Here is a 288,358-nt window from a genome sequence, read left to right on the forward strand (position 1 = left end):
TCGGTGAATGTTTTGCCTGAATATGTCCATACAGGATGTAGGCCTGGTCATGAGTGGTTGCTTTTAAGGCCCATCCCCTACAATTTTACAGTGTAACTGCAGTCCAGTGTATACGTTTACAAAACCCCTCTCTTCATTTCATCCAACCTGGAGGGTGCATCATCCATGTCTTGGTTTATGGTGGGAGCTTTAAGGTGTGGCTGAGACTGCTTTGGATGTGACCCCATCTAGAGAAAACTGGTAGACTGAAGAAGCATCTGGGGAATCTGGAAACGATTATATCTGCCCCTCTGACTGAGGGTGTATTTTCTGCTCAGTGTCAGTTTGTGGCTTGTAGATGTTGTTAGACTCCCAGCTGCTGTTAGATAATCATAGCAGCAGAGACTAGGATGGTTTTATTCAATCTGCAATGGGTCACAATTTTGTGATCCTTCATCTTGGTTGCAGACCACACTCCCATCATCCAGGCCTTTGTTGCTTCAAGACTGGACTTATCTTTGGTTATAACTTATCAATTATCTTTGGTTGTGTCTATGCTTTAAATCAGTTTGGAAACTGAAGGTAGTGCAGAATATGGTGGTTTGCTCCTTAAACAAGAACCTGTTACCATGAGCATGTGGTTCCAGTGCTCTGTGGTCTACACAGGCTGCTTATTGATATTGGGGAGACTTTAAGGATTTATTTTTTTCCTATAAAACTCTAAATAGCCTGGTATCACCTTCCTGAGACCTCTTCTTTCTCTTTCTCCTACTGCTATAGCTGAGATCAGTGGAGGTGTTTGAGCTGGTGCTCCTTTGGTGTAAACAAGAGGGAGCCATGTGGAGTGGCCTCTTTTAGTGCAGTGGAAGGCAGTTGGTTTGTTACGACTGTTTGTGTCTTTGTTGGACTGTGTGTAATTAGTTGTCAAGAGGGTCCAGAGCCTGCATAGGAATTGTTTTGTATGCAGAAATCAAACCTAAGGAACAGAATAAAGAAATGTATGAACTGTGAATTTCATCCACCAATGTGATATATGCCATCATGTGCCAGCAATGCCCCTCTGCCATGTACATTGGTCAAACTGGACAGTCTCTACGTAAAAGAATAAATGGACACAAATCAGATGTCAAGAATTATAACATTCATGAACCAGTCGGAGAACACTTCAATCTCTCTGGTCACGCAATCACAGACATGAAGGTCGCTATCTTAAAACAAAAAAACTTCAAATCCAGATTCCAGCGAGAAACTGCTGAATTGGAATTCATTTGCAAATTGGATACTATTAATTTAGGCTTAAATAGAGACTTGGAGTGGCTAAGTCATTATGCAAGGTAGCCTGTTTCCTCTTGTTTTTTCCTACCCCCCCCCCCCCAGATGTTCTGGTTTAACTTGGATTTAAACTTGAAGAGTGGTCAGTTTGGATGAGCTATTACCAGCAGGAGAGTGAGTTTGTGTGTGTATGGGGGTGGGGGGGATGTGAGAGAACCTGGATTTGTGCAGGAAATAGCCCAACTTGATTGTCATGCACATTGTGTAAAGAGTTGTCACTTTGGATGGGCTATCACCAGCAGGAGAGTGAATTTGTGGGGGGCGGTGGAGGGTGAGAAAACCTGGATTTGTGCTGGAAATGGCCCACCTGATGATCACTTTAGATAAGCTATTACCAGCAGGACAGTGGGGTGGGAGGAGGTATTGGTTCATATTCTCTGTGTATATATAAAGTCTGCTGCAGTTTCCACGATATGCATCTGATGAAGTGAGCTGTAGCTCACGAAAGCTTATGCTCTAATAAATTGGTTAGTCTCTAAGGTGCCACAAGTACTCCTTTTCTTTTTGTGAATTTAGGGTACATCTTGTGTTATACATCATCTTTTGTGACCCAGGAGCAAATTATAAATGTCTCTGTATGACAGGATGTATACAGTGGGATATATTGTAATACCTAGCTCTTATGTAGCACTTGTCATCAGTAGGTCTCAAAGTGCTTTACAGAGGAGGGCAGAATCTTTATCACCATTTTATAGACAGGGAAACTGAGGCACGGGACACAACCTGCCCAAGGTCACCCTGCAGCTCAAGGCCTGAGCTGGGAATAGTACCCCGCTCTCCTGAGTTCCAGTCCAGTGCTCTACCCACTGGGCACCACTACCTCCTTACTATTTTTTTCCACTTAAAAAAAACTTTACTACGTCTTTCCTCAGACCCACATTGCTAAAATCTACAGCCCAGCCATTGAGCACGAGTGAAATAATGAATTGAAGTAATCCCCATGGTTACATCAAACAGCTGAGCTTTCCTTTTTATCTTTGTTCTGAAATGAGTACACAGAGAGAGTAATAGACTCCACATTCCTGGAGCAAATTCAAATGCAACAATACACATGGTGACATTATTCATTGGGTCCTTTGTGATGATATTAAACTGGAACAGAGTTGTCTTTTAATCAGATACTGGTTAAACACATGATATATACCAGATTAGATGAGGGCTAAATATGATCTCATTTAAAAAGGAAATATATTGTTTTATTTTAAAAGCAATTAACTTTCTTGCCCTAGATTGTCCAGGTAAATGTCTGAAAGTGACTGATGTAGTGTTGTCGTCTTGACTCAGCAAGCAGACTGAAGTGATAGTTCTGACAGATGTGAACTGCTCCATTCATTTCAAACTCTAAAGCCTACTGACTCCAGTGTAAATGTTGACTTCGTTAACATGAAATCCTGTTTAATGGAAACATCCAGTTTCTCTGGGATTGTGGGAGTACTGCTTCATTTCATCCCTACAGGGCTCCTAGCTAAAGTGCTAGAGCTACCCACTTGACTCCCAGGAGGGGTGGACTCTTCGGCCTCCTTAAACTTTTTGGGCTCAGTCCTACTCCCATGAAAATCAATAGGAAATTGCCTTCAATGGCAGCAGGCTCCATAGAATAAGAGGACTATTGCTTGGCATGTGATCAGATACCTGCATTTCACACTGTACCTATCCTGTAATGATCACAGTCAGATTTTATTACTCTGCTTTTCAGCAAATTGAAAACTTTGTTTTGGAAGGGCACTAAAAATTAGGTTTCCATGTTCAAAGGAAAACAAAATGGCACCTGCAGAGCGGTTCCTTCATATACATTTCATCTTGAGACCAAAGCCAGGTAAGATCACTTGCTTCTATTTTTTCCCCCCTTCCCTTACTAAGATTCACAGTAGCCTTGTGGTGGAGGGAATTCCCTTGTATTACATTTTGGCAAGAGTGCTGAATGCTTTACTAGACCTTTCCCCTGCTGCTTTACTCCCCTAGACCCGGTCTCCTGTTTTTCTGGCTGGAGCACTATAGGTTTTGTCTCCTTTTAATTTTCAAAAGTGACGAATGATTTTGGGTGTCCATCTTGAGACATCCGAAAAGGGACCTGTGTCTTAGCAGGTACTCAGCACTGTCTTCAAGGTGACTCAACTTGGCACTCAAAAAATTGGAGGGTCCCAAAGACTTTATCCACTTTTGAAAATGCAGGCTTATATTAGTAACCCTGGTAGACTGCATCGTTAGTAATCTGAGTTTGTGGTGTGCATACAATACTGTGCAATACTTTGACCTCAGCCTTATGGGGAAAATTTGAAACCCTACACTGTTTACAAAGGAAAGCCATCATAAAATATTTAACAATCATTTCAAGGTCATCTACTACCAAACAATCCCAGGGGAAATGGATGGCTCAGTATATTGATTATGGGATAGAGACTTTCACTTCTAACACTGCAGCCAGCATGGGAGGGACTAAAAGTCACTGCTGTCTCAGTCAGTGGCCTACATAAAATGACTAGTCAGTCTCACTCCAGTCTTGGTGGGCAGGTCCCACTGATACAAATGTTAACCTTGTTGGTAATCCCAGCAGAGAGGCCTAGAACTAACCTTATGTGGAAATGATAATCTCTTCTCTTCTCCATTACACAAGCTACCATGATCCTTGCCTCTTTACCAGCTTGGCAGACTCCTGCTGCTGGAAGAGAGGTTTTCACTTTTCAGAGAGAAGCATCAGTTCAAGCTTTGGTTCTTACACTGCTGCTGTTGCTCACTCTTCTCTTTGTGGATGATGATTGCTGTTTTGGGCTGTATAGTATTTTACTCATGAGCTGCCTTTAGCAACATGTCCCCAATACCCTATGGCATTGATTTGGCACTTCATAGGGCCAGTACATTTACTTTCATCTTTTAAGGGTTACAGGCCTAGTCACTCCATTTCTAATTTAAGGGTGGATGGGCTGCCTTAGGTAGGCTTATGTGGCTTTTAAGGAAATTAAATATTGCAAAATACCTCCATCAAATACAAGTTTTCCCTTCAAAATACGTACATCTTTCATGTATCCCTCCCCTACCTTGCTTAGACCCCTGCTAATAATTCTCTAAAGCTTTTGTTTCTTTAGGCATCACGGTGCAATTATTGAGTTAAAATCATGTTATTTCAAAGTTTAACCATCTCTGTTTTGGATATAGAGTTGGTTGTCATCAAAATAAAGTTTTTGGGTTTAGAGCTACATGCTGTACTTATGTTTATGGGTGTATGCATATACACCTAAATTATCCATGTTAAACTTCAAATGATGTGGATATGTGGGTGTGTGCACACACATCATGTATAGTAAGTTTGGCAACAGCTGTAAGTGTACTTTACAAACTGCTGCTTTTGAGGGTGCTGGAGAATATGTTAATAGCTCTGGGGGAAGGTTTATGACCATTTGAATCAATCAAATGACTAAAGTTAGGAATCACCAAGAGAAAAAGGGACAAGTGACGTTTTACAAAAGTTTGAACCGGCGGCTGGAATTCAATGGACAAGGCATATTGGAAACAACGCTGTGCAAGTGTCACATCCGGTGCAAACAGAAACTGATCATAAAGGACATGTTTTATGCTTCTCGTTTGCAAACAGGATCGCAGAAAGGAAGCGCCACAGAACGCAAGGGACCAGCTGGTCCGTGCGGAAAGCTTTATTATTTTCCTTCAACGCGCTGTCGGCGATGGGCACCGCAAACAAAACAAGCCTGTTCCAAAAAGTGTTGCCTGGAAGCTGTGTGTCTTCAGAAGCGTTTTCCTGCAGCCCCCCCTTCTCAGCGTTGGGAAGGCTGCTCTCTCGGACGCCTCCCTGGTGCAGAATCCTTTCCCAAGGGAATATAGATCTGGCGGTGTGGGTTCCTTGTTTGAATTCACTCCCGATTCCCGTCTCTGCAGGGAGCACAGCTCCTTGGCCGCCCTGCGCTGTGTGCAGCATGGAACGAAATAACTTTTTAAAGCCCTTACTTATGTCTCTTTAAAAGCGGAGTCGCTGCCCCGCTTTTAGGACCCTTTTTGGACATTCCCGCGCTCAGACCTGTTATAACAGCTAAATTCATTTAATCCCCCCATCTCCTTTATTCGGCCCTGCTGGCAGGTGTCACTCGTTTTTGCAGGTGTGTAGTCTGGCGGGGGGCACACACACACACTGTCCCTCTCGAATCTGGAGACCGATTTTTGTTTTTAAGGCCAGTTTTTTTAAAGTCTCTCCTTGCAGTGCGGAACGATTGCGAGATCTTGGCATTCCGAGCAGCCCATCTCCACTCGTCGTTTATTTCTTTTAAATCTCCCTCCTTTTACTCGTCCCCGTTTTTACACCCAGCCCTGTTTGTTTTTCTCAGCAAGGTGGGTTACCTCCCCTCCCAGCCCCGTCCCCCCCTCGCTAGTATTTTGCCCGGTGCCAAGCTCTGAGTTTTCAGATTCGCCTCCCCTTCTGCAGCCTCCCTCCCCAGCCCCATCGGAGGAAATATTACAATGTTGCAAGCTGACGTAAGGACATTACAAGGAAAGGGCTACATTTCGGAGTGTTTATGAAAAGCCGCGGTACTGTACTGTCACCAGGGGGCACGCAATATAATGCATTTCGCCAAACATTTTGGATAATAATCATTTACCAACAACAACACACAAAAAAGCCCCAGCTTGCCTGGAGCTCGCAGAGCCAGAGAGGAGCCATGCAGCCAAAGTTTGGGAAGCCCTTTATTATTTTTCTGACATTGCGAGCTCGCCCTTGAGGAGCTGTAATTGCATTATCTGATTTTTTTTCCCACCCTTCTTCTCTCCCCCCCCTTCCCCTCCCCGCTCCGTCTCTCGACATTGCAATTTTTTTGCTTGCGTTTTGGAAGGAGAAACCGCCAGCTACCGAGCGGCAGGAGCCGCCGCCAGCCCTGCTCGCTTGCCTGGGAGTCCAGTGTTGTTTTGAAGGGAGCTCAGCTAACATGGCGACGGTGCCCGTCTATTGCATCTGCAGGCTGCCCTACGACGTAACCCGCTTCATGATCGAGTGCGATGCCTGCAAGGACTGGTTCCACGGCAGGTAACACAAAGGGCTCGGGCCTGCTGTCCCCCCCCCTTCCTCCCCCGCACCCCGCTCGGGCTGCGATCGCCCCTTCTCGCCCTTCGCCGCCTTGTCTCTCCGGGGCAGAGGGAGGCAGGCGGCGGAGCTGCCGCCGCTGCTGTTGCTGTGTGCAGTTTTCCAACAGGCCTTTTTGGAGAGGAGGAGGAGGAGCCTCGCTGCCCCCGGCCCTCGCTGCTGGGGCTTTTTTTTTTGGAGGGGGGGGGGTTGTTTTGTAAATGTTCGGTTCTCAGCACAGTGCCTAACCCCCCCGCCCCGGTCATGGGGGGCTATTGTCCGGGCGGGGGCGGGGGCGGCTCTGGCTCACGCCTGCTTTCCGGACCATTGCACCGCTGCCTGGTGGGCTCGTTGTGCGGGGCCCGGGGAAGCGGCTGCACGGCGGGGCTGGCTGGCTGCCGGCCGGGGGCTTGCAGCAGCGGACGCAGAGCTTGCGGTGGCCGGGCTCGCGGGAGCTTGTCCCGGGGAGGCGGCGGCCGCTGGGCCGGGCTCCGCTGTGGCGCGCGGGCGGCTCGGCTCGGCTCGGCTCCCGTGTGACAGGGGCACAATGGCCGGAGCAGCCTGAGCCGAGCGCCGGGCAGGGCCCGCCCGGCCCGCGGCACATGGGCGGGGGAAGGGGGCTCGGAGACAGGCGAGCGCGGGCCCCGCAGCGGCAAGGCGGGCTGCGAGCAAGACCCCGAGAGGCGGGTAGGGGCCGGGCTGGGAGCCCCCGGCCGCTGCGGTGGGAGCCGGCTTGCCCCGGGAGCAGGGGCGCCGCTGGGCGCGCTTCGCGCCCGGCGGGGTGGGGGGGAAGACCCCGCTAGCTCACAGCCCGCCCCTGCCACGGCAGGGCCTCTCGGGGGCTGCACCGAGCCACGCCAGTGTGCCCAGGGACGTGGGGGGCGAGACCCCCGAGCAGCCCCCAGACCTCCCACCGCCTAACAGCCCCCCATGACTGACCCCCCCACCTCCTAGCTACCCTTTGACCTCCCACCACATAGCAGCCCCCTGTGACTGAGCCCCCCACGCCCCAGAGCAGCCCCCTGTGACTGTCACCCCACGGTTTTCAAGCGGTGCCTAGAGCAAAGGGAGGGGACTTCGGAGCCCATTGACAACTAGCCGCGTGTTAACAATTTAACAGCAAAACTAACCTATTGCAGTCGTTTAACCCTGAGGTCAGTGACACTCAGCAGAATGGGTGCCGCCGCCCCTGCCCTCTCTCATTGTATCGCTACTGGGGGAGCGTGGGTTGGGAATACGTTGCTTTGCCCCTTTGTCATGTAACCACTACATTGCATTATCGCTGAGTCAACAGCATTGCTATGATCTTGGTGTCACAACAGTAAGTTTCTGGGATCACAGGGATTGCCCGAACAAAACAGAGCCCCCAGGTGACTTACAGCTAGTCAGCTATGAAGGGACTGAACTTTATATCTCCACAACTTTCGTGAGGAGGGGGGAAATGATGTTTGGGAGAGTTAGTTCAGGAGCAGACAAAGGGAGAGGCTTCTCTTTTTATTTATTTCATATTAAACCATGGTATAGAATGTATGGTTGAGGTTTTATGTAAGTGACAATATTGGACCAATTTCTGTTGTTGAGAGAGACAAGCTTTGGAGCTTAAACAGAGCTCTTCTGGGGTGGGGGTGTTATTTAGAGGAACAAATACTGTGAAACTGAACTTCAAGAACCTTTCTTTTTCTTTTAGGAATGGGGAAGTTAGTTAAAAATAATGTAAAGAAAGTTAAGGGGATTAAAACTCAGAGAATCACCTTGAGGATTGTTTAAAAATAAACTTATTAGACTCATACAAGACTTGGGTACTCCAGATCAACAAAAATTAAAATCAAGGGAAACATAGAGGGGGGTTGAACAGCAAGGTACCAGAGGTTTAGAATTAAAATGGTGTCCTTTTAAAAATTGACTCAAATTATACTAATAGAATGGAAAACATCTCCAGTAGTTATTTGAAAAACCAAGAGGAAACTTGAGGAGTGAGTAGGCAGAAGTATACAAAATAATAAGATATTCTTCTAAGTTTATTTAGAGTACTGTTGGAAGCCATCAGGAGGGTCAGTGTGACTGCGAGTCCCTTAGGATGGAAAGGTGGACATAAAAAGCAATTCTTTATAAGTAGTAAAGGTCAGATACTGTGAGAGATCGAAGTATCAAAAAAGAAGTGAAATTAAAATAGAGTCAATCACCAGGGCCAAAGATGTAACTTATCTCTTAGTTCTAAAAGAATTCAAGAACGAAGTAGCTTAGTTAAAAACTATTGGAAAAATAATAGGGAAATCATTTAAAGAGTGTGTTAAGCTCCTAAACTCAGTGCACATCGTGTGATAGGTATTCTGTAAGGGTAAATTGTGACTCTCTCCTGTTAACTCTTTTGAAGAGTTCTCACAGAATACCAGATAAAGGAGATAGGTTGGAGCAGGCTAAGGGCTTGTTTTCACTGTCACTGATGTCAGTGGGTACTGGAGCAGGCCCGAAACCAACTAATGGAGACTGAGCTGGAGATAGTTAAAAGAGGTATTTCAAAAGGAATTTGATAAACTTCCTTCCAAGAGGCTATTATAGAAACTTGTTAACTGTGGGGGGAGAGGTAAAGTCTCATCATGGATTTAAAAAGTGGTTCAGAAATGTGAAGCAAAGTGTGTGAATTAATGGCCAGTTCTTGTAGGTGAAAATGTTAGTAGTGGGGTGCTCTAGGGTTATGAACTAGACAAATTTCCAAAGTGGTGTGCAGTATCTCATGTTTGTTAAGGATTTGAGAGGGGTGACAGGTGGTAAAAATTAAATAGCCAAGACTAAAGAGGATCGTGAGAACTCAAGTAGGACCTAAAATCTCAGGGTTTTAAGACCGAATGGTGGCACAGTAAAGTCAACATAGACAAGTAAGTAAGAAGGGACTAGTAAGATACTTGTATACGCTGATGGGTTTTGAAGGGAAATGCTCAGGAAAATGATCTGTGCATGTCTGTGGACAGCTCAATGAAGACAAAGCTCAGTGATAGTGAGATAGGATGTTCTACGTGGTATTAGAAGGGAAAGAACGTAATAGCAAACGGTTGGTGTATCTTCACCTTGCGAACTGTGTTCAGTTTTAATGATCTTAAATAGAAATAGCAGCAAACATAAAGGTTCAGAGGTGGACTCTAAAAATAACTAGGGACTTTGAGAAAGATGGGGCTTCCACACAAGGAGAGATTAAAAAGACTTGGTATTTACTTTGAAGAAGAGACACAGAAGAAGTGGTATGATAGAAGAGAGAGGCCATTTGGATGCCCCTATTTGCCTTTTTTCATAATATAAGCACAAAGAGGTAATCAATAGAAAAAACATACCTGGTGGGGGTTTAGTTTTTTTTAAAAATCATGGGTGTCTTTTAGAGACCTCAATCTTGCAAGTTTGTATGTGTGTGTATATTTTACACTACCACCAAAAACTATTATTTTTAAAATAATGTAATTTGTTTCAATAAAATATATATAACAATCTTAAACTCATGTCACACATTCTGTGCACTTATGATAGTCACAAAAAAGTTCATTTTATTTCTGAATTATTTGCAAGCTTAATACATTGTCTTAATATTCAAACTAATCAATGTACAAAGAAGCTCATCAAAATTAGTAATTTTTGAAGGGGGAGAACTTTATTGATTTCTTCAAGTACCGTGGTAGGCTGTGGGATTTCTTAAAAATTCCATAATCCCTATTTTGTTTTTGTGGAAATGGCTCAGGTGTTTTCCTGATTCCTCTGTGATGGGGCTTTCCAAACGTTTTCGTAGAGTGCACCGCATCTTAATAGAGATATTTCATGGGCTACTTCACATCACATTCCTAATGTCTCCTCTCATTTGACATTGAATAACATCCCCGTGGCAACTGCAACAATTGCTTATATAGGAAATTAATATTAGAAAAGTATTAAATTTATTTTAGGCTTTCATTTAATGTACTTTAGCATCTGGAAATAAGAATGAGGAGCAAGTGCTAACTGACTAGCCAGCTCTCTGCAGACCACCAGGAAGTGCTCTGCAGATCTCTAGTGGTCCATGGACACCAGTTTGGACATCATTACTCCATGATATTATCTGACAAAATTACCTGAGAGAGATCCAGGTTTCTCATGCCTGGTGAAAGCCAGTCAGAAGCTTTTTGGGTTTGTTACCTTCTCTTGGGAGGACAAGATACCAAACATCCTTAAAGAAACAATGGTTAGACCCTTCTCAAGAAGCCATCTCTTAATGTTAATTATCTCTCCAGTTGCCAGTTATTACCATGTTTCAAACTTTTCATTTTTGGGGAAGATTACACTTCAGTAGGCATCTTTTTATTTTCTGGATTCCTATCATTTTGGTTTCAGGATTGGGTATGTTATAGTGATTACATTCATATCGTTGGTTGATGAACTCCTGGCCCTAGACAAAAGTCAAGAGTCTGATGATTTTGTAAGAACTAGAGCTTTTCATAGTGTTGCCCAGGTGGTGGTCCTGATATGTTGGCAGGGTGTAAAAGGGGTGAGTGGAACTGTTCTTCACTGGTTCTGCTCTTTCCTTTTGGAATAGTTTCAGAGGGTCTGTGAAGCTCTTCTCATCTGTGGTTCCATACTGCTGTCCCTTCTGTGCAACATGCACAAGGCCCTTTGAGAGTGTTTGTGTTAATGTTTGGGGCTACAGTGTCACCAATATGAAGATGACCTCCTTGTTTGTGCTTCTCATTAGATTGAGACTGAATAATTTCCTTGTTCTGTCCAGGCCCTGCGAAAACAAGTTGGCTGAAGCTCAACCCACAAATGATGGAGGTGATGCATGTTGGCTAGGGAAAACAACCTGAGGAGTTGCCAATAGGAGTTTAGCTGCTCTGTTTGTTAATGGAGAATGTCCGTGCTTTCCCAAAGAGATTCACTCTCTTTGGATACTTTTAGATTCCCAGCTGCTCTTGGCTTCCCAGGTAGCAGTGGTAGCTCATGGTGCTGTCTTTCATCTGTGGTGATTTACGAGGTTACCGCCTTTCTTTAAAGTGACACTGTCACCTCCAGGTTTGACTACTGCAGTGTGCTCTACCTTGGCTACCTTTAGCAACCACTTGGAATGTTTAGCTAATGTAGAATGCAGTGGACCTCCAACTTGGTGGAGTGGTTTGGTGGCTCTGTGAACTGCACAGGCTTCTCATCGGCTTCCAGGAGCAATGGAGGGTGTGAGTTCTAATATATAAAACCATGTATGGTATGGTACCTGCCTGCCTTAGGGAGAGCCTCCCTTCTTTTGAACCCATGCTGGAGCTGAAATCAGCTAAGGTGCTTTGACTCTTCTTAGCTTATGCGCATCTGTGCCTCAGATAGCGCATGACCAGGATTCATCACCAAATTTGGATTTCTGGTTAGATCATTAGCTGGCCCAGGCCGGGTACTGACAGGGAGTGTGACGTGAATGCTGATCCGTGCCTCCCAGGGTTCTTTGACTGACAGCCTATGAATGCAAACCCCTTGAAGGCTGGAGGGAGACCTGTTCAGTGGCAAGACCCAGCTATCATACTTGCTCATTCTGGAAGTGTGCCAGAATCTAAAGTTTTCTGAACTTTAGAGCAGAGCAAGGCAAGGCTTTTTGTTCAAGTATTTCCTTAACTATGGAACAATATTGGCTTATTTATTAAGGTTGATAGGTACAGGAAGGTGAGTTGTTTATCCTCTTAGCTGTGGGAGTTTAACATGGTGTTTCATTAATTTATATCAGGCACCCAGATGCCATAGGAGGGGTACATACAGTCATTCACTAAATAGAAAGAGGAAAGGGAAATACCTTTTTTTTGCACCACATATATTTAAGCCATGGAACCCTCTGCCACAAGAAATCATCATGGTAAATAACTTAGTAAGATTAAAAAATGATTAGCTATTTAGAATGACAAGGGTAACACCCACAGTTCCCACAGGTAGAATAAAACTGAGTGTGCTAAACCTGATGCATTGATACTTAAGATGAATACCAGCTGGAGTATTGACCATTATTGGGAAATAGCTCTCTTTTGGTATGGAAATTCTATCTAGTCTAGTATCTTATGTCTGACAGCGGCCAATTCTGGATGCTTGGATTAAGGTATAAACTCCTCATAATGCACTTTGGTTTGCAATACCATACAATGGAAGATTGTAACTATAGATTCAACTCCTGTTTGTATAAATATAAATCCTGTTTTGAATCTTACTGACTAGTTTCCCTCAATATTATCAAGTGTCAATGTGTTTTGCAGATTTACACTGTACAAACAGTGTTTCATTTAGTACAGGGAATTAAAAATATGAAAAAAAGTTGCATATGTTTAGTTGTTTAATTTTATATCTTAAAGATTGTAGGTGTTTCAGAGTACCCTAAAGGAATAATCCGCATTAAGGGCTGGTCTATACAGGGAAACTTACTTGAATAGCTGTTGTGGAATAAATTGTTCCACAAAGCACACTAATTATTTTGGAACAGAGTATTCACACGCAGAGCTATTCTGGAGTAGTTATTCCAGTCATTTTCCCCATGTAGACAGGCCCTTAGTGGGAATTGTCTGCTTTTTAAAAAAACTAACTTGTTTGTTTGAAACCTGGTGCAACAGTGTTTGAAACTAATATAAAAATACATTTTAAGCCTGCTTCCATTGAAGCCAATGTTTGTTTTATCATTTATTTCAATGGGAGTAGGATCAGGAACAACATAAGAACATCATAAAGGTCATACTGGGTCAGATCAAAGGTCCATCTAGCCCAGTGTCCTGTCTTCTGACAGTGCCTAATACCGGGTGCCCCAGAGGGAAGGAACAGAACAGGTAATCATCAAGTGATCCATCCCCTGTCGCCCATTCCCAGCTTCTGGCAAACAGAGGCTAGGGATGCTATCCCTGCCCATCCTGGCTAATAGCCATTGATGGACCTATCCTCTATGAATTTATCTAGTTCTTTTTTGAACCCTGTTATAGTCTTGGCCTTCACAACATCCTTTGGCAAAAAGAATTCCACAGGTTACCTGTGTGCTGTGTGAAGAAATACTTCCTTTTGTTTGTTTTACACCTGCTGCCTATTAATTTCATTTAGTGACCCCTAGTTCTGATGTGATGAGGAGTAAATAACACTCTCCACATCAGTCATGATTTTAGAGGCCTCAATCATGTCCCCCTTTAGTCGTCTCTTTTCCAAGCTGAAAAGTCCCAGTCTTATTAATCTCTCCTCATGCGGAAGCCGTTCCATACCCCTAGTAATTTTTGTTGGCCTTTTCTGAACCTTTTCCAATTCCAATATATCTTTTTTGAGATGGGGAGACCACATCTGCATGCAGTATTCAAGGTGTGGGCATACCATGGATTTATATAGACTCGGGCAACATGCTATTCTCTGTCTTATTATCTGTTCGCTTTTTTTCACTGCCGCTGCACATTGAGTGGATGTTTTCAGAGAACTAGCCACACTGACTCCAAGATCTCTTTCTTGAATGGTAACAGCTAAATTAGACCCCATCATTTTATATGTATAGTTGGGATTATGTTTTCCAGTGTGCATCACTTTGCATTTATCAACATTGAATTTCATCTGCCGTTTTGTTGCCCAGTCACACAGTTTTGAGAGATCTTTTTGTAGCTCTTTGAGTCTGCCTGGGACTTAACTATCTTGAGTAGTTTTGTGACATCTGCAAATTTTGCCACCTCACTGTTTACCCCTTTTTCCAGATCATTTATGAATATGTTGAATAGGCTGTATCCCAGTACATACCCCAGGGGGACACCACTATTTACCTCTCTCCATTCTGAAAACTGACCATTTATTCCTATCCTTTGTTTCCTATCTTTTAACCAGTTGCCAATCCATGTGAGGACCTTCTCTCTTATCCCATGACAGCTTACTTTGCTTAAGAGGGACCTTGTCAAAGGCTTTCTGAAAATCTAAGTACAGTAACTCCTCACTTAAAGTCCTCTCGGTTAATGTTGTTTCATTGCTGATCAATTAGGGAACATGCTCCTTTACAGTTGCGCAATGCTCCATTATAACATTGTTTGGCAGCTACCTGCTTTGTCCACTACCTGCAGGAAGAGCAGCCCATTGGAGCTAGCTGGTGGGGGTTTGGAACCAGGGTGGGCCGGCAGACCCCCATCAGCTCCCCGCTCCCCTAAGTTCCCTGTGTGGCAGCCACCCAGCAGGCTATCAATTGCCGGGCAGTTCAGCTGTCCCTCCCCCCACTGCCATGTGCTGCTCCTGCCCTCCCGGGAGCCTCTTGCTTGCTGTGCAGGGGTGGGGGACAGGGGTGCTAATGTCAGGGTGTCCCCCTCCCCCTTCTCCTGCCCTCCACTCCTTTACCCCATCTCCACCGGGGCGGGGGGGGGGGGTGGGACGGACACAACACGGCTCAGGACGGAGGGAGCTTGCTGGCAGCAGCTGCTGTCTCAACTTGCTGATCTACTTAAAAAGGCAGTGTACTTAGAGTGGGGTCAGCGTACTTAAAGGGGCAATGCATGTCTCTCTCTAACATGGTGTCTCCCCTCCCTCTGTTTGTGCTGTCTTGTAGAGTGTGAGGCTACATTAACAACAATGTATTAACCCTTGAGGGCTCAGCCAAATGCTAGTTCATCATTTAGCAGTAAGGCATTCCCTGGGAAATATCCCACCGTCTTCCACCCTCTGACTTCACCACCTCAATCAGACTTCACAATCATCATTGCTCTGTACAGTATTAAATTGTTTGTTTAAAACTTATGCTGTGTATATATGTGTGTGTGTATAATAGTCTTTTGTCTGGTGAAAAAAATTTCCCTGGAACCTAATCCCCCCTATTTACATTAATTCTTATGGGGAAATTGGATTCACTTAACATCGTTTCGCTTAAAGTAGCATTTTTCAGGAACCTAACTACAACGTTAAGCGAGGTGTTGCTGTACACTATATCCACTGGATCCCCCTAGTCCACATGCCTGTTGACCCCCTCAAAGAATTCTAGTAGATTGGTGAGGTCTGATTTTCCCTTTACAAAAACCGTGTTGACTCTTCCCCAACAAATTATGTTCATCTCTATGTTTATGTCTATAGTTTCAACCAGTTTGCCTGGTACTGAAGTCAGGCTTACCGGCCTGTAATTGCCGGGATTGCCTCTGGAGCCCTTTTTAAAAATTGGTGTCACTTTAGCTATCCGAGGCCTTTACATTATTCTGGAAGTTTAAAAAGAGTTTAAAGAATTTAAAGGACCACTTAACATTCAAATCCATGTGGAGTCTCTGTACTTCCTTTTGTTGCAGTCTTTTAAGGGGAGATCAAATTTTCATTGGCTTTCTAATCAGATCAGGAACTCCACACTTAGCCTTCCTTCATAAATATGGGATTCAGAATTAAGTTCCCATGCTAATTATCAAAACATAGTTTTCAGCTGCAAATGAACTCTGACCAGAAGGTAAAGCAAAACAATATTGTGAAGCCCGTCAGTGTTGAGTTCTTGATCCCATAGAATGACCCAGAGGTAATTGTTTCACCACTTTTCTTGTTTTGAGATACGTAACTATGGAAAGAGATTTACAGTGGAAACTATAACAATCTTAACATGCCGTAGGATACTTCTGATTGATACTCCAGTATCTCCAGAGACCTTGTGATGTCAGTCATAATATCAAGACTGCTTTGCATGCATTTATTAATAAAAACAGAGAATATTCTCCATATACACTGTGGATTGTCAAATTATTAATAATGCATCCTGTTTTATTTTCTGGAAGAAAACTGCCAAAGGGCCAAAACTTGGTGTGAATGGAAAAAGGTTGAATTACACAGCCCTAAAAATAAAAAGTTTACAATGGAAACTGCAAGTTGACCTTAACTCTGAGGTGCCAGAATTCTAATACTGACAACCCCAGGCAAAGCACTTCAGTAGTTACACAGCACTTTATTTCTAAAGTACTGGCTCCTTGTTCAGATATGCATGCAAGGAGAAAGTGGATTAGCTTCCTCAGAATAGTCAGTTCTTTTATCTTTGGGTTTTCTGTTCCCTTTTGGAACACTGCCCAGGTATCAAACTAGTATTCCGTAGCTGTTAGCATGATATCTAGCGCTGTAATGCTGACTTTCGAGCTGAGTGGGCTTTTCACTCCTGAACAGTGCTTTGTTTTAGGACTCAGTTTGACTATTGATTAGAAAGCTCACAGGTTTTCAGTGCCTGGGTGCTTGAGGCTCAAGCACTATAGCATGATGAAAAAGAGTGGTCCTTATTGATAGGTGTGGGACTGGAAATATGAAGTCTTGTATTTAAACCTGTTTGTTAGAATATATAATGGCCCAAATTTGCAAAAGGGTCCAACATGAGACAGTTTGAGCCTCATTTTCAGAATGCTGAGTACCCAATTTTTATTCATAGCAAATAGGATAATGAACGCTTAGCAGTTCTCTCAAAGGCAGCCTGTAGTCTCTCAGTTTAGGAGCTCAAAAGTCAAGGAACCCCAAATTAGTGGATATTTTAGAAAATATGGATCTAAATGATAGTAACTGTAGACACTTCTATGATAGGAACAGGCCTGCAAGTGTGTTACTGAGATACTAGCATCTGACAGCAAGTAATAGACTTGTCCAGTTGCACTTCTAGTATGTGTGAAAGTCCTTTAAAGATAAAAGGATTTTACAACAGAAAGTATAATAATGTTATGAATATTAGACACAATTCAGGTTTAATTAAAAAAAATCTAGCAGAAGGCTCCAGTGCCCACCATGAACCAAAAACCTGTTGCTGAACCACATTTGGGGCCCAATTCAAGGACAAAATGTCTGTTAACTTCAATGAGTGCAAGATTGGACCCTTAAGCAGCTAGCAGTTTTTAGCCAGAAAGGTTCAAACAGCATCATTTTCCAGGTATAGTTAGTAAAGGGAAATAAATTCTGCCAGTGAGCAAGGAGGAGGTAGATTAGCAGACCCACTGTTTGTAACCTGAATATGTCTGTGGTGGGGGAGAGTAGAGATTTTGTTTAATATTTCTGCAGAACCAGTTAAAACAATTTAACCATATATGAGGAAAAAATTGTTGCTGGACAGAGAAACTTTGTCACGATTATTGTAACTCTTTAAAAATGATTTCCCTTTATTTTTGACAGCTATCTCAACCCGTTCCTTCTCTCCCTAATAGGCAGACTCTTCCATTAACATTGTCACCATTTGTTGATCTGTTTGAACCTGTGTAATGTGAATGGAACTATTATGGTTCTTCCATGGTTCTCATGATTATTCCAGTTTTTACATAGGGGGCTAGATGGCTTGGGAGATTGGCAATGACTGTGTAGTGCCTTTTACCACCAGGTTATTTTTTTGGTTCTGGTTAAAGTTGGCAGAGAGCCGATGTTATTACCACCTCATGGCTGTTCAGTGACCTTTGTGAAATGAGTTGGTGGGCTCCATTTTTTACCTAGGTGATAGATAGATAGGAAACACATGACAAAACCCACCCTGGGCAAAATTCTGAAGTCAATGAGTGTTTTGCTATTTAGGTCAGTAGAGTCAGGATTTCACCCTGTATCTGTTGGCAACATTTTGAAAGCCCCAGTGGAGAGGCCAAGATTTGGATGAGCAATGGCACCCCTAATGGCACTCCCCCTATCAGGATACCAGATGTAGAGGGGGGTCAGTGGGGAAACTGGAAAAGGTTCACTCTCAGTCTTTGCTGCCTGCCAGTGTTCTGAGCATGGACAACTTCATTCTCCAGTGCTGTTAATCTTTGTGCCTTGCATGAGCACTGCATGCGTGTCAGTTTTAAAAGTGAATGATCTTTTTGCTGGAACTTTTATGAGCAAAATTATATTACACTTTAATTATATTACACATTCAAATTCTGCATGAAATCTCAGCAAATATAAACTTGTACTAGTCGTGTAATACTCTGATAATCCCAATTAATACAACTACCAGTCAGCCAAAGGGCAATAATTTTCCCTGATGTAATAACTTCCTTTCCTGTTAATCAGAAACTGAGTTTATTCAAAATGTTTTGCATCTACTCTCTACATTTAGATAAACATGGTTGAATGGTATTAAAAAATCTGGTATAATCATGCATTGTAATGACTCCAGAGACTTCGCTGCAATGTAAGCATCCTAAGTTTTGTTTAAATTGACCAGATTTTTCACAGTAGCCATTTTATGCATCTAATCTGTGGCATGGAACACAATATGCATGTATTAAAAATTCTTAGACCTCACTATTTTACATATAAAGTATCTCCTCTCTCAACTTAAACAACCCTCAGTTATTTCTAAATTAGTATTTGAAAACAGTAGAAGTGTATCATCTGTTTCAGGTATGTTATTTTCATATTGCTGTTCATCTCCATAGTGTCTGAGTACCTTCCACACAGGGTATGTCTACAGTTGGAGCTAGAGGTGTGATTCCCATCTCGAATCATACTTGGGCTAGCTCCCATCGAGCTAGCATCCTAAAAATAGAATGTGGCCATTGCAGTGTTATCTGAGACCTTCAGCATGTAATCGGGGTGCTACCTGTCCCACTGCTGCAGCTGCATTCTGTTTTTAGTGCACTAGCTCAGTGAGAGCTACCATGAGTATGTCCCTTCGAACTGGGAATCACACCCCTAGCTCAAAGTGTAGGCACACCCTTAGAACAGATTGGCAGTAGCTAGCTCCCTAGTAGACTTCATGCAATCTCTGACTCTTCTCCCTTTTCAGGCCACAAAAAAGAGATTTATTAGTTTATTTAAATGACTTCAAAATTTTATTTGTAAAGGTGTAATTGTTAAATGTGCAGACAGTGTGGTAGATATTTTACAATCTAATCCATTACAGATCAATCATGTTAACACTTTTAAAACAATGCATTCCTAGGCTGAGAATATATGCATTAAGTGTCAGTGCAGTATGATTTGGAAAGGCCAAGTAATAAGCCCCTGCGCACACAGAGCTAAATTCATCCTAGAAAACGGTGACATTATCCCAGCAAAGTGTTTAACCTGTGGGGTTTATAACACAATTGCTGCTATATCTGTATCTATGATGATACTGTTAAAATAGCAGGCTATGTAAAAAGTTTACCTGGCTACTGTAACTGAAATCATCATTATCTCTTTTGAAGAAGGCAATTTACCTACCACTATAAAGAATGAAGTAGTCCAGCCACTTCTGAAATAACCCACACTGGACACCATCATCACCTTGTCTCCTCGCTCCCTTAACTAGACAAACTCATTAAGAAAGTGGTGATGACCAAACTCCAGTGGTTTCTCACCTTTGCTGATATCCTCTACTCTTTGGAGTCAGGCTTCGGGGAGGGATATGGCACAGTTTGCTGATGGATGATTTTCTCTTGGCCTTGGATATCAAACCAGTCTTCATGATTACACTGTTTGGTCTCTCAGCAGTCTTCAGTACTATTGACTGTGCAGGACTGGATTTAGGGGTGGGCGACCCATGCAACCGCATGGAGTGCCAGGCTTGGGGGGTGCTGGGCTTGGGGTGCTGGGCTGGGGTGCTGTAAGGTATTCAAAAGTTTAACAAATGGGGGAGAGGCGCTGAAGGCACTCTTCAGCTGGAGTGCCATTTGATCTAGGGCCGGCCCTGACTGTAAGGGGCTGAAGAAATGCCTAAGAGACCTAGGAGAAGTAAATGTGGTAGCTCTTCACTGTCTCAGACAGGCTCCCCAAAACCTAGCTAGAGTGACCAGATGTCCTGATTTTACAGGGACGGTCCTGATTTTTGGGGCTTTTTCTTATATAGGCACCTATTATACCCCACCCCATCCCGATTTTTCAAACTTGCTATCTGGTCACTCTACTAGACATGCTGTGTACGTGGTCCCAGTCCAGCAGAGCACCTCTTTCACTTTAAGCGTGTGAGTAGCCTATTGAAATTAATAGGCTATTCACATAATGGAAGCTAGGCACATGTTTAAGTGCATTACTGGATCCCGTCTAAGGCCTGTCGCATGGAATCCAGCAGGATTCTGTGCTTTTGTCCATCATTTTCAATATCAGTGGCTAGGGCTGGGCAAAAACTAACAGGAAATATGCTCCAGTGAAAAGCAGATCTTTTTTTCAATGAAAACATTTGTAGAAGATTTCTCCCCCCCTCCCCCATTTTTCAACCTGTTTTCATATGTATTAAAGCTAGCACATGTAGCAACACTTATAGTTAAGGTTACCTAAATGTTTCCATTATAAAATATCATTTGTAGTTGCTTATAACTTTCTGAACATTTTAGCATTTCAGCAAAAATAGGTATTCTTGCTCCCAGATAAGGAGCACATTTTTCCCCCTAAAATTTTCATCAAACATATTTCAAAGATATAAGGATTGAAAAAAATTCAGATTTTCTGCTAAGAAACAATTGTTGTGACTTTTTTTAGCACCTCAATGGAAGGTGTTGGAAACTTGAAATTTGATAGAGGTAGTCCATATGTCATACCAGCCTTACATTGGTCTGGAAAAGAAGCCCATATTTAATGCATGTTCACTGTTAAAACATTTAATACTAATAATCTCCCAGTGTTCCACTGGCACAGTAGATATGTGTTATGTGTATACAGAATGAGAATTTCCATGAATAGATATCATCTCTGGATTTCATTGGATTTGCACGTGTGTCTGTCAAAGTGTGCAAAAACCGAATGAGCACTTTACTTTGCACCATATATGTTCTTTGCCTGGAGCTTTTTGTATGAAATATTTATATATACATATAAGATTATTGGGAGACCATGCATACCATGGACATGCACTAATACTTCTCAAATGATGCAGCTTCCTTCATTTCAGTGCTGGAAAGAAATAAACGGATGGAAATTATTTGGTTCAATCATAATTTAGAGAATGCAGAAGTGATAAAGGTAGGAAGTAGCACTGTCAAATGATTAAAAAAATCACAATTGTGAGATTTTAAAAAGTCATGATTAATTGCAGTTTTAATCAGACTGTTAAATTTAAATTGGTAATATTATTATTATAAATATTTTGGACTTTTTTCTACATTTTCAAATATATTGATTTCAGTTATAACACAGAATACAAATATTTGTACAGGGCTCAGTTTGTATTTGATTACAAATATGTGCATTGTAAAAAGATAAACAAAAGCAATAGTATTTTTCAATTCACCTTGTACAAGTACTGTAGTGCAATCTCTTTATTGTGAAAGTGCAACTTACAAATGTAGATTTTTAAAATATATACAACTGCAGTCAAAAACAAAACAATGTGTAAAATTTTAGAGCCTACAAATCCACTCAGTCCTACTTCTAGTTCAGCCAATCTTTCAGACAAACAAGTTTGTTTACATTTACAGGAGATAATGCTGCCTCCTTTTTATTTACAATGTCACATGAAAATGAGAACAGACATTCGCATGGCACTGTTGTAATATAAAGTGAGCACTGTACACTTTGTATTCTGTTGTAATTGAAATCAGTAAAGAAAAACATTCAAAAGTATTTATAATTTTAAATTGGTATTCTATTATTGTTTAACAGTGCAATTACAACTGTGATTAATTGCCACTATTTTTTTAAATCTGGTTAATTTGTTTTCCGTTAATTGCATGAATTAGCTGCAATTGATAGCCCTAGTAGGAAGAATAAAGCACTTGCAGAAGCTGGCTAAGGTACCAACCCCATCAATGCATCTGACCACACAAGTTCCCTATAAGCTGCGTGGCTGTGCAGCTGCCTGTTAAGCCCGACACAGGGGCTCAGGGCTGGGGGGGGGGGGGGGAGATGCTGGTGGGGGGGGAGATGCCTCTCCCCCAGCGCAGACCTGCTGCGGCGGGGAGAGGTGCCCCTCCCTCGGCCTGGCCCAGCCCAGCCAGAACTGCTGCACCTGGGGAGAGGCACCTCTCCCCCTGTCCCGAGCTGCTATGGCGAGAGAGGACTGGGGGGAGTCTTCTTTCCCACTGCAGCGCTCAGGCAGCCTGCACCCCAAACCTCTCATCCCTTGTCCTACCCCAGAGCCCGCACCCCCCACACCCCAAACCTCTGCCCCAGCCCTGAACCCCTCATCCCCAGCCCCACCCCAGAGCCTGCACCCCAAGTCAGAGCCCTCATTCCCCTACACCCCAACCCTCTGCCCCAGCCCTGAGCCCTCTCCTGGACCCTGAACCCCTCATCCCCAGCCACACCCCAGACCCCGCATCCCCAACCAGAGCCCACATCCCAACCCTCTGCCCCAGCTCTGAGCCCCCTCCCACACTCCAAACCCCTCGGCGTCACCCCCACCACATGAATTTTGTTACGTGCACCAATATGGAGGTGATGTGTGACATTTCACCTCCATATTGGTGCACATAACAAAATTCATTCCGCACATGGATGTAAAAAATTAGAGGGAACGCTACTGACCACCATTCTTCAAAGTAGTGCATAGGTTTGGGGTTATGTTGAACTCCTCATAGCACCTAGATACACAGATTGCAGCAGTGACAGGGAACACTTTCCACTTCTCTGATCAGTTGAAGACCTAAGCACTGTGACCCATGCGTTCATCACCTGCAGGTTAGGCTACTGGAGCTGTCAGTATCAGGAGCTGAATGTAACTGCCCTATGGTATCTACAACTCATACAGCATGCACCAGTTTGCCCATTAAGGTAGCAAGACTGGTGTGAACATACCACACTTGTGCTTTGCATACACCACTGCTTTCCTGTCCATTTCTGCACAAAGTTCAAAATTCTAGTCTTACTATACAAGATGCCCAATGAGCTGGATCTCACTAGCCAACATGCACCAACACAACTGCTCTCCATATGGATGCTACATCTAGGGAAGCCTAGAATAAGAGTCTCATGCACTATCCCAGAGATTTCTTGGTGGCAGACACCCTGTTTGAATAATTCCTTACCAGAGGAGACCAATTTATTTTACAATGGCCTCTCTCAACACTGAGGAGGGACAACAAAGACAGAAGGATCGACTGATTTCTTGGGCAAAATACAAAGAAGAGAGGGGGTCAAAGGCTCACAATGAGAGATCCAGAAGGGGATATTGAGCAGAGATCTCTGGACAGAACCCAATGCTCCAAAAAGGAGCCAAGCGAGGATGTGCTCTAACAAGTGTTTGGAAGAAGATGTCACATCCACAGAGAGCCTCCCTGTCCAGCTTCTTCTTCCTGGGTTGACAAATGGATATTTTAGCCAATGCCAGGAGTAGGTTACCAGGGGTGATCAGACTGACCCCAAGGCCTAACCATCTACAGATAAAAATGCAAGAGCCACTGTATGCTGGCTTACTTTTCCTCCATCAGGTCTGGCCACCTCTTTGGTTTCCCTCTTGCTGACTGGGTAGTTAGTCTGAGTCCTTCCAGGGAAACAAAAGTCCAGTCTTTCTGATGGGTTTAGAGATGGGAGTTGAAGAAGTTCAGGGTAGTGTCATTATGGCCAGTTTGGGAAGGACATCCCAGGCGTCCAAGGGGCAGGATGGAGAAAAGTACAAAGGGGCTTATGGGAGAAATAGACAAACAGATGAAGGATGCTGACACCATTAGATGAGAGAGGGAGAACTTGATGTGATGGAAGAGCAGGGACTCATAGGTAGAGTTGGTGGGACACTATTGGAATGATAGGCCAGCCAGGTGATTTTAACAGCAACATTTTGAATGGGCCTGAGTGGAGAAAGGTAGCAAGAAGGTCAGAGAGGAGAAGGTTGCAATAGTTAAGATGGGAGATAATAAGAACCTGGATGATAGTTTGAGCAGTGTGGACAGATAGAAAGGGCTTAATCTTGGCGAAGGTTCAGAGAAAGAAGTGGCCAGATATGGAATTAGAGTATTTTAGCAGAGTGACTCTTTAAAACCAATTGCCTAGCTAATATTATACCTTACAAAAGGCTTTGAAAATGTCCCTCCTAATAAAGTCAGTTGAGTAAAACTGCTGTTTGTTGTATTAGAATTTAAATCACAGGCAAGGGAGAAGAGACCCCTTTGGGTAAATACTATAGGGGACGTATTATGTTAGAAGCTACTAAATGAGAGTAGAATGTGTTCCTGTATGTACTTGTGTACTCAATAAATGTGAGTCATGTGATTAAATCCTACAGATTTATTCTTTCAGTTCAAGTCACCATCAGTACTAAAATAACGTAAAACAGTATCTCATTTTAAAGTTCTAACAGTCAGTACAGCAGTCTTCAACATTCTGATGCCAGATACAACAATGAATGCAAATGTTTTTCATTATGTTTTTTGGATGAATAGAGGATAACGTGGGAGTGCATCAAACAGTGAGCGAGCATCCAGAATCCAGACAATATTTAGTTCCTTCTCATTGAACACGTCACCAGAGCCTCTATTCCAGGGACTAAACTGGGAGGAGTGGTAGATATGCTGGAGGGGAGGGATAGGATACAGAAGGACCTAGACCAATTGGAAGATTGGGCCAAAAGGAATCTGATGAGGTTCAATAAGGATAAGTGCAGGGTCCTGCACTTAGGACGGAAGAACCCAATGCACAGCTACAGACTAGGGACCGAATGGCTAGGCAGCAGTTCTGCGGAAAAGGACCTAGGGGTGACAGTGGACGAGAAGCTGGATATGAGTCAGCAGTGTGCCCTTGTTGCCAAGAAGGCCAATGGCATTTTGGGATGTATAAGTAGGGGCATAGCGAGCAGATCGAGGGACGTGATCGTTCCCCTCTATTCGACATTGGTGAGGCCTCATCTGGAGTACTGTGTCCAGTTTTGGGCCCCACACTTCAAGAAGGATGTGGATAAATTGGAGAGAGTCCAGCGAAGGGCAACAAAAATGATTAGGGGACTGGAACACATGTTATGAGGAGAGGCTGAGGGAGCTGGGATTGTTTAGCCTGCAGAAGAGAAGAATGAGGGGGGATTTGATAGCTGCTTTCAACTACCTGAAAGGGGGTTCCAAAGAGGATGGCTCTAGACTGTTCTCAATGGTAGCAGATGAGAGAACGAGGAGTAATGGTCTCAAGTTGCAGTGGGGGAGGTTTAGATTGGATATTAGGAAAAACTTTTTCACTAAGAGGGTGGTGAAACACTGGAATGAGTTACCTAGGGAGGTGGTAGAATCTCCTTCCTTAGAGGTTTTTAAGGTCAGGCTTGACAAAGCCCTGGCTGGGATGATTTAACTGGGAATTGGTCCTGCTTTGAGCAGGGGGTTGGACTAGATGACCTTCTGGGGTCCCTTCCAACCCTGATATTCTATGATTCTATGACTCTCAAACTTTTTCATAGTATGGACTGTGTTTTAATGCTGAGAATGTCTCATGGATCACTGTCCCTCCATTTGTGATTCTATAGTCCACCTTCTCTCCTGTTCATGATCACTAACTATCCCTCGGGCAACTACAACACTTACAATACTCTTCAATGTATTTTTTAGGGCTTTTAATGTAGTTTGGCAGCTGAAAATAAGAGGGAGTCGGTACCTCTTGAGCAGCCAGCTCTCTGCCGACCATCAACATGCATTGCATGGGGCCTATTTGGAATTGTGTTTCCTGTGGAATTATAAAATACTGTTGTGGTGAGGGATCCTGCTGATTATCAGACCAAATCCCAATTGAGACTAGAACAGAAGCATGTAGGCCCATAAATTCCCTTCGCCTTTGTCACACCAAGCCAAGTCTCAAAAATCCCATGAAAAAACCATAAAACAACCAAATAAGCCAAGGTTATGTTCCCACAGCGGCTGACCTAAGTAGAATAGAGGGCCACAGTGGAGTTTGGTGCCCTCCAGTCCTAAACAATCCTGGCTGACTCATCTCTACTATGGAAAGTGTAGAGTCTCTCTTATCATTCCAATATTTTCTTGGTGTGCTGTGGATGAATTTTTAAAACCTGTTTTCTTCTGTGAGAGGATCTGTATGTCCCACACGCAGCTGGAGAGTGAATGGATTCAGTCATGGGAATGGCTGCATTACCTTCCAGCTTTGGAGTGAATGCCTATCAGTTAGGGATTGTTAATAGGCAGTCATAAAGGGGGTGGGTTTGTTGGGAGGGGCCTTCTGGATGAAGGGGTTTTGTTTCCTTCTAGCTGAGCAGAGAGGACACATGACTTTGTGCCCTGGAAGCAGTGGTCTCTTACTTGCTTAGATGCCTCAAAGGGGTACTTGAATTGTTGAGTTCCATTCCGCTGAAAAGAGGACCTGACAGATTTTACGGCCACAAGGGGACCAGTACGGTTCCCTGCTCTGACCTCCTGCATAGAATTTCACTCAAAAATTTCTGTATCAAGACCATAATTTCTGGATGAACTAGTGCACATCTAGAAAGACATCCAGTCTTGAGGAGAATCCACCAAATTCCTTGGCAAGTGGTCCCAATGATTAATTACCCTCACTGTTAAAACTTTGCACCCTATTGTCTGACTGAATTTGTCTAGATTCAATTTCCACCCACTGGATTTTATTTTGACTCTGTCTGATAGATTAAACGGTTCTCTGCTATTGGAAATCTCTTCCCATATAGGTTCTTACTTATACATTTGTTTGTTTAAGAAGGGAAAGCCATGAAGGCTCTGTCTGACTGCAGCAAACAGGGAATCCCTTTGTTTTTCTCTCTAAATGCAAGAAGTTAAAATTGTTTGTTTTGGGCCCTGGAGAGGAGGAAATTGGCCAACCGATGACTCCCCAGAAAAGAATATATTGATTTTTTTAGACTCTTGTATTCCCCTCCCCTTCACAGAGTGAGAAACCCCTTAGTTTCTAGGATGTGACAGTGACCATTTTCCTGTGTCTTCGACTAAACAGTAACTTGTCCCCACTTGAATTCACGCTATACCCTCAATTACTAACATGCTCATTAAATCAAACCATGGACCTTTTTTCATGCTTGTATATCACCACAACAGCCAAAGGGATTTTTACCCCTTATTTTCAAAACACCTCCGGACCAAAATGCCTTTTGGTATGGTGTCAATATGGTAGGGGTAAAGTATATTCTGCACTTGTATAGGGGTAAACTCTGTGATCCCGTGGGGGTGTTTTCCATCTGCAATACTATGAATTTGCATTAATAAATGTCAATCCAAAGAGTATAATTACTGAAGAAAGTTGAAATCACTTGAAAATATAGGCTCATAATGGATTTAATCACAATTGTACTATCACTGTAACACAGCCCAAACTAATAACTTCCAACAAAAGACAGCTATGGGAGCAAATTATGTAATGAGCACCACAAAGTATTTTAAATTTCTCTGATTTTCTGCAGCCATCCTCCACCTCTCAGGAACTGTCTGCCTCTTTTAAAATATAAAATATTGTGGTGGTTTGGGAATATATTTATTGGCATAATGGTTCATATAATCTAGGGTATTTGTCAGAAATCAGAACTTGATGCTTAAGAGGAAGGGAAAAAATGTGCATAAAAACTTTGTAATGCATAAGTCTATGAAACACGGTGTAGGAGAAAAAATCCTTCCTGACCATTCAAAGAGATCTGCAGTGCCTCGAAGCATGAGCGAGGATTGTTCCTGGGACATTTTCTTAGCTTTTAAGAGTTCCGTGCAGGAAATTCTCTTGATGGCTTTCTTGGGAAAAATACGTGCTGTAGAGGGAAATTAAATTAATTTTCCCAGAGTACCTGCTATATTTATTGAGAAAATAATACTTCGGTCTCCCGTATCTCTATGCCTTCATCAATCCCATCTAACGTGATACTACTCCTCCCTGAGCTCGTCCACAAGGTCATCAAATTGATTTTTCAATACTTTGCACTCCTTACAGTTATCAGAAATAACAGCATTTTGCCCGTCTGTTGTTGCCTTCAATTTTCTTCTGAGTCTCCTGCAGTTTTATTCCAACATCTTCAAGCTTCCTATCTGTGGCAGCCCTAGTGGCCTAAATTACATCCTAGTTTGCATTGTAACTCTCACAGTCTTTTCATACTGTCTCAATCTGTGGCCTTAAGGAGTACTTGGATGGGGGATCCACAAGGTAAATCCAGTGTGCTCCTGGAAGTGGTACTGGGGATTCTGGAAGTGACATGCTGCCTTTTGAGTCAGTGTTGAACCAAGGCCCCCATGTCTTGCTAACAGGAACTGTACCATTGGAGATGGTGTCCTCTGAGTTAAACACAAAGCCAGCATTCTGACTGCTTGTGATCATCAGACCACTTTTTGCAAGAATGGGGGTGTTAGGCCAGGTGATGTGAGCATGAGATAGTTGGGGGTTATTACATTCTGCCTGTCTAAATTCCACAAACAGCTTCTATTGGACAAGATATTTTTCTCTTCCTGTTTGTGTTGTGTGGTATCTCCCCCACCGCTAAAATGCAGCAATGTCTGTGTTGAAATGCACACCTTCTTTAACAATGCACTGGAGCGCTGTACAAATTTTGGTGCACATATGAGTTCTTAAATTTTGTAAACCTTGTAGAGTGGTGGATGAATGGATTACAGGTTCTGCATAAATTACTATGTTCAAGTCTCTGTATTGAACACTTCAGCCTTATTAATACGGTTATCTTTATTAGGTATATTGGTTAAACACAGAGGTTAACGCAGAGGACAGGGAGATGGGACTCTTGGAGTCTGCTGTTGGTACAGCCTCTGCCTCATTGGGAGACATGGGGGAAAGCAGGTAAACTCTCTGTGCTTCAGTTTAATCATCTCTAAAATGGATACAATACTGACCTGTCTTACAAGTGTGTTGTGAGACTCAATTAATGCTTAGGAAGTACTCTGAGATTTTGGGATTAAAAAGTGATTTTCACTTTTCATTTGTAATTTCACTGTAAGTAAGATTAGACAAAGTGGGGAAAGCTAATTGTTTACACCTGGGAAAAACGGTGGAGTGAGGACTGCTCTGTCAGAAGGACAGAACTTGCAAGATGTTATAAAGACCTATTTTACTAGTGTCTTCCTAGACTTCTCCTGGATTCCATTTTAACCTGGCTGGCTGCACACCAGGATCACACTTGCTTCTGAATTATGCAACTGTCATTGCAGCCAACTTCATAGAATGTCTCCTCCTTTGCACTGAGTTGTACTAGGAGTCTGGTATGTGTTCTTGTTCTTTGCAGGTTTTAAATGAATTTGCTTCTGGTGGCAGCCTTGCAAGTTTGTAATGCAACGGACTCTTTTACTTGTTGCTGCAGATGGAATGTATATTAAATATCTTAAGAAAATGATTTCTTTAAGGGGGCGTATGTGCCCTTTGAATGTACTGTGCTTCAGTGCAGCTTGGCAGTGATATGGCATAGCAGATAAGTGACAACCTACTGTGATTTTCTGAATGCGTGTCAGAATATTTAGTTCTAGTTATACATTCTATTTGAATCAAAAAATCTGTGTACATTTTTCAGCTTCTGGAATGCTGCTGTCATAATCTTAGGTAATGTTATTTGCTCACCCTTTGCTATTTTGTATTTCAGGAGTTTCCAACCCAACATTTTTGATTTTTCTTTCATTTTTTAAAAATTCAGCTCAAGGATTTGGAACTGATCATCTTTTTCTTCTTCTTACCATATTTTTAATATTCACCCCAATTCAAAAATAGGTGCCAGATCCTCAGCTGCTGTAAACTGGTTTAGCTCTGGTGATTGCAGTGGAACTATGCCAGTTTACACCAGCTGAGAATTGAGCCCCGGGTTCTCATTGTGCATTTTCGGCACAATTCTGATGGAAGTCTTTGTGCCAAATTCATCTTGGACGCAAATGATTTTGCAAGTTACACTCAGTGGTAAGTGGGTAAGGAAGCAGGTGTCAACAGAACGGTTGTGTAACTTGCACCAGTGTGACATCTGTCGGGACCAGATTCTCAGTTGTGGTACACAGAGCAGGTTGGAGGAGGTGGTGTAAAACTCACCTTTGCACTTCCCTGATTTTGTGCCAGTTGTGCTCCAGTCTGGTTTCTTGTGTAAATTAGAGCTGCTCCAAATCATCCTCATCAATTTGTGGCAAACCCCAAAGGGATATGGCCACCTTATAGATTAAGTGTCACCTGGATTGATCTCTGGCTAGGTTCTTAAGCTGGTCTGGATGGACATTGAGTTTATGTCCATCACGGCAATCTTATCACTCCACTGAAGTTTTGGTGCCCAATTATGCCAATCCGAGGGGCAGGAAGAGAAGGCGTAGCTGGACAAACAACAAAGAGAGAGTATGAGATAAAGCAGTTACATTGACAGTATAACTAGGTTGTTAGATAGTCTGCTCACGAATACATAGGCTTTACAACACAGTTGTATCTTGCATGTAATTACATCATTGCTGAATTTGTCCCAGTTTGTTGTAACTAGATAATACATGTATTGGTATTGCTGAAGTAAAACTGCTTTGATGATATTTGAAATCAGATAAAGAGTAAAAAATGTACAAAGTTATTAATAAGCAGCAATGTTCATTGTCTCTTTATACTTTAAAGCTAGAAATAATGAAGAAAGGGATGGATGGGAAAAGAGAAGTGCATAACCAATGTAGACATATCATTTATATTAAGGGATAGTGACCAACTCTTTGTAAACACACACAGGCCAGATTTTGCAGTTCTCACTCAGGTAAAGCTGGCATTGGCTTTAAAATGAGGCTTTCCCAAGTACGGACTGACAGCCAAATCCTTCTCCCTTCGTTCACCAATGGGAATACTCCTACTGAAGACAGTAAATTGGTAGGGTGAGCAGGATTTGGACCTTATTTTCTCCATCAGCCAGAAACCATTCTTTTAAAGAAGCCAGTTTGCAAAGGTTGCCATTGCTGGCATTGATGTCAGGAACTGTTGGTGATTTCCAGTTTGTTAATATTAGCTTTGTCGCCATAAATGGTACTTGAAGTAGTTGGCTATTTCCCAGGAGTCTGATATTTGAGGGAGAGAGAGTTGTCAAGTCACATTAGACAAAGAAGTGCGGGTCTCAAGGAGGCAGTGATGTTCAGAGTGCACTCCTGCATAGCTATTAATTTGAATTCAGAAGCAAACAAAGATGTATTTTGGTTTTGTCTTCCCCTCTGACTGTTTACAAGCAAGATTTAAAATCATGTTGAAAGTAGTCCTTGTCTTGTGCTGTTTTCTTAATGGTACTTTTCCGTTGCATTCTCAAATTCTGTGCAAAGCAGAACTATTTATCCTAAGTATGAAACACAGCTGAAGGCACTTGCTGCACGAAAGGTTCAGCTCCATTGGCCCATTCCTATTCCCACGGAAGTCAGTGGCAAAATGCACGCTAACTGGAACTGGGCCAAATTCAGTCTCCCTCATGCTGCAGTTCTTCAAGGGGTTAGGAACAGCCAGAATTAGACCAGTGAACAAGGGTCAATGTCTGCCTGCTGATGCTAAATAATAAGGCTAAAGAGGATCTTAGGGATAATGGTAGCATGACAAATGGGAATGAGGATATGGAGGTAGATATTACCATATCTGAGGTAGAAGCGAAACTCGAACAGCTTAAAGGGACTAAATCGGGGGGCCCAGATAATCTTCATCCAAGAATATTAAAGGAATTGGCACATGAAATTGCAAGCCCATTAGCAAGAATTTTTAATGAAACTGTAAACTCAGGGGTTGTACTGTATGATTGGAGAATTGCTAACATAGTTCCTATTTTTAAGAAAGGAAAAAAGGTGATCCGGGTAACTACAGGCCTGTTAGTTTGACATCTGTAGTATGCAAGGTCTTGGAAAAAATTTTGAAGGAGAAAGTAGTTAAGGACATTGAGGTCAATGGTAAATGGGACAAAATACAACATGGTTTTACAAAAGATAGATCGTGCCAAACCAACCTGATCTCCTTCTTTGAGAAAGTAACAGATTTTTTAGACAAAGGAAATGCGGTGGATCTAATTTACCTAGATTTCAGTAAGGCGTTTGATACCGTGCCACATAGGGAATTATTAGTTAAATTGGAAAAGATGGGGATCGATATGAAAATTTAAAGGTGGATAAGGAATTGGTTAACAGGGAGACTACAGTGGGTTCTACTGAAAGGTGAACTGTCAGGTTGGAGGGAAGTTACCAGTGGAGTTCCTCAGGGATCAGTTTTGGGACCAATCTTATTTATTCTTTTTATTACTGACCTCGGCACAAAAAGTGGGAGTGTGCTAATAAAGTTTGCGGATGATACAAAGCTGGGAGGTATTGCCAAGTTAGAGAAGGACCGGGAAATCATACAGGAAGATTTGGATGACCTTGTAAACCAGGGTAATAGTAATAGGATGAAATTTAATTGTGAGAAGTGTAAGGTTATGCATTTAGGGATTAATAATAAGAATTTTAGTTATAAGCTGGGTACGCATCAATTAGAAGTAACAGAGGAGGAGAAGGACCTCGGAGTATTTATTGGTTGATCATAGGATGACTATGAGCCGCCAATGTGATATGGCCATGAAAAAAGCTAATGTGGTCTTGGGATGCATCAGGCAAGGTATTTCCAGGAGAGAGAAGGAGGTTTTAGTACCGTTATACAAGGCACTGGTGAGACCTCACCTGGAATACTGTGCATAGTTCTGGTCTCCTATGTTTAAGAAGGATGAATTCAAACTGGAACAGGTACAGAGAAGGGCTACTAGGATGATCCGAGGAACGGAAAACCTGTCTTATGAAAGGAGACTCAAGGAGCGTGGCTTGTTTAGCCTAACTAAAAGAAGATTGAGGGGAGATATGATTGCTCTCTATAAATATATCAGAGGGATAAATACCGGAGAGGGAGAGGAATTATTTAAGCTCAGTACCAATGTGGACACAAGAACAAATGGATATAAACTGGTCATTGGGAAGTTTAGACTTGAAATTAGACAAAGGTTTCTAACCATCAGAGGAGTGAAGTTTTGGAATAGCCTTCCAAGGGAAGCAGTGGGGGCAAAAGACCTATTTGGCTTTAAGATTAAACTCGATAAGTTTATGGAGGAGATGGTATGATGGGATAACATGATTTTGGTAATAAATTGATCTTTAACTATTCATGGTAAATAGGCCCAATGGCCTGTGATGGGATGTTAGATGGGGTGGGATCTGAGTTACTACAGAAAATTCTTTCCTGGGTATCTGGCTGGTGAATCTTGCCCATATGCTCAGGGTTTAGCTGATCGCCATATTTGGGGTCGGGAAGGAATTTAAACCTTGAGGACTTCAATAGCTCAGACATAGGTGAGAGGTTTCTCGCAGGAGTGGGTGGGTGAGATTCTGTGGCTTGTGTTGTGCAGGACTAGATGATCATAATGGTCCCTTCTGACCTTAGTATCTATGAATCTGTGATTCCCTTGGAAACTTCTGAGAGCTGCATATGCACTCGAGCAGAATTTGGCCCTAAATGAAACTTTCCTACTATCTGTGCAGTGCTGTGCAGTTGTCTGCCAGTGCTCAGAAAAGTGCAAGAGTGCAAAAGGCTAGGCTGTTCAACAAGATTTTTCGTTTAAAAATGAGATGTGTGATTTCAAATAAATGCTGCGAGTAAAACTCCAGAGTTAAAGTAGCTCTTAACTGTCTCCACCACTGCTGAACATAGGTGCTGGAACTGAGGGTGTTGGGGGTGCTGCTGCACCGCCTCGCTTGAAGTGGTTTCCATTGTATACAGGGTTTATAGTTTGGTTCAATGGTTCTCAGCACCCCCACTATAAAAATTGTTCCAGCACCCCTGCTGCTGAAGGAGTTTGTCACTCCACAGACTGTGTATTACAAGTCCACAAGTTCCCTCATGTTAAAAAACGGTAAGGGAAACATGCACCTTAATCCCCAGTATGGAAGCACATGCTTGAGTATTTTCTCTTGATGAACTATATATAGTTCCGAGGAACACAAAGTTCTGTGTGTGTGTGTCCCAGGATGGAACTGAATCTATATTCTTGACAGCTGTGTGTACATCATCCCTTCCCCTAACTAAGGGCTTGAGTCTGCACTTAGGCTTCACTGAGCATTTTGCCTGCGAAAGGAGAGAAAGATTGGCTCATAATCTTATATTGATTAGTATAATTTTTCTACATTAGGCTAAATAAACTTTGTCTTGTTCTGTGTGTAAGACTGCATTACAATGGACTTAAGAAATAAGAGGGGAATTTATTACTTCCCACGTGATAATTTAGCAGCTTTGTGAATTTGATGTCTTTGGTAATATTGTTTTCTTCCTCCTACAGTTTTCAGAGATACTGTATCAACAAGTAAGCATGCCCTTTTAGAACTGGGGCACTCATAACTTTGAAACATACATAGAACACAAGCACTGCTCACACATAAAAACAAGAGGAAAATGTTTCATCTAAAGGCTGTAGGAAACCCCCCCACAGTTTCAGTTAGAAATGGTAAGGAGGATTGTAGTTTGAAAAAAACAGAGATTCCAGGTGTGTGAACAATCAAAGCCTTCAATGTGTTTATTGAGACATTTAATCCATGTCTCAAAATGTAACATGATTACATTTTTTACAATTCTTTGGTAAATGGAAATCTGCTTCATAAATTGAGTGCAGTAAGTGTTTGTCAATTTGCAGACATCTGAATCAGGAGAAGCAAATAGCAATTTACTAGTGCAAGGACCAACATACATAACAATGTGCAATCTCAAGGGCATCCTTCAGTTATTAATGACAATGTATGTTACTAGGTATTTTAAGTCCTATTTACTTGAATATGCTGCTCTGCAATTCAAAGTAATGTTTCATTAAAAAATATTTAGGGGTTTTCATGCCCCCTTGAAGGAAATAAGCTTCATAGATGTTAGAGTAGCAAATTCTAAAGCATAGAATAATTTGTAAACAGGTTAAGAATTACAGGAGGTAACCACATGCATAATTCATGGCAAAAGGAAATTAATATTCTTTTTCTTTGGTAAAACCAAAGGAGAGCTTAATGTTTTTTTTTCAAAAAATTAATAAAAATTTACTGCCGGCTACCGGATGAAATCCCGGCCCCACTGACTTCAGAGGGGCTAGGAATTGTCTTTTACTAATGACCTCGCTTTTCCTAGAGAAATGAGAGAATTGATCCTTTTGCTGAAGAGATTGTATCTTGTCTCGAGCATTAGTGCCACTGAGGGTATGTCTACACTGTCATTGGAAGTGTGGTTTGGAGCTCGTGTAGACATACCTGCTGTAGCTTTAATCTTGCTAAAAAATAGCAGTGAAGATGCGATGACATAGGCTCCAGCATCAGCTAGCAGTGTGAGTCTGTACCTGGGGTCCTGGGTGGGCTTGTACAGCCTCTGCGGCCAGGCCTGTACTGCAATTTTTAGCTGTGCTAGCTGGATTAAAACTAGCACCGCTATGTCTACATGAGCTGCAAACGCCTCCTCCAATTGTACCGTCGACATATCCTAGGACTTGTCTTCACTGCAGTGTCAGTTTGAGGAATATAACTCTGGTGTTGCCCCTAACCTGAGTCCCAAGCACCCACAACAGTCACTAGGCTGAGTTAAATGGTGCTTTAAACTGGAGCTAGCTGGTCCGTCAGGGGCTGGGGGGTTGAAGTGTGAGTGCTGCTCATGCTGAAGCTTGCAGTGCAGCAGGAAGTCAGCTACTCTGTGCTGCCGATCCAGGTGAGCAATAGTACTGCATTGTCCCACTAGTTTTAATCAGGTAGATTGCACAGTCTAGAGGCTAGAATGCTGGACTGGAACTCAGGAGACCTGGTTCTGTTCCCAGCTTTGTCATTGGCTTGCTGAATGAGAAGTTACTTCCTGTTCTGTGCCTCAGTTTCCCCATCTGTAAAATGGGGATAATGATGCTGACCTCCTCTGTAAAGCACTTGAGATGGACTGATGGCAAGTGCTATCTAAGGATTAGGTGGTGGTGGTGGTAAGAACTGCTTCAGTGGAGACTTATGCTTGTACTTAACTTCATGCACATTGACGAGTCCTGAGTCCATCAGAACCAGGGCCCAAGTCAGGAAAGGAAAGAATTCAAAATAACAAAGATAACAGTACGTGTAAAGTTTTCTGGAAACAGATAAGGTTTTGTCCAGCAGTAAATTTAACTTAGGAAATGAAGCAACCCTTTTAAGAGGAGGAGTTGTGAGAAATGGATAGTTTTTTCCGGGACATCTTAATTTTTCAGTCACATACATTGTTTGTTACTGTTGATTGCTACAGTGTTCACAGTAATATGGATTTGGGGTTATGTTGCCAGGGACTTGGTTTAGTGTGATGCATACTGCCAGACAAAACTTTTGTTAACTGTTATCAAACACATGCACAAAGAGAGAGGAAAAATAGTAAAATAATTACAGCTGAAAAATAGAGTAATCGTGTATTTCTACAAAGTTTTAAATTTTTTATAAAGTATAAGAGTTTCCTTCAGTGAAAGTTTTAAAATGGCATTCAGTGCTTTTGTTGGAAAAAAGAGAGAATGAATCAGTTTTAAGTAGGGGCTAAAGTTCAGTTCCAGGTTTGTGTTTTTTGTAAAGAAACCAGATAAACTCACCCAAAAGGAATGATGAGGGAAGAGAGGAAAGAACAGCAAAAGATAGGTGTCACGGTTACAGGGTGATCTGCCCTTTAGGGTCCCTTCCAGTCCCCCTCATTCAATCCTTGAGTGAAGGGCCTGGCTTCTTCCACCTCACTCTGGGTGGAACCATGTGGTCCAACCACTCTTTGCCTGGATCTCTGGGCTACTGGCCCCTGTTTACCAACTCTGCCAACCTGACAGGCACAACTGTGTTTGGCACCTGTAAGCCCTTTTCTTCTGGGCATCTGAGACCAGCGAGCTGATTCTAGTGAATCCAAAGCAGCTTCTTCAAAACAAAGCATGATTTATTCTTTCACCCAAAGATACAGTACAAAGGGATAAAGCAAAAAGGCCTATGTGCATATTTTCCCCTACCTACCCCTTAATCTTTTCTTGCAAGCTTTAGTGAGCTCCATTCAGCTCAGTTACCTCCATGTGTGGGTTGGACAAAGCAGACTGCATTGTTGCAACCTGTGAGTCTGTGTTAGAGATTCCCCTCTAGCTGCTGCTGACAGCTCATTCAACTCCCCCCTCCCCGGTCAGCGTCTTTAAGGTTTTAACATCAGCCTAAGAAAAGTAAACTTTGTCAGCCTGGCAAAGGGGCAGCTATCTTGTTCTATCAAAATCCCCAGATTTAAGCACATTTTTGACAGCAAATATATGGCTACGCTCTTTCATATATTTTCAGAAGATTTTAGTTTAATTTTTGTAACTGTACCAAAAGTCTTGCGAAGCTGTAACTAGCTCTTGTGGCTGTTTACGTTCTTTTAGTTGTTGAAGGAAATTTACTTTACATAATGTTTTTACTTTAGTTTGAAGGGGTTTGTTTAAATAACAAGCTTCCACAATGTATGGAATTTTCAAAAAGCGCTCAGTTTTGCCCCCACTCTGCTCCCTCAGCAGTCAGTGAGGAAACGCCCCTTGGTGTTCGTAAGAGCAGAATTAGCTGCATTTCATGCTGAGCAGTTTTGAAAATGCCACCAAATATGTCTATAGGTGAAAATGACAGCTAGCCACTTTTTACTCACTCTGAACAATTTGAGACCCTAGCCCTGCAATGAGTTCTACATTATGTCATGTTTCTCATGTGAGCAGTCCCTATTGACTTCAGAGGACTACTCACATGAGTAGTAATACATGTATAAGGATTTTCAGGACAGGGCCATACAACTATGCAAGGGTTGGGTATGCCGAACATAGTTCTGTAAAGCATAATGCATGATTGGTTTGAAAACAAGCATATCCTAGCAGTTATTTTATATAGCATCTGTGAGCTCACGCTGCTGCTGTATATAATATTCTATTTCTCTCTTTGCAAAGCATCATGCCGTTGTCTGTGTTGAAATTCTGGGAGCTGTAATGAATAACTTGTCAGAATGTACAAGAAGAGAGTGTGAGAATGTCTGTCTGCTCTGTAAGATTTGGTAGATAACAGTCATGCAAGGCAAGAGAGATACAGCATGGTTAGATATGTGAGGTGTTCAGCCATGATGTTTAAATGCTTTTGGACCTGATCCTGCAAGCAGAACTTCTGTTGAAGTCCATGGGAGCTCTGTACTCAGAGGGGTTGTAGGATTGAAACTTTTAGTTTTAAGTGTCCATGTGTGTTTTACTAGTAATGCTACATTGAACCAGCTGTGTTGTCAACTGGATATCACCAGTAGGCCCAGAGGCAATGATCTTTAGCTGAAGATGTGTATTTGTCATGTATTAGATTACATCATTTTCACCATCTGCTTGTAGAGGAGAAAATAACTTTTCACAATGTTTTAATACACATTGCCATCATGAAAATGCTTTCTGTATTTACACCCATGGTGACATTGATCTTAAGCTCCACTGTCTTTCTTTAAATCCATTATCGTCAACTTGCTAGTTTTTGCCATATGTAAAAGTTAAATATTTTCATTGCAGCATACGGTAGAGACCAGTTAATCAAGGAAGAGACTGTATTAAGGGCTAGAGTCTTGGTTGGAGTAAATCAGCGCAGCTTCATTTAAATCAACAGAGCTAAATCAGTTTATGCCTGCTGACAGTCAAGCCATCAGTCATAAGTGCCCGATATAGCGCAAATCACTGGCTTTGTGCCATGGGGAAGTGCAAATAGCAGCAGCACAGTTTCCCTTCTTAATTTTCTCTCTCTGCCACCTGATCTCTGTCAGACATGAAAAGACTCCTTGTGACACATCCCATCCGACGCAGTGGAGGAGACAATTAGCTGCCTCCTGCAGCAGATGCCTGCACTGATCCGTTTAGTAAGGAGGATGTTGTGTGAGCAGAGCAGCCGCACGCTGCCTTACAAATAAGTAGCTTCTGAGTTCAGTCTGTCAAGGATGCAGCAAATGATGAATGAAAGACACGCACATACAGTGATGGATAAAGCCAGTCCTCTATCTTGAAATACTGTAGTAAACAAAGACTGTACATCTGTAATCACTTCTTTTTGACTGAATATTAATTTTCCATTTCTAAAACATCAGTATTTTTCTGGGCTATTGTATCTGACATGATGATGATGACACTATGATGATAACGTCCCATATATGCAGAAAAATTAAATTATCTTCTGATTTAAGTTTTTGCTTAATATTGTCTCCTTGAACCTAATCACAAATAATTAACCTGCCAGTCCATAAAGAAAAAATAGCTTTGCATTAGGATATGTAATTACATATCACACATTCATACCTGAATGAAAAGAGAATATGAGAATTTCCAGTTTTTCTCTTAATTGGACCTGGAAAGGAATTAGTACATTTATTTGGTGATATTTACTACATCCAACAGATCGAGGTATCAGTTTAGGATCTAAAAGCGCCTCATCATAATGATAATTGCATAAGAATATCAACTTTGCTCATAATTTCTTTCCGATACTTCTGTGCCAAATTAATTCTAGTGTAATCGGTGGTGTTCTTGGATACATGGAGCTCTGTTGTTGAAAGGGGTAAAAGTTGGTATTTCTACTAAGCATGACATGAAGGAGTGGTGAAAAGAAGACTGTGTGTGTGGAAAGATTTGAAAATGTGTTAGCTCTGTGGATTAAAGATAAAATGTAAGCGCAAATAAGGAGCTGGTTGCAAAATCAAATGTAGGGAAAACAAGAGAAGTGGTGTCAGATTTGCTGATCCTTATGACTGTTCTGCCTGGTGAATGGAGAGAGGCCACCAGAAGAAAACTGGAGTAGTCTGTGAAGAATATACTTGCTTTAGGGCACATCTACACTTAAACTGCCGCAGTGGTGCAGCTGCACTGTTCTAGCCCTTTAATGAAGATGCTCTAAGCTGATGGGAGAGAGCTCTCCTGTTGGCACAGTTAATCCACCTCCCCGAGAGGTGGGAGCTATGTCGGTGGGACATCGCGCTATCTACATGGGAAGGTGGGGGTTAGGTTGATATAACTACGTCACTCAGGGGTGTGGATATTTCATGATGTAGTTCTACCAACCACCGATATAGGTAGTTATACCGGTTTAGGTCTGTAGTGTAGACCAGATCTTCGCAAACACACAACCGCTTTGATTGTGCAGTTAGGATGGTGATGCAGAAGAAGTTTAGTACTAATAGGCGTGACTTGGCATCTGCTAGCACCCTTGCTCCTTGTGTCTGCCCCTTCTGTACACAAGCATCAAATGCAGAGGGTAGAACTATGGTATCACCAGTAGAGGGGTTCTGGAATTTTTTGCAGTGGCAACGTTCAGGATCACACAGGCAGAAGGGCCAGTGGTCACCCATGCTGGGGCTACCCTGTGGCAGACAGGCAGCTGGCACTAGACTATATTAGGGCCCTTTGTTTTTTCTTTTAATTTTATTGAATTTTCCCTGGAGATTTATCAGTGTTTATTATTACAACAACAAAAAGAGGTGAAAATCAGTGGGAAAAAAACAATAATTTTTTCTGGGTAAATATTGGGGTTTATTTTGGTGGACGGAAGGACAGGGGAAAAAGTATTTAGTAGATGAATGCTTTGATAAGGGAATTCACTGTGGTTTGCTGCAGAACTAAAACAGAACTCGAAATACAATGCCATCTCTGAGTTTAAGAAAACAATATCTCTGATCCCCAAATAAAACTTTTCAATTGAATAAACAGTTTACTGTTCTAGACTTGGAACTATTAGACTATAAATATTTACATTTAATAATTGGGCCACACATTTGCAGAGCATACACTCAACTTCATCCTTTTCTCCTTTTTTGTTTTTTTTAAACTTTTGAATACTTCCTTGTGTTCTGAAATGTACTCGGCTACAGATTTTCATTTTCTTCCCATTTTAGTATGTCAAACCTTTAAACTGTTATCTGCTAACAGCTTGAAATGCGTACATGCTGGGTGTGAGATTCATCTATACGTTCAGATGCGCATGGCGCTTCAGAGCTTGCGTGTGTGCCTGTTTGTTTATTGTTTATTGTGTGTATCTTCTAGACCAGGGGTCTCCAAACTTTTTGAATCGCACACCCCCAGGGCCAGAAGCAAAAAATCAAAGAATCAAAGGTCCAGGAGCACTGCTGCCACCATGCCGGCGGTGCTTCTTCGGCGGTGCTCCTCCCACCACGCACCTCCACGGATGCTCGGGGGTGCGCACACCCCACTTTGGAGACCACTGTTCTAGACTAATACATAGCCTTACTTCAACAGACAGGTTTGCATATACACACAGACTAATGTATTACCGTAATACACATATCTCATGTAATATGTTGTATTTCCTAACCAAACAAGTTATTTTTATATATTTGAATGATACAAAGTAGGATGAAAATTGGGGAAAAAACAAATAATACTTTTTTACGCAATTTTTATGGTATAAATCAGTTTAAACTGAAAATGAAGGGGTTTAACTATATTGCAACAGTATGAAAAAGGATCTTGAAGTAATGATGGATACCCATATAAACACATCTCTACAGCCTGTAGAGGCAGTTTAATAAGGCCAATTCAAGGCTCAGCTGGAGCAGGAAAATAGATGCTGAAGAATTGTGATGAGATGATATTTAAGTTCTCTGATTATTTCCAGGTTGGGGTCAAATATTCAGTTTTTGCCACTACATTTTAAAAAGATGTTGCACCCCTTTGAAAAATACCCAGAGAAGGGCACGAAAGGGATGCTGAGTACCGATAGTGATATGCTACAAGATTAGGCTACACCATGAAGAAGAGAAATATCCAAGAATGGCTATGGGAGTTATTTGAATAATTTATACAAAAGGACATTGCCAAGATTGTTCTTAATGTTCTAAAATAATTGTTATTATTATAACCACCCTTTAGTGAAAAATGGAAGAGAAAATGATTTCCTTACTAAATACCTTCCTGGCTGCCCCTCTTTTGCATACCATTATTATTATTATTGGGGTTTCCAGTGTGTGGGTTTTAACCTATTTTAAAACAAAAAAGAGCCTGCAGACTGTGAAAAGCAATTGCATAGGCTCTACAAATTATGTAACAAAAAAAGCGCAAGGTACTGTGGGTAAAATCTGGAGCCAACCAAACATTGCAGTGTTTTTTCAAGTAAAATTTTAAGTGGATAATGCCTTTCCATATTATGATGGTTAGTGCATAGGGTGGTGTAAACGGGCATTGGAATGAAGGCAAACCAGAGGTACATAATCTCAGAAAACCCTCACTTGGAGAAACACTCACACCCACTCCCAATCTGTTTTGTTTGTAAACTCACCTCTTTTGGAATGTTTATGATATGTAGAATGTCAGGAAGGTACATTTTCCCCAGTGCGTTGCATTGAAGAATTATGTGTATTATGCTTTTCTTTTCCACCTTCCAAAGTAGTGTCAAGTTTTACCAAGGGCTGGTGGCAGAATACTTGATTTGATGGATTGGTGGTCTGAGCTAGTGCAGCAGATCTTGTGTTCCTAAAAGAATGGCTCTCTGTGCAAATTACAGCCTGCAGAAGCTGTTGAACAAATTGCAGCTTTCTTAAAAAAAGATTGGCTGGGGGAATCTACCAGCAGCGCCATGCAATCCCACACTGGGGATCTGTGGTTGTGGCCAAAGTGGTGTGGAAGTAGCACGCTGGTCTCGGTGGGGAGAGAACGCCTTATGAATTTGTTGAACAAATTCTTCTGCTCGATGCGCAGAGCTGCACTGACAATCTGCACTCTGAAGCAGAGCATTTGAAGGAGACAGTTTATCCTACCTGAATATCGATTGATTTCCATTAATCTGTCTCTGTATTTGTGTGGCAGTGATAACTAAGGTATGCAAGCATTTATGCTTAAGTGGGAAATGTGGGAGATCCTCATGGATCCCTGTCTCCTAAAATACATCTTAAAAAGAAGGTGTGGTCAGCCATATTTGCTTTATCCATTCCCCTGCTCCAAGCACGCTAAAGCTTCCAGGCTTGAGTATTTTATATTTTTCCCTGTAACAAAATCAGGGTTTTTAAACCTCGATCTGAACACTTTTTAAAGCTGAATTTCCGGCGAGTATGAAGACGGAAGGGATTCTTTGGGGCTCTAAGAGTATCTTTCAATTGCTTTTTCATCTTTACCTTGAGAACAGTTACCATTGTGCAAAATTTTAAATGCACACTGTTCCCAGTTGTGTTGTTTGTTTGCTACTACAATTCTCAGTGTGCTTTTCCCTATATATTTTTAAGTGCAATGAGAGTCAAAGAGTGAGCCTTCATATATTCTTAGAGTATTAGGAAGATAAACTCCTAAAAAAAGTATAGGAAATGCAAAAAGTTAGGTTAGAATAGGGCTAAGATTTTACACGCACAAATGTCTGGAAATGTAAAGTGCAATTAACAATTGCACATTCAAACAAACTTGTGTTTGACTGTGTGATCAATAGATTACACAGTCGCTTAAAAACCTGAGCACTCCCTAAGGCTCTGATTCAGCAGTCCATTCCTGTTCCATAGAGCCAGCCTAACCTTAAAGAAATACTTCAGTTGCTTTACTGAATAGGGATGGACTTTTAAGTATGGACTTAAATGCTGGGCTGAACCGAGGCCTATGCATTTGCTCTACTCTGTAGAACATATAACGTGAAATTTGTGATGCCAAGGTCCTGAAGAAAAGGCCTGCTACCGATTTTAAAATAGGAGGAGACTCTGCAGGGTTAGAATAGCTTGTTAGGAAGGGTGATGGGTCTGGACTCAGAGCTTCAAGAGCTGTGTGCAGGTGGTTGTGTATAGGTGCATATTAGCATGTGCATGTATCTAGATATCTTCCCTCAATGGCAAATCCTGTACCCTCCTTGTGTGGTTGTGAGGGACATCCAGGTAACAGAGCCGGATGATGTGCACATAGGAAGGCAGAGCAAGATCTGAGTAGCTGATGCAGGAGACACCCCATGTGTGCCACAGAACTTTTCAGGGTTATGCCATGAGTGTCTGGAACTGTTGGGTTCTGAAGGGGGGCAGGGTGGCTCAGGTCAGGACTGGGGTAGGACAGGATTGCTGTCATGCAGATCCACTAGACATAGCTTCCCACAGAGTGGAGATGCAGGGACAACAGGGATTACTGTGGCCCAAGCGCTGCTGAATGGCTTGGCGGAAGGATTTCTTCTTCTCCATTCACTAAGGGTTTACATACACAGGGAAACTGACCAGCATAGTAGTAATGGTGTAATTATACCCGTGTAACTCCCCATGCAGACACTCTTATTCTGGAATAAGGGGAATTATGTTGGTATAACCACAGCAGTATGTGTATACGGGTAAATTTTTCCATGTAGACAAGCCCTCAAATTGGTACTCAGGATTGGTGTGAAAGGGATAGAGGGAGGGGCATTACTTAGCCCTCTGCACCCACTTAAAGTAACATCTGGTACATGCATGGTGTGCTATTTCCACTCACCTGCAGCTTGGTTAATTCTTAACTTTGCTTTTTCAAACATACCCAATATCCTCCTCCGCTGCAGATCTCAGACAGGCCAAGCCTGGAGTTTAAAATCGAAACCAGTTTTGTTAAGTGTGCACCAAAAAGGCATCTGAGCACTGTTTTAGCATTGGGAAAATACCAGTTGTTCTCATGCAGAAAACAAGAATCGCCTCCCAGATGGAAACAAGAGTAAGAAATGTCAGCCCCTGGCAAAGTTGTAAGCTACGGAAAATGTGGGTGTTAGTCACAGATAGGCTTGGTAATTTGTCACAAAGCAAGATTCACTGGCAAATAACTTGTATTCTGGCAGTGCCTATAATGCACTCAGACACACAACATGTACAGGAAGATCTGGTCCCAGCCACAAAGAGGTCACAATCCAAGAAGTGCAAGATGTTTTAAAATTGTGGTAAATACATTTTTCCTATACAGCTAGAGGTTAAATCACGACTCTCCATGTGGTCTGTCTAGGGGAGACAGCTGTTTGTTTTACACAAGAGCACATCTTACTGCCAGCCAAGGAGAAGCATTTCTGTAAGCTTCGGAAGCAGCTGTTTGCCCATTTCTGAGCCAAGGAAATGAAGCTGAAGGGGTGTAAGTGCATGCAGTGGGTACTGTGGATAGGAAGTGAAATGGGAGAATGGTTAAAGCCATGGGGCAAATCCTCCATGAGTGGTTTCAGAGTAACAGCCGTGTTAGTCTGTATTCGCAAAAAGAAAAGGAGTGTAAATTGCCATAGCTGACTTCAGTGGAGCTATGCCAGTTTATACCAGCTTGAGATGTGACTCGTTCGTCTTTAAAATGAAACAGGTATTTAGAGAAGAGCAGGAACATAAGGTTGTCAGTGAAAGCAACTGCATTTCTTTAGCAGGCAGACCTGCCATTGAATGGCTATTGGTTTAGCTGGCTTTTGTTGAGACCATTCTCTCTTTTTGCAGCTCTATCTGAAGAGCTAATCAAGTAAGAAAGGATGAAAGAGCATAGGGTTGTTATGTGAGTGAGAGCACTGAATGATGATGGTGCTTTGCAGGTTATAGGTGGTCACTGCCAAAAAGGTAAAGGTAGAAAATAACTTTTGCATGTAGCAATGATCCTAGCACTAATAATTCCAGCTTTCTTGACTTGGGCAAGGTATATTATTTTATACAAATAGTACCGCAGAATGGTGCAGCAGTTTAGACTGGAATGTATCTTAATGTACACTTTCCTACTTCTGTTTTGAGCTATCTGGAATTTCCCTTAAAATATTTGCCAGCCTCCTAATGGCTAGGCAGAGCTGAAAAACTGCACATTTCCTGCCATTTACCAAAGGTAGTAAGTTACTTGTAGGCTCAGCAGAGGGGACTTCTTTCATGACCGATGGAAGCAATACAGACCCTGTGATTTGCTCATCCCCCACCAGGGGCTAATGCCTGTTTATAGCTGAGAACAGAAACAAATGTTAACTTGCTCACTAGTGAAACCGATACCTCCAAGAGTAGACAGGCCAGTGTGTACCTACTATCATTACTCTGTTGAACCACATCATAGTAGTTCTGCGTGATTTAGAGCATATGTTGCAACAATTAAAGGGAACAGTGTTACACTGTGCAGTGTTACTGTTAAAGGGTATATTATAAAATGAAAACCACTGGGGAATCTATCAAAATTGCAGTTGCAGATGTATAATATTCCTACATCATGGACAGTTTTATAATAAGTCATGGGCTTTGTGTGACTGTGTTTACTCGATGGTTTTACCTGGCAAAGTGAGCCTGTTGCAGTGATGCTGACCATATGTTTTTGTGACATGCTGGTTTTGAATGAAGAAGCAAGGTGTAAAGGGACTACTGACGTTGTACCTAATCTTTTCCCTTCCTATTTGCAAAGCTTATGTAATGCACTTACCTGCTTGTTTTAATTTATTTCATTTAAAGTTAGTCTCAGCAGTTTCACAGACACAGTGATGGAAATGCACAGCTGCACCGTAAATGTTACACACTGTGGGTTTGCTCTGTTTAAGGTGCATGGCATTGTAGCACTGTATTAGAGGGACAACGTGAGCTCAGTCTCCTGTACCCAGTAAGCACTGGTGCAGCTCCTATTTGTCACGCCCTGGCCATAGAACCAGTTCTGTGCCATCCTTGTCCCTGGTGTAATTTAGACCAGCCTCAGGACTGTTCTAAGCCAGTGATTCTCAGCCAAGGGTATATGTACCCCTGGGGTGCACAGAGGTCTTCCAAGGGGTACATCAACTCATCTAGATATTTGCCTAGTTTTACAACAGACTATATAAAAAGCACTAGCGAAGTCAGTACAAACTAAAATTTCATAGAGACAATGACGTGTTTATACTGCTCTACATACTCTACACTGAAAAGTAAGTACAATATTTATATTCCAATGGATTTATTTTATAATTATATGGTAAAAATATAAAAGTCGGCAATTTCTCAGTAACAGTGAGCTGTGACGCTTTTGTATTTTTATGTCTGATTTTGTAACTAGTTTTAAGTGAGGTAACACTTGGGGGTACACAAGACAAACCAGACTTCTGAAAGGGGTACAGTAGTCTGGAAAGGTTGAGAGCCACTGTTTTAGGCTAGACCGGGGTGAAATCCTGGCCCCAGTGAAGCCAATGACACAACTCCAATTGACTCTGTTGGAGCCATGATTTCACCCCATATAACTATGGTCCAAGGGGCCAGGTCTTTGATCGGGGATTACAGGAGCATAGTAGCGTGCTAATCACACCCCATTTCTCCCAACCCCATCCCCAGCACACGGGGCTTGGAGAGGGGAGGTATAGGAGGCAGTGCTTCAAATGGCTCCTGTGCCAGCCAGGCATTTTCCTGCTCTGGGGAAATTCCCAGCTGGCCAGCTATGCTGGCTTTCCAGCCCCTTTGCATCCCTGGAATGGTGTACAAAGATTGGTGTGGCGCCGAGGATTTGGGCCCATATGTATCAGTCACTCATGTTGTGTCGCTTACTTAGCCAGAACTCTCACTTAAATCGATTGCTTTAGTCAATGGGAGCTTTGCCCGTGTAAGGACAAAGCACTGGCATCATCTCCACTAGAACCAGTTTTACATCAAGAGGGCATGGTCTAGCCCAAAGTAAGGTTTGCAGGAAATGGCCCATCCTCAATAAAGTCTTTGCCAATGATTATCTTGGGTGACAGGTCAATTCTTATGGTTATACATAATGAAAACTAAAACATTACATGACCGAATAAACCAGTCCTTCAGAGCTGTGCCCTTCTGCTGCAGGGAATCAAGAAACAGACCATTGCTGTTATTGCTGATTTTGAGTGTCTGACTTTTGGCTCTGGGAAATAAACTTGTCTCTGGAGTAAACCAGGTCTAAGCAGGGCACTTAGCAGTATGAAATTTTTGATGCTGTAGTAACTTTAAACTGCTGTGGATTTTGCAGCCTTACATATTTCTTTCTGCCTGATTTTCATTTTTTCAGACTATGTAATATTTCGTTTATGAAGCAAAACCATTTTTGTTTCTGCTGAGGAACTAAAGGCCACTTGCTGCATATATAGAACACTTCTCTCCAGTAGTTCTGAGCTGTGCTCAGTCAAAAAGTGCTATTTTGAGGCAAACAAATGGAAGCTGAATCACAATCGTCCTTCCTATCCTTCACTGTAAAGAACCGTGTGTGTTATTTTTGTAACAAATTTGTAACGCAAGAATATCTCACAGAGCATCCTTCATACAAACTTGCTTTCTAAAGCATCTGATCGAGTAATTGAAAAATAACAGAATTGAAAAGTTAAATAATAGCAAATTGGAAGGTGTATTGATAGCTGAAGGGAAAGGAAAAATAATACATCTTCCTCCGAGTTTCAGAACGAGTTGCAAAGCTGATCTGGCCGCGGCAGACAGGGAGACTGGTCCAGATGACAGGAGTTGTGGAGGAGAAGATTCAAGCACCAGCAGGGCTTTTTATATAAGTATTCGTGTTACTTTTCTATTGATTTTGGGGTGTGGTGTTACCTATTTCTTTTAAAACATCCACTAGAAATCCAATGTAAAATACTGTAGTGTGCTAGGTCTCAGAAGGCAGCGTCCAGCCTTGTTTACTGACCAAGCTTCTGTCAGGCAGCCTGCAGCATTCTAGTGGAGGGATGTGGGCTGGCCACAGGGAGGGTGACAGAGCAAGTCTGTCCAGGCGAGGTGGGATGAGCTGGGATGCATTGGGGGCATACTTAGGCAGGCTTTGCTTCCTGCTGCTCCCAAAGGGAGCAGTTGAGCTCCTGGAGCCATCTTCACACCACAGCATAATTGCGGGGCTCATTTGCCAGCAGGCCACACACCTGTAGAACCAGTGTGCATTGGGTAGGTTCATAAGCCAAGCCTCACTCCGACTGCCCTTTTGAGTGTCAGGCAGGAATCGTGCCTTGCTGCTGCCCATTGAAAACCCCATTCATGCCCTCACCCAACACGGGGCAGAATTTGGCCCAGGGGTTTTCAGCAGGTAGATGGGAATGAGCATATGTTTAATACTTTTAGCCAACTCTTAACCAGTTCTAAATACCCAGCGCTTTTTGATTTACAGACATACTTCATCACTTAACTATTGGAAATACTGACTCCTCTGGATTAATCCATCGCTATAGTACACTTAAAAGTCTTGCAGTGTGTGTATGCAGACACATGCCCAGGGTTGTGGGATCACCTGACAGCTGCTCAAGCACTCAGGTGGGAAGTAGGAAGCCATGGGCAAGAAGGCAGGGAAGATTTTTTATAACATTCAGAAACCAGTTGGAGAACACTTCAACCTCTCTGGACACTCAATTACAGACCTAAAAACCAAAAAACCCTTCAAAAACAGACTCCAACGAGAAACAGCAGAACTGGAATTAATCTGCAAACTGGACACCATTAAATTAGGCTTGAATAAAGACGGGAGTGGACGAGTCATTACACTAATTAAAAACTATTTCCCCACGCTGATTTTCCCCTGCTGTTACTCACACCTTCTTGTCAACTGTTGGAAATGGGCCATCCTGATTCTCACTGCAAAAGTTTTTTTTCTCCTGCTGATCACAGCCCAGCTTAATCGATTGGTCTCGTTAGAGCTGGTAAGGCAGCCCCCCTTGTTTCATGTTCTCTGTGTGTGTATCATCTCTCTTCCGACTGTATTTTCCACTACATGCATCTCGTGAAGTGGGCTTTAGCCCAGGAAAGCTCATGCTCAAATAAATTGGTTAGTTTCAAAGGTGCCACAAGGACTCATCCTTCTTTCTGCTGATACAGACTAACACGGCTAACACTCTGAAACCTTGGTGCATAACGCCACTTTTGTAAATTCAGGCCAAGTCTGAAGGTCATTACTCAGCTTTTAGTCGTCCCTCACTGAAGCAAAACTCTCAATGGACCTCAGTGGGAGTTTTACATGGAGAATGACGACTCCAGGATTTGCCCTGTTTGTGGTTCAGATCTCAGTGATGGGAGAGTGTACTGCTCTGAAGGACAGTTACACGGATTATGTTCCTATGCCACCTAAATTCCTTTTCTACAGTGTTCTGAGGTGATGCCTTTAGCAGCCATGAAAGTTCGTATATTTCAATTACTTCACTGACTTTTTGTTTATGGATCAAGACACCATAGGTCTTTGGCCGTCTCCTCCTCTTGGAGAGTCCAAGTCTGTTTTAGGTAGGGAAATGAGCACTGCTATAATGATATCTGATATTGGTGTTCTGAGAGGTACTTTATGTAGGAAAGGAAAAAACGCCGACAGAAACCTTTATTAAGAGCATCTGGAACTCTGCAGGTACCCGGAGTTTGCTCTTTCCATCAATATCGAGAGGGGCTTATAGTCCAACCTCTAAGTGATCTGCTTTTTGTGCGTTTGGTCTTGAAAGATGGACAAAGGGCTGTGACTAGTGGAGACTGATGGTGTCTGACAGTGAGTGGGCAAAGCTGACTTGTGAAGACATCGACACAGAGCCAGCAGGGAAAGAAATGTGACTCCAAACATGGTAGGCAAAGCCTCTTCTGCTTATACTGAGGAGCCTTTACTAGCTGTCATGGACAAAGCTTGTGAGTGTAGTGCATCTGCACTCACAAGCTGATTGCAAGAGTAGAACTGGGTAGTAAACTGCTAACTAGATTCCAAAGTGCACACTGGCTTAAACACTTCAAGGTGCTGAATTGGTCAGAATTAAATCCTGTGGGTAAACAGACATTCCACCCAGCTGTTACTAGATGAACTGACCCTTCCTTGAAATAGACTCAGCCTCTTTCCCATTTTACAGTTTAGAAAACAGCTTCCTCAGTAGCACGTTTCCAGATTCCAGGAAAGAGACTCTATATTGAGCATATTTACCAGTTCAAGAGTATCTTCTGCAGTGACTTCCCTTGCTACTTGGTGCTGTGCCATCTTTAGACGATGAATTGCGTTTGCTCAGTCAAACTCAAAAGCAGCAGCAATGTCCAGTTGAAAGTCATATATTGGAAAGGCCTCTACAGTTGCAGAGATCTGCCTACGTGTGCTCAGGAACAAATAAATTAAGGAGAGAGAAGTGAATCTGTGGTAAAATGCAAGTTGTTAAATAGCTTTTTAAGAGCTTCCAAATCTGTACCACTTGTTTACATTCCATCTCATTATTCTTTATATATTATTGTAACAGGGCGCTGTGCCCCTTTAAAAGGTGGGGGAGCTGGGGAGCAGCCAGCCAGCCCTGTTCTGGAGAGGAGCTTGGCAGGCAAGTGCCGGGAATCATCCAATCCACTTGGACAACATCTGCTGATTGGGTCTGATGATTACCAGGCAGGATTTATAGAAGAGGGCCCCAGCTCCCTGAGGGAGCCTAGGAGCTGGAGAGAGCTGAGAGTACACTCTCCTGTGACTGTAGCAGAGGATTGCGAGGGAGTGAGAGGCCCTCTGGATCCCACCAATCTGGGAAAGGTCTTGACCATTAAGCTGCCAGAGGCCAGGGGGCCCCACAATCTAGGTTGAGAACAGGACTGTAGCATCATGTCATTCCATGTTTCCTTTTTTTTTTTTTTTTTTTTCCGTTTTGGAAAATAAACAGAGGCCAGGGCTGCAAAACTGAAATGGGCATGGCTGATTATTTTCCCCAGGCTGGTGGTCGAGTCCACCAGCCTACAGGTATATTACAGTTGCACCTAGAGGCCCCACCTGAGATTGGGCCCCATTGTGTTACGTGCTGTACATGCATATAATAAAAGACAGTCCCTGTCCAAAGTGCTTATAGCCTACATATATAGAATAGACCTAAGGTAGAAGAAAGAAAGTAGTATCCCCTTTTTATGAATGGGGGTTTGAGGAACAAGAGATGAAGTGATTTACCCCAGTAACATAGGAACCCAGGAGTTGAACCCACATCTCCTTAGTCCCAGTCCAGAGTCTTAACTACAAGACCATTCTTCCTCTCTGTAGTGTGCTTATCATGAGTGTTCCTCTTTCTGTGCTTCTCCAAATAGCAGATGAACCACAGATGCAAAAAAGAAAACACACAGTGAACGTTTAAGAGGAAAAGAAAGCTAAAAATATTTTGCTTCTCTAGATATTCAGACGTCCTCTACAACTGGATTTAAACGGTGGGTGTAGTGTTGTGTGTAAACAAACAAGCTAGGCTCATTTTGGAAGAATTCTCTGGGAGCTAGTGCAATTGCCACTCACAACAGATGCAGTGTTGTAACCCACACAGAAACACTTACAGACATTCCAGGCTTGCTGAGGGTCTCAGGTATACTAATGATCAGGCACTAAGCTCTCTTACCTGAACAAAACAGGAACATGTTTCACAGGTATGGTGGGGTTTTATATCCCAGAGTCCAGCTCATTCTTGGTTCAGTCCTTGGCTTTGCAGTGTTCTGGGGGCCTATCCTCCAGAACCTTGACCAGGACTTTAGGGGAACAACCTAAGGAGTGAGGATCCACCCCAGAGTTACCCTGAGCCTTGTGCATGCTGGGAAAAGAGTTTGGAACCTTAGTCAGTGCTGTGTAAATGCAGATATGATTAATGAAGCTCACAGTATATGGACTTCTCTATCCAGTCTCAGTTCCTTGATTTGAGGAGCTCCCCAGTAACCTGGACTGTAACAAGAATCACCATTAGCCTTTTCAGGATACTCCAGGCTCCTTCATTTTACACTCTCTCTCTCTCTCTCTCTCTCTCTCTCTATATATATATATGTATATATATATTTTGTTTCCTAGGTGATATGAAAAGAGGTCTTCATTTTAACAAGTGGTCTAAGATGAATATGTTAGCTCTTGGTTTTAATCTCAAGGATCTGATCTAGCACCCATTGAAGCCAGTGGAAAGATTCCCATTGATTTCAGTGGCCTTGGATCAGGCCCCATTTACAGTCTTTGAATTAGTACAGATTTTCTTCTATGGTTTAGGATAATTTTAATGCCACAGTGACTATATTGTTGTTGCAGGTGCCTCAAGGCTACTTGGCATTAGCATGTGGCACTGATCCATCACGTAGGGGGAATTCCATGTTTCTTTCTTCCTTATTGCGTCTTACAGTTTGTAAAATGGTAACGCTGGGCAAAAGCAGCTGAAGGATCTAAAAGTTCTGCACCAAGACCCTTAAAGTGCTCCTTTTCTGTTGAGTAGTGTTGCAAATTGAAGGCTTTATCCTGTATCCCATTGACACGAGAACCACTTCAAGTCATATGAAAATGCCACTTCTCCAAACCCTTCTGAGGGGGTTGTAAGGAAAGATAAGACTAGGATAGTCCACGTGTGGGAACTTCAACCAGATCTCTGTGCCTTGCTCAACACAGACTTGTATCATTATGTAGCTTTCAGGGCGGTGACCCACAGCTCCATGTAGAAAGAAAAGGAGTACTTGTGGCACCTTAGAGACTATTCGTTAGTCTCTAAGGTGCCACAAGTCCTCCTTTCCTTTTTGAGGATACAGACTAACACGGCTGCTACTCTGAACGCTCCATGTAGGTGTCTGCTCCCTTGCGATGCCCTGGCACTATTAATCTGGAAAGTACAGAAGCAAATGTGATCGTGTCTCATCTCCCCAGCCCAGCTCCGCCTCTATACTTATGTGGTGCCACTGAAGTACAAAGGCTATTTTGAATATTGCTGACTCTGTTCAATGTTAGCTACATTTCACAGCATAAGAACATAACAATCATCCTACCACGCCGGACCATTAGTCCGTTTTGTCTGATGTCTTGCCTCAGTGATATTGGCCAGTCCCTGGTGCTTCAGTAGAAGATGAAACAGAAAATTGAGTGCAGTGCACTTAAGGCCACTACAGAGCGTGCACCCCTGTGTGTGTGAATTCTTTCTTGACACTTGTAGGCTCTCAGCTCACACCTTAACGCATTACTCTTGTCAAAGTTTCATCTTGCATAGCTTAGATATGATGCAATGTTGTTAAGGTTTATGTAATAGCATAGTCCTCTAGCTCTAGCCAACACATTTCTCTCTCTGACCTTCTGCGGCAATGAATTCCACAGGGTGATGAGGGGTATTTCTGCACTTTCCAGCATTTGCTTTACACCAAGACAGCTCACCTAAATGGAAGCAATTTTTGAACTATATGAGGCCAGATTCTTCCCTGGAGCAACTCCACTTTCATTAATGGAGTTGCGTCAGCAGTGACTTTTGCAGACAGATGTTTTTTGCTTTTTTGAATTCTGCTTTATTTTACACTCTTAGTTAAATATACTTTTTTGCTCTTTGAAGGAACACAGGATGATTTGTTTTTAATTTGTCATAACTTCAATGATTTGTTGCCTAAGGTTTGAATGTTCCTGCTTTTCCCTTCTGTTTCCTCATTCTTCTCCTGCTTGGCTTATTTTCCTGTGTGTTTCTGGACAACCCAGAAAGGAAAAGGGGCAGAACAAGAACCAGCAAAACTGTAAGTGCATAAGCAAAGGGGAGTTGATAAACTTGTCTGACACAGTATCCAGACCACAGTTTATAGCCGTGAGTCTTTGGAATGCTTCCATGTTTGGCCACACCTCCCTCTAAACAGGTGTCTGCACTGACAGCAGATACCATTCATGGCTCAGTAGTATCTGGCTGAGTGTTTGCTTCAGACTGAAGCTGGCAGAAAGTCAAGGACAAACCTCTTAATTATTGAGTGGTCTTGCATACTGAAACTTAGAGGCCCTGATTCTGATCCCTGCTACACTGGTGTGACTTCATTCAGTTCAAAACTGGCAGTTCTGACATATTCACCCGTGTGAGTGTGAGAACCAAAGCAGGCCCTGAGTTGCCACAAGATGATGATGAATGGAGGGCACAGATAATAATAGGTTACTGTTAAACCAAATGCAGAAACATTTTGCCCCGGCGTTGTCTTTATTAAGAGTGACCGTTTTTAAAGCATGAGTCAGTGTTTTAGCCAGATGACTGACGTTACAATCAATGGGGATTGTGTGGCTCGCAGCCAGTGCAAGTCTGTGAAAACTTAAGCTTTGATTACTTTAAACGAATCATAACTGTGTAAAATTAAGCAGGATTTTGAAGGGAATTAAAACGACGAGTGAAAAACTGCATCACATCCTGTGGCCCTGTTGTGCTCAGACATAGAACAGCTGGTCGAAATGGGGCTCAGTCCCTGAGGCAAACAACTTGCTGCTGTGAGTGGAAGCACTGAGAAGCAGTGGCATAGGAAGACCTTTCGGCCAGAGCACTAGAATGTCTGAGGGTTGCAAGGAAACAGACTCTCTTTCATCCTTTCCTTTGACAGTGGAAGTAGTGAAATACTCTGACTTTTTTTCTTTTATTTTTATCTGATTTTTGCACTATTTTTTTTTAAATCATGAGCAAATAAAAATACAACATCAAATCCTGCCCCGTGTTTATAGGCCAATGTGGAGCCCTTTGCGAGGTCTGGTGTGCAGGGAGAGGGGATCTGGCACACGTGGGGCAAAGGGGATCTGGCACACGTGGGGCAAAGGAGATCTGGCACACGTGGGGCAGGAGCTGCGGTGCTACTCTGGTGGAACTGTCATGCGTTTGAACTTCTTGATTCCCATGCAAAGTGGCAGTGGTACAGATTGTGGCTCTCTCTCATCTCTGCCCTCCCTGCATTGGCACCAGAGACGGGACGGGAGAAGGAGAAAAGGTCAGAGATGTGGTTCCAGTCTGCCAGCTGATGTTATGGGCTTTGGGCGATGTCCTGAGTGGTTAGGGGCATGGAGCCTAATTAATGGATGTATATCTCTTGGAGACCTCTAGAGGAAACATCGCATGGAAGTGAGATGTTTGATTAGTTATTTTGATCCTTTCCCTGGCTAGCAATATCTGAATGCTATCCAGGACTAAGGAGAACTGGGCTCAATTTCCAACTCAGCCAGAGACTCTGTGTGTGTGACTTCGGGCAGATCACTTCCTTGTGCATCCATTCCCTATCCGTAAAATGGGTGTAATAGTACTGCCCTACCTCACAGGGGTTTTGTGAGGGTAAATACATGAATGGTTGTGAGGCGCATGGATACGAGAGTATTGAGGACCATATACACAGGGGGAAGTCAGAATGTAATGCAATGCCCTAGATGTTGCCTGATTCTCTGTAAGTCTTTTTGAATATAAAGAGTCTGCACCACCTGGCAACATCTCTCCTGGACAATACAGGTGCTTCAATTGTTGGCCTACAATATGTGTTAAAGTGACGCTGCCAATATGCCCCTAATACATACATGTAACTTTAAATGCAGAGAGTCAGGCCTTAAATACAGACAGACACAGCTGGCAAGATTCATCCCTGGGGTAACTCAGTGCAATTTACCCCACGGATGAATTCAACCCTTTTCATGTAGCGGTAAAGGCCAAGGTATACTTATTCTTTCTCATTGTCATTAAGACCTTTTGAGGGCACTCTAGTCCAAAAAAGTGTTTCCTCAATTAGTTTGTGCCCTTCGTGAAATAGAGTAAACTATAACAGCTCTAAACCGGGGAACGTCTCATCAAATTGCCATCTTGTTCTCTTTTCCTAAATAATCATCCTTTAGTTATACCCAACCCACGGTTGTGTTTTTTCTTTGTTTTACTTCATTTACTGTCACCCGCCCCAGAAAATTACACATGCATTGTGCTCTGCATGGCCTCCTAAGTATTAATATGATAGCTAAGGAGAAGCTTTTCACTACAATGAATTTGTAAAATAGCAGGAACTAGTCAGCGTGTGCTGTATTGCTTCAGCCCGTACATTGCATAAATGAACTTCTTCTTCTTTCTTTTTATTTTTTGTGGGGAGGGGAGAAAAATCCATCTTAAATTAAGGAGTAAGTCTTCCTTCAAATTACTTCTTAATAAGAAAGGGAACATCTTGGATAGTCTTTGATTCAGATGTACTGTATTTTAAATGTGTCCTAATTTTAGCGCTCATTGCTTAACATTAATTTAATGAACATCCTCATTTAAAAGGACAAGGTTGGCAAATAGAGATTAGTGCTGTTAAAACCACAAATCTCCTAAAGGGGAAAAAGAAATCCAAAGCTCTGTGAAGAGACTTTAACCTTATTATTGAAAACAAGGAGAAATACAAATTCACCAGCTGTACATTTTTATAAGTGGCACAGGGGCATTGAGCATATGCAGTTTCCAACCCACGAACATCAAGCTGTTTACAGACAGTGATGTGAGGAGCTGGTCTCAGTCCAGTTCCTAGCTGTCAGGTGTCTGCGTCACAGAAAACACTATCACATTTGACACTAATTGGCAACCTTGTTAGTAGCTCAGCATAGGGGCCAAAGACCAAATGGAGAATGAACCCTAGAGGGAGTTTCTCTAATCAAGGTGGAGGTAAATTAGCTTCTGCTGTTTGTACTGTACCTGTTCTGTGGACAGAGGACATTTGTCGTAAGGGCGGTCAATCCAGCATCATTTATAAGTACTAAAATTATCATGTAGATATAATCAAATATGGCTAAATGACACACATGCTCTGTGTTACTATGCTGCACCTCTGAATTATGGTTCTTGCATGTGGGGGTACCCCAATATCTAAGTGGGTTTCTCTATTTTACATGAAATATCATAGGCGTGCATGGGACTTTACAAGGAAATAAAACACAAGAGGCCAAATTCTGTTTGTAACGACTCTGCTGTAAGTGTAACGGGCTCACGGTCCCCGTTCTGAGCAATTTGGAATTTAAGGTCCTGATCTGGCAGTTGGTTCCCTGTGGGTGAATTCTTAGGCCCATAGGTTCCTGTGCAGGCCCAGGGTTCACCTCTCTGGATCCAATACCAAGATAAAGGGCTTAGACTAAATAAACGACTCAAGAAATGACAACAAATGATGGTACAAAAGGGCACAACAGGAAAATACTGAAAGAACCCACCATTGTTTTATGGTGCATTTCTTTGTTTTTATCGTTTGATTGCTTACTGCTGACAGAACAGCTGAATTTTAAGAAACAAAACCTATCTGAAACTTGGTCCTGTCATCATTCTTTTCCTTCTTTTTTCCCTCCCACAAAGTGTTTGATTTTATGACATAAAAATTGGCAACATGCTCATTACAAGCCGTTTGCATCCAGGTTTTATTAATCTAGGGCTCAGATCCAGTGTCCATGAATCTGGGGCTCAGTTCCACTGAAGTTAGAGGAAGACAAATGAAGTTAATGAGTGTTTTGCCTAAGTAAGGTGGAGTAAATTCTAAGGGCTAGATTGTGCTAACAGCACAGCGCCCATAATAAAGGGGCAGTGCAGAGCCATGTACCCCAAGCAAGCAGCAGAAGGCATTCTGCTTCAGGGACTTGGAGGGGTCACTCTGTGACCCCCGTTATGGGCTGCAATATATTACCCACTTGGGGTTGCCTAGTGTACAGCGGGGTGGAACAATTGTTGTACCTACTCCCACCCCCTCTTTCGGGGAGTTACTCTGTACCACCCAAGGCAGTTCTGGGGCCTCTCTTATATGGGCCATGCAAAGGTGAAGGGGAGCTGCTTCCTTCCTTCCCCAGCCCACACTACACAGACATGTAAAGCTATGGGGGCACAGTTGGGCCCTAAATAAAGATTTCAGGGTTTGGCCCCCGGAGAATACCACCTCCTATGCAAGGGGATTCAATAGGAAAATGCTGTAATTTAGGACCCAAAGCCTATAAACTGTCAAACAAAGCTCTCACTGAAGTCCAGTGTGAAGTCAATGGGAGAGCTATGTACTGTGGGCTGGCAGGACTTGGGACTCTGCTTAACAATAGCTGACTTTTATGATGCTTTATTCTTGGAGCTCTGATGCCTTCCACTTTAAACCGATCAGTTGATTCTTTCTGCCATTTTGCACAAACTCTGTCAATTTGAAAATTCGAACTGGCAAATTTCACTAACTCTTTTAAATCTTGCATAATGACAGGTTTCAGAGTAGCAGCCGTGTTAGTCTCCCCACTATATTTTCCACTGTATGCATCCGACGAAGTGAGCTGTAGCTCATGAAGCTTATGCTCTAATAAATTTGTTAGTCTCTAAGGTGCCACAAGTCCTCCTTTTCTTTTAAATCTGTAATGCATTAGGCAGTGGTACTAGCTGCTCCAAACTGAAAGTTGCAGCTGAATTGCAATTAAAAGCCGGATTTTTCACTCCTCTTTTAAAATACACAAATATAGGTCTCAATTTTGGGCGTAAGGTGGAATTTTTTTTACCAAATGTTAAATGAATTGGACAAAGGGGATCATGAATTTATAATATCCTAAAAATAGAGCGCATGAGAATCTAAAAAAACAATCTGTCACTTTATAGCAAAAAAATAAAAATAAAAGAGGGGGAGAGAAAAGACACAGTTTACTGGAGTCGTCTGGATGAGATGGTCCAATGAGATGCTTGCATCGATTTTTATTGTTTTCACTATTTTTATTTTATAATTCACTCTTTTAACTGAATGTTCATACTTTCCAGTGTTTTAGTTTCTTGTAAGTTTACCTCTCAATTATCTGCTTGCTTAAAAGTAGTTTCTTTAGCTCCAAAGTTCTTGTAAGAATATAGCCTTGAATTTACAGCCATGCACCCTTCGCTTCACTTCAGCAAAGAATTTTCCATTTGTTGAGGCACTTACAAGACTAAAGCAAAAATATCTGTAATCAGGACCATCTGTTTGGTCTGTGTTTTGTACAGCACCTAGCACAATGGGACCTTGGTCCATGACTAGGGCACCCAGGGGCTATGGAGAAAGTCTAATAATAATAATTTACTTTTCAGTGTTACATGGCTTCTCTGTCATTTTGCAGCGATCCTCCCTTCTCACCAGTTGCTCTGAACTTGGCATGAATCATTCATGTTTCAGAGCTTTCTGGAGAACTTAAACTACCATGCCAGGTAGATAAACTCTGGCTTTTCCCACAAATAACTCTGAGCATGGTTACGGAGTGATATTTTTCTGATTTCTTGTATATACAGTGTTGTTTGCTTTCAGATAGAGACAAACTCAATACAAGATTTGCTTTTGAACGTATGTGGCTAAATGTTTATTTTAAACCAAGGCCCAACTGACAGAACTGGGGTAATGCAGCATAGTTGTTACTTTGTTCTTAATCTGATGCCAGTGACGAAGTTTGATTCTGCTGCGATACTGCACTGTGGTGTTTGAAATGTGTGGTTTCATTTGCCAGAGACAATAATCAGAAACAGTTACGGCACCTATTGCTTTGTTGTAAACTCTGCTGAAGCCACCTGTTTTGCTTCCCTTTTCTAGCCCACTCTGCTCTGCTGCCCCTTCCACACTTCTCTTCTCGACTCACCCCTTCTCAGCTGCCGTTCTCCCCTCCCTTCTCCACTGCCCCCTCCCCTTGTTCTGCTGGCATCCCCTTTCTCCACTGCAGCACCATGCTGAATCTCCTCCTCCCCCCCACCCAGACTCTCTGCAGTGCTCCGATGCCCCCCATGAAGGGAACACTAAGGCCTGAAGGAGGGGTATTGGAGCACTTGAGGAGCAGCCAGCGGGGAGAAATCCCTGCATTGTGTACATGAATCCACTTAGCTTCATTGTCTCCCACTCTGTTATTTTAGCTAGGATGTAGCCAAAAAGTGTAAGAAGATTTTTTCTTTGATTGTGTCTTGATTTACAAACAGCTTGTCCCGTTAACTACAATTTCCACTGAAGAACTTTCCTAGGAATTGGGTTATGTTTTGAGATTTTTAAGGAAAAGGGGAAAAGACTCAGGATTTGGGTTATTTTTGGGTTTTTTTTTGCAATGAAAACTTACTTTTCCAGCAGTCATTTGATGCCCTTGTTTAAACTCGTCAGAAAAAACGGGTCATTTTGTCACTACTGCTTAAAAGCTTAATAACTTAAAAAAAATTAGAGTTTAATCAGCGAATCGTGGGTCCTGGGCTCTAGACCTAGAGGCCAATCCAATGCATAGTGAAGTCAGTGAGGGTCTTTCCGTTGGACCAGACCCTAGATAAATTGCGGTAAACCGTTTAATCCATTTATCTAAATCTCAGGCTTTTACACTGCCACCCATCATCATGATATCTGAGCGCCTTCCATGTAAAATCAGTAACAATAGTGAAGTGCCGAGTGGACTTCAATGAGTCTCTGGCATTTCTTCCTATTGACGGTTAAAACTCTGCTTGCGACTAAGGGTGTTTTTGTTTGTTTTGTGGAGGTTTAGGGCTATGAGGGGTTAATCTTTTTTTTAATCATCTTTGCTATAATGTGGGGCCAGATCAGATATTTGACAGAGTCTGCCATTGTCTTCTTCACCGTGCACAGAATATGGCCCATGATGCTGTGTCCCGTGAACTGAGGGTGCCTTACAATGAAATTGAAAAGAAAAAAAAATGGTTCCACTGAATCAGGGGCTAAATTCAAGAGAGAATGTTTAGATTTATAGTCCCTTTAATTAAGGGTGGAGGCAGAACGGTCTCTTGACACCTGAGAGGGGAAAAAAGATTTCAGAAGGAATAATGTGTCTGATGATGAGGAGAAGTGGGATAGGTCTGTTGATATTTGAGATGTACTCCAATATGACGTAAGAAGTTCTTTTAACCAGTCTCAGAATAGGATTTTTTCTTTTAATTTCATTATTCATATTTAAGTCCCTTTAATTAATAAGATACAAATCGTTCCAAATTCCTCTCTCAGATCCATGGAGGGGTTTCCTTTGAAGTCAGTACATCTGAAAGCAGAAACTGGTCCAGAGTATTGCATTTTCTTTGTGAATTTACATTCTGCAATGCATTATAACACTACTTTTCCACCATTTTAGAAGCTGAAAATTGTATTGTTTCTATTGTACCATAGCAACTCCTGCATCACGATAGGTATTCGGCCTCTGAAAAACAGAGCACTTTAAGAAACACATACCTCAGAGTGTAATGTGAATTGCTATGGTTTTTACGCTGCTGTGAGAGGACCCACTATTGTAGAATAAACATGTTTTCCCCAATTTGTTTATGCAAATTTTTAAGAATATTTTTTTCTGCTTGTGTTTTCTGTTTCTTTGGTGTCATTTTTTTCCTTTTCAGAAAGTGATACGTTTCATTTAAAGGAAAGGGTAAGAGAGAGATTACATCTGTTGTTCTCCTGACCTATTTACTGCTGTCTTGAAAAAAAGCAGAACTGTATATCTTTGTTTGCATGGAATAAGAAATTGCTGTAATATCCAGACATTAAACATGCAGGTACAACTGCTGAAGTCCTTATACATCATTTTTATTCACTTCCTTACTCAGGAAAAATAACTTTGAAGCTGGTTTCAAGAGAAACTTTGCCTAAATTAAAATCTGAATCAGGACTTTAGTAACTGTAGGAGCTATTGAGTGAAATGGTTTATTAGGATGCATTGCTAGATAAGACCATCTGTCCCTGTGCCAGACCTGGTTTTGGAGAATTTTTTGTCCTGCTGATTGGAATGGCTGTTTGGAGGAACATAGGAGGCTACAGCAGTGAAGAATCAGTGGCCACTAACATGTTGAAATGAGGAGGAAGACACCTGTGTCCCAGGCAGTTCTGTGGATGTGTACTATCAGCATTTCCGCTTTTGAATTAGACACTGAACTCTCCCCGTTGAATGGAGGATGGCTTTCTGCAGTGCCTATGAAAGAAGTTGTTTTTCTCATAGAGCTTCAGAATGCCTGTGTTTGTGTCCAATAAAAATACCAGACATTGATCTTTACAATACTCTTTTTCTGGTTAAAGACTAGAACTTTGGGTGCACAGCAGGAGGGGAGTCAATTCAATCTTTAATGTAGGAAGGGTGAAAGAGATTCACGTCACAGAAGAGTACTAGTTTCTGTGTTCTGCATAGATGTTGTGAGTTGTTAATGAGTGGGCAGCACTGGTGTTCTTAGAGGTAGAGCTGAACAAATAATTCATATCAAATAACTTAGATGAATTTAGCCTCTGTTACTGTTTGCAGGTTTTTTGTGAACAGTTTATCATTTTCTTAGATTTATTCATTATTAAAAATTATTTGCAGAATAATTTCTGGGGCTAAATCCTGATCTGTTCTTTGTTTGCAAATACTAGTTCCGGGATAGTCATAGTTCAAGGTACACTGGTTAGTTTGATCAGACACATTTTGCCGGTCATATAGTATGTTTGTGAACTGTGATTGCATGGATGTGCTTTGTGTCAGGCTTCTTGTGCAAAAACTCAAATCTAAAAATTTGCTTTCCAGGGACATTGTCTAATATTCATCTAAAGTGAACTGTTTCACTGAATTTTCCTGCTACTAAACTCATTTGCTAGAACGTTCACAGGAATTAAACATAAAGGGAGGGTGTTAACACATTATCTACAAAATCATATTTTTATGCAAGTAAATATTTACTCCGCTCTTCTTAAGAGAGACTTTGTGCTAACTGGGTAAGAACAGCGATATTGACTGACTCCTGTAGTGAAAAGGGAGTAGGGTTATAAAGGAGAAATAACAGGCTCAACAGGAACGTGTGGACCATGTGTTGATTGGTATTCAAGTCTGAGGCAGCTGCAGCAATGGAGAAATAATCTTGAGATGACTGAGGAGAAAAAAACCTACAAAACAAAATCAGTAAATACAATTATGAACCTGCAGCCTGGATGTTTTGTTATAATGGGGAAAAACCATCTTAAATTTAAATGTAAACACTGACTTTTAAAGTTTAACTTGTTAACGGGAAGTCCAGTTTTCAATCTTGAGGACAAATCTTTCATTTTGGCAGTCAAATTGGCACTGAAAGCTGGCATTTGGGGACCTTAGTGCCAACGTGAGCATCCAGATCAAGGATTTGAGGCCCTAGCATTTCAGTCATCTAGACTGAAAATAAAGGCCCCCATCCTTGTCTGCACTGAAGCCAGTTTATATTGCATTGTGCGTGCAAATCAGATCAAAAGCCAGGTTAGCCCATTATAGAAGGCTCACAAAGCATACATCTAGTGGTGTAACAGCTGTGCAGCCAGTAGAGGGGGCATCACCAGGGAAAATGGAGAGTATCTGGGGTTTCTTTGGGCTTTAGTTATTCCCAGTTGCTGCTGTTCCCCTTTGGGGCTATTGGCAATCAGTGTAGTTTAGATCAACTTTCAGGTTGCTCTAACTTAGCCAGAAGACTGGCCAAGTGAACAGCGAGCCCATGTTCAGAGGAGTGTAGAGGTTGGTTTGAGCCACTTCTGCATCCCCTCCTGAGTTGCATTGTGCACTTCTCGTCCGTATCCAAGTGCTGGGACCAGTGAATCTAGTAATTACATTAATTAACAATTGTACTGATTGAAATGGATAATTTTTTTTATAACAGCCCACAAGGGCTCTGGTCTTCTTATCTGTACATTAAATATGTAAAGGGGATGATTCGCAGCAGTTCACCAGCTGCAAGAACTATGCATTTGTTCAAGATGGGTAAATTAAATTAATCTTGCTTTTGAGATCTTTTTGAGATATATTATTCTTATTACTTGTTATGGAGCCTGGTTCTGTGCCAGCCTGGAATCCCCCAGTTAGGGCAATTTTCCAGTCCCTTTGTGCCATTGGAGCAGCCCAAAGGGGTGAGCACAGGAGCCAGAATCCGGGTCATACGTTAAATTACTAATTGTTCATTCAAAAATGAAAAATTAAAGCAAACCAGTGCTATGCTTTATTAACTATCAAGGCCCCTAGTCTGTAAACTATGAATTACATTAGTAATCTTTACTCATGGGAGTAGTGCCTAATCCATGGAACAGCATCCATAAGGAGAGATTTGTAGTATCAGGGCCTGAGAAACTTCTGCTGATAAGACATTAGGAAATTTACCAACTAAGCTCTTCATTAGGATCAGAGTACCGTATATACTTGATCATAAGCCGGTTCGTTTATAAGCCGACCCACCCAAGATGGGTAAGTAAAAATGGAAAATTCTTATGACCCATTCATAAGCCGACCCTATAATTCCGGAGTCGGCAAACTTTGGCTCCCGGGCCATCAGGATAAGCAGCTGGCAGGCCGAGATGGTTTGTTTACTTCGAGTGTCCGCAGGCACAGAGGTAAATCTAAGTAAACAAAGTGTCCTGGCCTGCCAGCTGCTTACCCTGATTGGCTGGGACAGTAACTGTTGGGGAAATTTGCCAGGGGGGGGAGGGGGGAGAAGCTGGGAGTCAGGGGAGTAACCCCTGTGACCACCCCTCCACATGACCCCACCCCTAGCCTGGGACCCCCACACTCTCCCCATCCCATCCCATCCCTTCCCACCTTAGCTGGGGCGGGCCAGGGGAGGATGTCTCTGGCCTGGCCAGAGCTGCTCTAGCGGGCCAGAGCAGGCGGCGTGGCCGCAGCATGTTCCAGCGGGCGGGGCTGAGCGGCACGGCCGCAGCGGGCTTCGCAAGGCCAGGTGGCACAACTGCAGCTTGCCAGCCCCAGAGCTGCAGCTGCTTCGGAGGCTGGGGGGAGAGCAACCTGGCTAGAAGAGGAGAGACTCTGGCCCCGCCTCTTCCCTTTTAGCTCTGCTGGCTGTGCTGTCTCTCCTTGCCCCCTCTGTTGGGGCGAGGGGCTTTGTCTCACCTCTCCCTCTCTATACCCGTTCATAAGCCGACCCCCTTCTCTGATGCTTCCCTTTTTACTAAAAAAATTCAGCTTATGAACGAGTATATACGGTAAGTCCTTTTCATTTCACTCCATTCCAAAAGACATAATAGGAGGGATGGAAGCTACTAGGTTAAAGGGGCCTGACCTGTACAGCACCTTGGCTTTACAAAACAGCTAGAAGGGTTAGGATTGTCTCTTTGCACAGCCTTAAGCAGAGAGCTCCATCACTGAGTCTCCTGTGAGAACATTTATGCCACAAACGGCCTTTTGCAGGGGAGCTTATATTAGATGGAAACAATACAATACATTGTAAAAAGAAAAACCTAATAAAGATGTCTTTATAAACTGGAATTTTCTCCCTGTCTCATAACACAAGAACAAGGGAGTGTTCTTTGAAATTGAATGGTGGCAAATTCAAAACCGATCAAAGGAAACACTTTTTGCACAGTGTTGCAATTAGCCTGTGTGACTCATTGCCACAGGATGGCATTGATGTCAAGAATCAAACAGCTTTTGGATATTTATATAGATAACAAGAATATTGAGAGGATAATATTGAGTTTATGTCAATGGGATTTAGGCTGCTAAGTTCCCATGAACTGCTGAAGATGGGAAGTAGGTTCCTAAATCATTTTCATGCTTTTGAAAATTTTACTCTTTTTCATTTAACTTGGAGAGAAAACTGTCACTGAACCATCTTCCATGTATGTTTATCGCCCATTTTCAGCTTTCCTGGGGGAGGGGGGAAGAGAGGATGTTTTTATTCTAATATCTTCTTTTCAGAGGCAAAAAATATACGTAGTGGAAAACATAAAGCATTTTAAATTCCCATCCAGCAAACAGACGATTCAGAAGAATCTAAGTCACTTATGGCATATTGAGCCTAAGTCACTTCTGAAGCCCTCTTTCAAAAAGGACTAGATCAAAGCACAGACGCGTCAGCAGGGGCCATCCAGCAGGCTCATGTGGGTAGAGTCACACCCCTGCTGACCGAGAACTAAATGTGTAGACAAGACATTAGGCTCCTAAGTCACTTAGGGTCTGTCACAGGGTAGACTTGGCAGTTTGAGAGGGAACAGGTCCAGCCCAACTGTGCCTCATTAACAACTTCTCCATGAGGCCTAATGCAGGTCAGCTGGTCTCTGTGAAGAGCCAGAAGGAAGCAGGAAAAGGAAGCTGCTTCAGAGAGCAGGTGGGTCCTGTGGAGACCTTTGACCGGAGGGCTTGGGTCTGGACGGCCACTTGGACACTGTGAGCCAGTGGCAGAATCCAGGTAGGAAGGTCTGGGAAGTCCTGCTGAGAGCAAGAGCAGGGAAAGACTCCTGGTCAGGGAGGCCTGGGAAGGAGCAGGGAGCAACCCAAAGGAGTCCAGGAGGGGCTGAGGGGAGAGATGGGAAAGGGCTGAAAGCTGCGTTCATAGGTTGAGTAGAAGAGTCCTTGAATTAGAAGAGGGGAGACAGACCCCTTGGGAAGAAGGGGCCGGGCCCGGTTTGAAACGCGCGCTAAGACTTTATTTGCTGTGGACCTTTATAAGCTGGAAGCGGTGGACTTTTTTTTTAGCTGGTTTTATGATTCAGGTTTGAACAACATAGATGTTGACTACATAAAACATGAAATTCAAGGGCTTGTTGGCGTCAGTGTTTTGATCCTGTATCCGCTGTTATTTTAACTCTCCTCGTGGCTTGTATCGCTCCTGCTGAGAAACACTCAACGCATGTTTTTCAAAATTATTATTGTGATTTTTGCTGTAGACGCTGCTTCTCGTGGGTTATCATTTTTAGAAAATCAGTAAGAGCAGCTGGGTGTTCTTTCAAGCTGTTTGGCATTTCAGATCACTAGGTCTCAGAAGCTTAATATTTAGATCTTCCTTGGTATGTCTTTATTCAGGAAACACGGATAGATACAGAGTGTATTTTAGTGCCTGCATACTGTAGTTTATGGGGTCTGTACCAATGCCACAGATAGATCAGTTTAGATAATGTGATTTGTTAGATCCCATTTTGCAATTTTAAAATAATTCTTCAAATAGCTTAACTTGGTTGTAACATTTGTTTTTCAGGAAGGTCCTGATTTCACCTAGTCTCACAAATAGTTTTATAGAGGTCAAGTGAATCATGCTGCCTCCCAAAGGGCTAATTCTCTGTCACATGCCACAATTATGAGCAAGTTTTTTTTTTTAAAAAAGGCGGTACAGTCATCCAAAGAATAAAGTATATCCAAGATAGGACAACTTGTACAACTGGCTAAAAGGAATATGTCTAGGAAGAAGCCGCGCAAGCAGCTCCTCACTGTCATTCACGCCAGCTTCCATTTCTGTACAGAACTGTGATATGGCTTTTTGGTAAGTTACTTTTCTAAAATGAAAAGGGGAAGTTATCTTATACTTTAGGCATCTCTGACAGTCAGCTTAAAGCACAGTTGCAAACATAAAAGAAAGATGGCAGCAACCCTGTAATGCATAACAAAATCCCCAGTAAAAACAACCAGGAGTACTTGTGGCACCTTAGAGACTAGCAAATTTATTTGGGCATAAGCTTTCGTGGACTAAAACCCACTTCATCAGCTGCATGGAGTGGAAAATACAGTAGGAAGATATATATACACAGAGTACATCATGTATACATATACTATATATATATATCTCTTCCTATTGTATTTTCCACTCCATGCAGCTGATGAAGTGGGTTCTAGCTCACGAAATCTTATGCCCAAATAAATTTGTTAGTCTCTAAGGTGCCACAAGTACTCTTCGTTGTTTTTGCTGAGACAGACTAACACGGCTACCACTCAAAATCCCCAGTGAATCACAGAGTGCAAATAAAATAAAAATGAATCAATATCCCTATTCCTCCACCTCTGTTAAACATTCCCCCATGGCCAGCATTTCCTTCCCCAACGGCTCCCTCCAAAATGAGTCTTACAGGGTGCTTGAAGAGTCAACAGAAGGGGGAGCATATGCCAAAGGAAAAGCTCCCCCCTGCTCAATCAGCTTTGGTTGTATGTCACAGGGAGAGAGGTGGTCTCTCCCATGAGTAGGTCCCAGGCTGTTGAGGGCTTGGTAGGTCAACGCCAGCACCTTAAATTCCACTCGGAAACCTGCAGGCAGCCAGTGCAGCTTACAAAGCACCACTTGAATGTTCTCACGCTGCGATGCTCCATTTACCAAGCAGGCTGCTGCATTCTGACTAGCTTTACTTTCTGAATATGTTTTGTAACACACACCTGTATTTACCAGGAGCAAACTGCAGTAGCAATAACGTTGTGCCTCTTTACGCAAACAATACGCGCCTACCTTTTAGAGCGTGTGCTAGAGACAAGGAGTACTTTTTAACGGTACACCTACAATTCCCATTGACTTCAGTGACTTTAATGGTGCTTGGTACCTCCCAGGATTTGGACCATGGCTGTTTAGCTCAAAAACATATTCCTTGTGTAGGAAATATGCCAGCAAGGTAGATGGGACATGCTTTTAACCACCATTTTGCTTAGACTTGCTTTCAGCAGGTTTAACTAAAATGGAGATAAAAGCAGGTCCGGCTGCCAGAGCCCTGTCTCCATCATGCTTCCTGCTTGTGCTAACACTGGCTCACCTGGATCACTCTATACACTGGTGGGAATTTTTCTGGAAATGTCCACAGCGCAGACCCGGTCTGAGGTTGATACGCCTTAATGTATACTCCCTTAGACACTGCATAGCAACAAATAATCCACGTTAGTTATACATTTTGCTGTTTTCCCCTCCAGCCCCTTTACTATATTATAAAATCCTCAGCTCAAAGAGGCATAGTCAAAGTTTTTAAAACAGAAAATGAACTGCCTGAAAGATCTTATAATCCGATTTGGGGGAAATCCTCCAAGTTCTAAATACTGAGTATGTATGTTTTAAAGTTGCTATTATTGCTGAGACTACAGAAAATAAACAGCTATTAAAAAAGCAACGTTTGCTTCTCTCTCTGCTGGCTATACAGTAACATATACCTGGTTAACACAGAGTGATGCTGACATCATTTGATGGGTCCAATGAGCAATGAAGGAGGCTTTGTCCCTACATGAACCAAGGGCCAGATCATGCAGCTGCTGGAAATCTTCTGAAAATCTGAGGATTTGTGCAATAGAAAAGGACAAAATGTTTTATTTACAAACTCCTACAAGAGTATTCCAAACAATGGAGCCCACACACTAAAGAAAAGCAATTAAAAAAGCACTATTCAATTGCACCACTGAGCATTTACCTAGAGCTTCTCCTCAAAGCCCTACACAAATATTAATGAATTAATCTGCACAGTGCCCTTTGAGGCAGGCAGGCAAGTACCATTGTTTTGTTGATGGGGAAGCTGAGTCAAAGAGGTTAAGTAATTTGCTTGGGACCATGCGGGGGAGTTGCTGTAAAACAGGGTAGAAACTCCTGGCTCCTAATCCCGTACTCAGTACTATGAAATAGTTTATTTTTATCTCCACATCTCCTGGTCCGGGTTCTCTGGGTTTGCTGATGTGCTGCCATGATCCCACTGATGGTCCATTGAAAGTAACAGGATATCAGGGTGACCCTAGATGCATTCTGTTCTCCCCTGGAACGTTCGCCAAACCAGTCCAAGGACTGCTGCCCTGTCAGGTGCAAGGGACGGGGAGTGCATGGTCAGAGTTCAGCACTTGGTGCAAAAAGACGAAGCAGCAGATGGCAATGGCATTAGAATCTTAAAAATATCAGACTGTAGAGGGCACCTGGACATTGAACCTAATATGCTAACTCTCTTGGAAATCCTGCCTGTCAGTTTTGTTTTTGATTAGCACGTAGGAGACTTGGATATTACAGATTTTATGTGCTTTACATGGCTTTGTTCTAGCAGGTCGTTGAAGCAGCTGTCTAGCACAAACATTGATAGGTGGATTCAGGGGATAGAGTTTGTTTTGAAATGAGGGAGTTGCTGAAATCTGTACCTCCAAATGTATTTTCTCCCTACACTGGCTCATCTGTAAGGTGTATACCCCTTCCAATTAAATGGAATATTGATTACTTGGTATATTCAGAGTTCGCTCTTATTTAGGCCTGATTCAGCAAAGCAGTTAAGTCAATGGGCTTGCTTATGCACTTAAAATTAACATGTGCTTAAATAGTCTGCTGAATTGGGCCATAGTTTGGATTTTCTATTCTCCCATCCTCATTCTTCTTTCCATTCTATAACATCACTTGCCTCCGTTATGGTATTTGACATATGGTTAAAGCACTTGCAGATGTCATCATTTGGTCACGTGAGAATCAGTGTGTCAACCTGTCTGGTAAACTGGATAAAAAAGCAAGCCCTTGCTGAAAAAGTTCTGCATCTGAGCAAGTTAGAGCTTTCCGTAGGCTGACTAGGCATTCAAGTAAATGCTTCAGTTTTGCTGAAATTGCATACAGTGTCAGATCTGATCAAAAAGAGTAATAAAAGTTTGATCAAGTAGATGTGGCAGTGCTGGATAACCATAAAACATGGGAGGATAAATCATGATTCTTTCTACTTCTGAGAAATCCTGATTTCTCTCCACTCTTATTATAGCTCAGGTGGAGGCTTCTGAAATTGGGATAGGTGTGGTGTTCCAACAAAGCCCTACCTTTGTTGGCAAGAGTATCCTACCTTTCACATTAGCTACATGCAAAAGGAAGAACAGTGTTGCCCAGTGAATGATAAATGTCTTGCAGGGACATTGTGCCTTTAGATCCTGTGTTGTTATTAGATAGGAGGGGAGTTCAGGTGAATTATGGATCACCACCTTTACTAGGAATAAAAATACCACACGTGTCTGTTTTGCTATCACTTTTCTAAACCATGTGGTGAGAAGCTGTGTCCTCAGCTCTCAGGCATGCATCACACAGGGCTCAGTCTCTGCTGCTCAGAATGGCCCCGTAGCCCTCCCGCTGCTAGGGAGCCAGCACCAGGCCCTGAGCAGCCTACCCATGTGTGCTGCCTTCACTACCATATAAACTAGCCAGGCCTGAGAACAGTGCCTCCTGCTGCAGCAGACGGGAAAATGGGTCTCAATCTGCTGACTCTGGGCAAATACACCTCTAGGTGCCCTCCCTAGCTCCCCCAAGGTAAGAGTAGGGCAGAGAGAGGGAATGGGGCACTGAAAGAGGGAGAGGAAGTGAGTGGAGGATGAATGAAGAGTTTGAAGGAGAAATCCAGAATGATGCTGGAGAGGGAGTCAGTGAATGGGAGAGGAAAGGTCGAATGGAGCTAAGGGGGTGAGTCAGAGAGAGGATGAGGGGGAGGGCAGAGGGTGGGAAAAGCTGCATTCAGAGGTTTTAAACTTGACTCTGGCAGTCATTTGTTGCACACACAGTTTAAAAAGAAAAAAAAAAGTAAGCTGGAACGTTGTCTGACACCACCACCTTTCCATCTCCTGGGTTTTCTGGGAATCCAGACTCCATGAGCGCACACTTGCGGCTTTGTCACTGATTTTTATTAACGTTGATGGCAGAACTGGGGCCTTGCTTTGTACTGTTGCGTCTTTGTGTCTCAGTTTCCCTGTCCATAAGCTGAGGGTAATACATACCTAACCAGGATGTGGCTGTGAGGATTGATTGATGTTCGTAGAGCAACTCTGAAATCTTGGATGAAAGCTGCTATTGAACTGCGAAGTATTATTGTGTTACTACCCACCAGTGTCGTGCTGGGTTATTCCCAAGGTCTGAGGCTGGAGCACCCTCAGTGTTACTACTTGGGGGTGGGAGCTGATTCAGTGTGAGAACAAGACACACACATTTTTTGAGTTCTGTGAAATACAAGAGTGAAGTGCCTGCTCTAGGGCAGCGTTAAAAGTCTCTAGGCCTTTTGTCCTATTTTGGTAAAGCAGAAAAGAGTTAAAAATAAGTTTTTAATTAAATTAGCAGAATACAGACCCAGGAGGCTTGTATTGATTTATACATCTTGTGCTAGTCAAATTAAAAAATCGTGAACACTTTATTCAACAAGTGATGCAGTGAATATTGCCTGATCATCTTATAGAGCTAGTTAAATAATATACGTGACAAAAAATCCCCCCCAAATTGTCAAATAAACTATTTGACAAATATTGGTACCAGGGAATACTAGAGTGTAATAGAATACTTATCAGAAGAGACTGATCACATCTGAAAGTGAACAGGTGAAAATGACACATGTAAGTGTGTTCTGAGGCAACTGTAATATATCCGGTTCAAAAGTGAGCTGTGAGCGTCCTAAGAAGTCGCACTATTTCTCTACTAGATTGCTTTATTAGAATGGGGGTGAGGTAATAAGACTACTTTAAAGGCCCCGCTTCTGTGCTAAAAGCTCTAAAATGTAATGTAGCTTTGCAGGTTTTGTTACCAAGAATTGTCCTAAGGGTGAATAAAAATATGAATTTGTTTAAAAAAAATCAGGGTTTTTTATTTAAATATTTTTTAAATTCAGACTTTTTATTTATGTTGCTAAAATTGCTAGCATTTTTTACTTGTGTCTATATTTCTGAATTCTAGTAGAATATAAGATTTTACATAGGATTTTTTATTAAGTTTCACATTTAAAATGCTACCATGCTGAAAAAGACCTGTCCACAGCTTGTGCAAACACCACAAACTCAAAAAATTGACAAGCAAATCACTCATGCTATATTTGCAACCAGCATCATCTTCCAGTACATTGAGCTTCCTCGAGTCAGGAAAGCTGAAATGCTTTGGCTAGACTATATTCTTCTGATGGGGTTGCAGTTTGAAGTCAATGGGATTTGTGCTTCTAAATCACTTAAGTGCTTTTGAAAATCCCATGCGTAGGTGCCTAAATATGGGTTTAGAAGCCTAACTTTCGGCTAATATTTTTGAAAAATTTGGGTCTGTATAAAAAAGTTCACAATAGTTTTGTTAGTGCGTTGAAAGTCTAATAACTTTTTGTTGTTAACACTGAAGCAATTTTGTTTTGAGGTGACTAAGATTTTGTACCATTAAGAGAGAAATTTTTAATTAAAATACAATTTCAGCCTATGATCCTGCAACACTTCTGCATCTGCTTAACTTTAAGCATGTTATGTACCTGCTTAAATGGTTGCAGGATCAGGGCCTTAATTTTCTTGGTTTTATTTTTTGACTACAGCAGTTTTGTACAATTCAAATACGATACCCTGCCTATAACATCATTTAAATTTTAATTGAAAGATGCAGTAGCACAAATTTTAAACAAGTTTTACAAGGTGCCAATATGGTTTAAAACTTTAAACATATATTTTTAAATCAAGTGATTTAAGTCACTTATTTAAATTGCCTTGATTAAAATCACCCCAGTCTGGTTGTCCTTCATGCTAAAGGAGACTGGTTTAACAAGAAACTGTTTTGGACACATAGATGGTTAATGTCCTTTTCCATCTTTGCAGGCTTTTCTACAAGTTGGGCAAGAAAATGGAATAGCATTTTTAGCTGAATTTATAAGATTCTCTCTCTCTGCTTGGGAAGAACCCTGTTGTCTTGTTGCCTGACTAGCATGCCTTGCATCATCATAACTTTCTGCACCAGATGTTTCCTTGGTCCCCAACTGACATGTTTACTGCTGTAGCATCTCACATGTTAATATCAATGTCATAATGAATGAGGTTCTTTTTCAGGACATCGCAGGAGCATTTATTTCCCTCCTCTTGATCCTTCACCAATTAAAAGTTCACTCTCTCTGCATTTGCCTGGGGAACCTGGTGCCTTCCAAAAGGAGGACATGCCCAGTCCTGCAAATCTTCATAATTGTCACTATGTCAAAAATGTAGCAAGGGACAGCTCATAAGCCAGAGAAATGGGGACTGCCTGGGGAATCTACCAATACCTTATTAGGGCATGCACTCATGGTGTTTGTGTGCACAATTGTAGTAGATGCCTAATTGCACACACAAGTGGCTCTGTGTGTGATAATTAGGTGGACCCTAGGTGTCCTTGCATTGCAAACAGTACCACACTTGTAAAGGCCTCTTTCAGAAGGGTAATCTGCATGGTACTCTGTGTGTGATTTGGGAGTTGAGAGAATCCTGCTGAGAAGTGAACATATTGTTCCATAGTGTCTATAGGCTTTTAAAAACTGATTCTCAGACCACTAACCCAAATGAGTCAAATAAATCTGCTGTTGCCCAGAGTGCTGCTTCCCAGCTCCACCTCCTGCTGTTGCACCCTCTGTTGCTTCTTGTTCCCTTAAAGGAACAGCACCTCAGAGACTGCTTTGTCCCTTCCTTCCCTCCCCAAACCTGGGAAACAGCAGTGCTCTGCTCTCTTACTCTCATTTACCTTCTTGTGAGGCTACTCTGCTGTCTGTGCCCTCCCTGAATCCTTTCTGAAAACCAGCTCCTGGACTTCAGCTGCAAGCATCCCAAGCAGTTAAAGGAGCGGAACTGCACAGAGTAAGGAGAAGCCAGCTTGTGGCCCCCTTGCAGTCGTAGCCTCTGGAAGTGGGGAACAGACAGTGAGGAGGCTGGCAGCTGCTGCGATCCCAGGATATTGGCTAGGATTCCAGTTCCCTGTGCTGTTTTCAGCATTGGCTGCGTTTTTATAACTATTGTTTCAGTGCCGGATTTGCAGTTGCTTTGCAGAACCTCTCATGTATGATTTGTTTGCATCTCTTCATATGCATAATAGGTCAAGGGTGCCACTGTTCTTTGTGTTGGTGCTATCATGTCCAGGTTCCATAGCAATAGACTGATGTGGAAATCACTATAGCATGGCCTTTGGCTGTAGTCTGCTACCATACCACACTTGTTACATCTGATCTCACTTTGTTTAACTTTGAACCCACTTGATCGCTGTATGTGTGGGGTCAAATGTTTGACCCAAGCACTGCGAAATGTGTTTTCCTCTTAAGAGAGTTGGGGGGGGGGGAGGGGGAGAAGCATGACAAAGAAATACAAAGAGACTGTGCAAAAAGACTCAGAGGGGTAAAGAAAAGATGCTCATGAAAAAATAAATACAGTGCACAGCAGGCACTCATGCCATCCACATTTTAGGGGGACTCTTCTACAGAGCAGAGGGTTTCTTTTAGCTAGAAAAACACTTTTTTTAAAGAATGACATGGCTCTTGAGAAAAATAAGGTGTTAAAAGGGAAAGCAGTTAATGAACCCATATTAATTTTGCAAAACTTTTTGAAATCTACATGGGTTTCCCATCCCTACAGTCAAGTTCTTTAGCCAAAATGAGGTTACAGGGGGTAAGTCAGTGCAGCTGAATTGCTGGCAGCACTGGAGGGAACCGTTTTTAACTAACCTTCTATAGTGTAGACGAGGTTTTAGGGAGTGGTGGTGTCTACATGTCTTGAATGGAAGGCTTTGTTCATATGGAATAGTACCTTCCCCCATGAATAATACCGTTGATGTCAATAGGATTATTTGTGGAGTAAGGCACTATTCAGTGAGAGGAAGGGGCTCCGAAAGTAGCCCAGAGTTTGGATAAAGGTTGTCTGAATCATTGCAGCAAGGCACTCTGGGACTTTAGGGCCAGATTCTGCCCTCTTACTCATTAGTGGAACTACTCTTGGATGAATGTGGCAGAGTCTGAGCCTTAGTAAATATAAATATGCACACCTTGTGCAGAAACCATACCCTACGTAGGATGACTACATGTCCCAATATTCAGGGCTTTGTCTTATATAGGCGCCTATTACCTCCCCACCCCTTGCTGATTTTTCACACTTGCTGTCTGGTCCCCCTAACTCTAGGTGAATCAGTTGAACTGATTAGCCCCTTTGTGAGGCAACATGACTGAAAGGTCATCAGATACCCTGTTTATCTAGGGTCAGTGTGAGAGTGAAGCCTGATCCTGTTTGCTGTACATTATTCTTATTTTCCTATTTGATTCTCCTTAAATAACTTTTGTTGCCATAAGAGCAACAGGTCCCTCCATACACTCAAGCCCTCAAGCCTTAGCCTCATTATTAGTAGCTTTTCATACCTCTTCATAAAGCAAGGTAAGTAGCTTCCCCTGTTCTGGGCTGCTTAACGTAGCTAAATATAGACTTTTCAAAGCACCACTTTAGAGCCTAATCCATACCTTTACTAAGCTTGACAAGTTGAAAGCAGTGGCATAAGCAGCTGATGCAGCTTCTTGGAGATATGAATCCTACAATTTTGTTTTACTTATGCTCATTTATGAGGTTTGTTTAAATTCTCTGATGGCTAATCTGGCATTTTTCTGCCTGCCCAAATAAATTTGTTAGTCTCCAAAGTGCCACAGGGACTCCTCGTTTTTTTTTGTAAAATCCTTGACCCTAATGATCTGGATTGTTGTGATAATTTTCCTGTCCTTAATTTTTTTCTGTAGGTTTCCAAGTGAACAATTTAGAGAGATAGTTTCTTTTGTATTTGTTGAAGTATTAGAGCAATGCCAACAGCTACAGCCATATCTATATTTTTACACAGGAGTCAAAAAATTTTTATCGCCATACCGACCAGATAATGCTAGCAATACAACTCAGCGACTGGACCTTCAAACAAATGGGTTGATGTGGTAGAACTTGTTTTGCACGGATCCACTTCTCCTCTCCCTTACACTATTATAACTTTTAGCATTCACATTATTTAGGGTTCTTTCAGGAGAAAAGCATGTTTTGTATTATTTTGGTTGCAGGGCTTAGATGAACATATACAGTTCAACTCCGAATGAGCCTGGGGTACTGTCCACATAGCGAGTCACATTTTGTTAGTGCAAATGTTGAAAAACAGTCAAGAAGATTTCTGGCAGAAATTGAAACAGTGTTTTTTGAGATGGTAGTCAATAACCATACTAGAGGAAACAATGCTATAGACCACCTCCTGGTGTGGATGTTTTTAATGTGGTGGTCACAGGGTTTGTAATCATGTTAGATATAGATGCGAGTTGTGTTAAACTGGGTTTCAAAAATGGTTTCAGGCACACTTTTGCAAAGACTAGTGTGGTCAGGGCTTTAGTGCATTTCAGGAGTCAAATATTTCTCCATCCATGTTTTAGTAAAACTCTTCACCTTCCCCAGATATTACAAGGAGATGGCCCATGCTGGTACTGCTGTAGTTGAGTGACTCGGGAGAGCATAATTTTATTGGCAGAAGTGGCGCTGTGACAAACCCCTATTGCCTGTCTCTGTGAAAGTGAAGTTCACTCATTTTTATAGTGGGGGAATGCACTCAGCTTTACCAATAGTCAGTTAAAGATTGTGGATCAGATTCTGACCCACAATATGTCCCCTTTGCACGCTGGAGCTCTACAGCTGAGGAGTTTCCTGGATCTAGCCCATCCTCCTTCCTCTGGCATAGGGGACATACCCGCAGAAGGGTTACAGTTAGGGCACTCTGGCAATCCCTGGCTAGTGTAACAGCCCTTTGAAGCTGTTGTAACTAGTGTACGTTAGAGCAATCCTGAGACTGTCTAATTTATGTTGGGGACTGAACTAGTCCCTGGCAGCCCAGGGGATCAAGGCAAAGATGGTATAGATCTACCTTTTTCTCTCCCCCAGCCTTGGGTCCTGAGCGCAGCTTCTATGGAAGAAGGAATGGGGGGCTGTATCCTTAGGATTCCAGCCTGATTCATGGAGGACTGAAGTTCTCTTTTCTGTGCTTCAGATTTGCCTTACATAGTCTGGGCTGTTTTAGGCAGAACAAGCATGAAAAAAATCCTGTTTGCCTTTGCTCCTTGTGGAGTTTGATCATTTGTCTGGCTGCTCTCCACTTTGACTGTACAACAACTTCTTATCTCGGGTACTTCATTCCTTTGTAATGTACTTTTGTTTTCCTCCTAGTGCTCTGGTTTGCCATTGAATTGCATTCACACAGCGTGCCCGCAGGCTGCACTGTATTGTTACATATGTTGTGACATCCAAAATAATCTCAGTGGGTGTTCCGAGCAGCTGCCACAATACAACCTATTTTGGCAGCCAAAAGTGCAGTGAGCTTTGTGTGTCACCCTTTCCTTCTCTTCTTCATGACATTGTAACAGAGATGGAATCTACTTATGTTGTGCATGTTGTATATTATTGTGTCCCTATCACTTGCCAGCAGTGCCATACTGTCTAACAACTGTCCGTAGGTATTTTGCAAAAGGGTTTGTGTTTTGTTTATTGCCTTTGGGGTGGATTGAATTTCCAGAACTGTGTGTAGATGGGAATATTATTTTGTCCCAGCCAGCTAAAGTGGTCTTTGTGAATGGAGCAAAGAAATTTTAGTCAGAGTCTCTACCACTCTGTAAGGGAGGCCCATATTGAACTGGCACACAAGTGTCTGGGAGACACCTCTTTCAGCACTCACCCAGTCGTGTAGGCTGCAGTGGCATTTGACCTGACATTATGCAAACAAAAGGGGTTCATCACATTTTTCCTTGATATACCCTTAATGATTAACATGGCTGCATATTAATTGCAAAGTAAAATTTTTGATCACTTTGTGTATTTGCACCTTTAGAGCCAGACTGAGGATGGTCTATTTTTTTTTTAATATTCCAGTTGTGTTGGCGTAGAAGAAGAGGAGGCACCAGATATTGATATCTATCATTGTCCGAACTGTGAGAAAACCCATGGAAAGTCTACTTGTAAGTATACATGCTTGATTCCTGTGCCATCTCAAGTTTAAGCAATGGCTAGTTTCTCAATTTTTGGTTATAAAAAGATATATTTTAATTTAAGTGTGTTTCTTACTGTTATATATGGCAGTCCTGCTACAGTGGGATTCAAAACACAGTAAGGGTAACAAAGATGGGGCACTTGGACTGGGACTAGGGAGATGTGAATTCATTTCCTTGCTTAGCCTAGCCCAGTCATTGTATGTAATCTAGGGCAAATCATTCCATCTACCCTGTGCTCAGTCCCACATCTGTAAAATGAAGATAACACTTCCCTACCTCACCGAGGTGTTGAGGATAAAATCCATTAACGAGGCACTTAGGTACAGGCTGTAATAGTTCCTGGATAGGTAGATAGATCTGATGCAGTCACTTATAGTAATTATACTATGGCTTTTGTCGTCTTGATAACAAGAATAAAAAACATTGTATTATGTCTGGCATGCACATGTGGGTTAAATGGCAATTTGGGTTAAAATTTTAGGGTACATTGGGGGAGCTGGTTCTTTCTCAGGCAAAACTCCCACCTGTATGAAAAGATTGCTGATGTGAGTGCGGGTTTTACCTAATAAAGAACTGCAGGGTGTTTTTGCTTTGATCAAATGAATTAAAGAATTCTGTTTACTATACAAGAATATCCTTTCCCCAATCATTGTGAAAAACTAAATGCTTAATTTAAAAGCATTTTATTATAAATATGCTACCAATTGGCAGAGATTGTCGCTGTTATGAAACAAACTACAATTAAGACCACGAAGAGGAAAAATATTACCCTAATTTTCCTCTAGGTGGGTTTGAAAGCATCACCCTGCCTATTTTTCAAATTTGTAGTGACATACATACATCAGGAATAGGTCAAACAAATAACTACAAGTCATCCTCAGAGTGAATCATTTAGCAATAAAATGGCTTGTCTGGAAAAGAAGTGGTATGACTGAAGATTCGCAGAGTCAATCATTGCCTCAATGTGGAAGATAAAGCATGATTTTTCTAGATTCCGAGTGAAATTCTTGGGTTATGTTAAAATCTATTTGATGCTTTTCTTGCTTCCATTTGGCTGTAAATTATGAATGACGGAAGACACCTAGTCTTCAATGTGGAAAAAAAATCAGACAGAAGAAGCATAAGTTTGTAGTCAGGAATTAAATTTTAATTACATAAGAAAACATGGGTGTGTAATCTTAGAATTCAACCACTGGCTGCTTCAGTAAGAAGATATACAAGAGTAATATACCAATTATGACAAGTAGAGCTGAAATAACAGCTAACTTCTAATTCTTGGCTTTCCATTCCTTAACAAAATCTGCCTTTGGCAAAATGTCTCCCACAGTCAGTATTGCACAATATGGTAGATATAAAGGTGCTGTATCAAAAACACTGCGACTGCAACAGTCTTGTAAACATATGTGGTTGCAGCTGTGGCAGAAGTAGAGTGTCATAATACAACAACAACGCAATGAGGGTGTTTTTCACTGTTTTATCTAAGATACCGTATCATGATATCACAAAATCAGTCATTAGAGTGGAATAGTGTAAAGACCTGCAACGTTAGTACTGAAATCTTAGTTTATTGCTGGAATATCACAAACTGATTTGCTTGATCTGTATGTTTATAGTTTCTCAAAATGAACAGCAATTTTCAAGACCATTTAAAAAAAAACCCAATTATGTAGGTTCTTATAGCCATAAAATAAAAGGGGTATAAGTCACGCTGCAAAAATGAAATGTCAGCGTGTGATCCTTCCACCGTTTCATGTGGTGTGTGTAACTGCAACAGACTGGAAAAATTAGGGACCAGTCTTGAAGTGGAAGCAGGAACAGGCCCTATGTTAAGTTATTCTGTCATACAGTTGTGTGCAGCGTGTTCCCGGACTTGTATGAGATTATGAATTTCATTTGTGGTTAACTGTTACAATCAATGTTCCCTCTAATTTTTGACAGGCCGTGTGTGCAAAAAAATTCTTCTCTGCAAATTGTTATGCTTCTGTGCAAATTTTTGTGCGCACGGTGTTTTGCCATGTGCGCGGGGTTTAGCATCTGTGTGCGTGCGCACAGCTTAGAGGGAACAGTGGTTACAATATATGTGTAAACTAGCTGGGTTATTTTGCAGTATCAATTTTGTATTAAATGAGTAGGTGTTTTTCCAGATATGATATTTCACTGCCAAGAATTAATTATTGCAAGGCTCGCAAAGAGAAGCACATATTCACTAATTGTCTCTGTTATGTAACTTGCATGGATTTTAAATATATTTATACTTCTGGTGAATGCGTTCCATGATGTATGCTCTCCAGATGTCAAATTTAAAAATCATTTTCCTTTTCTTACATTATCCTCTTTAGCAATGTCACTTGGTGACTACTATTTCCGAAAATTGCTTGTGACATTTAAAGTCATTTTGATTTAATGAAATTTGGCGATACTTCTGTTTGGAGAAAAAAAATATACATGTTCACAAATACATTTCTGATGTTATTTAAATTTAAGTGCTCTATTTAGATAAACTTAGTTCATTTTCATAACACCGGGGAAAACATTTGGCCTGATTTCCTTCACACCCGTGAAAATCAGGAGAAATTCCACTGAAATCAATGAAGTTACAGTGATATAAATAAAAGGGGAATCAGGCTCAAATGTTTGAAATAGTGTCAATTAAAAGATAACAAAACGAGCTTATAGATTTCCTTTGGTTCTAAATACATTTATGTACGTTTAAGTATACATCTGAATTCATGTGGTATATTCAGCTTGAGACAGAAGTTGGAGAATATAGTTATTAGAGCTGGTTGAAAAATCTGATATCTTCATGACAATTTTTTTCACAAAGTTTTCTCAAAAAAAAAAAAAAAAAAAAAAAGCTTTTGCCAGCCAACTTTTAGTGTTATGGAAATTTTTAGTAAATTCAAAATTTTGATGGACAAGTTTTGCAAAAATATTTCTGCATTCTTTGCTAAAACCCCCCACAACTCTGCATTTTTTTTTTTGGCCAGCTCTGGGAGTTGTTCATCATTTTAAATTATATATTACATGTCTGCTGTAGTTGTTCCCAGAGGCCCAAATCAAATACTCCTCACTGTGGTACACATTCTACAAACATATAGTAAAGAAATTGGCTGATACTGGTTGTGTAATCCCTGATAGAATGCTGTACTACATGATGCAGCCTCTAAGAGGGAGATTTCAAATGGGAATTAGGAATCTATAGATTTTTCAATAGGAAAAATGCCCTTTGTGAAAATATCGCCCTAAATTGCAATGTTATTTGAGTGTGCTGATTGAAAAGAGTTGCAACGAGTATTTATTATAATCTACAGCTTCTTGACTTTGTCTAGATATGTAGGCAATTTTGAGGAAAAATAAAAGAAGGGGTATGATAGAATCCTTTTAATGACCCGCCTGGTTAGCTGGGCCAGTTGATATGGAACAGAACCAGGATGTGGGGAGATGGGTGGGGGTCATGGGAAGGGAAAGTGGGAGGGAGGGAGTGGTGTACATATTGAGGTTGATTCCTATGTTACTGGGAGTATTGAACTAATACACTAAGCCTGAGGGCCATTAAGATAAAGAACTAGCAGCTTTAATGACTATATCCAGCTAGGCTGGAAAGCAGCATGGAACTAATAAAACCAGCGTGTGTTGTAAAAACGTGGGAAGGATTCTTTGGTAGATGTCTCTACTTCCAAAGTCCTGGCCACCCTACAGAGGTGACTTTTCCAGGTCTCAGGATGTTATAGTTTGGGCCTCCCAGCTCCTTTGGTAGTCAAAGAGTAAGTGTGGGGGGAAGGGGAGGGCTGTGGAAGGGCACATGTCCAGTCATGGTGATAGAAGCAGGTGGCTTTCTTCCACAAAACTAGTTTGAACATAAGAAAAGTTTGGGTTTGCTTTGAGGTTTTGTGGAGTCTCAGGTTTCATATTTTATCCTAACCAGCTTGCCCACCTTTAGGTACAATATGAACCCAGGGTACAAAAAGAAAGTGAAAACTCTGAGGGCAGAAAGGTTAAAATAAGGGGAGACTGCATTTCTGATGTCAGTAATTTCCTACCGCAATAAACACCCCATGTCAGTCTAAAAGCAGGAGCAGCTGAGAGATTTAATGCTGATAATTGGTAAAAACTGGAATGGTTCTTCTTGGCCAGTGTTAAGTGACTGTTGAAAAGAAAAGTCAGAAGCAAGTTGATATGTGACTTGATTTGACTGTGCATATTTCAGCTGATCCCATTTCCCTGATCAGCTTGCCTAAATGTCTGTGATTCATTAAGAGCATGAGCCAGGGGCATTCTGCTCTGCCCCATCAACATAGTATGAGTCTGGCTTGCATTTTGAAGCATGGTAATGAAAGGCGATCCAAAAACTGGATTGGATGTGAACTTGTGTCTTTTTATACTAAACATGGATACTAGATTTTCTTGCCAGAATGAGGTATTTTGTATTTAGGGCCTGATCCAAAGCCACTTGAATTCAATAACAAGACTTCCACTGACTTTGGCTCAGGCCCTTGGAAAGGTGTGGCAAAGAAAGAGCATGTTCATAATGATCTATGCTACAAATTGAGAGAGCAGAAGAGAAGATTTTCTGGGAGGTTTACAATAAAGATTAAGTGTGTAGTCTGGCAAGTACAAAATGTTATCCGGAGCCTGCATTTGCTTAATGCTTGTGATAGCCGTAGAGCTCAGCAATTATCCGTCTGGTTTTCCTTATGTTACAAACGAACATGGTTCAGTATGTAATAGATCTTCAGGCTACAGTGTAATTGTCTAATGGTGGATCAGAACACAATGTTAAAATTAACAGTGCTGCATAGTGGGCTTCTCTTTTCTTGGCTTGCATAGAAAGTACTACTAAGAACTTTCTCTCACAGAATGTCTTAATAAAGACCCCCTACTTAGCATATGGTGCTGTCCAATTCACTCTCTTTCAGTGAAAAAGAAAAGAAATTGGCATAAACACGATACCGGGCAGTCAACAGAGGTCAAACCCGTACAGAATGGGAGTCAAGTCTTCATAAAGGAACTTCGAAGTCGAACTTTTCCGAGGTAGGTTATTCAGCTATGTAGGTAAAAGTGCGATTACTGTGATGCACGTGGCCAATTATAATTTGTGCTCAAGTGGAGGAGGAACTGTGGTGAATGTTGTTTGCTTAGTTTATATACAGCATAGGGAGAGGAGTGAATGAAAGAGAATTCCCCATGTGAACGTTTGCCATGTAAAGACCTAGTTTTAAGCTAATTTCACAGACTTTAAGTCTTTAGTGATTGTCATTACGTGTAATGGCTCGAAGTCTCCTCTCAGTTACATTGGTGCAGCACTATTAAAACAGGTGCTTTCCCCAGTTAGCTGGGTCCTGTTCCCTACTAACACCTGTAAAACGGGCGCTGAAGGGGTCCTGGGAAGAAGTAGCATCTAGAAGGAATCCTGTTACTATATCTTTAAGGACTGGAGCCTTGCAGAGAGAGGGGTGGAGGCTCCACTCTCACCCAGCCAATCAAGAATGAGCTGGGAGAAGGGCCAGCATAAATGCTGCCTCCTTCATAGCAGGGCAGACGCCTGTGGATATGGCAGGGAGTAAGAAGGCTCCTCCAGGGTCCTGAGTTATCAGGGAGAAAACAGCTGCGGAGGAAGTTCTGCCTGCTGAACTCTCCTTGCCTGAGGGTGGAAGGGCTGACTGGGAAGAGGGCCAGGTGGAAGAGCAGCTGCCTAAGGCTCTACAGTTGGCCTAAAGTACAACTCCAGCTCCAAGGAGGAATTGCTAGGAGGCTCCTGTCTTAAGGAGAGGGACACAGGGTTTGTCCAAAGTACAGCCCAGCTCTGGGACGAGGGCTGGGACCTCATGAACAGGGGAGGTAATTGAACGAGACTCTTGCATGGACCCAGAGAGGGCATGGACTTGAGCAGCTAAATAAGTTAGTTGCTCTCTGTAGAAGGAATGAATAAATCAAACCCCACAAAGAGTGGTTGAACTAATCTGGTGTGAACTAATCGCTGAGTGCAACGAGCCTTCAGGGCCATGACAGGCTGCAAGCATGCATGCTGGAGCGTCACGCCCTACGACATTGCCACACAGTAATACTTAGGTGAGAAACCTGATGAATTACGTTCCGTGCTCAAGCATAGTGCAGACTTTTCTGAAGTTCATCTCAGCTTGATCAGAAAAGTAGCCACATCCTTAGTTGCTACAGTAACAAAAACTTGTTTGGGGTATTGATAGTGGGCATTTTACACATTTATTTTGTAACTCTGTACCTCTGTTCATCAGAATGGTTATTTTTTCTGGTTCTTACAAGTGGATCTAAGTAACAATTGAGACTATTTCACAATCATGTTTGGAGGCAGGTAGAGTGTACTCGGTAAATACAAAAGTTCTATAATTTATGGAGAAGATTGCCTTAATTTAAAATATCTGCCCCCAAATCATTACTCTATGGGGAAACAGCTGCAAATTTATTTGCTAAAGCTTCTCTTTTGTGAACATTGTGTATAGGTGTATTTTTCACTTAACTTAATGCTTAACAATTTTACTTGTATGATTTTAGACCTTTGAACTCTTTGGTTTTCAGCTTAGCCGTTTTTGGACTGGCCACTTAAAACTATGTTTACCAAATCTTGCAGCTATATTAATAGATTTTAAGGCCAGAAACGACCATTATGATAATCTAGTCTGACCTCCTGCTTAACACAGGCCACAGAATTTAACAAAAGTGGTTCTTGCAATTACTAGGTGAAACACAATAGAATATTCAATAGATTTAAAATATCAAGTGGCCACATTTAAACTGCTTAGCTGGAGCAAATTGACAAATTCCTTCTCAAACTTTTTTTTTTGGGGGGGGTGGGGGGATTTTTGCTGGATCTCTTCAACTGCCAGTCACTCCAGTGGGAGGTGAAGACACTTGACACCTTAAAAGGAGGTGATCAACAGCTTGAGGGATCTGGCACTGATTTATTCAAATCAAGAGTCTGACTTTCACCTGGTCCATGTTCATGTGTATTCACGTGTGTGCTCCCAAATCAGAGAGGTTCGCATGCAGTTGTAGGTCTTGCATTTGCATCTTTCTTGGCTTTGAGTCATTCTGCAGCTTCTGTAAATTTGGCCCTCAGTTTGTTTTCACCATTTTCTGCTCAAGATGGATTGTGCACAAAAGAGAATCCCCAGTGCTGAAGCAGAGGTTCCAAGGAGGAGTTTGCAAACAGTTCATCACAGGATTTATCCCTCAGCCATTTACAGTTGTGATGTTAGTAAAACAAAAAACTTTTGGGCCCTTTGCTATTTTAAGACTGACTTAATAATGAAAATAGTTGGTGCAGTTGAAACCTGCAGACGTTCACAGACCAAAACCCACACTAACTGTCCAGATCTCTCAAACCCACAAAGGGGCTTTTTTTTAATTTTTAAGTTGAAACCTCTTGCCTGTGTCATAGCACAAAGCTGAGGTGAAATTGTGTTACTGAAACGCACCGAAAGCCATAAACCTTGTGGTCAAGGAATCCAAGGACCGACTGAGATCAGAGGAAATAGGGAGGGGAGAGCCAAAAAAGAAAGTGGGACAAAAATGGAACTCTGCCTTGTGACAATGTGCTCATTTCATTTCCTGTGTTCCAGGCCTAAAGAAAGTTAACTTTGTCAGCTTGATTTTACACTTCTATTTTGTGTCTTTACCGATTTCTTCGCCTCCCCCACAAACAACAAATCAGTATCTGCCAAGGGCCTTAAATTCAATACATTAAACAAAACCACTAAAACACTTAAAAAAATTACATTTAAAATCAGCCTGCTGGTCCCAAAGTACACATCAAAATATCACGTCAGGCAGTGAGGTTGGCTATCCGGGCGGAGCCGCTCTAGAATTTGGAGATCAGTTTGGAGGCAGGGCTGGTAGCAGGGAGAGATAAATGATGCATTTGAGATGCTTGGACCCATATTTTGGCACTCAGTGAGGTATTCAGGGGAAAGGGGGGTAAGAGATTATTCCACCAGGGCTCAGTAATACATATTGTGACTGGCTTATCATGGCTGACTGGGATTCAGCTCCTACATTATTAATACCAAAGTAGCATTAAAACGAAAACATGTAAATCCCACAATTTTCAGGTGCCTCAACCTAGTTGATAAGGTCTCTGTTTCTGAATAACAGCTGCCAACTGCTCTGGTGGATTCAGAGCTCCTTTCATTGAGCTCCTTCCTATCTGTGAGCTTCTGTGGACTCTTACGGGACCAAATTCATTGGTGACTTAGACATGCGAGTTACGTGTGGGGTGTTCCTGGGCTGTGATGCAAGCATAAGGGTTTAAGTGATAAACCAATGTAATGTGAACCAGCTGGGCATTCACTGGCTGAATAACCTGAATGTAATTTCTATGCTGAGTGGCAGAGAATGTATAGCAGAAAAGTGACAGGAGAATTTAAAAGAAGAAGAATATAAAGCATCCAACCCATACTTTATCTGGCAGTTTCCTGTTAGTTACTGTTCCTGCTACATCTCTCCCATTTGCACCTCCTTAACATGTGTAGATTACCTTAATTTTGCATTCCCAAACTGGTGCAAGTTGCACAACTTATGTCTCTTATACTCCTTTTATGTCCCATTTACACTCACAGTGTAACTTGCATCACCAATGAATTTGTCAGAGGACCTTTTATGGGATCTGCACCTGTTTACACCAGTGACAGGTGAATTTGGCTCATTCCATTTAACACTCTGCTGTAATTTAATGGCTCCACCCTTTGCTTCTTGTTCCTAGTTAAATAGCTCCTCTTCAAGTTCACAGATTGCATAGAGTTTAGGTGGAGCTCATCTTTAGCTAAGTATCTTTTACCTCAAGAGGTATCCTTGTTCCTTAAAGCATAAAACCCTCCATGAGCTAATACCACCTCTTCTGCATCTTGAGGCACCAGATATCCATCTAGGACTAAGAGCACTTAATTTCTCAGAAGGCCATCTCTGGGGATCTGCTCCTTGACTTACTAGATTCATAGACTTTAAGGTCAGAACGGACCATTATGATTGTCTAGTCTGACCTCCTGCACAACTACTTTGGTCCTTAGATCAGATTCTCAAGGCTCACTCTTTGCACCTTAATGGCACCTAGGTGCAGAAAAGCACTGTCCTTACTAGCCCTGGCTTAAACTGTATCTACCAAGGAAGTAATATCTGCTACATAAACACATGCCTGGCAACATACCATATGGATCTGTTATCATCAGAATGCTGGCTTTTATATGTGTGGTTTCTGAAAAAATCCTCTTCCAGAGCCCTTACCCGTCTGTACACTGAGTATCTGAAATATTCCCAATAGGAATTATTCAGTTTACCTCTCGATCATCTTCCACTAATTTACACAGTGTTTGGAACTCGTTATAAGGCTCCAGAAACAGCCTGGCCCCTTGGAGTGGTTACCACTGTCTTCATCTTTTTCCTATTTGTATCTAGTCTTCTTGTTCTCCAAGCGTCCCCTCCTCTGGACAGTTGGCATGGTCATCTGGCTAAAGAATGTATCAATAAACTTCTCACTTTCTCCAGTGTGAGGCTTTCAATTGGGTTCATGAATCCTGGGGACAGTTAAGAATTCCAGAACGTCATTCAGAAATTCACCCATCTGACACTGAGTGCACTTTCTCCTGCTTCCAACTGGCACTAATCTATCCTCAATAGAGCTTGATCTCAAAATCTACTCACCCATGCACAAAAAGCCCCAGATCCTGGTACTCAAACAGCTGCATCATTTGAACTTCGGAATCCCATTACGCGTGTCTGGATTAGAGCGACAAAGAAAGGGACTTTCCTAACCGCTTGCCTTTATTCAAAACAAACCCACCTTTCAGCAAAGAACTCCAGTCAGGACTATGCCGTAGTTGTATCTTATGCACTGACACACTGAGAAGCTACAGGTTTCGGAGTCACAGCCGTGTTAGTCTGTATTTGCAAAAAGAAACGGAGTACTTGTGGCACCTTAGAGTCTAACCAATCTATTTGAGCATAAGCTGTTGTGAGCTACAGCTCACGAATGCATCCGATGAAGTGAGCTGTAGCTCACGAAAGCTTGTGCTCAAATAAATTGGTTAGTCTCTAAGGTGCCACAAGTCCTCCTGTTCACTTCACCATGGCAGTATGAGTGTTTGTATACCTGCTTCAGCTGTTACTAACTCAGGCAGCTGCAGTTCAGAACTAACACAGAAGAGGGCAGTCCAACATTAGTCTTAAGTGTTTCTGGAGTTGTACTGAAGGGTCTGTTATCACCCCCTTGGTGCAAGTATGAATTTGTGTTATGGCTGTAGGTGCCTGTGTGCCCACTGTGTATGGGAGAATAGATCTCTCGGTATACACAGTAGTGCACTATTAAAAATATCTTCACGAGCTTAAAGAAACTTCATACTTGTCCAAGTAACTAATTTCCCCATATGCCTAGGTAGACTCAGAGGAGAAAATAGCATTTGTTAGAGCTTTTCCTAGAGGACTGTTACTATATGGGGACTTGTAGTCATGGAATCATTAATCATTTTCACAGCGATCGTGCCTTTGAAAATGTTTGTTAAAATATTTTAGTAGTGAGAAGCTCCAGAGGTTGGATTTCTGAAACTTCTGAGTTTAGTTTATCTATATTTGGTAAAACCGTTGCATTGTATCAGTGTTTGTTAATTACTGTAAGACTTTAGTGTTTGACTATGAGTTTTAAAGAGTTTAAGTGAATAATTTTCCTTAACGTTACATAACATTTTGAATGTTGGCTTCTTTAAATTGGAATATTTAACACTGTTGATGTGTCTGCATTTTGCACTGATAACTGTTCTCCACACCCATTGAAATTGGTTCATTAACACAAAGTGTTATCTTTGATGTTTTCAGTAGTTTAGGCAGATGAATTTATTCCGGAATATTTAATCATGCTTCACATATTTTGCAATAAATTGATTCATGATTTCAGTCTCATGCATATAATTGGAGTGTTGCAATCAAATGTGAACCTGAATAGAGTTCAGTGGAATGCAGTTAGCTATCTAGTCACAAAGAGGCCTGATTCTTCACTACCTTGAGCCTTGTATAGTCACTTAAATCTATTCAACGTTGGTGTAAAATGCTATGCATTTAACACACTGCTTGCAAAGGTGTGAATGACTACACAAAGTGCTAGGAGTGGAGATCCAGGCTTCCAATTTCTAGCTGTTATGAATTAATTTCCAAAAGACTTCAAGATTTATTAATATTCCTGGTTTGGGCTCCTCTTCTTATAGATCCAGGTTTTTGCCCTGAGCACTTACAACTCTCATTCAAGACAGTGGGATTTTGGGGTACTTGGGAACTTTCCATATCATGCCATTAATAAGAAAAGAAATGTAATAATTTTAGTCGCAACATGCAAAGTCTTACCTTTTGTGACCAGTGAATAGCTGACTACAATTACTGGGCAGAATTATACCCTCGCCTGGAACTGAAAGAAGAATTTGTCTACTAAATTTATTGGAGAAAAGTTGTAAATTAGAATTGTTGGATAAACAAAACAAGTAAATGTGTGTGTGAGAAAGAGACAGAGATAGATAGATAGATATATAAAAAACACACACACACACAGGTACTTGCTGTTGAAAGAATGTGCTTTTGACTGTTTTTGAATACATGTACTTATATATAATGGGATGAGGTATTAAACTGCCAATCATAAAATCCAGCATACAAAATTCATATTCAGTTTTATTTGACACACTGACTTCAGTAGAACCATGACTTCTTTCCTATTGTTTATAATTTCCAATAGCAAAATTCACATTACGCTATTAAAGGTGCCTAAGGGAGTTAGGTGTTCAGTTTCCATTGAGTTTCAATGGGATTTGGGCACCTAACTACCATATGCTCTTTTGAAAATCCCAGCATTTCGTCAATAGAAGTAGAAGCCAAGGACATTGTTTTGGATTGTTTCAAAAATATCAAGCTACCTGATTAAACAAAGCATGAGGTACTTGGGATAAGTTATCACTGGCATCTTATGGCTTAGAATGACTTGTATATAATTGTGTGTTTATCCTTTCAGTAAAGAAATCAAAAAGATGCTGAATTTGGATGTGAAATATCTTAGCACGGTAACTGTGTTTGTGTTTCTAGTGCTGAAGATGTGGTAGTCAAAGTGACCGGAAGCCAGCTAACAACAGAATACTTGGAAGAAAATGGATTCACAGAGCCTATCCTGGTTCCGAAGAAGGATGGCTTGGGCATAGCAGTACCCGCACCTACATTCTACGTCAGTGATGTTGAAAACTACGTCGGTATGTATTTGTCTAGAGAGTGGCGTAATATTTGTTTGCTGCTGCTTTCAGTCATGCCATTTCAGCCTCACCCTGTCACGTGTAAAACTAGAGTAAACCAGCAGGGAATCAGGCCTCTTTGGTTTTTGATACTTATTTAAATCAAGCTCCTGACAAATGCTTGGGAGAAGAACATTTTGAGCGATTTCCCTCCCCCCCTCCCCACTCTCATCGTCTGCTTCTTTGAGGGAAGGTGAGATTTGATGGTCCAGATCCTCGGAAGGAGTAAAACAGTGTCAGTGGAGCTAATTCCATTTATGCCAATTGAGGATTAGGCCCATAATATCACTGGCATTAATCAGTAAAAAGCAAATGGGGGGAAAATGATGATAAAATAATTTCAGGCCTTCTTAAACAACATCAGGAAGGAAAAAGGGGACAAACACAGGTCCCTTTTAAAAATCAAGATCTCGTCTGGCCTGCATAGACATGCTGGCCCTGATGTTTGGGTCTGGCCAAGCTAGGTTTGGTGCATGACCCTGTGGGGGGCAGGAGGGGCAATGGTGTCTGTGTGGGCACCTTTGTACTCCTCAGATTCCCAGGGCCCTGGGATCCCAGTTTGGCCTTTTTGCATAAGCTAGAGCAACCCCTGAAGGCTTCTCCATCTTCCTGCAACCTATAGTGGCCCAAATGGCTGTTGCAGTAGCTGGGGATTGCTGGAATGCAGCAAACTCCGGTCACACCCTGCTCAACACACTGCACACCCCCTTCCCCTAGGGATCCCCCAGCTGTACAATTAGGCCAACTTTAAGGCTGCTTTGTGCTACTGGAGTAGTGAAAAGGATGCTCAGATAGGGTCAAGGTTCTGTCCTTAAGGGCCTGATTCTACATTGCTTTACCCCTTGTGCAGTCGTTCATACCCGTGCAAAGTGGGTGTGAAATACTTTCATTGGGATTGGATAGTATTTTACCACCACTTTGTGCAGGTGAAGTGACCTCACAAGGTGCGAGGAGGCTGGCCCTAGAGATTCTGTGGCACTTTCTATACAATTATGGGAAGATATTGCTCAGTGAATTTCTCTTCCCACTGTGGTGCAGTTCTCCGTGCTGGTTGGCTGCCAGTCTCCGTCCAGAATCGGCTGCGTTTAAGTGGTTTAACATTTTGTCTTAAAATTAGAACTGCGCCAAATGTAAAATGTTGCTGTCATCCCTCATACTGCAGGGCTCCCAAACTTCATTACACAGTGGTAGCTTTTAATTACTAGTTAAACCACAATTGTTTAGTGGGCAAATCCTGTGTGTTCGAGAGAGTGAGAGCAAGGCTTTTCTGTTGCACTGCAGAGCACTCTGTTCCAAGAAGCAGTCGTCATGGTGTTGAGAAATTGGTTCTCCAAACCATGTCCTAACTAGGACTTTCAATTAATCGCAGTTAACTCACGTGATTAACTCAAAACAAAATAACTAGATTAAAAAAATGAATTGCGATTAATTGCAATTTTAATCGCACTGTTAAACAATACCAATTTAAATTTATTATAAATATTTTTGGATGTTTTTCTACATTTTCAAATATAGTGATTTCAGTTACAATGCAGAATACAAAGTGTACAGTGCTCACTTTATATTATTATTTTTATTACAAATATTTGCACTGTAAAAAAATAAACAAAAGAAATAGTATTTTTCAATTCACCTAATGCAAGTACTGTAGTGCAATCTCTATCATGAAAGTGCAATTTACAAATGTAGAATTATTGTTTTACATAACTGCACTCAAAAACTAAACAATGTAAAACTTTAGCGCCTATATGTCCATTCAGTCCTACTTCTTGTTCAGTCAATTGCTAAGACAAACAAGTTTGTTTACATTTACGGGAGATAATGCTGCCCACTTCTTATTGACGATGTCATCTGAAAGTGAGAACAGGCTTTCGTATGGCACTGTTGTAGCCAGTGTTCAAGGTATTCACGTGCCAGATACATTAAACATTCGTATGCCCCTTCATGCTTTGACTTGTAGATTGTACTATCTTTTGTTTATCTTTTTTACAGTGCAAATATTTGTAATAAAAATAATAACATAATGTGAGCAGTGTACACTTTGTAGTCTGTGTTGTACTTGAAATCAATATATTTGAAACTGTAGAAAAACACCCAAAATATTTATAATGAATTTAAATATTGTATTATTGTTTAACAGTGCAATTAAAATGGTGATTAATTTTTTTAATCATTTGACAGCCCTATCCTAGCTGACTTCTACCATCTCACCATGTATCAGACATACAGCTAGACTGAGGTCCTCTACCCATACGAGGCATTCCAGTTTGCTCAGTTTAGCTTTATAGCAGTAGGTATTGTTAGGCGTTTTGTGGTTTCTATTGCTAATGATCGTTTGCATTACTTTGGTGATATTCTCCTGCTGTATCACTTTCCCGATCATCTGGTTGACTTCCTCAAGTTCTCTGCAGACTCCAGCCTGTTCAGACCTCTTCAGCACACACCTCAGAGTGATCACTTGGAGCCGTCCTGAAGGAGCTCTGTAACCACTGCAAAATTTGTTCTCCTTGCCTTCAAAGCCCTCATTCCTCCATCTGCCTCCAGACTCTTGTCTGCCCTTCCACCTCACCCAGTCCCTCTGCTACCCCACTTGCTTCCTTTCCCTCCTCTCCTCTGCCATGACTCTGCAGCTCCATCCTGTCTTATAAATACGGCAAAATCTGCCCCTTCTCCACTATAATCAGTTAGCTGCCAACTACTGTATTAATGTATATTGTTACCAGCCCTCGGTGTTTCTCCGAGTATGCTGTCCCTCCCCAGCCTCATACCCTCGTCCCGTAACATGTCCATAGTTGTAACGGTTGTGTGCAGTGAGATAGTTGCACAAACAACAGTGTATTAAAATAGCCTTTAATTTACTGTAATTTCCATCCTCTCTAGTCTACTGGAAGCATAATTTTGCTTGTCTATCTGCTGTCCTTAGCAGATTGTATTGTTTGACCCGAGTGCTCCTTAGCATCTGTTGGCTTTCCCCCAGTCTCTAGCTAAAACAATCCACCCTCCCTACATACAAAAAGCTCTCTAATAGCCAAAGAGAAGAGCAATACAGGCTGTGCAAGCTGGAACTGGTTTCTATAGAGAATGGGACAAAACAAATTTCTGGTGTAACATTAGTGTAATTTGGCTTTGATGGGGTTATATCAGGGAGGAATTTAGCCCATTGTTTCTAAGATTTTCCATAGGCCATAGAAGAGTCTATTTAAGAAGCAGCAGAGGAGAAAGTAATTTGTGCAAACTAAAGAGCCAGACAAGTTGTTACTGTGCTGACATTAGGCACTAAAAGCCGTGTTGTGACTAAAGAACTGATTTATTCTATATCTGCCAAAATGTGAAAGCTATAAACAGGGACATTGGGTGAGAAAATGAAGACTACACATTTAAACTCCACTGAAATATAAGACAGTAGGGTCGCTTTTCAGGACAGCAGAATAGAGAAAATGTTAACTTGTTGGCTTAAAAATGGGCACTCATTAAGGATTGTTAGAGCTCCTGGGCCTGACTCTTCCCGCACTTACACCATTTGTACCCTGGTGCAGCTTCACCAGCTTCTGTCGCGTTACTCTTGGTTAGTGTTATCACTGGAGTTCTGAATCAGGTCCAATTTCTTTTAAATGAAATGCAGAATGAAGGTTCTGGTGACTTGTTTTCTGTGTTTGGGGAAAAGATGGATTTTTTGGGTAGTTTTAACAAAATGAACTAGAAAAAGTAAGACTCTTTTAGGTGCACCTGTTACTCCAAATGACTGTACTTTAGAAATGGGAACAATATTAGGGGGCTGATCTTTGTTGATAGCTAACATTTATTTCAGTTTGCCAACTTGAAAATTTATTAGAAAAATAATAGGAATAAGAAACAATTGGGAAATCAGTTGTGCTGTATAATATCCCTACTATCCTTGTATTATATTATCCTTGTATTATCCTTGTATGTTAAGAAAATATAAATGTTAGTTAATCGCATAGGGTTGGTTTTGCAGAGCTATTTCGCTGTGGATTTGCATAGGATTTTGATTATGCTACTGTGGAAATTACACAATGAAATAAGTAGAGAGATTAAAACTAACTTAACACTCATCTTTTTCAGATAAAATCTTTTAAAATGAAAAGCTCAGAGGAGATAAGTACAAACGCTATTGTTAATATAACCTTAAGATTACACTGGTAAACATGAAACAGTTGGGAAATGCAGAAGTTAAGGTGCTTCTAGAAACTTTACTTCATCCACTCATTGTACATAATGGGTCCAGTCCTTCATTCCTAGTGATCTAAAACTCCCATTTTCTCTTGGCATTAATTCCTTAGGACCAGAAAGAAGTGTTGATGTCACTGATGTCACCAAACAGAAAGACTGCAAGATGAAGCTGAAGGAGTTTGTTGATTACTACTACAGTACCAACAGGAAAAGAGTTCTCAATGTAACTAACTTGGAATTTTCAGATACAAGGTAAGAGGGAATAATTGACCAGCCCACTCCACAGACCGTGGAACCATTCCCCCTGTAGAGTACGGTGTCCTAAAAGCTCTGTGAGATTTGCCTAGTGGAGTTTTGAGTCCCTTCTGGCCTCTCCTGCAGGTTTCTCTGCTGGAGGTGCTGTGACCTCAGCATACTGATTTCACAGTGGGTCTGATTCTCCACTGCCTTGCCCCTTGTGTGGTCAGTTAGGGCTTGTCAGCAGGGGAAAGTTTGACCTGTTATACCAATGAGATACAGTTATGCTGCTGTAACTCCCCATGTGGACACTCTTCTGGTATACTAGTGGCTTTTTTTTCAGTGTCACTTTAAACTCCTTCCCAAGTGACGTGAACTAAACTGAAAACGACCTGGGGAATTATACTGGTCTAATGATATCTTAAATTCACACCTTCAGTTATACCAAATTTTTTCCCCATGTAGACATGGATACTTATATGAAACAAGTCAAATATTGGCAGGAGGACAAAAGAAGAGATAAGGCAAAGGCATAATGAAACTGCAGAGAGATGTGTAGATTAACTAGGTCCTCCACATGAACTTCTCAAGGGATGTTGTGGGGAGGGAAGGTCTTGTTTTCCAAGCTTGTTTCTGACACAATAGGAATCTTCTGTGATGTAAAAACTGTAATTGGAGAAAAGTTACAAATGTAAGATCTCTCCTGGACAAGGCTCTGTTTTTGTGTGGAGTATAGCACCAAGCACATTATCAGTGCAAAATTAATAAACAACATTAGTGATTAGTGATAGTGCAATCCAACCTATCAGCCATGTGGATCCTCACAGGGAATTCTTCACTTCAAAAAAAGAGAGAGCAAATAAAGATCTTGTACTGTTGCTAAAGTGTTGGGATGAAGTCTTTTTGCCTCTTGAATTGAGCTCACCACAATACTGAACCTGGCAGAAGCAAAATGCACTTTCAGGCTTTTTTTTTTTTTTAATTAACAAAGCCAGAATAAAAAGGGGCGAATGGTCTTTGGAAATCTGCTGTAAGATAAAATTATCCATAGCACCTGAGAGTCCATGGAACTTGGACTCCTTAGTCATGTTGGCACTTCTGAAAATGTTACCCTCAGTCTGTTTTCCTTGATTATATTTTTGTATGTGTCCCCAAGAGCACAGTACTAAAATGGTGAGTAGGCAAACCCTTGATAGATATTTGGTAAAGCCATCCTAGGCACCTGTAGACACTGGACCAGATTCTGATTTCAGTACACTGGTACAAATTCAGTGCAACTCCACGTGGATTAAAAAATATACAGTGGAGTTATTCTGGTTTAATTTAGTTCAGGGTTTAATGAGAGCAGGGTTAAAGTGAATATAGTCTGGGGATTTTGTGGAGGGTGTGGATGCCTCTGCTTCAGTGTTTGCAGGTAATCTGTTATCTCTTTGACTCCAGGTCCGTCCTGATGTTGACCTTATGTGACAGTGACACTGACTTGAACACAGGTGTTTAGTTGTCCCTGAATATGTGTCCCTGCTACAGCACTGATTTGAAGCTAGCTGCAAAATTTAGTGTTTGAATGAATTTCAGTTTTAGAAACCTCAGAGGTGGGGAATCTCCCATTCTGCACTGTTTCATGTTGTGTTTTAGGCTCTTAACAGTCCCCTCTATATCTGAAAGTACAAATTACTGTGTTTTGGTTTATACAACCATATTCAGGACTTTGAGTGAGATTATACCCAGGAGTAGCTTCAGTGGGGGAGTTGAATTTATGTTATCCTGAACCTTATGCAGCCACATGAATCCTTTAGATTTGCCTTGTACTCCTTCTGGGTAATCTAGACATGTATAAAGAAAATGTCACCAGGGAAAAGGACCCTTTATAAAGACCACATCACTACAGAGAAAATGTGATGAGCTCCAGCAGAAAAATAAACAGTTATGATTTTAGAAGAACATTCCATCTTGCTGAAAAGAAAGAAACAACAACAATAATTAACACAGACTAGAAAAAGGTGGAAAGATAATTGCACATTCATTTCTTTTAATATCCAGAGATTTCTTGCCTGTGCTCTCTTGTATTTATTGTTTTAGCCCTGGTTTACACTACGAGTTTAGGTTGAATTTAGCAGCATTAGATTGATTTAACCCTGCACCCGTCCACACAATGAAGCCATTTTTATCGACTTATTGGGTTCTTAAAATCGATTTCTGTACTCCTCCCCAACGAGGGGATTAGCGCTGAAATCGACATCGCCAGGTCGAATTTGGATTAGTGTGGACGCAATTCAACGGTATTGTCCTTCGGGAGCTATCCCACAGTGCTCTCGCGTGACCATTCTGGACAGCACTCTTGGCTTGGATGCACTGGCCAGGTAGACAGGAAAAGCCCTGGGAACTTTTGAATTTCATTTCCTGTTTGGCTGGCGTGGCAAGCTGATCAGCACAGGTGACCGTGCAGATCTCATCAGCAGAGCTGACCATGGAGTCCCAGAATCACAAAAGAGCTCCAGCATGGACCCAATGGGAGGTACTGGATCTGATCGCTGTGTGGGGAGATGAATCAGAACTCCATTCCAAAAGATGAAATGCCAAAATATTTGAAAAAATCTCCAAGGGCATGAAGGACAGAGGCTATCACAGGTACCTGCAGCAGTGCCACGTGAAACTTAAGGAGCTCAGGCAAGCCTACCAAAAAACCCAAGAGGCAAATGCCCACTCGGGGTCAGAGTCCCAAACATGCTGCTTCTATGGTGAGCTGCATGCCATTCTAGGGGGTGCCCCTACAACTACCCCACACCTGTACGTGGACTCCTTCAAGGGAGTCTCATGCAACAGGGATGAGGATTTTGGGGACGAGGAAGATGAGGAGGAGGGGGAGGTTGAAGATCGCGCACACCAGGCAAGTGGAGAAACCATTCTCCCCGACAGCCAGGAACTGTTTATCACCCTGGAGACAGTACCCTCCCAACCCAGGTTCCCGGAACTTGAATGCAGAGAAGCACCTCTGGTGAGTGTACCTTTGTAAATATAATACACGGTTTAAAAGCAAGCGTGTTTAATGATTAATTTGCCCTGAAGACTTGGGATGCATTCGCGAACAGTACAGCTACTGGAAAAGTCTGTTAACGTGTCTGGGAATGGAGCAGAAATCCTCCAGGGACATCTCAATGAAGCTGTCCTGGAGGTGCTCCCAAAGCCTTTGCAAAAGGTTTCTGAAGAGGGCAGCACTTTACCATGGCAGGCCAGTAGCACGTAGTCTGGAATCATTGCATAAGAAAGCATGGCAGCGTGTGGTCCCGGTATTTGCTGGCATTCAAGCAACATCTGTTCTTTATCTCTCTGAGTTATCCTCAGGAGAGTGATATCATTCATGGTCACCTGGTTGAAATAGGGGAATTTTATTAAGGGGACATTCAGGGGTGGCTGTTCCTGGTGGGCTGTTTGCCTGTGGCTGAAAAGAAATCATCCTTGCTGTTAGCCACGCGGCGAGGGGAGGGGTGAAGCAATCATCCCAGAGAATTGGGTGTGTGTGGGGGGGTTAATTGGGTTTGTGCTGCACGTTAACCTGAAAACATCAGCCCCTCCTTTTAAATGGCCAGTGTGTCTTTTTCAGTTTTACTCTCCCTTTTTTTCCTCCCGCAGCTGCAAATATTTCAATGCTGTGACTAGCATCTCCGTCCCAGAGGCTAGTGCAGATAAGAAGGCGAAAAAACCGCACTCACCATGAAATGTTCTCTGAGCTCATGCAGTCCACCCAAACTGAAAGAGCCCAGCAGAATGTGTGGAGGCAGACAATGGCAGAGTTCAGGAAAGCACAAAATGAACTCAAGGACAGATGGCGGGAGCAACAGGAGAGGTGGTGGGATCAAGAGGAAAGGTGGCAGGATGCAATGCTGAGGCTACTGGAGGATCAAACTGATATGCTCCGGCGTATGGTTGAAGTGCAGGAAAGGCACAGACCACCACTGAAGCCCCTGTGTAACCAACCGCCCTCCTCCCCAAGTTCCATGGCCTCCTCACCCAGATGCCCAAGAACGTGGTGGAGGGGGGGCCATCTGGGCACCCAACCACTCCACCCGAGAGGACTGCCCAAGCAACAGAAGTCTGGCGTTCAATAAGTTTTGAAGTGCAGTGTGGCCTTGTCCTTACCTCCTCCCCCACCCCACCCGGTGCTTCCCTCCTCCTCCACCCCTCCTGGGCTGCCTTGGCAATTATCCCATTTGTGTGACGAATTAATAAAGAATGCGTGAATCTGAAACAATAATGACTTTATTGCCTCTGCAAGTGGTGATCGAAGGGGGGAGGGGAAGGCAGTTGGCTTACAGGGAAGTAGAGTGAACCAAGGGGGCGGGTTTTCATCGAGGAGAAACAAACAGAATTGTCACACTGTAGACCTGGTCAGCCATGAAACTGGTTTTCAAAGCTTCTCTGATGCACAGCGTGCCTGCTATGTTCTTCTAACCACCCTGGTGTCTGGCTGCACGTAATCAGTGGCCACGCCATTTGCCTCAACTTCCCACCCTGCCATAAGCATCTCCCCCTTACTCTCACAGATATTGTGGAGCACACAGCAAGCAGTAATAACAATGGGAATATTGGTTTCACTGAGGTCTAACCAAGTCAGTAAACTGCGTCAGCGCTCTTTTAAACGTCCAAATGCACATTCTACCACCATTCTGCACTTGCTCAGCCTATAGTTGAACAGCTCCTGACTACTGTCCAGGGTGCCTGTGTATGGCTTCATGAGCCATGGCATTAAGGGGTAGGCTGGGTCCCCAAGGATAACTATAGGCATTTCAACATCTCCAATGGTTATTTTCTGGTCTGGAAAGTAAGTTCCTTGCTGCAGCTGTTCATACAGACCAGAGTTCCAGAAGATGCAAGCGTCATGTACCTTTCCTGGCCATCCCACGTTGATGTTGGTGAAACGTCCCTTGTGATCCACCAGTGGTTGCAGCACCATTGAAAAGTACCCCTTTTGGTTTATGTACTGGCTGCCTTGGTCCCAAGATAGGGATATGTGTTCCGTCTATCGCCCCACCACAGTTAGGGAATCCCATTGCAGCAAAGCCATCCACTATGACCTGCACATTTCCCAGAGTCACTACCCTTGATAGCAGCAGCTCAGTGATTGCATTGGCTACTTGGATCACAGCAGCCCCCACAGTAGATTTGCCCACTCCAAATTGATTCCCGACTGACCGGTAGATGTCTGGTGTTGCAAGCTTCCAGAGGGCTATCGCCACTCACTTGTGAACTGTGAGGGTTGCTCTCATCTTGGTATTCTTGCACTTCAGGACAGGGGAAAGCAAGTCACAAAGTTCCGTGGAAGTGCCCTTACGCTTGCGAAAGTTTCGCAGCCACTGGGAATCATCCCAGACCTGCAACACTATGTGATCCCACCAGTCTGTTCTTGTTTCCCGGGCCCAAAATCGGCATTCCATGGCATGAGCCTGCCCTGTTGCCACCAGGATGGCCAAATTACCGGGGCCCATACTTTGAGAGAAGTCTGTGTCCATGTCCTCATCCCTCTCATCACCGCGCTGCTGTCGCCTCCTCGCCTGCTTTTGCAGGTTCTGGTTCTGCATATACTGCATGATAATGTTTACAATGCTCATAACTGCTGCGGTGATCTGAGCGGGCTCCATGCTTGTCGTGGTATGGCGTATGCAGGAGAGCAGAGTTGCAGGGGAAGCGGTGGTTGGATGACCAGTTTTGCAGACCTACTGCACTGTCTGCTGCCAGGACACAACAGCTGAGCAGGCTGCATGCTTGCCGTGGTATGGCGAGACAAGGGCAGCCGAGCAGAGTTGCAACGGAAGCGGCCCTGCGAGACCACCAGGAGAGCAGAGTGCCAGCGGAAGCGGTGGATGATGACAGTCATATAGAGGACCTGCAAGGTGGATTCATAGCATCAGGAGAGCATAGTGGCAGCGGAAGCGGTGGATGACGACGACGGTTAGCAGTCCTAATGCACCGTCTGCTGAAAGCAGTATGGCACCCGCATGGAAAAAAGGTGCAAAACGATTGTCTGCTGTTGCTTTCACAGAGGGAGGGGCGACTGACGACGTACCCAAAACCACCCGTAACAATGTTTTTGCCCCATCAGGCATTGGGAGCTTAACCCAGAATTCCAATGGGTGGTGGAGTCTGCGGGAACTGTGGGATAGCTACCCACAGTGCAATGCTCTGAAAGTCGACGCTAACCTCGGTACTGTGGACACACTCCGCCGACTTAATGCGCTTAGTGCATTAGTGTGGGGACACACACAATCGACTGTATAAAATTGCTTTCTAAAAAATCGACTTCTATAAATTTGACCTAATTTCGTAGTGGAGACATACCCTTAGTGATTTAAGCTTGTTTCCACATAAAGAATCTAAAGTAATTTCAGAGTTCAATGATTATAAGTATTTTCAATAGGGATTTTACAGCTTTTCACTTTTAGGAGACAACAATGATGGGAGGTCTTTTATTCTCAGGATTGCTGGAGCCATCACTCATATGCTGCTGATTTAGACATCAACTACCAAATATTTTATTTCTTAACAAAGACCGTGACATTTTAATTGAATCTCACACTCCATCTTTCCCTGCCATTTTAACTGGAACAATGTTATCAGGCTCTGGCGGTGAGCATAAATGATATATGCCTGTCAAACGGGAGCATATAATTTTAGATTGATGTTCAGATGCTCTCATTTAAGTGACATTTTAAAGTGCCCTGTGTTGGAGAAACAAATATTTGTTCTAAGTATTGACCTGGTTTAAGTAAAAGGTTAATTTAGTTCGAGCACTACATAGTCACTTTTTCAGTTCTTCATGTCAACTTGTGATTGAATGTGCTTGAATGAGCTCCCTGAATAACACTTTCTCCTCATTTGAAGTTTTTGAGAAATCACTGAGACCAGAAGTGGCTCAAGCCCTCATTAATTGTATTAAGAATGGCCAGCTCACTTTGCCAAGAAAAGGGGTAATTTCTCAGCCCACCTGGACTCCTCCTATCCGTGACATCAAAATGGAACATGCCTACTGTATGCCACCATACAGTCACTGACCCTAAACAGCACAATATTGACACTGTAAACCATGCAACCACTGTAAACCATTATTAAACAACATTAATAATGCCAGCAGCATAAGTCCACAGACCAGTAAAGTATCAGCATATTTCATGAAGAGATTTAAATCCTGCCAACTTCTGCTTGTGAACATTTTTCAGCTTATTGTAAAAGTATAGTTTCCTTATGCCTGAAATATTCCAGATCAGGTTCTGATCTTAATTACTTTGCTCTAAATTCAGAATAACTCCATTGACAGGTATGAAGTTGCTCCAGATTCAGATTGATGTAAAAGATCAGAATCCAGCCCTTTCCTTTCTGTACATGATGGTTATTTTGATCATTATTAAAAAGGTTTTTTATCCCCTCTGTTAAGAATGTCCAGTTTTGTAGAACCACCAGACATCGTTAAAAAGCTGTCTTGGGTGGAGAATTATTGGCCTGATGATGCTCTGCTGGCAAAACCAAAAGTGACCAAGTACTGCCTGATATGTGTGAAGGACAGCTACACAGATTTTCACATAGACTCTGGAGGGGCATCGGCTTGGTACCACGTGCTGAAAGTAAGGAGTTACATTTTACTTCCATTTAATAACCAATTTAATTCTTAGACCATCATGAAACACTTCGGAGCTCTTTGGCTAAGGTAAAGTGTAACCAGGTCCTCAACTGTTGTAACTCAGTGTAGCGCCGTTAATTGGTGCTATGCCAGTTTACACCAAGGATATGGCCCATAATGTATAAATTGTCTAAATCTTCTCTTTCAGAGCACTCTAATTTAAGGATTAATTAGTTAATGTTTGTGCAGTACTTTCTAAATTTAAATCTCTCTATAAAGTTTAAATGTTATTAGTATTATTCTATTCTGCTGTTACTCTGATACAGTAGGTCTTTTCCATCTGTCACTAATATGATCCCAAAGTCTGAGCAATTATCTACTAATAATGAACTTTGTACACGTTTGTATATAAACACATGATCCTTTTTTAAAAAACTTCTTAGACTGTATGTGATTCCGTTTTCTGTTATGTTACTATACTGGGATTCTATTCAAAATCGTCTAGCAAACCTTATTTAAAGTGTGTTAAAATATGCAGTCCAACAGCCATTCTGTTGCAGTTTCATTTGGTTTGGATGTTTGTTGCTAGCTGCATCTTTTTTTTCAATTCAGGGAGAAAAGATATTTTATCTCATCAAACCGGCCTCTGCAAACATTTCCCTGTATGAACGCTGGCAGTCAGCAGCAAATCACAGTGAGATGTTTTTTGCAGACCAAGTGGATAAATGTTATAAATGCACAGTTAAGCAAGGACAAACGCTCTTTATCCCATCAGGTGAGTAGGTTGCTAAAGGTGTTCTGTGTAGAGTATTCCCTGGAATATTAAGAACAAGTGCTGCTTTGTGCGTGCAAGCTTTGCCTAATTATAAATTATTCTCTTCTCTGGGGAAAAATGGTATTTTGTGTGCTTACTCGGTTGGCCTCATCAGATGAAGCACAGATTCTGTGTGCCTTGCTTTATTGTCATTTACATGGTGCATACTGAACAGCAGATATTATCGTAATTTAAACCAGAGATCCTTATTACTTGTCTGTCATTTCAATGATGTTCAGCGAGTATTCTGCTCTAACCGAGCTCCATGTTCCTCTCTGCCTTCCATGTCAAAAGGAGGGGGCAGGAAGAAGAATTAACAGAGGTCTCAGTGCAGGAAGTCTGTCTATTTTAGGTATTTGTGTGGCCCCCTTTACCATAGGGTCTGACCACCTCATGCTCTATAGAGTATTTATCCTCACAACACCCCTGTGAGGTAGGAAAGTATTTTCCCAATAAGGAACTGAGACATAGCGGCTGCATGACTCTCCCAAGGTCACACACATGGAGTTTGTGGCAGGGCTGGAAATTGAACCTGGGTCTCCCAAATCCATGGCTAGCACTCGAACCACTGGGCCACCTGGGAAAGCGCACTCATTCAAGGCAGCAGTTCTGCATGCTTTTCTGAATCAGGAGTGCAGGTCGAGAAGCAGAACCTCCATGGTGCATGCAGTCCCCCCTGAGAAATTTGAAAAATGTTGACCACTTCTATAGTGCTGACTTCCCTAGTGCTGTGGAGATGCAAAGGAAGGCAGACTCTGGCCAAAGAATATTATACTGTACCAATATTTAAAAGGAGTAAACTCCCGGGAGAGAGAGAGAGGAATTATTTAGGATGATCTAGGAGTAATTGGGTTGAGTTAAGCAAAGGAGTGTTTTGTCTGAACATCATGAACATTTTATAAGGGTGAAATCTATTCATCTGTTGAAAAGCCTCCCAAAGGCAGTGACGGAAGACATTTAAAACGGGACTGGACAAAGCATTAGAAAATATACCTCAGGGGACAATCCTGCACTGTTACAGGGATGGACTAAGTGATCTATTAAGTTTCTTAAAATCACTAATTTGGACCGTTCTGTGAAACAGAAATATTCAGATTGAACAGAGATATTTAGAGGCCTTAATTTCATTAATAAGAATTTCTATAAAACCACCTAGCAGCTCTGAAGAAAATTTTTTAATATAATATATATAATGTTAATATTTGTATTACACATTTGAGACATCCTAAAACGAGTTGCATGGCATTCTGTCATGAATTAAGACACCAGAACTGATTCAAGAGAATAGTAATAGATTCAGAGAGTTTATGAAGGCCAGAAGGGAACATCAGATCATCCAGGCTGACCTTCTGTATAGCACAGACTGTTACATTTCCCCCAGTCACCTCTGTATTGAGCCCAGTCATGTGTTCGGCTAAAGTATGTCTTCCAGAAAGGCGCCAAGTCTTGACATGAAGATATGAAAAAATGCAAAATCCCTCCCTTCCCTTTGTAGAATGTTTCAGCAGATGATCACCCTCACTATTAAAAATTGGTGCCTTATTTCTAATTTGAATTGGTCTGGCTTCTGTGTCCAGCCCCTGGTTTTTGTTCCACCATTCTGCACTAGAGTAAAGAACCCTTTAGTACCTTGTGTTTTCTCCCTGTGCAAGTACTTAGTTATATACTGTCATCAAGTCACCTGTCCATCTTCTTTTTGAGAAGCGAAACAGATCGCATGCTGGAAGTCCTTCACTGCAAGGCCCTTTCTCCAGCCCTCAAATGATTTTGGGGGCTCTTTTCTGCACCATCTCCAATTGTTCAACGTCCTTTGTAATGTGGACACTGAACTGTACTCAGTATTCCAATATTGGTCTCACCAACGCTGTCTACAGAGGTAAAATCGCCTCTGTACTCCTCCTCACTACCCCCCTGTTTATACATTCCGGGTTCCCATAAGCCCTTGTTGGCACAGCATTGTATTTGGGAGCTCATGCTGAGTTGCTTGGCCACTGGGGTATGTCTGCATTGCAGTAAAAACCCTGCGGCACCGAGTCTCAGAGCCTGAGTCTGCTGTCTTGGCGTTGCGGGGCTAAAAATTGCAATGCAGACTTTCAGGCTTGGGCTGGAACCACAGGCGCCAACTTTACAATGTTGCTCTGTCCCAGGCCCCACCCCCACTTCTCCCCTCCCCCAAGGTCCCACCCTGCCTCTTCCTGCCCCCGCTCCACGCCTCTCCCCGCCCAATTCCGCCCCCTCCCCCGAGGTGCTAATTGGTGGGACACTGGCAGGCAGGAGGTGTTGTGGGAAGTTCTGACAGGGGGGCTGCCAGTGGGTGCTCTGCACCCACCATTTTCTCCCCATGGGTGCTCCAGCCCTGGCCTATGGCTAGAGCCCTGGTTCTGAGACCTAGTCCCCTCGTGGGGTCTCAGAGGCCAGGTGCCAGCCTAAGCATGAATGTCTACACTGCAATTTTAAGCCCTGCGAGCCTGAGTCAGCCACCATTGCCGTCGGTCTCTTATGGCAGTGTAGACACACCCTTAGACTCCTAAGTCCTTTTCAGAGTCTTTGTTTTCCTATGATACTGGGGAGCTAAGGGTCTGTGTCTCTGGCCATTGTTCCACTCCAGCCCATAGACTGGAGAAGCAGTTGCCTGAATGCTGCACTATACATTCAAACCCTAGCTGCAGATTGTGGATGGTAGATTTTGCTTTTTCAACCCCCATATTCTCAGCACCGGCATCTTTATAGAGATGCAGCCTGATGAGAAGTAGCACAGTCCAGTGGATGGGACACTGCACTGGGTTTCATGAGATCTGGATTCTACTCATGGCTCTACCTCAGACCTGTTTGTGCCTCTTTCCCTCCCCATGCCTCAGTTTCCCCTCCACCCCTTTAGACAGTCAGCTCTTTGGGGCAGGGATTCTCTCTCTGTTTATACAGTGCCTCGAACAATGGGGCTCCTATTTGAGTTGGCATGTCTCGGTGCTGCAGTAAGACAAACAGTTATTAATAATATTTATCCTGGTACTCATGCTTTACAGGCAGCATCCAGAGCACCCATTTCTTTCTCTGTGTAGTCAGAATTAATTACGCACTTGAATTTTTTGCTTTGACCATAAAAAGTAGAAAGTAGACGTTTTTCTGATGACCATATGTGAAACTGTCTGGCGGAGTAAACACTGAGCAGTTTACAGGATCCCTATGTGAGGGGGTTCAATTGGGAGCAGCTTTTTGGTATGAAAATAAAATATTTGGAAAATACCTGTTCATAGCACCACGCTTGAAGCCCTTATCAGGAGTTGTCAACACTTGGGGTTTTTTACACTTGATGGTCTGAAAACAGGTACTGTTCTGTTCCTGCTGTTTTTCAGAGTAACAATAAAACAGTCGCTCTCTGACTGATCTGTGCAACATCTTCTCTCTCTCTCTCTCTGATCTTGCTGCAAGTGAATTAGCAAGACTCCCATGGGAGATGAAGGTGCTCCGCATGTTACAGGATCAGGCCCTTATGTACAATGTAAACAGCGGGGGCTAATTCAGCCCTGATTTAAGTACGTGCAACTCTATTTACTACAACAGAATAACCCTTGCTTACTAAAAGGGCTGGAATGGGCCCATGATCTGGATGGCCACACAGGAAGTAAGATACTACATGGACTGCAGCAGCATGCTGTTACAAGTTATCAGTGATAACAATTCCAGGTTTTACTCAAAGTGTCTCTTTTATTTCTCTGTCTTTCACAGGTTGGATTTATGCAACTCTCACACCTGTAGACTGCCTAGCATTTGCGGGACATTTTCTACATAGCCTAAGTGTTGAAATGCAGATGAGGTACTTTGTGTTTTCAGCTTTTCCTTATCAATTTTATCTGTACTTTGATTTCAGATTGAGGTTCTGTATTTGGAATCACTTGTTGATTTGGAGTCTGAAATTTTGGTTCAGGGCTAATTTTAGTTGTAAGGAACTTAAGATTTCCTTTACAGGTCAAACAGACCATGAATTGAGCCATACTCTCTTTTAAGAATTAGCTTGAATATTTAATATTTATGTCCCCATGTATGTTATGGGCCAAATTAGAAGCAATGCAAAAGTTAGACACTTCCGCTTCCTTAAACTCATTTATACTTAGACTCCTCAAGACATTATTTACCCTCAATCTAATTAAATGCAAGGGTATCTAAGGGTGTGTCTGCACTTTGATTGTTGGGTGAATTGCAGCATGTGTAGACACATCCAGGGTAGCTCCAATCTGGCTCAGTGGTGTATTGGTAAAAAAAAGAAGTGGGTGAATTAACCTAAACTAAACTCCATGTTCCCCAAACAAGAAGTAAGTGGGTAAACTCTCTTTAGCCATATTTACCCTCAACTATGCTACCGATCCAGCTAGTTCACATTCCAATAGCGATGAGGCCACCACATCATGGACTTCAATGTGGGCTAGCTGCCCGAGTAATTACCCAGGGCTCCAAGTGGGCTTGTCACAGCCTGCTGTGAAGTGTGTGCTGCCATGGCTTCACTGTTATCAGTTTATGAGCTAGCTAGGTATGTCTACACATGCTGCATACATACTCCTTGGTTGCAGTGTAGACATACAGTACGTTGTTTTAATTTACGCACGAGGGCACCAGAAGAAAAGAGATATGTTACATTACTGTGGGAGATGTACCTTACAACACACTGTGCACCCTTCTGAATATGGCCTTCTAACTGCCCAGCTGGAGACCTTACCAAGTGTAAAGTAAAGGTCTGTTCTGAGGTCAGACAAATTGTGCAATGAGACCATTTTCCATCCTTAATTTACTGTTTCTTTTTACTTGTGTTATTTTAATGTTGTGTTTTAGGATTGATTCCAGCCTAGTTGATTAAAAAATACAAATCTGGGAAATAAATCCATAAGATGTTTGCATTCTAATGTGTCAATGAGCTATACGTTTTTTTCACTTGTAATGCTGCTTGCAGTCCGTTACACTTAAAGTGCATTCTCGCTTTGTATCACAGAGCGTACGAAGTGGAAAGGCGGTTGAAAATTGTCAGCTTAACCCAGTTTCCAAATTTTGAAACAGCATGTTGGTATATGGGAAAGCATCTGCTGGAGACATTCAAAGGTAGAACACTGTTCCATGCACTCTGTTTTCTCAGCTGTGGTTATGTGAGGATAGAGTTATCATTATTTTCCGTTGATGTGCAAGCCAAAAGATGGACAGAGGCCAAAATCACCAGTTCTTGATCTAGCAGAATCAAGTCTTTGCATTTTACCTAAGATACCAACAGAAGGTAAAGATAAATGTGCTTAGCTGGTGTGTAGGGTAAAAAGAACATATACAAATTTGGAAAGTACTGACCTACTAGTACAACCATGTCAGGTCACCATCTTATAATACAGTAATTTCCCCCCAAATCATTTAAAGGGATTATTACATTTTGTAGTGCAGAGAGGAGCCTCTCTCTGTCTCTTATCTATGCTAAAGCCCCTAAACAGTTTAGCAGAGTTGAAGACAGAGCTGAGTTGTATCACAGGGCAACGGCATTGTAAGGTAGTATCGCTTTTCCAGAGAGTCTGAGTGCCAGATTTGCAGTCATGCCCTATGCTCTGCCAAATTCTGCCGACCTTAGATTGAGTAGTGACTCATTTCTCAAGTGCTCCATTGATTTTAACAGAACTACTTCTTCAACAAGTTGCTAATTACCTGGTTGTAAGGGCAGCAGAATCCGGTCACTTGGTAATGTCAATGTGACTTTCACAGATGCTGAAAAGTAAAGTTTTCTGGGAGCACAAGAGCTGCTGAACTGGATTGCTTCAAAGTTAACAGACACATTATATACATAGATACCACACACACGTTTTATTTACTGTAATTATTTTGCTCTTCATCTTAATTTCTTGTCACAGCATCATCTGGCAAGAGAGAAACTCAGAGATCTTTTTTAAATAAATAAAATAAATGGATATAATTTAAATAAGTAAGACCAAAGTTTCATTTGCATGTGGGCTTCAACGGGGTCTCCTTTTGACTTAGCTATGAACAAAACTATAATGAGCAGAATTATTTGGGATACCTTATATCTCCAAAACAACAGATAAATTGTTTGCCTGATGAAAGCAGTGTGTTATGTTATAGGCATCTAATCTGTGGCAGCCCTCTTTAATGAAGTATTTTAGATACCAGTTTTTTTATTCAGAGTGACCAGTATCATTTAATTGTAGCAGAAATAAAAGAGAGCAGCAGATATACAAAGTAAGGGCCTGATTTAAAGTCCGCCAAAGTCAATGAGAGTCTGAGCACTAAGGTAAACCACAAACATTTGTGTCCTAAGACCAGTGTTTGTGGCTCCAAATACCCCCTCACCTCCCACCTCAGTGCACAGATAGACATTTTTTAGTAAATAATTTTAAATAGAAAATTGGCCACCATGGTTGAATATTATTGAATATTTCCTTTGCTTAGGTTTGCACAAAGCTGGGCAGCAGCCTCCTTCTCATTTAGTCCAAGGGGCAAAAATTCTTAATGGTGCTTTCAGGTCGTGGACTAAAAAACAGGTAGGAAAATGTCTTTTTTTTTTTTTTTAAATATCCTGTTTCATTGCTTTGTGTTGTAGCAAGAACAAAGAATAGGACAGAAGAACAAAAATAGCATCCATGTAGCAAAATCAGTAATCCTAGTTTCTTGGAGAGAGGGAGATAGGGGCATATATTATTAGTGGAGCAGCTGGTAGCCTGAGATACTAAAAGTCAGGCATATAATTATGTGCATAAAAGTGTCCCTGCTTCTTGAAAACCAAGATGAATTGACAACAAGCTGCACACCTTGGAGCTAGAGAAGACTTCAAAAGATTGGAGACCTTGCAGGCCCGAATTTCCTCTCAAATACACCAGTTGTAGCTCAACTGGCCTCTGTGAAGTTACTCTTGATTTACACCCGTGTTAAGTGAGAGGACAGGAGCTTTAGCGAGGAGGCAGAACTCCGCTGTTCAATCACAAAACAGGAGCAATAGAAACACTAGCCCTGCAAGTTTCCTCAAATGGTATGGTCTGCTCATCCAGTGTAGCTCAGCCCTAATTGAGTGGAACCATTTGCAGAGGTACAAGGCTAGTTGGGTCTCCATACCCAGTCAGTCCTTGGCTTTTCTGATGAGTCTGCCAACTGTGCGTCACTTGTGCTGATGGTGTTGTGATGAAGTCTGCTGAGCAGAACTAACACCACCAGTCATTGCTCACAGGCCACCCAACAAATGTCAAATGGACATAACTTTCATAAACTACTGACCTGGTATATAGTTGAACCGTATATAGAAGAAAAAGGCACCATATTCCATCACCAATCCTCTGACCTTTAGTTTCTAAGAGACACCGTTTTTAAAGGGGAGCCCCATTATGAGTGATCCCAGTAATCACTATTTTCTTCTTTTAATCAGTCTAATTCCTTTTGGTTTTTAATTTTATGCTTTTTTTTCCTTGATGTAACTCTTGAGGATAGGGTCAGAAATACATCGATGTAAACACTACTCGACACTTTCTGACATCTTTTCTTGGTTGCCGTAAATCAGAGCAGCTCCATTGAAGTCAATGGTGATACTCCCATTTACACCAGATAAACATCTGGCCTGGTACCTTCTTTTAGTGTAGGAGTTAAAGATATCTGCCATGCTGAAAACTTGTCAGGAGGAGAGTTTATGAGCCTACAGCCACTGCAGACTTGTACTGCAGTTACAAATGTCTCGGAAGAGGCTACTACAAATGATCCTGTCTGTCTGTGGAAGTCGTCTCAACAGGTGGGAACTTCAAGGGGAAGGGCACACCTCTTCTGAGAGAGATAAGGTTGTGCACACGTTCTGGTGGTCCCCACAAGGACAAACGTTTAGAAAGATGCAAACTGAAAAGAAGAAGGGAGCGGGTCAATCCAGAGAAAAATGGCATTTCTAGCTCCAGTCAGTTTTTGTTTTCTTCTGCTTTGGCTTCTTGCTTCTAACTAAGAAAAGCAACAGGAATTGTAATCAGGAATGCATATTGTCAGAGCAACTCCGCCTCACTTATATTGCTGCAACTCATTAAAGTTCAGTTATGATTTCATGGGTCACACTTAATATTGTTTCCATCTATAAATAGTTTATAAAGGGTTAATGAATGATTAATTGATGTCATAAGCATGTCACAGCCATGAGTAGTATAGGTGCTTATAAGCATATCAATAGATGTTATTAATGGTTTTAAGCCAGAGTAATAAGCCACCCTTTGATCTGTTGGATTCTATAATAATTCATTAACTTATGAAGCTGTCATTTACTCATTGATTTATCCTTTATGAGCTATTTGGAACCTTAATATAAAGTGTGACTGTTTCATAATTGTTCCTACATAGAATTGATTTACTTGTTCCATGTCTCTTAAGATTAGCTGCTGAATTTCCAAGTACATCACAGCATACCTGTAGGGTCACAATTAGGGAACCTGCAGCAGGGATTGACAGATGTAGGGTCAGATTTTCAGACACTGGATTCTGTTCTGGCAGGGCGTGAGCAACGGAGGGCACAAGTTTGTACATAGAATTTAGATCAGTTAGATGTCTGTGCCTTATTTGCATCCAATCAGCCCACAGCAATGGAAGACTGGTTAATGCCGAGCTCAAACTTTGGTCCTTAGTAACCTGCAGTCCATGTCCTCTGGGTGTCAGAGCGGACTCTGGTTTGGAAGTTCTCTCCTCACTGTCACCCTATTTACTTGTCTACCAAAGTGGCTCTCAAACTTTCCAGACTACTGTACCCCTTTCAGGAATCTGATTTGTCTTGCGTACCCCCAGGTTTCACCTCACTTAAAAACTACTTGCTTACAAAATCAGACATAAAAATACAGAAGTGTCACAGCACGCTATTACTGAGAAATTGCTGACTTTCTCGTTTTTTACTGTATAAATATAAAATAAATCAATTGGAATATAAATATTGTACTTACTCTGAAACCTGAGCCCCGGGCGGCAGGGCTGAAGCTTGCAACTTAGCTTTGTGGGGTCCCTGTGGTGCAGGGTCCTGGGAATTGACCTGCTCGCCACCCCCTAATGTCAGCCCTGCACTTGTGATCCCTCTAAACCTGTCCCATGACCCCCCAGGAACTGCAACCCCCAGGTTGAGAAACACTGATCTAGATGAGTTGAGTACCCCCTGGAAGACCTCTGAGTACCCTCAGGGGTATGTGTACCCCTGGTTGAGAACCACTGGTCAACCTGGTAAGCAGATATGAAATAGTGGGATAAAAAAAGTGCAAACAAGTAATAATTTATAGGGGTCTGGTGCAGTTATTGACATTAGAGCTTGGGATGTTATAACATGGCATGCGAGTACAAATTTCATTAGCTCCCAACCCACTCTGGCAGCAAGGGATTCACCTATTATCCTCAATTAAGATACTCTTCTGAGATGTTCTCTACCCAGTCTTCTGGGTGAAGCTGTAGGAAATGAACTTATCAAAAGAAGGCACAGAGGGAGGAAAGAAAGGAAGTGCTCCAGTTGTAAAATCACACATGCTATCTGAAAAGAACTATTGATTTTATAAGTAGTTATCCATAGGGAGCAGAAATAACACACTGACAGGGTAACAACATATTTGTCTCTTAGTTGAACTGAATCATCTAATGTTGTTTGTGTTACTTGAGCTGAACAAATAGAAAAAATATAGATGGGTCAGTTGACAAGTCTTTTGATTGTGTGTGAGAATAATATTAAGGGCGTGAAAACAGCACAGTGGCTGTGTTTTGTTTTAGGCTCTAGCCGACCATGAAGATGAACTCCCGGAACATTTTAAACCAGCACAACTTATCAAGGACCTTGCCAAAGAAATAAGATTAAGTGAGGTTTGTGTTCTTTCCATAATATTAACTACATCATGCATTTTTCGTAAACTGCAGCATAAAATAGAGGATTATTGAAATAAGTGAATTGCTTTCTCATTACATTCCTATCAGGAAAATTAATGGGAAATTTAGGAACAGTGATGTTAAGGCATTCTCTCTCCTGTGCTGATTGGCTGTTTGCTCCGAACCCCCTTTTACCCTGCCTCACAGTCTCTTCCTCAGCCTCAATCCACATCTGCTCCTCCTTATTCTCCTCTTTCCTCCCCTTTCTCTTCGCATCTGCTCTGTTCTGTTCACCCATCTCACTTCACGTTCTCTTTAGCTAATCCCCACCTAACTCAATCCACAAAAAAATCATGGCACTAACATGACGTTTGCCAAGATCCTATTGATCACTTTGCTCGTGTGTTACACCCCTTCCCTACCATACCATCTGCGCTCTCTGTTAAGATTGTAAATTCTTCGAGGCAGGGCCTGTCTACTGCTACTCTGTTTGTACAGTGCCTAGCTCAACTGCTTCCTAGCCACTACTGGAATAAATATGATTAATAATAATAATAATTAATAACGTGGCACCTAAACCTGTAGGCCATATACAGTACGCCTCTTAATACACATGCACACGACTCATTGATATTGGTGGGAGTCCTATAGTGGATCTAGAGTAATAGATGGCCCCGTATATTTAATGACATGCACTATAAAGCTCTCTCTTGTGTTTTGAGACTGACATTTAGTTTTGGTCCATCTCTTTCCTACCCATGCCTTAATCACTGACATTGAAATCTATCTCTTCCTTTTATGCCTTTTTACATAAAATCAGAATGGCAACTTAAGCAGAAAATAATTTCTTTTTAATTAGTCAGAAGCTGTTAATTTTAACTGTGCAGCTTTTTACTGCTTATTTTACCTGGGGGTGTGAAACACGGTTCTGCTGCATTTATCACATCTGAATTAATTTGAAATGTATTCTGTTATGTCTGATTTGCATTTTAAACACAAGACCATCTAATTTCACAAGTTTTTTTTTCCATATTGGAATTCTCTGGATAAAAGAAAAGGACAAATAAAATCCAGAGACCAAACTAAGGAAATATAAATAAATATCTGCATCTTAAAGTGTAGTCAATTAATATTAGCTGCTTTGATATGAAATCAGCCGTTCTGCTTATGGAAGTATAGCTTATGTGACTGGTCTTGTTTGGAACAAGCATCCCGATACTTTAGAAAATCAAATGCAGCTTTACAAATAAGCCTGATAATTAGTATGTTTATCCAGAGTAGCTGTGGATCACCCTACCGGAGTCCCTAGTGTGGTGCATTTTTTTTAATGGCACCCTTGTGCTACCATTCCTGAGTCCCCTGAGCACCAGTCCAGCCTCTGGTGAAGATCTAAGCACCTGTCATCTGTGCTGTCTGTCAGCAGCTCCCAGGGATTGTCCTGGGATGTGGGGATCAGCTGGTTGTAAGGGAACCCCAGCCTCATCCCTTTTACCTGGCCTCTGCACTAGCAGCTGGGAGGGAACAGTGCAGGAGCATGCTGGAAAGCTGTAGGCTCCCTGAGGATTCCCCTATGTTTCCTGTCCAGCCTGGGCATGAGCATCCTTATCTTTAGAGGAAGGTGTTAAGGTTTTATTTCCCATGAGGGAAGGGAGATGCTGCAGAATAACTAATGGTCTTGAAGTTGGAACTGAATATGTTTCCATGTTCTGCCAAACTACAGAATGCTTTCAAAGTCAACAAAACAGAAGTCAGTGCCAATGTGAAAGTAGAGGAAATCTGTCCTGTGGAGAAGCAGGAAGTGCCCTCGCCTGTACCAGAGACTACCCCTCCGCCACCCGTAGAAAAAGTTCCGAAAAAAAAGACTCCAAAAGCTGTGAAAACCCCCAAGCCTCCTAAACCGCCCAAGCCCCCCAAACCGCCCAAAACTCCAAAAGTCAAGGGAGAAGGGAAGAAGAAAGGAAAGAAAGTGAAGGAAAGCCCGCCACCCGCCATTCCAAATCTGGACCTGCTGGAGGCGCACACGAAAGAGGCTTTGACAAAAATTGAAACGCCAAAGAAGGGGAAGGTGCGTTACATTGTTCTAACTACTCTCAATGGTTTTTAAGTAGCATGGAGTAAGGCTTATGTTCAGGTGTCTCATGCAGGAAAAATTAAAATGCTGGCTCCATTGACATAATGAGAGTTTTGCAATGGAACCCGGTTGCCCCCTACTTCACTTGATTGTTTAAATTTGGTCTACAAGAAATAATATTAAGGCTTTTAAAAAGTAGTTTGTATGCAGTTTGTGAAACATGCCTCTGAAGCAACAGATAGGAGATCAAAGCATTCTTTATAGTGACCTTGGCAAGGGAGAAACAAAAAAATTTTTCTAATTTCTCTGAGCATTAATATTTGATTGAAACTCCAGCTATTATGTCAAAAAGAATCAGTGTCAGTGTGATTTTTTCTTGGCGTAAAATATTTCTTTCTTCCAGCCAATTCAGATATATGTTTATAAAGGGGGGGTAATTAACTTGGGAAAACTGGAGCTCATCTCCTTCCTGTTTAGGAGTATGTGGTGATTTTTTTACAGGCTGCAAAGAATGTTTTAAGTGTTCCCAATAAGGAAGTTGTTAATAAGCAAAATGAGGTGGAGAAATTTGAAATTCGAGAGCACAATAAGAGCAAAACGGAAGCCAAATGGAAATATAAGGTAAAGTCTGTTGTTAACTTGTGCTGCCACACTGGAGTACAGTAGCACACAGCAATGGGAGACACTAGAAATTGGGGAATAAGCGGTGTATCTTCTAGCAGAGTATAGTACAAACACTGTGCAAATATAGGGCCTAATCCCAGACTTGCTCATTGGTTTCACAAAGTGTTACTCCATTGAGTGCTTTGGTGTTACTCTTGATTTACAGAGGTGTAAGCACACAGAGAATCAGGCCCCCCAGAATTATGGAAAGATGTTAGAATAATTATGGAAAATTAAAGAAAGATTTTCAGTCAGGAAATAATTGTAGACAGCTCTGAATAATCTTACCCCTACTCTGTAGTCATGATTCTGATCTGAATTACTTCGGTTTAAATCTGCGGTAACTCCAGTGAAATCAGTTGACTCACAATGGTGTCAAACCAGAGTGAGCGAGATCCAAATCAGGCCCTATATATTTAAAACTTTGCCTCATTGAGACAGGCTCCTGAGATACATAATGTAGGTTGAATTCACTCCTGGAGTGCAGTAATCTTACTCCAGACCATTTTGGAGCAATGCAAAGAATGTAGTCCATAACATTCATTCTGTAATAGCTGTAATAGTCTTAATTTCAGAGCATTCTACAGGCTGCTTATGAGAAAGGATTCATCATTCCTTAAAATGAAACAAAACTGTTGTTTCCTTACCCCCCATCCCTAACACACACACCCCTGCCAAAAATACATAAAAAAGCGAGAACGACTGTATCTTCCTGTTATTAGCAAAGAAGCTATTCTCATTGAGCCAGATCACCAGATGATGACTGGTGGTGGTAATGTATTTTAATATACACCAGTTGAGGACAGTGCCTATACAGTTTAGAAGAAAGCAAGGGCTGTATTTAAAAAACAAAACAAAACTCTAACTGATTTGATGTTAAATCCAAAAATATAAAACACGTAATGTAATAGTTATCATTGCTTCTACTGTAGATTAAGGGGCAAATTCTGAAGCTTCCCTTCCAGAGGGAAAAGAAAGAATTATCGTATCCCATCCTTTTAAAAAAGGGTGCCTGTAACTGCCAAGTTGTTAGATGTGTGACATGAAAGCACAGTCTCTAAGTGAGCAGGTCTCGGAGAGAGACTTGCAGCTTGAGGGATCCAAAATAAAGATTGTTCCTTGTTGCTTTTGACTCCCTGGATCCAGGCAGATCCCAGTTTCCAAGTTTCTTCCATGTAACAAGTTCAAAATATTGATAATGGAGGGAGGTGTATCCCCCTTTTAAACTGTATTTGAAAACAATTTATGACAATATCATTCTGCTACAAAGACAGCTTCTGCCAGTGGGTAACCCCAAGGAACTGTTTGGATTAATAGAACTGGTGCAATGAAATTAACTTGACTGTGATGTCTTTGATTCCTTAACATCCTCTACTGCTATTAGTCTGGAAAATATTAGTAAGGGGTAACAAATACATACTATGAATTTTTCACATGTCAAGGTGTGGTTAAAACCACTTCCCAAAAAATGAAACTAAGGAAATATTGTTGAAAATATGCTTAGTTTTGCCCTTAGTTGTATGGGTACAGTTCTGATGGACTTGGTTGGGAAGAGCACCTGGGTAAAGGCCTGATTCAGTAATACACTTAAGCTCATGCTTAAAATCATCCCCATTTAGGATAACACTTAAGCACATGCTCATCTTTAGGCATGTGCTTAACAACCATTGTCTTAAAAGGGACTTAAGCATATGTTTAAAGTTAAGTGTGTGCTTCAGTGCTATCCTCAGCGGGGATGCTTTCCTGAATTGGGCCTAACTGAAGTGAAAACTAAACTAAACATTTCTGTGTGTGAGCGTGCGCGTACGCATATACATTCTGTGTATCCTAATTATTTAGTAATAAATACCAGAATTGGCTTAGAAATCTAAAAATATTGGTAACATATTAACCTAATTTTGTTGCTGTTTTCATGATTTGCAGAACAGTAAACCAGATTCATTATTAAAAATGGAAGAGGAACACAAATTGGAAAAGACACCTTTATCAGGAAATAAGGACAATAAATTTACATTTTCTTTCTCTAACAAGAAACTGCTTGGGTAAGTAAAAATATGGCAATTCGCTTTGAATTATAAAGAATAATTGTACTATATGGTTGGGAGGTTTTTAGACAGGGAAGTGACAAACTTGGCCTTATGTTCAAAAGTAAAAATTGTGCTTACGTTTTTATTATTTTTAAGTAAGTAAATTCTATTTACAATATGCTTAAAATATTTCTTAGTTATGAAATCAGATCCCTATTAGTGGTTTTACAGAGATAGTAGCAGTTCAGATTATTTTGTATGTTTATCATTTTAGACTGGTTCTCCAGTTAGAATGTGTCAATTATAAATCTCTATTACCAGTAGTTTATATCTTGGCTGTAAAAACTTGCCCTAGGCTAAAACATCAGTATTTTTTCATTCACCCTTTTTTTAATTTCACTTTTCTCAGTAATAAAAGAAAAAATCCCCTATTTTCTGGCATGGTTCTAATATCTACCTGGATTAAACAAGACCTGGATCACTGAATAAATAATACACATTTTAAAAAAAATATGTGAACTGGTAGTCTGTGCAGCATTTCACTGGAGCTGTTCCAGCCTTCGGGGCGTGTATCCTTATAGAGACACATTCTGCCTGATTCTGCACTGTGATCTATCCCTGTGTGCCATTTGTTGTTGACCAGGCGCAGCTGGGGTGCCCTTGTCTCTTCTTCTGTCCTCTCGCTTTGTCCTCCTCGTCTCCCTTTCTCTTCCTTTTTTGTCTCGTCCTCCTCCACAGTTCATTTTATTGCAGGCCTATTGGTTGAAATGAGAATGAGTCAGTGGTAGGTGTGGTTGGGACACTCCACCAGGTGTACTGGCTGCTACTGTTCTATTGGGGAAAATTTCCACTGTGGTCAATCCTGAGCAGTCCTGGCCACCAGCAATTCCCACTGGCTCTATCAACATTTATCGATTATGAGGAAGTGCTTGTGTTGCTCCTGCCCTAAAGACCGCCCCCTCCATCTCAACAGCTGAGAGAAACTGGCACGCCTGCTAATGGAAACCACATCTGAGTGCTTGTTAGTTGCTCTATTCCCAATCCAGGCAGAGCACGCTCATCTCTAGAATTTGATCTGACAAAGTCCAGATTTATTGGCCATAATGGCAATTTGAAAGGTTTATCTGTTCATTCTGGCAGATGCTTGAGGATGGTGCCTTAACTGGACTAAGCTTTAATTGCAGCTGGAGGGATATTTTTCTGAGTTGACTTCTTGTCAGTTTGAGTTTTTATTTTATACTGTATCTACGTATCCCTGGAGACTAGGCTGGGCACATTCTACATAAATCAACTGAAAATGGAATACATGGATTTCATGTAGTGTGTGTGTATTACATATGTATTGATTGTATTATGACCTAGATCCTCGGAAGGTACAAACCAATTGAAGTCAACGTAGTGCTCATTTGAAGTCAGTGGAACAACTCCGATTCGCACTAGTTGAGGATCTGGTCCTGTGAAACCCGTGCAAAACAATACACATGCAAACCAATGTGAACTGGCACTCTATCTTTAAAACTACCAAGCTCTGATTCCCTACATTTATAAGAAATGTTACCTTGATATGTGGCTGAGTGTCTCCTTGATACGCTTTCCATGTGAAAATGTTATCATTTCAGATTTTATAATATTTGTCTCTATAGTTCCAAGGGAGTCAAATCCCAGTTGAATCCTGGTGTGTTTGGGTCACTGCAAAATTTTAAAGAAGATAAAACAAAACCTGTGCGAGATGAATATGAGTATGTGTCAGATGATGGCGAACTGAAAATTGACGAATTTCCAATTAGAAGAAAGAAAAACACTACAAAGAGAGATTTACCTTGTAAGACTGCATCCTGTTTTGTCTATATCTGTGCAATTAAATTGTATCCAGTTCTTCAAAACTACTTTTTAAAGTTATTATAAGTTTTACAATAAATAAAGAACATGTACATATTACTTGCAGCACAAGATTTAAAATAAATACAATGGACTCAAATTGTATTCTGAGGCCGTACAGGTTGTTTCTGGAGTTAGTGAAAGGTCTGTCTCAACTTTAACAGGTTTTTTTTTTTTTTCTTCAGTTTTATCAGATAAAAAAGAAACGCTACAGCACACACCAGTTAAGAAGCCAAAGGTGGAGTCAGTATTGTATAAGGTATTCTATTATTATTGTACCTTTCCCTGTTGTATCTGTGTGCCATTCCACACATTTAGAAATACGTTAAGGGCTTGATCCTATGGGGTGCTAAGTCCTCTGACCTTGATCCACTTAAACACATGTGAGCACTGAGTAGGCTCAATGAAATAGTCATTGAATTACGTTTGCAACCACTCTAAAGCCACTTCATGGTGCCAGAAATGTGTAAAAGGGCCTTACTGTAAATGAGAATCAGACCCTTAATGTACTAAAGACTTTGTCGATTTATTTGTATCCAACTGTAATGTCTTTTCATTTAGTTAACTAGAGGTGACCTGCCATGTTTGCAGTGGATTGCATTAATATATTGTAGCAGATCGGGGTTAGTTGTTACCGTGGCTTGATTGCTCATATATTGTCCTCTGCCGTAGTGAATGTAAATGGAGTCTAGGACCTGTCAAGCATTCTGCAGAATTTTATTGTTAGACACCTCTCCACCCAAATGAGTTGTATGGCTCAATTCTCTTGCCACAGGACACCAGAAACTCCCAGTGGTGGCAGGGTTGGGCACCTCATGATAGGCTGGCACAGCTGTTGCGGATGTATGCTCGGTCTGTGTGGGGAAGGAAGATGGCACGTGTCACTCACAGCAATCCTCTTGACAATTAAGAAGCAGAGTTAGTGGACTGCAAGGATAGTCCTGTCCATTCTTCCTTATCCAGACTGATGGTATCTGCACTGCGGGAAATGAAGACTGGAGTAAAATATAAGGGGACTGGAAGGTTTTCAGGGAGTTTAGGGGCAGGGCTGGTTGGGGAGAAGAAAAGACAACGAAATGAACAGGAAATAGTTTTACAGGAACAAAATGTTGTCACTTTCCTTCCCTTTCACTGGGAAAAGGGAAGTAATACAAAACAGAGACATGGCCAGGAATGATGGACAACTTTGTAAGCAGGTAACAACGAGAGAAGGAGACAGAACATGAAGGCTCACGTCCTCCTCTGGAGGGTGAGTGTGACCCGCTCGGCAGTGCTCACACCCGCACTGCATTGCTGGCTCTGTTCCAGGCCTGTGGCAGTAAATGAGCTTCTTCATTTTCTTTGGGCACTGGTCAGCACTAATCCATTTCTACACAGTACGTTCAACAAGTTACTCTTAAAGTAATGTGAGCAGTGTGTTAGCATAGTTGGTGTTTTATATTACAGGATGCCCATGATTCCTATTACATGGTAACTAAAGGCTTTATTTACTGAGTACATAAGAGGAACTGTCTTTCCTTATAGTCTCTCTCACATCTATAATGCCCCCAATTCAGCAAGACACTTAGGTTCATACCTAATGTTAAAACACTTGAGCACTCTTGCTGACTGCCGTGGGACTGTTTATGGTTGGAGTTCAGGAAAGCTCTTCAGCACATGCATTGGTCCATTCCTATTCAGGATAACGTTTAAGCACATGTTTAGCGTTAAATAGGGGACAATTTGCATGCATATTATATGATTTGAATCACTTGCAACAAGCAAGGTAGACGGTTGACATAAACTGTATATATCCAAGACATTCAGATTTCATGAATAGCATAGACTTCTTAAACTGTGTTTGGGGAGACATGATGGCTCAAGGATATTTAAGGGCAATCAGAACTTCTCACCTGTACATTCATTCATGGTTACAGTCTAGTAGTGACTCAACATTGTTACCATTAGAGCTGAGCGAGTAATTGATTTTTTTGGTTCAGTGTTTGAACTGGAAGAAAATTGTTTAATTTCAAACCAAAACTGAATTTTTTCAAAATGAAATGTCAAAATGAACCATTTTGACTTAAAAAAAAAAATCCTAATTTTTTATTTTCCCAAAACCATCGGCCGAATTCAGCTTGAATTCATGAACAGTTTCAGTTGCCCCAAAACTTCATTTTTTGGCAAATTTACTATTTGACTGAAAAAAATTCTCCAAGCTCTCATTCCCATCTGATGTGTCTGCCTGACTGATGTGAAATGAGGTGACGGTCGGTCTCAGTGCAGATGCTAGAGCACAAATGTTCATAATACATAACCAGCACCATAATTGGTAGAAATTGGTATCCTTTCTTGGTGGTCTTAGCAGTGACACAAAGGACTGGATAGGCCTGAGGAAAGAACCCTCTCTAACTTGGGGGCAGGGATGCCATCAGAAGAAGAGTGAGGCACATTGGAAAGATAGCGTGGGGAAGCTTGAAGTGGTGTTGCCTAGATGATAGATAAATAGGGGACTTCCATAGGTCTGGCACTCTTCAGAGTCAATTTAATACTTCTGAGAAGATAATATAACAACAAAGCTGTAAAGAGACCCATTCAAACTGTGCCCCTAACTTTTATGGGGAAAGCACAGTAACAGTTCTGTTCTCAAGTTTTGGGGGAACAAAAAGACTAGCGTCATGCTGCAAAACTATTTGACAGCTTGCTGACTAATGTAGCTTGTTTCAGTTTTTTTTGAGCTTTTACCTTGCTTTGACAGAGTGATGAGTCATCAGATGAAGATTCGCTTCACATTGACACAGAGGCAAAGCCAGGCCGCAACTCCAAAGTGAAGAAAGAGAGTGGAAGTTCGGCAGGAATTCTAGATCTTTTGCAGGCGAGCAAGGAAGTTGGGGGTTTAGAGTACAACACCAACAGGTAGGCACACCTGGCTGATGATCCCTCTCTTAAAGCAAAATAATGCTCTGTTTCATGTGTGCAGCTAACACAGGATTTTGCAATTTAGTAATAACTTTTTTTCCAGTAAACTAGCTCCTTCTATGTCCCAGGCCCTGGAGGTGAGCAGGTGGAAAAGGTCCTGGTGGTATAATTATAAAATTAGAGGCATTCCCAGCTGTAAATGCTGAAAATCCACCAAAGCAATAACAATAAAGTTGATGATTCATTCAAAAGGAGACAGCTCAGTTAATGCAGCTTGAGGACAACATTAATTTATGCACCAAACAACTTGCATTCATTTTATAATGCTTGGTACGGTCCACACAATCCGGATTATTGGGTGTTCGGAAAAAGAAAAAATTCAGGAAGCAACAAATGGCTGTAAGAAGTAATTTCTCTAGAGGACATTAAGCATAAAATGGGTCTTCATGGATCAGTTTGGGGCCTTGCTCATCTACAATGCTGTATATGTGCTGGAAATGTTTTAGCGGAGGCTATTATAAGTGGGATATCACATGTGATGCCAAAATCGTTGAGGTCTGGCTAATAGTGAGAAATGCTGGGAGGTTTTTTACACTAGTGTTAAGCCCCAAACTGGAAACTATTAATGGGAAAGGAAAATATTTTACAAATTAGAGCTGCAAAATGTGGATCCAAATCACAAACACCCCAGACTTGGACGGGCTGTTTGGACCTGGGACTTTAGTTCAGGCCCATCTCAATTAAACCATACATATTAAATATCCCAAATCAATGCAAGGCAAAACTGATCCATCCCCTGGTCCAGCAAGGTATCTAAATGCATGCCTAATCTCAGCATGTGAGTAATCCTATTTAAATTAATGGGACTGCTCACATACTTAATACCTGCTGGATCTGGTCCACTGTGAGCTCAGCCCAAGGAACATCTCTCAGGATAGTGCCTTACAGGAGAGCCACAACTACTAGTGATTTTGGGGTGAAGTAGCAGATGCAAAGTGCTGTGCCTGCTCCCCAGTGAATCCATGGTCCTGGACAGGCTGTATTTCCCCTCTAATGGAAACCACAGAAATTCACCATGGTGATCTTCTCTGACACAGACTGTCTGTGTCCTACCTTTGTGGGGCCTCCCTGCTTTGGCTCCCCTGCAGAGCAGCCCTGTTCATCAGCTTTCGGCCGCAGTGAGCCTGCTTGAGCAGATACAGGCTCTGGGTCTCCAGCCCATTGAGATCAGGAGGAGGCCCATCTCTTCACTCTACCCTGGTACGGTCCACTTCCTCATGTCCTTTAAAAAGAGCAAAACAAATACCTCCCATGTACATGTCAGAACAATTTCCCCTTCTTGCTTTCTCTTTTCTCCCATCATCTGTATGATCATCCATCTAATTGGTGTCCAGCCTTACTTGTCTTACTCACAATTGCAGTCCCACTGAGTAAAGAAACCAAAATCTGGCCCTTCATTTCTAACCTCTTTTTCAGCAAAGGCTATGTCTGTAAAAGGCCATGCTGTCTAGGGCCTACAACCTAGGTGAAGGACCTGGGGTGCTGTACAAATAAAAAACAAATCCGTGAATGCCTAGCACCTTGCAGGAATATGTTCTGTTTAGCTGGTACTGACATCATCTTACGTTTTCAGCAGAGAAACAGAAACTTGGACTCACATCTTGTTACGGACATAAAGAGAGAACAGCTTTACTCGTGTTTTATTTAAAAATGACCATGTATTTGTAATTATTAACCAAACCACTGTACTGTGATAGTGATTTGGAGTCTTGCACGCATTTTTAAAAATAATTCTGTAAAAGGCTTAATAGTTCTTTTTTTATAGGCCCTGGACTGGAACTGAGGTGACCTGGTTTCAGTGCCTGGCTCTGTCACGGACTCCCATTGTGACTTTGGTCAAGTCATTCAATTTCTCTGTGCCTCCATTTCCCATCTGTAAAATAGGGATGATGATGATTCCTTTCTCCTGTCCTTTATCTGTCTTGTCTGCTTAGACTAGGGTGACCAGACAGCAAGTGTGAAAAATCGGGACGGGGTGGGGAGTAATAGGAGCCTATATAAGACAAAGCCCCAAATATCAGGACTGTCCCTATCAAATTGAGACATCTGGTCACCCTAGCTTAGACTGTAAGGTCTTCAGGGCAGTGGCTGTCTATTAACATGTGTTTCTGCAGTGCCTAGCACAATGGAGCTCTGGGGCATCTAGGTTCTACGGTAACACAAATAATAATGACAATGTAAATAAATGTAAAAGTGCAATTCTGGGAGAATGTACCAAAAACAAGGAGTGCATGATAAATGGAGTTCTTTCCTGTAAAAGCCTTAAGGGGGTTAGAGAACAGTCCTGCACAACTTATTCAGGCAATGTCTGCTGAAATCAGCATGAGTTTATGCCTGCTTAAAAGGAGTGTACAATCTGATCTTAGTATGGGAGAATCCAGGAAGCTATTATCCCAGATGGCTTCCTTCAGTAAACAGGATTTACTGACCCCGGGAAAGAAAGCAAATCAAAATAAGTAGTTAGGATTCAAGGATGCTTAACAGTTGTAATTAACAGGGATACAGGGACTACGCAGAAAAAACCCCTGAACACTGTCATTCAAGGCAGACTTGATGATGATGATGTAATTAATAGAGTGAAACCCTGTCTAGAGGCCACCTTTGGTAGGCAACCTCCAGTCTTAAGAGACCACTCCAATGTGTATTGCAGACTGTATTGAGTACCCTTTGCTCCACGTCTACTAGAGGACCAATTTATCAGTAACCCTTAGGAGCAGCAGATCTCGATGTGCTTTACAAAGGAGCGCAGTATCATTAGCCCCATTTTACAGATTAAGCAATGAATTTTTGTCAGCTATTCAAAACAAGTTTCACTCTCTTCACAATTCACAAAGCTTATTCGTTGTGTGTGACAGACGCTAACCACAGTATTCTGTAAGCACAAAGCACAAAGGTTGGAAATGTCAGCTGTGAGGCTGGATCATTGGGAAGCCCTCCGGCTGTATCGTTGTCGGTCTGCAGCAGCCATTCTCTTTCCAGCCCTCCCGCCAATTCCATGTTGTCTCAGGATCCATGATGGAGTAATTATGGTTGAACATGACATGGGGCTTTTGGGAGAGCTGGGAGGGAGTGTGGAGCTCAGAAGGTGCAGGTGATCGGTGCTGTCACGGTTACCCTCTCCTTCCTTCCACTGGGCGTTTCATTTTTCTTGACACAGTTGCTAAACTGCAGCTTGCAGTTATGACAGGGCCTTGGTAGAGTGGAATGAGCTCTTTCCCTGGGAGGTTCCAAAGAAGAAGAAGAAACTATCTATCCATTAAGAAACTCTGGAAATTAAGAGCAATGCAGAGAATTCCAACAGAGGTGCTTCACACCCAGTAGTGAATGTTGCCAAGTGAAACTGTAGCAGCAAATAGTATCAGTGAGATTAAAAGAGAACTGGTTTGCTTTGTGATGAGACAGGATTGAAGTGTAGAGTGCCAAGAAAGGCAGTAGAGGTGCAGATAAACCTGAAGGAGGGAGACTTGCAGAGCTAAAGGAGTTTTTACCCTTCAGGAATTCATTATGTGACTGCTTACTCTGCCATTCATTCAGACAGCTGTGTGAGATATAGGAAATGAACTCTGATACAGAAGAGCTCTTTGGAAATTACTCTTGCTGTGATACATGTATCATTTAAACTCCTTTGACATCTTTTCAGTGTTTTGGGGGAAACCTTGTCACTTGACTGACCCGAATGAAATTTGCAGACTCTCATCTTAACACTTCAACATCAATGCAGCTCCAGGGATGCTGGCAGTGGTGGGCTACTACTGTAGACAAGGCTCAGAGCAAGGCTACACAGCTGTAAAAATGCCAGAACCGTGTGTATACAAGGTCTGTTTTTTCAGTGGGGGGCAGGGGAAGAAGAGGGTGTTAAGGGGAAGAGGAAGGGAGCCTAGATTAGAGGAGGCTGGTATCTCTTAGAGAACAGACCTAGTCTTAGCTAATTGCTACTTTTGCCTAGGTGGAGGCAATTATTGCTTACCATCTGCTAAAGACTGTTTTTGCAGAGTTGAGTAACAACCTTTTAAAAGACATGTCTTAAGAGATGGACCTGAGTCATAGAGTTTGGATCTGATTCCTGATCTGCACTTTTCCAGAGTTTGGTTTGGACCCATCTCTAATTCCTTTACAATTAGTAATAAATATACACTTTTTAACCTATAACTTCTTTTCTTCTTGCTCTTCCCCTCAAAGCCATCTCATATCTAAATGCTACATCAGAATTCATCATCAGATTAGAGAACAACTTTTGTTAATTCCATTTTCACCTAACACCCTGATGTAGTTTAGTCGTCTTTTCATATTTACATTTAAGTTTCTCAAAATTATTAAATGCATTCTACTGAGAGGGGGGGCATAACGTTACAAGACTTGCTTACAGCTGTGTTTGCAGTGGGATGTGACAACAGAATAGCGTCTATAAAACACAAGAATTATTAAAATTTGGTTCAGCCATTTTTGTTACATTGGGTGTATGACAGATAATGAGGCTGGCTGCTTGTTTGCAATGTATCAAACAGAAACGTTTGTGAAAGTTACAATAATCCTCAAAGACTCTGGCATTGATGCTATTCCATTGACTTCAATGGGTCACAAAGCCGTTCAATAACAGAATAGGAGTTAGCCCTCTCATTTTTCCTCCCCTTTTACCAGGCACTGTATCCAGTGCATTCATAGCCTTTATGGCTTCTGAAATCTAAGTCTAAAATGCAGTAATAACTAAATTCTGCATGAATTACTATACTGTGTGTTGTAACTTCGTGGGAACATGTCGTATCACTTTTGGCTCTTATATAAACAATTGGGTTTTGGTAGTATGGGTGTAAGCTTGAGTGAAAAAAGCTCCTGCCTAATGAAATTATTATATTTCATTTCATAATCACTCATTTTTTATTAAATATATATAAACATGCTTTTTTTTTAATAAGAAAAACTCCTGAATATACACACATACTACAATGCTGCACAATGCAAATGTGGTACTGTTTGGTTTTTCCTACCATGTGTTAATAATTCCCATCTTTCTATGGTTTGGTTTTTCTTCCTCTCAAATCAGCTAACGTGGAAAAGTTTTTCTTGGACGCTCCACAAACCATTACTTAGTCAAGCTGGTCTTGATCCACTGATCCAGTGGGAGTTAGATCAGACCATGGGCCACAGCTGTGCCCACAGTAGGCTGGGCTAACTGTAACTTAAAATCTCTTATTCGGTGTAAGAATTCCCCCATCTATATCGTTTTAATGAGCTGTGATGTTACACCTACTGTATTGATGCTCTTTTGTCCGTTTGAACGTTTCCTTTGCCTATGGAGTGTGCAATGGCTGAACCAAGTTTTACTAAATTTTACTATGTTTTACAGATCAAGATTCTGTGTGAGCTGACAGTTTTCAGTGCAGTACCTCTTTCGGTTGCTGAGATGTAAGCAGCTGAAAATCACCAGATGCTTACTACACAGTGAACAATTATTGAAGTAAGCTAATTCCCCCTCTGCTCTCAAGGGTGACAACTTTCCAAGCACTAGTAAAGTATCTTTTAAAGGGGGAAAGAAAAAAAATACAGCAGAGGAAGTTACAAAAATGCAAAACCACGTGCAAAAAGGCATGAATTTAATCCAGTAAATTGCACAATAATATCCTTTTCTCTAACCCTCCCCAAATCCTCTCCTTTAATGCAAATGAAACAAAAAGTGAACAGGATATGCTCAGTGACAAAGCAGCAACTAGTTCTGCACATTGCTGCATATTTTAGTTGCTCCATCCAGTGTGGGGGCCTGTACTATTGTCTATGAGGTTCTCTGTTCCCATTTTCAAGGTGGGTGTCTTCATGGTTTTTAACTAACAGAAAGTTTACTTTTATAAATGGTATTTAAAAAAAAAATTTTCTAAGGTTATAGAAAGGGGATATGGCTTTCCAGAGGTTAATAATTGCTTTCTGTTTCTTCTACATTTTCTGGCTTAGAAAGCAGAACAAAATGACTTAATGCAAATCTGCAAGAACATGGCCTAATGAGAAACACTTTGACTTATATGTAACTGTCTGTCTCTTTAAGAGGTTTTTACACACATGTTGAGTTTGTGGTTTGACTTTCAGAACTGCTGGTTTTGATCAGATTCCACAATTTATTTGTTAAAGCTTGTATTGCTTTAGGCAATTCCTCTCTAATTCTCCCATTTTTGATGGTCTGTTTCCACTGTTTTGAGAGTCTAGTGTTTGAGACAAACTGCGAAGAAAATAAGTTAATTTTTTGTAGATTTTGTGTACAATATGAATGCAACAGACAGAAAATGAAGGTGTTTGACATGATAATGGGAGGATTAAAGTGTTCTTCACCAAATAAATGTCTTGATGTCCTTTTTCATTGATTCACTAGCTGTTAGAACTGGCTTAACTCATTTTTAGGATTCTTTATGACTGTGACTAGTTTCAAGAAACTTGCTGAATGTATTCATGTTACTATATCTGGAATCCTAAAAAACTTTAAAGGGGATTAAGTTAGCATTGGATAAGAGAATGTGACATGTTGTTGCTAATTTGCCCAGGAAATGTTTGGTATTAGTGGTTTCTATTGAATAGTGATTTAAAAGAAACCACACACATTTTCATTTTGTCAGTGGTTTTTGCACTTTATTGTTTTCCTGAGCTCTAAAGAATTGTAAGTATTGAGTTCACAGAATCTGCCTTTTCAGAAATTGCTTTCTTGTACTGTCTGAAGAGATTAATTTTCTTCTGCATTCTAGTGAACCTGTTTTTCTTCCCTCATTAAACCTATGTGCTATGTAGAACACTTCCTTTTTAGCTTACCACTTTTCTAGAATTTTTACATACCCTTTGACATCAACCTACCACTGCAGGAATAAAACTTTTATAAAAGTAAATTTTTCGGGTGAAATATTAATCATCTTGTTTAATATCACTCTGAGCCTGATAGCATTTTTGACAGCTATGATTATCTGTCAGGGCTAGTGTAGGTCTACATTTTCTAAAATTCCTTTGCAGGTTATATTCATCAGTCTATATATACTGATGCATAACTGTTCCTGGCTATTCTGTCCATCAGACACCAGTAGTAATGCAAAACCAGTAATAAATGCATAACTCTAGTCATATTCCCACTTTCTTGAATCTTTCTTCCTCCTCTCAACTTATCTTATTCTTTGTCTCTGTTGGGGTAAGACACAAGGTCTAGCAGCTTATTCTGTTTCCTGAAGTTCTGTTCTTCTGATTGGGCCACAAGGAAGAGAGTAAAAGATGTGAAAGGGCGTCTCATACAGTAGCACTAAAAGTTAGGCTTCTTTTGACCTTGCTATAAAATTCCTCCAATTTATGGAGTTGAGATAGTCTTTACATCTTTAAGCAGTTTCTGTTCCTCTCTGGGGAAGGAGAGGGTCTAGTCCTCTCTAAATATAGGGGTATAACTAACTCCCTTTGATGCTAATGAGGGATTCAATATGGATGGAGAATAGATCCTTGTGTGACTGCAATTTACTTGCAAAGGTGTAGTGAAAGGGATTTTAGGCCAACAGAGTCAGAAGACAAGGAAATTCGCTGCTTAGTCCTGTGAGCACTCAGAGTTAATATTCCATCACTTTCTCCCCTAACTGAAACATCTAATTTTACTCTCTGTCTGGAAGTACTTAGATCCCACCTTATTCTCACTTCAGCTCTCTTCCAAGCAGCTCTGACCTCCTGATATAGCAGTCCTTTCAGCCGGTACTCTAGCGCAAGGAAGGCCTTCCTTCCTCTTCCTTTTCAGTAGATCCTGACTTCCGTTCCAGGAGCATATGTTGGGATTGGGGGAAGTAAGAAGTCCATTGTAGTCTACAGAAAGCAGCAATTCTGAATCCCTGTTCTTGCCTATTGAGAATAACAGAAATTGGGGCTGGAAAAGGTCATCTAGGCTGTCCCAGCCTGTGCTGGATTTGTCAGTACTGTTTGTGAACGGCAGCAAAAAGGGTTAGCATTGATCTTTTAATAAATGTATTTAAATTTCTCGTTTATGGTAGAAATCTATAAAAAGCCCTTTACATTGGGTGTTACCTGTGTAATTTTAAGGTGATGTGTTTTGTCCTGATCCATATCTAACTGTATCATTGCACAGTGTAGTTTGAACAGTACCCTGAGCACCCTTAAGGGTGGTGGTCAGGGAGAAGGGCTGTTTACAAATATTATGTTATAAAAACCCAAGCCAGTGCAGTTATCCAAGAATAGATTTTTATTCAACCAAACACCCCAAATACCTGAAATGTACAAGTTCTGCAGTGATGGAAATCATGTTAATATGCTTAACTATCTTGCTGGCTCAAGGCCTAGGAACTCATTTCAAGGAGTGTGGGGCTTTTAGATTGGACCAATATTTTATCTAATTTTAAAAAAGCAATTTCAAACACCACCAATAACAAATTTTACTCCTAAAAAAGAGCCAGAATGTCTAACAAACACACACCACAAATGAGAAGCCATGTGTTATGTTCCAGTGCAAAATGTCATCTCTGAACATACGATCCAAGCCTTACAGCGTAGAACAGAATTTTCACTGTGTTCATAGAGCTGCAGCTGCATGGTCCCCTGAACCCCATCATACTGCACTTGTGACCTTCAGGATCTAGCAGTGGTCGAGCCTTGCATGTGACAGTTGTGCAGGAGATGCTTGGAACGCTATTGTAACTCAATTCTTCAATTGGATAGATTCGGATGCTTAGGTTTCCTTTCTTTGGTGGGGTGGTAGTGAATGAAAATGAAAGATGGTTGCCCAGCAGTGATGGGCAAACTCTTTTTGTTATCTTGTTTGAGATTAAGGGTGAAATTTTCAAAAGCATGTCAGTGATTTAGGAGCCCACTGAATCCCATTGACTTTCCCTGGGCATAGACTCATAAGTCACTTTTGAAAATAGGACTTGGGCTCTCAAGTCACTGAGGCCGCTTCTGAATATTTTACCCTAATTTTTTTGTCCCCCTACTCTGCTCCACTTATAGAAGAGGAAGTAAAATACATGCCATTAGTTTACTTGTGATGAATTTGGCAAATTTGCAAAACTCTAAGCAAACACTGAACATAAGAACAGCCATTCTGGGTCAGACCAAAGGTCCATGTAGCCCAGTATCTTGTCTTCTGACAGTGGCCAGTGCCAGGTGCCCCAGAGGGAATGAACAGAACAGGTAATCATCAAGTGATCTACCTCCTGTCACACATTCCCAGCTTCTGGAAAACAGAGGCTAGGGACACCATCCCTGCCTATCCTGGCTAATAGTCACTGATGGACCTATCCTCCATGAGTGGACACAGTGTTCAAGTGGTCACAGGGATGGCCATTTAATCACAGTGAAAGACCTCAGTGAGTCAGTTCAGAATAAGAACAGAGTGCCATATCCTCAGATAGTAAAAAGGGCATAAGGCCTTTGACTTCAGTAGACCTACTCTGATTTTCAGCACCTGAGGATCTAGCCAAGAAAGATTTTGTAGAAAGTCTCCTGTTTATTTCTTTTGACTACTAAATGTTGCCCCTCATTTACTGTTGAGTCTTGGCCGACCCAGCTTGGAGGTTGGCCCATCCAATCCACAGGTTAATATGTAACTCATGATCATTCTCTTCTAAAACGGGTACTGGACACATAATTTTGTTGATTATATTGTCCTTGGGTTACCAGCTTTTTGTTGTGGGGAGAGTCACTTGGTTACTCTCCTCACTTGCCCAAAATATGTCTTGTGATAAAGTATTCACGTAACTAAATTTTGGAAGATTTCCTGATTTTTTTATCTCAAATCTCTGTTTGCCCGTCTAACCTTCTATGCTTGATGGGTCTATACTTGGTATAACTTGATTTCCCATACTAAACACCTACACAGTGGTGAGGCTATTAATCCAGAAATCAAATTGAGCTGTATTTACAGTGAATACTGTTTGTTTCATGTTGTTGATTTGGTAATTAGCTTAAAGCTCTTTATTTTGTTAATGTTTTCCCTCAGTCAGCCACCTGCATCTCCCAGCACACAGGAAGCAATCCAAGGAATGTTATCAATGGCAAATCTCCAGTCTTCTGACTCCTGCCTGCAGACTTCATGGAGTGCCAACCAAGCTAAAAATAACACTATCTCAGCCCAAAACTCAAAAAAACCTGGGAGCAGTAACAACAAAAATGCAGGCAAGCACTTACTGAAGAAGAGCACAAAAAACAGCATTGACATTGAAGACTATGACGACCAGGACCACTTAGATGCCTGTTTTAAAGATTCTGATTATGGTGAGAGAAAACAAATTAATCTCTATGGCTATGGCCCTATTTCTGAAAGTATTTATGCATGTGCTTAATTAGACACTTATAGTTAGTCCCATTGAAATCAAGGGGACTGCTCTGGTACATACAGTTATTCAGTGTTTGCATGCTTGGGGGGCCTATATTGCTAGATTAGTCTGTATCAAGTAGGCAAGATTAAAGAGAGAGTTTAGATTAGATAGACAAGGGTGAAGAGATAGATTAGAACAAACACATTAGACAGTTGAGATTAGATAAATAGATTAAACTGATATTTTATTACAATTGAACCCAAACAAACATATTACACTTTTATGTAGTATAGGGAAAAGATTTTAACAAGCACAGCAGCGCAGTTGAAACCACTATTAGCCAAATCCTAAATCATATATATTTAATTTAAAAATAGAACTTTATGCAGTGAACCCTGAAACTGTGATACTTATATGTCAGTGAGGTAGAATGAAATGACTATCAGAGAAGCTGTCAGTAAAGAACCCCTGAATTAGATACGATGAGGTCATGATCTTAAGTTTTAATGCCAAGAATGCTAAACTCTGCAGTGAAAGGAAAAGAGGGATTTTTGAGACCACTACATTAAGTTTACTATATTCGGGAAGCGAGTTTTTTAATAATATGAAAAAACAGCCTCTATAGGTGTGTGTGACAGAGAGCAGGTAGAAATACTAACACTCATAGAAAAATAAAACCACATAGTCATGAAGGGCTCAAGAAGGGTATGCAGCTCTTTAGCAACATAATAAAGATGTTACTTTAAAATGCTGCTGCTGACTGTGACCCTTAAAAACATCCTTGAAATCTGCTCTCTCTATTAGATACACATATATTGAAGTTCAAATTGAAATACTCAGAAGTTTTATGAAAAAAACACATTTTGAAAATATTGTACATGTTTAAAAGAAGTTAAGTGCATGTTGCTGGTTTGCAGTTACAGCACCTTGTGGGCGTATCAGTCAGGATAAATTACATGACAAATTTTGTGAAAGTGTAATTTATAGACATGATCTACATGTGACAATGGGAAAATAGACAGGGTGATATTTTAAACCCCAATTTTCTTGCTAATTATATATTTGCTACTATTTAATGCGTTTTCTTTGTTGTAAGCAGCCTGAGTTTATAAAGACTCCATTTGTACTGCATCTGGTCAGCAGATTTTCAGTTCAGGGGCTAAATTAAGCAGTAACATTATAACCATACATTGCTTTAACAGACAAACACTGAAATCAAAATTAAATGCACATTTAAAAAAAACCTCTATCAAGGAGTCTGAGTGTGTATATATATAGAGAGAGAGAGGATTGAATAAAACTCAAATGATATTGTTACCATTCACCCAAAGGAACTGTAACTGTTCATGGAGAGAACAGTTCAGGAGGCACGTGGCTGTAGAGAAAACCATTTTCAAGGTTTTTATAAAACCACCTGCCCTCTCTCCCTCAGTCCATTTATCTCACTGCCACTGAGCTATTTGTAGAGGGAATTGAAGGGTTTGATGTTATACAAGGTAACGCTGATGACATTTAGCATGTTGATAGCACCTAATAAGTTCTCTTGCCCTTCCCCTCATGTGGGTTGGTCAATAATTATCCACCTTTTACTGAAGGGGAAATGGAAACACAGAAGGGTGAAGTAACTTGCTCCAGGCCACACCCTGAATGAGTGGCAAAGTAAGCCAGCAGTCCCAGGTTCCCGGTCCCATTCTCTGCCCACTAGATCCCGCTGCCTCTGAAGGCTCTACAACTGCATATATTTGTGAGCAAAACCCAATGAAATTTAGTGAAAGTGAAAAGCAGAGATGTTGAGTGTTTCTGAATGTCTCACAGAACCCTAATATTTGCTGACACTGCTGGTTCAGGCAAACGTGAGCCAGGATTTTCTTCATATATTTAACAATATATCTGACTCTTCAAGCATGATTTAATGAATGACTGGGGAAAAGAACCAAACCAAAACAAATCTGAAGTATTTTTTTGTGGGGGGCGGGGAGGGGAATGAAGACAATCTGGGACTTTAGGCATACCACAACACATGTCACCATGCCCCCAACTCCTGTGGCCCTGTCTGACCTCCGCCCCCATCTCCACACACGCACAGAGTGGCAGAGTTTCCCTGTCCCCGCTCAGATCGACAAGGGCGGTAGCATGGGATCACTTTCTGTACCTTAGGAATGGCAATTCCCCCTTCTTGGGAGCAGCAAGGCTTTGCGCTCTCCCTTAGAAAGGCAGAGTTGACAGAGAGGGGCACCTCAGGACTTACCCCAGGAGCTGCTTGGATGGGTAGGTTGGCCAGGCCTGCTGCACTCCTCCCCTCCAGTATATGCAGTTGTTTGCCGCATTGTGTTGCTGGGACTCTCCAGAATGGCTCGTAAGAGTTAATAACCTGTTCACCCCTCTCAGAGCTATTGTTTCAGGCTGCCTGCAGGCTCAGGCAAGCATCACTGCATCGGTTACATGTGGGTCATATTTTCAAACTGTTTTCACAATTATGGGGGCTTAGAACTTACCTTTTTTAAAATGAAAGTTGAGATTCTGATGTGATCACATCAGTCCAGGAGCAGGGGTCCTCGGCATTGGCCTGCAGTGAGGCTGTGCTTTAATCCAGCCCTGTTTTTTCCCCTCCCTGCCAAAGAATCAGTCAGATTTAATCTTTTGAAAACAAACAAATCCCAAATGGGGAGGAAAAGCCCCCAAACATAAAGAAGAAGGCAAAAGTTCTCGTACAGCATTCCCTCCCCTGACTCCCAAGACTTTCCATGCTAGGGCTCCCAGGTTGGGGAGCTATGGATCCAGAAGGTGGAAGGAGCTGGGAATAGATCTGTGTGCCTTGGGACTGGATGGGAGCAGGAACCAATGAGAACCAGTACTGATAGCCAGGGTCCTGAGATCTACCCTGAACCTGGGACACTAATGAGCACAGGGGTGATGAACTCCCTTCTCATTAATGGATGGACAACCCTCTTCCCTCTGACAGGAGCCTCGTGAGTGAAAACTCACTGTGTCTTCTGTTTCCTAAATTTGTTTTTCCACAAGTGGGGACAATTTGACCCTTTATTTTGAGTCACTCAGTAAGACGTGTGGTTTACAATGAGCAGAGAGAGGGAAAGAGGTCTTGAGGGAGCGAGCTGTGTCAGTGTCATCTCAGTGTTGTTTGACAGAGCGACATTTCATTGAGTACCGTGTGGGTTTTATGGAGTAATAATTTTAATGACTAATAATCTGAGAATAGCTTTGTGTTTTGGCCAAGAGCCTCTGTCTGTGTCTTAACTGGACCAAATTCCACATGCACCACACAAGGCCCATTAAAATCAGAAGGAGTTTTTCCTGCAGACGAACATTAGCACTGAGCCCATGTAAGGCAGAGTCCAGCACTCTGTTTACTCTGAGAAAGGTCTAAGAAGTGGCATTAATCACATACCTCTCACCCAACCAGTGTAGTCAAAATAGTGCTATTCAGCAAACTGGCAAACAGCCGCCTCTTGTGGGGGTATCCAATAGCCTCACTTTTATCCTGATATTAGAATCATAGAACTGGAAGGGACCTCAAGAGGTCATCTAGTCCAGTCCCCTGCACTCAAGGCAGGACTAAGTATTATCTAGGTTTCAGAGTAACAGCCGTGTTAGTCTGTATTTGCAAAAAGAAAAGGAGTACTTGTGGCACCTTAGAGACTAACCAATTTATTTGAGCATAAGCTTTCGTGAGCTACAGCTCACTTCATCGGATGCATACTGTAGCTGTAGCTCACGAAAGCTTATGCTCAAATAAATTGGTTAGTCTCTAAGGTGCCACAAGTCCTCCTTTTTAAGTATTATCTAGACCATCCCTGACAAGTGTTTGTCCAACCTGCTCTTAAAAATCCCCAATGATGGAGATTCCAGTGCTTAACCACTCTGACAGTTAGGAAGTTTTTCCTAATATCCAACCTAAACCGCCCTTGCTGCAGTTTAAACCCATTGCTTCTTGTCCTATCCTCACAGGTACAGAAGAAAAATTTTTCTCCCTCTTCCTTGTAACAACCTTTTATGTATTTGAAAACGGTTATGTCCCCTCTCAGTCTTCTCTTCTCCAGACTAAACAAATCCAGTTTTTTTCTTGGCCTTTAATCTTTTTGTTGCTCTTCTCTGGACTTTCTCCAATTTGTCCACATCTTTCCTGAAATGTGACGCCCAGAACTGGATACAATACTCCAGTTGAAGCCTAATCAGCGCAGAGTAGAGCGGAAGAATTATTTCTCATGTCTTGCTTACAGTACTCCTGCTAATACATCCTAGAATATGTTTGCTTTTTTTGCAACAGCATTACTCATATTTAGCTTGTTAAACACCTTCTTCTCCTAAGGGTACCACACTCTGCCTGTGTTTTAGACGTGTAGGAAATTTTGTTTCACACCATGTGAGGGTCACCAAATGTCCATGGAGATAACCTATGTGCTGACCTATCTGATCAGGCAGTAACATCCCCCCCATGCACCTGATAGTGACAGGTATTCCAAATAGGCCCAGCTGTATGTGAGGGGAGGACTGGCTTTTCCAAGCCAAGAATAACATCATGCGCTGTGAACAAAAAACTGTATTATTTTCATTACAATAGCACCTAGAGGCCTCCAACCGAGATTAGGGACTCCATGGTGATAGGTAGTGTATAAACGCAGAGTAAGAGCCAGTCTTTGTCCCTAAGAGATTGCAATCTAAACAGACAAGACAGGCAAGGGGGGGGGGGGGAGGAGAAAACAGAGGCACAGTGAGGTGAAGTGACTTGCCCATGGTCACACAGCAAGTCAGTGGCATTGCTGGGAACAGAGCCCATCTCCCCTGATTCCTAGTCTAATGCCCTATCCCCAGGGCACCAGTGCCTTTCGGGCATTTCACTCTGCGTGCTACCCTTGGCCGCAGTGTATTACATAGATACTCTAGGCTTGATTCACCACTGTGCTAGTCCAGTTCTACACTGATGGGTGATTCATACTTACCTCAAACTCCTGTTTAATACTGCTGCAATAAAAGCTATTTTTTGTTCCTGGTTTAGTTTACCCATCTTTGGAATCCGATGAAGATAATCCAGTATTCAAATCACGATCAAAGAAAAGAAAAAGTTCTGATGATGCTCCCTACAGCCCGACAGGTAAGTCCATGATGTCTTGGATGTTCAGACTCAGGGAGGATATTTCAAATTGAAAACCTAGAAAAGAACAATGGGATTTATTATTTTTATCATAAATATTGTGCTCGTCTAGATCTCTCAGTTGAGAGGCTATTTTTTTTTTAAATAGTTCCACTGTAGTGAACGCAAAATTGAATCTAACACATTCTGGACAACGTTTCTCTTCAGCTACCTTTTAAAAATAAAAAGTAATCTCCTGTAGGTTGTAGGTATCTTTCACATTCTGCCAGTGAAGGTGATGATGTATTGCTAGTATTATGATGATGTAGTGGAGAAATCTAGCAGTTCTGAGGCAGCCCACACCTTATATATAAAAAGCATTAAAAAAGAAAATAGAGAATATAAACTATTCCCACTGTTTTCATCAAAAGCTCAGTAAAACTGAATAACTGCCAGGGACAGTTTCTGTGCTGTGCCTTACAGGAAGTGCCACCTTTTACAGTGCCCAGATTGTGGGCCAGCTGGGGGCCAATGCAGCTCCTGGTGTATATTCGAGAGCTCTAATTTCTAATGTTCTAATTTCCAGCAGCCTGACCCGGGCTGTCTGTTGAGCAGCCCAGAATATCTATAGTGTTCAGTGCTACCTGCTGCACTAGTGGGGCTAGGAAGGACAGGGTTAGGGTTGCTTATGGGAGCCTTGTATAGCACCTGCCCTGGAAGAATTCTCCCTTGGCCAAGTGGGGTGGGAAGAGATTGTGAAAATCCCTGTGAAGCATTTTGCCTGTTCATTTGGGATAAATTCACATTCCATGAATGTTTGATTTTTCATTAAATGTGGTCAGTTTTGGAAAATCTGGAGGAGAATATGGGTTTCCTTCCAAAAGCTACATAGTTTAAGTGGAGTCTTGAGCTCTGTTTCCACATCTGCCACTCAACAGCCTTACTAACGCTTGGCACTTAGACGTTCGCCCCATTGAAGTAGAATGTCCATTTAAAAATAAGCTTTCTCTTGCCCTTGTCACCCCCCTTGCCCTTCATTCTGTAGGAATGCAGTGCTCCCCCTACACAGAGTAGCTGTTATACGGTATTTTCATTTTGTTCTTACATTTAGCAAGAGTTGGCCCCTCAGTACCTCGACAAAACAGACCTGTCCGAGAGGGTACAAGAGTTGCCTCCATTGAAACTGGACTGGCAGCAGCAGCGGCCAAATTATCCCAGCAGGTGAGTTTACATACTAGGTAGCTTTTCCTTAGAAAATACGTTTATTTTCAAATGGAGCCATAGCACTTCCCCATCTTCTCCTGTTGCTTGTTGAATATTAACTATGTTGTTGTAACAGCTCATGTTTAATTACTGTACACGTCCAATTCTGTACTCAGTGACAAAAATCCCAGTGGCCTCAATAGAAACAGGATCAGGTCCTAAATTACACGTTCAGATTTCCAACGACACTGCAGATTAGAGGTTTGTAGTTCAATTAGGTGCTTTAAGCACACTGAAAAAATCATCAGTTGGGCAGATCAGGTAAACAAAGAAGTATTTGGGGAAAGCTTCAGTGTAAGCACCTTTTACTTTAATAAGATTAGAGTAAATTTACAAGTGTGCTTATGTGATTTAGGAATCTAAGTCTTATTTTCAAAATTACCTTAGGTATTTGGTGCCAGATTTTCAAAGGTATTTAGGCCCTTAAAGATGCTCATAGGCACCTAGTGGGATTTTCAAAAGTTCCTGAGCAGGTTAGGCACCTAAGTCCCTTTCAAAAATGGGACTCTGACACCTAGGTCTTGTAAGTGTTTTTGAAAATGTTATCTAAGTAATTCAAAATTGAGAATTATGCCAGATTTTCATCATCTTTTTTAACTTAATTTCTTTTTTATGTTAAATTCTGAAAGTTGCGATAAAGCTTTTTCTTATCCTGTAAACTTACATTCAGTTATGAAAATGGATGTTTGTATACAAACATGCTGAACTTAAGGATGCTTACGAAAAATCCTCATAGGAAGTAGGGCCAAATGCAGTACCCCATGTTCAAAACTACATTGCCTCAACACGATAATCTTTAAATCCTTTTTAAAGTACCAAAAGACACTAGACAGCTGTGTCAACACACAGCCTAGAACTCAGCTACTTTTTTCAGTTTAGTAATCCCATTTTTAACAGTTTACTAAAGCTTTTTCCAATATCAGCCTATCGTCCTTATGGAGTTTAAATTGTTCCTTCATTGTGAGTGAAATTCACAACGATACAGAGAGCCATTACAGGCCTATGTACATAGGGTTGCGCTCTACATTGACATTACTCCCAGCTAACTTCTGCACAGATGTTAATTTTTCCCCATGAGATGAAAAATATTGAATCTGATTCTCAATTACTCTGTTCCTATACTTGGATCAGGAATGGACGAGGGAAAGGTGGCTTTAAGCCATCTTTGTGCTCCCATATACTGGGGCTGCACAGGGACCTACCCAGTCCTCAGTGTATGTTAGAGCAACCACAGGTCTACTCCAATTTATCTTCTGTCTTCCAAAGCCCATTGGGCATGTCTACATTACGCACTAGATCGACGGGCAGCGATCGATCCAGCGGGGGTCAATTTATCGCATCTTGTCTAGATGTGATAAATCGACCGCCGAGTGCTCTCCCGTCGACTCCGGTACTCCACCGGAGTGAGAAGCGTAGGCGGAGTCGACGGGGGAGCGTCAGCCGTCGACTTACCACAGTAAGTAGATCTAAGTACGTCGACTTCAGCTATGTTATTCATGTAGCTGAAGTTTCGTAACTTAGATCAGTCTCCCCCTAGTGTAGACCAGGCCTCTGTGTACCTTGGGAAACAGAATAGCCATAGAGCAGTGCACCCAGACCACTACCCTAACAGGCAGCCCACACAGAGAGAGCTGAGGAAGAGCCAGTTTATATCTTTACACCAGCTCTCTACTGGCTGGGTGCCAGACCACCTACACTAGGAGAGTCCTCAGGGGGCCAATTTTGCCCACTCTAATGCCTTGTTATACTACCAGAGTGACATAAAGGGGCCTTAGTGTAATTGAAAATCAGGCCTATTATATTTATCTTGTATCATTATTATTTGTATTACTAAAGCACCTAGGGGCCTGAGACATGTATCAAGGTCCCATTGTGCTAGGTGCTGTACAAACACAATGCAATGACAGTCCCTGCCCTAAGAGCTCACAGTTTACGACAAGATACAGCAGGTGGATGCAACTAACAGACAAGGAAACAATGCTGCTGTGATCAGTTCTCACTTTGAGTTTCTAGCAACCCTGTTCGCTCTGTGTCTTTATCCAGTTCTGACAATATTCCCATTCTTGACGTGATACGCAGTGTAACAATGTTAACAAATGCCACTGGTTGTCACAGTAGCTGAATGGGGATTCTATGCTTTATTGAAAGGAGGAACAAAAAGGCAAGAAGAAGAAGAATACCAAAAAGAAGTTGTCCCCCAACAACACAAATAAACTCTCTCAGGAAGGCAGCTCTCCTGAACCCAAATTGGAGTCCCATGCCAGCAGCCTAGCAGATCATGAATACACTGCCGGGGCAAGCACGTTTGGGGTCGCCCAAGTAAACAGAGGCTCTCAACCTATGGCACCTGGAGTTTTCCTCACCCAGAGGAGACCCTCATCATCATCACAGAATAATGCAGCTGCCAAAGGTACTGTAAATATTCACAGAGGAAATGTCCATCTCCATGACAGGGCAAGCTTGTTCCCTACAGTGTAGTCCTGCATCCCTTCTCCATTATGTCCTTGTACTCTTTCAGTGGAGCTAGGCTTATTTACACCAGTTGGGGATCTGGCTATGAGCACTGAGTTGGGTTAGCATTGTTGGCCTACGTGTTCCACTGCGTGTGGGTGTCTTATGGAGGAAACAATCCCTAATACTTGCCAAAGCGAACTCAATAGGTCATCTTCCTTGTTTTAAAGCAATTCATCTCGTCCAGCTCCTCCAGTATCTAAAAAACTATTCACAACAGAGCCTGTCACCTTTTCCCCTTTGCTTGTTCAGAAACTCCGTGGTTTTCCACTTTCTTCTATATATTTCTTCTGCCATTGACTCAGTGGGGTCAGGATTTCAACTGTAAATCTTAGTACAGATAAAATCCCAATGCACCTATTCTGTGTGTGTGCATGCACAGAATATTTTAAGTCACCTTTCTTACATTGGAATGCTTCTTGAATTTCAACAGTGCAAATATTTAAGCTACTTTTAGGAATTATTGTGCTTAAGGAAACAAAACCATTAAAAACCTCACGCATATCAACTTGTTTTTCAATATTTTTGTTTACTCTCTGTAATTGGAATTTTATTTTTACACTGAGGAATAGCTAGAATCTTGTTTGAGTCAAATGTTTCCCCTCCTGTCTTCCGCTATCCCTCTCTGAGCCCACATGAAAGTCATAAGTCAAGAAAAAGGTGGAGGGGAGTGTGTGTGTGAGAGAGAGATCGGTCAAAGTTGAGCAATGATGCAATTTATGATAAGTTAAGTGACTATATTTCCCATGGTTTTATAACTGTATGAATACAGTGGAGATAGCATGAGATTTCACATAGTCCTGTATACTATGGGCTTAACTTGAAAACATCTGTATCACTAAATGTGCTGTCAGTAACATTTTCTTAACAAGATGTTATTTATTGCAAACTCTGGATCCAGAAAACAAAGCCAACTAAAAGTTAGAAAAAGACACAGGAATTTTTTTAATGCTTGTGGCCGTTGGCACAAACAGCAGCAAAATGAAACGTTTCATTCAATTTACCTCTTAACGTGTTCACATTCTGCCATATGTTAATCTGTTGAAATGAACCGGGTTATAAGGTGAAATCAGAAATAATGCAAAATACAGCAGTCAAGGTGTCCAAGCCTGTTCAAGCTTTGTGCTCGGATGCAGAGCCCAGGGTTCAGACAAGGACTCGTGACTGTTACTCCCTGACTGAGTGATCGATCAGTCTGCCAAATAAGCAAATTCTTTACCTCTCTGCTGAAGGAAAGTGAATGAATGGCTCTTTCTGACATCCCTGGGTGCCTGTTTAATAGAAGGAGGCTTTAGGATGCCTTTGTAAGATAGCCACGTGGTGGTTGGTAAAACAGGGCCTAGAAGGCTGAATTTAATGGGGATTTAAGGGCAGTCCAAAGGAGGCAGCAGTGTTGGGCCATCACTGCTTGCTGGAGATGTCAGAGAGAGCTCAATCCAGTCCAGTGCTGGAGAGAGAAAATATTTTTAAAACAGCAGCATGATTTCCCCTCCCCCTTTCTTTTAAACCACAAAGAAGCTTTTCACCTTCAGTTAAACTCAGTAAAAACAGTACACTCAGGGTCACTGCCTACTTTGAGGCCTTATCCAAAGCCACTGAAATCAATGGAAAGACCCCCATTTATTTTAATGGGCTTGGGTCAGGCCCTTCATGGAGAAATGTGTATAACTTTGTGCAAACAGACACAGCTATGCTCCCTTATTTGAGCGTGTATGTATGTTATATACACAAAAATAAGAGAGCATAGTTTGCATATATCTGTGTGTGCGCACGCGCATCAAGGGCCTGATCCATATGACACACACATTATGAAAAGTAAAGGTAAATGCATTTACTAATGTACTTTTCTGACCAGAAAGTATACAGTTCTTGGCTAGACATGCAACTAAGATCTTGGTTACATTTTTACTGTGGTTTCTTGAGGCAGCAGAAGACGTGTCTAGAGAAAAAAATACTGGGGGCATAAAAACAGCACCTGCAACTTTATACATGAATAGTTTTTAACTGTAACTTCTAACACATGATTTCCATAACCTGACTTCTCGGTGTTGTTTACTTCGATAGCATTTTAAGTGTTCAGAATGCAGATTTGTTCACACTCTGTCAGAGCTATTGTGAAACAGTATAGGATGATTACGTAGGAGAGCACTGTGTCAAGGATACATTTGTACCCACCAACTGCTTTCTCTCCCAGCTGGGTGAACACAAAGGTGACCAAGTTGCAGTAGTTTCACTGCTGAAATAGAACAACGGGGTGAGCTAATATTATGCTTATGTACATTTATGAAAGGCAGCAGTATGTTCTGGTGGATCACGTGCTGGACTGGGAGTCAGGGGACGTGACTTGATCTGTCTTCAACTCTACTTCTGGCTCATTGTGGATTTGAGCAAGTCATAATTTATTTGTTCCTCACTTTCCCCATTTGTCAACGTGGAAAATGATATATTTCTGGTTCCAAAACTGCCCAGAAGAAAGGCACAACTATATCCATATTATTAAAGTGTGGAAATACATGGAGATGGTTGAGCCTGATACTGCAGTCTTTGCACAGCTGAATCTCATTCACTTGAGTAAGAGTAAGATCAGAAGCTAGGCTCAGCATAAGCCTGCCTGCCATTTTGCTCGTTCAGAATCACACTACCAAGGCAAGAGTGGATGACCTGGACATAGTACCTGCATTAGTGCATTCTTGTCTGATTGTACATAGATTAAAAAATCCATTTTTGTGTCACTTATATGACAGCCCATAGGGAAGTAGGTTACACAGAAGTGCAAGCAAAATACAAGTACATGACAGTGTGGTGGGCCCTGTATAAAATCATGGATGAAGTTGCTATATTTCCTAGATGTGTCAGAGTGAAGATGGTGAATGTCACAATATGGTCACAGATGAAAAGGGAACAAGTTATACCAATGCTGCTAGCTATTATAGAATTTAATCAAAGCCTTGTAAAACAGAATATATTTTTAAAGAATAAATACAATTAAAATGAACCTCAGTCTTTGAAACTGCACAGTTTTTTTTCTTTAAACTAATGCAGCAAGAGATACAATTGCAGCTTTTGAACAGTTAAACTGTCTAATCTAGATGATTGATTTTTTTAAAAGCTTCTTTCGTGTGAATGCCTCCATTCCACCACACAAGGGTTGAACACAGTGCTTAGGAACCATCTTAAATTCATTTAAGCCTGGCGAGTGAGTTAGTAAGATTAGTGCAATCTGGCACTGAGTTTTAGACACTTGAAGAGAGCCCCCTATAGAATAAATACATGCATGCTTTCAAATGCATCTCTTGGGTACTTTGGTTCACGAACACAGTTAAACAGGGAATGGTACTTTCAGGATTTTTGTGCTATCTCGGTTTCATTCTTAATGAAACTTGGTTAAAATCCATAGTAAGACAATATAGTGTAGGTTGGGATGCGCAGCACAGATTGCAATGTATGGCAATGCTTGGTTTTCTTCCGAGCATTCTGAGGGATGGGTCTCACACACACACCCCATGTTAACTTGAGAATTTGTAGTATACATATCCAAAATGTAGTGACTTCAGGTGGAAATCAGACATCAGTGTGATTGCACCACCTCTGAAGTTAGTGCTTCTGTTTTTGTACCCAGTGAGCCTGCTTTGCTGTTTCTACACAGCTGTGGCTGCTGTTACTTAACATGTTCATTTTTTTTTTTTTTCAATTTTCAGGAAAACGTACAAAAAAGGGCATGGCTACCGCAAAACAGAGGCTTGGGAAGATTTTGAAAATCCATCGGAATGGGAAACTTCTCCTTTAATATTTTGAAAACTGGGACTTGATCAAAGCTCAGTAATTCCTGAGCCAACACTAACTCTTCAGCTCTTGAAGGACTTCAGTAGTATTGTGTATCATCTTAGGGACAATACCAGTTAACTTTTTGCCACCACTTTAATAATTGTTTTTAACTTTCAGCAGTTAAAGTGTACAGAATACTGCTATAAATATTTTTTAATATAGATGTCCTTTCTCAAATTGCTGAGAGTGACTAGTTCGCAAAAAGTTAATGATAATCCAAGAAATTGAGGATCATTCCAATTTTAGGAAAGTATCCCTTTAACTTGTTCATAAGTGGAAACCAGTTGTTTTAACAGAATGAACATCCATTTCAGTTACATTTCACTTAAGAAAAAAAGAGTACTATCTTTAAAGAGGTATCTGGTCAAAGAGCAGGAGATTAAATTTAAAAATTCTGCATTTGTCTAACAAACAATATTAAAAGGTGGGGGACCTTAAATTTGATTGCTGGAGACATTTCCCCATGCTATAGCGAATGCAGAAGGTAGTCTGCATAATGTGAAACTTCATTATCTCACCCTGATCATGATCTAGATGTGTTGGAGGAGCCATTATTGCACTTGAGCACTACTCCATGCCTCTCAGATAGCTGCTGGTTGGACAACACTGGGTGCACGAGGCAGCATTTGTTATGCACAGTGGGAGCTGGTTTACTGCTTGGTTCATAACTGGCTGGAAATTTTAGCTCTATGCCCGAGGGCCAGTTTTTGTAGCTAACTGACACACATGATGGTACAATAGCTTGTGTCAGTGTAGAAATCAAAGCACACAAAGATGTGTTGCAGACCTTGCAGTCACTAACTGCAGTACATGAGGTCAAGCTCTGCTTCTTCACATGCAGTTTTTGACGTTTATATCAAAGCACTTCTTATCAGATACACTTACTTTGGGAAGGAGGGCTGCATGCATCCACGTGTCAGAAAGTGGGAAAGTTTAGCTTATTGACAATTTGACTGGATACTTTTTTGTCTTTTAACTCTTTTAGTGTTTGGTGTAGAGTGCATTATTTTACATTAAACTGCTTGTCTGCATATAAACACTTGAGGGGTTAAATTTGTTTCTCAGGCAATCCCGTATTTTAATTTTTAGATGTGTTTACTAAGGCATATTTTTCATAGAATGTAGCTTGTACATAGCTTTTTAAATAACTTTTTTTATAAAAGTAAAGTATCTTTAGACATTTCTTTCTATAGACTACTTCATTAACATTTATACAAGTCATTGCTGAGTATTATCAGTTGTATTTTAGTTTGGTTTTAAAAGGGTTGGGTGGGGTTTTTTGTTTGTTTCACTTTCGGGGGGGAGGGGCTGGGATTTGGGCGTTGCCTGGAAAACAAGTAAAACTTTGTGCAGCCTTATAAAATGTCTTATACAGAATCAAATAGTACAAAATAATCTATTTAAGACACATTTTGAAGAATAATCTTCAACTTTAATACCAGCTGTTTGTTTTAATTCTTGTATTATGAGGGGATACAGTTATTTTACTAGCACCTTGTGAAGTGTTTGTGTTTTGTGATGATGTAATTTATTAATGTTTGTAGCTTTTTATATTTGTACATTTCTTATGAGCTTTGTTTATATACACACATTACCTGGATGTGATGTCCACGGGAGGGGAAAAAAAAAAAAAGCAGCTACAGGAAACAACTGAGGCCTTATTAACTAACCTTTATACTATTACAGTGGGACATAGATTCTGAATGCTAGGAGTCTGAGAAAGTTAGTTGAATAGGGCCCCAGATTTATGCAGAGCAGGGTTTTTAAGCTTCCTTAGTATACTGTTCTTGTTGAGCATTTATAGAATATAACCCAGACATCATGCTGTTTTTTTATTATTATTTTCGCAACATGTACATTTCTAACAAAGTTTATTGTGGCTATCTATTACAGTGTTTTATTTACTGATTCATATCAAATGCTCTTGTATTAAGTCCATGAAATCTGAGTAAACTTAGATCAAAGTTTAAAAAAAAGTAAAATATTTCAGGTTTTGTACAGAATCGTGTTTGGTTAATTTATTACGTATTAATTGTTAGGGGCCCAATGATGCGATGTTATACACATGCCATCTTACTGAAATCAATAAGATAGGATGGGACAGATACTACAGAGCAGAATATGGTTCTTTGTTTCATTCTGTTAAGCTATGGTGGCTCCTCATGGGTTAGAGAAGGCAGCCATGACTGGGGTGGAGATAGTCTGAGGAAGGTTCAGACTACTGTAGTGATGAAGAATTTCATAAGGTTGGGAATTCTGCTATCTACAGAAGGCCTCCATCATGCAGACTGCGCCACATGGCTACCCCTCCTCCCCCATGTCTAGCTGGAGCTATATTGAAGTCAGTGGGGTTACATGCTGACACGGAGACTCACTGGCAAGTTCTTATTGCAGGATTGGGATCTACATCTGCAAAATTGGGTTGAAAATCTCCTTGGACTAGGCTCTCGCCGTACCCAGCCAAGTCTAGGAAGTGCTGACAGTTTGGAAATCAGGGGCTGTTATTTTTCCTGAACCAGTTTACCCATCCGTGCTTGAATCCTGAACTGAAAATACATTTGGTATTTTTAGTTCAACACTGGTATAAAGAACCAGAGGCCGAGGTTAAAAAATAATAAATAGAAACATTAAAAAGAGGACAGCTTGGGTGCTCTAACCTCCCGCACAAAATACACGAGATTTGCTTCCAGCAGAGAAATAACTCCATGGAGGATGAGGCAAGGCTGAAAGCAGTGACACAGCAAAGCAGGAAAGCCTTATTTTTCCAATACGTTTATACCAGGTCTAACAACCCATCTCCCAGCTTCAACTCATGCCGTTTTCTAGCCAGCCTTTTCTGAAGTAGTAATTGGAATCTGTCACCGAGCTCAGTATCATATCCTGTCCCTAGCTGTGTAACCTCCCCCCTTGCCTTCCCTACCTTGCAATGTCCTGGTCTTGTGGACTGGGTTAGGAAGCAAGAGTGGGAGAAGAGCTGGTTGCATCAGGTGTACAGACCAGGGGATGGAGGATGGTTTACAGTGGCAGGGAGGAGAGTGGGAATCTCGGATTAAGAAAATTCTCCATTCTGTATTGCCTTTAAGCCTCTCTCACTTCCGTTAGCAGCTCCCTCTAGCAATACCTTAGATATAATCACAGCCACAACATAATTCCTAAATGTTACAGAAAGATTAGCATTTCCATAATTGAATTCATTGTTTTTGCAGTGTTACGGGCCCCATCTGCTGGAGGTGTCAGTGATGGGATTGAGTTGGGTGCAGCTTCTCCATTGCAGTTCATTTTTTTTAACAGCATGCCGGCAAAACAAAAAACCCTGCACCTTGACAAATCCAAAATGTGGCACCTCTCAAAAGGTTAAACTACTAACCTACTTTACAATTAAAACAGTAAAGAAAACTCTGCACAATTTATACAGGATTTTCACATATGGGCCAAGAGCACTTTCTAAGACTCCATGCCTGAAAAACTAATAAAGGAGCAAAGGGCCCTCCCTTTTCATCAGTGACAGGTGCAGCTAGCACTGGGTTAAAAAATACAGTGGCTGGAAACAGAAGAGAAGGCGGTGCAGAAGGGAAGGGTGGCATCACGCACGTTACATAATGTGCTGCAAAAAGATACAGAAATAGTTTGACCTGAATTTTTGTCCCTGATTCATCAAGATACTAAAGCATGTTTGACATGCAGCATGTGAGGAGTCCCACTAAAGTCACCAGCACCACTCAAGCTGTGTTTATGTACCTTGATGAATCAGGCCCTAAAGCAGCACATGTTGAAGCACATTGCCATTTACTTTAATATGCGGTAGGATAATTTGGAGGCAGCCCTTGAAATTAATATAACATTTTAAAGGCTACAAATAGCCCCTGCTTCTTCAGAGTCAGAAACCTCAATTCCACTGAATATCATAAAATAGCTTTTTTTGGGAGGAGGGGGTGATGTATTAGTGAGTTTGTTTTGCCATAATGCCTTCATCACCTTCCTATTCAGAGGTGTAAACTACACATAAATTCATCCCATTGACTTCAGTGGCGCTTTATCAGAGAGAAAGTTGGGCCCATGTGTTTTGATGTCAGCGTAGTATATCTTTTAACTTACACATTGGAAGAGCTGTCTTGCTTTAGTAAGTGTTGCACCAAAGTCTTCAAGCACTTTGCTCACATTGATTAAGTGTCACAGTGTAACACCGACAGACCCCGGTCGGGGGTGGGCAGGATCAAACCTGGGACCTCTGGAGCTAAATGCATGAGCCTCTACTGCATGAGCTAAAAGCCATATGGCCCTTAGCTAATGCTGTAGAGCAAACTCATTAATCTCTCTAAGTGGTCTCGCTGCTACTAGCTGGGACAGAACACCACACCCAGGAGGTGTGTGGGTTGCACCAGCACTTCTAGGACAGCAGCATTAGTCCCAATTAACAGCTAGGAAAACTGAGCCTCAGTGGTGGTGTATGATTTTCGAGCACATCCCTCTTAGAGCTGGGACTAGCCCCCCTCCACACACCTCCCTACTCTGTTCTCTCTGAACCCTACTTTCATGCCCAGTGGATTTTGATGAGCTGTGTCTCAATTGCTTTGCGCAGATGTGTTCAGTGTTTGAGGCTAGTAATAAAGCAGAATATTTGCATCAAAGAATTAAATCATTGGAGAACATAGCCTTTGAGCCATCAAGTCCCCCCGCCCCCATTTAAAGTTTTATAACTTGTTTATTTAGTAAAAAGAACAGGAGTACTTGTGGCACCTTAGAGACTAACAAATTTATTTGAGCATAAGCTTTCGTGAGCTACAGCTCACGAATGCATCCAATGAAGTGAGCTGTAGCTCACGAAAACTTATGCTCAAATAAATTTGTTAGTCTCTAAGGTGCCACAAGTACTCCTGTTCTTTCTGCGAATACAGACTAACACAGCTGCTACTTTGAAACCTGTTTATTTAGTCTCGCTTTCAAAGTGTAAATGAAATTGTGCAAGCTATGCCTAGTGGAAATGGCTGTGGGACCACTCCAAAGTTATGAAATGTGTGTATGTAAATTTTACCATGTCACACACATCTAACACCATAGTTCAAGTTCAGAAAACTGGCCTTGTTCATAGGACAGGTGGTTTTAAAGCAAGAGCTGCTGTAAGCATGCATGTTTAGTGTTCTGTTAAACCAAGGACTGTAACTAGCCACTAGATGGCACCCTACTTCTTCATTAGAAGGACCGCTTGACTTAGAGTGACCCATTTGATTTAGTATACAAAACCCTGACATGATATTATCATGGTTTAACCTTTTCCAAAACAGGCAGGTGAACATAAAAGGGGGCAGGGGGAGGGAACATATCCCAAACTAGGTATTCCAGCACCAGTGTCCTTATACAACTCTGGCATTGAGTGCACTAATTCCAATGTAAGAGACTCTCAGCCACACTCAGCCGGATTCCTTACAGGGACTTGAGCCCAGGTCTCCTATCAGCCTGGTGAGTGCCCAAGTTGCTCAGCTACCACATAGTTTGGGGCAGAGCGCTCGCTCAGTTTCCCCAATAGAAGCCGTGACTTAACTATTGGAGTAGGCACTTGACTCTGAGTCTCCTAGCATTTAGGAGACTGTCATAACCACTGGCCTATAGAGTCAGGCTAGCAACAAAGAGCGCATAATGAATATTGAAGTAGTTCTTATAGCATGAAACAGCTTCAACTGGAGAGCTTGAGAAAAAGCCCCATCCCAGACTAGAGTGCTGCCAGGGATGCCCAGAGACCTGGGGGCAAATCCCTTCTCTAATCAGGCAGCCTGGGATGATCTAATTACTGGGGAGAGGGAAGGGTGTCACTAACAGCACCTGCTCCTTCATTATTAATGAAAAAAGATGACCCTTGCTTTGGTGCCTACGAGCAGGAGCAGCTTCATGGCTGAGCATTCCCAGGAGAGGGAGGTGTTGCCATCCAGCCCAAAGTTAGGTGCCTAACTGCCTTTAAAGGCAAGGTTTAAGCTACAACTCTCTCCTCAGCATTTCTTGTTAGCAGGATTAGGCATCGCTCCACTCAGCATGCTGGGGGTGTGACTCTCCCTGTGCCATATATAGGGCACCTTCACAGCTGCCTGTGGCTTCCACAAGGAGGAAGCATGCCTAGCACTAGGCAGTGCAACAACTGAGCTGAAGTTCCCTTTGTGGATCTAGCCCTGGGTAATTTTAAGCTGAACAGAGCTGGAGCTCTCAAATACAACCAGGGTTTCTCAGAGAGAAGGAACTAGAGCTGAAAACACCTGAATTTTAGGGATGGCCAGTTCTGCTTCAAATCGCTAGTTTCACATAAGATTCTTGATACTTATTGACGCCAGCTTGGCAGGAAATAGTGCAAGACCCAGCTTTTTTTTTTTTTTTTTTAAGTACTTGGGGCCTGGCAGAGACCAAGATGTCCAAAGGAATGTGACCATTTAGAAAAACCAACAAGTTCTACAACAATGAAAAAATTTAATTTTTCCACTGGGGAAAAGATTCAATATGGACTGATGCATTCATCCCTGTTCTTAATTCAAATACCACTCCATGGGCTTGACACAGCTTACAATAAAGGAATGAGCAAGGCGGAAATCAAGGGCCATGCGTATGCAGAAGGTCCTGCAGAAATGGAACCTCCACAACCAACACAAACTCCATGGAAGCCATCAAAGGAGTAGATTAAATAAATCAACATGTTGCGATTCAGCAAGGAATTTATTGCATAGTACAAGGAAATGTAAAACCAAAATGATGATAGAGTGGGAGAAATGACAAAATGTGCCATTCTATAACTTGGAACATGTGCGCACCTTAAATCCCGGCAGGAACAGCAAAAGGCTTGTTGGCAAGTGTAAAGCCCATTCAGAGAGAAGAATTCGTAGGGAAAAATACTAGACAAAAACACTAGACCACCCGTTATCACCCGTGACGGCTCAATTAGGCTGTGATTCAGCCACATACTTCAGACCATGTTAAACTATAAGCAGCTAAGACCATGGACTTCAGTGGGACTACTCAGGAACTTAAATGTAAGCACATGCTGAAGTGCGTCACCGGCTCGAGGCCCTACAAGAAATTGCCACAGGAGGTTCATGCTAGTCTCATGGTAATACAGATCCTGACTCCAAGGGCACACAACCTAAACTTGTGACGAACAAAGATTGATAAAGCATTGCCCAGATAACAGCCCCTTCCCTCCTACCTTCTCCCAACTTGGAGTACAAAGTACATGCCACAACTGGAATGAAGTCAAGAGTGAAGTATGTCAGCTACGACCAGGGGGTGAAAGTAATATTAAATTCTTACCGGTACGTGGGCCAGCTGCAGCCCCCGGAAGGGGCAGGGCCTCGGGTGGAAGGGGTGGGTCAGCCTCCCCCAGCCAGCCCATCCACGCCGCATGGTCCCTGGCAGCGATTTAAAAGGGCCCGGGGCTCCCAGCTGCCCAGGGGCGGCTGCCCATTTTGCCCCCCCGTCGGTGGCCTGGGGGAGGCAAAAGGGGCAATGATGTTAAAGTGCTTCGGCAGCGCTTTAACATGGGCTGAGTATGGGCCGGTACCGGCTTCCTACCGGTACCCCGTACCCACCCGTACCGGCCCACTTTCACTCCTGACTACAACACACTGGATCTGGCCCATCTGCATGTGGAATGGAACAGCAAGAAGTACCAGCCTTCCCTTCCACGCACCTCCGGGAAATAGGCTATCCCACAGAGGCCTATATTTCTCTCTGAGAAGAGCCAGATGGAGAAACTACTACTGCATAAGGCAAAAATTGCTACATCTGCCAGTTGGGCGTGTGCACCTCCCTTTACTATTCTGCTTCACATGGCAGCATTGGCCAAAACCAACCTCTTAATGGTTTTCCTAACCCTTGTGGCCAAGCCTGGTCAAAAGTTAAGTACTACACCTACTCTTTGTGGTTTCTAGGGGTGAATCCCTTTATTTGTTTGATGCAGTATCCTTAGCCATGGCCCCTTGGGCCACTAAGTTTGCAAGAAACAGCCCTCGTTCTAACTAACAGTATAAGCCATGCATAGAATTTGTCTGTGGTTTTCACCAGTATACATAAATTGGACTATGACACAGCAGTCAGATGAAGTGCTAGGATCTCAGCATGGTACAACAGCCTTTAATTGTGACAATTAGACTAGGAGTAAGTGAGCACATGCCTTTACCTTGGCACAATGTGTGAAAGAGAACGCATCTCCCCGAGCCAGGGCATGGTTAGAATGCATTGGCTAGGTTTCCTTTCAGAAATTCACATAAGCGTGAGCCCAAAGGGGCCTCCCTGCGCTGCAGGCATGTGCAGAATGTACAGGAGGGTTCTCTTGGCTCTGTGGAGATAGACTGAATTTATTTTTACAAACATTAAGGGTTAGCTTCATTTATGTGCTGCCAGCAGGCTTGGCGTAGGATCTGAGCATTGCTTCAAGACTTATTTGCTTACTTAGATTAGCCTAAATGAGTGATCTTCATCTTCTCCAGGGAATCCTATTCAACGGTCTCCTAGTCAATAGAAGTGACTAGTTCTATATTGAAAGCTACAATGTTTTCCCCCACATTCACTGTAGCCAAGAGTCATTACAACTTAGTGTTGGAAGCTGTTCATTCTGAGGGCTGGTGCACACTGAAAACTGACACTGGCATAATGTTGTCGCTCAGGGGTGTGAAAAATCTACACCCCCTACGAGACGTAGCCATGTCGACCTAGCCCCCAGGTAGACAGTGCTAGGTTGACGGGAGAATTATTCTTTTGACCTAGCTACTGCTGCTCAGGCAGATGGACTAACTACAGTGACAGGAGCAGGGAGTGTCTACACTGCAGCATTTTCAGGACGGATATACCCTGAGTTTCAAATGCTAGAAGCTGCAAAGTCCCAACTCTCATTTCTGCATGGTGCCTTCCGAATGACTGAGAGCCGTCAAATGGGGAGGTTAGGGCTCTGAGCGCCGTCAAATGGGTAGTGTGATGGGGTTGGGACTCACCACCGCAGCGCCTCCTGTTGGTACCTCTGGGAATTAGCTCAGTCCATGTGGAGCACCCTCCGCTGGTGGTGTCCCATCCGTCTCTCGCCCTGCTGGCATCTGGACCAGCGTTGCTCCCAGCGTGCTCTTCAGGACACTGCCCTGTGGCAGTGCCCCCAAGTCCATATTCGCCCCCTTCCAGGGGGGCAGGGGGGCAGCTAACAGCAGTCTTTCCAGTTCGCTCCTGCTGCAGTGGCCAGCCACAACCCCTTGAGTTTAACCCCTCTGTTCAAGGGCTGGTTGCAGTCTGTCACAGCCACTCTTCCACAGCCAGGTGCTGTACAAGGAGGAAGGGGGGGACCCAGGCCCGCCCACTACTCTGGGTCCCGACCCAGGGACCTTCTAGTGGCAGCCTCCCTGCCCTCCTTCTCTCCCCTTGTCTAACTGTCCCTGGGCCACTTCCTCTCTGGGCCCTTTCTATCAGGGCCCGCAGTCTGGCAAGTATTGGGCCAGAACCCTTCTATGCTCCCCCGAGCCTGCCCAGCACTGCTCTGTCTGAGGTGCTTGTTTCCAGCTCAGGAAACAGACCTCTCCACCCCACCCCACTGAAGGTCTGGGACAGACTGCCTGCTCCCTTCCTGGGCAGCCTTTATATAGGGCCTAGTCCAGCTCTGATTGACTGGCTGTAATACTGGTGCTGATTGGCTCTCTAACAGGCCCTCAAATGGGGAGGTTAAGGCTTCGAGTACATCTCAGGACTGGGCCACAATTAAGTATTTTGGCTGCAGTTTTCAAAAATGACCAAGGCCCAATCCCAGACTTCAGTGAGTGCTTAAATACCTTTGAGGATCTGGGCCTAAGTGATCTTGGGTGCTTCAAGGTGCCCATCTGAAGCCATATTAACTGATTTCCAGCAAGTGCTGAGCTCCTGCCCTCTGAAAATGAAGACCCTCGATGGTGGCTCAGATTAGGCACCAAATTATTACTTTTGCCACTTCTGAAAGTTTAGACCTTTGCATTTTTGCTTAGTCACTGTGCTACAGGTAGGAAAGAATGAAGCAATTGGAATAAATCGAGACCCACACACAAACCTTCAGTTAGATCTAGAAAGGAACCAGAACTGAAACTTCCCTGAGGTTTTAAAAAAGTTGAATCAACTCCCCCCCACACCCTTTATGTTATTTTTACTGGGCTATTCTGCACTTTAGGGTTTGGCCCAGATGCAAAGCTATGAGCAAGGTTGTTCCATCAGCATTTCCAGGCCAACGAGAAACAGGAAGGATCAGAAATCTTACCAGATTCACAGTCTTGTTCTGGGAAAAGGTCACATAAGGAACTGATTTTTGGATGCTTATCTAAATCGAACCTCCGAACCCTCTCAGTGCTTCCCCATCACTTTTTATTGTGTAGGCGGCTTTCTAGATTTCACAGTTAGAATAAAAATGTCATTTACTGAAAAACTGACCAATGTACATACAGGTATTTTACTTCTGCCACATTTTCGTTCTAGGTTTAGGCTCTTGTTCCAGGATTTAGGCTGCATTATTAGTAGGTGAGAAGGATGGGCCGGTGCCCTAGCCTAGATCAGAGATCTTGGTTCAATTCCCTGCACTGCCACAGACTTCCTGTGTGACCTTGGGCAAGTCATGTAGGGCATATCTATGCTGAGTTTTAAAACCCACAGCAGTGAGTCTCAGAGCCCAGGTCTACAGACTTGGTCTGTGGTGCTAAAAACAGCTGTGTGGACATTGTGGCTCGGGCTCTGAAGGCCTACATGGCTGGTTTTGGTGCTGTAATATGAGCCCGAGTCTCTAGACCCGGCTCTGAGGCTTGCTGCTGTGGGTTTTAAAATGCAGTGTAGACATACCCTTTGCCTCTCTGTGCCTCAGTTCCTTGCCTATAAAACAAGGCTAATAATACTTCCTTCAAATGCAGGGGGGTTGTGAGGATAAATCCATTAAAGATTGTGACACGCTTTGAGATCTACTGATAAAAGTGTTATATAAAAGCTAGATATTATTATCATGGATTTTTTAAAAAAAACTTTTTATTAAGGCAAAGTTACAAGAAAACATCATACTACCTCGTATATCATTTATCACCACTTATTTTGGATCAGGTTAATATTCAAAGAACCTGGTTGGGGAGCCCTCCCCCAAATACATTAAAAAGGGTGACCATATTTCTAAATATTGATCCTGGTTTTTGGTGCTTCTCTTGTGTACATGTAACCCACACACCTCCTGGGTGCGGTGTTCTGTCCCATCTAGTGGCACCGAGACCACTTAGAGAGAGAGATTAATGAGTTTGCTCCACAGCGTTCACTACCAGCCAGTTGACTTTTAGCTCATGCACTAAGTTCCAGAGGTCCCAGGTTCGATCCTGCTCACCGACAACCAGGGTCGGTCAGCGTTACATACACGCTTGGTGTGAAAGCTCTTACTTTACCAAGACAGTCCATATTAATTTTTCATTCTGGATAGGATATATTTGTAGACAAAATATCAGTGAGACAACACATGGCCTGGAAACACCTATTTGTTTCATTAGTTCACATTGCAAAATGTACCTGCTAATGGGTCAAACCTGCAAATGGACCAAAAGCAATTTACAAGCTGCAGCTCTGTAGCAGTGGGACAAAGACAGTAAGAGACCCTGCGCATGGGAACGCCACACAGACCAGGCAGTGCGTCTGCAGAGGGAGACTTCGGCAGGTTGGGCCACATCAGTGACGTGGGGGATGGTCCTAATCACAGCAAGGAACCACTCAGCCACAAATCTAAGGGCACTGCACCCACTACCCATACCCACCAGTAACTGGATACAGCCCAGTTGAGTTTCTGCCGTGGCCCTCTTTCTAGTTAAGAGTTATAATTAATTCTCCCTCACTGACTCCCTTTTTGTTCAGAAGGCCAAAGCCTTTTTACTTGGGCTTTACTCACAGTCTTGGTACTGGGCCCATTATTAATTCACTTCCATATAGTTAGCTGCCGTTTCACCAGTGTCTCTCTAAAACATACCAAGTTGGTGCCATGCAAGCCGTCTGTCATAAAATGGCCTGTTTGCTGTCATTTTGTGCGTAGCTTTGTTGCTGATTCAGAAGTTACTGCTACTATTTCCTCTGAAGAGCAGAGATTAGCATGTTGTCAAAAAAAAACGACAACCACCCCACCACAAAAACAACCCACCAACTGCTGTAGAGCCTACACTAAAAACAGGAAATTGAAGGAATGTTCTCATCTTGCTAGATGGAGATTTGAGCCTGCAACACCCCTGGGTGTTCCAGGTGATGCCATCAAAGCTTGTAGGCCAGAATTTTGTCTGCTTTGGTTTGGTGGCATGTGCTTTTCATGCCGTGCTCTGTTCGCTGAAGGCAGAACTCTTGTACATGCACGAAACCTGCCCACATTCGAGGAAGCACAACACATGTGCTTGTGTATAAACCTTCCACCCTGAATTGTTATTGTAGGGTCCCTCAGCAGACTGATTTGTTTACTTATTTATAGGGCAACCCTAGTTTGGCAAAAAATTTCATGAGGTGAGAATTTTAATTTTTTATTTATTTATTTATTTTAAGACAGCAAGTTAAATTTTGGACCTTTCAAACTTAATAAGTCCCCTTTAAAAGGAGTTTCACACAAAATATAAGAACATATGTGCAGAAGTTCCTGAATAATGAGATGAGACTGCAGCGCTTCTCATTTTAAAAAGTAAGTTGTAAGTTGTGTAGGTTCTGGATAATCTCTTGTTTGTAAATGATCATTTTAAATGTTTACAAATAGTTTCATTTAGGGGAAATTAATGAAGCAATCTTATCAGGTTGTAAAAAGCAAGAGAAGATATAGTGCCATAGTGTCAGCTGGAGTCAGGAAGAGGCCAAGTATGGCTCCCTCAAGAGCTCGTTAGGGACCTGAAAATCAAAAAGTACTCCCACAAAAAGTGGAAACATGGATGAATTGCTAAGGCACAAAATGAGTTACACCTAGCAAGGGACATAAGAGGCAATAGGAAGAGGTTCTTTAAATATATTAGGAGCAAGAGAATAACACTGGACATGATTAGTCTTGAGACAAGAAGACTGAGGAAGACCTGATAGTCTTCAAATATGTTAAGGATGTTAGAAAGAGGACAGTGATTAATTAGTTCTCTATGTCCACTGAAGGGAGGTGAAAAAGTAATGGGCTTAATCTGCAGCAAGGGAGATTTAGATTAGACACAAGGAAAATCTTTCTGACTCTAAAGGGAGCTCAACTCTGGAACAGACTTCCAAGGGAGGCTGTGGAATTCCCGTCCTTGGAGATTTTTAAGAACAGGTTGGACAAACACTTGTCAGGGATGGTCTAGGTATGCTTGGTCCTGCCTCAGTGCAGGAAGCTGGACTTGACCACCTCTTGAGGTCCCTTCCACACCTACATTTCTATGAACTGGTGTGGTTCCACTGAAGTCAATGCTGCTACACTGATTCACATCAGCTGAGAATTGGCTAATGCTCTCTGTGTATATGTACTAATGCTCTTGAGCAATTTACAGAGGTCACTGAGGTTCACAGAAGTCCTGCCTTTACTGCACATCTGAAGCAATAACAGTCCTGAAATGATAATGCAGATCAGATGTCACACTTTGCTCCATTCTGTTTCAAGAAAACAGGTAGCTTCTCTGCATGATAGCTAAGATTCCAGTGTGATACTGGACAGAAATAATTATATGCACGCTACTGACGATGACAACGATATACTTGGGCTCACAACAGAACAGTTGCTATCTGTTTACCAATATTCAGAAAAGAAAAGCTCTGGGTTCATTCTAGAAAAGCAGAGCATTACCTCTGGCAGTAGATATCTGTCATGGAGTTACCATAGAAGAAAGGGATTGGAGAGTGTACTAGACTGTACAGTACTTATTTATAGAGACAAAGATTCACAGTCCTTCATCAGTGAAAATTCTCCTTGTCATTAGAAGTTTTTCCTGCTTAAAGACTGCAGGACTTTGAAGATCTCAGGTGAAAAAGAATAAGCAACAAGAAATCCAATATCACAGAAGAAAAAGCACACACAAAATTCTAAGTGAGTGTACGAGCTACACAGAGAGGCCATCTAGTCTGCACAAGAGCTAAATACCAAACTGTCCACATTCCAGGAGTCTTCCCCTATCCCATACACACTGTACCTGCCTGTAGCCTGTCATGTGAGGACTTTTCCCAACAGGGGAGTTATGGGATTTAGGACCTGATGCAGCATGGTGCTGTGCCCCTTCAAGTCTGTGGGTGTTCAGAATGTGCAGCATCTCTCAGGAAATGCGCAGCATCTTGCAGGATTGGGCCTCTTACTGACTCTCTCAGTCATATGATATTAAAGCAATAATATCAGGTAGGAGACACAGGGGAATAATAAAACAAAGTGGCAGGTCAGTTAATGGAGATTATTCGTCCATTTTTTCCATTTTTGGCAGCACTTAAAGGATTGTTTAAATGTTAACTAATTCTCCTCTCTGATTGGAACAATAAATCTCTGTTGCATGTTCTGTCTGTATAGTTCTCTTGAATGGAACTCCCAATAAGGTCAATATACAGTTTCTGTGTATATATAATTTTCATATATAACCATATATATAAATAAATATTGACAGAGAGAGAGAGAGGCAGCCACAGATAGCACCTGATTTAGGGACAGCTGAGTTTCAAATTTCATAGTATACCACATGACCTTTTTAAGTTGCTCAAACTAATTCATTTCAGGGTAAAATTTTGCATGTTTGGCCAAATCCTAAAGGTGATTAAAAAAAAAAAAAAAAAAAGCAAAAGCACAATGCTTTGCACAATATGGGTTGAATCATTTATGCAAGCAGATCAGATGAACATTTCCTTTCCCATGTTCCATTCAAACATTTTACATTAAGTTATTACATATAAATGCCTGAAAGATAGAAATTTCAAGTTTGGCTTGTTTTAGACCTCAAGCCAAGTTTGAAGACCATCATTTCAGTATTTTTAAAGTTCTGAATATATGAATTAACTATTTTTCTGAAAACATTTGAATTTTTCCATTTTAAATTAAGGACGACTCTGGTACTGGCAATGTGACACTTCTAATAGCAAGAACCAAAGCTGTTTGGCTAGGACCTATGATATAAAGAAAAAAGAAAATATAGAAAGGTTGGGGGAAGAGACCCAGAAGAAATGAACAAAGAAATGCAAAAGGTTATTCATCAAGAGGAGCTTACAAACTCTGCTAGCTTTGGCCTGGAGGTATCTGAAAGTCATTAGGCTTCACAACTTTACCACTGAGACAATACTACAGTATTTTAGCTAGAGCTATCTACTCTAAGATCTGCAGCAGTGGGTCTGTAGAAGATATGCACAGGAGAGGGCTGCTACAGAATAGGCATGATGGTGACCTAGCACTGCAGTATAGCATAGCTGAATATTTCTGGTTCAAGACATTTATACAAACTCCACTGGCAAAGCTAGTAGGCCTTATCAGAGCCTCAAGTTAAATGCTTCTATTTGTCCTTTTTTTCCCTCCTTCATAAAAAACAGTGTGGAAATGTAATGCAAAAGTCTTATTTACTTAAGGCTGGCAAATTTAGGGATGAAAAATGAAGCAACCAAAAGTCAGAAAATTCCTGGAGTTAAAATTGTTCCCAAAGCATCGGCACGTTGCAGATATATATTAATTCTGAATCCTGTTTTACTGAAGGCAAAATAGCATTATTGTTGGGTGCAGCCTGGACTTTTTAAGTGTTTGATTTTTCAACCTCAGAGAGAAACACACAAAAGAACTAGAGGCCTATTTATTTGCACTGTATTCAAATATTGGTCAAATCCATTGAAACCCTTCTGCCAGGTGGAGCCAGCAGCAACAAGGGCTGGGTTGAGTATCTAGGGGTTCCTTTTCAACAAGACATCACAAAAGCAGCTCGAGCCCCACCCAGTGACCTGGGACAATTACACACCACTCCCTGGGCACCTCTAAGAGGCAATATTTCCCCTCTCACAAGCCCAGAGGCTGAATGCAGCAAAAACTTTTAATAAAAGGAGGGAAGTAACTCAGCATTAATTTGGGAAAACACCACAACTAGGGTTCATAAACATAAACCATGAGCAACAGACTCACCCCCAAGTAAGTTGGGCAGTGACCTTTTCCCCTCAGGGTCTTAAGTCCAGGAACCCAAAAGTCCCTTTAACGTGCCCATCCCTTCTCTGCACCCCACTCACAGTTGCTGTCCTTGGCGAGTATAGCCCCAGAGTTCAGAGGTTTAGCCACAGAGTTCACCACCTACCCTGTGTGGAAGGTTGTGTGTGTGTGTGTGGGGGGGGACAGTAAGAAGGCACCTTACATGCTCCTCTGCTCAGGCACTCACTTGTCGCCCCTATGGCTGATAGTTGTGCTTCTCAGCAGGGCTCTGCTCTGGCCCTCTCTACCAGCCAACCTGCTGGCTGCTTGCCATGCCTCTCTGCCAACTTACCAAGATGTCTTCAGGGCCCCCCACTTAACACAGCTTTCAGTGATTTCAGTTATTAGTAGGGAAGCCTCACTTCTGTTGTACGCTAGGCAGCCTCTTACATAGAGACACTGTCCCAAAGTAGGTCTAATGATTAAACCTAGGTATCAGGGATTTCAGCTCTGCTGCATATATCAATGGAGAGAAAAAGAGTCAAATAACATCTAGAACCCTTAAACATTGCCCATACCACTAGGCACAAACATCTACCTCCACCCTCTCTCAACTCATTGGGCTTTGGAACCCATGTCCCCTGCCTAGCAAGTGCCATTCAGTTGAGGATGAGTCCCTCCACTGGGGTATGCCAGATACAGTTCTGCTGCCCTCGGTTCACACAACAAGGATAACAACACTTTATTACTACTGCCCCAATAACAAGGAGATTGGGGATCCAACACCAGCCACAAGTGATCATTTGGGAAAGCAATCCCAACATGCTGAGCACGTAGGCAGGGTGGGTGTGTCCATGCAAACGAGATCAACTCCTGAAGTCTTTTTCCACAGCTCATCACTAGATGTCAGGGGAGAGTTCATTCAGACTCTGCTTACACCATGAACATACATTTACAGCAAATATAACAGTTCTTGCTCTTTGCCCCTCTGGGAGGTCACATCACCAGGTACCAGCAGCCCTCCTGCTCAGGGCATGACCAAGATGGTAATGGCACTTCTCCCCATAGGAGAGGCATGAGAATAAACAGGAGCAAAGATATGGCCAGTCTCTGTCACATGAAATTAACTCATGTTACAGTGCAGGTAAGTGAATTAGCTCCCAGAGTTTCCATAACCCTTGGAGGTAGGAGAGTGTCACCTCCTGTACCCAAGAGGTGTGAGAAAGACAGTGCACAGCCAAGCTATCCTGGCACGATCAGCACATGGCGGGAGGCAGCCTGCCTGCCAAGAAGCACATAAGCACTTTCATTTATATTTCGGATCTTCATTTATATGTTTCACTTAAAAAAATATGCATCTTAATCATTCACATTTGTGATTTGTTTTGAGCACAGAATATTGTGTGTGGCATTTGTGTTGCGTTTGTTTTATTTGTCCACGAGGCACTCAGGGCAAACGAAAGGCTCCTCGAAAGGATATTCAGTTTCTCTCTGCTTCAGCCAATCTTCATTAAATGGTCTATAATGTGAGAAATACGCATGCTCATTCCTGTGACGGACTGAATGCCAATACTTAAAACCAAAAGTAGGAATGGTAAGAGTGCATTGATGCTGAAAGACAAAGTAAAATACAGTATTATCCTGTAGAGGAGACCACTCTTATTAAGCAACCACCACTTTTGTGGGATCACACTGCTCTCTTTACCCAGTGATTTTGGTCAGTTCCTTGAATAGTCAAACTTTTTCCACATGAAAAATTCTCATTAGAAAAAGCGGTTTTGTTGACATTGACTTTTTTCTGCATGAATATGTCAATTTCAACTAAAACATTTTTTTGTTTCAGAGCAACATTTTGAAAGTAAAATTTTTTGTTTCATATTGACGGAAAATGTCATCCTCCCCCCAGTTTTTGGAAATCAAAAGTTTTCAGTTTTCTACTTTTGATTTTTGGAGTCCCCTCTCCCACTTTCTCCCTTCTTTATCCCCCCCTTTTTTCCAGTGATCAGATGGGGTGGTAGTATGAAAGTGTGCAAAAGTGGAAAAAAGATGCTGCACACTTTTTATGGTTTTCTAATTAGAAAAAATTGGAAAACACTAAGAGTGTGAGAAAGTGTGGACGAAAAAAACTGTTTCACACACTTTCTTGTTGTCTCGCTGTTCTTACTGTCCAATAATTGACTAGGAACTAGGAGAATCCTGGGTTCCCTTTCAACTAACAGGAAGGCTCACATTGTGAATTAGGCCTAGATCGCAATGCACCTCAGCCAACTCAACTGCAAATCTGGGTCAGAAGCAAGACCCTTCAAGTCAATGGGACTGCTATGGGTACCCGCATGGCCCCAAAGTATGCCAACATTTTTATGGCTGATTTAGAACAACGCTTCCTCAGCTCTCGTCCCCTAACACCCCTGCTCTACTTGCACTACATTGATGACATCATCATCATCATCTAGACCCATGGGAAGGAGGCCCTTGAGCAATTCCACCAGAATTTCACCATCAACCTCAGCCTGGACCAGTCCACACAAGAGAGCCACTTCCTGGACACTACGGTGCTAATAAGCGATGTCACATAAACACCACCCTATACTGGAAATGTACCAACCACTATACTTACCTACATGCCTCCCGCTTTCATCCAGACCACACCACACGATCCATTGTCTACAGCCAAGCTCTAAGATACAACCGCATTTGCTCCAATCCCTCGTTCAGAGACAAACACCTACAGGATCTCTATCAAGCATTCTTAAAACTACAGTACCCACCTGGTGAAGTTAAGAAACGGATTGACAGAGCCAGAAGGGTACCCAGAAGTCACCTACTACAACACAGGCCCAACAAAGAAAGTAGCAGAATGCCACTAGCCGTCACCTACAGCCCCCAACTAAAACATCTCCAGCACATCATCAAGGATCTACAACCTATCCTGAAGGATGATCCCTTATTCTCACAGACCTTGAGAGACAGGCCAGTCCTCGCTTACAGACAGCCCCCCGAACCTGAAACAAATGCTCACCAGCAACTACACACCACACAACAAAAACACTAAACCAGGAACCAAACCCTGCAACAAACTTCGGTGCCAACTCTGTCTGCATATCTAGTCAAGGGACACCTTATAGCACCTAACCACATCAGCCACACCATCAGGGGCTCATTCACCTGCACATCTACCAATGTGATATATGCCATCATGTGCCAGCAATGCCCCTCTGCCATGTACATTGGCCAAACTGGACAGTCCCTACGTAAAAGAATAAATGGACACAAATCTGACATCAGGAATTACAACATTCAAAAACCAGTAGGAGAACACTTCAACCTCCCTGGTCACTCAACAGACTTAAAAGTGGCAATTCTTCAACAAAAAAACTTCAAAAACAGACTCCAACGTGAAACTGCAGAACTGGAATTAATTGCAAACTGGACACCATCAAATTAGGCCTGAATAAAGACTGGGAGTGGATGAGTCATTACAAAACCTAATTTGACCACACTAATTTCCCCCTACTGTTACTCAGACCTTCTTGTCAACTGTTTGAAATGGGCCACCCTCATTACCACTACAAAAGTGATTTTTCCTCACTTGGTATTCTACTGTTAATTGAATTGTCTCGTTAGACTGACCCCCCACCTGGTAAGGCAACTCCCATCTTTTCATGTACTATGTATAAATATACCTGCTACTGTATTTTCCACTCCATGCATCTGATGAAGTGGGTTCTAGCCCACAAAAGCGTATGCCCAAATAAATTTGTTAGTCTCTAAGGTGCCACAAGGACGCCTCGTTGTTTTTGCTGATACAGACTAACACGGCTACCACTCTGAAATTAGTGAACACCAGATGTCTTATCTGAGCTGGGATTCTCTAAGTAAATAAACATACATTAAACCTTTAAATCCTCTGTGTAATGTAGAGGAAGAAATCTTTAGGGGGGCTCCTGCTCTGAGATCTCGCCATATTGCCCTGTCGGGGGTCAGTGTACCCTGCCATTAAAAAGGTTTCAAGACCTACCCAAGCCTCACAGGCCGCCAGGGTTCCATACAAATGCCAGAGGAGCCACAGAAGACCAGGGACATTTGCATGGAGGTTTTGTGTCTCCTCTCCGGCTATGGTCCCCATCAACCCTTCCCTCCAGCTTTGAAGCATCCTGACTCCAGGGGGTGAGCTTAGTGGAAATGAAAATGCAGCTGGGGCTTTGCTTATCCTGTTCTCTTTCAAATCTGCATTGGGCAGAAGGCTGGATGGCATGCAGCCTTGGGCCCCAACAGCCCTGCTCTCTCCTTTTACCAATGCAGCCAGTCTCCGCCCTCTACCCAAGGGTGGATCCCAATCCCACAGTGAAGCCCACAGGTGCCCTGATGGCTGCTGATGCGGCGCAAGGAGGACAATCCAGACCAAGGGATGGAAGGCCTACTGGATGATCTGCTTCCTTGGCAAAAACAGGAAGCTGCCTATCAAATGTACCAGGCATGAATTTTTACACCATAATTCAAATGCTGATGTGCCTTGTTGCTTATTGAATGAGGGCTTAGAGTCTCCTGCACTATGATTAAAGCAAATAAACAAAAGTCACTGATTGTGTATATACAATATGGTACAATAAGAAATGCAGTCACAAAACAAAATTGTACATATAAAAACATCCTACCCTTCCATCAAATACTTGCATGGCATATATTCCTGTGGGTCCTGGCTTTTATATGAATTAAATTGTTTTCCTGGGTTTAATAAAGCTCATATACCAGTCATTGTAGTGTGAGAGCTGAAATACCAAATCAGTATGCAATTTGCCTCCCAAGGTCTTTATCCCATTTTATTATAACTGACAGCACTGCAAGAGCACATTGAGATAACAAACGCACACGTGTTTGGCACACGTTTTCCTAATCGACTGCTGCAGGATTTTCCTAAAAGTGATGACAGATGGCACTAATATCTCCTGGCCAAGATACATCATATCTGCCCTAGTGGTCACCCAATAAAACAGTGAAATTCAGAGAGGCTAATAATCTACTAATAACTGAAATGAGAAGGGAAGTGTCATCTCAGAAGAACCTGACTTCTGATGTACTGAACAGGTCAGTAGGACCTCACTGCCCTATCTCCATATCAGGACAGGCATATATTAGCCAGAGGAGAAGGCTAATGTGATTTTTGTATAAAACTAGAAAATACAAACTATTAAAATAAGAAAATACCTTTAAAAAGCCAACCACACAGCCCAACAGTTACAACCAGACAATATCAACATGATCTGGCACAATGACAAACCCAGTCAGCATCAGCAAGTCACCAAGGCCCACTGAAATCAATGTGAGTTAGGTGCCAGGCCCTACTCACCATCCAAAAGGGATAAACTCCCCACTGGCACAAAGAAAGGAGGGAAAGTGCATAGCAAGAACAAAAGTGCAAGGAAGAAGACTCCAAAATGGTCAGGACTAAAGGGTGCATCATAAAGACAGCCAATGATCACATCAGGGAGCTCCTCCACTGAGCAGTGCTGTTACCATTCCAGTTCTGACTGAATACAGGGGAGAAGAGCAGAATCATCCCAACAAACCATGATTACTACAGAACGCATTTTACTGCGGATTGCCTGGAATGTAGTAACATTGCTATTCTCTATGAGTAAACTCTTGTCCATGCATTTCTTTCTCTCTCTCTCTGCTTTCTTTCTTTTTTATTCTTCTAAAGCAAGAGATGAGCCTGAGCAATGACATTTGGATTCAAACTTTTCTGAAATTCAAGTGATTTGGCGTTTGATATTTCAGTTTGAGCTCTTCCCTAATTTCTTTGCATTCTTTCACCTGTGTTCATCCTTAATCTCTTAGGGTCAGATTGTGGAGTGTCTTTCTGCCACTGGAGAGCAAGTTCCCACACAAGTGGTACAGTTGACTTTGCTGAAACTACTCATGTGAGAAACTGCTCATCAATGTAAGTAAGGAGCTCACAATCTGGCCCTTAGAGAACAAGCAGGAACATTTGCTGCAGAGTGAAAAAAAGGTGACGTCTTTCATTTGTGTTTTCTTTAAAGCATCTTACAGCCCATTACTAATGGCATAAATTAAGCTACTTGGGACCACACAGTTAACTTCTTACTTCCACTGTTGAATGGTCACTCACCAGCCCACTTGAACTATATTCAGGATCTCAAATTACTTGAATGGGATATAAGTAGCAAAGGGCAGAATTTGTCTCTGCACACTTAGGCCTGGTATACATTTAAAATTTTGGTTGACATAGCTAAATTGTTTAGAGGTGTGAAAAATCCACACCCCTAAGTGCAATAGCTATACTGACCTAACTGCCAGTGTACACGAAGCTAGATTGACAGAAGAATGCTAGTATAGACGTGGTTTTAGAAGCAACAATATGGAGAAATATATGCTATATCCTTCTAGGAAACACAGTCCTATATTTACAAAATCGTTACATTTAGGTTGTACTAGAGCATATTCTTGAAGATGTGCAAAGTTTGGGATCACAGTCAAACATGGATCTGGAGTGAGCAGAAAATCAGCTCTTTGTACTTTAAAAACTTTCTCCCTCTAAGTAAGCTGATTTTTAATTTTTAAGAACATCTTTATTAAAACAACCTTGGGAAATAAGACAGTTCGTTGTAATTGCAGATGGTAGCCAGCTGAGGGAGTGCTCAATTAAAAAAAAAATCAATGCAGAAAAGATATGAAACATAGTAATGAAAATATTAACAACATGAAAAGACAGTGCAGATTCAGATTTCTGGCTTCACATGATGATCTGCCATAGTCTAAACAGAATAACATGCTATGTTTTAATGGGATTTAAGTTTGCAGTTGTGGAGACACCACTAATTTTTCAAAACACAGAGCTGCCCCCGCTCCCAAATTAAAAAAAAAATAAAAAAAGGAACCTTTGCAGAACACTATGTTTAATCAGACGTAAAAGGCAGACAGACCTAAGATGGAGCACAGCTTAGCAGCTATGGTCCATGGGCACTGGCTTATTTTAATCACGTAAAACATGCCATATGTAGGTAAATAGGATTCAGGGTGGTAGCCGGGTCAGTCTGTATCAGCAAAAACAACGAGGCGTCCTTGTGGCACCTTAGAGACTAACAAATTTATTTGGGCATAAGCTTTGGTGGGCTAAAACCCACTTCATGTGAGCTCTAAATTCAGCTAAAGTTAGTGCTGGATGAGGTGCTTTGGGAGTTCTTCATTAATGTTCACTGAAAATCCCCCAAGAATAGCCTAACTTTCACAAGGTTTGTTTTGGACAAGGAAGAAACCACAGATAATAAAGTAAAATCAATAAGGAACAATTAGAATTACAGAAGGCTTTGATCTGGCATAGCCAAGAAATGCAGATTTTCCTGGAGGCTATTTGCAGACAGTGAAAATGCAACAATAATGGAACAAACCAATCAAGGGCAACTACTCTATGTTGGATTCTTCCCAGAGACACTAATCATTCTATAGGTTTCAGAGTAGCAGCCGTGTTAGTCTGTATTCACAAAAAGAAAAGGAGTACTTGTGGCACCTTAGAGACTAACCAATTTATTTGAGCATAAGCTTTCATGATGAAGTGAGCTGTAGCTCACAAAAGCTTATGCTCAAATAAATTGGTTAGTCTCTAAGGTGCCACACGTCCTCCTTTTTTTTTTAATCATTCCATAGCAATAGAACTTCATGGAAACAACAAAAAAATGGAACACCTTTAATTATCAGATAGGTGGAGGTTCCAGGTGGAACTAAGTGGGTGAATGTCAAAACTGGTCAATTTGAAAGTCTCTTTATAATTTCAAAAGCTCTTCTTATCTTCCTTTGTCTGTAGCCACTTGTAGGATTTCAACACAGGCATTACAAATGTCCATTACATGGCTTTCATCAGATAATTATGCAATGACACTTTTGGTGAAGCAAGCTAGTTGTCCTGCTGTGGTGCTAAAGGGCTGACTGATGTTCTTGTAATCTTTTATCTTATTCCTTTCTGTCTCTGCCGCCCTTTCCATTGTGCTACAAGATCACAAGATTCCAGCTTGCTACCAGCAACTAATCTTTCTTTTTTCTTTCTGAACAGTCAGTGGTTTTAACAAAGATGCAAATATCCCATTTGACAATCACTGTGAAACTGTTCCCCTGAACAGTAGTAGTAACTCTGAAAATCTTTGTTTTAGGTTTTTTTTTTTGGTCTTATAATTTTGGCCCCCATATGTTGCTAAATGTTACATTTCTTGGTATTGTATATTTAAACAGTAGTTGGCAGCATGAAATTCAGTTCTGGTATTCATTCCCAAGGCCTCTGACTGGGGTGGCAGAAAATCTTCATCTCAGCAGACTGATTATTGTAACTGTGCTATTAAAACCATCTCTAGGTGGTTACTTTTATATATGTTTTTCCCTGCCATCAGCAAGCAAACTTCATAAGGGAAAAGGGCTTTTTAAACAAATGAGATCCTGCTGATGGGGTAGCAATGGCACCTGAGTCCCAAAGGCAGTTCCACTGTGCAGCCAGACATGCACCTATCCACCTAACACCCACATACAGACAATGGAGATAAGGAATGGAGGGGGCAAGACGGACTTCTCTCCTACTACCTGTGAGGCTGTAAACTGGGCCTCTGGAGGAGCAGAACCACCCCTGGGTGCTAGTGGCTGAGGACGTTAATTATTTAATAACTGGTTTGGTTCCACAATCTCCAGAGTCAAATCCTGGTTGTCACAGCAATAGCCAGGCATCGCCCAGCCTTCCTGTGTCCTGACAGCTGTGGCTAGCAGTCGCCCTAACCAGCCCCGTCTCCGGGGGGTTGTACAATAGTCCATGAACTACAGATACATTCTCAGCAACCTCCTCAAAACCAAATGCAATGACAATAGTTTCAACGATAACTCTACAGACTTAAATTATCCAAACACTTTCAACTGAACAGCCACGCTTTGCTGGCCAGGCCTGCAGTTATGTTCTAAGCTTCTATCTTGGGGGAGCTGGGGGGGAAGAGGGAAAAATACAAGTTGTCCAGTAACATCTGTATCACTGGAGAACTATTCATACATGTTCCTGTGAATGGATACTTGGAATACGAACAATTTAAACAAAAAAAGAACAACCGCGTCATGCATGCGAGACCTCCAAATAGAATAATGGTTTTAAGACAGCAAAAGACGAGACAGATTTACTGGAAAAGACAGGAAAGTCTGTGCTATCACAGGCTCTTGCAGTGATGCATATTTTGAAGACAGAAAGGTCAGTTAATGCAAGATTAAAAAAACATTGATCATCCCCGTTCCACAGCAGGCTAAGCGGAGTATATCTGCTTTTGACAAACATGTCATCAAACCATTATCAAGAACAGTCTGTTGACTTGAGCACATTCCTCTTTATAACATTAGCTGTGCACTTAATAGAGCTGGGAACAATAGTTTTATTCACTTCCATTTTGAAAACATGGTGGACAATCCACCGGAAGATATAGCCTTTCTATAGCGAGAGCTATTATAACAAAGAAAATGGAGTCATCATACGAGCCAATCAGTTTGGCTTTCCTGCAAGAAATATCATGTTAGAAAACTGAGAAATTAACCAATCAACTTTCAGTTCCAGTGGACTTAACTCATGATAAAGTCTTGCTGGAACAAGATGATCAGCTCACGATTACACCAGAAAGACAGCTGCTGGCCTTTCACGAAATGACGGCTCCAGTTCCTCCCACTTTATAACTTACTAGGAACCTGAAATATCTTTACAGAGACACTGACAGTAATTTCACTCAATTCTAGATTGCCTTTGGGTTCTTACTGAGACACAGTCCCTTTCTATACGAGGGTTCATATCACCTTTGCAAACGTCATGTTTCAAAACAGTTCTTGCTGGCCAGCAGGTGCTACCACAGATGTAACACAGATTTTTTAGCTCATGTACTGCTCTGGTTCAAACCTGTCAACACAGGCCAGGCAAAACATATGTCAACATGGTTCTGAGTTGCAAGTCTTCATTATGGCACTCTTACTCACATGGAGCAGCACCTTGCTTCACAAGTAATCCCATTGGTTTCAGTGTGAGTTAGCATAACAGAATCTGGCCCATGGTTGGAACACTAGTATAGCTGGCACATATAGTTACAGAAGGACTCAAGACGCAGATTCCAGCTTCCCCAAGGGTAGGGGTGGGATGTCAGATGTGGGGTTCTGGTTTGGTCTATTATAGGGAGAAGGACCATGTGTAAAGTTCAGGTCTCGATCTGCAACATCTCCCAAAGTTTAGGGGTATTTGGACCTGAGATTCTTGTCTGGGCATGACTCTATTTATGATACTTAGATTAGCATCTATTTGGCAGTGAGCTAATATAATGATTAATCATGCTTATGATTGCTTGTTGGACCAGAAGCAACACTGAACTGCATTGACCACAATGCTTACCCAGTTTTAAGCTATAGAAATAGCCATAAGAGCAAAATTATGTTAACTGTCTCTGTTGCAGAACCATCTTTTGCCCAGCCTAAAGCATTCAATATTCTAGTGTGGTTATGATTCAGATAATGGAAAGTATTAATTTGGCCTTTAGATAGCCAGAGAAATAAATATTCATTAATTATATGCTAATATGGAACGTGCTGTATTGGGGGAAAATAAGTGCACTTTACAATCTACTTTTATGGTTACCAGCAACTGGAAACACTTCATAAATCCACTGCTTTATCAACAAAGGATGCCATTACTGAGGAGGTAATTTCTATAAGGATTATATGTGGTGAAGCTGTCACTTGCTCCTGATAAATGATCACTAATAAAATTTTTGTTTCTACTGTTTCTCTATTTAAACCAATGAGAGCCTTTCCAAAACTGACACTTGGCACAGTCCCACATAAATCTTGCAGACATTACATTCATCTCAAGTCATTGCACAGTCCAACTGAATTAGAGAAAGCATGTTTGTTATTTAAAACAATGGCATGTTGCCACCTTGACATAAAAATGATGTTATTTCCATTAACATCTGACATGGATTTGTAGTACCAAAACAGCAGAATTCACAGCATTTGTGTAAACAGTTTGAAGTTGTTTTCTGTACATTATGAGATAGTCTGCTTCTCTTCTGCTCTTAAAAGTATGATAATTATAATTAATTAGATTGCCTTCTGTTTTTAATATACTTCAAAGAGGTGGTGTTGGGCCAATTTTTAGGCCAATGTTATTTCAAACTTTAAATAATTCTTTCCCCCAGCTAACTGTATTTACTAAACATTTAAATCCATTGTGCACTTTTCTGATAAGGGCATGTAGAAATCTTAATAACAAATGAAAGTTGGCTATAATTTCCTTTTAAACTACTGTATTTTGTGGACATAAACAGATCATATGTAAAGAGTAGTTTAAAAAAGGACTGAAGACATCTTTTCATACTAAGCTATCAAATTCATATGAAGCTCTCACTTTATGTGACAAGAATACACATTTTAAAAGATCTTATGTTTATGTTAGTCCTTCATGGACAGTTTGAAATGCCTTATCTGGCGGCCTGAAGAAAAGACGATTCAACCTTTTCATTGTGAAGTCAAATAGGAAGCATTTTGCTCATTACTCTCGTTCAGTCCACGCAAATGGTCTGAAGAGCGGACCTTAGGAAATGCTGAGCACTCACGATTCCAAGTGCTTGGTTTTGGCACTCAGTATCTCTCAGGATCAGGCCTTTAGTGTTGTTAATACACTTCTGTTACAGTCAACAATTTTAAATCAACATGGAGCCCTGCATTTACTTCAATAAGTGTTTGAACTTGCACAGAAGAGTTCAACAGAGACAAGGCAGTTGCTTTAGGGCATGTCTTCATTGCAGAGTTAACTCAGGCTCTTACTCAGATGTTGTACCTAACTGTCCACACACAGAAACCTCTACCATGAGTTCGATAGCGCTTTCAGCTGGGGCTAACTGGCATGGCTGGGAACATAGGCTAGAGCTTGGGTGCCGCTTTCGCTAGCACAGGTAACCCTCCCACTTCACAATAGAATGCAATACTGATAATCCTCCACATTTACCTCCATTGGCCCAGAAGGACAAGCAAGTTCTCCCACAGTTCACTGGGAAAGAATCATAGAGCAGCTCAGCTTACTGTAGCACAAAGAATAGCGGGATATGCCCCCAGAAGTCCTATCAACACACAGAGGTTAGTCCAACACCAGCGAGGATGCAGTAACTTGGGTTGGGCTATGAAAGGTGGCCACTCATATCTAGGCTAGGTCAACCTGGGTGCTCAGACTTGGGTGATTAGCACCCATGTTAACTCTGCAGTGAAGACATACCCCTAGGGAAGTGTCTGAATTGCTACCTTTTGGATGATTAAGTGTTAGGATAAGAATACACACTGAGGTTTGAAGAGATGGAGTCTGCTATGATGAGATAGCTACATCCCCCAGCTTTCCTTTGACATTATGTTTTTATCAACAAATCTAGGGTCATCATTTTCAAACTTGATTCCTAAAGCCGGGCATGTGAATTCAGCAGCTGCAGGCAATCAGAACTTTCTGGAAATCAGAACAATTTTATGTACGTGCCCAAATCACACTATTATTACAGAAACAAAAGGCCAATTATTATGAATGACAGGATCATTCAACTATGACTCTCCATCCATCCACTCTTCATCTCAATTTCATTTCCCTTGGATTCTCTTGAACCAGCTTACATAGGAGATGGAGTTTCTTCCCTAAATTTGGGGTGTGTGATAAACTCTTTCCCCACAGTCGATAAGCCCTTTTTTTCATTGCACTACAGATGGGTCTGCACTAAGGCCCCAGACTTCAATCTGTTTCTGTCCTAGACTGGATTCACCTTTACCATTTATCTTTTATATATATTTTCTGATGAAGTAACATGGCTCTATCATTAGATAGACATATCCACCCATTGTTTACAGGCAGCATCCTAGCAAATTGTCATATGAAGTATATAGTCTTTGTATAGGAATATAAACATAGGAAATTATTCCTAAGAGATTGGGGATAAATTCATAAGAACAACAGCTTTCAGATCAACCTCTAACCAGGAATTAAAGGCCATTTTCCAGTGGTGCCTAACCAAATAAGAAACACCTATCTTGGACTCAGACTCTGTATTTCCTGCATCCTAGGAGTTTTATTTCAAAGCCTCCAGAAATCAATTTAGCTCCTGAAGTGAACAAAAAGACAAAAATAGAAGTTTATTTTCATCTGATGCTTTTTACATCCTTGATGACTCAAAAATGACTTTGGTCTTCAAATTTAACAATTTGTTCAAGGTATCAGTTTTGTCCATTATACTTTTTAATACACACCTCTGTATTATCATAGTGTAATGTTCCATACTGTTGTATGTCATGATCAGATACTCAATTTATACAATAGACAGTCAGAGCTCCTTTAAGGCTTCATCTAAAGTTTATTAAATTCAATGGAAGTGTTCCACTGACTTCAGTAATCTTTGGATCCAGCTCTTAGAACATGGATTCTACCAGGAAAACTGCAAGTATACTACACACTGGTTATTTACAGCTTTTCAACGCAAACACTCATTTTTATAGTTGTCTATCTGCACAATTGCAACTGGCACCATTTTGGCTGACAAACTGGGCAACTAGACTGGAGACCTCCAGAGCTAAAAACATGAGTTGCTATGGATTGAGGTAAAGAGTCCAGGCTCCCTAGGTGGGTCTATAGCAGACTCATATCTTCTAGGGATAGGACAGGGGTGTGGTGGCGGGGGGAAACTATAACACACACTCACCAGAGGTGATGTATTGACACTCTTTAAATGACAGATTGGGGGAGCTCCCAAGATCTCTTGCACGAATGCTTATATTCCTGCAGGAAATTAAATTACAAACTAGAATGTTCAAACAATGTTAAGGACTGATTTTTCAAAAATAGAGTCTAAATGTGTTCCTGCAGTTTGGTGGATGTGCAAACAGCAGAATTTACTTTCAAGCCCATGCAGGGGCACCACACAAGACTTGTGCTTCACACGTATATCCCACCTAAATCTTCAAAAGAAGGCTTCAGTAGGAATTATGTGGTACACAGGCCTTGCAAGGGGCCCTCTGCAGTGAGCTGATCTGCATCCTGTCAGGTTTGCAGCCAGTCAAGTAGCTAGATGGCTAAGTTCCACTACTGACTTTAGGGAGCAACTGTGCGTGCAAATAATTGCACACACAAAAAATGTCATGCGCAAATGTAGACCCCAATCTCTTTTTAACATGCTCTTGGTTTACCAAAATGACAAGCCAAAAGAGATTCCTTAACACTGATGAAAGCACTCAAAGGAGGATATTATTCATGCACTGTCTGCACTTTTACTTATCTGTGTTATACACTCTGAAAGACAATGGATCTAAATCATCCCTGGTGTAGCTCCAGTGACTAATGCCATTATACCAGGGATGAGCTGGCTTCATATGCTTGTACAAAACACTGAAAACCAGACACTGCATCCTGCAGCATTAAGCAGTTAGTGACTGATTAAAAGAAACAAAAGCTAAACTGGCCACATGCTTTGATATGTAGATCAAAACTATACAAACACCAGATTAATGAGAGTCATTAGGCAATACTAACGTTAACATGAATGATGGCTTTAGAATAAATAAATGCTTCAGATGACATCATGGAGGGCCTGTTCTTTCAAACACAAACACACACACAAATAACTTTGCATATGTGAGTAGTATCATTAAAGTCAATGGGACAACTTGTATGAATAAAGTTACTCACGCATATAGGTGTCTACAGGATTGGGGCCTGAATTTGTAAACAGATCATGTTTATTTTGCATGCTTATGTCAAGTTACTGAAAAAATAAATTTCACCCTAAGTGTTCCAGTTGCCATAACATAAGGGGCTAATGTAATCCAGTGATGCATTAGAAGGAGGTGATTCCATCAAAAGATCCTGGTGATATCATGAACCATGAGAGTGAAACAAGCGGTATATCAATGTCACTGGTGCCATTCCATGGATTAAATGCCTCTCTCTGCACAACAGCGGCATGTTTTATTTTTAAATTAAACATGGTAAGCTCAGAGGTGAACTATTTGATAAATACTGATTAAACAGATGTAATCATTTGTCTTAATATACCTGCAGCCTTTTAGATCTTGTACAAATAATTCTCTCCCTGCCCTACCAGCTGGCTCCTAAGAGAGTTCAACTAGGACCTAAGTAGCAAGTTAAGAAGCCATTTCCTGAAGATGTCGGGTGGGGAGGAAAATGAGTAAGAGCAGTGGGGATGGGGGCAGCATGGCTTAGTGGATAGAGAACTACACTGGAAGTCACAAGGTCTGGATTCTATTCCTGGCTTTGGCACTGACCTTCCATGTGACCTTGGACAACTCACTTCGCAGCTCTGTGCCTTTGTTTCCCCTCCTGCCCTTTGCTGGGAGTAGGGAGCCTGACCCTCTTCTGACAAGGGGCTATATTTTGGGAGGGCACAAGCATTTGATTCATGACAGCTCCAGCAGCGAGAAACATTCCCTGCAGCTCTAGTTGATGTGGGGATAAGACCAGTTACCAACCCAGAAATATCTCCCATTGGATTGGCAGGGTGATGGCTTGACCCGGCAGCCCACACCTAAAGAGAGAGCAGTGGAAGGAGGAGTGAATAGCTGATGTCCCCTTAGGGTGCCCAGGAAAGGTTTCGCAAAAAGAAAAGGAGTACTTGTGGCACCTTAGAGATGCATCCAATGAAGTGAGCTGTAGCTCACGAAAGCTTATGCTCAAATAAATTTGTTAGTCTCTAAGGTGCCACAAGTCCTCCTTTTCTTTTTGCGAATACAGACTAACACGGCTGCTACTCTGAAACCAGGAAAGGTTTGGAATTCCAAGGGCCCTTATCTCAGAGGACAGCAACATTGAACAGGGATCCCGGGGGAAGGAAGTGTGCCAGTGGGGAGGTAGCAGGAATTAAATGAGAACAATAGGCACTATATTAATGGTACAATAATACATTTTGGATAGGATGTCAATTTTAGACCCAGGCTGCTATTGGAATTTAGATAAAAACCTCAAACCTTTAATTTTAAGCCTGGTAGCACATGGATCCAGACACTGCTGGATTAGCTCATCTCTGCAAGTTTTTTTTTAGCATTTCTACTGTACTCATCCCAAATACTACAATGTGTATTGAATTGGTGCTGCTGCATTCTTGTTTGTCATACATTAAATTCCATGGCACGGCAGGACCATTCAGTATTGTATATATCCAATACAACCACTGAGTCAGAGCAACTGTTTAAAGCTATGTTTTAGAGAACTGTCTTATTCCTGTCATATTAATCATAGAGCAAACAAAGTTATTCACTTAGAAAAACTCTCCCACATTCAGAAACATTTTGCATAATGCTTAATGCCCAAATATTTTATGGATAAACATCAGGTTACTCTTGACAACGTCTGTAGCAGATAGAACTATTACCATCGCATTTGGAAAGCCCAAATTCTACTGAAGCATTCAATACACCTCAAGTTCTGTAGGCCAATAGGACCATGAAATCACAAAGCAATTCCATTTCACTAATGCTAATGCTTTGAACCTACAGCCACAGAAAGAACAGTTTGGTCCTTTCCTCAGCTGGTTCTTCCCTAGACACTCCTAGCTTGAATGTCTGAAATGTAACATTATTTAGCTACCTGCAGGAAAACAGTGCTCTCGCTCATTACTTTGCTGTGATTTTCTTGTTACGATGACAAATACTGAATGACTATGTGGATATACAGCACAGCATCCAGCTTCTGTAAGCCTATCACAGACTTCCCACGTATAATAAAGCTATTTGCCACAGAGGGAAACTGACCTGTCAAACAGTTTTATCTAGACTCCTCGCACTGATGGTGGCAGTGTAAACACTTTCCCTCTGTCCAATTTTTAACAGCACTTGCTGAACTCAGCTGTTCTAACCACAGAGCCACTTTGTTTTATTGCTGTCATAAAATATATTCAGTGGGTTTGGGTAGAAAACAAACTCCTCAACAGAATACGAAATATGACACGCCCCAGTCAAGAGGGGTTGGAAAGGGAAGAGGTGTGCATGAATATATCTCAGCAGCAGTTACCTTACATTGGACTAACTAATAAAATAAGACATTGACCAAGATATAAAACAAAACACTTTAATACAGCATGCTTTACTTGTCCCTCAACCCAGGTTAAAGAACATACCAGCACCCTTTGACATAATTTATTAATACAATCACACAAGTCCAGTTATTTTCCTTAAAATGTGCAAATCTTTAACTTATCTCAAGGGGTTACTTGAAACTTGTGATGGGAATCAAGTATTAATTGGAGAAAAGAATCTTACTGTAAGCTTCACCACTGTGTGGCCTCTCTGAAGCAAGAAACAACCTAGACATTTTCCAGAACTAAAGTGCTCCCATTGTATAGGACCTTTGTTCATTGAATTCCATTGATTCTCCCCTGTCACATCTGATAACGGCTCTTGATTCCAGTGAAAGAAAACTGTCATGGCTAAATGTACCTTGCCCACTTAAAGAAAGTATAAGCTATTAACAGGCTTGTTATCCTCAAGACGTTTTTAACTGAAATTGTTCCCTGTCCACTCTTCAGCATAAGCAGCGATGAAAACTTCTCAACAGATGCTGGCAAAAAAAATAAGAAAAAAATTGCTGTGGCTTCAGACCATCTGCACGGATTAAACCTTCATCGGATGAAGGAACTTTTCTGCACTTGAGACAAAGGAAAGGTTTCTTTCTCTATATCTAAAAATATTAAATTTACCAAGATACCATTTCATTCCCAGCTGTTTTCATCATATCTTGTCTGTCAGAGAGTCATTTGAAAGCCATTGCTAATTTATTATTTTTTTAACAAACCCCTCTAGATGAAATCGATGCGATGATTCTAGTTTACAAAAAAAAAAAGTAAAAAAAAAAAAAGAATCGTTTGATAGAATTTCCTGCCTGCTTTTCCAGAACTGCCTTCTCTCAACTGGCGAGGGTGGGAAGGTTCGATAGCTGACTAACCCCCTCTTTCAGTGGCCAGAAAGGGCCCAAGGAACTATGACCAGATTCTATAGGATTCTCATGTCACATTATGGTGTACACAATATACTATGAGCAGACACGTGGTAACTTTTATTTTGACGCCTCTCACAAGCATTACCTGGGGCTTTGCCACATGTCCTACGTAAGGGACAGCACATAGTTGCGCTGCTTCAGGAACAGACCTGGAACCAAACTGTCACTCAAAGAAATGAGAAGTGGGAAGTGGAGCTCGAGGCATCCCGATCTGCAGCTCCAGCACACTAACTTGCAGTAAGAAAAGTGAGTTGTTTAAAGGGACAGTGACAGATTCATCTTTCAAAGAGATGTCCGTTTGAATGAGTTAATTGACAAGAGGTAAATAAAACCAAGATTACCTTGACAGCATCCTTTCAAAAAGGAATACACATTGGGGACTGCCCAGAGACAAAGACGTTAAGAAAACCTGTGGGCTGGGGCAGGAATTCAAAGCAAAGTGGAAGAGTTCATTTCAGGGTGTGAAGGCAGAGTTTTTGAGTCATTTAATAGGGTAACTCCCCAGAGAAGAAATCAGCCACTGAGTTTTCCAAGTGTATCCCAAGTGCTTCATCTTAAGTACAGAGACTGAATTTCAAGGGCTTACCTTCTCAACAGGTGCCTAACAAATGCCTGCTTCAAATACAGCATCTTGGAGGTATGGCATCTACTCAAGAGACTCTTGATGGGAATGAGAGTAGCAGCCGTGTTAGTCTGTATTCGCAAAAAGAAAAGGAGTACTTGTGGCACCTTAGAATTTGTTAGTCTCTAAGGTACCACAAGTACTCCTTTCCTTTTGATGGGAATGACACCCTCAGACTCAACTCTTGTCTGAGTTCAACTGACTAATTTGATCCAGGCCCAGAAGGTTGTTTCATAATTTATACTTGATTCACTGATCTGCGGTGTATGCTAGTAATGCAGTGTGGGGAGCCCTGGATTGGCTTCAGAAAATCAGGCATGCACTGCAATATCAGCCACTACCCTGAAGTTTTTAACTGAGTGGTTTTACTTTGCTTTGAAGACACTCAGGGTCAATTCCAGCTCTGTTGATGTCAATGGAAAAACTTAAACGGGAGTTGGACTGGGCCATAAGCACCTCTTCATTTGACAGATTTATACCTGCTGAATGCTGTAAGATCTTTGAGTTCTTAAGGCTTTCAGCTTCTCATAGCCTGAGGAGTTGAGTTATGTGAAAAGCACCACAGTTTACTCAAGAAATACGAAGGAAAAACTTATCCACCTCACTGGTGCATTAAAAATATGCACAGTTACCACAGTGGCATTCATAAGATGCTGGTCTTTTTGCTATTGAAGTGTGTTATACGGTACATTATGATTAACTATTACACAAGCAATGTCATAAAAACAATTAGAGGTAAAGAAAGGAGAATTTTCTATAACAAAGGTGTAACTGGGGATAAATTGTTTGACAATCAAAACTGCATTGCTCAGAAAATAAAAGCCATCCGAGCACAGCAATTTGCTTCAGTAAGTGTTAGCTGTGTGCAGTAACATCTGAACAGGAAATAACATCAGATGGATCCTGTTTATATGGTGGTTTATCTCATGAAAATGGCTTGGCCCTAACATCTGACCCTTCTCTGAGAAATCTGGCTTTTTCCTTTTTTCCTAAAAGAAACCAACCCTATTCTGGAAGATTCAAAGTGGGATTATCACAGAGTGCTGGGTTGTATTTCTTTTAAAAAACATTGCTGGATATTTTTAAAGAGGGAATGCAGTGTGGTTAAACTGATTCCTCCTGATTTAAACCATCTAACTAATGAGCACTTGCAGGAAGTATAATCACAACCTTTAAACATTTGCATGTTGTTACTGGCCAAACCATAAACCCCGTTTGGAAGCGCTGGACAAGTGCTTCCCATTTATATGAGGAAGTGCTCATTCAAGGTGAGGAATGACAGTCCTGCTGAACTCTTCCACATCCAGACAGTTACTGTGCTCTCCTCAAGTTTATTCATAGTGCAAAAATACTACAAAGTTATGCTCTATACTATTGCCCTGTCACTGCAAATGCAAACAGGCTTCACTGATCTGGAGTGTCCATGGTGCGTGTCCAACACTCTCCCAGAAGTGGAAGTACATAATTAATCGTTCCCTCTTTAAGGGAGGAGGATAGAGGAAAGGGATGCAGTCACCCTAACTACAAGACCGCTCAAGCTGGAGAGCAAGATTTAATAGGCTACAATACACATACTTCTTCCAAACATATTTACAACTGCGGCATACACATGTATTGATTACGTGGTTATTAATGTGAAATGTGGCCTTAATGGTCAATTGTTGTTTTACTGATGATCATGGTAGTAATTCAAACCAAAAGAGAAAGAGAGCTCTGCTATCACAATTGGTTTTGAGCAGACCTGCAAAACAATTTTGTCACTGGCTCCAAAGCAACCCCAATTCATAGCAATCACTGTTACACCACCCGCACAATGCCAATCTCAGGATTTTGGGAAGAGAAGATTTTTCTGTGAGATACACCACAGAATTAATGTAGACTCATTTATACAGGAAATATTTAAGTTCCCCCTGGTTTCCTGCTGCAGGATGGGAGACTGGCTGCTTCTTAAAACAACTGGTTTATGAGCTGAGGTAATATTCCCAAGAAAAAGGGCTAGAAACTTAGGGCCTGCTTCAAAGTCTGTTGAAGTCCATGGAAAACCTCCCATTGATTTCAATGGGCTTTAGGGTCAGGCGCTTAGTATTTATAAAACAAAAGGGGAGATTACAATCTTTACAATCTCAGGTCTCTTTTATGAGACTGCAGGATTCATGGGATCCATAGGCCAGCTCTGGTTACGGTAATTATCTCTACAGAACAACCTGTCCCAAGTCTGTACACCTTGCAGCTCAGCAGAAGAATCCCTGGAGTGAATCTGGCCCAATACCTCTAATGGCTGTTACCAAGGCAGTGATTATCCTTGTGGATAAAGCAGACTTGAGTTCAAATCCTGGCATCATTTTTATATAATTTCCTGTAACCTGTCTCTACTGAGGCGAGTCTAAGGCTACAAAAACTGAAGTGCTATTTGATCCACTACCATCAGCTTGTCGAAAAATATTAAAATAAAAATTGTGCAACCATACAAGAAACTATTAGGGTTCTCTCTCCTCCCCAGTGCAGACCTACCTTTGGTTGAATTATGAATCATAGGGGGACAGGGGGAATGGTTGGAAGAGCAAGCCCAGAAGATCAATTAAATGCTCTTGTGACAGACCCTCAACGAGCACTATGACAGGAGACAAGCATTTGAAGTACTTTGAAATGGCCTTGACTATTGTGATGAATTAGGGTCTGTTTCTGTCAAGGACTGAGCAGCTCCTGTGAGGTTCTAAGTACCTTTAACTCCTGGTTGAAATCAATGGGAGTGGAAAGCACAATATCTACCCCAACGGGTTCAGAGTAGAGCCCCTTGCAATGAATATTCTTTATCAGTTCTTCTGACAGGTCTACGCTGTCAAACAAAAATGTCTTGAGGATGGAAAGAGTGATGGGAAGAAGGCCACGCTCAGTTTGCAAAGAAACTGAAGACTTTAGGCGTTTGCTTTCTTTAAAAGAAATGTAGTGTTTGCTTAAGTGTTACTGTCGTTGAATGGGGATAACTCCCAAACCTTAAACAGATCTTTCTGCGATCCACTGAATGACTGCAGCACTTTAGGAATCAGAATGTTGTTGACACAGACCATGTTTCAACTTCTTTCCCAGGGGCTGGATAACCTGCAAACTCATGACACTGGATATAAAAACAGCTATACCCTAGCTACAATATTTTTGACCTTGCTTGTTGATCTTGCCTATTAGGCAGTAACAACAACACAGTCTTTACTCAACAAGCACTGCATAAAATGTTTATCTTTATTTTAACAACCTTGGGCCACTGAATGGGGAAGCAGGGGGAACAAAATAAATCTGTCACAAAAATGCACGCAAAGTGGTTTTTTTATTCATGCTCAACTAGCAATGAAGAAAGGGCTTATGAACTGTTACCTTCAGCAATGTTAGTACACCTCTTTCTGTTTGTTCAAATGGATCTCCTTAGGCATCTGAGCATTGACAATGAGCCAAAAATCATTTGCTTCAGATTCTTTCTGACAGGGCTCATTGTCCTGATAATGGCAGAATGTGATAATAAAACTTTACCTTTTCACCTTAGGAGTAACTTCCTTATTGCAAGGAGTGTTGTGTTTTGAATGGCAGATTTATGAACAAAAAGGGATGCCGGGGCTTAGTCCCAAAAATGTCCCCCTAACATACACATTTGTCTCTTGCAAATATGACCTTGGAAGTTTGTAAAGTGCTGCACAGAAATGGTGCCAGCAGCACCCCGGCCAGCCCACTTACAGCCTTGGGAGCTCCATAGGTGCCAGTTCGTTTGTGGGGTTGGAAGAATGACTCTTGGGTGGGAGAGATGTGGCAAGATATGGAGTAGCTGAACAGGGGTTTGGATAAAAGGCAGCTTTGCCACAAGCCCATCAACACGTGTGCTTCTTAGCAGATGAACAGACATTCTGCCTGCTTACACCTGAACCCAGCAGGGCCCCACTAGAGAGAGCAGAGAGCATGTGGGATTCTGGTGATCTCCCAGCCACACAAGGGGCAGGGATGCCAGGGAAAAGGGGAAGGAGCCTGTCCTTTGAGGTAGCTGTGAAAGAGTTTATCTTCATTTGTTAAAGGCAATAATGCTAAGAAGAAAGGCTGATGGGGACAGTTCCAGAGAAGGTAAAGGCAAACAAAACACATAAATGAAATAATACAAACAATACACAGTGAGCCCAGGGGCCCTTTTTCTAGGACGGGAAGGGATGTTAAAGGAGCACCAAGTTGCCTGTGCTGTTAGTCCATGGAGCCACATTATGTTATCCATGGTCCCCTTTTCCTTCCTACGGCTCATGACATTTGCTTGTTGCTTTTTCTCTTTAACTAGACAGCAGGCTCTTTGGAGAGGGGATGGCATCTTCCCGAGGATGTGTGCAGCTCCTAGCACGGTGGGCCCCAATCCTGATGGAGGCAGGGGGGAGAGGAGAGCCTTTGGGGAGTACATGATAGCAATAATTTATTGTTATTGCTGATTTCCTAGGTTACTTACTGTGCTTATGCTAAATGCCTGGGGTGGCTGTTGCTTTGCATATGCTCCCTCTGCAACAGGTGCACTACTGCCTACTGTCACTTAGCAATGGAATTACATAGATCTGCTAGCAGAAGGACTGATCCTGTAAATGCTAACTCACATAAGTAGACCTTGCCCCACTGATGTCAATGGCGCTATTTACACGAGTAGGGGCTAGTTGTGGAGTAAGGTTTTGTGGAACCGGCCCCCAATCCATAGGCCTGACTTCTTACACCACACATGAGATGTTCAAAGACAGACTTCCAATCAGTCAGTCATCTTTATTCAGAGGCATCTCATGCACCATCACCATTAGGTGGCACTACAGAGTAATACACATCATTGCATCCTCTCAGAATGTAATTTCCTCCCAGTTTATGAAAATGCATTATTGTGATCTCTGCTTTAGCTACATTGGTAATAGGCACCTTAGAAATACTTGAAGACATTCTGAAGTACCAAAAAATAATTATACATGCATAACATATGCACACAGTTAAACACGTGTCAGTTAATGCAAATAAAAACTCCCTGACCCAAACCACCACTCCGGCAAGTCTGTGTAAATGGATAAGCCTTCCAACATCCCCTGTACTTCAACAAATAAACATTCCAATCTTGAATTCACTGCAGTTCTTAAACAAGTTATTGTTTGCCAGAAGTACGCATCCCTCCTTAATTAATAAATCTTTCCATATATCCTAACTTCTGCTTAAAATAGACTAGAACAGTTTTGAATACAACAGAACTCAGGGGATTAGGAGGTGGGATCAGACGTAAGCCACCTGTCAGACAGGATCAGAATTTAAGGATTCCCCCCCACCCCTTTTCCTTGGATTTAACCAGTCACTTAAAAAGAAATTCATATGCTGTAATGTTCCCTGTATAGTCTTGTTTTTGAGCATGTATACAAAGAAAGGTGGCCTCATGGCTTAACGGCACATTTTCAGAGTTATTATCTTCCCTCTTAGCTCCAGCCAATAATGAGAAGGGTTCTTACTCAACTACAGTTCATTTTTTTCAGCAGTGATTTATTTATATGGGGAAGCCAGAGAAATCCCCCCCCCCCCTCTAATTTCCCCTTCTATACATTCTCTGGGGTTGACATTATCTTTTGCTAAATGTATGGTACTATGGACTTGTGAATGCACACTCCCCTCCTCTCAGTCTGTGGCTCTGAATTAATGTGTGGCTTTCCCCATCTATGGAGTTCAGACAGCACTCCTAGTTAGTGAGATGATCCTTGGCTTTATTCAGCTTTGAAGGCTAGATTGTGACTTGGACTATATATCAGTGCAGGGTGGGTACCTACTGCTAAGGTCTGGGCGAATAGGAACAAACAGGATAAGCGACTACAGTAGCAGTATGTAACTAATTGTGATATGTAACCTATTGATGAAACAACCCTCTGTACCAGATGAATGGAAGGCAGCTAATGTACTGGCAATTTTTAAAAAGGGCTCCAGAGGTGATCCTGGAAATTACAGGCTCGTAAGCCTAACTTCAGTACCAGGCAAATTGGTAGAAACTGTGGTAAACAACAGACTTATCAGACATAGAGGAACAGAATTTGTTAGGGAAAAGTCAACACGGCTCTTGTAAAGGGAAGTTATGCCTCACCAATCTATTAGAATTCTTTGAGGGTGTGAACAAGCACGTGGATAAGGGTGATCCAGTCGATAAAGTATACTTGGATTTTCAGAAAGCCTTTGACAAGGTCCCTCACCAACGGCTCTTAAGGAAAATAAATATCCATAGGATAAGAGAGAAGGTGCTCTCATGAATCAGTAACTGGTTAAAAGATAAGAAACTAAGCATAAGAATAAATAGTCAATTTACACAATGGAGAGAGGTAAAAAGCAGGGATCCCCCAAGGATCTGTCAACATATTCATTAATGATCTTGAAAAGGGAGTGAACAGTGAAACAGCAAAGTTTGCAGTTGATACAAAATTATTCAAACTAGTTAAGTCCAAAGCTGACTGTGAAGAGTTACAAAGGTATCTCACAAAACTGACTGACAGGGCAACAAAATGGCAGATGAAATTCAATGTGGATAAGTGCAAAGTAACACACATTGGAAAAATAATCCCAACTACACATGCAAAATGATGGGGTCTAAATTAGCTATTACTGCTCAAGAAAAAGATCTTGGAGTCATTGTGATAGTTCTCTAAAAACTTCAGTTCAATGCAAAACAGCAGTCAAAAAGGCTAACAGAATATTAGGCATTATTAGGAAAAGGATAGAAAATAAGACATCAAATTTCATAATGCTACTATATAAATCCCTGGCACACCCACACCTTGAATACTGTCTGTAGTTCTGGTTGCTCCATCTCAAAAATGATTCAGTAGAATCTGGAAAAGATTCAGAGAAGGGTAACAAAGATGATCAAAGGTATGGAATGGCTTCTAGACAAGGAGAAACTAAAGAGATTAGGGCTCGTCATCTTAGAAAAAAGACGATTAAGGGGGGACAGGATAGAGGTCTATAAAATCATGAATGGTGTGGAAAAAATGAATAGAGAAGTGTTGTTTACCCTTTCCCACAATACAGAAACCAGGGGTCACCAGATGAAATTAATAGACAGCAGGTTTAATTCAAACAAGAGGAAGTACTTTTTCACAGACTGCACAATTAACCTATGGAACTCATTGACACAGGATTCTGTGAAGGCCAAACGTATATCTGGGTTCAAAAACAAATTAGATAAGCTCAGGGAGGGCAGGACTATCAATGACGATTAGCCAAGACTGTCAGGGATGTGACCCCATGCTGGGGGCAACCCTAAATCTCTGAGTGTCAGTAGCTGGGAGGAAAAGATAGTGGTGGATCACTCCAAAATTGCCCTGTTCTGTACACTTGCCCTGAAGTTCTGACGCTGGTCACTGGTGGAGACAGGATATGGGGCTAGATGGACCATTGGACTGACCCAGTATGATTGTTCTTATGTTCTTAAGCACCTGCTTATCTCAACAGCACAGCCCCAGGGGCATCATTTGCTGTGGGACTAAAGAGGCCGTTGTCCCCATTGTAACAATTGGGCCTACAAATTTGCTCTAATTGTGAGCTCACATGTAAAAAGTAGGTACAAGTTCATAAGATGTCACCATAACCTATAACAGCTAGTGCTCCTGGGGAAAGGTATGAAAGGGAGACAGACTGAATTAGTCCAAACAACAAGGTCTCCTGGTAAAACTCAAGGGCAACATTAAGATCATACCTGGCAAACAAGAGAAGTGTGGAACCAGAAGTCAGTGAACTAAAATTGGTGTGTCAGAAACTAGGCCTAATTAATGGACAAAATAATGAGGCGATGGGCTATTATGTCCACCATTCCCTTTGTGAGCTTTAAAGAAAGAGACTTTTGGGAGAAAAATTGGCTACTGTGGTTCGGGACTATTTAGATAAGCTGGACGAGCACAAGTCCATGGGGCCAGATGTGCTGCATCCGAGAGTGCTAAAGGAGCTGGCGGATGTGATTGCAGAGCCATTGGCCATTATCTTTGAAAACTCATGGCGATCCGGGGAAGTTCCGGACGACTGGAAAAAGGCTAATGTAGTGCCCATCTTTAAAAAAGGGAAGGAGGAGGATCCGGGGAACTACAGGCCAGTCAGCCTCACCTCAGTCCCTGGAAAAATCATGGAGCAGGTCCTCAAGGAATCAATTCTGAAGCACTTAGAGGAAAGGAAAGTGATCAGGAACAGTCAGCATGCATTCACCAAGGGCAAGTCATGCCTGACTAATCTAATTGCCTTCTGTGACGAGATAACTGGCTCTGGGGATGAGGGGAAAGCGGTGGAAGTGTTGTTCCTTGACTTTAGCAAAGCTTTTGACACCGTCTCCCACAGTATTCTTGCCAGCAAGTTAAAGAAGTATGGGCTGGATGAATGGACTATAAGGTGGATAGAAAGTTGGCTAGATTGTCAGGCTCAAAGGGAAGTGATCAATGGCTCCATGTCTAGTTGGCAGCCAGTATCATGTGGAGTGCCCCAAGGGTCGGTCCTTGGGCCGGTTTTGTTCAATATCTTCATAAATGATCTGGAGGATGGTGTGGATTGCACCCTCAGCAAGTTTGCAGATGACACTACACTGGGAGGAGAGGTAGATATGCTGGAGGGTAGGGATAGGATACAGAGGGACCTAGACAAATTGGAGGATTGGGCCAAAAGAAATCTGATGAGGTTCAACAAGGACAAGTGCAGAGTCCTGCACTTAGGACGGAAGAACCTCATGCACCGCTACAGACTAGGGACCGAATGGCTCGGCAGCAGTTCTGCAGAAAAGGACCTAAGAGTTACAGTGGACAAGAAGCTGGATATGGGTCAACAGTGTGCCCTTGTTGCCAAGAAGGCCAATGGCATTTCGGGATGTATATGTAGGGGCATTGCCAGCTGATGGAGAGACGTGATCGTTCCCCTCTATTCAACATTGGTGAGGTCTCATCTGGAGTACTGTGTCCAGTTTTGGGCCCCACACTTTAAGAAGGATGTGGAAAAATTGGAAAACGTCCAGCAGAGGGCAACAAAAATGATTAGGGGACTGGAACACATGACTTATGAGAAGAAGCTGAGGGAACTGGGATTGTTTAGTCTGCGGAACAGAAGAATGAGGGGGGATTTGATAGCTGCTTTCAACTACCTGAAAGGGGGTTCCAAAGAGGATGGATCTAGACTGTTCTCAGTGGTAGCTGATGACAGAACGAGGAGTAATGGTCTCAAGTTGCAGTGGGGGAGGTTTAGGTTGGATATTAGGAAAAACTTTTTCACTAGGAGGGTGGTGAAACACTGGAATGCGTTACTTAGGGAGGTGGCGGAATCTCCTTCCTTAGATATTTTTAAGGTCAGACTTGACAAAGCCCTGGCTGGGATGATTTAGTTGGGGATTGGTCCTGCTTTGAGCAGGGGGTTGGACTAGATGACCTCCTGAGGTCCCTTCCAACCCTGATATTCTATGATTCTATGATACTGGAGTGAGCTTCGCTATCCTGGCTGCCACCCTCACCATCTCCTGGGACCCTGGACCTTCTTCATCCTACTCCTGAGAGCTGTCCTGACCAGATCAGCCAAGGAGAGAGATCCAGATGATATTGCTACCTCTACTGAATCCCAACCACCACTGGGGATGTGCCTTTTTCCACACCTGCCTCACCCTCCTTCTGTGTCCGCCATCTTATTTCTTCTCTCTCCTACCCTCTCCTTTTTTCTTCTGTTTAAAAGAGCCAGGCTTAGTTGGCCAAGACTGCATATTTGCAACACTCCTGTAAGCCTGTGACCAGAAAGAGTCAGCTAAAAGCACTGCCTTACGTAGCCTGGTCCTGGTATGAGTTTACCAGGTCTCGGAGTGGCTGATAAGAATGTGTGCTCTGCCTGTGTTTTTCCAGCAGTGAGATTGCAGGTGAGAGAAGCTGCATTTTCTCTTTGTGGTTTTTGTGAGTGTTTGTCTTATTTTGTCTGCTCAGGAAATGGGATCAGACTTTAATAACAGCAACGACAACAGCTCCAACCCATCTCAACTCAGTTCTGTCTTCCCCAAAAGGACAGTTATTAGCATCTTTAATATCACCTAAGAGACTGTCAGACAGGGTATTTTCCATCTAAAACCTCTCTCCAGCTAAAGGGAACAAGAGATTTTTCTGTATCTTTAATAAAAGGTTGAAAGGATTTTCAATGGTGTGTTTGCCATGGCACTAAGCAAGCTGAGGCCTCTGTACACCAAACCTCAAACCTGGTTTAACATTGTTTAACCTCGGAGAGTGACTGAGTTATGTTAACACCTTTGGCCCATTTATTCCAACTAAATTAATAAAACACTCCTCAACGTTGGTCTGCACCCCTGCCCCTGATTTTCTAAATGCTCCATTAGGTCTTCCACTCTTTGCCCCACATTTGGACACGGTTATTAAGAAAGCAAACTTTGCCACACAGGGAAGGAAGCATTTACCCCCATTAAGTTCATGAGCTGTGATGTGTTTTGTTTCTTTAGAGGAGCAAGTGAACGTTATTATTTCTCCAAGTGTTCCAGGAGAGAGCAGGACACTTCATGGTGGATGGTTTGGGGAAATTCAGGACTGGGAGTGTGGTGGGATCACCCCTGCATAAGGTAACTGGGTGATAGAGACCCTAAGGTGCCACAAGTACTCCTTTTCTTTTTAAAGACTAGAATGGGGCTGTCATGTTGTAGGCAGGCTGCTGGGGTCAGAGCGCTGAATTGGGGCTGCATAGCACACAAACACTCAAGGAGCTGCATGCTTGTCTGCTTGCTGTTGGTGTCCAGGCTGTGAGTCATAAGTACAGAGCAGTTAAAGCACCCAGAGTTACCAGGCAGGTGATGACAATTCCTCACTGGTCTGGATTTCACCTCAGAGTGTGACTTTCCCTCTTTAGTAAAACTTGCCACATCTCTGATTTCAGTTAGTGCTGTTGTGACTGAACAGCCTTATGCATGATTGGATACTGCAGCAAGACTGTTAAACATATCTTGGAGCACGTCTCGAGGGTGTGAATTCCAAGACAACCAGGACTAAATTCTGGTTACCGATTGACAATGTACATTATAATAGTTTGTTTTCAAAACATTTCTAGTAATATTAGGATGAAAAATCTTGAAGAGTTAATTTTTATTGGGAAAGACATAATTTGCTCTAGAGTATAGTCCCTATAATTTTCTTAAAATACAAACTAATCTGAGACATAACAATAACCAAAAGCCATAGTTCAAATTGTTGCTCATTGTTATTGCTATTAAACTGCTGTTATTGACTGTATAAACCTACAATGTTTTGAACCCTATCTTCTTTTGTAGTGTGCAATGCTCCAAACAGCTGTTAAATAGAACAAAAGCATAATCCATCAGCATCAGTCTGAATAACTATAAACATCCCATTTCCTTGAAGACAAACGTGGCATAGAATATGATCTGGAGTTGCCTAAATTTAACATCGGAATTATATAGTTCCTATATTTTTTTAAAAAAAAGCATTGAAAAGTTTGAATTTTATCCAAACTTCAAAGCTGGCATTTGACACAGCTGTGTTGTTTTCTGGCTTGGTGGATACCAAATGTGGAAGATTTAAAATTCGTATTTCTTGCATTGATGCTGGTTAAATAATCACCCCCAGGTTATGCATGTATTCTGATGCTGGAGGCTCAGAAAGATGAGAATCTCTGCTATTCATAGACTGATTCCTGCTGGCAGATTTAAGGCCCAGTTCCTGGGGAGATAACAGAAGAGTTAGCTGGCTTTATTTAATATTTATATTATTATATCACTGGGAGGCCTTGAACAAGATCAGGGACCCAACGTGCAAGGTGCTGTGCAAATGCAGCCTGTCTAGAAGAGCACTCCATAACTACAGATGCAAAAATAGCATTAAAAGCCTTCAAGAGAGGAAGAGAGAAAGCCCTGCAATGGCTAGCTGGAAAACCTAACTTCAAACCTCAATAAAATGAGGGGACAGGCAGAAAAATCAGTGATAATCTAAAGCAGGAGCTCCCCAACTTTTTCACTTTTTCAACTTTTTCACCTGGATCACATCTTAATAGAGTGTCTCTTGGACAACTTCCCTTTCCATTGACAGTTGAGTAACGTCCTGCGGCAGCTACAGCAATTGTTTGTGTGGCAAAATAACAAGGCTATTTAAAAATTAATTGCTCAGTTTAAAGGCTTTTGTAAAAGGGCGAGACTGGCAGTTTTGGCCCACCACAGAGGAATGGCTACAATAGATGGCACCACCCCAGGGGGAGGTATGTTGCCTCCCGAAGCCAGAATGCTTCCTAGAACCCCCAGGCATACACAGGCTGCACAGCCACTACTAAAACCTCTCCCTTCAGCATGCCAGTCCCATATATCAAGGACCACTGTGGACAAGGGATGCCTGTACGTGGCCCGGCCTTCCCCCTGCCTCTCAGGGTACCGTACACTCACCGTGGCTCAGGGACTGCAATGTTGCTTGGCCTTTATAAGGGAAAGGATCCTTATGTCCTGTCTTCAGGTTCACCTACACAAAGATCAGGAGGAATTAGACCCCAGATGATTTAATTGGTACTTTTCTGAAGATTGACAAGAAAGGTGCCATTTAGGAAAAGAAAAAACAAGTGATTGGCATGAGGTTTTTAGGATGGCCGCATTGAGTTCCTCCTCCCGCCCCCTCTGCATAGTACAAGTCCTTGCTAGTGTTCTTTTGGCACTTTGAAAGTGACAAACACTGGAGGGAGGGGAAGATCAGAGAAGTCTGGTCGTAGGAAACAAAAATGCTTTCTCTGATTGGATTCAAGACTTTTAAACCTGAACCTAACCAAAAAAATGTTTTTCCTTTTCGAAAAGCCAGGCTATTTTGAGCACATTCATATTTCTGTGACTCTCAGTTAGTTTCAAACAGTAATGGATGGCCGCAAATCATTCCATTCAAGGACAACCAGGAAGGTGGATTGGGATCAGATGTGACAAGACCTGGACTTGTAATGCTGATCCCCTGATGTTTTTCCACACTCCATTCACTTTCAGTCTGCACTACTTCCTTGTTTTAGATCAAGGGAAACAGCAACAAGAAAAAACAAAAGTAAAATATCCATGGGGTGTACATATCTCGTTTGTAACTGGCTATAGGAATTCTGAGAGCAAAATGGCTGCTATCTCTAGACAGGACTTGAAAAAACTACTCACTCAGAAATTTTCCCCAGGCAAGTGGGCTAACACAGGCAAAGGAGCCATTGTTCCCTCGTGATAGGTACTGCAGCACCATTGCAAAAGAGAAGCAGAGAGATAATGGCACAGGTGCCCTTGCTCCTTTCACAGGAGGGCAGGCAGGAACCCTGAAAACAGATCCATGTGGAGAAAAGCTGCTAATACAGACAGTTTCCTACACATCCTGCAGCCCTGTAGCCCCAGAAGAGTCCAGTATTTGTTTATTTATGGGAGGTAGGAAGACCAGAATTAGTTATTGGGAATGAGGGAACCAGTCATTAGTTAAAAGAAAAGGAGTACTTGTGGCACCTTAGAGACTATTAGTTAAATACAGTGGTGGAGGATCAAAATTCCAGCTTTGACTAGTGAGGGCAGACGGAGAGTCATGTATCTAACTTGAAACAAATGCAAAATAACACATCTGGGAAATAATATTTATCTCATGCTTGAGCTAAAAGATTATCTTCATTACATGTCATTAGTCATTGCATTTCATAGCTTCATAGAATTTAAGGCCAGAAGAAACCATCAGATCATCTAGTCTGACCTCGTTTGTATAACAGGCCATTAGTTTTCACTCATACACTCCTATATTAAGCCCAAAGACTTTAGTTAGACTAGAATCATAGAATATCAGGGTTGGAAGGGACCTCAGGAGGTCATCTAGTCCAACCCCCTGCTCAAAAGCAGGACCAATCCCCAATTAAATCATCCCAGCCAGGGCTTTGTCAAGCCTGATCTTAAAAACTTCTAATGAAGGAGATTCTACCACCTCCCTAGGTAACGCATTCCAGTGTTTCACCACCCTCCTAGTGAAAAAGTTTTTCCTAATATCCAACCTAAACCTCCCCCACTGCAACTTGAGACCATTACTCCTTGTCCTGTCCTCTTCTACCACTGAGAATAGTCTAAAACCATCCTCTCTGGAACCACCTCTCAGGTAGCTGAAAGCAGCTATCAAATCCCCCCTCATTCTTCTCTTCTGCAGACTAAACAATCCCAGTTCCCTCAGCCTCTCCTCATAAGTCATGTGTTCCAGACCCCTAATCATTTTTGTTGCCCTTTGCTGGACTCTTTTCAATTTATCCACATCCTTCTTAAAGTGTGGGGCCCAAAACTGGACACAGGACTCCAGATGAGGCCTCACCAATGTCAAATAGAGGGGGACGATTATGTCCCTCGATCTGCTCGCTATGCCCCTACTTATACATCCCAAAATGCCATTGGCCTTCTTGGCAACAAGGGCACACGGCTGACTCATATCCAGCTTCTCGTCCACTGTCACCCCTAGGTCCTTTTCCACAGAACTGCTGCCTAGCCATTCAGTCCCTAGTCTGTAGCTGTGCATTGGGTTCTTCCGTCCTAAGTGCAGGACCCTGCACTTATCCTTATTGAACCTCATCAGATTTCTTTTGGCCCAATCCTCCAATTTGTCTAGGTCCCTCTGTATCCTATCCCTGCCCTCCAGCATATCTACCACTCCTCCCAGTTTAGTATCATCCGCAAATTTGCTGAGAGTGCGATCCACACCATCCTCCAGATCATTTATGAAGATATTGAACAAAACCAGCCCCAGGACCGACCCCTGGGGCACTCCACTTGACACCGGCTGCCAACTAGACATGGAGCCATTGTTGAACCCGACAATCTAGCCAACTTTCTACCCACCTTACAGTGCATTCATCCGGCCCATACTTCTTTAACTTGCTGACAAGAATACTGTGGGAGACTGTGTCAAAAGCTTTGCTAAAGTCAAGAAACAATACATCTACTGCTTTCCCTTCATCCACAGAACCAGTAATCTCATCATAGAAGGCGATTAGATTAGTCAGGCATGACCTTCCCTTGGTGAATCCATGCTGACTGTTCCTGATCACTTTCCTCTCATGTAAGTGCTTCAGGATTGATTCTTTGAGGACCTGCTCCATGATTTTTCCAGGGATTAATGCATTTCAGTCCTCAGGAGACTAAACTGTGTCACAGGGAGAGACCAAAATGCCACCAACATCCATGGCCCCTGGAGTGGCAAGGAATTGATTAGGTGAGATATCTCCAGATGTTCATTGAAATGCTCTCCAAGCCATTAGTCACTGATGGGCAAGACCATCAAGTATATTCTCCAGGCCTGTTTTGCCTATAGAAATGAATGCACAAACAAAAATGCTGCTCTGGCACAGTGTATACTTGGCATACACACTGCTCCATCGTATGTCTACTTAGCTAAATCATATTTCCCTACAAGATTTTCAGATCATGATGTGGATGGCAAATATACGTAATCCATCCCTTCTGGGACATGAACCTTGGATCCAGTTGAGTGCTAACAGGAGTTGCACTGACTGATACTACCTGTGGCAGTACAGGTACCCATCCAAGAGACATCATATCTGATATACAATGAAATATTGTCATTTTAAAACTTGGACTACAGGAGTTTTAATTTATCTAATCATTTGGGCCAGTTCAGTAAATTACCCCAGAAGAAGAAAAATGATCAGTCAGTGGACTTTATTCTAATCCACTGGCATGCAAAATGTTTAGATGCCTTTACCTAACATCAGGTCAGGCTTGAAGAGTCCCATTCTAACGTGATGTGCTATGGGAGTGGTAATTTGAAAAATATGGCCACTTGTTCCAAAAAAAGGTCAGTTTGCATTAAATATATAATGGTATCTTGTGCCAGCAGAACCAACCTGCAAAATCTTATGCCAGTTTCCTGAAATGGAGAAATAACATTGTATATGCATAATAATACCCGCCTAAACTGACAACACTGGATGTACACTCTAAAAATGAAAGGAGTCAAAAGAGTCTCACCCAAGAAGGAGATATGGAGGAGTGATGGAAAGGGCAGCAGGGATGGAGAAAGCTGAATCTCTGAGTCTGGGAGAGCTTCCATGTCAGAGAAGAAATGACTCACCTTCTGAGTTGCTAGGAAACAGAGCTAGGAAAAACACAGGAGCTCTGGAGTGAGAGTTAACTCACACTACAACACTGCCTAGTGAGTGAGATGGTTGCCAATCTTTAGACTAGATACATATCTAGACACATACTATTGATTTTTCTCTCAGCTTTCTTAGAGGCACTGCTTACTTTAAGATACTTTTGGAATTAGGCAGTTATTGTGCAGTTACTGTGGGCTATTCTTGAAAACAGGAAAAATAAATGTCTGACCTCTGGCTAGAGGTGGAGGGGGTGGATTTACCTGACCTGCACTCCTGTTCACAGGTGTACAACAGAAGGGTGTCCAGTCTCAAAGGTGCTTCCAGATGCTGAGAGTCTGGGGACAGCCTGGTTATTGAGGGGGATGGCAGGAATTCAGGTTACAGATATCTTCTAATAGACATCTAGCTGGTGAAGGGCAAGGCCATGCCAATGTTTTCAGCTAGAAGTCTGTAGTTTACCAATATGCTGGTTGTTAGACAATAGAAATGTAGATTGTGAAACTAAAAGGAAGGCTAAAATAAAGCACACTATAGTATCAAGAGACTATATTCTGCTCTCGAGTTGGAATAGACTCAATAATTTACTGGGTCTGTTCCATTTTTAATTACTGTGGTCTGGTGAGAAGAGTAAGCAGCAATAAATTGGATTAAAATCTCCTTATATCCTTTCTAACACTGATCCTTTACCATTAGGATTTAAATCTGACTGTAAATGAGTTAAATGGAACATTCATAATACCTGTAAATCAACTTGTCCCCTGAATCTCTAAAGAAATAATCATATTTGTATTTATATAATATGGCACTTTACAGGTTTGTTAGGACTCAGGAGTTCCTGACTTCCAAACCTATGCTCATTTCCCTAGACTTACTGCCTCATCAAATAATGGGAAATACTAACCTTTACCTAAATGTTCAAACTATTTAATTGCAATGCTACTGTCATGCACCTGATTGGCCAAGTTTTCAAACAGGCACATGTAAAATTGTATGCATATTTCTTGCATACAGTTTAAGCATGCAGGTACCCCAGTGAGCATGTGCAAATCAGGTTTTCTACACACGCATTTATGCCAAAACCCCAACCTGTGCATGCACATAAGAATATTTGGATAGAAGAATTTTGCAAGCATGCACTGCTAAAAATGTGGCTATCAAAATAACCTCTGATAGGTGATTAAATTATGTTCTAATTCTAGTTGTTTACTTTCAATGGCTATGCACTGTTTTTTCAAATACTGGTATGGTGAGCTGTACTTACTCAAAACCAGAGGTGCACCGCATTTAACAACACAGGGTGCATCCTGTTTTCAGTACAAAAGAATTAGCCAATCCCTGTTTGTTTATGCGATGATGTTAGCTGGTCTACCGCTGTAATGGGAGTGCAAAGATTACAGTTTTAGTTTGCAATGTGTTAACCTTGTTTGTTTTGAGGCTAAATTACCAGACCTTCTTGTTAAAGAAAAAGAGAACCATTCTTAATGGGCCTTTTGTAATAGGACACTAAAAGTTAGACCTGTCCTTCAAACATATCTTGAAGCAAGGCTAGCGACAAGTGTTACACTTGAAAGGAAGTTTGAAGAGGCCACTGAAAAGAAAGCTAGTATGACAAAAGAGATTTAATTAAAACTTAAATTACTATCTAGTGACACCACTTAATGCCAAAGCAATGCCCTTGCACAATTTCTCTCTCTCTCTCTCTCTCTCTCTCTCTCTCTCTCTGTGTCTTAGGAGAAACAACTGCCCTCGATTCAGTGTTTGGAATGGAGAATGTACTGTGGCAAATTGCTGGCACGATTATGATGGGTCTCACGCTTCTTCTTCTTGTGTGTGTGTGGGGGGTTTCAGGGCCCAGTTTCCTGCCCATGAACTAGAGTATCGACTGTCCCACTAGTAACCCAGAGAAGGGTAGTGGAGAAGGAGGGACCCAGGTCCGCCCTCTACTCCCGGTCCCAGCCCAGGGGCCCTAGGGATAGTGGCAAAGCACTTGAACTAGTGCTTCCTTCCCCTGGGCTACTTCCTCTCCTGCTCTTCAGCTTGTGCGGCTTCCTGCCCTCTCTCTGCACAAGCCAGGTGTCTCTTTACCTAGGGTCTTGGTCTTCTAAGCAGCCATGGCACATCTCCAAACTCTCCTCTACTTCAGCTCCCCCAAACTGCACTCTGTTCCAACTCCTTCAAACTGCTCTCTGCTGCAACTCCAAACCACTCTGCTTCTGCTCCAACTCCTTCCCCTGGCTGATTGGGGTAGGAAGGTTTTATCAGGTGACTGGCTTCAGGTTCTCTAATTGGCTTCAGGTGCTTTTAAGTGATCTATAGAAACCCTTCTTTCCTCTACAGGGAATAAAGCTTCTCCTCATCCTAGGACTTACATATCTGTCCTATATCACTCTCCTGCTGCCTTCTGGCCATGCTATAGCACAGTATATAGTCTTTAATTTCACAGTGGCAAGATGACATTTTAGAATTATATGGTTATGGTAAAGTACAGCAGTAATAGAATACCATGGCCATGCTCAAGTACATATAACTAAATGAAAGCAAAGCTCTTCCACCCTTCAAAAATCAGCGGAGGGAACATGCTCTTGAGCCTCCATTCTAGATTTGCTGCTTCACAGGAGCAGATCCTTACTCTTGATTTCGAAAGGGCCCCTTAAACTCAATGGGACTTGTAGAATAAGGGATGACTGTGAGTAAAGGGTAGAAGAATCACTGCTTGAAATGCACGTTTGAGCATGGGCAATAATAAAACGAGCACTAACAAAGCTAGGTGCCAGATTCAGTTGGCGTAAATCAGCACAGTTCCAATGGCCCTAACCTTTAAAAAAACAGTGGCGGGGATTTGTTTCAAAGAGGACTGAATTCAAAATGGCAGCCCCTCAAGAATCTGTAGTTTGTCCTGAGGGAATCCTATGTTAAAGCAACACCATATGAATCCTCATGAAGGGATTCGGGAGGGTTAATGGAGGGAAAAAGTGGAATATATGATCTTCAAAGGAAAAAAGTTGTGCATTTAATATAATGGCTTCACAATGCATAATGTTTAGAAACTTGAATCCAACAGAGTCAGTAGGGTTTTTTTTAATTAGGACTGTAGAGTTTTATTATTTAAAAGGTTTTATAAAAGTGTTCTAAATAGACCATGGAATTGCTATAGCAAATTTTTTCTGTTGGAAATTACTCAGCCATTTGGTTTTTATTTTTGCAAAAAAGTACAAGCCTTTTGAACACGCATTTGATATGCTTGTTGATGCATCACAAAAAGGAGATATGCTTTGAATTCTCCTTAAAAACACCATGTAAACACATGGGTTATGTATAATTGGAACAAAATACCATCTCCATATAGAGTGCTTTCACATGTAATTTCCTCTCTGACTACTGCATGTAAACATAGTTATTGTATTTGGGGAAACTCCCAGGCCTTAAGTAGTGCAACTGGGATCAATATCTTAACAAATGCAAATTATATTTAAAATGTCCCTGTTTTGCAACAAGATGCCTGGATGGTAACAGAAAAAGAAACAGTAACAAATGCACTCTCTAATATAGGAAGGTTCAGAGGTATTTGGCTGATGGTTCCACTCCCCACTGTCTTGTGTCACAGAATTTCTCCACGTGTGGCAGATGTATTTTCCAGATTAAAAAGGAGAAAAAGAAAGATTTCTATTCCAAAGAACATAACCTTGGCAACAGGAGCACAGAACTTAAAGGTCATAAAAATGTTCAATATACATCAGGCTTTAAAGATGACAGGCATGTGTCAAGGTTCCTTCCCCACTCTGAACTCTAGGGTACAGATGTGGGGACCTGCATGAAAGACTCCCTAAGCTTATTCTTACTAGTTTAGGTTAAAACTTCCCCAAGGTACAAGCTTTGCGTTGTCCTTGAACAGTATGCTGCCACCACCAAGCATTTTAAACAAAGAACAGGGAAAGAGACCACCTGGAGACGTCTTCCCCCAAAATATCCCCCCAAGCCCTACACCCCCTTTCCAGGGGAAGGCTTGATAATAATCCTCACCAATTGGTACAGGTGAACACAGACCCAAACCCTTGGATCTTAAGAACAATGAAAAATCAATCAGGTTATTAAAAGAAGAATTTTAATTAAAGAAAAAGGTAAAAGAATCACCTCTGTAAAATCAGGATGGTAAATACCTTACAGGGTAATCAGATTCAAAACATAGAGAATCCCTCTTGGCAAAACCTTAAGTTACAAAAAGACACAAAAACAGGAATATATGACAGCATGTAAGGCAAATTTGACAGAGTTCCATTTAGTTCATTTTGACTGACCATATACACAGCATCTATGAAAGTTTCACTAGGTCAAAGCTTTCCGGGTACAATTACTGGCATAATTTAGCTGATGTTCTGAAGCAACATGAAAAGTCACCTGGCCATTTTACAGCCTACTCCAAATGGATGAAGTCGAGGCTCAAGCTGAATAAATGCAATAATGCAAAAAACCCGCACATTATTAATGTAGAAATCTAGTATTGGAGGAACTGGCTCAAGCATCTAATCTCAATTACCCTCTTCCTTGCAAAGAGCAATTTGGCTTTCTGATGCTCGTCAGATTAGTTGTTCACTGAACGTAAGGGTAATTTCCTTGGTTTGGTAGAGCTTCTTGGGAAATACGACGATGTCATGGGAGACCACCTATGTCAAGTAGTTCATAAAGAAGCTATGGGCCATTAGTGCAGCAAAACAATTCAAATTGATTGACCTTATGGCAAGGAAGATGCTTGATAACATATTGATGTGGCTCAGCAAAGCAAAGTACTACGCTGTAATAATGGACTGCATTCCTAACATTAGTCACAGTGAATATATGTCATTTACAACAAGATTTGTATCCAAGTAAAGGCATAGGCGCCGAGTTTCTAATCTGCTGGGGGGTGCTCCCCCTGCAGCTGCCCACAGCCCCCACTCCATCCCCACCCTGCTTCTTCCCACCCCCATCCCGTCTCTTCCCCACCTCTTCCTGCCCTCACCCTGCCCCCTTCCCGCCCAGTTCCACCCCCTCCCCTGAGCGCACTGTGCCTTCGCTCCTCCCCCCGAGCCTCCTGATGTGGCGAAACAGGTGATTTGTGGGCGGTAGGAGGGAGGGGGAGGCGCTGATTGGTGGTGCCCGCCGGTGGGCAGGAGGCGCTGAGGGGAGGGGAAGGTTCTGATAGGGGGCTGCCAGTGGGTGCTCAGCACCCACCATTTTTTCCTGTGGATGCTCCAGCCCCGGAGCACCCACAGAATAGGCGCCTATGAGTAAAGGAACACTCTATCGTTTCCGCTCTGTGGATGACACTACTGGAAAAGGCCTAACAGAACTATTTATGAACATTTTAAATGAGAATAAAATAAAGCGTCAGGACTGCTGCGGCCACGGCCATGACAACGGTGTGAATATGAAGGGAAGAAACAGTGGCATCCAGGCAAGGACCCTTGCACTGAATCCAAGAGCTTTCTTCATGCCTTGTGGCTGCCATTCCCTCAACCTGGTTGTGTCACATGCAACATTATCTTCTTTAGATTCAGTATCTCTCTTTGGAGTCCTGCAAAGGAGATATGTCCTCTTTTCAGCATGAGCTATCAGGTGGAAGATCCTCATGGACAATGTTACAAAACTGACTGTGAAGTTGCTAAGTGACACTAGCTGGGAGAGCTACATTAACAGCGTAAGGCCAGAGAGGTACCAAGTGACTGAGGTTTACAATGCCCTGATGGAACTGGTGCAGTCAAGTAAAGCTGAGGCTGGAATCTGACACGAGGCACAAAGCCTGGCAAACCAGATCACTTAACCTCAAATTTCTGGTCTCAATTGTGGTTTGTCTGTTCCAAGTGATCGTTGTAAGCAAGGCGAGACAAACTCAATCGATGGACATCACGACTACTACTACTTTGATGAGAAGCTGCCTTGATTTTATTGTGGCCTACAGAGAAAGCGGATTTGTATATACCATCACCGCTGCCAAAGAAATGGCGGAAAACTTAGGAGTTGAGCCTGTCTTCAAGGAAACTCGTATTCATCAGAAGAAGAGAGTTTGATTACAAGGGCAGAGATGAGGTGATGAGAAACTCGGAAGAAAAATTCAAGACGGAGTTTTTTTGCTCACTTATTGACACTGCTTGAGTGTCCACTGAAGAAAATTTTGGACAAATGAAGCACCACAAAGAGACCTGGGTAAGCTGCTTAGTAAGCAGCTGGTGGAGAGGAAAACACTCTTGAACAATTGTATGGACCTTCACCAGACGCTGACACATGGGGAATGTTCGGACATCAATGATAAAGACCTCTGTGTTGAATAAATATGTTGCATGAATTTACAGATTTACAGATCCTAGCGTGCAAATCTATCATCTTATATGACAGGGATAAATACTGCATGCAAATCGTGCACCAAAGTCATGAAATGGGCTACAAATGCAATAAAAAAAAGGCATTCAAGAGTTTAACAAACGAAGGTGGGGGGTCGCCAAAGATGCTCCTCATCTGGGGCGCCATTTGGTCTAGGGCCGGCTCTGAAAGCAATAGCTATGGTTACATCTACAGAATGGTACCTATTGACCCACTGAGAAAGAAGTTGCACAGTGATGTGATACAAAAAGATAAATTTCATTGAAGGCTTGAAGGAAACAAGCAGTGTAAGAGCAGCATTTTTTAAAGCCCGGAAGAATCCTTGTGTTCAGGTGCTAAGGAAGGGGATTTCAGTAACTCTAAATTCGTTCCTGTCCTTATAACACAGCAAGGACCCATAGTCCCTGTTTGGAAACTATTTTCGCCTGTTTTACATAAAAAGATGAAAGCTGAATTTTTGTGGAACCACAAATGATTTAAATAATTTAAAATATGCACACATGCTGCAAAGCTGCTTTGAGAAAAGCACTCAGGGGGACATAAAAAAATGACAAGCCAGCGTGCATTTGATATTCCAAACTTTGTGATAGGATGCAAAAAAGCTTAACTCCACGTTTTGTTTTTGTGTCACAAAAAACAACATACTACCATTCACCAGGTCAAATTCTGCTCCCTCATGTAAGCCTAAAATAGGTTTAGAATCAACTAGTAGCTGATGCTGTTCCCTGTCAAGTTCCTCACACTGTCTGCAGAGAAGGCCTCTTCCACTCTATGTGCTCTACAAGCCTAACTGACCTCTCTCTAACTGGCTGAATTCAAACAGCTGAGTGAGGGGAGGGACTTGCTGGTAGCCACAAACTCCCTGGTTTCCTTATCACAGAACTCCTTCAAGCCACCAGCCCTTCCTGACATTTGTCCTAAGAGAAACAACAAAGATAAAATTAAAGAAGAAACATGACAAAAAGATTAGTTCAGAATTATAGCATGAAAAGAAGCTAATCATCTTGCATACTGTACAGACAGTGACTTTTTCTGTAGAAATATTCTGATACTTTTCTTTTCCTTTCTGCAACAAGTATCCAGCATGTCTTAGACTATTTCCATTTTCTTATCTTCAATACTTCTTGGAAGACCTTCAAGGAATTTTCAGGTTATTACTTAAACCACTCCCATGCCCCCTTTTTTATAAGCTTGAGGGTCCAGCTCTCATTCAAGCACATAAAATTATCTGAGAGGTTCTGATATTCAATATTCTCTTCTTTTCTTCAATGTAATCTTGTGTAACAACCACATATTTGTGAGGGAATGGGAATTAACATTTTGTTCCTGTGGCTTAATAAACGAATAACCAAGAGAGCCATGCTTTATTTTTGTACGAGTATAAATTGCATGATCGGACCCTCCCATTATTCAGCATTGCTGGGGCTTCTGTAAAATTTGCAGTCTAAATTCTTTTGGTTTCTAGAATAACAGTTGTAAAACCCATTAGATTACATAGGAATTTTCAAGGACATAATGTGGTTCTGAACAGGGGAGGGAGGAAGTGAAGGAGAAACCTTTGACCTAGTGAAACTTAGAAATTTAGTGATTTCTAGGGCAATTGTTTTGGAGCTAGAGTCCAAGTGGCAATGTGGAAGAATTCTGGTCAATACTGTAATGATCATTTCTGAGTTAGAGCATCGGCATGTGCTCATGTTTCATTATCTGCACGATGGCTGATAGTCTTACACTGAAATATCAGAGGCCACCTTGCTACATGCAACACCCCAAATACACTTGCTGCCACAAACCTCCCTCTGTTGGTGAACCTTCAAGGGAATAGGGCAACCCAAAATATGGGCAGCAGTGGTCTGGAAGGGCATGGGATTCCCTAGTTTAGTGCATCACCTAAACAGTCTCTACTGGCAAAGTTCCTAGAGGTCCCTGACTGCTACTTAAAGCTCTTTCTCCTAGTAGAAACCCCATAGGAGGACAGGTGGCAGGAACACCACCTGCTCTCTCTTAGCTTGAACCCCACCCCCTTGAGGCTGCAGGGGTATCAGCTGACACAGAGAGGCATAATTTATACCATCCTGTACAGACCTGGTGAGTCTATCTCCTGGTTTAATTCAGTATGAGGATTTAAATTGTCTCTTAGTATACAGAGTCACCATTCAAAGTTTATGAGCCAAATGTGGAGTAACTCCACTGATCTCACTGGTGACTGGTGTAAATAAGAACAGAAATGGCCCTGTTTCTTTCAGTACACAAGAATGACTTCCCAGCTAGCACGATGAATTTGGGATTTCGAATTCTGGAAACATGTACAATATACATACCATAAAGAACCCTCATGGCCAAGTGTGACTAAAAGTGTTAGGCTGCAATTATTTAAGAAGATAAAAAATGATGGTTGCTGGTGAAATAAAATAGTTATGTCAATAAACTGGACTGATTAACAAAAGGCTAAAAATATGGTTTGGTTTAAACTGATAAAAGAAACAAATACTTGGACACCAAGAAAATTAGTAGCTGTTTATCCATGCCCCAGTACATTAGAAATACCTTGACCCTTCCCCCACAAGTTTCTATTCTCTTTCTACTTATTTAGTACTTTTTACTTTTTAAGTGATCCTTTAAAGTTTAAAAAAAGGGATTAATTTAATTAGCTGGCCAAACAATGACTGCTGGATAATTATGTCTGCCTCCAAACAAAAATAACTTGCCCTTCTATTCGATTTGAGAGGTAAGACATCATTGACAGGAGCTTTTCCTGTCTGGTCCCAAAACACAAACTTAAATAAAGGTTGTTGACAGTACACTATAAATTAAATTTGAAGAGTATAACTACAGTCTTCAGCTGGTAGATTTTATTCTGGAATTTAAACCAGTGACACAGTTGTTTATAGCCCACATTAGCCTAATACTGGTTCCTACGTCTAAAAATTCGCCCAGTTCCCATATATCAAACTACTTTGCTCTCCTTGCAGACCTGGCAATCCAAGGGTTATAAGCAGCCATAAGTTTATATGTTAGCTTTCTTCATATACCTTTGAACACATGATGAGTTGTTACATAGCTAAACAGCTACCTGTCTAGCTATATTAAAGAAAAATGTCATGAATGACAAGACAGAAACCAAATTGCTCCTTTTCCTCCAACTATACACATATTTTTGTTTTCAAAATTTGTTTCTACTAGGCCCCAATTCATCAAAGCACTTTAGCATGTTAAAGTCCCATTGCAGTTAAATTTAAGCACATGCTTAAAGGCTTTGATGAATCAGAGCCATAAAGAAGAAATTATCAGCTTTCCAAATCAAAGGTTGCAATACACTAAGTGCTAGCAACTTGTACTTTACATGATCACGACTGTGTCATTCATACTACTCCCTCTCCCTGTTCTCCCACCTGAAAGAAGAAGAGGAGAAGGGCGTGAAGCGGAATTAAACATACAAAGATGTAAAAATGGAGATAAATACACACTGTCTGATTCCTAGGAGCGATAAGGACGAGAAGAGCTACATCGCTTCTTATTAGAGATGGATCAAACCAACACTCAGAATTATACACCTCAAATTTTGGCAGAGCCCAGATTCAGTTCAGGAGTCTTTTCTCAAGCCCTATTTAAATGTAGCTAAAAAAAAAAAAATTGCCTATAAGTATATATTATTATTTATTTGTGAGAGTAGAAGGAGTTTAAATGAAGGCTACTGGATGTCTTATATCTTTAGGTGTATTTTAATAAGAACTAAAGTAATAGTGCATGAGTAGAACTCCCATGGAACATGCATATAATGTTTTCTTTGCTAGCCTTTGCCAGCCTCCCTTCCTTTCTATTTGACACTTTCCCCTCTGATATTCTTCATTGGAACAATAATATTTTAACAGTCACAGCTTTTAAAATGCTTGATTCTGATCAAACATTTCTCCCAGGCAATTGCATATTGACAGAAGGGAAAAATTAAACTTCTCAGGAATGAGGTTATTTAGGGCATAAAATGCAAGGAAATAGGTATTTAGGTAACTGTGGGCATGGTTTTTATTTTCCCTAATTTTCAGATTACTTTCGATTAGGTCTCTTCAGAGTGGAAACTTCTTGATGTGAAATAGATACTATCTAAATCATTACAGCTCATTCATTGCCATGTGCCACCTTTTAGGGCAATTAAACCTGACCTCAGGGTTACCTAGCTGAACACTTGCTGACCTAGGGCATTTCCTCTGAATATGAATAAGCTTGTAATACAAATACAGTCAGAAAACAGAATAGCTCCTGGCACAGATAATGCCCTTCTTAAACAGAACTGAAAGTCTGGTTTGAACCTCATACACTGTTAGAATATAGAGTCTATTGATTCAGAGCATTCTCTGTTGGGATCAGCTTGGAATTTTTTTTCCAGCTGACATCTGGAGTTTATCCCTTCTAAACTCCCCTCAGCCCCAAATCCAAAAAGAAAACAGAAAAGAAAAAAAAAATTGTGCCAGCAAATTTTTTGGCATTAATATTTTGTCAGTCACTAACATTTGCCAAACAAAACTCAAAGTAGTCTCAAAAATATGTCATCAAGTGAGTTCTTCTTACTTTCAAATGTTAGGTAGTTGTTCCTGTAGTTAAAATGTGCAGCACCTGTGCACCAGATTTATAGCTCTTTGATCACAATATATTCACTAGGCAATTAACTCCCAATGTGGTGCGGGTGACTGGCTTCCCGGGAAATAAGTGGAAGACCAGCTCCTCATCCTCATTTCAGTGGCTTCTTGATTTGGAAGAACAAATGTGGTAGCTGCTTGTACTTACATTAAACAAAATAGGAGATGCTGGTAAACAATTAAGTGAGGCTGTGTTTATGGAAAATCTTTTCATACGCTGCCAAAATATGTAAAATAATAACTTGTCAATTTCTCTTCAAATGGCAGAAAAGCTGCATTGCACTATACAAAAATAATTATTGCTAATGTTTGTTCACAAACTGTGTAGTACAATTACCATTATTTACCTCTCCAAACCCTCAACAGTTCTGAAAAATTCCAAGAGATGTTTCTGACAGTTTTCATAAAGCATTAAGTAGGAAAGAAGTGACACATGGAATTCTTTAGCATGGCAAAGCAACTAGTCATTAAAATGTTGACCTGAAATACAATCTCCCTGGTGACCTACATGAGAAATGCCTGGGACCCACCTGTGATGTAAAAGCCTTCTTCTGAGAAATATTGCAAGACTGATGATATCAGATGCTTTGCAATTTGTCTTTAGGAACATGTGTAAATTAGCATCTAGTTGTGTTTGTCTGCAGATGGGATGCCAAAGGGAACATTTTGCATGCCAATGACCTATCAGGGTATCTTATTTCTATTTTCCATTATATTTGACAATGGCTGCCATGCTTAAAATTATTATTTGATGTGTAATGGAAAAGTTTGCACTGGCATAATTCTATGCAGTGCTTACTTCAATCCCAGATCCATTGCCTAACCTGAAGGTGATTTACATGTCTGCATGAACTGCAAATGAGATTTCAATAGTGTTGGTTTCATTTCAGGCAAAGTATAGAGCAAGCGGTTAGAAAGAAGCACAAATAAAATCTTCCATCAAAGAGAGATTATTTCTTTTTTATTATTATTAAAAATGACTAGTGGAGAAAGAATTTGAACTTTTTATGCTTTATCTGTAAAAAAACAGGGCAATTATGTCTCTATTAAACTTAGATATAAAACCAGATTTGGAGGACTAGCAATGGAATGTGAAACTTCTCCTCTCTGGTTGTTAAGTGGCTTCTGAAATGAATTGATGACCTCAGTCCAGTTACTAGTGGACATATGTCCACATCACAAAAAAGTCTATCATCGCACCTGGCACCTTCAACATCCCAAGGCCTGGATGGGCACAAAGGGTGAACTGTGCTCTCACCATCACAGGCAGTCCCTCCAGTAATCAACTGAGTTGGGGACATAAGAAGGAAGGAGGTGGGGAAAGACTGTCCAATGGATAGGGCACTAGCCTAGGACTTGGGAGACCTTGATTCATTTCCCTGTTCTGCAACACACTTACTGTGTGACCTTAGACAAGTCATCTAGCCTCTCTGTGCCTCAGTTCCTTCTTGGTAAAATGGGGATAAGAGCACTGTGCTGACTCACAGGGCAGGGGGATAAATACATTAAACAGTGCGAGGCACCCAGGTACTACGCTGATGGGGCTATAAGTACCCCAGAGACAGACAGACTTTGGGTAAGACTGAACTGCAACTGCCTGAGGTGTGTGTGCTTTGAGGACAGAGCCAGGCAGTGTTGTCAATCAGTCAGGAGCACTCATTCAATAACAATTAGTAATTCACACAGAAATCTGCTCTCCAGCCCAAAACAACAGCTTTTCCCATTCAATTTAGCATCACAACACTGAGTGGACACTAGGAGAGGTAAATATCCAGAACCACACAGGCTTAGCATACCTTTGTCAGCTTCTTAAGGCTTCTCTACACAGCCCTGCAGTGTGTGAGAGTTGGAATGTGCACAGAAGTATTACTGCCTGGTGTAGACCCTGCTAGCGTGAACAAAACGGTACCTAGTTCATCTTAACATAGCCCCATTTGAAATTTACGTACCTTTTAGTCTGCGCTAGCAAGATATGCACAGGATAGTTACAGCACAGCACGTCACTGCACACAGCAATTCAGGCTCCGGTAGTCCACACTGCGGGGCCATGTAGACAAACCCTCACGTGCGGTATGCAGTTGTGAGCAGTTATGAGCAATAGCATGTAGACAAGGAGACAGTAGAGTGCGAAGGCCAAAGGGTACAAGGAGCTGCAAGCGGCAATAGTTTCTGAGGGTATGTCTATATTGCAATCACAGGGTAGCTTGAACGGACATTCCCAAACTAGCTTTCATCGAGCTAGCGCGGGTACGAGAGCAGTGAGGTTGCAGCAGCACAAGCTAGCCCAGGGTTCAAGGTGAGCTTGTACAGCCCGGGCTGAAGTGTATGCTGCCACAGATTCGTTACTCGGTAACTGAGATAGCTAGATTACCGCTAGCTTGAGTACATCTACATAAACTGCAGCCACACCCCATGATGGCAGTACAGACGTACTCTGGGTGGGGTGTTGAGAGGGAATCTAAAGAGAAGCTCCAGTCCTGCCATTGGGTACACACAGGTGGGCTGTTTCACCAGTGCAGAGTCCCATTCTCTTTAGAGGCTCTTCACAGAGGTAAAGGCTGGCCCAGGTAGATCTGATGGCAGGAACAAGGTAATAAATTGTATGTGTGCTTGAAGCTAAAACTCCCTATGAAGTTTGTGATAGTACAACATTGCAGGTTACCTAAATAAATATGGTAAGACTGGCAGCTTGTCAATGTTTGCCTATGTCAGAAAAGCAAGCCATGTGCATCGCCACTGCTTATGCCTGCTGTGTCTTGGTTTTGTCCTATTTAAAAATCTCACTCAAATCACACAAAATATACAGCTTGACAGAATCAAAGTCCCATCACTTTTGTGGCTACAGTCAGGCTGTGGGGGCAAAGTGTTGATTCAGCAGTGGGAATGGACAGATATTGCACGATTCATTCGTAATGCAACGTAAAATGTCATTTTCTTATTAACAAATCAAATCACTCATTCTCCTCTTTTCAGATACAGAAAAATTTAAACCATTTCCAAACGAAGAAATAAAATACTACCCCATACAATTACAACAAAATTACTCAACCAGTTTAGATAAAATGAGAACCAAACCAAACTTTTCAAAATTCAAACCAAACCCAACACATTTTTTTTGAGGTTTAAATAGGTGCTACAAAGCTATTCAAGTTTTTACGTCACTGTAACTGCACTGAAGGCAATGGACTTTCACCAACACAAAACCAAGTAATAGAGTGGCGAATCAGGCCCATTGTTTTCATTTTCTTGTGCTTCTACACTGCAAAGTTTCAACTGGGCATAGAAGCAGAAGAAACAAATAATGATGAGAAATGCTATCCTTGTTTGCTTGTAGCCTTATGATTCCAGAAATAGCACAAGAATACCCGTTCTTCCAAGACTGCCAGACTTAGGAAATTCAGAGTGGATTCAGAAAAGCACTCCAACTTGTGATTATTTAAGCAAACCTCTAAGTCATGTCAAGTCATTAGTTCTTAAGACGCTGCTACAGTATGCAACTCTTATATCCAAAGAAAGCTGCAAGAAGGTAAACGAATTCATGTTATGTTCATTTAGCTAGATCACCCGATATTTTAATGAAATCCACCAGGAATTGTTATTGACCAGATGTACTTAATTGTTGTATTTTGCAGTTGTAATGGTGCTTGACATACATCTTTAACCAATGATTTTATTGTATTATACAACAGTAATAACTGAGTGATTGTTACAAGATTGTTTGCCTGAAGGCTGGAACTCTTATATGTTGACCTATCTGATTAGGACCATTTTGTTTTTCTATTCTTTTTAATTGTGTATGTTAATATAAATACCGTGTACTGTGCAGTGGGAGATTTCCTTCATCTATATTTGTACTGTAGTATAGCTGTATTAAAATAGTGAAGGCACCAAGCATACCAAATTGTTCCAGTGCGCTTATCCTCTTGCTCTGGCTCTTACCCAGATGCTGTATGGACTCAATGATTGGACTATTGCCTTTTGAAATCCAGTCTGCATTAAAATCATCTGCATGGTCAGGTCAATGGCATTTCCAATAAGGAGGCAAAACAAAGTGAAAGATACTCTGATAGAGAAATAAGGCCAGCAATTTCCATAGCTCTAAATGCCAAAGTAATTGTGATTTCCAGATGGAAAATTATCATTGGGCCTGATATAATAAAGACAAAACAATCACAATTCCAGATGAAAATCTTGCCAAATAATCCAACTGAAAATGTATTTTCCAACTGGAGTGGTTGCTAATTTCTGGGGAATTGCAGTAGTAATTTTGGGATTCAGACTGTACCATATATATGAATGTATAAAGAGTCAAAATATGGACTCCTAATCAATTGGAAATGTATGTTGCCCTAAATTTTGAATAAGATCTTGGATCTAGTGTGTGACCTTCATGTCATAATAATCTGGAAATTTTAGTACATGAACAGTTGCTTTGGACCACAAACTATTTGAAGGTGAGGGTCCTGCCTAATATAATTTGTGAAGTAATTTTCACTAGAGTCGCAATAAAGTCTTTGATCTATAATCCTGATGCCTTAATAAGTCTGTCGTTCTTACTGAGAGATGTATATAAGCCACCAAGTTTGGATATGAATATAGACCTCTGCTCCCTTAAAGTTTATGCATGTTCTGCTCTGGGTTTGGTTCACGATGATACCACTAGTTCAACACATACAGATTAAATGAAACTTCCCATTCCTACCTTAACCCAATTTGGTGTAAAGCCAGCCACATAATAAACTCTGATAGTAACTACTCACACACAAGGAGATTTTGTACTAGCATACTGTTTGTTATGAACTATTCAAAGAACAGATTGAAAATCCTCCGGCTGTTTCCTATAATAAAATACCCGAGAAAATAGAATCATTATGGGAGAATGAAAGAGTTGTGACTAAATAGATTCCAGGGGAATGCTCCATACCTGGCTTGAGCAATGCTCCATTCACACCGTCTGTTAGCAAGATTAACATGCAACGCAGGAATCAAACAGAATCACTACATACATTAGCTAACACAGCACTGAGAGTTGTAAAATCAGCTCATTCTCTTAAATTCCACCTCAACACAATTTAACACAACTTGGAAGAAACTTGCGGGCCAATACTCTTTCTTCTTCTGTAAAATTTATATTTGAAAACAACCAACCAGATTGTACTGTACTCAATACAATACAATGTCATCCAGATAGGGATTTCTAAATTAGGCTAAGAGAGAAAGAGATGAGTGTACTTGGATGGCCAATGAGGTTCAAAAAACGCTGATGATGGAATTTTCAGGCTGTATGTAACTATTCTACTTGATCACTTGCTTCTATGTATGCCATGGCAAAGGCTGATTAACAAAATGTAAAGTTACACTTTTCACATTGAATGCAATAATAAAATGGGAAATCTGTCATTTTAAAGCAGCAAGTACTTTGCAAAATATCAAGTTGTGCAACAGATAAACTGATTATGGGTATGAAAGAGGTTGACGCTTCATATCCAAACCATATCAATAACGACACTTAATGAACTACTGGAAGGCACTGAGATACCACAGTGATGGGCACGGCATACAAACCCATCTGTTTCCAAAGCAAACGATGGAATCAAGAGAAAACTACACTTGCTATTCAGCTCTTTCTGCCATATCTATGGCTTTGCTCCAGAAACTCAGGATCAGGCAAATTGCATGAAGTAAACAAAGTGCCTTCCCAGTAAGAAATCAGCAGGATGTGTCTGTTATGTACAACATCAACCCTAGCACTAAGTAACTAGATGATCAAGTTGGGAACAAGAGAGAATCAATAAATACATGCAGTAATATAGTCAGATTTTTTTTACTTGCTCTTCCCTTAGATCAAATAAAAAGTGGAATTGCACTTTATATAAAAGTTAAAGAACTGGAAGCTTTTGCACACTGCGGGCCAGACACAAAGCCAATTAAAGTCAATTGGGGTCATACCATTTATTTCAGTGGGTTGTGGATCAGCCCTTGTAGTCACACAGATATCAGAATCAAAATCGCAGCCCATTTATCTCAGTTATCAAAAATAAAAGGGAAAAACATCTGTTGAAATATTCATTTTCTTTGGACTCAAAATAGGATCCAGTGGGGGATGAGACTCCAGACAGGGGAGAGGTTTTCAGACTTGGCCTTGTAATTATTTAAACAAACGGACCAGCTTTGAGAGGGCTAACTTTTTTTTTTTAAAGTGTTGCCATTATATTAGTGAAAAAATACTTATATGTAATCAGTGCTGCTTAATCCTATTCACTCCCATCTGTGTCTCTTTGTAGCCTGACACCTCTCCTATCCTGGGGCCATGGAAAGTGAGCATTATTATTAGTATAGCAGGACTCTGCAGTTCAAGGCCTCTGGGGAGCAGCTGTCCCCAATCATCCTGCCCAGTGCCCTTTCATTCCACAGATTACATCTTGTACCAACAGTTTGTGTGTGGGAAAAATCAAAGATGTCAACGGCCCCTCCCTGGATTGTGCACTCTAGGTAAAGTGCCCAATCACAGAGATCTGTGCTTTTGACCTTTGAACTTGTTAAGCATAATTAATTGGGGGCCAGTTTTAGGAAAATCACTGCCTCCAGCGGGTACCTGCTGTCATTATTCTGTCTCCATCAAGGCTCTGCATTAGAATAATCACTGACATGCCAAAGCAATGAAAGAAATCTGTTGTTAACAGGCTGAATTGGTTTGTTCCAAGCCTCAAGACTTCCTAATTTCTGGCATGTTACTTAATGGTACAATTTCTGTTTTTAAAGAAAAAAAATCCTGGCTAAAAGATAGTAGCATTTCTCCCCCTCTCCCCCCCTCTCTTGTCCAACAGTTCAAGAATGGTTTACAGAAAATCAAAGAATGAAATTCCAGAACAGCGTGACACATGGGAATGTAACCATATACAATAATGAAAGTTAAATGCCGGAATAAATCCTAATAGACTAGAAAGATTTGATAATGAAAAGAATTCCTTTAATATTAGTTCTTCCTCCAAACAGATCACAATAAACCTATCAAATTGCCTGCATTCAGTGCCCGAGGAATGCATCTCAGCTTTTGGTTATGGCTGCTGATGAGTAGCATTTATGGTCTGATATTTTTAACATCTTTTGTGGGTGCAACTTTGTACACATAATTAATTGCAGACACAAAGGTAGGTATTTAGGAGTCTAGCTATTTCACTGTACCTGCAAAACAGAAGTTGAAACCCTCTGAAAATTTGACCATTAACGTTCTAGTCATGTTAAAGAACTGATTCCTGAAGCGGCAGCACTGTCGTTCAGTAGCATCAACACACTCCAGTCGAATGACGTACTCTGCGAACCATCGATTCGTACTGCCAGTCCTGATAGCTACTGTGTCCATTTCAGCTTTTCTGTCTCCCCTGATTTTGTGACACTTGCTCATTAACGTTCCTTACTGGCTTTTGCTCAAAAATGCATTATTTATATAGCTTATTCATGGGCCCCGGGATACCTGCCTTCCCATCAATATATCCAGGACAGTAATGGGGCACTGACAGAAATTTCTCCTCATGGCTCTGCAAGTCTGTGCAAAAATTGTGGCTGATTAGACTTTAGAGACAAGGGCCAGAACTTTTTATGTCACAGACTCTATTCACCATTTAATCTGCTGTTACCAGGTCACTACAACTAGGAGAATGATAGTTTTCTTTATTTGAAATCTGGTGAAATTAAGTGTTCAGAAAAGCATAATAGCACTGGGCTAGATCCAAATAAAGTTCTGGCAGGTTTTTTGCAAACTTCTCCAGATAATTGCTAAAATACAGAACCTATTCCACTTTGGGGCCTTTCCTGGATTTTTTTTATTCTTAGGGCCGGATATGGTTGTCATCACCACAGTATTTGAGCACCTCAGCAACGTTCATTGATTTAACCTCACAACATGCCTGTGAGTTAGGAAAGAATTTTCCTCATTTTACAGATGGTGAACTGAGGCAAATGGTAGATAAAGTGACTTGCCCAAGGTCACACAGCAAGTCTGTGACTGAGCTGGGAAATGAATCCGCACCTCTTGACTCCCAGTCCCGTACCACATTCATTACACCATCCTTCCTACCCTGAACAATGACAAGCAATGGAGACTAACTATATAATAGCTTTAAATAGGGACAAATGGGGACACAAATGAGACAACCAAACTCATATTAATGGGACATCAGTCCAGTTTGACCATGTCTTCAGAAGTATAAATTTATCTCACCAATGCTAGCTATTTGTTCTCTTTTTCCATAGCTTAATTTTGTATGAGGGTGTTAAAGAGGATTCTGATCCAATTCTCTTTAAAGTCACCGCGTGTCTCTCCCTTGATTTCCACGGAAGTTGGAGTGGGGCCTATATGAATAGCAGTCACGTACTTCTCATGCCATTCTTGGTACAGTAGTTTTTAAACTGAGCTTCCTTTCAAACTCCAGCTGAATCATTTTCTTCCTCTCTATTGTTACTCCAATTCTGAGCTAAACCCTTATTAAATTATATATAGCTCTCTAAATAACAACCTGTACTTGCAGGCGAGACAGGGGTTTTAGTAACATAGCAAATATTCAGATGTGGTTAAAAGTTCAGAAGAGACAGCATGAGAGTATCAAGTCAGATTGTTATTAATGCCTCCAATAATTATATATTCAACTGCACATAAAAGCCTGGTCCCCCCACCCACACTATTTTTTTTAAATGTAGAGACACCGTTGTTGAAGACCTCAGACATAGTACTAGATAAACCTGCCAAAATCAGGTACTAATTTAAGAATGATTTAACCACTTTGTTCCAGTTTTAAACAAAGGCTTCTTTTACAGTTTGGCTAGTAAAATGCCACTTACTGCCTAGGTCATGTAAAAAATAAATTTATTGTGCTTTTATGAACAGAATGTTGCGATGCTATCAGTCGATCAACGTTTCAGCAGCTTCCTGTTACTGACTTGTTAGCAGGTATTTTGAAAGATTTAATGGCTCGATGTTATCAAATTGTAATACCGAACTCTGCATGTTGTGACTGATTTGATTTACTGAAGCACTGTATCCTGGTTTCAGTGCTGAGAGAAATAATCTTCATTTTTCATGCAGCAAACTAAAAGAAGTTGTCAAGCTAGAATGAACAATGAAAATAGATATTTTGAAAGGGAAATTTAAGTTTTTGCCCCTTTGTTTTGTCTAATATTATTAATGTTTTGTCTATCGTATTGTAGGTCTCCTAAAACAAGAATAAAATATACTTGGCTATTGTAACCTGCCTGTTGAACAGTCAAAAGATTTATCTCACAACAGCAATAGTTAACTGTCACTATTTTGAAACTACATTACTCTTACTTAGCTAGAAGGTCTTCTGTTCTGTCTAGCCGGGGTGCTTGTTTTGGAGTCTTTGCACAGGCTGCCAGAAAACTATTGAATTGATTTACTTCTGACACAGAGCTCTTCATAGTGTGAGCTCCTCCTCCATGTCTGTAGTCTGATCCACGAGACCAACATCTGCCAAGAGAGAGCAGGAATCATCAGGCCTTTGTGGCACAAGAAAGTAGCCATGGCATGAAGCAGACGCCCTCTGGGAATGTGGGGTCAAGGAGGGCAGGGGCCAAAAGTCAGTAAGGGAACCTATAAGCAGCGGATTTGTGAGTTGAAATGGGCACGTGCATTATAAATAGATGAAAATTGAATTAACTAAGATTGCTAGTAGACATTAGATCAAGGAAGGTGATAGTTTACGAAAACCTACATTAAATAAAACTTGAGCACTAAACAAAGATAGATAAATATTCAAATATCCTCACCGTTCAAACAATCGCTAATAAATGTACACATGTAAAAAAATCCCACATTCCAAGAACAACCTTAACTTTCACTTTAGATCCCTGTCCAACCTCAATTTATAGAACAGAGACCCTCTTTACAGCCACCCAAATTGGATTACAAATAAGGGCTTCAGACTTATTACTAACAACCCACTATACATATGACAAAGGCCATATTTCAGTTTACCCATCCATTATGGACTAGAAGCACCAATATTTCACCTTTTACCCTCATAATGACCAGAGATTCAGCTCTTTCCCAAACACTATTCCAGTTTGAGGTTCAAAGCACAATCTGCCCCATCTACCCTCCCTCTACAGATTGGAAATTCCACTACATCTTCCCTGTTTACCCACTGAATGCAAATTAGAGACCCTGACCCTCCGGATACAGATCACTGAAATGTATCCATTTTTACTTAATCCACTGTATACATATAAGCCACAGACTTCTGAGCACTCTATACATTAATAGAGGCTAGTTCATTACTTATTTACTGAGGAAGACAGAAAAGCAGTGAAGTTTGGGGGTAAAATCCTGGCTCCACTGAATTCAATGGCAAAACTCCCATTGTCTTCAATAGGGCCTGAATTTCACTCTGGTTCTTTTGGTCCAAAGAGGAAGAGAATTTTGGAATCAAGAGCCCCTCAGCGGGGACGGTCTCTATCAGTCCCTTGCTCCTTAAACCGGAGAATTGTTAGCTTAAGGGCCTCAGCTGAACTCCAAATGTGGTGATATATACGTAAGCAAGTTAAATAGTTTATATGGGTATCTCCAGTATCGGTTACAAAGTTGCTAATCCTCAACAGCTTTTAATAATCACTTAGTATTTAGTGAATATGCTGTACTATAAATGTCTTATTAAATCTAAATTAAATGCAGATTTGGAACATAAATGTGTTACTGAAATTTATGAGGGATCTTGGCAGAGAATACAAAAAAAAAAGACATTACTGTGAAGCCTACAGAATATTGATTTCAAAAATAGTATAAAATACTTTGTGTCAGCTGTGAATTGTTTGAGGATAGGTCTGTGGACGCATACCTCTTTTTGGACCCGCCTCCCAAAAACATTAATTTGACAACTTTGATTTCCAGGTCCATAGATAGAACCAGAACAGGAGTGTGGCTCTGTATCACTGCAGTGCCCTGTCATCCTGGAAATCCAGACCAAAGCTTTAGGCTGGTAGACCTCTGGCTTTGTATGAATAGAGATTGGCTCAAGCTGCAAAATTCAGATCCAGGTTATATACATCCCAATGTCTGAGCCCTCTGATCTGAGGTGCTGGTTCAGACCATCACAAAGGCAGGGTCCATTTGCAAGATTTGGATTTTAAAGAACCCTGCATTCCAGGGAGTCAAAATCCAGGGGTTTGTTCTTAATTCTGTGAAATGATGTATGGAGATTCCAGAGAAGAATGAGGCATATTGAATCTGTAGTTTGTTGCCTCTCACTATTTCCTTGCTTAGCTGTTTAAGCATTAAAGCCCTGAACCAACAAAGCGTTTAAGCACATGATTAATTTTAACCCCTGAATAGACCCACTGAAATCATATGCTTAAAGTTAAGCTTGTGTTTAAGTGCTTTTCTGGATCAGGGCCCAAGTCAGTTTTTTTACAATCAATCAATCATAGCTTTAACATTTCTGATAACTTTAAAGAACCTTTTAAATGCTAAAAATATAATGTATGTTAAATCAGTTAATTAGCTGGTCAGGTGGCCTCACAACTTTACTTTCAGTCCTCACAGAGAGAGAGGAGGGAGGGGGAATGGGGACTGCAAAGTTAAAGGGAGAACAAAGCAAAGATGCACAGCCCATGTCAATTACTCTCACACTCTGACAGTTGACTGTGGCATCTGCTAAGAAATAGAGGCCTCATAATGTGTCTAAGCATGGGTGGTTGTGATTAAAGGAATTGTGTCAGCCATGTTAAAGTTAAGCAGAGATGAAGAGATTTGCGGAAAGAACTATTTCCTCACAGTTATTGGGGTACAAGTCTAAAATTTCAAATAACTGTTAAATTTGTTTACATGGGATCCTGAATACTATGTACATTATATACACTATATTGTATATATATTATCTCTCTCTCACACAACATATAATCAGGAGATAGTATTATGTATGTGTAAAGGACATTATTAGAAATTATGTTAGCCATATTTCATAGATAATTTAAGATTCCTAATTAAAAAACAAACACAGGTAAATTTCAACAGCCTTACAAAGAAAGCTCGTAACAAGCTTACTGCCAGAACTTTTCCAAATACAGGCCTTGTCTTTCTTTTGCACGTTTTCCTGAGTTTAATCAAGCACACGTCTCAGGGCGTGCGGCAAGTTAAATGGTACTAGTTTTAGATGTTCACACCCGAAGAAAAAAATGAGAGAAATAAAGCCTAAAACCAGCATACTGTTTTTACCATCAACACAGAACTGAATATGAGATATTGCTACTGATGTGGTCAATAGTTCTACATAATAAGCAATTTCTGTGCTGGTAATTGTGTTTGTCAAAGACTCTCCTCTTCTCCCATCCTACTAAACAAGATACTAGACAGCAAATGTTACACATCCACCAATCAGGAAACCAAAAGCAAAAAAACCTGTTCTCAATAATTCACTCAGGTCTTCATAACTCAGGAGTAATCCCAAATTCATGCCAAAAAACTTTATACCACAGTCTCTTGAACTCCTTGTGTGGCCTATATATTACAGAAAAACTATATTTTAGGAACGTTTTAGAGAGTTTTAAAAATAATTAATTATTGAGATTTAAAAAAAAAAATCCTTCTACCTCTAAAGCAATGTGCTGTTGCTCCATGAGAGCTCAGAAAGGAATAAAAACATCTAAGACTGACCTGAAATAGCTTTTCAATGCATAAAATTGGCACAATTTTAAAATGCAACGTCTTGGGGCTTCTCCAAGAAATGGGTGCTGGTAATTTCCCCCTTTCCACAGATAGAACAATGTACTAGCTCTGCAGGGTGACAAGACTTTGGACTTTAAAGTCAAAGTCCACCTTGTGTTTGGCTGTGGCACTCTAAGCATATTACCGAGACCCGAAGAAGAGAGCCCTGTAGCTCGAAAGCGTGTCTCTCTTACCAGCAGAAGTTGGTTCAAGAAAAGATATGACCTCACCCATCTTGCCACTCTAAAGCCATGAATTTTTATGTACAGTTAAAGCTGTCACTGGCTTAGGTTCAAATACTACCTATGCTGCCTGAGCTACCCAAATACTAATTTGGGCCTTGGGCAGGTGTAATGTGGGAATGGAAGAAGGAAATATTTCTCTGGCAGGTTGATTAAAACAAACAAAAAATTGTACGCGCGTCTGAAATTGCTCATGAGTTTGGAGTGTTAGAATAAATCCCAGAGAAGATAGATTCGTGCAGCATTTCTCAATGACCAGTCCGTGGACCAGCACAGGTCCCTGACATCTCCCTGACACAGTTTAGGAAAGCATCAAGCTGGTCCCTCGTATCAAAAAGGTTGAGAAACATTAAATTAGTGGGTATATCCCAGGTTCATGATAATATTGTTATAGGGCTCTTCAGTTTATTGGATGATTCTGCATCTAATTACATGACTATGCAAGCTATCACACAGATATCATCTCCACACATAAGATATGAAAGAGACAGAATCTACCCCTCAGTAAAAGGCAAGTTAAAATCTCAACAGAATAGAGACTATATAAATGTGTGTGGAAAAGGATGGATAATACAGAAAAAAGGAAAAGGACGAGGAAGGATGATAAAAGCAATGACTGAATCCACAATTTCCCCTAGTTGTTCATCGCCCCATTCTCCCCTCCTACAAAACAAGATTCCATACTGCAAGCTGAAGTGGGAAGAAATTGAAATAAGGGCATAGACTTCTTTAAGTGGCTGTGTGGGTGGGGATCCCCCTAACCACTCTAGGAAAGTGGTCATATTGTCTCAATATTTTCTATGATGAAATCAGTTTGATTACCTATTTCCCATCAATTATGAGGTTGATACAGCTACAATTTCTACTTCCAGCCATGTTTTTGATTAAAGAAAAGTGCATGTCCTAAGCAGTGACGTTCTACAGAATGCCTATGTTATAAAAAAAAACAAACAATAAATGAACTGTCAAAATGTTGGATCAGGATTTAGGAATTTACTAGCATAGGAAGATTAAAATTATTCTAGTTCAAATAAGTACCATGTTTCTCTAATTGGTAGCAGATATAGCATAGAAACTGAATGTGTTGCTTTGAAAATGTAGCATGATTTTATTGTACAGTCGGTAGGTTTCTCGGTTAAATGTAGCTGAAAAATTAATGGTCAGATCCTCAGCTAGTGTAAAACTGCCCCATTACATTGATGTAATTGGAAGCTACACCTATTTATACCAGCTGAGGATCAGACCCAGTGAGTGTCTTTTTTAAGACCAGGAGCTCAAGCCTCCTCTCATTTACCCTGGAGTAAACCAGGTAGTAACTGTACTGAAGTCAGTGGAGTTCTACCTAGGGTAAACAAGTATATGTCAGATGAGAATCAGGCCCTTGGCCTTTAAACCACTGAGCTAAATCATTTAGTTAATAATTGGAATGTTCTGTATGCCACCAAAAGCCAAGCATGAAAAACAGAACAGTATTTTAAAATGTAAAGAAATTGGTACAAAGCATCTAGGGCTAAATTCAAAGGTGAGTATTCAAGCTGGTGTATACCTTCTTCCAGCCCCCTCAACCTGCATATTACATGATCTTAGAACACACCGTGTGTGCGTTATATCTTTAGACTCTCAGCCATTTCCCAACAAATAACTTACTCCTTTCTATATATCATCTCTGAGCTTAGGCTTGGCTAGGCTCAGCGGGCCAAGGGAGCCTAACATGAGGTAACCCACAGGCCAAGGGGCTGAGATAAAAGTTTATGTAGAAAAAGCAAGTTACTCACAGTATATTTAAATTGAAGTAGGCCACTTCCTACTTTAATATTTGCTTTTGTACAGCTCATTAATATGTAAAATCAACTTAGACTTACCTTTGGACTCTGATCCCTTAGACTCAGACACCCTTACAACTACTTACTGAAGTGTAACATGCATCCTCGGAATCTGGCCTAAAACATCAAGCAAAAAGCCAAACCTTGTTTATGTGGGCAAGATATACCAGTATAAACTACGGTGTGAATTTAAACCAATAAGTTGTACCAGTATAACCTCTGGGAGGGTATTCTTGTCTTGGTATAACAAAGCCTTTTTCTGTTTAGCTTATGTCACCTGGGAATGGACTCAAACTAACCTGAAAAAGGCACCCTTATACCAGGATAAGAGTGTCCACATGGTGAGTTATACCAATATCACTATACACCAGTATAACTAGTAAAACCTTCCCCTGCAGACAAGGCCTCAGTTCAACCACTTTTCCTCCCACAAACCCACCTCACAGAATCTTTTGCATTAGATCCCACAACATTTGAAGAAAAGTGGCAATTTCCTTAGCATTTCAAAGGATTCCTGGCTGTGTGGTGGTGGTGAGGGCGGGCGGGATGGGGGGAGATCTCATGTCTTCAGATCTCACTCTCTGTCCAGTCTAGCTGCCTAGACTAGGCTGAGAACCGCTGTCTCTTGTTCCTCTTGAATCCAGGCTAGCTAGCGTATGATGGGGAGCATCCCTACCTCTGTTCCTAGACAACACTCTCTTCTTCCTGGTTGCCAGAAAAGTGGTGTTCTCTTTCTCTTCCTCTCTACAGGTTCCTGGGAAACAGAAACCATGCTACACTTTCTTCCATCTGTCACAGCTGATAGAAAGGAAGCTCATATGCAGTGAGTTTCTCTTCTCCCACTTCAAGGTGGGTGGTTACTGGGCTCTGGGAAGATAGGAACTCCAGGTCTGTCTACAAACACATTAGAACAGCATTCCACTTTCTCTGGCTAAGATCAGGCAGAGAGCAGATCAGCAGGTCTAGGAGTGACCTTGCGACTCCAAGGAAACTTGTTAGTGATTCAGCTTCTGGTCACCAGGTTCAGAACCTCTGCGTATAAAAGATCTGCATGTTACATTTGTGTGTGTGTATAGGAGCTGTCAATGTATGGTCATAAACAGGTGTCAAAAGGACAACCATCCTGCCCTTCCCATATTGCTGAATGGAAAGGGTGTCCCAGCTATATCCCAAGTAGATGGGAGAAGGGTCCTAGTATGGAAGAGAGCCCTAGTATGGAAAAGGTTAGAAAGTACTGCTGTATCCATAAGACATACTGTCTTATGTCTGTCCTTCTATTCTAAGAGACAGTTTGGATTGACACAAATTATGGGGTTTAGGGCCAGATTGTGACTCTTGTACTTTCATTGGTGAGCTGTCACTTACAAGAATAGGTCCATTGACTTCAGGGGGACCACATGTGAAAATAATTGCTCATCAATGGGACAAAGGGGTGCTGGCTCTCACACAGACAGCAAAAGGCAACAGGAGAATCTTGGCTCTTCATTCCAGCTGAGTCACAGACCCAACATATAACCTTATGTCACTCGGTCTCCTTATGTCTCAATCAGCTCAGCTAAGTTAAAAATTAGCAATGCACTGAAAACCAGATGCTGTATGTGAGCCAAGCTTTCCTGGGTAAATATACTGTAAATAATACAAATCATATTATTTCAAACTTTCCAAGAATGTGTATATATTAAAATATATACAACATTCGCCCTATATTTCCTGACAATTGGTTCATGGTCCAGAAGAAAAGAAATCCAGCAGACAGAAATTAATAATGCATTAGAACAAACACAAGTGCATTGTTTTCCATGCAAGACACCGACCCGATATAAAAAACCTCTTGCTCAGACTCTGTGATTTAAAGAAGAATCATTCTTAACTGGGATAATGAATGATACTTTCAGAAAAAGAGCAAATACAAAGTTGCCTTCAAAGGGAAACCTCAAGAATTAGTCATAAATTCTGATGCACATAGTAATTAGTACTGAAGCTGCCAATTTATGAAAAGCATATTAAATATGCTTTTTGCATACATGCAAATGACCACATGTGCCAGAGAGAGAATTTGTGCAGACAAATATCTCTCTGTTTCAGCGACACAAGGTGGGTGAGGTAATATCTTTTATTGGACCAAGTTCTGTTGATGACAGAGACAAGCTTCTGAGCCACACAGGGTATGTGTGCACAGCAAAAGAAAAACCCACAACTGGCCTGTCCTGGAGCCAAGCTCTGGGACCCTCCCACCCCACAGCCTGCACCTGGAAATCTACACAGCAATGAAACAACCCCTCAGCCCGAGCCCTGTGAGCTTGAGTTAACTAGTTTGGGCCAGCTGTGGGTTTTTCTTTGCTGTGTAGACATACCCACAGAGCTCTTCTTCCGATTGGGGAAAGCTACTCCAGCATCACAGCAAAATACAAAGTGGAACAGATTGTTTAGCATAAGTAGTTAGCACATATTGGAAGGGACTGGGACATTATCCAGGGTACAATCTGGACTGTTGGACAGCTGTGTCCCCTCAATTCTCCAGCCTGGAGTACCTTTTACACTGCTTCGCTGTGAGAGTAACCACACCTGGCCTGTTCACACCCAGCCTCCAGCAAGTAAATTAGCTATACCGTATATGTGCTATGGCCAGTCACTCTTGAATTACACTTCAGAGCAATGCCAGCAAATTCCCAATCCCAGTCTTTCCCTCTGAAATATGCATCTTGTTATGCCCATCCCTCTCCTGGACAACACAAGCTCATATAATGTCCATCATTTTATTAATAGAAAATGATATGCACAAATCTTGTTATTTCAAATGGAGTTTCCCAAACACTTCAGTCCAAGCACACTGGTTTAGATAAAAGAATAAAACAAAAAGAAAAGGAGGACTTGTGGCACCTTAGAGACTAACCATTTTATTTGAGCATAAGCTTTATTTGAGCATAAGCTTTCGTGAGCTACAGCTCACTTCATCTGATGAAGTGAGCTGTAGCTCACGAAAGCTTATGCTCAAATAAATTGGTTAGTCTCTAAGGTGCCACAAGTCCTCCTTTTCTTTTTGCAAATACAGACTAACACGGCTGTTACTCTGAAACCTGTCAGAATAAACAAGTTTATTAACCACAGAAAGCAAGAATTTAAGTGACTACAAGTAATGAGACATAAAAGTCATAACTGGTTACCAAGAAATAAAAGGTAAAATGCAACTCATATCTAACTTAACAAGCTAAGTGAATTCAAAGCAAAAGTCTCTCTCTCCACATGTTCTAGCAGTTTTACTGATTGAATCTTTCAGTCAGGATCCATCCCTCAGTCCAAAGCTGTTTCTTTGTTCCTCAGGTGTTGTGGCTGCTACAGGTAGAGAGAAAGGGAGGAATATTTTGGGGCATCAGTTCCCCATTCTTATACTTTTTCCTCTTCTTTGAGAATCATCTCCAGCTGGGACTCAGGAGATAGAAAGTCCATGGGGGCCGGAACCTCCAGCTGTTTCTTTGCCAAGCTGTGAATTTCTCCCTCACAACCTTTTCCCTGCCACAGAATGGCCACTTAACCAAGGGATGGGTCCATATGATTTCATTGACACCTGTCTGAGGAGTCAATTTGCCTTTTGTCTTTGAGGAACTGGTTTGTGGCTGCTTCCCCAGATTTGGAATATGTCTTAACAACATCATAAAGTAGATTCTTATAACTTTACATATGATGTTACCACACATATTTTACCAGGACAATAATGATCAGCAAGTCATGAATTTTCAGATGATACCGTACAAGGCATAGTTTATACAAAATTTATCATAATCATGAAAAAGGGATGGACATACGGATATGGATAGTCACAGGGACCATTCAAGGCAGAGTGGCCCATTAACACCTCTGCAGTCATCGGTCAAATCCAGTGTCTGTGTTCAGTCCATGATTTTTAGTGTCCAGCAGAGTAATGAATTTATGCTCCCAGGCTCATCTTTTGAAAGCATTGTGCAGATTTCCTTTGAGGATGATGACTGATAGGTCAGCTATAGAGCAATCGCAGGTGATGTGGTGTTTGTGTCTTTTATCATTTTCCGATGTGAGTTTATTCGAGAGCGTAGTGATTGTGTAGTTTCACCCACATAGATGTTATTGGGGCATTTAGTGCACTGGATGAGGTTTATCATTATGATAGGCATGTGCAGGATCCATGGATCTTGAAAGGTGTACTGTGGAGTTTTGCATCTGTTTTTCTGGCAAGGTCTGGTGCCGCTGGGAGTTGGTGTGTCCTGGTCAGTGAGAAGCTTGCTTTTGATGATGAGCCTGGAGAGGCTGGGGGGCTGTTTGAAGGCCAGAAGTGTGGGTTCAGGAAAGATTTATTTCAGGATGGGGATCCCATCGAGTATGGGTTGTAGTTATGTGATGATACCCAGCATGGGTTCCAGTGTGGGGTGGTAGGTTGACAACAAGGGGTGTACACTCAGAGTGGGGTTTATTTCTGTATTGAAGCAGGTTCTCTTGTGGTATTCGGGTGGCCTCTTCCCTTATGCAATCTACTTCTCTGGTGGAACATCCTTGTTTGGTGAAGGCAGTTTTGAGTGTGTTAAATTGTACATCCCAGACTTCCTCCTTGAAGCATATTCTGTGGTATCTGAGTTTCTGGCTGTAGAGAACAGATTTCTCCTTGTGTTAGGGGTGGTTACTGGATCTATGAAGGTAGGTGTGGTGATCTGTGGGTTTCTTGAATATGCTTGTCTGTAGGGTTCCATTCTTGAAGCTGGTTGTGGTCTCTCTCTTTCACACACACACACACACACACACACACACACACACACACACACACACACACACACACACTCACATTGGCTTTTACAGGATGCAGATGAGTGTGTGAAACTATTAGTGAAAATTCTGAGGCTGTTATTAAAAGTTTGGCTCAAAGAGTCAACAAGTATCTAAAAAGGTGAAAAATTAGAGATAGAGCCCATGCCTTAGAGTTTGGATCTAGGTCCAAACCTTTCCCACATTTGGACCTAGGGATTTGGCTTTTAAGTTTGAATTTTTACCCAAACTCCCCCTAAATTTACAGACTTTGGGTCACATACTTGCAGAATGCTGAATCAGGGTCTAGGAGCCCTGGCCAATACCCAGTTATGTTTGTTCCTTAAGGATTTGGCTAGATATTTGCAAAGTGCTTATCACTATAGCTGTGAGAATAACTATATTTGTTTTTTTCTTTGTTTGCTGGCAGTTAAAAAAAAAGGGTCAAATGAAACATTTTATTTGATCTGAAATGAAACATTTTGTTTCAATTTGAAGCTTTTTTTAATTTTTGAAAATAAAAATAAAGGAAAATTTGAAACTAAAAGTTTTAAATTGAACCTTTTCGTTAAGAAAACATTGAAACACAACATTTTGATTGCCTCAGAACTTTAAAAAAAAATAATTTTTTTAAACCAAAACAATGTGGTGAAGTTGACATGAATTTGGGAAATGTTTCGGTCAACTTCAATCTGCATCTGGAAATTCCCCCCCTTCCTCCACTATACTGTGTACTGAGCTCTCAAAAATCTGACCGCAACTGTACACACTGAATACCTTTGAAATCTGGCCTTCTATGCCTGCCTCAGGCATAGTATTTCTGAGATACGCTAGGATTTGGGCCTCCGTAGATGCCCCGTTTCATGCAGGGGCTCAGACATCACAATCTAACCCTCAGAAAGATTCATTCAGTATATAAAAATGTGAGGATAATCACCTGGCATCACAGTGAATCTATACACAGTATAGCTCAGTGAAAAACTGCCGGATTATTTGCCCAAGAATGAGATGCTGCTTTAGAATTTATCAGTCTGCAACCCAACATTGAATTACTGATAAATACCATTAAGGTGGTGAATCATCTTTGTTCTAAGCCACTAGCACACCCCTATGGAATCAGCACAGTTCCTGAATGTTTAGATTCACCAATCAATGTGTAACAATTACTGCAGCTTCTCACATTTCCTAGAATAACTCAGAGAAACATTGGAGGGAAAAACTGTGCAAAGTATTTTAAAATGTTAAAATCTGAAAGTTAAACAGACTGCTTTAATTACTATGTGTACAGCCCTGCAAGTGTTTGTGATGCTTTACTGTCTAATATAAAGACAAGGTCCTTGTCTCCCAGGGTTTATAATCCCATGAAGAGCAAGAGAAAAAGCTGGTAGATTTCTAGTTTGATTTTATTTTAAATTATGACATTTATAAGCCAGACCACTTTATGACAAAGTTAACTGTAGCACACGTAGCATTTGGAATGAATGAGAAAAAGAACAGATCATAAAATATTTTCCTTTGCTTATATTCATGGTTCATGAACAAAACTGTTTCATGAATAAATTATTCTAAGCAGAAGACATTTTATTAGCGCAGAGTACAGAAAACTGCTGTTATGTCCAACTTTGCTACACTTAAACAATTTATTTCCTTTTTATGTGTGAGAAAAACTATAAAATGATGCATTCACCCTCTGGTATTTTAGCTAGTATAAATGCTGATGCTTTACAAAAGTCATTTATCTTTCATAGGAACTTTCTGTTAGGCAGCAAGTCAGGTTTAAAAGTGTTTAAAGGGTCTTAGCTAATTGATCCTTTTAGAGATGATTTAAACACAGGTGAAACACCGACAAAGACTTTTAAAGTAAGCTTTCTTAATGGACGAAAAACTATCCATCATACTGCTTACTACTTGCCCTCCGTTCCTCATCATCCTGTTAAATCTAATAAGCTCTATTAAAACGGTTAACATATGATGTCTGTTAATGGAAAGTGTATAATACACAAAGAATGAAGGGGACCTGAAGCCCCACAGAAGTACAGGTTTAGCAAAGAAATATGAACTCTAGTCATTTAGGAGGTCAATACAACAACAAGGCCAAGGTTGCAGCTCTTACTTGGGCCAAATTCTCATTTAAAGTTTTGGTTGTGTAAGGAGAGATGGGTTAGGTTCTGCCAATGTACTAAGTTAGGGCTCATATATTTCAAAACAAAAGTTAGAGGCTGAAGAAAAAGATATTTACTCCTGGCTTGGGAAGAGAATGTGACGTATGACAAGTCTGGATCTCTTTTTGATGGTTCTAAATTATCGAGATTAAGTTTAATGATTCATGAAGAAACAGCAATCCTGAAACCTGTATGGCAAAGGCTGTAATACGGTGCTTGGAATGTCTGCTGGTAGCTGATTACAGACATCTTGAAAGAATTGCTCAAGCAGGCCTTCTTGCAAGTCTGAAGTTAGCCTTCTGTCATTTGGGTGCTGCTTCAGAACTAATGCATTCATGCTAGAAAGTGGTTGATTGGAAGCCTTAAGGACCCGGGGGTAATCAAAAGCTTTGAACTTTTTGTAGCTTGTGGAACTGCTTTACTTGTTGCTATGGGGACTATCAGAACATATTATAATGACCAAAACCAGTTTATGTAGTAACAGCTGTGAGTGTAATCCATAAATTAGCTCATTAATTCAAAAGAAAATATTTTCTGCTTGTCTTTCAGATTGTCATTACAGATAATGTGTCTACTAGTTAATGAAATCTATAACTTTTATTGGAATACTATGCAAGTTAATGTTTTTAAATAATGTATGTGGGGGGGGGGGTTGTGCCTTAGTGGGACTCCTGTTAAATTTATTCTCTAAAATCTATTTATCAGAAGAAATTAAGAAATGATTATGCTGAACATAAATGGAACACTTGGAGTAAGACTTCAAGCTACCAGTCCACTCCCTGATCCAGAGGGTAATTTGAACCTGAAATCAGTTTTGTTGATAACTTTTTTTCTGCCCTACTTGACCTTTCTAATTCTTGGCAAAACATTCATAAATTAGAAAGACCTCTTGATGTTATCTGTTAGTAATCATCTACTATACTCAGAATCCTAAATTTGAACTAAAGCTGAAACAGCCAGAGAGTTGAAGAGCTGTTATGGAGCTGTGAGCATAGTAGAACCGTGAAACTTATCCTGGCCCTACTGTGATAACAGACACAACTTTATTTATTATTACTGTATTATTATTATTATTATTATTATTTGTATTGTGGCAGTGCCTAGTAGTCATGAACAATGGCCCCATTGTGGTAGGCACTGTACAAACACAACAAAAACATGGTCCCTGCCCTAAAGTGTTTGCAATCTAAGTTGATTATCAAATATATTACAGGGACATTGTCCAGTAGCTTGGGCTGACAAGAGCCAGTCTTTAGAGTTCTGGGTGGCCCAGAGGAATGCATTCTGTGCCCTAGCCCAAAACAAGAACGCTTTATGGTCTCCACAAATTAAAATTCCCTTTTAAAATAAAAATAGAAGGTGGGAGGGTGGAATGTTGGGGCCACAGACAACTTCCTCTCCTGCAGTGGAAGCGGACCCAGCTGTTTGTGCTGGGGTCCAGGCAATGTCCTCAGGGTTTTAAAATAGCCTTCAAAGAACAGTTCACTAAATAAGGCAGAGGGGTCTGGGGGGTCACTAGGCACCCATGGCCCCAGAGGGTACTGTTTGAATAAAGATAAGTCAGGGTCCCACTCCCACCTGCTCCCTCATTCACTGAGGGCCATCGCTCTACACCTCAACCTGCCTCTCAGTCCCGCCATTTCCTTGTCACAGGTTAGGGTACTTCTGCAGCCCCCAATCCATCCCTTAGTTCCTGCTCCTGGGGGAAGCATAGTCCCAACCTACCTCTCACTCCTGTGGCAACCCCTTCACTCCACAAATGCTAAAATAACCTTTTAAGAGTCTCCCAGAGAGGGTTTGGAGTCCACCGAGCTCCACAAGCCCTCCTGAGCTCAGAACTGCTGGTCTGCCTGGGAAGCCTGCACGGGAAGGAGCTTGAGGGCTAGCCACGACAGTAGCAACTAGAATGGAACTACTTTGCACATCGTTACCTCTGTTTTATAACAGACTCATTAGCATGCTCTTTGTTCATACACAACCCAGTTTTGCACATGATACAGTTCTGAAAACTAACAGTGGAGCTGTTAGACTCTTCAGTGCTTTCTGCTTACCCTTTAGCTACAGTCTGCTCACTACGAGATTCATCTCAGATATGACAATGTCGCTGCTATGATGAACATGCTGAGCAACACTGATGACTATGACAAGATTGATCTTCGAGACAATGGCCCCAATTCAACAAAGCACTTATGCATGTGTTCAACTTTAAGCACTATTGAGCTTCCCACTGAAGTTAAAGCTCATGTGCTTTAAATATTTCGCTGAATTGATACCTGCAGTTATACAAAGAAACCAAGTAAGGCAACAAAGAGTTAAACAAAACTAAAGTTGTTTCAAGCACTTGGGTCCTGATATTCTGCTCCCTTACACTAGCCTAAATAAGGGGTATCTTCACTGAAAACACTGGAGTTAATCTAATATCAGGAAGTGATGAATCAAGCCCTATATTTTTGTTTGGGTTGCATCTAATGCAATCGTATCAGATGATAGATTTACAAGGAACACATATCTGCTATTTTAATTTTAAAACATGTTACTACATATTTATCTCCAATAAAACAAGCCAGATTAGTATTGCATAAACATAGTGAAATAGAAGCCAATAAATATTTGCAAACCAAAATAACGGGAATAATTGGCTTTAAGAAACACACGGTCAATATTTTCTTTGTTTTACAATTTAACATAAAAATACATTAAAGGCACAGCAGGTATATTTTGGAAAAACAACAAACTGAGAACAAATGCATTTAGATGATGAATTGCCAGCCTCCTGCAGAAGAGAGTTAGATTGTCACTGAAATAGAGTGTTTAGTATCATTAGAACAAATGGCACAACTGAGAAATGACTCTGCAAGGTAAATGTTTACATATTAGATACAACCCCCTCTCCCCCCATGGAAATTACCTCAGAAAATATTTTTTAAAAATTTGTATAAATTAAGTTCTATAAGATGTAAACTTTTTCATAACATGCCAAATGATACTCTTTTCTCCCAAAAGGAGAAACTCATGAACCCCAATAATCACAGTAAGAAATACAAATAGCAGTAAGATGTAGGACTGTTGATTAATTGCAGTTAACTCATGCGATTAATTCAAAAAATTGTGATTTAAAAAATTAATCATGATTAATCGCACTATTAAACAATAGAATACCAATTGAAATGTATTACATATTTGTGGATGTTTTTCTACATTTTCAAATATATCAATTTCAATTACAACACAGAATACAAAGTGTACAGTGCTCACTTTATATTATTTTTGATTACAAATATTTGCACTGTAAAAATGATAAACAAAAGAAATAGTATTTTTCAATTCACCTCATACAAGTACTGTAGTGCAATCTTTATTATGAAAGTGCAGCTTGTGAATGTAGGTTTTTTTGTTACATAATTGCACTCAAAAACAAAACAATGTGAAACATTAGAGCCTACAATTCCACTCAGTCCTACTTCTTGTTCAGCTAGTCTCTAAGAGAAACAAGTTTGTTTACATTTATTAGAGATAATGCTGCGCACGTCTTAATTACAATGTCACCTGAAAGTGAGAACAGGCGTTTGCATGGTACTGTTGTAGCTGGTGTCGCGAGATATTTATGTGCCAGATGCACTAAAGATTCATATGCCTCTTCATGCTTCGGCCATCATTCCAGAGGACATGCTTCCATGCTGATGATGTTCGTTAAAAAAATAATGCATTAATTAAATTTGTGACTGAACTCCTTGGGGGGAGAATTGTATGTTTCCTGTTCTGTTTTAACTGCATTCTGCCATATATTTCATGTTATAGCAGTCTCGGATGATGACCCAGCACATGCTCGTTTTAAGAACACTTTCACTGCAGATTTGACAAAACGCAAAGAAGATACCGATGTGAGATTTCTAAAAATAGTGACAGCACTCCACCCACGATTTAAGAATCTGAAGTGCCTTCCAAAACCTGAGAGGGATGGGGTGTGGAGCATGCTTTCAGAAGTCTTAAAAGAGCAACACTCTGATGCAGAAACTACAGAACCCAAATCACCAAAAAAGAAAATCAACCTTCTGCTGGTGGCACCTGACTCATGTTGAAAATGAACATGCATCAGTCCACATTGCTTCGGATCATTATTGAGCAGAACCTGTCATCAGCATGGACGAATTCATGGTGGTTGAAGCATGAAGAGACATATGAATCGTTAGCAGATCTGGCATGTAAATATCTTGCAACGCTGGCTACAACAGTGCAATGCAAATGCTTGCTCTCACTTTCAGGTGACATTATAAACCAGAAGCAGGCAGCATTTTCTCCTGCAAATGTAAACAAACTTGTTTGTCTGAGTGATTGGCTGAAGTAGGACTGAGTGGACTTGTAGGTTCTAAAGTTTTACATTGTTTTATTTTTGAATGCAGGTTTTTTTTGTACATAATACTACATTTTTAAGTTCAACTTTTATGCTAAAGAGATTGCATTACATTATTTGTATTAGATGAATTGAAAAATACTATTTCTTTTGTTTTTTACAGTGCAAATATTTGTAATCCAAAATAAATATAAAGTGAGCACTGCACACTTTGTATTCTGTGTTGTAACTGAAATCAATATACTTGAAAATGTAGAAAACATACAAAAATATTTAAATAAATGGTATTCTATTATTGTTTAACAGCGTGATTAATTGCGATTCATTTTTTTAATCATGCGATTAATCGTGATTAATTTTTTAAATTGCTTTCCAGCCCTAGTAAGATGCAGTCTGGTTGCCCTGTTCTGGCCCCGGTGTGGCTGACAATATAGGAAACAAGTCACAGGTGTACCTAGTCATTTTAGTTTATACTCAGTAAAGGGGGTTTTATGCTTAGGGTTGTAGCCCCACCCCTCTTCAACACCATCCAGGGGCTTATGTTGGGGTCTAGCCGTGTGTCATCAGTATGTACAGAAAAGTAAAAGGAATACATTTAAGCTTGTAATCCACATGAAAGTGCAAGTGGGCCAGACTCCTTTAACCTGCCCCTGAATAATCACACATGTATTCATAAAAAGAACAGGAATACTTGTGGCACCTTAGAGACTAACACATTTATTTGAGCATAAGCTTTCGTGGGCTACAGCCCACTTCATCAGATGCATGGAGTGGAAAATACAGTAGGACGATTTTATATACACATGCTGTATAAGCTTATGCTCAAATAAATGTGTTAGTCTCTAAGGTGCCACAAGTCCTCCTGTTCTTTTTGTGGATACAGACTAACACGGCTGCTACTCTGAAACCTGACATGTATTCATGCAACCATCTTGTTTCCATTGTAAACCCTCCCATTTAACACAGTGGGAGATTTAGGTGAGTGAGGAATGCAGGATCAGGCTCTCCAAAATCAGCGTAATGCTTAGTTCTGGTCCACAAAAATATACTCTTGAGCTTCAGCTGTTAAGGCTATACCAGCCACAGAATACAAAGCTGTTGTATCAATTAGCTGCATGGAAAGGTCTTTTCCCCTCGCTCTCCTACTGGTAATAGCTCACCTTAAGTGACAGGTTTCAGAGTAACAGCCGTGTTAGTCTGTATTTGCAAAAACAAAAGGAGTACTTGTGGCACCTTAGAGTTACTCTCTAAGGTGCCACAGGTACTCCTTTTCCTTTCACCTTAAGTGATCACTCTTGTTACAGTGTGTATGGTAACACCCATTGTTTCATGGTCTCTATGTATATAAATCTCCCCACTGTATTTTCCACTGAATGCATCCGATGAAGTGAGCTGTAGCTTACGAAAGCTTATGCTCAAATAAATTTATTAGTCTCTAAGGTGCCACAAGTACTCCTTTTCTTTATCCCTTAAGTGCCATGGTTCTAGCACAGCATGCTCAGGACCACATATTCATTAGGCATTACAGACTTTTAACTAATGGAATGGCATGATGGATAACAACGTGTCTCTGGGTCCACAAGCTGCATGCTGCTGTAGATGTTATAAAATGATTTATAGGGGTGTGTGGGGGGAGGAAAGAAGTTTGTTAACATTAACATTAGAGTTGCATAGTTAAAAGGGAAATTGTCAGCTTGAAATTAGTTGATTAAAAAATGATTTAGCCAATGGGTCTGCAACTATGCCAACCAACTGACTGAAACACCCTAAGCATGGGAGGCCCACAGTGGGTACTTTTACAGCCATGAATTTCAGTAGTAGTCACATCCCCCCATGGAAGTCCCCTGTGAAAAGCCCACTTATTCAGGCTTTCTGTGGGTGAGGACGCTGGGACCAACATATGAGAGCACATCACATTACTCCCATGTTACATTTCTGCTCTATGAACCTTTCATGGATAGACCAGGAATGGACAACAAACATGGTAGGCCATTACTAATACTACACTTGACAGAGAAAGTTGGCCCTGAAGAATGAAATGATAGTAAATAACTAGCATTTATATTGTATGTTTTAATCAGAGATATCAAGGAGCTCTAGAAACTTTACAAACCGATTAGGAAGAGCTCATTCTGCCCAGGACCGAAACAAAAACGTTGTATACCTCTCTAGACAGGGTAATGTCCATTACATATTCCACAGCAATACTGTAGAACATAGGGCAGAAGGCAAGAGATACGTTACACTACCCCAGGAAGCATGACATTGTCCATTTGGAATTTGGCAGAGTTTGATGGAAGAACAAGGTATGCGTGAGGAGTAGGCGTGCCGGGGTTCAGAAGAAGATGATTTGACAACGGCAAAGGGTTTGCAAGTTCCATGGAGAGAACCAAAGGAGCAGCATATATCCCAGGGGAAGAGTAGAAGAAACAAAGGGTAGGGGACAGACCAGTTCGGTCAACACAGAGTAGACAGGGAGCCCATTAGTGGATTAATGGAGTGGCTCAGTAGGAGGCCAGGGTAGCATTGGAGCTGCTTCCATATACACAAGAGGTGAAATCCTGCCTATATTAAAGTCATTGGGAAGAAACTCATTGACTTCAATGGGACCAGGATTTCACCGTAGGTATAAAGCTATGGAGAAAATATGGCTGGCAGGGCAAATCAATTAATATTTAGTTAAAAAACAACCTGAAAGCTAAATGTGGAGGAAAGAGGTGGAAAAAAGACTACTTATAAATAATAAAGAAGCTGTAAGGACCAATGCTGATTTTCAGTAATCCAGTTATCAGAATAGGAAGATATAAGCATAAAAATGGGATTATCATGTTTCGACAAAACTATTGCCCTGCACTTAGTGGTAGCACTTCTAATTGTTAATACTACACACTGGGTTGTTCTTTTATTTCCTACAGTGGTCTGCAGGAAAAGTTGCCATTGGAAAGTGTTAAAGTCTAAGTGGACTCTACTTCCACTCAGCCATTCTGCACAAGGGAAAGTGTAGACATGGTTATTCTGCCTCTTCAACCCCATTAGCTCAGTCCAGCTGCTTGGAACACCATCTCCCCCAAAAGAAAAGCACTTGTAGGAGCAGTGCTTTGTTTGCAATACATGTTGAGCCAACACTTGTGGGATTTTACTGCAACTTCTCATGATGAACAGGACAGTAATACTTATTGTTCAGCTTGGTTACACCAGCAGTGTTGCAGAAGCTGCACGCTATACACTGCAATTAGGAAAAAGACTATATATTCATTAAAATGCTGTACGCTTACAGCAGAGTAAGCACTTCATCACCAGCTGAGCACTCTGGCCCTGATCCAGGAAAACACTTAGGCACATGCCTAACTTTAAGCATGTGAGTGGTCCTATTGACTCATGCCCTAAGGGGTTGAACATGAAAACACTCACTACAGAGTAGTAAACACTTTACTCACTACTAAGTAGTTAGAGGACTGGGCAGTATGGCCCTGATCCAGGAGACTGAGTAGCCAGAAAAATTTATAATTATTATTTAGTAGGAAAAAAATTGTTATTCACTGCTTGCTTCTGGATTCTTCACAGCAATTTGACTTCCATCTTGTAAAGCACGCAACATTAAAACTTGGGGACTATAGATGCTATTGCAATTTGATTCCCTTCTGCAAACTTCAGTTTCATCTTCTTAAGAAGCTGAGTCAATGGGAGCTTTTGGGAGTGAAGCTCTTTTGAAAAATATTGGATAAATTGTCCTAGCTCCACTGACTTCCAACTGAGGATCTGTTCCATGGTGCTTAGTCTCTGCTTATTCATTTTAGAAAGTAAGCAAAAGCTTGACTCCAGTAACAAAATTTAATTCAAAGATAAAATGTAATACTGCAGGCCAACAATATTTACTTTTAACAGATTGTAGCACTTTGGTTTTCAAAAGACTCAGTCCAAGGTAATTAAAACTTTGGTGGCCTTTCAATTTTAAAATTGCAAATAAAGGATAACAAAACCTAGAGAATTGGGGTCTTTCTCCAGCACATGTGGCATGAAAAGTCCATGCTGTCATGGTTTGACAGGTGTGTGCTGCTAGAACTGCTGTTGCAGAGAGTTACTCATGAAATCTGAGAGTGTTTGTAAACAGTCTGTACTTTCTCAAAAGTACCCCAGAGATTTGTTACAGGAAGTCAAATTGCTCAAATCTACATAATTTGGCACGATACGTTGAAAGCATGCTTGAGTGATCATAATTGCACTGGGACTGACTTCATTTAGCAATCTCTGGGCATACCTTTCCAACAACAACTGCAGGCGATATAAATTCAATCTCTTGTTTGTTTCTGAAAGTGATTAGCCTAAAAAATTTGGAATTTAAACACTCATAATTGCAAAGTGTTATTTATATTCAATTTTGATTTATTTAAAAAAAACTTGTGCCCCCTTTCTCTTCGGGATTCATTCAAGTTGCTTTGGAGAGTGAAAATATCAAACAGAAACATGATGAAGGGAGAAAGATAATTCTCACAGGTGGTGAACACTGTCCTTACAAAAGCACTCTCCCCTGAAAGGGTACACTGTAAGATGGCAGTTTGCAAAAACAGCATAAAAGTGGCTAATGTTGATCAAACATAGACATTATGCTATTAAATGTAAGAACTTCTGGTATACTGAACTAACATTAAGGGCTGCTTTAAACTGCCCAGAAACAAAGGCTAAGGCTGAGCTAGAACTCCAGTCTTAATTCATGGTGCAGTGTAAAAAAAAGTACACACAGCATGGGCTAATGGAGTGTTACTTTAGTTCTGAACACAGTGACTACTGTTGCTTAACATCATGAATAGAGCTAGATGAATGCTGTTAAAAATTTTACATGGATATTAAATTTTACATGGATACCACTTCATTTACGGTTGTCTCCTTTTTGAATTCACTTTCTTCAGATACTTTAGGGGTAAACATACTGAGTGGCAGGAATGTTCAGGGAAGCAGTGAATTTAAACTGAGTATTTGAAAATATTTGACTAAAGGGAATTTTTAATTCATAAACGCAAGCATATGCATAGGAAGTCTACTCTAAAAAAGAGTCATGCTCATCCAATCAAATAATAGAAATAATATCATGTGACTTCTGTATCAATAAAAACTGTTCGAATCTCAAATATAGAATACTCCCCATGAAAATAAATAAGTACATTCAAGGCATTTGTAGAGTGCTCACACAAAATCACAAAGACTGAGGCAAAATTCAATAAAAATGGTGTTTGCTAGAAATTCTTTGCCTAGTTCTAATCACGAACTATTGCATATTTAATTCCCTTGTTTGTTTTCATTAAAAGAGGAATTATATTGTGGGGTTTATTTTTCAAAGCCTATGAAATGTGTAATTATTTACAGAGCCAGACAAACCAGGGGTGCCTTTGAGATTGCAAAATCATATCAGTCAGGTATCTGGTTTGGGAAACAAGAACCAAGGATGTCAAGATGAACAGTTTTGGACAAAGTTCAATTTTTTGTTCAAAACCACACAGCTGTATCTGAGATGTTCCAGCCTTCGACTAAATCTATAGCCAAGGATTGATTCTGACCTTCTTGAAAAAGAACTTGAGAGTTGGAAGACTTAGGGGGCATCTCTCTTCACTGTAAGGGCAGCTTACAGTAAACAGTGCTCTCTTTGTTTTGTACAGTCTGTGGATTCATATACAGCATTCCAGGGGCAATTCAGACCAGTGAGGGGCTGTGTCACCCCGGCAACCTTGGGTGCCTCACAATGCTTCACTGTTGTAGCTTCCACCTGGGCTGCTCACAAACAGCCTGCCAGTATGCAGGTCACACCGTGAGTGTCTGTGCATAGCTACAGCCTGCCAGCACACTCCAGTCACACTCTGGCTTCCACCAGCCTTGGTTACCACTTGCAGAGTGACCCCAACACATTTTCAGTCCTTGATTTTCCCCAAAATATGTGTTCTGCACTGTCCAGCCCTCTAAGGGGTCAGTATATAACAATTTGCCACTTTTAATGGAATTACCCACACAGTTCACAACACTGGATTAGTTTTGATTAAAGAATAAAACAAGTTTATTTAACTACTGTGAAAGTAGAATGAATTATATTGAAATTATAATTCATTAAAGAAATGCTGCTTGAAGGGTTTGTTGAAATATAGTTGTCAGGAAGAGAAACATTAAGGAGTGTGAGACAATGGGTCCTCAAACTAATTAACTTAGAGCTCCTACTGAGCTAGGAGATTAGTAAAGTTAGTATGCAAATAAGATATGTATGTATATTTGTCAGTTTCTGCTTCCTTTTGTCTCTTATGTTAAATTGGCTTTCCCTTATCTGTTTAAATAAGTTAGCTTGAGGTTTTGCAGGAGGCTCACATATCTGGGTGCGTTGGCAAAGCGCTTTGCTAATAAAAGTGTGGTCTGACAAATTTTGTGAGTCTTGAATCTGACTTTGACACTACAAAGAGATAGGTTTTAAGTGTGTACAAGTATTAAAGCATTAAAGTCAGAAATGGATACAAGAAAAATAACAATGCTTCCTAGTACTAATTTAACAAAGTAGACTTGGTTCAAGGTGAAATTCTTTCCACGTTTCCAGTGCATTGCTGACCAAACTCTCAGGATCTGCTCCCAAGATCCAATGGCTATTTCTTTTGTCTTCTTAAGTGAAAAGAGAGAGATGGATAGGAAGAGATACCTTGGGGGTGTTTTTTCCCCTCGCTTTTCTAGTTCAGTCACCCTTTGAAATGCATTTTCCTGAGAGTGACCCCTACATAAAGTTCTTTCCAGCTGAGAGCAAGAAGGCATGGAGTCTGGTGGGGAAGAGGTGTTATTCTGTTGCTTTTCACAGCTGTTTGCTAAGATGCAGATCTGTTTGTCTCTTGCCTTTCCCCTCCTTCCATGCCAAAAATGGCCACTTGATAGGTGATGGCTCAGCAGCTTTGATGACACCTGGCTTTGGACATCAACTTATCCTTTGTCTTTGAAAAACAGGCTTATACACTTCCAAGACTTGTCTGGTAAACACACTTCAGTCATAATTTCAGCTTATGTCCATAACTTTGCATATAATGTTGCTCCATACATGTCACCATGACATTATTGACCAGCCAGTTATTAGTTTTCATAGGATATCTTTCAGGGCATATTTTGTACTAAAATTATTCCAATAGTGCATAGGGTGCGAATACAAGGGGTGCATTCAGTCACAGTATGTCAGACTGTGTATAAGGTTTCCATAGCTGTGCTTCTCATATACTGGATGAGCACTGTCCATATTTGTATCATCAATATGTGGGTTTTCACTCTGTAATGGGTGTCTCTCTCCAGCTGCCCAATCCAACATAATTTGGACTACCATATTAGGCCTCTCCCCACTCTGGTAAAATATGTTATTGCTTGACTTGTGATATCTTTAACTGTACAGCACTTGAAAGGGTTTGTGCAGCTTCAGGTTGCATCATCTTACTTACTATAAAAACAACCCTTCCAGCTGTTCTTATAGATCAGGAAAGGGGCAGAAAACACTGCAGGTTACCTCAATTACCCCAGCATTGGTCTGTCGGCAAGGGCTAAGTTTCCCCCCAAAGAACAGGCTGAGGGGTCATTTCCCAAACACTATGGGTCCTGGGGGATCTGTAGGTGGTCAATACAGAATGTCTATGCCGCCTCACAGGCCCTGGGGCCCTGGCAGAAACAATCTGTCCTTAACCAAGCTAAGCCACCACTATAGTTAGTGAGCGCTTTGCCCAAGGCTGGAGCAGAGCATGTGGCTCAACCTCATTGTAGTGGGGTGGCTGCCCCACTCCTGGAGAACAGGGATTGAAAGCAGCCAAGCTAGGCTGATTGGGGAAGCAGCCACAGCTGTGGCCAGCTCAATCAGGGCCCAGCTGGCCCTTATAAGAGGGCTGGGGGCCAAGAGCTGGAGAAGTTTCACTCTAGCTCTGGAATGGGAAGGGTTAGCTGCCTGGAAGCAAGGTACGCTGGGCTGGGGAGCTCCAGCCTGGTAAACCCCAGGCTGCAGACCTTGTTGAAGGCCAAAAGGTACTGGGGCTGCAGAGAGGCCGCCTGGGGATAGACAAAGGCAGCAGGTCCTAACCCCTTGCCAATGATGAGTGGCCATTACAGACTGCAGTGTGCCCCAGTGAGTGGGGGCTAGGTGAGGACTGGCAGTAGCCACTGAGGCAAGCTGGGGACAGAGGGTTGGGGTTCCCCTGGGAGGGGAGACCCAGAGTGCGGGGGTACTGCTGGGGGCAGAACTCTGAGGTAAAGAGACACCGGGGTCCGGGAGGGACACGGGGGCAGCAGCAGGTGAGACACAGGCCTGCAGAGGGCGCTCCGTATGCTGGAAAAGAGCTAATTCCCAGATGACCAGCAGGAGGTGCTGCACCAGTGCCTCGCAACACTCATCTCAGTGGTAATATGATTAGCATCATGTGATGAATACACATATCTTGAGTTGAACCCACAGAGTCCTGTCAGTACAGTCAGCATGTGGATGAGCAGGAAATACAGCATGCACATATATTAAATCTGTAGTTACTGTTCAAATCCCAGGTTACCTGTAGCCAATAATACTATGTACCTGGCCAGCAATGTGCAGTCAAGGTTGTGGCATTTCATGGTATATGGCCAGGCTCTCTGTAAAGCTGGAGGCATTTTACCTGACAACTGGCTTTCTTTCAGTGACATTCCACAGCTTACAGGTGACATGGCTCAGTAGAAACAATCCACCCCCACCCCCAAAGAGTATGTGACTTGCCCTTCACTACCTTGAGAGCACAGCACATGGTATTCCCATATCTTCTCACAGGCTGGATACACAATTTCCATTCAGCTGGGCTCTCTCAAAGAAGTGATTCTGGAACACTCAGATACGAGCAGGTCACAGGACCTGAGGACTCTTTGAGTCATCCTTTACTCAGATAGTAGAATATTGAATTCAAATGCGCAACACTCTCTGCTAGCTCATGCTTGCAGGTGGACCTTGTTACCGCCAACCAGGATAAAAGAGGGTTGTAGAATTTCTACGGGGTTAAGGGTGGAGGAGTCCTAGGAACAGCCAATCCTGAGGAGAAAATTGAAGGTGCAGTTCATTTTGTGGTTATTTAAATTACCAATAAAATTAAAACCCCAGGAAAAGGGTATGTTTGGACTACAAATGGTGTGTGAGATTCTGTTTAGAACAGGGTGGAAAGTTCACCTTCAGCTACCCAAATGAATACTTTGCTGCTATAATTATCCATGTTTCCTTCCCAGCAATGCCACCTTTTACCTGCAACGTGAGTTAGAGAGCTTCATTTGTTTTTAAAATCACCAAACATATTTTATTCTTGGACTCGTGGCCAATGGCAGGAGTGGGGAGCCGTCCTGAATGTTCATCGTGGTTGTTTATAGTACATGAAGAACACTGCTGGATTACTGTTATAAACATTCTACATTTGGCTAAGTATTGTTGGTATAAACAAGATTTTTTTACTTGTTATAATATGGTGCAGTGTAAGAAAATACTGATTTATCAAGAAGTAAATAAAGGCAGATACTATTTATAGCTATTTGTATCGTTTAGATGCTATAGTGTAAACCAGAGGTCTCCAAAGTGGGGTGCACAAAGCAATCCATTGGGGGGGGGGGCGCGGCAGGAGGAGTGTCGCCGGGGGGAGGAGGGGGGAGAAAAAAAGGGCAGCGTGACAGGAGGAGCGCCGCCGGGGGGGTGGGGGGAGGAAGGGCAGCATGACAGGAGCAGCGTCGCTGGAGGGGGTGGGGAGAAAAAAAAGGACAGCCGCCCTAAGGTTGGCTGGAATGTCGCCCCTTACAGTGTGCCGCCCCAGTCACGTGCTTCCTACGCTGGTGCCTGGAGCCGGCCCTGCGAGGTATCCTGAGGGAAGAGTGGGAGTTCCACAACACAGAGGGGTTGACAGTGGCTCCCTCACTCGTTTGTTTGCTGTCAGCGTATTGCAGTTTACGTGTGCCCGGGTAAGTTACGGATTCTATTATCTAGTTTTAAGCAAACTAACCCTCACAAAATGGACAAGTGGCTTAAAAAGATTCCTGCTAAGAAACCGCGGATTGAAGATAATACTAATAATGCGAGCACAAGCGAACAACAAGAAAAGGGCAGAGCTAACAGTTTTCCTACTCCTAATACGAGCTCTTCGTCAGCCACATTACGAAGTAAAAACAATGACGATCTAATCAGATCTGACAAGAAGTCGGCCAAAAAAATTAGAAATGATCAAGAAGACTATTTGAAATATGGATTTACATCCACTATTGTTAACTATGAACCTCGCCCTAAGTGTATATTGTGCCTTGAGATATTAGTTAATGATAGTATGAAGCCACCACGATTAGCAAGACATTTAAAAACTAAGCATCCAGAACATGAAGACAAACCTCTACAATTTTTTCAGCGATGTTTAAAGTCATGCCATACTCAATCCAGTACTTTACAAAATTTCACTAAACTTAATGATAAATGTTTAGAAGCCTCTTTTGAGGTTTCTTACTTAATAGTGAAAGACAAAAAGCCACATACCATTGGGGAAACACTTGTTCTTCCTGCCGCGGTAAAAATTAATGAAATAATACACGGAAAACAATATGGCGACAAACTAAAATGCATTCCTTTGTCAGCAAATACTATTGGAAGATGCATAGGAGACATTGCTGAAGATTTGAAGAAACAAGTATTAGAACAAATTACACAATATGGGAGGTTTGCTATACAGTTGGATGAAAGTACAGATGTATCTAATGTGTCAGCTTATGGTATTTGCTAGATTCTGTTTCAATAATGAAATACACGAAGAACTACTTTTTTGTGAGCCACTAAACGAAAGATGTACCGGAGAATATATATTCTCAACGGTAAATGACTTCTTTAATAAAAACAATGTTTTATGGAAAAACTGTGTAAGTGTAACCACTGATGGAGTGGCTGCTTTGACTGGAATAAGGAAAGGATTCTGGGGTAAGGTTACAGAGAGAGCACCACACGTGAAATTCATTCACTGTACCATGCATAGGCAAGCTATTGCAGCAAAGAAGTTGGAGCCAGGAGTGCACAAAGTGCTACAGGATGTCATCGATGTGGTTAATTTTATAAAAACAAGACCTTTAAATCGTAAAATCTTTACAATACTTTGTAATGAGATGGGGAGTGACCATGAAAATCTTCTGTACCACACAGAGGTTCGCTGGTTATCTCATGGCAAAGTGCTTAAAAGAGTTGTTGAACTTAAAGATGAGTTACACATTTTTCTTTTACAAAAAGACAAGTGTTCTAAATTTGCTGACCTTTTCTGTGACGACAAGTGGCTGTCAGTAGTATTCTACCTAGCAGATATTTTTAAAAAAATAAACACACTTAATCTGTCCCTTCAAGGTAAAGGTGATATTTTAACAATGAGTGAGAAAGTAAATGCTTTTCGAAAGAAACTCATGCTATGGAGAGAGCATTTTGAAAATGGATGTTTGGAAATATTTCCTTCGTAATGTGATTTTGTTCCTGAAAACGATGTAAGTGTGTCACCTATAAAAACTCTCATATCTGCACACTTAAAAAACTTGGAAACAGAATTTTCTAACCTGTTTAAAAATCTTCTCAATGAAGAGTTTCAGTGGGTTTTGAATCTATTTGTTAAAAATATAAAAATGCAACACCTTCCGATTAGTTTGCAAGAACAACTGATTGACATCAGGGAAGATGGAACTATAGTAGCCGAATTTCAACAAAAACCTTTGCATAATTGGTGGATGGGATTGAAAAATGACTGTCGTGATTTAGTAAGCGCAGCCAACGATGCACTTCTTCCATTTGGATCTACTTATCTTTGTGAGGCATCTTTTTCAGCTATGACAGCCATTAAAACTAAGGTGCGAAATAAGCTGAACTTAGAACCAGACCTTCGAATCGCTGTCTTACAAAGTGTTAAACCAAGATTTTCAAAAATAATGAAAAATATTCAATCACACTGCTCTCACTAAAAATATTATTATTAATAATAATTTTTAGTGAGAGCAAAAAGGTTTTTTTGTACCATTAATAAAATAAAATAAAAATTTATTTAAAAATATTGTTTCATCTTTATCTCATCCTTTTTTAATTTCTATTTTTGTTTTATAATGTACATAATATATTAGTACAGTAGTACATGTATATAATTTATATGTAAATATACATATATTGGGGGTGCACGCTCAAAAATTTTTTACTGATAGGGGTGCATGATCCAAAAAGATTGGAGACCACTGGTGTAAACAATCCTTTCAGTTAAAATTAAATTACCACTAATCTTGTTGATCCCTATTATAATAATTATTAAATATACACCACATATGCAGCCATGATGTCCATATTCTATTGGAGTCAAGTTGCCAAGGAATCCAGAGCTAACAACTGCCCTAGGACTTCAGGTGAAAGGGAATCTTCACAGAAATTATCTCAGGTTTGTTTAGAGTACTTTCATTTACATTGGAGTCCTTACTTGGATGTGAGTTGTTTTTTTGTGGGGGAGGGGGTTTAGAGGGGGCAGGAGTGAAAGATTCACATTCCTCCTAGCCTTCCCCACTACCCTCCAGCCCATCCCTTGCTCCTCCGAGATAAAAGTTTCCATGTGAGAAAAAGATTAATGAGAGGGGTTGGTCTGGGTGAGTCAGAGAACAGGCTTCACAGAAAAGCATTTTTTAACATTGTCTCTGGGCCTGGACTTTGCATAACCTTTCTGCTTGGGGTGGGACATGGACTCAAATCAAATATATTCCAGATATAGAAAAGTCCAGATTCAGAAATCTCTCTCCTTCTAAATAATTCTTGGTTTCCAATCCATGTTTCCCAAATTCATATGTACTGGCTCAAATTCCAGGGTCTCACATAGGAACCTCAACGCAGGAGCGTTTTCTAACCCTGCTGCCTAGATAGTATGCTTTGATTAGAAAAGGTGATGAGTTCTAGCCTTGGCTTAGATGAAGATAAGGCTAGAGGAAGAGTGGAGAGCAAGAATTCCAATTTAGATCCTGTGAGAGAATATACAGATCCTGTGAGTGAGTATACAGAATATACAGTAGTGATGTAATAACCAGTTCAACAGCTACCAGCATCTCAGATTTAACTACTATTTATTAAAAATGTACAGGAAAAATTGCCCGCCTTTCCTTTAATTAAACTAAAACCAATATCCCTTTACTTAGGAGTGGAACCCACATTTTCTCTCCCCTGTTTTAGGGAATCAATCCTGTGAGAAGCTGCCTCTCTTCAAATCATTGATGTGAGGAGGAGTTAGGGGGTGCCCCGCAGTTCACACTTCCAACCCCAGAGCTAGCTCGATTACTCATTCACAATGAGAGCCTTTGGGAATTCTACTTTACTGCAGAACTTTAAAGCAGGGAGAGATAAGGAAACCTAGAGGACTCTTCCTGTCCCTTAGCAGACAAATAGATTAGTGGTTAAGGCTCCAGCACTGGTTAAAGCGAAAGACTAATGCATTGATGAAATATGTCTTAAATCATTTTGATATATTTAAGAGTCACTCTAAAGAAGATCTAGAGAAAATGAAGTATCACTTAAGATATTGCAAGTAAAGGATTTAATTGGTAGCTTTAATTTCTTTCCCCCTCTCCATTTGGTCACTGTACTTTTCTTAGTGGTTGGAGATTCTTCCTTTTTTTTTTCTTTTTTTTTTACAAGAGCTTACACAGTTTCCTTAAGTGAACTCATTTTCATTTAACCAAATTAAATATTTTGTCCAATTTTAATACTCAATCTCCTTCTTCACCATAATCTAGAAAAAATAGGTTTCATTTCTGACAGGGTGCATAGCAACTAAGAGGCTTCATCAATAGGTGCCCTATGTAATGTATAGAATTTCAGAGAAAATCTATACAGTAGTGACATGAAACAGTGTCTCAGCCTCCAGGGAGAGGTGTGCATGCACTCTGAATTAGGGGGGAAGAAAACATTTCTACACACAACCCAGCTTCCCATATAGCCTAAATGCCAAATAAAACATCACTCAGCAAAACACTGAAACTGTCCTGTTTGTCACTAAGCCTGAATAGCTTTGCAAATAAGGGCCATAGAACCATAGAAATATAGGGTTGGAAAGGACCTCAAGAGGTCATCTAGGCCATCCCCACACTAAGGCAGGATTAAGTATGCCTGTCATCTGGGGACTTGGGTCACAGAACTTAAAGAGGTTACAAAGCCTTTTTAAACAGTATGTATTTAGTAAAGGCTGAGGTGTAGTAGCTGTAGCCATTAAAAGGTGGGCAGTACTGACTGGTCGTCCTCTGTTTTAATTTCTCAGTGAACAGTGGGCACCATTTAAAATGTGGGCATTTACTGCATCATGGGATTTGCAGTGTTCTTAGTAATTAGAATGGGGAAATGGTTGTAAATGTATCTGCGGTGAATGTTACATAACAAGATTTTAATGGTGCCTATCGTACTTCTTTAGGGTGATATTTGACCTGCAGTACATGCATAGTTCTCACTGACTTCATATCTAAAGCCAGAGTAGGGCTGCTGATCTTTAGAATAGTTATATTTTTACTCTGATGATAATATTATTAGGAGAAGTAGCATTCAAGTAACACCTAGAGGCCCCAACCAAGATTGTGATAGACACCGTATATACACATAGTAAGAAAATTCCGTGTCTGAGGAGCTTACAACTTAAACAGACGATTGACATTCCAAAGGGTAGGAAAACATGTATATTTATCCTTACTTTACAGATGAACAACTGAGAAAAGCAGAGATTAAGTGTCTACAGGGACACTGAGTCACCCTAACTACACCGCAATAAGCCCTCCGCCTCTTCTGGAGGTGGAGTTATGTCGGTGTAGTAAAGCATTTACATCAGCAGGAGCAAGGCTATAGTGTGTACACTGACATAATTAGGTCGACATAAGCTGCCTTATGTCAACCTAACTCTGTAGTCAGGTTTCAGATCAGCAGCCGTGTTAGTCTGTATCCGCAAAAAGAACAGGAGTACTTGTGGCACCTTAGAGACTAACACATTTATTTGAGCATAAGTTTATACAGTGCAAATTAATTCCAATTCAGCGGTCTCTCGTTGGAATCTGTTTTTGAAGTTTTTTTGTTGTAATATTGCGACTTTTAGGTCTGTAATTGAGTGACCAGAAAGATTGAAGTGTTCTCTGACTGGTTTTTGAATGTTATAATTCTTGACGTCTGATTTGTATCCATTTATTCTTTTACGTAGAGACCAGTTTGGTCCGGTTTGAAGATGATGGCTAGTAGTGTTCTGTTACTTTCTTTGTTGGGTCTGTCCTGTAGTAGGTGACTTCTGGGTACCCTTCTGGCTCTGCCAATCTGTTTCTTCACTTCAGTAGGTGGATATTGTAGTTGTAAGAATGCTTGATAGAGATCTTGTAGGAGTTTGTCTCTGTCTGAGGGGTTGGAGCAAATGCAGTTGTATCGTAGAGCTTGGCTGTAGACAGTGGATCGTGTGGTGTGGTCTGGATGAAAGCTGGAGGCATGTAGGTAAGTATAGCGGTCAGTAGGTTTCGGGTATAGGGTGGTGTTTGTGACCATCGCTTATTAGCACCGTAGTGTCCAGGAAATGGCTCTCTTCGGTGGACTGGTCCAGGCTGAGGTTGATGGTGGGATGGAAATTGTTGAAATCATGGTGGAATTCCTCAAGGGCTTCTTTTTCATGGGTCCAGATGATGAAGGTGTCATCCCCTAATGCCCCTACTTTACTTGTGCTACATTGATGACATCTTCATCATCTGGACCCACTTTCAGCCCCCAACTAAAACCTCTCCAGCGCATTATCAAGGATCTACAACCTATCCTGAAGGATGACCCATCACTCTCACAGATCTTGGGAGACAGGCCAGTCCTTGCTTACAGACAGCCCCCCAAGTTGAAGCAAATACTCACTAGCAACCACACACACCACACAACAAAAACACTAACCCAGGAACCTATCCTTGCAATAAAGCCCGTTGCCAACTGTGCCCACGTATATATTCAGGGGACACAATCATAGGGCCTAATCACATCAGCCACACTATCAGAGGCTCGTTCACCTGCACATCTACCAATGTGATATATGCCATCATGTGCCAGCAATGTCCCTCTGCCATGTACATTGGCCAAACCGGACAGTCTCTATGTAAAAGAATAAATGGACACAAATCAGACTTCAAGAATTATAACATTCTTAAATCAGTTGGAGAACATTTCAATCTCTCTGGTCACTTGATTACAGACCTAAGGGTCGCAATTCTTCAACAAAAAAACCTTCAAAACCAGACTCCAACGAGAGACTGCTGAATTGGAATTAATTTGCAAACTGGACACCATTAAATTAGGCTTGAATAAAGATTGGGAGTGGATTGTCATTACAAAAAGTAAAACTATTTCCCCATGTTTATTTTCCCCTCTACTATTCCTCACATGTTCTTGTCAACTGCTGGAAATGGTCCATCTTGATTATCACTACAAAAGGTGTTTTTTTTCTCTCCTGCTAGTAATAGCTCACCTTACCTGATCACTCTTGTTACAGTGTGTATGGTAATACCAATTCTTTCATGTTCTCTGTGTATATAAAATCTTCCTACTGTATTTTCCATTGCATGCATCAGATGAAGTGGGCTGTAGCTCACGAAAGCTTATGCTCAAATAAATTTTAGTCTCTAAGGTGCCACAAGTACTCCTGTTCTTCTAACTCTGTAGTGTAGACCAAGCCTAGGTGACTTTCCCCATAACACAGAAGAAGTCTGTGGCAGAACTGGGAATGGAACCCTGATCTTCTGGGTCCCAGCCTAATGCCTGAACCACAGATCATCATTCCTCTTCTACAGCCATTTTGGAGAGTCCCCATCCCTAACCATCATCTTCTTATAGGTAATGTATGTAATAAATGCCATCTAAGGTTTGCTTCTCACAGATGCAGAAATAAATCACAGATGGCACAACAGCTAAGGGACTAGAAGATGATGGAAAATTTCTTTTAGGAAACATCCATGAAAAGTGATATCTAACTCCTCAGGATGTGTTTCAAGTTCACACACATAGCTCAAGTGTTTGCTGCTCACGGTTATTCATTGCACTTCTGATAGGAAACCAAGCTTTGCACATTGTGGAAAATTTTCCACATTCATTCAAATAAAAGATGATTTATCCTGTAGAAAATGAGTAGATCCAGAGGCCCCATTGTTCCCACTCCATTCATAGTACTCATCTGTCAACAGCCCCATTTAGGTGGGCTGCACCCATTAAGGTGACTGCAGCTGTCATCAAAGTGAGTTAGGGGCTTATTTGACCATAGCTACCTTTCACATTCTGTCTGCAGTTCGGTGTCAGCCTAGCTCATTAGTGAACGGCATGATGGGAAAAGTGTGCACCAGCAGCTCAGCAACACACTTACTTTTACACTGAATACAGCTTGTGGGTTTGGTTTGTTTTTTTTAAATCAGAAATGAAGTATTTTAATTGTTCATGGTCATTGTAAAGAAGAAAGAGACAATATCATGCACACCCTAAATCAATATCATGCACACCCTAAATTGCCAAAATAAAATTGCCAGTACTGGAGGACAGGATGGCCACTTTCCTACACTCTCAATTAAATGTGGGCCCAAACCTGAAGGTAAAATTAATAGCTATGAATTAACTATAATCTCACAAGCAGACGGCTAAACTGATTTAACAGCAACTGCAAATAAATGTGCCTCCAATTTTGTACCTACGTTTAAAAAAAAAAAGTCAGTAAGTGAGCACATAAAAACACCCGTGCAGGGTGATTATAAAATACAAATGTTTACTATGGAGCTGATTCTTCTCTCAGTGCACACTGGGAGGAAGGGAGGGAGGAGAAAAATTAGGAGTCATGTGAAAGAAGCCAGTGGAGTTTCCAGTGTTGTGGTTCTCTGCTCCTGTGAGCTGGTTAATATTAACCTCTGCTCCAGCATGAGTTAAAGCAGTCTAGGGACTAGAGGAACATACGCCACCACCAGGAGATGATTGGCAAAGCAGAGCCACTCTGCTTACAACATGCCCCCTTTGACGGGGTGAGGGTGGGACAGCTGGCACACAGGACTTCTTCTCTGCTAGGGAATTCTCTACTGGCAAGTTCTGGGCAGAATCTGGCCACTTGGAGGGATTTCAGTGGTGCAAAAAGGCTGGTCATAAACACAAATCTGGCCAACAGCGTCACACTGTAAATAGTTCTTTAGAACTTTAAATAAGCTTCTTAGAATCTGTTACTGCTCTGAGGGTTTGGAGGAAGTTTTGTGGGTGGTCGCTCTTTGTGTGTGCATTATCTGGCAACCTGGAATTGGCAACGGGTAGAGTATCTACTAAGAAATTGCCTGCAAGTGTGGGGTGATGAGAGAAAGAAGTGCCCAAAGAGCAAAGCTGTTCTTCTCTTTATGGTGGTCTGAGGATGCTGAGCTTCTCTGACCGTGTCCAAGTTTAACATCCTAGCGCCCAGCACAACCAGGATTATAAAGTACTGCCTGCATTCTGTCTGCACACTGCGTGGACAAGTATTTACCATGGCATCAATCACTTGCGCTTTGCTGCAGTGGAGTGATTCCACAGAGTCAATACATTTCCTTCCTTTAAAGGTGTGAGGCCATTCATCATTTTCAGGAGAGTACAAAACAGCACATATACTCCCCTGCCCTTCCCCCACCAAAAGGAGCCAAAAAGGAGGCTATCATGGAAGAAAGGTCTGGTCGCCCTTTTTTGTGCTGAAAATCCATACTGCACTCTCCCATCCTGAAAGGGAGAAATGTTCCTTTTAAAAACCATTGACTGTAGCACAAATGTTTTGACCCACTGCGCACAGAGCTGAAATTTCACTGAAATACTAGCTGTAACTGCGGTACTTCACATGCTGTATAATCAAAGCTTTACAGGATTCCTCGATTCCAAGGAAGAATTTCAATTTTTCAGAGTATTTTGTCTTTTCCATCTCTTGAAGTCTCATCTAGCCCAGCTGGCTACAAATTAGTGGCCGAGCTCCATAGCAATCTCATATGGGAAGAAAAGAAAGGACAAACTTAGCTTCTATGGACCACGGAACCCAGGTTCTAGCCCATCAACCAGCCCTGAATTACCCATGCATGGTACCACTGTATACTTCTGCTGTTGTATCCAGTTCCACTGGACTTTTTGGGGGGAGCTGTAGTACAGTTAAGGAATACAGGCTAACCACTGTTCAGCCCCATCTATGCTACAAGCCTCAGCAGCATTGTAACTGTCTCCAGGGGCTCCAAGGTTGTAACCAGTTCCCGTAATATGGTAAGATTTACACTGTAAATGGGACCTAACAGGCAACACTTTTTAAATGGTAGTTTAACCAAACACTCATAGAAGAGGGAGGTCATGCAACGGACAGAATAGCTCCATTGGCACAATGGTGACGTGTAACTGTTGATAGTGTGTGTGTGTGTGTGTGTGGGGGGGCACTATTTTGAACCCACTCCCTGAAAAAAAAATATATATATATATAAACCTCCTGGCAGAAATCTGCATTGGAGTCTATGTAAACCACATAAATACATGCATTATATTCTCTATTGTATAAATCCACAGCTACCTGTGTAATAAAGATGAATTTTCCGCAACAGGGTCTTCTTCAGAATCTCACTATTGCCAAGTTTCAGGGCTTGTGTTCACGTACAATGCTGCAGCTTGCTAGTGAAGATACTCTGACGCCAACGGGAGAGCTGATCTAGCGCTGTCAACGCGGGGGGTTAGGTTGGTGTAACTACATTGTGCCTAGGTGTGGGTTTCTCACACCTCTGAATGACATAGTTCTACCAATATAGGTCTGTACAGTAGACCTGGCCTCCGCATAAACGATCATGCAGTTTTAGGTTATCAGAGCATGAAAAGCACTATAACTAGTAATTTCCCACCCCCAGCCTTAATTCAAAACCCCCACCAAAATCATTATCCTCTGGCAGGGAGGGCTCATTTAAACAAACAGCAGCCAACCTTAGTAAGAGAGAGCATGTTGCCAGACGTTAATAAGGTGTTCTAGGCCTGAAAGACCATAAAGGGAAAATGTTAACTAGGTGTTATAACAAGGGAATATGAGGTGGCACAAGTTGTGTAAATGTCAGGTGCTCTCCAAGAGGTCTCTGCATTAAAAGTCTCTCTCATGCTCCCCTCTCTGTATGAAGCATCCCCCCCCACCCTTCCTTCATTTTAAAATATGTTGATATCAAGAGTGAAGTTGATCATTCTAACATTGCATACAATGGTGGTATGGTATGGTGACAGCTCAGACAGTACCAGTGAGAATGAGCCAATGACAAAAGCCAACAATTATTATAATAAAAGTTAATTTAGAGTGCCACAAATATATGCTTTGCAAACACAATATGAGACATTCCCTTCCATGAGCATTTACAATCTAAGGGCCCAATTCTACACAAGCATATGAATGTATTTAACGTTATCTACATAAACAGTTCAATGGAGCTAAATTTGTGGATAAGCATCTGCAGAACTTGGGTCTATGGGCCCAATCCTGAAACACCTTCCACTCGTTGTTACTCCCTGTGGCTGATCACAGAACTAAGCATGACCCTCAGTAGCAATTGCAGAATGAAGCCCTAGGGCAGACCAGGTGAACACAAGAGATGGGACAAAGGTTCAGGGGAGGAACATGATTGCTTAGTAAGTATTCCTGACCAAGGCGGTCTGATGGAGAAGAAATGGGTTTAAATAGTTTGGGACTCAGAAAGGGATCTGGCAGATGAGCTAATTCCAAATTTAAAATATGGGCCTAAGAAGTTGACTTCAGTCTTATTGTGGGTAGGGGCAGACTTTAAACCTTATTTTCAGACTGGATTTTTGGTAGTAGTTTATTATATACTATTTTAGTTGCTATTCCATGGCATTTCTTTCATGATGAGAAAGTTTTATTTTAAAGATTTTTAAAATGGAAAGAAGAAAAACAATGGAAGGAAGAAAAATGGAAAGAAGAAAAAGCATTTCAATGAACCTCACAAACCATTACCTCCATATGCCCTGATCCTGCAAGCACTACTGTGCATGGCTCATGCAGAATTTGGGCCATGGTTTTTATCTCAAAGACTAAAATATAACTGATGCCAGGACAGGGAGCTCAGTAACTAGCTAGTGTACATTTATATTAAGACTGCAAGCAACAAAGGTTTATGTCCATGTTTTACATCCAGTCTGCTATCTCTGCCTTGGACAGCCGTATGAATTGCTTCAAATAATGTTTTTTTCTTAATGAAAAGAGTGCACAGCTAAAGTGCTGTGCAGAGTATCCCCCAGGCTTTGACACTGTCATTATAGCTTGTGATAAATTAGGGCTGTGCTTGAACTCAGAGACCGGCAAATTAACAGTTAATTAGGAGTTGATAAATAGCAGAGTCACACAGACCCTCTGATTTAGCTTGTTTTCAGCTGCTGCCCTTCTCTCATATCTTGAAACAGCAAGTGTTTATGTGCTTGTAACAAGTGCCTGAGTGGACTGTTATGTCTGCAGTTTGTCAAGAATTTGGATTGCTCTCATATGTTCCCCTCCCATTCCAGTTCTTTAGTACACTTACAGATCTCTAGTTGCCAGAGTAGTTTTATCAATATTTATCCTCAAGGTAGAGAGATGCAGTTGTGTTTTAAGGGAGGAATTATATTGCTGTGTCTGTAGGGAGGGGGATATTTTCTACTCAGCATCTTAGCAAAATTTCTACTGACTTCCGTTGAGTCAGGGTTGGCTCCAAGTTTCCTCTTCTTTGAGTTCAGGGACAATATCTTCATCAAAATACATCAGGTGAAATCCTGGCCTGATTACATTCAATGAGAGATTTGCCACAGAATTCAAAGGGACCAGAATTCCATCCACCCCCTGGATAAGGTCACTTTCTTGGTACCAATCCTGCTCCTACTGAAGTCAGAGGAAAACGCTGAATGGGAGCAGAATCTAGCTCTTCTCCCCAGTACAGCAAAGCACTCAGGGCCAGATTTTTAAGGGTACTAGGGGAGGATGAAGCCGACATAAATGTCATACAGATTCAGTTGAAAGCATTCTCCATATGCGTTCAGGGATCCCTTCTCCACAGTGAAGTAGCCTTGCAGTGAAAGACGGCATTCCCTGATTGGTTTCAGAGTAGCAGCCGCGTTAGTCTGTATTCGCAAAAAGAAAAGGAGTACTTGTGGCACCTTAGGGTATGTCTACGCTATGAAATTAGGTCAAATTTATAGAAGTCGGTTTTGTAGAAAGCGTTTTTATACAGTTGATTGTGTGTGTGTCCCCACACAAATGCTCTAATTGCATGTAGTCGGTGAAGTGTGTCCACAGGACCGAGGCAACCATCGACTTCCGGAGCGTTGAACTGTGGGTGGCTATCCCACAGTTCCCACAGTCTCCGCCGCCCATTTGAATTCTGGGTAGAAATCCCAGTGCCTGATGGGGCTAAAACATTGTCGCGGGTGGTTCTGGGTACATATCGTCAGGCCCCCGTTCCTTCCCTCCCTCCATGAAAGCAAGGGCAGACAATCGTTTTGTGCCTTTTTTCTTGTGTTACCTGTGCAGATGCCATACCACGGCAAGCATGGAGCCCGCTCAGCTAACCATCACCGTATGTCTCCTGGGTGCTGGCAGACGCGGTACTGCATTGCTACACAGCAGCAGTTTATTGCCTTTTGGCAGCAGACAGTGCAGTATGACTGGTAGCCGTCATCGATGTAGTCCTGGGTGCTCTTTTAACCGGGCGCCTGGGCAAACATGGGAGTGACTCAGCCAGGTCATTTCCTTTGTTTCGTCTTGTGGCGATTGAGTCCTACTTGCAGTGCACTGTTTTTTAATCTGCAGCTAGCAGAAGATGATGGCTAGTCGTCATACTGCACCGTCTTCTGCCAAGCACCCAGGCGTTGATGATGGCTAGCGGTCATACTGCACAGTCTGCTGCCAGCAAGATGTATAAAGATAGATGAAGTGGCTCAGAACAAGAAATAGACCAGATTTGTTTTGTATTCATTTTCTCCTCCCTCCCTCCCTCTGTGAAATCAACAGCCTGCTAAACCCAGTTTTGAGTTCTATCCTTGAGGGGGCCATTCAGTTTCTCGCAAAGCCACCCCCTTCGTTAATTTTAATTCCCTGTAAGCCAACCCTGTAAGCCATGTCGTCAGTCGCCCCTCCCTCCGTCAGGGCAACGGCAGACAATCGTTCTGCACCTTTTTTCTGTGCAGACGCCATACCATGGCAAGCACAGAGCCCGCTCAGATCACTTTGGCAATTAGGAGCACATTAAACACCACACGCATTATCCAGCAGTATATGCAGCACCAGAACCTGGCAAAGCGATACTGGGCGATAGGCGACGTCAGCGCGGTGACGTGAGTGATGAGGACATGGACACAGACTTCTCTCAAAGCACAGGCCCTGGTAATGCGGGCATCATGGTGCTAATGGGGCAGGTTCGTGGAATGCCGATTCTGGGCTCGAGAAACAAGCACAGACTGGTGGGACCGCATAGTGTTGCAGGTCTAGGACGATTCCCAGTGGCTGCAAAACTTTCGCATGCGTAAGGGCACTTTCGTGGAACTTTGTGACTTGCTTTCCCCTGCCCTGAGGCGCAAGAATACCAAGATGAGAGCAGCCCTCACAGTTGAGAAGCGAGTGGCAATAGCCCTGTGGAAGCTTGCAACGCCAGACAGCTGCCGGTCAGTTGGGAATCAATTTGGAGTGGGCAAATCTACTGTGGGGGCTGCTGTGATACAAGTAGTCAATGCAATCAAAGATCTGCTGATATCAAGGGTAGTGACCCTGGGAAATGTGCAGGTCATAGTGGATGGCTTTGCTGCAATGGGATTCCCTAACTGTGGTGGGGCCACAGACGGAACCCATATCCCTATCTTGGCACTGGAGCACCAAGACGGCGAGTACATAAACCGCAAGGGGTACTTTTCAATAGTTCTGCAAGCACTGGTGGATCACAAGGGACATTTCACCAACATCAACGTGGGATGGCCGGGAAAGGTACATGACGCTCGCATCTTCAGGAACTCTGGTCTGTTTCAAAAGCTGCAGGAAGGAACTTTATTCCCAGATCAGAAAATAACCATTGGGGATGTTGAAATGCCTATAGTTATCCTTGGGGACCCAGCCTACCCCTTAATGCCCTGGCTCATGAAGCCGTATACAGGCAGCCTGGACAGTAGTCAGGAGCTGTTCAACTACAGGCTGAGCAAGTGCAGAATGGTGGTAGAATGTGCATTTGGACATTTAAAAGCACGTCGGCGCAGTTTACTGACTCGGTTAGACCTCAGCGAAACCAATATTCCCACTGTTATTACGCTTGCTGTGCGCTCCACAATATCTGTGAGAATAAGTGGGAGATGTTTATGGTGGGGTGGGAGGTTGAGGCAAATTGCCTGGCTGCTAGTTATGCACAGCCAGACACCAGGGCAGTTAGAAGAGCACAGGAGGGCGCGGTGCACATCAGAGAAGCTTTGAAAACCAGTTTCATGACTGGACAGGCTACAGTGTGAAAGTTCTGTTTGTTTCTCCTTGATGAAACCCCCCACCCCTTGGTTCACTCTACTTCCCTGTAAGCTAACCACCCTCCCCTTCTCCCTCGATCACCACTTGCAGAAGCAATAAAGTCATTGTTGCTTCACATTCTTTATTCATTCATCACACAAATAGGGGGATAACTACCAAGGTAGCCCAGGAGGGGTGGTGGAGGAGAGAAGCACCAGGAGGGGTGCTGGAGGAGGGAAGGACAAGGCCACACAGCACTTTAAAAGTTTAAAACTTTAAAACTTATTGAATGCCAGCCTTCTGTTGCTTGGGCAATCCTTTGGGGTGGAGTGGCTGGGTGGCCAGAGGCCCCCCCACCACGTTCTTGGGCGTCTGGGTGAGGAGACTATGGAACTTGGGGAGGAGGGCGGTTGATTACACAGGGGCTGTAGTGGCGGTCTGTGCTTCTGCTGCCTTTTCTGCAGCTCAACCATATGCTGGAGCATATTGGTTTGATCCTCCAGCAGCCTCAGCATTGAATCTTGCCTCCTCTCATCATGCTGCTGCCACCTTTCAGCTTCAGCCCTCTCTTCAGACCGCCACTTACTGTCTTCAGCCCGCCACCTCTCCTCCCGGTCATTTTGTGCTTTCCTGCACTCTGACATTGTCTGCCTCCACGCATTCATCTGTGCTCTGTCAGTGTGGGAGGACAGCATGAGGTTAGAGAACATTTCATCGCGAGTGCATTTTTTTCGCCTTCTAATCTTCGCTAGCGTCTGGGAAGGAGAAGATCCTGTGATCCTTGAGACACATGCAGCTGGTGGAGGGAAAAAAAGGGACAGTGGTGTTTAAAAAGACACATTTTATAGAGCAATGGGTACATTCTTTCACAGTAAACCTTGCTGTTAACATTACATACATAGCACATGTGCTTTCATTCCAAGGTTGCATTTTGCCTCCCCACATCACGTGGCTAGCCCCTCACCCCTCACCCCTCCCCGTGGCTAACAGCGGGGAACATTTCTGTTTAGCCACAGGCAAACAGCCCAGCAGGAATGGGCTTCTCTGAGTGTCCCCTGAAGAAAAGCACTCTATTTCAACCAGGTGACCATGAATTATATCTCACTCTCCTGAGGATAACACAGAGAGATAAAGAACGGATGTTGTTTGAATGCCAGCAAACATACACTGCAATGCTTTGTTCTACAATGATTCCCGAGTATGTGCTACTGGCCTGGAGTGGTAAAGTGTCCTACCATGGTGGATGGAATAAGGCTGCCCTCCCCAGAAACCTTTTGCAAAGGCTTTGGGAGTATATCCAGGAGACCCACGAATGCCAGGGCAAATTAATCATTAAACATGCTTGCTTTTAAACCATGTATAGTATTTTAAAAGGTATACTCACCAGAGGTCCCTTCTCTGCCTGGTCTGGGAGGCAGCCTTGGGTGGGTTCAGGGGGTACTGGCTCCGGGTCCAGGGTGAGAAACAGTTCCTGGCTGTTGGGAAAAATGGTTTCTCCGCTTGCTTGCAATGAGCTATCTACAACCTCATCATCATAATCTTCCTTGTCCCCAAAACCTGCTTCCGTGTTGCCTCCATCTCCATTGAAGGAGTCAAACAACACGGCTGGGGTAGTGGTGGCTGAACCCCCTAAAATGGCATGCAGCTCATCATAGAAGCGGCATGTTTGGGGCTCGGATCCGGAGCGGCCGTTCGCCTCTCTGGTTTTCTGGTAGGCTTGCCTCAGCTCCTTAAGTTTCACGCGGCACTGCTTCGGGTCCCTGTTATGGCCTCTGTCCTTCATGCCCTGGGAAATTTTGACAAATGTTTTGGCATTTTGAAAACTGGAACGGAGTTCTGATAGCATGGCTTCCTCTCCCCATACAGCAATCAGATCCCGTACCTCCCGTTCAGTCCATGCTGGAGCTCTTTTGCGATTCTGGGACTCCATCATGGTCACCTCTGCTGATGAGCTCTGCATGGTCACCTGCAGCTTGCCACGCTGGCCAAACAGGAAATTGAAATTCAAAAGTTCGCGGTTCTTTTCCTGTCTACCTGGCCAGTGCATCTGAGTTGAGAGGCCTGTCCAGAGCGGTCACAATGGAGCACTGTGGGTTAGCTCCCGGAGGCCAATACCGTCTAATTGCATCCACAGTACCCCAAATTTGACCCAGCAAGGCCGATTTCAGCGCTAATCCCCTTGTCGGGGGTGGAGTTAGGAAATAGATTTTAAGAGCCCTTTAAGTCGAAAAAAAGGGCTTCGCCATGTGGATGGGTGCAGGGTTAAATCGATTTAACGCTGCTAAATTCGACCTCAACTCCTAGTGTAGACCAGGGCTCAGAGACTAACCAATTTATCTGAGCATAAGCTTTCGTGAGCTACAGCTCACTTCATTGGATACATTCAGTGGAAAATACAGTGAGGAGATTTATACACACACAGAACATGAAAAAATGGGTGTTATCATACTCACTGTAAGGAGAGTGATCACTTAAGATGAGCTATTACCAGCAGGAGAGCGGGGAGGGAGGGAGGAGGGCGAAAGAAAACCTTTTGTAGTGATAATCAAGGTGGGCCATTTCCAGCAGTTAACAGGAACGTCTGAGGAAGAGTGGGGGGGGGGGTGGAACATGGGGAAATAATTTTACTTTGTGTAATGACCCATCCACTCCCAGTCTCCATTCAAGCCTAAATTAATTATATCCAGTTTGCAAATTAATTCCAATTCAGCAGTCTCTTGTTGGAGTCTGTTTTTGAAGTGTTTTTGTTGTAATATTGCGACTTTTAGGTCTGTAATCGAGTGACCAGAGAGATTGAAGTGTTTTCCGACTGGTTTATGAATGTTACAATTCTTGACAACTGTCCAGTTTGACCAATGTACATGGCAAAGGGGTATTGCTGGCACATGATGGCATATATCACATTGGTAGATGTGCAGGTGAACGAGCCTCTGATAATGTGGCTGATGTGATTAGGCCCTATGATGGTGTCCCCTGTATAGATATGTGGACACAGTTGGCAACGGGCTTTTGTTGCAAGGATAGGTTCCTGGGTTAGTGGGTTTTTTTGTGTGGTGTGTAGTTGCTGGTGAGTATTTGCTTCAGGTTGGGGGGCTGTCTGTAGGCAAGGACTGGCCTGTCTCCCAAGATCTGTGAGAGTGATGGGTCATCCTTCAGGATAGGTTGTAGATCCTTGATGATGCACTGGAGAGGTTTTAGTTTGGGGCTAAAGGTGATGGCTAGTGGCGTTCTGTTATTTTCTTTGTTGGGCCTGTCCTGTAGTAGGTTACTTCTGGGTACTCTTCTGGCTCTGTCAATTTGTTTCTTCACGTCAGCAGGTGGGTATTGTAGTTGTAAGAATGCTTGATAGAGATCTTGTAGGAGTTTATCTCTATCTGAGAGGTTGGAGCAAATGCGGTTGTATCGCAGAGCTTGGCTGTAGACAATGGATCGTGTGATGTGGTCTGGATGAAAGCTGGAGGCATGTAGGTAGGAATAGCGGTCAGTAGATTTCCGGTATAGGGTGGTGTTTATGTGACCATCGTTTATTAGCACCTTAGTGTCCAGGAAGTGGATCTCTTGTGTGGACTGGTCCAGGCTGAGGTTGATGGTGGGATGGAAATTGTTGAAATCATGGTGGAATTCCTCAAGGGCTTCTTTTCCATGGGTCCAGATGATGAAGATGTCATCAATATAGCGCAAGTGCAGTAGGGACATTAGGGGACGAGAGCTGAGGAAGCGTTGTTCTAAGTCAGCCATAAAAATGTTGGCTTATTGTGGGGCCATGCGGGTACCCATAGCAGTGCCGCTGATTTGAAGGTATACCTTATCCCCAAATGTGAAATAGTTATGGGTGAGGACAAAGTCACAAAGTTCAGCCACCAGGTTTGCTGTGACATTATTGGGGATACTGTTCCTGACGGCTTGTAGTCCATCTTTGTGTGGAATGTTGGTGTAGAGGTCTTCTACATCCATAGTGACAGTTCAAAAACACAACTCAGTCAGAGGGATATGACAATAGTCCCATGAAGGAAGAGAGATGAATCAGGATAGGGGGATAGCTGTGCGGGAAGCAGGGAACTTATTTACATGAACTGCCCATCTCTGAATGACTCTGGTCCAGCACTCTGCATAGCCAGTGCATTCCCTTTCTCTTCCCGGCCCAAACCTACCTTCCTTATGGGTGTGTGTGTTCAGTATGCAGCCAAGTTATGAGACCTTCTGGAGTGTACATACCCCATATTGCCACTTCTACAGATTTCTGGATTCAGCCCGTGGAGAGGGGGATAGACCCAAAAGATTTACCCTTAATTTGAAGAATTTTTTTCAATTCATGGAATAGAATTCAGTGGTCAGAGTTGGTGATTTAATATTTTGTCCATAAAGAACCCCTCTGTTTAAAAACAAAACAAAACATAAAATCCCTTAAGAGCCTTAAAAACTATTAAATATACCTTTGGTTGCAAGTACTCAGATTAAATTAGAATCACTGTGGCTTTTACACATATGTTTAAATGAATTTAATAGATTTGTTTTCCCTTGGAAAAACTAGTGTCACATTCATATGAAAACATTACTTCTCTCATTAAAGGCCCATTCAGTTAAATACAGAAACTTACATTTAAATAACTTACAGCTCCAGCTTAAACCAACAAAAGCCAGAAAAATTCAAAGGGAGGGAGCAACACTATGTTCTTAGATAGCCCTGTTTTGTAAAGAAAAAATGGCACTGCTGTAAAACAAAAACAGAATATCACCTTTAACTTGTGATTCAGTCTGGGGCTTTTGACAGCTTGTATTGGGCTCTTGTTGCTATTTAAGCTGTTTATTGTATCAGACTTCCTTGCTTGGATGTGAGAAACTGGAAGGAAAAACAAACTATTTCAGAAAACTTATTAAAAACAGTTATCAACCTTTAAAATAAATACAGATTTGTTGTTGTTATTATATGCCAAGTAATCAGCATACTGATTATTGGGTATTTGGTGATTAACAAACACTTTCTCTTTCAGAGCCATCACCATTTATCTGGCAAATCCAATTTTTTTGTACACATGTGATTTCATGACAGGCTAATGTTTTACCCACTAAACTATAGTAGCTATGTGTGTAGTCTCTCATACAAGTACAGTTTAGGTCATTTTTTATATATAACAAAGTCTACAGGACAGTCCGGTCCACCAAGTCCATCTCGTTGCTGCATCCAGTGTGGAAGGAGCGAAGTCTGGGGGCATATTAGGGGTGGGATGGGCTCAGAGAGGGCTAAGGACATGGTCAGTGGGTCGCGAGTACACAGAGCAACCCACTCCAGGTAGTGGGAATGTGGGTGCTACTGCAGCCCTCAGGAGATTTTCAGGCCCCTGAATATAGCTCATTTATTCAGGTGTTGCCCAGTGGTAGAGGATGTGTCTTGCAGTGAATGTGTATCTTGACTCACGTCCTAAAATAACAATCCAGTATTGGGACTGGGAGGATCACAATTTGTTCAATTGGGACAGAGGAATGCATCCTCTGAAAACAGTAAAGCTAGATCTGTATTGCTCATGCAACAGTTGCTTAGACTCAAGTAATTTGCATGGTTGTACTTTTGAGAACATTTTGAGGTGTTTATTTTATGAAGAAATATAAATCAGCGGCGGCTTGGAAAACATAATGCTGATAACTAGGGCACCGATCCTACAACTGGGTTCACCTGCATCCACAAAGAACCCAACTGAAGTCAAGGGGGCTCCCTGTGGACCCACACAGCCAGTTGTGGGACTGTTGTCTAGATGTGAAATCCACGCACCTCATGGGAGCAAGACAAACAAGAAAAATTGTATGAGATAAATGTTCTACTTGAAAGCACAAACTGTACTGGAGAATAACATGAGAAAAAACCCTCTCACATACTGGACAGTGAACTGAAGAGTTGGGAGAAAGTCTATCAGAGAGGAACTGCATCACAAAAGTGGAAAATTGCTAAATGGATTTCTGGTGTCTTTGAATCAGGCCCTAAATTAGTCCCTTATTTCAAAGGAATATTTTGAGCCAGTGATCTGGGATCCACCTACGGTAGACTCTCAGAAAAATAAGAATTAAGGCCCTGACCCCAAACTCATTGAAATCAAAGGGGCTTTCAATCAGGCCCTTTAAGAACTGAACAAATAATGCATAGATATTTTTTTTTCACTGCTCACATATTATGATTTTCTGTTTTGTTCATTAGTCACTAAATATTTCTATGAATAATTGTGTGTCTGTAGATTCCCTGAAAGCAGTTTTTTGGGAACATGTGATAGTTAAACTGTGTGCCCAATAAAAACTAACCAAGTAGCATGATATTGTTTCTGCTATGCAATTGGCTGAGTGTCTCTCCTAGAATCATATTTCCAGTGTGAATTTATGAGTTCAAGATTCAATTTCCAGGAATACTCACAATAAGGTCCCAATCTTAAAAACATAAGAAAGGCCATACTGGATTGGAGCATTGGTCCATCTAGCTCAGTATCCTGTCTTCTGACAGTGGCCAGTGCAAGATACTTCAGAGAGAATGAACAGAACCAGGCAATTTTGAGTGATCCATCCCTGTTGCCGAACCCCAGCTTCTGGTAGGCGGAGGTGTAGGTTGTGTCCCTGATCGTCTTGGTTAATAGCCATTGATTAGCCATCTCCCTGGAACTTATTTAATTCTTTATGGAACCCAGTTATACTTTTGGCCTTCACAGCCTCCCATGAAAATGAGTTCCACAGACACAGTGTGCATTGTGTGAAGAAGTTCTTCCTTTTGTTTGTTTTAAACCAGCTGTCTGCTGATTTCATGGGATGACCCCTAGTTCTTCTCTTATGTGAAAAGGTAAATAACACTTCCCTATTCATTTTCTCCATACCCTACATCATTTCATAGACTTCTATTTTATCCCCCCTTAGTTGTCCCTTTTCTAAACTGAACAATCCTAAATTTAAAAAAAAATCTCTCCTCACTTGGAAGCTGTTCCATCCCCTTAATTGTATGGAAGCTGTTCCGTATCGTTGATCATTGTTGTTGTCCTTTTCTGAACCTTTTCCAATTCTAATATATCTTTTTGACTGCTGCTGCTCAGTGAGTGGATGTTTTCAGAGAACTATCCACGAAGTCTCCAAGATCCCTTTTTTGAGTGGTAACAGCAAATCCCATCACTGTGTATGTATAGTTGGGAGTACTTTTTCCAATGTGCACTTCTTTGCATTTATTAACGCTGAATTTCATCTGCCCGTTTGTTGCCTAGTCCCACAGTTTTGTGAGATCCCTTTGTCACTCTTCATACTCAGCTCTGGACTTAACCATCTTGAGTAATTTTGTATTGTCTGCAGATTTTGCCACCTCACCGTTCACCCTCTTTTCCAGATTGTTTATGAATATGTTTACCAGAACAGGTCCCTGTACAGATCCTTGGAGGAACTGCTGTTTACCTCTCTTCATAGTGAAAACTGACAGTTTATTCCTACCCTTTGTTTCCTATCTTTTAATTGCTGATCTATAAGAGGACCTTCCCTCTTGTCCCATGACTGCTTAGTTTGCTTAAAAGCTTTGTGAAGGACCTTGCCAAAGGTTTTCGGAAAGTCCAAGTCCACTATATCCACTGGATCACCCTTTGTTGACACCCTCGAAGAATTCTACTAGATTGGTGAGGCATGTTTTCCCTTCACAAAAGCTGTGTTGACTCTTCCCAATCATATCATGTTTATCTATGTGTCTGATAATATTGTTCTTTACTATAGTTGCAATCAATTTGCCCGGTACTGAAATTAGGTTTACCAGCCTGTAATTGCCAGGACTGCCTCTTCAGCCTTTTAAAGAAATCAGTGTTACATTGGCTGCCATCCAGTCATCTGGGACAGAAGCTGATTTAAGCGATAGGTTACATACCCCAGTTAGTAGTTCTACAATTTCACATCTGAGTTCCTTCAGAACTTTGTGGTAAATAGCGTCTGCTCCTGGTGACTTATTACTGTTTAATTATTCAATTTGTTCCAAAACCTCCTCTATGGACACCTTAGTCTGGGAGAGTTCTTCACATTTGTCACCTAAGAAGAATGGCTTGGGTGGGGGGGATGTCCCCCACATCCTCTGCAGTGATGACTGATGCAAAGAATTCATTTAGTTTCTCTGCAATGACCTTGTCTTCCTTGAGAGCTCCTTTAGCACCTCAGTCCTCCAGTGTCCCCACGGACTGTTTGCCAGGATTCCTGCTTCTGATGCACTTAATTTTTTTTGTGCTGTTAGTTTTGTGCCTTTAGCTAGCTGCTCTTCAAATTCTTTCTTGGCCTACCTTATTATATGTTAACACTTGACTTGCCAGAGTTTATGTTCCTTTCTGTTTTCCTCACTAGGGTTTGTCTTCCAATTTTTAAAGGATGCCTTTTTGTCTCTAACTTCTGCTTTTACTCTGCTATTTAGCCAGGGTGGCTTTTATTTGGTCCTCTTACTGTTGTTGTTTTTTTAATTTGGGGGGATATATTTAAATTGAGCCTCTATTATGGTGTTTTAAAAAAGTCTCCATGCAGTTTGCAGGCATTTCACCATTGTGACTGTTCCTTTTAATTTTAATAACAATTTACAATGTGTGGGAGGACCCCCTGCATCTCTGTGGAGCCCCTCCCCCTAGACTTTACTGGAGCTCCATGTGAGCACATGATACCCACTTGTAAATTGCAGCATCAGGGCTAATTCTGCTGTTTCCATAAACTTTCTTTCTTGTGAACTCATTCATTACTAGAATATTCATGGAAGGGGAACACACTCACAGGAAACTTCTTTTTTTCAAATTCAAACAAATATTTGTAGATTATTTTTTGAGATATTCACATAGCTGTTGTAACTAATCCACAGCCGGTTGAGAAGAGTGACCAGGGGCGGCCTGTCCAAATAGGTGAACTAGGCGGTCACCTAGGGTGCCAAGTTAATTGGGGTGCCAAATTCGAGGAAAAAAATCAAATAAAAAATAATAAAATGAAAAAAAATGAAAAATGAAAAAAATACAAATAAAATAACGAAGATGTCATTATTTCAATTCCCGTGCATGTACGGAGGGAATAGGAATTATAATTCATTTCTCTTCATTTCTGAGAATTTATTAATATGTCAAATCTTTTATTTACTGCAAAAATAAATAATATTGTAGTGAATTTTTTTTCAATTTGTGACGTAGGGTCAAGATGACCCACTCTGCAATTTTGATAAGCAATAACTCAGCCACAATGAAACACATCCACCAGTGGCAAGAGTTGCAATGCTAGTGACACCTAACTCGAATAAACATCAAGGTTGCATAGCCAGAAATTCATGTAGAGCGGAGATATCACGAGTTGATACATGTCAAACGATCATTTTAACACACTTCACAGGTAGATGGTTAAGAATCAAGTGAATACTGTGGAAAATTGTGTTTCTTGGTGCCAAAGAATAATGTCTTTTAGCATTATAAATCCAAAATGCGAATATCTTTAAGCATTATTAAACCTTAGTGTTATAATCGTGCTGTATAATGATTAACTTTTCTTTGTTATAACTGGTTCACATGTAATAAATAAGGTCCATAAAAGAAAAGTAATAGCATTTTAACACTTAATAGACTACGGAAGTGAAGATGTCACACTCCAAGCGGGGAACCATGAGGAAAGGGATTACTTTCCAAACACCCAGTGTCAGGTTATAATGTCGAAAAAGGTCATTTTGTTTCCATGTAAATGTTGTAAGTAACTGTTTTAATAGGTAAGTGAGTGTATGTTACTAATCATTGAACATTTAAGCAGTGAAAAGACAGGTTGGGATGGCTGCAATGTGGTTTAAATCGCCAGCCATGTGGTGGGTGTGTCAGCCATCCTTAACGCTATCATGCTTCCAGTCGGGAGCACAGTATATAACAATATTCAAATGCCCCGTGGCAGAAAGAGGAAAAAGAAAACCCTCAGGAGCTGAGTATCATAAATGAAAGGCTGAGAAGGAAAAGGACCAAGCAAAACAGCAGGGATCCTTCCTTAAATATCTTCTCTTTAATCCAAATAAAGATGGAAACAGTTCACACCATCCAGATGAAGGAATTTTACTTCAAGATGAGGGTAGCTCACATCCACAAAAAAGCAGTTTGGAAATTCAAGATGATGGAAACTTACTTCTAGATGAAGCCAGCTCACAGCATCAGACTGATATGGAAGTGGAGAAAATTTATTCACCTTCAGAGAGAGATGCAGAAATTGAAGTAAATGAAGTAGAAGGAAGAAAGGATGATGAAGTTACAAACAAGTTGCAGAATGGGGACCCAGCTTCATGGCCCAGATGTGATGACAGTGTGCGGCAAATTCTCATGGAACATGGACCCAAACAAGTTCATGAATTTCCCCTCCCTAAGGATGGAAATAAAAGAAAATTCTCTGCTCAGCATTACAAGAGAAAACTCATTAATGGGGAAGAAATTAATCGAAACTGGTTACAGTATTCAGTGTTGAAGGACTCTGTGTTTGCTGCAAGTTGTTTAGAAATCAAGCAATTGGTACATCACTTACTGAAAATGGTTCGAAGGACTGGAAAAACATATCTTCAATTCTCTCTTCACATGAAAGAAGTACAGAACATTTGGAATGTTTTCAAAATTGGAAAGGACTTGAAATTACGATTGAAAAAAGGAAAAACTATTGATGAAGAAAATTTACATGTGATCAAGGAAAAAGAAGAATATTGGCAACAAATATTAGAGGGTCTGATTGCTTTAGTGAGAGTGGGCAAAATTTAGCATTCCGCGGTAGAAATGAAAAATTATATACTCCAGGTAATGGAAACTTTTTAAAATTTGTTGAATACCTAGCTTTGTTTGATCCAGTCATGAAGGAGCATCTACGTAAAATAACAGATCATGAAACACAGGTTCATTACTTAGGAAAAAATATGCAGAATGAACTGATTCAAATCCTAGCAAATGCCATTAAAAAGAAAATTGTAGAAGCTGCCCATTCTGAAAAATACTTTTCAATAATACTGGACTGTACACCAGATGTGAGTCATGTTGAACAAATGACGATAATCATTCATTTTGTGGATATGGAAAAGTCTGCAGACAAAGATAATGCTGAAGTGCTCATAAAGGAACATTTTTTGGGTTTTGTACCACTGAAGGAGATGACTGGAACATTTATGACTGAAACTATTCTACAAGAGCTTGAAACAATGTCATTATATGTTGAAAACGTATGTGGCCAAGGCTATGATAATGGGAGTAATATGAAGGGTAAAGACAATGGTGTGCAAAGGAGAATGATGGAAATCAATCCTAGGGCCTTTTTCGTCCCTTGCAGTGTGCATTCTCTGAATTTGGTTGTCAATGATGCTGCTAGATGCGGTTTGGAGGCAAGCAGTTTCTTTGATCTGGTGCAACGTGTTTATGTGTTTTTCTCAGGTTCAACATGCCATTGGGAGAGTCTGACTTGCAATGTGAATTCTCTAACTGTGAAACCACTTAGTCAGACAAGATGGGAGAGTTGCATTGATGCTTTGAAGCCTCTTCACTGTGAACTTGGAAACATTTATGATGCCCTAATTGAAATTTCTGATGATACTACCTTTACTGGATCATCTGGCAATATGGCACATTCAGATGCAGAAGCTCTTGCAAATGGCCTTTCCAAGTTCAAATTTGTGACTTCACTCCTTTTGTGATATAATATCCTTTTCGAGATTAACCTCACTAGTAAGCAGCTTCAGGAAAAGAACTTGACCATACATTCTGCAATTCAAAAACTGCAGCAAACTAAAAATATTCTGGAGGAATTCAGAAGTGATGAAGGGTTTGAAAGAACATTGGTAGATTCTCTCGAGCTTGCTGAAGAAATAGACTTTCCGACAGAATTTGAATCACAGCTAGTTCGCATTCGGCAAAAGAAACAGCAGTTTTTGTATGAAGGACGAGACACACCCATTCAGAACCCAAAACAAAGGTTCAAAGTGAATTTCTTCAAAGTGAAGTCCTTGATACTGCTATTCACTAGGTTGATGAAAGATTTCACCAGATCCAGTAGCTAGAGTCAGTGTTTGGCTTTCTATATGATATCCAGAGCTTGCAAAAGAAAACAGCAAAACAGCTAAGATAATTTTGTATAAAACTGGAGTCAGCATTGACTCATGAAAATTCAAGACATTGATGCTACAGATTTGTGTAGTGAGCTTCAGGCTTTTTCAAGATGACTTAAGAAACATTCCACTACTGAAGTTTGTTTGTTTTCCAAACATGTTTATAGTTCTATACATTCTTTTAACTTTGCCAGTTTCCGTGGCTAGTGGGAACGTAGCTTCTCAAAGTTAAAATTGATAAAAACATATCTGCATTCAACAATGGTGCAAGAGAGACTTGTTGGACTTACCACAATGTCAGTAGAGCATGAAATAGCTGGAAAACTGGATCTAAAAGAACTAGTGACTGAATTTTCAAAATTTAAAGCAAGAAAAGTCATGTTTTAAGAGTACAGAATGTTTTTTATTCAGATTGTTTTGTAAATACAAGTTAAAGTTCACTGAAGAGTTTTCTTATTTCTTTCTATATTGGATGTGGTGGTAATGGTAGTTAAAGCAGGATAGCATCATGGGTGATTTTGAATTTGTAATAATAAAAATTATAATTAACATTTTAATACATTTTTGTTTTAAATCGGACTGAAATATCATCTAGCTGTCGTGTACAAATCAATTCTGAAAATTTTGTGTCTCTATTTTATCTGATCTCAGAAACATTGGTTGAACAGATGGATGGATGGAGAAACCGAATAATTAAGCCTCTATTTTAAAAAAAACACGCTTAAAAAACATTAAAAGGAAAAAAGGGACAAAATGTTTCCCAGTTTTCCAAAAACCTCAGCCTAGATCTGCCTTTGGGGTTTGGGAGTGGAGGGTGCCGATTGCATGGTTCGCCTAGGGCGCCAGTTGCTGGCAGCTAGTCTAGAGCCGCCCCTGAGAGTGACAAACTCATGCAGACTGTGAGACTGCATGCTGCAGGGTATGCAATCTGTGAGGCTCCCACAGAATCCCGCAATCCACTCCACATAGGGATCCAATGTGTGTCATCCAGGGTGAGATTATTGCACACTGTCCACCCTGCTTTTTACCTCTTCCTTCTCTTTGTGGAGCAGCAAAGGACTTCGGGCTCCACGAGAACTCCAACAGGTACCAGTCGCAATCACTACGTTGACACAGGGCACAGGGCCCCTTTAAATCAATTAGGAGTCTTTCCATTAATTTCAATTAGCTTTGGATAAAGCCTTTAAGAAACCTAACTGCAAACAAACCAAACCAAACCAAACTCCTTAGTTGAAGGGTATTTCATTGGACCTAGTGAAGAGTCAGTTCTAATAAATATCTGCAGCAAAAAAAAAAAAAAAAAAAATCCTGTTGCCAAATATCTGTTTTGCTTTGAATTTAGCTAATCCAGTTTGTGGAAATGGGGACATTTTTGAATTTTCAGGCAACCTCTTCAGTAATTTCAAGCTTATATTTATTCTTCAGATCGCAGGTCATTTCCTTGACCCCTCTGTGAGATTTGCCTTAATTGTATGCCTGCAGTAGGGTGTGATCCTTTAAGGCTCAAACTGTCTGTCAGCAGCAAACTTAATCTGCAGTCAGTGTATTAATTGTGTATTCCCATGGGTTTAAGACTCTTCTGCAGTGCAGGCCTTAAGTGTGTGGGGAGCAACTGGTGGTTACATTTAACCATGTAATTTGGACTCCCAATTTAAGTAAAGGAAACAATAATGGTGGCCTTAATTGCAGAAATTACCACAGTTACTTTGAGTTTGACATGTGCTTAATGACTAGGCGGATGGAAACACTAAACCTAATGCCACTTGGCAGACAATTGGAACTGATAATCACCTCTATAAAGCAATTGATGGTAATCTGTTATGAACAGATTCAGCTAATTCCAAGCAGAAGTGGTTTATTATGCAGTCTTAAGATGTAGCCTGCAGCAGTAAAATAGTAACGGAGATGGTATTCACACACTGTTTTTCTTGAAAAATAAGTCCCAGAAGGGAAAACACTAATAGATACAATGTTGCTTCCATCACTATTATTTTTACAGGAACTGCATATTTTCAAGCAATGACATGCCACACCATATATAACTGTTTTCCCCCACTGATCCTGGATACCATATATCGCTACTATCGGTGCTGCACATCTGCCTAATGATATGTCAGCCTAGCACTCTTAACACAAGTGTGATGTTTTTAAACATAATACACTCAAGTATAAAAATCTGATTTTTTCCCCCCCTCCTGAGGGTGAGTATTGCACGGCAGGGCCAATTTACTCCATGGCTGTAATGATGCCATTGGTGGGTGTAGAGAGGTAGAAGGTGGACTATAATTGTGAAGTTGAAATTAAATGTATAAACGTTGATACAAGTCTCATAGTAACTTCAGATATGAAAGTACCCATGTGTGTCTGATTCTTCAGCTTTCTTTTCTTCCAAACAGGTCAATCAACCTTTTTTTTTGAGTTTCTTTCCGAATAGTCAGCTCTGTTTGCTACAGATCTTGGATTCCCCTGATGTACAAAAAAATTTGGATACTCAACTTCCCCACCCCACAAAAAAACCCAACAACTATGCTAACTGGGTACTCTGCAGGGGAGCGGCCCAACTGTGACATAATAAAGGAGAGGTGTGGTAATTGGCATTTCCCCCCCTCTTCATTAAAATGGTGAGCTCCAATTTTACTGGGAAAACTAGAATTGCCAGGATTGTAACATATTTCACCAGGCTAGAATTGGATCACACTCTGGATCAAAGGGGAAATAGCAGGGGAAGTGCTTGTTATTTGTGCAGAGGATGTGGGGTGAGGCTGGGTGAATTTGATCCATCCTCTTGAAGTAGGTCAACCCACATACACTCATTGAATTACCCTGTCATGTACAAGATGCAGACAGGCGGGAAAGAGCAGTAATTTGTGGTTAGTATAGGAGAGATAGCACTTGCTGTGTTCTGCCCTGAAAGGGCATCTGGGTTTCCCTTTCCTAGCAAAGGGATGTCCCTTCACTATTGGCTTTCCAGAAGTGCTGAGCACTGACAAAGCTCATTCAGGGTATGTCTACACTGCAACCCCACCTCCCTGCAGCAGCAAGTCTCAGAGCCCAGATCAACTAACTTGGTGCTAAAAATAGCAGTGTAGACATGCTTAGGCTGAAGCCCAGGCTCTGAAACCCGGTGAGGGTGGAGTGTCTCAAAGCCCAGGCTCCTGCCAGAGAGGGAAGTCTACACTGCTGTTTTTAGCCCCATAGTGCAAGCCCAAGTCAGTTGACCTGGGCTCTGAGACTTGTTGCTGTGAGGATTTTTTTGCAGTGTGGATGTATCCTCAGACAAGTGCCGAGCACCTTTACACACTCAGGGCAGATGGAATCAGCTATGTAGATAAAGCACTGACCAACGGCTTAATTGCATTTCTGGGCCCTTCCTTAAACTTTTGAAACATTTTGATAAATACTGTCTCAGGTCCATGTGTTTGTATCACCAGGGACTTGTTCCGGTTTCCTTTGCCATTTTATGTTGCCATGAGTGGTATATTAGGCACATGAAATGTCATGCAAAAAGCTAGTATTGACCTTATACTTCACAGTGGAAAACACCAGCACCTAGCTCTTGTATAGTGCTTTTCACCCATCAATGTCAAAGTGCTTTACAAAGGACATCAGTATCATTATCCCATTTCACAGATGGGGAAACTGAGGCAAGAGAGAGAGAGGCTGAAGTGACATGCCCAAGGTCACCCACTGTATGAGTGGCAGAGCCAGGAACTGAATGTAGGTCTCCTGAGGCCTAGCCCACTAGGGAACACTGTCTCCCCCTGTAGTAGGTAGTAAATCAGTATTAGCCACCTGGATGTACTAGTAGAAAGTAAACCACCATTTCTAACTGCTATGCTTGATCTGCTGGACCACCTTCTGGTAATTTAAATTACTTTGGTGGAAGCAGAAGCAGCCTTTTAGGGAGAGACAAACAGCTAATGTCTCTGGGTAATATTTCCAAAAATGCCTACATGACTGAGGTCCCATTCAAGTCAATGGCATTTGGGCATTTAAGTCATTTAGGTGCCTTTGAGGATTTTATCCCTCTCTAAATTTGTAAAGTCTAGATGGCATGATTGGATTGGGGGCAGGGAAAGAGCCACATGGTAAATGTTAAAGTGTTCTTTGGGATGAAAGAATCAGTACAAAGCAACACTGCTGTGGTTTTAAATGTCCGGCAGGACTGAGCACCTTATATTAAAACCAGCTAAAATTCCATCAAACCTTAAACTGTAAATAGTCAAACCAGTGGGGCCTCACAAAGCATGCTGTGATGCAGAACGTGCTGTAAAAGTGTAAACAGATGCTCTGACTTTTAAGGAATATGCTTACTACATTAGGCAACCCCTGGAGTTCCCCTCATTATAGCAGAGAAACAGCATTGAATTCTTCCCCCAAGACACTGCAATCATGTGTTGTGCGTCTCCTTCAGAATCTGAATGCACAGTACCCGGCTGGAGGAGGTTACTGTATCCAGATCAAGTAACAAAGGGGTGACAGCTCTAAGTACAAACATTAGGTGGGGAGCTGAACCCTCTACAGCAGCATATGTACACAATTAAGGCCACCTTTCAAGCATCTCTCAGTTCTTTTCTGTGATGTGCAGGTGCCCTCAATTTAAGTCCTTCTGCAGTTACTGTAAAATTCTCTGTTGGAATGTGCACTACATAAGTTGGGCTTGGGAACAGCTGTCTACAAGTTGATCCTTTGTCTCAAAGGCTAGGACACCATGGGGCTGATTTTCAAAGACATTGAAGTCAGTGGGAGTTGTGGGAGCTCAAAACCTGTGAAAATGGGGTTTGAAACTCTCAAATCACAGCTATTTTGGGCACACAGAACTGAAATGAAAGTATACTTAGTTCTGATTTTATTCTCTCATTTTTCCGGATGGGGTCACTGCCCGAGGGGGTCACAAAAATGCAAGAACATCCCAGCTGCAAAATAAACATCATGCTGAAGAGAAAAAGTTACAGTGAAAGTGGAGTTAAACAATAAAGCACCGTCCTAAATACAAATGTGTATACCTCCATGCAATCCAAGTTTTAATTATAGGAGAAGAAAAGGAGTTTTCCTGTACCGAAAGCACTCACTGTTCAGGTACATAGCTGAAATCAGTACTGGAAAGGACAACAAGAAAATGCACTGAGGATAAAAAGAAAGTCCACTTTTTGATGGTTCTGGAAACCTGATAGTAAACATTCTGGCTGAAGTCCTTGCCTTGGTGTGGCTTGAAAAATACTAGGGCTGATTTAAAAAAAGAAAGGGATTTGGGGTTGCTTTTCTGTCTAGCCCCTTATACTAATTCTGTTCCAATTAAGCTTCATTAGTATTAACATGCAGGGAAAAGTGAGAGTAAGCACAATTTTCACTAGGAGGCCTGGAGGAAAGATACAAACAAGTAACTGATGAAGTAAAGAGGATCTGTTAGAAATTTTTATGGATTGTGCATTCATCTAATAATGAAACGATGACATTAAAAAGTAGTTTTAAAGACCAATAAGTGCAGCCATAAACGATGTTGAACTATTTCGATATGGAAATAGTTTTTAAGAGAAGTAGAAAAAAGTAATTAATGAAAATGGTTATGGCAGGAGAAATACCTACAAACTTTGGGTCTTATTTTGTAAGCAAACCTTCCCCCTCCGACTCCTTCCAAAAATATTCTGAGCTGAAACCAAGCATGGACATTTTCTTCCCAAAAGAATAATATTTGAGAAAGTTACGACCATGAGAAAACAGGGGACATTAGTGGAAATTCAAACTTACCTTACCTGAACCTTTACAATATTCCAAATTACAATAATGTAAATTGAAATTTGAGATAATTTTAGTGAACTGAAATAAGAAGCTAAACAGCAAAAAAGGAGCCTCGTTTTCAAGAAAATATGCTTGTTTACAGACTGGCCAAAATATTTTCCATTTGGGGACAACTAAAGTGCTCTAGCTTTTAGTAACGTTTCTCAAAAGATGGAGGGTTCATTGAGTTCATAACTGATGTGTTGGTGAAACCTCTTCTAGACACACCCTTACATTTCCCTCACCAGCTCATGAGTATGTTTTACCTGTTGGCAAAGCACCGGATTACAGAGTGAGAGATTACCAGCAGGTGGAGTTTTCCAAAGAATTCCTCAGAGAACTGAGCCTTTGCATTTCATATTTCTAAAACAACAAAACAAAACACCCACTTAGATCAAAATGAAAGTTTGGTGTGTTGTTGTGTGTGTGCACATGCACACTTGCTTTTCTGGCACATGGATTTTACTTCAAGAGACTTAAATCAAAAGCAGTTTTCTAAAGTGAAAAAAACCCTTTTCCCCTGCAAAACACCAGCACTCTTCACAACTATCTCCATTAGAAATCCAAGTGTTGGTAGGTGCAGACCAGCACATGGTCCAAATAAAGTTGGCTGGCATCCTACCCCTCTCTGCAAGAACCCAGCTGGTTGTCTTCAAAAACTGATGAGCAGAGACAGTTCAAGCAGCTTTTGAACCCTTTGCAAAACCTGGAGACCTGGCTGCAAATTTCAGAATTCATTGCACAAACCTTGGCCTGCCTCAAACTGCTCTGCTATGTTGCCTGTGGGGAAGTCAATCCCACAGAGGAGGTCAGAATTGTGCGGGCTGGGAGAATGGGTAGGGAAGAACTGATAAAAAACTGTCCTCCCAGCTTTACCACTCACCTAATAGTCAGAATCAGTAAGCATTTGTCGTCTTCAGCCGCCCCTCCCCACAAGAGTCAATTTCCCTTCATTACTTTACCCCATTCTATTGTGTCTAAATTTTAACCTCATCAATAGCAAGAATGTTTACACTGAGACGTTGGACAAAGTAGTCTGTAACTCCAGTATCAGAATAGGTTCTGCATGTGAATGTATATATTGTTTTAGAATGTATTACTTACACATTCAGAGGACACAGACATTGACAAAAACACAGGACCTGTATTTGCGCTTAATTTAGATATAATTTCATTTGCCAATATGTTGTAGTGCTTATGGTGTACTTATTTAGAAGGTTTTTATTTGTTTCACCTGTGAATAAGCATTATTTTATACATGTTTATATTTTATAAGGAACATTTTGTTTGTTATTTATTACAAAAGTTTTGTTTAAACAGAGTAAAAGTTTCCTATTAAGTTGGAAGAGTTGGGGACTTGTTGAGACAAAGTGGGAGACAGGTTGATTATTAGAGAATTTACACTATTGTACTACCATACAACTCCCAGTCTATACACAACTCCTGCTTTCTCCATATTATGTGGCACTAAAGTACATTATTATATTATTTATGATTTGTTTTGCAGTAGCACCTAGAAGCCCCGATCACATACTCCTGTATCCAGCTGTTGTCTCTTGACTTATACTTAGATTGCAAGCTCCTTGGGGCAGGGGCCATCTTTTGGTTCTGTGTTTGTACAGTGCCTAGCACAATGGAGTCCTGGTCCCTGGCTGGGGCTCCTAGGTGTTACCACAATAAACATAAACAATAAATAATAATAAGACAATAACTGAAGAAGACAATATCCAAAGAAGACCGATGGGGGAACATAATTAAACTATCTGTTTATATACAGCCAAAAAACCCCACAAAACATTAGCACTGAAACCTATTCCCTGCTAAGGCGAGGGCTACCTCACCCTACCCTGAGCCCCTGCTGTCACAGATGTGGCAGCCTGTCTGAACCAGCAACATGAATACCTCGTGGCAATCACTTTTTCTGGTTTCTTCTAGAGCAAAAACAGTTTTCACTGGCAAAATTACTTTTCCCCTTTGTCAGGAATGGAAGTTATGCATGTTATGCATTACTGAGGGAGTAGCAGGTTACAGATCAAACTCAGAGTGCTGCATCACACTCAATCTGAATCTTATCTGCAAGCACTCAAACCACACCTGGTGATGCTCATATCCCAGAAAGAATACTTGAACAGTGGAATCATGGGAGATGAGGATTTCACAGGCTCTTTTGGCTACCAGTAAGACAAGTCGGAATTGCAAACAAGTGTTTAGGCCACCAAGAAAAATCATCCTAATATAGAAACACAAATATCAGAAAAAAGTCAGCAAGCAGCAATGGATACATTGAAGGAGAAAGCAACCGCAAATGCAACAGAGCCCAAGATCTAGGTTGGATTTGGCCAGTTTCTGAGGTTCACCTGCCTTAGGTCTAGATGGACCTTTAGACACCCTCCAGCTATACAAAGTAGTAAAAAGACCAAAAAAAAATCCCAAACCCTATATTAAATAAAATGTAAGATTGCTTATAAATACACATAGTGCTCTAAAATAGAAGCCCTCATTTTATATGCTCCCATATAGCCTTTTCCACAAACAATATGGGCTTTGGGTAAAATTGCTTCTTGAGCAGAGGACCAGTCCAGGCCTATGCATCTCTTAAATCCCAGTTAAACCCTAATTTGAAGGCTAATGTGGGACTAAAATGATGCATAGGCTTTGTGCTGTCCCTCTGAACCATGGGTCAATTTCAGCTTTACTGCACAAAGAATGATGCATCAATTCTCATGCCCAGCCTAAATGACAATCCCAGGTAATAATGGTTTGTAAATATTAGGTAATAACAAATGACCACTTTGGTTTTGTGATACTGCAGCCATGTATGTTTTGTATAATGCAATATATCACCTAAGTGGAAATCAGGAGATGTACATAAATGTTAATTATACATATTATTTGTATGTGGGCATTTCTCGTTGAATTCAGTGGGATGTGTGTATGTGAAACTGAGCTGGACTTGGCTCTAGATAGCTAGTAACAATGAGTTTATAAACGGATATAGAGGGACCCAGTATGTTATGTCTTGATTATTTTACGTATACCTGACATACTAATGAAGACATAGGTACCTGAGGCAGCTTCCAGGACATGATGGTGCTTCCAATCAATGACAGCTCGTTAAGTACAAAACTGTGAACGATAGGGTTTGTGGTTAGTACTTCCTGTGGTGCAGTGACATCCTAGAAGGAAGGACTGCTGTTTGGAGGAAATAAGTGATATAGTCAAATATATAAATTTCCCAGAGATGATTTTGGAGGGGTACCTGGAGTTTCCTGATCCATTTAGCTTTCACTAGTTTCAGAAGAATTTGTGAAAGCCTGTAAATGGTATATCAGCAAGATATTTGTCTGTTTGCCTTTAAAGACAACCACATACCCAATTTCTGAATGTCAATTTGTATCTCTTTGATTCCTCTAAGTTTTACTATGGCATCAGTACTGTATTGCTAACCTCAAAGTGTTCAGAAATGATAAGTCAGGCCCCCCAAATCATGAGAAGGACTTAAAAATCATGAGATTTTTAAAAATAGGTCAGAAAAGGAGATTCTTTTTATTTGCCTTCTGGTTCTGAGCATTTAGGGTTCACTGTTTTAGGCTTCTCTCTACAACCATAAGGACTAGCAACTTGCTCTTTTTAAAAAAGTAAGCTGAGATTCTCACATAACTACTTGCCTCCAGGAGCTGGGCTTTAAGATAAACATGAAATACTGTCAACAACAATAACACTATGAGAGCTGGTAATGCTGTCAGCTTAAAAATGTGGGTATGAAAGGGAGGTCTGACTTTTTGTTCTGTCCCTGTACATTGGATTCACAGCAAATCATCCTTAAATGTCACGGAGGTTCTTTGGCTAGAACTTCTTTGGCTAGGATTCCAGCCACATAGTGAACAGAGCCAGTGGGATTACATTCTTTACCTTTTTATTATACACAGAATGCTAGACTCTATAATGTTTTAAAGTACTTATATACACCATAGTCTAATATGATTTATTTGATTATAGCAATAACATTTTAGTGCCATTTTATCTGGGAGTTCATGGAATGTTTTAAAACCCAAGCCTAATGGAAGCCAATCAATCACCACATTTTCAAAGCACAAATTATTTAAGTTTTTGTTCTACATGGGGCTAATCACTGCACAGAGATATGTGTATCCTCTTGTTTTGACTGATGTCATTCATTTTTCTTTAGGCTGCCCTGATTGATAGTCTAAGGGCTGAAGTTAACCAGACAAATGGATGTGCACTTGTGGGGTATTTCCAGCCCAGCTGCCATTTTAGCACTAAAAACTTCTTACGCCTGATAGCAGCATGCAGCTGCTCCTGCTCATACAATTGAAATTACAGTTTGGAATGGAAAGTGACAGCCTACACTTTTTCTCTTACATTAAGGATTTGGTTTGTCACGTCTCTCTAGGCAACTGGCAATTATAAATGAGCTGTATTAAACATACATCTATATTCGAATGTGGTGGTTTGGTTTCCAAGGTCCCTATTAAAACACATATTACTAGCATTGCTGAAAAACCAACGTGCTATCATGTCCATTTGTTTCCTGTCCTATACAAAAGAAGCCAAAGATTGTGCTGGATTAAGTCTGTTGCTTTTAATCGCGGGAAAAATCCTCAATGTGCCAAATCTTGCTTGATTTAGTTAAGGGAGTCAACCAATCAAAGTAAATGGGCTGACCCTCATGTTTTAAACAAGCAAAACTTGACTCATGTGCAAAAATTTTGGTAGAATGTCGGCGTCTCCTCCCAGTTCCCCCAAAGCATTTAAAACCTAACTCAGACAGTTCCAGCCTAACCCATTGTCTAGATCTCTTTGCTCAAATGCTTGACATTAGTTCGTCATTGGTTGACAAGCACCATGAGGTTCTAAGTAAATTTCACATGAAGAATGAAAGGGAAAGTTTTCATATCCAAAACTTTTCATCCATATATTTTGCAAAAGGGCACCTGTAAATACATTTGGGAGAAGTAAAAATATTCTTTTTGAAATCTCTTTTTAGGAACAGTGTTTGCTTGATTCTTTGTTACTCAGGAAACAACAGAATCCTGTAATAATAGCAGTTACCTAAGAAACCTATTTTACTGAGTAGGTAATGAAGGAGCTTTGTTTAATCTGTACAAAGCATATCATTCTGTGTAATGATTTTTTAAAAGAGTTGCTTTTTTCTTTAATGGTGCTCATTTCTGCTATACAGTTGGGAAGCTGGAAATTAACACATGGTTTTTACATTGACATCTTTTTTGTAAGCATTGTTAGCAAAACTAAAGTCCAGGAAAAACTTGGATGCTTTAATTCACATTTACGTGAAGTAACAAGGGTGCATTACATTCAGTCAATCTCTCATTGCCTATAAGCAATATGTTTATAATCTGAGGAGCCATCAATACTAAATAATATGGCTTTTGCTAATGGAATTTACCAAGTATCTCCAGCAAAGTCCCTTTCTAGCTGCCATCTCACAGAACTATTTCAATTTGGCTTGAATGCTAACTGTGATATTATTGTAAGAGATCCGCCCTGTCAGCTGGGATTGCTGATATTTTATACACATAAAATAATAGCACATGAGAAGACAAGCACACAAGACTGATCCCAGTAAAAATAACATATCCATCATAAACAATGATGCGGCGGAGTCGTATTTAACTGTCCCAGTTTTATTTTACCATGTCTGACCGTTAAAAAAAATTAAACACAATAAACCAGAGCTAATGCTGTCTAATGCTCTGCTGTATCGCTGTTTTATCACAAGGCAATTTTTGACCTCGGATTTCATTAAATTTCTCACAGACCAGAAAGAAATTTAAATCCTGCTCACCTTCCTGACATTACTGATTCCCTGGGCCTTGGGGTGGTGGTGGTGGGGTGGGGGGCTATTCATGTGAGCAACAAGAGCAGGACACGGCCCAAAATGCATTTGTTGTTCAGTCATTCTAAAGGCCAATCCTGATCCTCTTGGAGTCTGTAGGAGTTTTGTCCAGAATTCCAATGGGAGTAGGAGCAAGTCCTAGTCATAACTTTGACTCATTTAAACATTGTTCCTATAATCTAAAAGTTATTTTGTCATGTTGCAGTTTATTAATTCACTTTTTGCTAAAGCTCAATTGTTTATCTGCTTTCTGAAACAGAAATACAAAAATGACAATGAATTACCATTAAATTGGAATTACCAATAGATTGGAAAGGCGATTTCCATCACAAATTGAGCTTGACTCTAAACCTTTGCATCAACATCCAGCTGAGAATGGACATCTAGCTACTGCAGATACCAATATGTGTCCCAACACCTCAGGCTTTTCAACAGGGATACAGGCAAAATATTTTTATTCATGAATTCAAGGGGAAAAGCCCATTTTCCTTTTAGAAACAATGGAGAGAACAATGGATTGGCATCTTCCACAATAATTTTTTTTTAACATAACCACCTTATATGACAGGTTTCAGAGGAACAGCCGTGTTAGTCTGTATTCGCAAAAAGAAAAGGAGTACTTGTGGCACCTTAGAGACTAACCAATTTATTTGAGCATGAGCTTTCGTGAGCTACAGCTCACTTCATCAGATGTTTACCGTGGAAACTGCAGCAGACTTTATATACACACAGAAATCATGAAACAATACCTCCTCCCACCCCACTGTCCTGCTGGTAATAGCTTATCTAAAGTGATCAACAGGTGGGCCATTTCCAGCACAAATCCAGGTTTTCTCACCCTCCACACCCCCACACAAATTCACTCTCCTGCTGGTGCTAGCCCATCCAAAGTGACAACTCTTTACATAATCAAGTCGGGCTATTTCCTGCATAGATCAAGGTTTTCTCACATCCCCCCCACCCCCATACACACACAAACTCACTCTCCTGCTGGTAATAGCTCATCTAAACTGACCATTCTCCAGGTTTAAATCCAAGTTAAACCAGAACATCTGGGGGGGGGGGGGTAGGAAAAAGCAAGAGGAAACAGGCTACCTTGCATAATGACTTAGCCACTCCCAGTCTCTATTTAAGCCTAAATTAATAGTATCCAATTTGCAAATGAATTCCAATTCAGCAGTTTCTCGCTGGAGTCTGGATTTGAAGTTTTTTTGTTTTAAGATAGCGACCTTCATGTCTGTGATTGCGTGACCAGAGAGATTGAAGTGTTCTCCGACTGGTTTATGAATGTTATAATTCTTGACATCTGATTTGTGTCCATTTATTCTTTTACGTAGAGACTGTCCAGTTTGACCAATGTACATGGCAGAGGGGCATTGCTGACACATGATGGCATAGATCACATTGGTGGATGTGCAGGTGAACGAGCCTCTGATAGTGTGGCTGATGTTATTAGGCCCTGTGATGGTGTCCCCTGAATAGATATGTGGGCACAATTGGCAACGGGCTTTGTTGCAAGGATAAGTTCCTGGGTTAGTGGTTCTGTTGTGTGGTATGTGGTTGTTGGTGAGTATTTGCTTCAGGTTGCGGGGCTGTCTGTAGGCAAGGACTGGCCTGTCTCCCAAGACTTGTGAGAGTGTTGGGTCATCCTTTAGGATAGGTTGTAGATCCTTAATAATGCGTTGGAGGGGTTTTAGTTGGGGGCTGAAGGTGACGGCTAGTGGCGTTCTGTTATTTTCTTTGTTAGGCCTGTCCTGTAGTAGGTAACTTCTGGGAACTCTTCTGGCTCTATCAATCTGTTTCTTTACTTCTGCAGGTGGGTATTGTAGTTGTAAGAAAGCTTGACAGAGATCTTGTAGGTGTTTGTCTCTGTCTGAGGGGTTGGAGCAAATGCGGTTGTATCGCAGAGCTTGGCTGTAGACGATGGATCGTGTGGTGTGGTCAGGGTGAAAGCTGGAGGCATGCAGGTAGGAATAGCGGTCAGTAGGTTTACGGTATAGGGTGGTGTTTATGTGGCCATTGTTTATTAGCACTGTAGTGTCCAGGAAGTGGATCTCTTGTGTGGACTGGACCAGGCTGAGGTTGGTGGTGGGATGGAAATTGTTGAAATCATGGTGGAATTCCTCAAGGGCTTCTTTTCCATGGGTCCAGATGATGAAGATGTCATCAATATAGCGCAAGTAGAGTAGGGGCTTTAGGGGACGAGAGCTGAGGAAGCGTTGTTCTAAATCAGCCATAAAAATGTTGGCATACTGTGGGGCCATGCGGGTACCCATAGCAGTGCCGCTGATCTGAAGGTATACATTGTCCCCAAATGTGAAATAGTTATGGGTAAGGACAAAGTCACAAAGTTCAGCCACCAGGTTAGCCGTGACATTATCGGGGATAGTGTTCTTGACGGCTTGTAGTCCATCTTTGTGTGGAATGTTGGTGTAGAGGGCTTCTACATCCATAGTAGCCAGGATGGTGTTATCAGGAAGATCACCGATGGATTGAAGTTTCCTCAGGAAGTCAGTGGTGTCTCGAAGGTAGCTGGGAGTGCTGGTAGCGTAGGGCCTGAGGAGGGAGTCTACATAGCCAGACAATCCTGCTGTCAGGGTGCCAATGCCTGAGATGATGGGGCGCCCAGGATTTCCAGGTTTATGGATCTTGGGTAGTAGATAGAATATCCCAGGTCGGGGTTCCAGGGGTGTGTCTGTGCGGATTTGATCTTGTGCTTTTTCAGGAAGTTTCTTGAGCAAATGCTGTAGTTGCTTTTGGTAACTCTCAGTGGGATCATAGGGTAATGGCTTGTAGAAACTCGTGTTGGAGAGCTGCTGAGCAGCCTCTTGTTCATATTCCGACCTATTCATGATGACAACAGCACCTCCTTTGTCAGCCTTTTTGATTATGATGTCAGAGTTGTTTCTGAGGCTGTGGATGGCATTGCGTTCCGCATGGCTGAGGTTATGGGGCAAGTGATGCTGCTTTTCCACAATTTCAGCCCGTGCACGTCGGCGGAAGCACTCTATGTAGAAGTCCAGTCTGCTGTTTCGACCTTCAGGAGGAGTCCATCTAGAATCCCTCTTTCTGTAGTGTTGGCAGGGAGACCTCTGTGGATTAGTATGTTGTTCAGAGGTATTTTGGAAATATTCCTTGAGACGGAGACGTCGAAAATAGGATTCTAGGTCACCACAGAACTGTATCATGTTCGTGGGGGTGGAGGGGCAGAAGGAGAGGCCCCGAGATAGAACAGCTGCTTCTGCTGGGCTGAGAGTATAGTTGGATAGGTTAACAATATTGCTAGGTGGGGTGAGGGAACCATTGCTGTGGCCCCTTGTAGCATGTAGTAGTTTAGAAAGTTTAGTGTCTTTTTTCTTTTGTAGAGAAGCAAAGTGTGCGTTGTAAATGGCTTGTCTAGTTTTAGTAAAATCCAGCCACGAGGAAGTTTGTGTGGAAGGTTGGTTCTTTATGAGAGTATCCATTTTTGAGAGCTCATTCTTAATCTTTCCCTGTTTGCTGTAGAGGATCTTGATCAGGTGATTCCGCAGTTTCTTTGAGAGCGTGAGGCACAAGCTGTCAGCATAGTCTGTGTGGTATGTAGATTGTAATGGATTTTTGACCTTCAGTCCTTTTGGTACGATGTCCATCTGTTTGCATTTGGAAAGGAAGATGATGTCTGTCTGTATCTGTACAAGTTTCTTCATGCAGTTGATAGATTTCCACTCCATACGGCTAAATGAAGTTCACTTTCTAGCAAAACACAATATGTAGGGGGAAAAAGTGGGCCCTAACAAGTTTTTGAGCTGAGGGGAATGAAGATCTTGTCATTTTAACTGCTGTGTAGAGATACTGTTCTCAGTTTTGTTTTATTCTTTCCTGTTTTTCTGGTTCACAAACAACGTCACCTACTGATGGTGAAGAGGCTCTTAGAATAGGCACCCTTCTGACAGCACACTCAGAGGCGAGCAATAGCTACTCCATTATCCATCTTAGTGCAAAGGAAATTCAGAGAGTCATTTCAAATTGCTCAGTTTGTAGCATTTTCTGCCTTCATTCCTACCCATGTCACACCAGTGAAGTCAATAGGTTGCATGGGATCAAATAAGGATAGAATTCAGGCCATATGAAATAATGGTCTAATAAATAAAGTTTCTATTGCAGCTTCTGAAAATGAGATAGCACTACATATATGAACGCTACATACATCAACATTTAAGTACATTTGCCAAGGGTCTAGACATTACACAGAGATTTTGATTAAGGTAGATCAAAATAATTAAATAAGTCTGAATAAGCTGGTAAACTGCAGTTCTGTTACAACCAGTGAGCTGGTTAGGCTAGAATGCCAAACTAAAAATATTAGAGCAAACCAACAGACAATTAGCATGTCAAACAGCAGCTGGTTTGATAGACTTTAGCTTAACCTTCCACCTTGGTATGTGTGCAATCGAAATTAAGGGCTTGATTCACTCCTACATGACTCCAGTTTTACACGGGTGCAAGGAGTGAGGTAGACGGCTCATAACAAGCCTAACTCCTTTATATTGTAACTGCACAAAAACCATGTAGCAAGGGCTGCTTATGCTACACTGGGATGAGAGGTTGTGTGAAAAGCATATTCCAATGATGGTTTCTAAAGCACAGTACACAGGGCTGAAAGTAACTTTCAGTCGAGCCCATAACTATTGAAGTACCCACTTTATAACTGATCTTAAAAAATTCCATTTAAATGATCCAGGCTTTTGCTACACATTCCAACCCTAAGTAGAATCAAACGCTCTGCAGGGCACAGATAGCTCAGCTCTTACCATTCTTCAGTGGAAATGCCTATTTAAGGCAGATCTCCCCATTTCGTTGGGGAGCAAAGAATTTTTTGATTAGCAGAGCCAGATTGTGGGCTGGCCTGCACAGTGGACAGTAGAACTGGGGAGAGTGTAATAGCTTCCCCTTCTGCATGGCCTCACATCTACACTGCAGGTAGGGGAGAGGTGCCTTCCCTCTGATTTCCACCCTTAGCTAGCCAGCAAAGGTGAGCTGACACAAGGGGGTGCTAATGAGCTGTACTGTTCAGAGCAATATGTGATAAACCCAAGGGAACACCTCAAACAAAGGAACAGGTGGTTGGCTTACAGATTTACAGTTTACATCTCCTGAAGCTAAGGGACAATATTTCCTACCACAAGATGAGAAGACTAACCATACTTGCGGTAGGCTCTTACCTCTTCTGAAGGCTTTGGAGGCTCAAGAAGTCCCCAGCGTTGATACAAGAGCAGCACAACCAGGAGTGTGCTGTGTCTGGTGGCCATCTCTAGACTCTCTGATCTCTAACAGCACTTCCTGTTTCTTTCCCACTCGGTGGAGTGGCAGAAGCAGTTCAGGATTTTTGCAGGCTTATTAGGAGATGTATTTATTTCTCAGATGTCAATCACCATAAGACCCTGGGACCATGGAAGAAGTTTAAAAGTACATTGAATCCCCCATAATCAAGATGCTGACTCATGTGGGAACAATCCAAGTGCACTGTTGACGAAGGCAGCACACTCCACTTCTCATAGCAAGGAGGCTCTCTCATTTTTCAGACCTGTATGTCTTTTCTCTCTCCCTCTTTATGGGGACTTTTCTCTCTCCCTCTTTATGGGGCGACTCCTCTTTCTGCTCCCAGGCCCTCTTGCTTTCAGGTGCTGCCAGTCTCTACCCTTTCATTACAATCCTGACATCCAGTGTTTTCCCCAGGAATTGAAATTACGGGCGGGTGTGTTCGAATTTATGGGGGAGGGATGTGGGGGTGGT

General features: G+C 41.6%; 1 protein-coding gene and 1 long non-coding RNA gene across 8 annotated transcripts; one reads left to right on the forward strand and one right to left on the reverse strand.

The window, feature by feature from the left end:
* Nucleotides 1-3,049: 3,049 nt before the first annotated feature.
* On the forward strand, nucleotides 3,050-148,253 carry PHF2 (PHD finger protein 2). 7 transcript variants are annotated; one of them, XM_073352167.1, is made up of 23 exons: nucleotides 3,050-3,127; nucleotides 6,147-6,337; nucleotides 78,864-78,949; nucleotides 83,899-84,013; nucleotides 91,070-91,230; nucleotides 95,571-95,712; nucleotides 103,124-103,310; nucleotides 103,919-104,081; nucleotides 107,847-107,934; nucleotides 109,102-109,208; nucleotides 110,550-110,641; nucleotides 113,856-113,945; nucleotides 115,669-116,013; nucleotides 116,521-116,640; nucleotides 118,606-118,724; nucleotides 120,353-120,531; nucleotides 120,773-120,846; nucleotides 123,325-123,482; nucleotides 133,495-133,769; nucleotides 138,828-138,923; nucleotides 140,014-140,123; nucleotides 142,314-142,575; nucleotides 146,375-148,253. In XM_073352167.1, the coding sequence occupies exons 2-23, from the start codon at nucleotides 6,240-6,242 to the stop codon at nucleotides 146,461-146,463; spliced, it is 3,156 nt and encodes a 1,051-aa protein (XP_073208268.1). In that variant the 5' UTR covers nucleotides 3,050-3,127; nucleotides 6,147-6,239; the 3' UTR covers nucleotides 146,464-148,253. The 7 variants fall into 7 exon arrangements, with proteins under 7 accessions (XP_073208268.1, XP_073208269.1, XP_073208266.1 ...); XM_073352165.1 differs by lacking the exon at nucleotides 3,050-3,127 and adding an exon at nucleotides 5,680-5,790; XM_073352168.1 differs by lacking the exons at nucleotides 3,050-3,127; nucleotides 116,521-116,640 and adding an exon at nucleotides 5,679-5,790.
* LOC140914431 (uncharacterized) lies at nucleotides 136,241-197,292 on the reverse strand. Its single transcript, XR_012159861.1, has 3 exons — nucleotides 197,218-197,292; nucleotides 138,772-138,980; nucleotides 136,241-136,424 (listed from the first exon to the last, which is right to left on the reverse strand). It is a non-coding gene; the product is annotated as an uncharacterized lncRNA (long non-coding RNA).
* Between the last annotated feature and the right edge of the window lie 91,066 nt (nucleotides 197,293-288,358).

Source organism: Lepidochelys kempii, chromosome 7, assembly GCF_965140265.1.
Source record: "Lepidochelys kempii isolate rLepKem1 chromosome 7, rLepKem1.hap2, whole genome shotgun sequence".
NCBI lineage: Eukaryota > Metazoa > Chordata > Testudines > Cheloniidae > Lepidochelys > Lepidochelys kempii.

What these genes read in the sequence shown, in the direction of transcription:
- PHF2 (XM_073352165.1), top strand. An exon ending in AACGCTCTTTATCCCATCAG is followed by an intron (nt 104,082 to 107,846) that starts GTGAGTAGGTTG and finishes TGTCTTTCACAG; the next exon opens with GTTGGATTTATGCAACTCTC. An exon ending in TGCTCCCTACAGCCCGACAG is followed by an intron (nt 138,924 to 140,013) that starts GTAAGTCCATGA and finishes TCTTACATTTAG; the next exon opens with CAAGAGTTGGCCCCTCAGTA.